General features: G+C 41.6%; 2 protein-coding genes across 9 annotated transcripts; one reads left to right on the forward strand and one right to left on the reverse strand.

The window, feature by feature from the left end:
• Positions 1-6,408: 6,408 nt before the first annotated feature.
• Positions 6,409-63,898, reverse strand: LOC145341085 (F-box only protein 36-like). Its single transcript, XM_080185912.1, has 4 exons — positions 63,603-63,898; positions 34,563-34,671; positions 15,324-15,496; positions 6,409-8,706 (listed from the first exon to the last, which is right to left on the reverse strand). The coding sequence occupies exons 1-4, from the start codon at positions 63,696-63,698 to the stop codon at positions 8,503-8,505; spliced, it is 582 nt and encodes a 193-aa protein (XP_080042038.1). The 5' UTR covers positions 63,699-63,898; the 3' UTR covers positions 6,409-8,502.
• A 128-nt stretch (positions 63,899-64,026) lies between these two features.
• trip12 (thyroid hormone receptor interactor 12) lies at positions 64,027-234,972 on the forward strand. Of its 8 annotated transcripts, none has more exons than XM_080185913.1 (45): positions 64,340-64,433; positions 65,161-65,406; positions 67,497-67,573; positions 90,882-90,959; positions 113,379-113,525; positions 114,015-114,128; positions 115,670-116,493; positions 117,760-117,865; positions 121,386-121,519; positions 123,518-123,601; positions 124,956-125,051; positions 130,971-131,122; positions 134,624-134,659; positions 134,748-134,843; positions 143,259-143,351; positions 145,687-145,848; positions 149,072-149,140; positions 164,753-164,918; positions 166,242-166,359; positions 166,833-166,989; positions 167,797-167,950; positions 169,743-169,971; positions 172,160-172,278; positions 172,457-172,655; positions 180,119-180,219; positions 183,387-183,561; positions 184,865-185,006; positions 187,939-188,130; positions 190,456-190,607; positions 191,283-191,440; positions 194,399-194,472; positions 200,172-200,371; positions 200,930-201,057; positions 205,582-205,733; positions 206,757-206,899; positions 209,191-209,347; positions 210,586-210,684; positions 210,818-210,932; positions 211,712-211,866; positions 212,179-212,343; positions 214,037-214,201; positions 217,801-217,914; positions 222,149-222,243; positions 230,591-230,694; positions 232,473-234,972. In XM_080185913.1, exons 5-45 carry the CDS (start codon positions 113,428-113,430, stop codon positions 232,667-232,669), a joined length of 6,189 nt encoding a protein of 2,062 aa, XP_080042039.1. In that variant the 5' UTR covers positions 64,340-64,433; positions 65,161-65,406; positions 67,497-67,573; positions 90,882-90,959; positions 113,379-113,427; the 3' UTR covers positions 232,670-234,972. The 8 variants fall into 8 exon arrangements, with proteins under 8 accessions (XP_080042045.1, XP_080042042.1, XP_080042044.1 ...); XM_080185920.1 differs by having other exon boundaries at positions 214,058-214,201; XM_080185921.1 differs by having other exon boundaries at positions 167,878-167,950.
• Positions 234,973-235,315: the final 343 nt, after the last annotated feature.

Below are 235,315 nucleotides of genomic sequence, written 5' to 3' on the forward strand. Positions count from 1 at the left end.
TAGTCAGAATACAAATATTTTAGGAAATTAACAAAGGCCTAATTAATTGGGGGCGTGTAATGACACAGGTATAGCACAGGGTAGAACAAAATAGTCTCTAAGTAGAAAAAGAGTGGAGGAAACAAGCTCACACAGAGATAAAATTAATGCAGAATAATCTGGCGGAATGAAGCGGGTTGAAAGGAGGTTAGGATTTGAAAAAGATATTTTATTTTGAGTGCAGGGAATTGAGCAGATAGTCAATAATTTTCCTGCCCTGTCGCAATACCATTCTATCCACCATTGCTAATTGTGTCTTCAACCCATTATTTGGTAAAAAAAAATTCTTTATTCTAAGGTGATTTATGGAATCATAGAAACCCTACAGTGCAGAAGGAGGCCGTTCAGCCCATCGAGTCTGCACTGACCACATTCCCACCCAGGCCCTACCCCCTCCCCTGCTATATCCCATACACATTTACCCACTAATTTCTCTAACCTATGCACCTTAGGACAGTGAGGGGCAATTTTAGCATGGCCAATCAACCTGAACTGCACATCTCTGGACTGTGAGGAAACCGGAGCACCCGGAGGAAACCCACGCAGACACGAGGAGAATGTGCAAACTCCACACAGGCAGTGACCCAAGCTGGGAATCGAACCCAGGTCGCTGGAGCTGTGGAGCAGCAGTGCTAACCACTGTGCTACCATGCTGCCCAATCCTGTATAGATCCTGTATCCCAACGTTTGGAGCCAAACATTGTTTAAAGTTTTTTTAAAGTCTGTTTATTAGCGTCACAAGCAAGCTCACATTAACACTGCATCTGAAGATTCTGTGAAAATCCTCTAGTCACCACACTCCAGTGCCTATTCGGGTCCACTGAAGGAGAATTTAGCATGGCCAATGCACCTAACCAGCACGTCTTTCTGACTGTGAGAGAAAACAGAACACCTGGAGGAAACTCATGCAGACACAGGGAGAACATGTAGCCTCCACATGGACAATGACCCAAGCTGGAGAATTGAACCCAGGCCCCTGGCGTTGTGAGGCAGCAGTGCTAACCATTGTGCCACCGTGCCGATTACCAGGCACAACCAGGACTCCACCATTTTCTTGGGAATCCACTGGATGCCAATTGTTGTTAAAACAGAAAACAAAGGAAACCCTCAAAAAATCTGGTCCAGTGTTTTTTGCAGAGAATAATTAGAATGTAGAATTTGGTGTTACAAACCATTGTTGAAGCTGTATCTTTATTGGTGTAACTTTCTATCTGTAATCAAGTACTAGACATTTCCGAGCTGTTTCCTCTGCCCTGTAAGTGCTTGACAATTTCCTGTGGTTGAAATAATTCATCAATAAAAATCACAGGTTTGAAAACTCTGATGTCCTTTTATTGTTTGTTAACGATTAAATTCACGAACACATTGTAAATGATGTCCAAATTGAAATTAATTCAAAAGATACAAAGAGAAAAAGTAAGGAGTCATTTTCCAACAACGAAATGGATTTTCCATCATTCAAAATTGCTCAAATATTTTAAGGAGAATCAACTTACGTAGCTACTTACCATCTGAAACACTGAAATATCTCCTACAAGCAAATGCAAATATTTTACCATTAAGAACTAGATCTGAGACCGAGGGCAAAATCTTACCAGAAAATGGCATTGTAGGTTCCGGTGTAAGAAACAGTGGGTGGGATTCTCCAGCTGCGCTGGTCTAAAAGCCGAAAATTCCTGCCCAACCGTCAGTGGCATTTCACATTCTCCGCAACCCGCCTGCTAAAATTCCAGTGGTGGGCAGGAAGGGAGAATTCCGGCCAGTGTTTCCCACCGAGGGCACATTTTCAGGTCGGATCTTACCGTTACTTTGTGATAATTTTTATGGCCACAAGTTTCACATCCCTGGACCAGCTTGTTCCCTCTGATTTGCCTACCTCACAATGATTTAACTGCTACAATCGCTGAGAAGTTCATATAAACGGCTGCCCAACACTTCTTCCACAATGACTGCAGAAGATGGCAGGCAGGAAGGCAGTGCCATGCTTTTTGGAGGGTGTTCTCACAAGAATGCTGAATGGTGTGGAGCACTGGTGGGACACACTCTAGCCCCTGCTCCAGGAGACAGTCTTCCAGCAAGGTCCCCACTCTGGCTTGGGATGCAGTGGCAGCCCTGGTCAGCGCAAGCACACTGCAGAAGAGGATGGGGCAGCAGTGTTGGAAGAAGATGAATGATCTGCTTCACTCAGCCAGGGTAAGTAAACATCCCTCAGTCTCCCACTGGACCCCCTGGCACCCCCAACCCTTTCTCTCATTCAGCCACCTTAGCCTTTGCCAACGCAAGGTATCAGGGTTCCCCCCTCCCTCCCATACTCACCATATCTCTCCAGGAGCTGTTATGCTCCTCACACTCCAGCTCCCACCCAAGCCCCACGTCTAACACACCTCATCACCATCTGAAATGTCAATACTCCCACCTACACTCTCCCTCTCTGTGTCATTGCAGTACAAACCCAACCACAACAGGCATAAGCGAGCACAGCCAGCTGGATTGATGCTTGAGCTCCATTTTGAGGACAGAGCCCTCGACCTGGCCAGGGAGGAGGAAGAATGTGCCTGCACTGCTGCTGAAGTGGGGACGGCAGAGAAATGTGAGAATCCCCAACACACATGCAGTCATTCCTCAAGTCTCAAGTGAGTAATCGATGTTCCTGTCATATTCCCTATGATGCATTGATGCCATGTCCCTTCTCTTGCAGGCCACCCATGTCTTGGGTGGAACATGCTGGGCCATCTTCGCGCCCCCTGGACTCACCGGACTCCAGCAGCTCAGAGGGGGACATCTCTAACCCTACAGTTGAAGAGGTATCACAGCTGTTACCCACACCCAGCACCAGTGCAGATACTCACTTCTTGGTGGGTTCATTAAATGGAGAGGCTTCTGGGTCACTCATTGGTGAGCACCTCACAGCTGAAGATTCACAGCAGGTGGAGGCAGGAATGTCCTCGGGAACCAACACTCAGAGGGATGCTGGAGCCCAGGACTCTGCTGAGCCCCTTGCTGATGATGTACCCCTGTGCCCAGTTGTCCCATAGTGGAATTGTGAGTATCATGAAGGGATGACAGCAGTCCTCCTCAGAGTGCAAAGCTGATTAGAGGAGTCCCATTGCCTTCTATCCGAGGAGATGGTGCCATCACTACAGCGCACCAAGGCCAACACTGTGAGGTTGGCATCCACAGTGGAGACCTTGGTGCAGGATGTTTACCCCATGGGAGGAGACGTCTGCAGCATGGCGCAGGGCTTCAACTGCACAGTGCAGGCACTGGTGGGAATCCACACGTATCAAAGCCAGAGGATAGCGGGGCTTCTGGATCTCACTCCAGCTGCCCCTCCATTCCATGGCACAGCACTGGGGCATCCGGGAGCCCAAAGAGGATTGGCAGGAGTACTGCTCGGGTCCTGCAGCCAGGGAATCCTCGGCATCTCCAGCCTCACCCTGTGAATGATACACCTGTAGCCCCTGACACAGAGGAGGAGGCAGTCAAACATCTGAAGCAGATCTGGGCCCTCCAGGTCCCAGCCCCACCAAGGTCATCTCAGCAAATGGTCGTAGACACCAACAGGCCTGTCTCAACCTCAACTGTGGATGCACATAGATATATTGGCGGGGTCAGAAAGATTAAGAAACTGCAGGCACTTATTGGACATGGCTGAACCTAGACACCAGTGTAGGTAGGAAACCATTGTGTTTTGAACGTTGAGCAATACATTTCACTTTGTTCATCCACAGTGTCTGTTCATGCCCCAAGCACTGTGCCACCCAGCACATTATTGCTGTGGAGTGTGAGAATGGCAGTGCTACGCCCCTCCCATCCTCTTGCCAGTCCCCACAAAGGACAGTCCCTCAGCTGCAACACAGACAGGAACCCAGGGAGGAGGGCACAGGAAGTGCAGCCTACATGCCAGTCTTCGCAACCCATTTAAAGCAAAGATTGCCCCAACATGGAGGGAAGGCAAGGCCAGCAAGTGACCCCCTCCTAATCTCTCTTCCCAGAATGGTGATTCTGGGACTCCCAATCCGGCCCTGAGTTGAACTTCTCCGTGTTCCCTGAGTCCTCTCCTGTGTCCCCCTTGAGCAGCGCTCACCATGGAGGGTGCTGGCTGTGGCTACCTGAAATTCCCCTCGGAGGTGAAGACAGCAGGTTCAGGATTATGTAGAGCTGTTGTGAATGGTGCCTGTGTGATGTCACATTGCACCCACCTGAATATCTGGTAAAGGGTGGGGTACAGGAATAAATCCCGGTGAGGTCAGAACTCAGAAACTCATCAGCATGAATTGGGCTCTCCGTCTTTTGACCGTGTGTTGCCATTCCCACAGATGGAGAGTGTGAGCTCAGAACAGCGCCCCCCGCCCCCCCCGTGTTTATTGCTGCTGATTTTTACTTTCTCCACCAGAAACCACAATCCACCATCTGAACCAGGGGCTTTCCCCAATGACAAAGCTGGAAATCTGGGCCCAGGATCATTGTTTGAAATTCTGTAAAACTAATAAAACACCCTTTATTATGTCATAAAAACAGGATTCCTCGAACTACTGACTGATGTATAAGAAGTCAAGCTTACTAATGAAACACATGAGCATCTTATATGAGCTGGATGTTTTCCCATTGCAAAGTGTTAAAATATTTAAATAAAGGCCTCACCACTCAGATAAAAATAAGCTATGGATATAAGACCATAAGATGTAGGAACAGAAGTAGGCCATTCTGCCCATCAAGTCTTCTTCAGCTTTTAATGAGATCATGATTATCTGATATGATAATCCTCAAATCCACTTGCCTGCCTTATCCCTATAACCCTTCATTCCCTTAGTGATTAAAAATCTCAGCCTTGAATGTACTTAGCGACCTAATCTCTACAGTTCCGTGCAGTAAACAATTCCATAGATTCACTATCCTAAGAAAAGGAATTCCTCATCTCCATCTTCAATGGGTGACCCCTTATTCTGAGATTCTGAGGGGTGGGGGGGGGGGGGGGGGGGCAGGGGCAGGGGTGGAGGGGGGAACAATCTCAGAGGGTAATAAGGGCGTGGAATGCCCTGCCTGCAGCAGCTGTGGACTCGCCAACTTTAAAGGGCGTTCAAACGGTCAGTGGATAGGCATATGGATAACATTGGAATAGTTTAGGTTAGAGGGTCATTAGATTGGTTCCACTGGTGGGCGCAACATCGAGGGCCAAAGGGCCTGTACTGCGCTGTAAAGTTCCATGTTCTCAGTGTCTACCCTGTCAAGCCCCCTGAGAATCCTGTATGTTGCAATAAGGTCACCGCTCATTCTTCTAAACTCCAATGAGTCCAGGCCCAATCTACTTAATCTCTCTCCGTAAAAAAATCCCTCCATACCCTGGACCACAGTGAAGCTTTCAGGACTGCCTCCAATGCGAACATATCTTTCCTTAGATAAAGGGACAAAAACTGTTCACAGTATTCCAGATGTGGTCTAACTAGTGCCTTGTATAACTTTAGTAAGAATTCCCTGTTTTTATACTCCATTCCTTTTGAAATTAAGGCCAACATTCTATTTGATTTTCCTATTACCTGCTGAACTTGCAAGCTAGCGCTTTTTGATTTACGCACAAGGACCCCAAAATCCCTGTCCTGCAGCTTTCTGCAGTCTTTCCTCATTCAATTATTCAGCTCCTTTATTCTTCAGATAAAAGCGCACCCATTATACATGATCTATAATTTAAAATGCATTTTCCTCAAAATCTGCTAACTTAGGTATCGAGCATGAGAGCAATTTCAAAACAAATGCCATGAATATGTTCTGCAAATCGTATCTGTGGTACTAACATTTTCACCAATTTAAAAAAAATCTATACTTACACAAGTGTTCCATGGACTCTTGTGCACCAACCATTTGAGCAGCTGTACTGGTGTTTTGCTGTGAAGAAAGTCAAGATTGCACCATTCAAGAGATTTTTGTAAAGAATCCCGATATTGGACACAACTAGATTAGACATGATGGGCAAAATTTGCTGCAATCATTCTTCTTTCTTCCTATTTGCTAATCCCAAACACAAATTCCCATCTTTCGTCTGGTATTTTATTTAGCTGCCTCATGAACCCATCCATATTCCATGGAACCTGCATCTGTTATTGTGTGAATTAGTTCTGATTGAATTCCTTATTTTGTCAGCATTAAACAGAGTTTGATACTTAAGCAACACTGAGGTGAAATACAAGTTCAACTGATTTAACTCTAGTATGCCAGAAAATAAAAAATTGTAATAAACAATATAAATCACATTTTTACAACTTTTTTTTACAAGGTCAGAGCTGAACTTTCAATCTAATCAGCCAAATGAGATGTATCCCTTCCATGTTGTCAGTCCTTGCAAGTTCGTACTTTGAGCACAGCTGCTAATTTTACTGTTATAGAGGAATGACAGACTGCTGCAAAATTTAAATGGATCATTCAAAGTACCAAAGTATCACATGCTCCACCAGAAAACAAAGACTGCATCTGGTGCTGAAATCGAGTTTGAAAACACCTTTGCAAACATTGGCATGAAGTAAAACTGAAGGAAAAATATTTTTGTTAAAATGCATGAAAAAGGACAAAGCCCTAAAAGTGGCTAAGAATGTTATTTCCAAGAACAGGTTGTGAGTTCCCAGCCTGGTCTGATAGAATTGCTTGCTTTAACTAGACTTGATTCATAAATTCCTAAGTGGAGATTTAAAAAAAAACATGAAGCAAGTAAGAGATATTTTAGGTCCAATGGCTACAAGTCTAAAAATGTTTTATTTTCATCATTTCGATCTGTTTTCCATTGAAAAGTGACCGATACAGCAGCAGCAGGTGTACATTGCCCCTATTCACAACTATGTGTAGAAAATTCTAATCGAAAATGCATGTATTGTGAACATTTTTACAATTTGTTACAAATGATGCACGGCAGAAACCTTTAACATTGGTAATAGGTAGAACTCAAGAAGTGGATTAAAGATCAGAAAATAGAGCAACGAAGTGCTCAGATTAAATAAAAAAGATACTTAGGCTCAGCAGTGAACCCACGTTGCGCCAAAAAAAGGATTGTTTATTGACTGAAGTTAGTATCGACATATCCCTGAATACTAAATAAAAGCAAATTACTACGGGTGCTGGAATCTGAAACCAAAAGAGAAGGGTGTGCGTTTCCTGTGCCTGATTGGATATGTCAAGGACTCCAGGATATTGAGCCTCACACCTCATTAGAATGAAGGCCAACAAGGAGCAAATGAAGACCAACTGTTGGCAGCACTACAGTGAGCCACAAGTAAGTTGCCTCAGGGTGGATTGCTAGGCTCTGGTGGGATACAGGGAGTGGAATTTAAATGCTCCATCTGAGAGCAGACTGGGAGGTGGAGTGAGACCTATAATGAGGAAGGAAGGCTTAGGTTGGAGAGCTTTGCATCTTCCTGACTTCCCTCAAAATAAGTCTTAGGTGGGAAGGGTCAAGAACAGCCTTCCCACACCGAGGTCAACTGAGGTCATGAAGTGGCTAAGTGGCATGGGGTTCTTTCCTTCTTGGGCACCCTGTGCTGAATAAAAGGATTTTCTGACAGCAAGGGAGAGACCCGTGGGAAGACAAAGGCCCCCCTCTCCTCCTCCCCCCAGCCTTTACATCAATCCTCTCCCACCTTGTTAGGGCCTCCCTGCTAACTCATCCCATTACTGGGTCTCCAGTAATGATCCTCATTCTTGGACCCACTGCAGAACTGGCAGTGGCCACGTGCAGCTAGTATGGCAGAACTGCTAGCCTCTGATTGAGTGTCAGGTCTCTGAGGCAGGATATCTGTCCTGCAGGTGAAATTCCTGCAGGAAACTACCCCCCCCCACAGGGGTTAGGAACCCTGATATCGGCCAGTGGAGTGTTATTGGTTTAATCCCGACAATGGTACTGGAACTTGCCACAATGTGGTTATAATTAGCTCTCCTGCAACGGATAGTTCATTGCCATGAGCATTAGATTAAATCATGCCCAGGATATCAACAACCTTGGGGATGGCTGCAGCAGCAGCAAACCATAGGATCAAGAGTCGTGGGGGCTGCACATTTTGTGGCTGAGAGATCAATGGTTGACAGCCCTGAGCACAGTGGTCAAACCAATTGATGGAGACATCAAACATTCATGAAGCTTCTTATTTGCCAATGAGAAGGGCCAAAGCCTGTTTTAGCCAAGGGAACTACCTCTCACTGTCATTCCGATAGGATGAGTTGGATACTTCCTGCTGCTCATTTTGAGGCCTTGAGGCCATTTAGCACTTGAAAAATGCCCAATTTCTACACCACAGTGATGTTTTCTGAAAAAACATTAATACGTAGTAACTTTATAATCACTTTCTAAATAATTATGGTGAACATGAATTGAATTATTAAAACATGAGGCACTATTAGAGAAAGCTAAACAAAAATACAAATGACAGTGAAGCAAACATCTTTCTGGTGTCGGCAACAGTTTTGTTTTCAGTCTTAAGTCCGTTACTCATAGTCTGAAAACGCCTCGTCATCTATTAACTCCTCAATTTTTTGTCGTCTTCGTCGGATCTTCTTCTGCAGCTGAAGCTTGTTAGTGAAAAAGATCTCCTTCCAACCAACCTCCAAAGCCAATGTTTTCATGTCTGGGGTTATGGTGTCACAGTATCGTGAAACAATATATTCCCATAGTTTATCAGAGTTACACACCTACAGAGAAAGCAAAGCAGAATCAGCATTTAGCTGCTTACTACTTAAACATGTCTTATTCAAATCCTACCTGTTACATAAGGATATTTCTTTTCTGAATATTGGAACACAAAAGAGTCACTTACAGCTGTAAAAGAAAAAGTAACTCATAATATTCTTTCTGATCCCCTCCCCCCCATCAAATATCTCCTCCACATACACATATCTGTCCTTATCAACATGAACAAATGTAGTTTGGGAGACTGATGAGGGAATTAGAATTTGTCAGCTTCCCTCTCATAAGAAAAATGATGTGACACCAAAGCTTGGGGCAGCTGCTGGAAAGGCTCACTGGAGAAAGGTGAAGGGTCTCCAAGAATCCTGCAGTGCCGAAGGAGGCCAGTGGCCCATCGAGTCTGCACCAACCACAATCCCACCCAAGCCCTATCCCCATAACCCCACGCATTTACCCAGCTAGTCCCCCTAACACTAAGAGACAATTTAGGATGGTCGATCCACCTAACCTGCACATCTTTGGAGTGCGGGAGAAAGCTGGAGAACCCAGAGGAAACCCACACAGACCCAGGGAGAACATGTAGACTCCACACAGACAGTGACCCAAGCTGGGAATCGAACCCGAATCCCTGGTGCTATGAGGCAGCAGTGCTAACTACCGTGCCACCGTGCTGCCTCCTCATACTATAGTACATCCTGGGGCTGGAACCTGTGTTAAACCTCTCAGACTGTATCCACCACAGGATGTTTGACATGAAACAAGTTTGACATAGTACATTGTACATGATAAATGTTGCCGGTAATGCAAGCTTAGTGAGGCACCTCATGTACATTATCTTTATGTAATGTCAAATTTGAACTGTTATGTAATGTACATGTATGAATTTCATGAAGGAAGTAAACCTGAAGAAAGAACATGGATATCAAACATCTAATTTGTAATAAGGCAGTCTGATTTTAACTGTTCCATATATTCAGAGAAATCCAGATACATATTGTACACTCACTAGGTTTGCTGCTAATATTGTAGCTACAAAGTTAATGAAAATAGTGAACATTGCGAGGTACTTGACACAAGCTTGACTGTAATGTGAAGTATGTAGTCCCTGATTTTGCCAGTACAGCCACTGCAGCAGTCTGATTGCACAATATAAATCAAATCATCTGTCTTCAATATTCTGAGATACATTTCAACAGCACCCTCTATTGGTTAAACCAATACTCTACTTTTTTTTCAAAATGAGCAGAATTTGCTCAATATAGGCTTGATATTTGAACTTGATTCAAATTTATTTTTCTCAAATTCATTACTTTTTTTATTCATTCATAGTATGTGAGCATCGCTGGCTAGGCCAGCATTTATTGCCCATCCCTAATTGATCTTGATAATTTGGTGGTGAGCTGTCTTCTTGAGCCGCTGCAGTCCATTTGGTGCAGGTACATCCACAGTGCTATTACGGAAGAAGTTCAAGGATTTTGACCCAGCAACACTGAAGGAAAGGTTATATATTTCCAAGTTAGGATGGTATGTGGCTTGGAGGGGAATCTTCAGGTGATGGTGTCTCCATGTCTTTGCTCCCTTCCCTTTCTAGATGACAGCAGTTGTGAGTTTGGAAGGTGCTATCAAAGTAGCCAAAGTACCTTGTAGATGGTACACATGGCTACCATTATGTATTGGTGATGGAGGGAATTAATGTTTGTGGATGGTGTGCCAATTAAGCGGGCTGCTTTGTTCAGGGTGGTGTTGAGCCTCATGAGTGTTGTTGGAGCTGCAGTCATGCAGGCAAGTGGACAGTATTCCATCATCCTCCTGATTTGTGCTGTTATACAGCTTTAATTTAAACACCTTTCAAGCATTCCAGTTTAATGAGACAAACAAGGACAGTAATTGAATTATTATTTTATTTACCACTTCTAGTACCAACTCAAACATAAACAGTAGCAACTCCTTAACTCTTTGCTGCACTTTAACTCGAACTGAACATCAACTTTAACAATTTAACTGAAAATAGATACAACTGAGTTTAGGAAAACTTTGGCCAAGAAATATTCTCGATGTAGAATCTACCTTCTTCTCTCTGAAGTATCCTTCAGGGTACAAGATTTGTTCTCTTGGAGTTATCGCTGCCAAACAAAGAACTCACATATATTTTATCCACAGTTCTCCACTTCCTTCTGGAAGGTTCTCTGTCATCCAGTCTATCGTGTAACCAGAAACTGAGCACATGGCTCGAACATCCAGTGAAATTACTTTTGAAGAAACTATTACACTTAGATTAAACAGCATATAACATACATAGCAGCCATATAAATTGGAGCCATGCTGTCTCAATTAATGTAAACAACTTCCCTGATATGACCAACACAGGAAGCTTTAGGTCATAGCTCCCAGACCACAACCTCTTTACGACCTGCATCTGGTTTTAATCTATAAGTTGACCAAAATTCCCAGCATTCTTCACTCTCAGCCAGAATGGCCATGTTAAAGCCACTATTGCCATTATTGTTGTTAAATCATTGTTGTAGCTGTTCTTTCTCCGTCCACAGTGCATTGTAAATGGTAGACAGCCTTTGGAGTGTCTGGAGTTGAATGACTTGCTGCAAAATTCCTAGTTTCTGACTATTGTAGTCACAACATTTATATGACTGGTCCAGTTCAGTTTCTTGTCAAATGGTAACTCCCAAGATGTTGATAGTGGGGATTCAGCAATGGTAATGCCATTGATTATCAAGTGGTGATGTGGGGTAAACACAGTAAGAAGTCTCACAATACCAGGTTAAAGTCCAACAGGTTTATTTGTAACAAACGCCACCAGCTTTTGGAACTGGCTGTTCCTTCATCAGGGCATATAAAGATACAAACTCAATTTACATGAATAATGATTAGGATGTGAGTCTTTACAACTAATCAAGTCTTAAAGGCACAGACAATGTGAGTGGAGAGAGCAATAAGCACAGGCTAAAAAGATGTGTATTGATTCCAGACAGGATAGTGAGATTTTGCAAGTCCACGCAAGTTGTGGGGTTACAGATAGTATGACATGAAACCAAGTTCCTGGTTGAGGCCATTCTTATGTGTGCAGAACTTAGCCATCAGTTTTTGCTCAGAGTCACCATATGATACCATTTTACAGCAATTACAGAGACATGGGTACAGACATGGGAGTTTGTCAGAAAAGTATGGCGATAATCATGGGGGATAATAATCTACACACAGACTTAAAAATCAGATATGCAAAGAAAGCCAAGATGAGAAATTCATAAAATGTTTTTGGAATAGTTTCCACCAACTGATCTATTCTTTGAAGTCCATTATCCTCAGTTCACAATGTTACCTAGTTTTGTATCATCTGCAAATTTTGAAACTTAGCTTGCACACCAAAGTCTAGATCATTAATATTAATCAGGAAAAATAATGATTAGCATACAAACCCCTGCTATACACCTCCTCCTTCTGAAAAGAAATGCTCAGCACTACTGTTTTCTGCCACTCTGTCAACTTTGTATCCAAGTTGTCACTTCCCTTTTTATTCTATGACGATATGTCTATTATTTGGTAATCAAACAATACGGTAGTGAAAAATCCATGCTCATTTTTCTTAATTAATCTACACTTGTAGAAGTGGCTATTAACTTAGTCCCAGATTATTGTCTCTAGAAGCTTTCCTGCCCATGAGGTCTGTGGTTGCTGGTTCTATCCTTAAACTTTTTTGAACAAGGGTGCAACAATTGCAAATCTTCAGTCTTCTAGAACAACCTCCGTATCCAAGAAGAATTGGAAGATTATGGTCAGTACTGGTGTAATTTCCCCCCCTACTTCAATCAGCATTCTAAGATGCATCTCATCTGGTCCTCGAACTTATCAGCTTTAAGGACAGCCAGCCTGTTGAACCCTCCTCTTTATCAACTGTTAATTCAAACAATATCTCAACTACCTCTTCCACTACTATGACATTAGCAGTATCTTCTTCCTGGGTAAAGACAAATACAAAGTACACATTTAGTACATCAGCTATTCTCGCTGTCTCCATGCTTTGGTCCTTAATCAACCTCACCCTTCCTCTTACTTTCTTTTTACTTTTATATGCCCATGAAGATCTTTTCAATCTTTTTATGCTAGCTTCCAGTTTATTCTTAAGGTCCTTCTTTGCCTACCTTATATTTGTTTTCCTTTCCCCTCACAGCTTTCTAAATTCAGGCTGCTCCTCATTTGAATTATCAACCTGACATATAAGAATATAAGAGCATAAGAAATAGGAGCAGGAGTAGGCCATCTAGCCCTTCGAGCCTGCCCCGCCATTTAATAAGATCATGGCTGATCTGAAGTGGCTCAGTTCCACTTTCCCGCTTTTTCCCCATAACCCTTAATTCCCTTGTCTGTCAAAAACCTATCCACCCGTGTTTTAAATATATTTAGCGAGGTAGCCTCCACCACTTCAACGGGCAGAGAATTCCAGAGATTCACCATCCTTTGAGTGAAGAAGTTCCTCCTCAATTTCGATCTAAACTGCACCCCCCCCCTTATCTTGAGGCTGTGCCCTCTAGTCCTGCTGTCCTTTCTGAGTGGGAAAAATCTCTCTATCTCTACCCTATCTATCCCCTTCATTATCTTATACGTCTCTATAAGATCCCCCCTCATCCTTCTAAACTCCAACGAGTACAGACCCAGCCTATTTAGTCTCTCTTCATAGTCTAACCCCCTCATCTCCAGTATCAGCCTAGTGAACCTCCTCTGCACTCCCTCCAAGGCCAAAATATCCTTGTGCAAGTGCGGCGACCAAAACTACGCACAGTACTCCAGCTGCGGCCTCACCAGTGCCCTGTACAGTTGCAGCAAGACCTCCCTACTTTTATATTCTATCCCTCTCGCTATAAAGGCCAGCATCCCATTCACCTTCTTGATCACCTGCTGCACCTGCAGACTGGGTTTTTGCGACTCATGCACAAGGACCCCCAGGTCCCTCTGCACCGTAGCATGCTGCAGCTTTTCGCCCTTTAAATAGTAATCCCTCCTACTATTATTTCTGCCAAAGTGCATAACCTCACACTTGCTAACATTGTACTCCATCTGCCAGGTCGTCGTCCACTCACTCAGCCTATCCAGATCCCTTTGCAGACTTTCCACACCCTCCGCACAATTTGCTTTTCCACTCATCTTCGTGTCATCAGCAAATTTCGTCACCCTACACTCAGCCCCCTGCTCCAGATCATCTATATAAATGGTAAATAGCTGAGGCCCCAGCACCGATCCCTGCGGCACTCCACTAGTCACCAACCGCCAATCAGAATAGCACCAACTCTCTGCCTCCTATTAGACAACCAATCCTCTATCCACACTAACACCTTATCCCCAACTCCATGCCCCCTAACCTTCTGAAGCAACCTTTTGTGCGGCACCTTATCAAACGCCTTTTGAAAATCTAGAAACACCACATCCACCGGTTCCCCTCGGTCTACTGCACTAGTCACATCCTTATAGAAATCCAATAAATTTGTCAAACACGACTTCCCCTGAATGAATCCGTGCTGCGTCTGCTCTATCAAACCACTCCTTTCCAGGTGCCTCGCTATTTCTTCTTTGATGACGGATTCAAGCATTTTTCCAACAACAGACGTTAAACTAACCGGCCTATAATTCCCTGCCTTTTGCCTGCTACCTTTTTTAAACAGTAGCGTAACATTAGCCGTTTTCCAATCTTCCGGCACTTCCCCGGAATCCAGTGAAGTTTGGTAAATAATCACTAAGGCATCTACTCTGCCATTTCCTTCAGAACCCTGGGATGCATTCTATCCGGTCCTGGGGACTTGTCCACCATCAGTCCCGCTAGTCGATCAAGCACTACCTCTCTAGTGACAGTATATATGTAATACGTGGCCTTCTTGTGCTTCATCTTACTCTTTAGCATTCAGGGAGCTCGGACTTTAGTTGCGCACCTTTTTCCATTGTGGGAATGCCCCTTAACTGTACCCAAACTATCTTCTCTTGAAAGGCACTCCATTGTTTCTTTACTATTTTGCCTGCACATTCTTGATTCCAACTTATTCAGAACACGTCTATTCTCATTCCTCATGAATTAGATCCTTCGCCAACTGAGTATTTTTACTTTAGCTTGCTCCTTATTCTTTTCCATAAATAACCCAAACCTAAATGATATTATGATCACTGTTCTATAAAAGTTCCCCTGCTGACACTTGATCCATTTGACCCAGCTTGTTCCCTAGAATCAGATCTGCAATCTGTCCTTCCTCATAGCATTAGAAACATAGGGGACAATCTTGAGCCCGTGTTCTCCATGCACAGGAATGATGGTGGAGGCTCAAAATCTGACAAGAGTCAGAAATCGTGAATCTTGCTGGCGAGATCGCGATCTTTTATTTTAACCACCCCCTTGCCTGTGAAATAATCAGGTTATCACCCATAATAGGAAATAGGAAAAAAGTGGAAAATCTGATTACAGAAAATTACCAATTAACAATATTTAGGTTTATAATAAAACATAAATAAAATTAAGTGGTTATCAATTTCCTTCCCATTGATAGCTAGAAAAAAAGCACAAGAGTCAAAACGAAATCATTCTAATTTTTCTGAAATACTGATCAAATTAGGGATAAAAATATTTTACCTTTTGAAACTTTCTGGATGTCTGGGAGAGTCTGGCAATGTCCTCAAGCTCCAAAAATGAAACAATGTACATGAGCAAGCCTTCAGGAATGCGATTCAGATAATCAAACTGATGTTGACATAGGTTGCGAACATACTTAAGGACTTCATTGCCAAAAATTACACCAACATGAACTAAAATTCAAAATATAAAAAAAGGTATTTAGAAAATATCATTACAATAATTGTCTTTAACCTTTATTCTTTTTAGAAATGTAATTTTCTTAAAGGTTGCAATATCAGCAGTGTGTAGTGTGTAAGGCCTGAGATGCACATTATAGACTGTTATAGTAATTTCCCTTGGTGCCAAATGGAGCGCTCGTTTTATAATATGAAATGAATACAGTTCTAAAGAGCACCTTTGTAATTAGGTGATTTTTTTGGGGGGGGGGGGAGTTTTAAAACCCAAATCGAAGTCAAACTACAGAAACTTCAAACATACAGAATCCTGTGCCTGCTGATTTTCACCTAATCTGCGGTTATCTCTCGTTACTCCTCCATAAACATTTTGCAAATATGGATCCTTTTGTTAGTCTGATTCCATGGTATTAGTGGATTGAAAAGATTAATGATGGTTAATGTTTAATTGCAACCTGTTCAAAGTTTGTAACATTGTTTGCTAAATCTAAAATCTATTGACTGCAAGATCTGTGCTTCAAGCTGAGTGAAACCGAACTGAGTGAAAACTGAATTTTTATATAATCTCAAGAACAACCCCTTTTCCTTCCACAATTGCAGACAATGCCTAATTTTAGTCCATAAAAAACTTTGGGATAAAAATTCAATTTGATCCTTGAACAGGAGCAGGAATCGCAATGTTTTATTAGTGTTCTGTCAAGTTGAGGCAAGCAGTGTACAAACTTTGCTCTGCCAGTTCATTTCAGTTACTAGGGCAGTGCAAAACATGCTGCTGATTGGCCGAATGCTCTACATGGGCCGAAGGTGTGTGGCAGAGATAGTCCGCATTTCCGAAAGGCAGCCTGCTCCTCATAAAGGGGCTGATGCACCCAGGTCACAAAGTCTTTGACGGAAGGAAGCAGACTGCAAATGGAGAACAGGCTAGAGAGAGATTTGCCAGGTTTTCTGATATGGTGCAGGAGGCCAAAGTCTAAAGGATAAAAGTATCATTTCCACAGGCAAGTGCAAGGAGAGCGCAAAGGCGGCCACAGAAATCAATCCACATAGTTTGGACCCATGAACCTGGCAGGGTGGCATGGTAGTTAGCACTGCTGTCTCACATGCCAGGGACCCAGCTTGGGTCACTGTCTGTGTGGAAACTGCACATTTTCCCCGTATCTGCCTGGGTTTTCTCCGGGTGCTCCGGTTTCCTCCCACAGTCTGAGAGACGTGCTAGTTAGGTGCACTGGCTATGCTAATTCCCTGCTCAGTATACCTGAATGGCTGGAGGTGGCAACTGGGAGATTTTCACAGTAACTTTATTGCAGTGTTAAAGTAAGCCTACCTGCAACAATAAGGAACAAACTTTAAAAAGCAGTGCCAGAAAAATTTCAACCACCCCACACAGATGGTTAAGGTGAATGAATGCATCATCAGCCTCTCAAAATGCTCAATGCGCCACAGCCCCAGTACTCATCCATCAACAATCAAGACTTATGCCTTACAGTCCGACAATCCACCTCACCCTCACACACTTACCAATGCTACCAGCCTTGCATTCCTCTCCCTGGCACCTTACTGAGGCTGAACCAGAGTTTCCTGCCACATATTCATTCCATCACGAAGAAGACCCATTTTCCATCCCCTTGACATCACTTGATTCCTCCCGGCTTCAGCTCATTTGTACTGGAACTCTGATCCATGCTTTTGTAAGGGACTAACACCCACCGTGAATTTTTATTTCATAAAATATAGAGATAAGCCCATTGTCATCTTTTAAAAATTTCAAACTGCAGAAAAACCTAAAATTGCTGAACCTATGTCTGTATGTGACCCCATACTGTGTGATTTCTGTGTGTGTATTTTACTTCCATACCGGAAGTTAGGCGAGGGGATAGTCGGGAAGGGGGAGCGGGGGGTATAAATCTGATACTCACCCGTGGATCCACCTCATTGTTCTCCGGAGCAGTGTACCTGGTGGCTTTGGTGAGTATTGAATTTACTTGGAATCACTTTCTGACTGCGCTTCCGGTTCGCGGGGTTTCTGTGTGTGTATTTTACTTCCGTACTGGAAGTTAGGCGAGGGGATAATCGGGAAGGGGGAGCGGGGGGTATAAAAAGAAGGTAGTGATAGACAGTGGGCAGCGTCGGGAGCGGGCAGCGGAGTGAGTGGGGAGCTGAGTGAGAGTTATAAGGGCTTTGGCTTGCTGGCGAGAGCAGGCTTAGAGAAGGTGAGTTGCAGTTTCTATCTTTCCTGGGTTGCGTTTCGACACATACAAACCCAAGGGAGGTTGGGACATGGCAGGGGCTATGGGGAGGAACATAAGCCGTGTTAGGTGCCACATGTGGGAGTTCTTGGAGGCATCATGTCTCCCGAGGGTCCACATCTGTGTTAAGTGTTTAGAGTTGCAGCGGTTAAGGGCCCAGGTCAGGCAACTAGAGGGGCGTTTAGAGGATGCGTTTCTGGTCAGGGAAAATGAAGAGTTAATGGCTAGGAACCATGATCAAGAGGAGGTCCCAGGGGCTGAGGAGCAGGATGGGTGGACAACTGTCAAGAGGAAGAAGAGGAAGAAGAAGAATAGTCTTGGTCCTCAGGCCTCCCCAGTGGCTCCGCAAGGTTCATCAACAGGGGCACAAAAGGATAGTCAGGTGGGCCAGAATGACTCAGAGGGACAGAAGGGGGCTGGCAATGTGATAGTGGTAGGGGATGGGAAGGTCAAAGGAATCGACAGGAGGTTCTGTGGGCAGAGGCATGGCTCCAGGATGGTGGTCTGCCTCCCTGGAGCAGGGGTACAGGACATAACGGAAAGGATAGAGGGAATTTTGAAAGGGGAGGGGACCCAGGCAGAGGTAATAATACACGCAGGGGAGAGGGACGTAGGAAGGCGGAATAGGGCAGATGTACGTAGGCAATTTAGGGAGTTGGGGTCCAAACTGAAGAGCAGGACCTCCAGGGTGGCATTCTCTGGGCTGCTGCCTAGTACCAGTAGGGCTAGGAATAACGAGATCATGCAGCTGAATGCATGGCTGAGGGATTGGTGCAAGGTAGAGGGCTTCACTTTTGTAGACCACTGGGAGGTAATTGTGAGAGAAGGGCAACTGTATAGGAGGGATGGGGAAAATTTGAATGGGAGAGGGACAAATGTCTTAGCAGGGAGGTTAGCTGGAGTGTTTAGCCAGGGTTTAAACTAATAGGGAGGAGGGGTGGGGATGTGACTGATAGCTCAGTAGAGACTGGGGTCGGGAGGGAGTTGGGTGATAGGGTAGGTTTGGGTGAAAGGAAAATTAGCAGGGAGAGGGAGGTTCTGAGAGGCACTGGTGGGTTGGACTGCGTCTATTTCAATGCGAGGAGTGTGACGGGTAAGACGGATGAGCTTAGGGCCTTGATGTTTGTGAGGAAGTTAGATGTGGTGGCAGTAACGGAGACGTGGTTACGTGAAGGGCAGGATTGGCAGCTGAATGTTCCTGGGTATAAGTGTTTTAGGTGTGACAGAGGAGGGTTGAAGAGAGGTGGTGGGGTGGCGTTGTTAGTAAAGGAGCACATCACAGCAGTGCAGAGGGAGGACAATATGGAGGAGTTAGGGATCGAGTCTCTGTGGGTGGAGTTGAGGAATAAAAAGGGAGAGATTACAATGCTAGGGGTATACTATAGGCCACCCAACAGCCCGAGGTCAGTGGAGGAAGGTATTTGCAGAGACATTTTAGATAGGTGCAGAAAGAATAAGGTGGTTGTAGTGGGTGACTTTAACCTTCCTGGAGTGGATTGGTAGGTGCCTAGAGCTGGGGGTACGGAGAGAGAGAAGTTTGTAAAGTGTGTGTTGGAAGGGTCCCTAGAGCAGTACGTAACTAGCCCGACTAGGGAGGGGGCTATACTGGATTTAGTGCTGGGAAATGAGCCGGGGCAGGTGGTTGAGGTTGAGGTGGGCGAACATGTGGCTAACAGTGACCACAAGTCCGTCTACTTTAGGATAAAAATGGAAAGGGATGACTGCCGGCCGAAGGGGAGGGTTCTGAACTGGGGGAAGGCGAGCTAAAGTCGGATTAGGAGGGAGCTGAAGGACACGGATTGGGAGAGGTTGTTAGCTGGCAAGCCCACGGTTGGTAAGTGGGAGTTTTTAAGGGCAAACTGAAAATGTTGCAGGAAAGGCATGTGCCAGTAAAGAAGAAGGATGGGAAAGGCAGGATTAAGGAGCCGTGGATTACAGGGGGTATAGAAAACTTGGTCAGGAAGAAGAGGGAGGCATATGTTAGGTCGAAACAACTGGAAACAGAGAGTGCGCTGGAGGAATATAGAGAGAGTAGGAGGGAGCTAAAAAGGGGAGTTAGAAGGGCGAAAAGGGGGCATGAAATGGCCTTGACCGACAGGATTAAGGAAAATCCAAAAGCATTTTACTCTTATATTAGGAGCAAGAGAGTGGTTAGAGGGAAAATTGGTCCTCTTAGGGACAAGGGAGGGGAGCTATGTATCGAGACTGAGGGAATGGGGGAGATCCTGAATGAATACTTTGCGTCGGTATTCACGAAGGAGAGGGGATCGGTGTCGTGTAGTGTCTTGGAGGGAGCTGTAGATCAGTGGAAGGAAATATCCATTACGAGGGAGGAAGTGCTAAGGTTTTTAGGTAGCATAAAAACGAATAAAGCTCCGGGGCCTGATGGTATTTATCCCAGGCTGCTTAGGGAGGTGAAAGATGAAATTGCTGGGCCTCTGACGCAAATCTTTGTCTCTTCTTTGGACACAGGTGAGGTCCCAGGAGACTGGAGGGTAGCTAATGTGGTACCGCTGTTTAAAAAGGGTAGTAGGGATAACCCTGGTAATTATAGACCAGTGAGTTTGACATCGGTGGTAGGAAAATTATTGGAAAAAATTCTTAGGGATAGGATGTATGACCATTTGGAGCGTTGCGATCTGATTAGGGATACGCAACATGGCTTTGTTCGGGGGAGGTCTTGCCTTACGAATCTGGTGGAATTCTTCGAGGAGGTGACAAAAACGGTTAACAATGTGCGAGCCGTTGATGTCATCTATATGGATTTCAGTAAGGTGTTTGACAAAGTCCCTCACGGTAGGCTGGTAGAAAAGGTTAAGGCACATGGGATACAAGGACAGGTAGCTAGGTGGGTCGAAAACTGGTTGGAAAATAGGAGACAGAGAGTAGTTGTCGAGGGCACCTTTTCTGGCTGGAGGCCAGTCACCAGTGGTGTGCCGCAGGGCTCAGTACTGGGACCTCTCCTCTTTGTAGTATATATAAACGACTTGGAAGAGGGTGTACGTGGTGTGATCAGCAAATTTGCGGATGACACCAAGATAGTAGGATTGGCAGATACTGAGGAGGACTGTCAGGGACACAGCAGGATATAGATAGGTTGGTATATTGGGCAGATAGATGGCAGATGGAATTTAATCCTGACAAATGCGAGGTGATGCATTTTGGAAGGAATAACGCAGGGAGGAGTTACGTGATAAAAGGTAGACCGATGAAGAGTATAGAGATACAGAGGGACCTGGGAGTGCAGGTGCACAACTCTCTGAAGGTGTCTACACAGGTAGAGAAGGTTGTGAAGAAAGCTTATGGAATGCTAGCCTTTATAGGAAGGGGTATAGAGTATAAGAGCTGCCATCTAATGCTTCAGTTGTACAGAATGTTGGTTAGACCACATTTGGAGTACTGCGTCCAGTTCTGGTCACCTTACTACCGGAAGGACGTGGAGACCCTGGAGAGGGTGCAGAGGAGGTTTACCAGGATGTTGCCTGGCATGGAAGGACTGAGTTACGAGGAAAGTTTGGAGAAACTGGGGCTCTTCTCCTTAGAAAGACGGAGATTAAGGGGTGATATGATAGAGGTATATAAAATACTGAAGGGAATAGATAGAGTAAACAGTGGTAGGCTTTTTCCTAGATTGGGGACAATTACGAGAGGTCACGATCTAAGGGTGAGGGGGGAGAAGTATAATTTGGATATGAGAGGAAGGTTTTTCACGCAGAGGGTCGTGGGGGTATGGAACGCGCTACCGAGTAGGGTGGTGGAGGCAGGCATGTTGGACTTGTTTAAGGTTTACTTAGACAGACACATGAGCGAAGCAAGGATGGAGGGTTATAGTAGAGGGTATTAAGTAGGGTCAGAGCCTCGGGACGACACCGGAAATGTAGTTTTATATGTTAACGTATTGTCTTTTATTCCACAGGGTCGGTCCACCTTGTTGTCAAACGAGGGGCATGCACACGGTGGGTCGTGCGTGGGCTGCTCTTGGAGGTTCCGGGAGTGGCCTAGTACTTTGTGTCGTTGTGTGTGCTTAATCCTGGACCAGCAGATGGACACCGCAACAGCTCAGTGACTATCACTGCTAGCTGTGCAGATACATGGATTTGGGCCTGTGTCTGTGGGAGTTTGCGCATTCTCCCTGTGGTTGCGTGGGTTTCCTCTGGGCGCTCCGGTTTCCTCCCACACCCCAAAGATGTGCTCTTAGGCTGACTGGTGTACCAAATTGACACTATTCTCCCCTGAATCTGGCTACATTAGGGGTTCCACTCACATACACACAGGGCGGGGTAGGTGTGGGAAGATGCGGTGGCGCGGGCTCGTTGGGCCGAAGGGCCTGTTTCCCGTGCTGGGATGTTCTTTGTTCAAACAAAAGAGGTTATCTGTCAGTATCGGGGAAACCCATACATCATTTTTTCTGAAGAGCCACTAACAACCTTCTGTGAGCTGCAAAGGTAAATTCAAAGAGGGCTATGCAAAAGCCATCTGCATTTCTGACCCCCAGTTGATCAACAAGAGTCTGCTCATCTGCTAAGACAAAGAGCCTCTTAATCTTCCTTTCAATTCTTAATGGTTGAGAATAATCTAGGGGACCTAGATGAGGAATACACGTCCTTTGTGAAAGGCCATGAGTAGAGGCAGGAGTCGTGTGATATGGGCTCTGGGTTTGTGGAACCAGTAATACTGCTTTGCTGAACTATGAAGTCTCAAGCTGCTTTCTTATCATCCGACTAGCAGCTTCATAGACCAAGAATTCTGGCCCAGGTTGGGTATCTGGCCCCCATCTGCACTGCTTCTGTTGGAAATTCTGCACCATCAGCTACATGACAGATTCATTTGTGCATGCCCATTTCATCGTGTGAAGTCAACACCACTGGAAAAGTGAACGATCCAGCATTGATTTTCAGCTCATCAACTTCCTTGAAGTGACATTCCATCGGACTTTGATTCTGGCCTTTGGAACCCATGTGCAACAATATTTATTTTCTTTGTGATCTCTGCACTGTAAATCGTTGTTTTCTCTATCCCTCTTTTTACTGCCTGAGTGTGAAGGCAACAGTGCAAATATCTCCCATGTTTTGAGTGTGTGCAAATAAACTAACCCTTTAAGTTCATCCAATCTGAAGTTTGCTGCAGGGTTATCATTAGAAAGTTGGGTTGCAACAAAACTGAGGGGTTGGGAAATATACCACTGTTTATCAAGGGGGAAACAAATCAAAACACCTTTCTCTTTACAGATTGATAGTGAGCGGAAAAATTAGTGCTATTTAAAATTAACCCCCTCCTACCCATAACAACTTGTTACCGCTAGACTTGTCTGTTCTATCACATACCAGGCTGTCTCTCACATTTACTCTTTATAAAGTTGATATCATCCAAAACTGCAACCCGTGTCCTTGCTCTCAGTGACCTCGTTCACCTCTGTGCTCACTGACTTATATTGTTGACCAGTTAAGTAAGCTTCATTTTTTAAATTTTCATCCTTGTTTATAAATCGCTCAATGGCCTTGCCCTTCCAATCTCTGTACTCTCTTCCAGGTCCCTGTGATATCCGCATTCCTGATCTTACCCAATTCATCACCGATGGCTATGCCTTTAGCTGCCAAAGCTTTGAGCTCTGAATTTCCCTCCACAACCCTTCAACTATTCAGTCCCTCCTCCTTCTGCTGTGTATTCCATGTCACTGTCATGCTGCAGTCCAAAAGGAACTGCAGATATGGCGTTCATTCGTGAACACGGGCTTTTTTCTGACAGCCCCATCAAAATACAGCACCACTCCCTTCAGAATACAAAAATGTTTCTAAATTCAGGTCAGGCAAAAGCAGAGCAGAGAGCAAGGGAAGTCCGGATTAAACTGCATTTATTTCAATGCAAGAGGCCTGATGGGCAAGACAGATGAATTCAGGGCATGAATGGGTACATGGGACTGGGATATGATAGCAATTACTGAAATCTGGCTAAGGGAGGGACAGGACTGGCAGCTTAATGTTCCAGCGTACAGATGCTATAGGAATGATAGAACAGGAGGTAAGAGAGGAGGGGGAATTGCACTTTTGATGAAGGAAAACATCGCGGCAATACTGAGAGAGAATACATCCAAGGTTTGGCTACTGAGTCTATGTGGGTAGAACTGAGAAATAAGAAGGGGCTGTATTATAGGCTCTCAAATAATCAGTGGGAAATTGAGGAGCAAATACGTAAGGAAATTTCATTTAGCTCCAAGAAAAATAGGGTGGCAATAGTAGGGGATTTTAACTTTTCCAACATTGACTGGGACAGCCATAGTCTTAGAGGGTTGGATGGAGAGAAATTTGTTGAGTGTATTCAGGAGGAATTTCTCATTCAGTATGTGGATGGCCTGACTAGAGAGAGGGCAAAACTTAACTGTCTCTTGGGAAATAAAGAAGGGGACAGATGACAGAATTGTTAGTGAAGGATCACTCTGGGACTAGTGCCCATAGTTTTAAGATAGCTATCAAGAATGATAGGTCTGGCCCAAGAATTAAAATTCTAAATTGGGGCAAGACCAATTTTGATTGCATTAGACAGGAACTTTCAAAAGTTAATTGGGGGAGTCTATGGGAAGGCAAAGGGACATTGGGTAAGTGGAAGGCTTTCAGAAGTGTTTTAACCAGGGTTCAGATTATTCCCCTTAGAGTGAAGGGTAAGGCTGGTAGAAGTAGGGATGACTTGGGATATTGAGGCCCTAGTCAAGGAGGAGGCACATGACATGCATTGGCAGGCATTCTTCAAGGGATTCCCTTGAAGAATATAGGGGGCATAGGAATAGAGTTAAGAGAGAAATTATGAGGGCAAAAAGGGGACATGAGATTGTTTTGGCAGATAAGGCAAAGGAGAATCCAAAAAGCTTCTACAACTACATAAAAGGCCAAAAGAGTAACTGGGGAGAGAGTGGGGCCTCTTAAGGATCAACAAGGTTATCTATGGGTGGATCCACAAGAGGTGGGTGAGATCCTAAATGAATATTTCTCATCAGTATTTACTGTTGAGAAAAGCATGGATGTTAGGTGGATTGGGGAAATAAATAGCGATGTCTTGAGGAGTGTACATATTACAGAAGAGGAGTGCTGGAAGTCTTAAAGTGCATCAAGGTAGATAAATCCCTAGGACCTGATGAGGCATATCCCAGGACATTGTGGGAGACTAGGGAGGAAATTGCAGGTCCCCTAGCAGAAATATTTTGCATTATCGCTAGTCACAGGTGAGGAGCCTGAAGATTGGAGGGTAGCAAATGTTGTGCCTTTGTCTAAAAAAAACTGCTACAGGGTAAAGCCTGGGAACTACAGGCAGGTGAGCTTCATATCTGTGGTGGATAAGTTGTTGGAAGGTATTTTGGGAGACAGGACTCACTTAGAGTGCAAGGCCTGATTAAGGACAGTCAGCATGGCTTTGAGAGTGGAAAATCATGTCTCACAAACTTGATTGAGTTTTTTGAAGCGGTAATCAAGATAGATGAGGGCAGTGCAGTTGGTGTTGTCTTCCTGGACTTTAGCAAGGCCTTTGAGAAGGTACTGCATGGTAGGTTGTTGCATATGGTTAAATCTAAAGGGATCTAGGGTGAGCTAGCTAAATGGATACAAAGTTGGCATGATGACAGAAGACAGAGCGTGGTTGCCGAGGGTTATTTTTCAAACTGGAGATTTATGATCGGCAGTGTGCCTCAGGAATCAGTGCTGGGTCCACTATTATTTATCATATATATTAATGATTTGGATGAGAATATAGGAGGCATTGTCAGTAAGTCTGCAGATGACACCAAGATTGTTGGCATAGTGGATAGTGAAGTTATCTCCAATTGCAATGGGTTCTTGATCAATTGGACCAAAGGGCTGATGAATGGCAGATGGAGTTTAATTTAAATGAAAGTGAGGTGATGCATTTTGGTAGATTGAACCAGGGCAGGACTTACTCATTTAATGGTAGGGTGTTGCGGAGAGTCACAGAACAAAGAGATCCAGGGGTATAGGGTCATAGCTCTTTGAAAATGGAGTCACGGGTGGATAGAGTGGTGAAGGAGGCTTGGTTTCACTGGTCAGAACGTTGAACATCGGAGTTGGGACGTCTTGTTGAAGTTGTGCAAGACATTGGTAAGGCCACACTTGGAATATGTGTAAAGTTCTGGTTACCCTATCATAGAAAGAATATTATTAAACTAGAAACAGTGCTGAAGAGATTTACTATGATGCTACCGGACTTGATGGCATGAGTTAAAAGGAGAGGGTTATAGACTGGGGCTTTTTTTCTCTGGAGCATAGAGGTCTGAGGGGTGATCTTATAGAGGTCTATAAAATAATGAGCATAGATCAGCTAGATAGTCGATATCTTTTCCCAAAGGTAGGGGAGTCTAAAACTAGAGGGCATAGGTTTAAAGTGAGAGGGGAGAGGTACAGAAGTGTCCAGAGGGGCAATTTTTTCACTCAGGGGGTGGTGAGTGTCTGGAACAAGCTGCCATAGGTAGTGGTAGAAGCAGGTACAATTTTGTCTCTTAAAAAGCAGTTAGACAGTTACATGAGTATAATGGGTATAGAGGGATATGGGCTAAATGTGGGCAACTGAGACTAGCTTAGGTGTTTAAAAAGAAAAAAAGGCCAGCATGGACAAGTCAGGCCGAAGAGCCTGTTTCCATGCTGTAAACCTCTATGACTCCTCCTCCAACACTAAACACAATACTTTGTACACAAAGCAGAAGCAAAAGAAAGTCAAAAGCACCTCACTTGTAGTCCCACACAGACTAATGGCAAAGCTCTTTATATAGTTGAATAAATATAAATAGATGCTTCTCAGATAAAGGTGTATGTGGACGTGCACATGTATGTGCAAGACAAGAACACACTGCACAGTCATTTAATGATCATTTCAAAGCTGAAACTATTTTAAATCAAGCAATGGGTCTTTGCAAAGCAGCTATTATTTGCTGTGAAGCCACAGCTGTTATAAGACATGCTACACATGTTCATAATTTTCCTGGATTTTCAGTCCCATGGGTGTGTCTAAGAGTGGGAAATAACAACAGCTTATATTTATATAGTCGGTAACATAATAAAACATCCCATAATGCTTTACAAGAGCCTCTTAAAGAAATGTTTGACACCAATCACACAAGGAGATGTTTGTGCAGGTGAACAAAAGACCAAAGAAGGTGGTTTTAGGAAGTGTCTTAAGGAGGAAATAGAGTTAGAGAGATGGGGAGGTTTAGGAGGGAACTTCAGAGCCTTGGCAACTGAAGCATGGCCATCGATGGACCAATTAAGATCTGGGATGCTCAACAGGGATGCAGATTTTGTAGAAGGGGACTGAAAGAGATGACAGAGATTGGGTGGTCGAGTCCATTAAATGATTTGAAACAAGAATGAACATTTTAAAAGTGAGGCTTGCTTAACTGGATAATATACATCAGAGCACAGAAGCAATGGATAATTGGGATTTAGTGAGGGTAAGGACATGGATTGTAGTTTTTGGATGATGTTGACTACAACATCATCCAAAAACTACATGTGACAATAATAAATCATCAGCAAACTTGAAAATCGATTTGGAGGGGAACTTGGCCAGACAATCAGAGTATATAAGGAGTATAGCAGGGGGCTGAGAACACAGCCTTGTGGGGCATCAGCGTTGAGGATGATTGTGGAGGAGGTGTTGTTACCTATCCTTACAGGTTGTGGTCTGAGTTAAGCAGTTCAGAATCCAGTCGCAGAGGGAGGTGCTGAGGCCTAGGTCACAGAGTTTGGAGATGAGTTTTGTGGGAATAGTAGTGTTGAAGGCTGAGTATAGTCAATAAACAGGAGTCTGACAGTGTCCTTGTTATCTAAGTGTTCCAGGGTTCAGTGCAGGGCCAGGGAGGTAGTTGCAGCAGTAGGCAAACTACAGTGGATCCAGGTAGTGCGTGAGGCTGGAATTGATTTGTGCCATGACTAGCCTTTCGAAGCACTTCATAATGATGGATGTCAGAGCCACCCACTGATAGTCATGAAGGCACGCTACTTGGTTTTTCTTAGGTACTGGGATGATGGTTGTCTTTTTCAAGCAAATAGGGACCTCAGATTGTTGTAAAGAGAGGTTGAAGATGTCTGTGTATATTCCTGCCAGCTGATCCACACAAGATCTAAGTGCTTGTCTGGGTACCCCATCCAAGCTAGTCGCTTTCCATGGGTTGACATTTGAGAAGGTTGCTCTGACATCTGTAATGGTAACCCAGATAGATTGGATTGGATAGATTATAATGAAATCAGGAGAATACATGTCCCATCTGGATGGTGGTACTGAACAGTCAGAGGAGGGTAATGTGGCTACAATCAAATCAAATAGGTCAAAGTAGACCTGTGAGGTCCAAATTGGCAGCTTCTGGCACACGCACATCATGTCTACACTCTTACAATCATAACATACCACACTGGCCACATTGGAAGCATTATTGTATTTATTAGTCACAGGTAGGCTTACATTCACATTGCAATGAAGTTACTGTGAAAATCCCCTAGTCGCCACACTCCGGCACCTGTTCAGGTACACTGAGGGAGAATTTAGCATGGCCAATGCACCGAACCAGCACATCTTTCAGACTGTGGGAGGAAACCAAAGCACCCAGAGGATACCCACGCAGACACAGGTAGAATGTGCAAACTTCACACAGTGACCCAAACTGGGAATTGAACCTGAGTCCCTGGCACTGTGAGGCAGCAATCTAACCATTGTGGCACTATGATTTTATGAGTTCTTAGCTACCATAGCAATGGCAGAAGTATTGCTGCAGAGCTGAGTTTTGTGGCCTGAAAGTTCCATAGATAAAGGCCTAATCAACATTTTTTTTTAATGCTTCTGAAGGTTGCCACAACAAGATTTGATTCTTCTTGTACTTTGCAGAATGCACTGGTCAGAACTGATTAATATTTCAGGGCCATTTTTGAAAATATATCCATGTATTAGAATGATTAAAAGAATAAATCTTTCAAAAAGCCAGTGTAAACAGTTCCAATCTATAGCATCGTAATCCCATTTTCAGTCCGGGGGTGGGCTGGATTAGAAGTCAGGCAAGCAATCCTGGAAGAACTGAGAAGGCTGCTAGGTGTAAAGGCAGGCTGGGCAGTCGGCCTGCCTCAGGGATCTGCCATTAATGTCCGAAATTTAAAAATAATGATCAAAACATGAAACATTCCTCCAACACTCACCACCACCCCACCTCCCCCCCCATCCCACCCATGCTAACTCATGCCACCTCAAGCCCTTTACCCAACCCATATCCCTTCATACTCTCCATGCCAATCTTTGCCATTGTTCCCACATCCTAGAGCCCTCATACCGTCCCAGTCAACCTATGCCCTTCTACTCACTCTCATGGTAATTTATAGTCTCAATACCAATCTAGTGCCAACCCATATACCCCTCCCTCACCCTTCAATCTTACACCTTTCATGCCAACTCACCCAGTATCCACCCTGGGAAGTTCACAGGGCCCATGCAGGGATGAGATTAAAATCAAGGTCTATTAAAAATGTTCTAATACTGGAATTTTAAAACAAAAACAGAAAATGCTGGAAAAACTCAGCAGGGGCTGTTGCCAGACCTGTTGAGTTTTACCAGGCTTTGTTTTTATTTCAGATTTCTAGTATCTGCAATATTTTGCTTTTACTTAAGCATTGGAATTCATTGCTTCACTTCAAACTGAATTGACAAAAACCTGACTGTGATTATGGGTAGTTGTGAGATCAGTCATGTAGTACCAATCCATTAATGGAAACCCTCAGGTTTACGTCAAAAGACAGAGTGAAATAGCATGCAATCATTTTTAAAAAACACTCCAGATATTTATTTTATAATTTAATGGGCAGGACATCTAAATGCCTTGACAGCTTGTTTTGACTGGTCCTCTTGACAGGTGCTTACTATGGTTTTAGAATCAGAGAGATTTACATGCAGGAATGATGATTTTCATAGAAATCATAGAATCATTGAAACCCTACAGAACAGAAAGAGGCCATTCAGCCCATCGAGTCTGCACCAACCACAATCCCACCCAGGCCCTATCCCCATATCCATACATATTTTACCCATTAATCCTTTAACCTATACATCTACAGTCAATTTAGTGTGGCCAATCAACCTAAGGCAAAAGGCGGGGAATTATAGGCCGGTTAGTTTAACGTCTGTGGTAGGTAAAATGTTAGAATCCGTCATTAAGGAGGAAATTGCGAGGCATCTTGAAGGCAATTGCTTGATAGAGCGGACGCAGCATGGTTTCATTAAAGGGAAGTCGTGTCTGACAAATTTACTGGAGTTCTATGAGGATGTGTCTAGGGCGGTGGATAGAGGAGAGCCGGTGGATGTGGTCTTTCTGGATTTTCAGAAGGCGTTTGACAAAGTACCTCACAAGAGGTTATTGCAGAAGGTAAGGGGGCATGGAGTTGGGGGTAGGATGTTAGCGTGGATAGAGGATTGGTTGTCAAATAGGAGGCAGAGAGTGGGGGTTAATGGGTGCTATTCGGATTGGCGGATGGTGACTAGTGGAGTGCCCCAGGGGTCGGTGCTGGGGCCTCAGCTTTTTACCATTTATATAGATGATCTGGAGGAGGGAACCGAGTGTAGGGTGTCGAAATTTGCTGATGACACCAAGATTGGGGGAACGGCAAATTGTGCGGAGGGTGTGGAGAGTCTGCAGAAGGATCTAGATAGGCTGGGCGAATGGGCCAGGAAATGGCAAATGGAATTTAATGTTGGCAAGTGTGAGGTGGTCCACTTTGGTAGGAAGAATGGTAGGAAGGACTATTACTTACGTGGCGAAAAACTGCAGCAGGCGACGGTGCAGAGGGACCTCGGGGTCCTTGTGCATGAGCTGCAAAAACCCAGCTTGCAGGTGGTCAGGAAGGTGAATGGGATGCTGGCCTTCATAGCGAGGGGGATTGAATATAAAAGTAGGGAGGTCTTGCTGCAGCTGTATAGGGCATTGGTGAGGCTGCAGCTGGAGTACTGTGTGCAGTTTTGGGTGCCGCACCTGCGCAAGGATATTTTGGCCTTGGAGGGAGTGCAGAGGAGGTTTTCTAGGCTGATACCGGAGTTGAGGGGGTTGAGCTATGAGGAGAGGCTGAATAAACTAGGCTTGTACTCGTTGGAGTTTAGAAGAATGAGGGGAGATCTCATTGAGACGTATAAGATGATGAATGGGATGGATAGGATAGAGGTGGAGAGACTCTTCCCGCTCAAAAAAGACAGTAGGACTAGGGGGCACAGCCTCAAGATAAAGGGGGGGGCGGTTTAGAACGGAGTTGAGGAGGAACTTCTTCACTCAAAGGGTGGTGAATCTCTGGAATTCTCTGCCCGTTGAAGTGGTGGAAGCTGCCTCGCTAAATATTTTTAAGACGCGGGTTGATGGGTTTTTGATAAGAGAGGGGATTAAGGGTTATGGGGAGAGGGCGGGAATGTGGAACTGAGCCACGACAGATCAGCCATGATCTTATTGAATGGCGGGGCAGGCTCGAAGGCCTAGATGGCCTACTCCTGCTCCTATTTCTTATGTTCTTATGTAACAAAGAACAAAAGAACAAAGAACAAAGAACAACCCAGCACGGGAAACAGGCCCTTCGGCCCAACGAGCCCGCACCGCCGCATCCTCCTACACCTATTCTACCCTGCGTGTCTACGAGTGGAACCCCTAACTTAGCCAGATTCAGGGGAGAATAGTGTCAATTTGGTAAACCAATCAGCCTAAGAGCACATCTTTGGGGTGTGGGAGGAAACCGGAGCGCCCGGAGGAAACCCACGCAACCACAGGGAGAATGCGCAAACTCCCACAGACACAGGCCCAAATCCATGTATCTGCACAGCTAGCAGTGCTAGTCACTGAGCTGTTGCGGCGCCCGTCTACCAGTCCAGGATCAAGCACACACACCGACACGAAGTACGAGGCCACTCCCAGAACCTCCAAGAGCAGCCCACGCACAACCCACCGTGTGCATGCCCCTCATTTGACAACAAGGTGGACCTCCACCTGCGGAATAAAAAGACAAAAACGTTAACATACAAGTCTGCATTTCTGGTGTCTCCCGAGGCTCTGATCCTATTTAATACCCCCTACTATAACCCGCCATCCCCGTTTCGCTCATGTGTCTATCTAAGTAAACCTTAAACGAGTCCAACGTTCCTGCCTCCACCACCCTACTCGGTAGCGCATTCCATACCCCCACGACCCTCTGCGTGAAGAACCTTTCTCTCACATCCAAATTATACTTCTCCCCCCTCACCCTTAGATCATGACCTCTCATAATTGTACCCAATCTAGGGAGCAGTCTCTCACTATTGACTCTATCTATTCCCTTCAGTATCTTATATACCTCTATCATGTCTCCCCTCAATCTCCGTCTTTCCAAGGAGAAAAGTCCCAGTATCTCCAACCTTTCCTCGTAACTCAGTCAAACCTGCACATCTTTGAACTGTGGTAGGAAACTGGAGCACCCAGAGGAAACCCATGCAGACATGAGGAGAATGTGCAAACTCCATACAGACTCCAAATTTTGATGATTGATTTTGATAGGTTTGTTGACAGTTCTAATGAGCCTGATAATTTTATGGGCTTTTTATGCATATTTATGCTTGGCTGTAACAATTCCAAAGGCTGTGTGATCTGCTCAAAGGTTATGTGACCACCATCAAACGAGCCCTGGGATCAAATCCTAAAGGAGTATCTTAACACCCGCTCTCCACCCACCTCCCCCCCCACCCCCCAAGCTATCCAAACAAATTCACAAAGTTCAGACTTGCTCTTAACTGGTCTAATCTGCACATGATAGACTTCATACAAGATTATCAAAATCCCATTTGAGTGGGAATAGCTGAGGATTTAAATGGCCAGCTGCCCTCATGTCATGATTCAGGGCTCATGATTTTCAGCCACTCCATCATGACAAAGAAACTCTCTGTTGAGGCAAAAATTTGGTCCTCAGTCTTACTGATAGCCCCAATCTGACAGGATACGAGAAAAGAAGTTGCTGGGTCGCACAAGGTTTCTCCTAAGTGTGGAAACATGTGACAACATCTTAAAAGGCTGCCTTGCGAAGCATCTTTATGGCTCTTCAGAGAAGACAATGCAGTTTGCCAAATGTTTTTAATCCACTAAGTTGCTAGCAAATTAATGTTCGCCATGTGTATGTTGTCAAATCAAACTGTTAACCTTGTACAAATTAAAATAGCAGGCAACAAATAAATACCATATCAGCATCAGGTTTATTACTATTGCACATCAATAGACTCAATATGCAGCTGTCATGAATATGTTCCTTTTCTCAACATATCTTTGCTTGCATTATAAGACCGTATTTTAACAAGAAGTAGCATATGTGACCATGTAGTAGTCAAAGCTGGAACCATTAACTCCTTATGACAAAAGTGTTATGAGTATGTTATGAGTGTTAAGGCAATATGGAGAATGAAGAAAGGTGACTCCTCCTTCAAGTTCAATGGTTAATATGTCTTTTTATTCAGACATTTACACATAAGAAAACAGGGCAAACTACACAACAGTATTTTGATATGTGAAGCAGTGTTTCAATGCGAGTTTTATTGCAAGCATTGCACAGTATACCCTTCTGCTCTTTAGATTTAAAGACAGTGATAGATACTACAGTTTGCAAGTCTCCGAACAGATTGCTTGTCAACTTGGTGGAATTTGTAGTGGATCTCAAGAGGTCTATTTCAAAAATGAATGGCCCTTTTAATGAGAATTTGCTGTCACTGCTGCCAGGTTGGTTTGGTTATTGCTGCAAAGTGAAGATTCTCATCCTTGTTCTCTGATGCCTCCCTGAAGATATTATTGGAAAAGACAAGGAGGAATATTCTGAGTCAAATTTCATTGGTATTTCCATAAGCAGATCCAATGTCTTCTATAATTGGGAGTTTACTTCCATTACTCAACATCCAGACATATGATAGTGTGATCCAGGAGAAAGGAAAGTATTACATGGAGATCATCTTGCCATTCAAAACCTGGTTAGTCTTGTCAGGTGATTGACATGATTCCTATATTAAATCTAGGTCGTGGTGATGATCTTTGAATTGATCATCTCTATCATTTGTCTATGGGGCTGGTTTTATTAATATTTCAGAAAGCTTTCTTATACAGCTGAGAAACAGAATGCTTCTCAATGCCCTCAACTCTTCCAATATCTTGAGAGAGGCATTGAGAACATGGGTACGAATCTTCACTTTCCAGAAGTAACAAAGCTCAAACCAATCTGGTGCAATGAGTGCAAATTCTCATTAAGTGGTGCATTCACACTTATACAGTCCTCTTGAGGTCCATTGGAAACATCACCAAAAGGTGGACAGGCTGTCTGTTCCCAATGCATTAACATTGGTAACTCACTAATCAAATGTAAATCAATCACGGGAATTAAAATAGCTTTGGATCTTCAAATTCAGGCCAGTTTGCTGCTTAGTTCACTCAAAAAACATTCCAAGTTAAAACCCATGCTCTCGTCAGCCCTCCCTCGCTTAATCCAGGCATTCATTTTGCAAATGAGAAATATAAGATTCCATTTAACTCTATCCACTCCAAAACTTTCATCTAAAAAGAAATCCAAATTTAGCTGAAAAAATAAGCTGCTCATGAGCTGTTTATCAAATATTATTGATTAATCAAGTGGCACATTTAAAAGGAACATGAAACATGCAGCAGCAACAGGATGTAAACGGTAACAGTTGTAAAAATGACCGAAATGTTACCAACTGCGTATGCGTTTTTGTATGTGCACACACTCATTTTAATTATACTCTCCCTCCACCTCAAAATGTAACTTATCAGGCACCAAAAACACTACCTTGTAGGGTATAATCATCCAAAAAATCCTGGTAGGAGTTCTTTTGTTCTCCCGGGCGCACATCGCGAAATTCACTTCGAAGAGAAATTTTCCACCATCTCCAGATCACCTGTGGTTGGATAGAATTACAAACTGTCACAACATAATCCACATACAAAAAGTTCACTTGTACTGTAGACCTGAATCTTGACATAGGGAAAGGCTCCCATACAAATTAGTACACAAACTGAAAAAAAAATGAATAAAATGAGTATTGAATCCCAAAAAACATAATGAAAAATTCTTTGGTGGAGACATTTCATTTAGCAACATCTCAAATATTCTCATTTCTTTTAATAATAAAAATGGGGAGGTGGTAGTTTAGTGGTATTGTCACTGGTCCAGTAATCCAGAGGCCCATGATAATGCTCTGGGGATCTGGGTTTAAATAATGGTAGATGGTGAAATTTGAATTCAATTAAATCAAATCTGGAATTAAAAGTTTAATGGTGACGATGAAAGTATTGCCAATTATAATAAAAACCTATCTGATTCACTGATGCCCTTAAAAGGAGGGTAATCAGCCATCCTTACCTAGTCTGGCTTACATCTGACTCAAATATACATCAGTGTGGTTGACATTTAAATGCCGTCTGGAATGGTTTAATCAAGTGTGATGTTTGCATCTAAAGTTTATGCTTTTGTAAAAGAATATTTTAATTAAAAATGGTTATATAAAACCTGCCAGTTGGGTGTGCTGGAGGTGGAGTTCCAGATGTATATCTCTTTGGTGTGGAAGAGAATAAAAGGGGCCTTCTTGTTTTGGCAGGCAGTTCAATTCAGAAGCAGATGTGTGTTCATGCTTGTATTCCAAATAATTTAGAAGTGACAAGGCACTTCAAATTGTGATAAGAGTGGATCATTAGTATTAGGAGCTTTACAAGTTTTTGATCCAGTTACTTTGCAGTTTCTGTCAAGCAAATGGAACAATTTTTCATTGTAAATGACATTGAGGAGGAAAAAGTAGGCCTCGTCACTTCTTAGTCATTGAGATGAGAAACATCACCTGACTGAGAAATCTCATTTCCTCTGACAAGCCACTAGCTAAACTTTAAAGAGCTTGTGGATGTTTTGAAAAAACACTTTGATCCCTGACCAGCAGTTATTATGTTTCGCCAAAGAGAACAGCATGAGATGAGTCAATTTCTCAGTTCCTGGCTAAATCGAGAAAATTAGCAGAATGTTGTGATTTTATAGATTACCTGGAAGAAACTTTGTGTGATTGCTTGGTTTATTGACTAAGAAGTCAAATAATTTAATACAGATTGTCAGCAGAGCAAGAGCTGATACTGAAGAAAGTATTTGAGATTGTGCAAAGCATAGAAATGGCAGAGAAACAAACTGGTGATTTGAAAGCACATTCTAACGATGCCAAATAGTTAAAATAGTAAAGTCAGGGAATATTTGTTTCCAAACCTGTTCCTGTCTGTAAATGGAAAACTGCTGATTGTCGTTAGTGTGGAAAAAAGGGATACATATTGTATAGGTAGATCTAAGGCTACTCATAGTAAAGCAGTACTGCCAGGGAAATGGCATCACGAAGAGAAAGGTTTTGCATGAATATAAGCAGGAATTTGCAAAAGATGCTTTATTTGGAAACAAAATGCAAAGTAATAAGAGTCCAGACAAGACAGAAAGTGAAACTAATAGTGAGAAAATGTAGTGCATTCTTGATGAAGGATTAAAAGTTGACATTGCCTTAAAAGGTAAAATGGATGTTGACTGGAGCATCTGTTTCTATTGCTTCAGAGAACAGAGAACATGGAAGAAAATTTTCAAGAGGTGCCCACTGGAGGAAACTACTCCTCCATCTTAGCATTTATTACTTGGAAAAAATGTCACTTTAAGATAAATATGGAGATCGGATAGTAAAGTTGCCACTTAAGGGCAGAAACTGGCTAAAAGAAATTCAGGTGGATTAGAATAAAATAAATAAAGTGCATGGCAACATCACGTTGCAGTCCTTGTTAGGCAAGCATGCTGATGTTCTCAAGGAAGGTCTTGGAAGATACTAAAGACATGGAGCCAAACTAGCCGTGAAGGCTGAAGCTTCTCCAAGGTTCTTCAAACCATGTTCAGTTCTCTACTCAATGGTGACAGAAAATTGAGCAGAAACTGGAAACTTTAAAACTTTTAGATAATTGAGAAAGTTGATGAAGCAGAGTGGGCAGCTCCTGTAGACCCAGTAGTGAAGGATGACAGGTCTTTCAGAATAAAAGATGACTGTAAAATTACCATTAATCTTTTCCCAGAAATGCAGCAGTACCTGCTACTGAAAATTGAGGATCTGTTTGCTGCTCTGAATGGAGGTGAATTATTCACAAAGCTACTCACCTATCACAGGGAATTTTACAAATGCAGCGAAGTGAGGGTTCCAAGAAGTGTTTAACCATCAGCACACAGAGGTATGTACCAATACAAACAACTACCATCCAGAATTGTGTCAACACCAGCCTTATTCCAATAGGCCATGGACAAACGTGCCCATCACCAGGAAAAACCTTTCAACTAATTCAGAGAATCTAGGTATGGTCCTGTGTAGACTGGAAAAATACAGCATGTGCTGTAAGAAATGCAAATGCTCTTTCCTGAAGCCTTCAGTGGGGTACTTCGAACATCTGATCAACAAAACTGATCATTCAACCTTACCCAGAAAGCTGGAGACAGTGGGGAAAGAACCACAGCCCAATATTTAGGGGTTTTATTCATTTTAAGGGCTTGTGTATCACCAAGACAGCCCCATTGAACAATCTATGGGAGAAAAATGGAACTGGTCACAAGCCTGTCAGGAAAGTTTCAAGGATTTTAAGAAAGAACTCACTTCTGCTGAAGTCCTGGCATCCTTCAATGAAAGTTCACCTGCTAGCCTGGTTTGTGATGCATCTGGATATGGTGTTGGAGCTGTCATCTCCCACACATTTTCCAATGACAGTGAAAGATCCATTCCATACACCTCATGTCCGAGGGAGAACAGAATTCTGCTCAAATTGAGAAGGAAACTCAGACTAATCTAAGGAGTTGAGAAGTTCCAACAGTATTTGCATGGGTGTAAATTCAGGTTAAGTACAGAGCACAAACCTTTCTTCTTCTGGTTGCTTAGCCTAAAGTCACAAACCCCAATGCTTGTCTACAAAGTTAGGCACTGACCTAATATGCTAACGGTATGAAATTACATTTTGCGCGACCTGAGAATTATGGAAACGTGGACATATTTTCCAGACTTCTGTTATACCACAGCACCACAACCCAAGTGAAATCACTGCTTTCAATGTGAGCCAGATTGACATGTTTTCTGTTAAAGCAGACCAAACTGCTTATCCAAAGGGCCTACTGGATGAGATCAGAGTAAGGACAAAAGTTTATTTTCTTGTCCATGAGGGATGATTCCTAAAGACCAAGTAGTCCACCTGGCCTGGAGACATTGCTAAGATTGACTGCTTCAACAGTGCACAAACACTTTAATGGCCTCTAAGTGATGATGAGGGTGAGTACAACTCTTCATTTCCAGGTTTCACTCCCATTGTACATGCACATGGCTCTTCCTTGTCCCCTTTTCAGCAACCAGTAACACAATTTTCTGCTCATTTGTTAACTTTTGCATAATCACCAGTCCTTTCCAAGATTCCTCCCTCTGTTCACACTGATTTTCTACTCAACAATTTCCCATCCTGATCAGCTTTTGCTTCTTCTACTTCTTGTTTCCCATGAAAGCAGCCCCACATCCTGGCATTCTACTTTGTTGGAGGCTCTCAGCCCTCTCACTCTCTTTTTACAGGATAAAACAGCACACAACATGAAAAGGAAGGGGAAGACAACTCAGGAAAAACCATCCATCAAAACAAATCTGCCCAAGATAGAACAGCAAGTGTTAGAAATCATTGCTCCTCTAGATAAGCTAGGAGAGGAGACTTTGATAGCTGAAACTTCTATAATTAGAGTCACTGACTACTCGTGGACCCCTTCATTTAACTCTGGAAAATGCACAATCACATCGCTTGACCTACATCAAAATGCACTGCAAAGCATGTCATCTACTGCTGTCCAGCCTCTTAGTGCCTCCCTAACTCATGGCCCTTTTCTCTCTCTTCCAGTTCCTTCTTTACACCTACATCCACAGAAGAAATCATCTCAGAATAAAGGAAGGCTCTTGAAGAGGACTGTCAAAAGCTGCAACATTTCAAAGCTTCAGCATGACACTGGAGCGAGGCAACTTCTTGCAAGCAGTGCCTAGCATGCCTTCTAATTCTATGCTTCTAAGACTTCATTTGAACTCTTAAACTCTCTAACTATGCTTTAATTCAATCTATTAAATGGACTTACCTCGCACTGAGTTGATCTTTCTCTACACCCCTAACTATGACTAACACTACATTTTGCACTCTCTCCTTTCCATCTCTATGAACAGTATCCTTTGTCTGTGTAGCAAGCAAGAAACAATACTATCCACTCTATACTAACACGTGACAATAAATCAAATCTAAAAAAGAGATCAGAAATGTTTACATACAAATTAGGAGCAAAAATAGGCCACTCAACCCTTCGAGCCTGCTCTGCCATTAAATATAATCTTTGCTCATCTGATTATAACCTCAACTCCACATTCCTGCTTTCCCCCAATAACTTTTCATCCCCATGCTTATCAGGAATCTATCCATCTCTGCCTTTAAAAATATTCAAAGACTGTGCCTCCATTTCCTTTTTAGGAAGCAAGTTGCAAACAAAACCCTCTGAAAGAAAAATATTCTTCTAATCTCGGTCTATAATAGATGACTACTTATTTTTAAATGGTGACCTTAATTCTAGATTCTCCCACAGGGGGTAAGATCTTGTCCACATCCACCCTGACAAGATCCCTCAGGATATCAAATGGCCTCTTGCATGTGATGAAATAACTAGCACTAGTGGAAAGTCTATCAATAAGTTTCACCAAAGGAGTCTGCTTTAAGCCTGTGAGCTGTCTTAAGGTATTATCAGTCTGTGGCTTATCTTGGAAAACGTGGTCTTCACTACGGGTGCTACAGCTAGATCGTAACAAGGTAATGTGCCCAAGGACAAGCTCAAAGGTTGAGCATGCAGATTCTGGGCTTTAACCAATGCTGTGCCATGAAGAAGCTGGCCAAAGGAATAAATGGTTCGAGGTTTTGAGGACATTACTCATCTTCTGCATAACAGTGGATGTGTTGAGCCCTGGCCTCAATGATATAGTAGCAATGGTGCAGTTGCCCTCTCTCAGGATATCAGCACATCTACTTTCTTACCACTGACTCAACTGATACCAGTCAGCATGCCAAAAGGTTAACTAGGCCAAACTGCCTTGGCAGCAGCTGAAGTGCTAAAGCAATTGCCAGGCCTTTGGCCTGTTTAGCTGCAATGCGTTCTGCTGGTCCATCTTTTTATATTTCTCCCTTTTAATTATGTATTTTATTTTTACCGTGCTTCCTCCATTTGCATTGCAAGGTGTGCAAACAGCAATGATATGGCCCTCTTTGTACAGATTATATTGTAGGGAGCCCCAAAGCTGATTAGTGCACTAGAATTTTTGCTTTGAAATGCTAATGGCATCCTCAGTGATATTCCTAGCGGTACCATAGTTTTCACTGCAGATATGTTGCACAGGCATGGGGTGATTAGAGAAAGGCATTATCAGCTTGATGTGAGGATTATTCCTTGTTTGCTATCTAACAGGGCCACCTGCTGCTTATTCTGATCCTTTAGCCTATTGCTGCTCCTCTTCCTCGAACTGTTCACTCATCGAAGAGTGAAGCAAAAGGAGCATCCAAGCCAAGTAGTGCATATTTATTAAAGTAGGTAAGGTGGGAGTGTGTGGGCATCTGAAAGAAACATAAGAGAAGCTCAGATCATAGAACATAGAACAGTACAGGCCCTTTGGCCCTCGATGTTGTGCCGAGCTATGTCCAAACCCAAGATCAAGCTATCCCACTCCTCATCATTCTGGTGCGTTCCATGTGCCTATCCAATAACCGCATGACAGTTCCCAAAGTGTCCAACTCCACTATCACAGCAGGCAGTGCATTCCACACCCCAACCACTGAGTAAAGAATCTGCTTTGGACATCCCTCCTATATCTCCCACCATGAGCCTTATAGTTATGCACCCTAGTAACAGCTACATCCACCCAAGGAAATAGTCTCTGCACGTTCACTCTATCGATCCCTCTCATCATCTTATAAACCTCTATTAAGTCGCCTGTCATCCTTCTCTGCTCTAAAGAAAAAAGCCCCAGCTCCCTCAACCTTTCCTCATCAGACCAACTCTCCAAACCAGGCAGCGTCCTGGTAAATCTCTGCAATCTATCCAATGCTTCCACATCCTTCTTATTGTGAGGTGACCAGAACTGCACACTATATTCCAAATGCGCTCTCACCAAGGTCCTGTATAGTTGTAGCATAACCCCTCGACTCTTAAACTCAAACCCCCTGTTAATAAACGCTAACACACTATAAGCCTTCTTCACGGCTCAGCTCACAATGGTGCACAGATCCTTATGTGTCTTCACATTCCACCCGCAGTCATGCTATTCAATATGAGAGGCCAATTCCACCAACTAGTTAAAATTCATGTCATCATCACTCCCCTATCTGAATTTACTGCAAGTCAACTTCTGGCATTTTAACCAACCACACCACCCCTGTCACCCTGCCCCATGGGCTGCTCGAGTCTGCCTGCAATTGCACAGACCTGACGGCTCTCTCTCTGTCAACACCAGAACTCCCACTCACCGGACGAAGGGACAGCCTATTCTGAAAGCTTGTGGTGTTTGCTACAAATAAACTTGTTGGACTTTAAGCTTAAGAAATTGTGAGACTTCTTTCGGCTCTCTCTCAGACCTCTGCTATTGATAATACCCATGTACAGCAGCCAAGGTCTGCACATATACAATACCTCCCTCTACAGGCTGTCTGATGAGCTAAGCCCTGCCCACAATCTCTGGGGTCAGAAACAGATTAGTCCAAAATTTCAGACAGACTGCGTAAGATTGGGCGTGAAGACTCACCCGAAAAGCAGATTGGCAACTCTTCCATTTTCAGACCAGCTGGACACTCAAAAAATCTAGTAAAATTCAGCCCATTACTCCTTCAAAGAAGGACTGAACTATGTGCCTTTGTTTTGTGAATATGACAGAATTGTACTATTCTGTGTTTGTTTCTGAAATATCCTTACAACTTAAAGTAGTAAGTCAATCCAGCCATGTCAGAATCAGAGTTCTCATGAAAGCCCTCTATTTCAATTGCCCCTTTTAATTTGACATTTTTCCATCTGAGTGTTGCAGAGGAGAGCATTGGTTTCCAAGGAACCATCTATCAAATCTGCCTTCTCCTTTAAACAAAGAAGGCATAGAAGACAACTTTAAATAAGTGAATTATTGTCGCCTGAGAGTTATGTAATAACTTGAATGATCCTTCAATGCTGGTCACAGAGTTACAGTGCAACATCTTGTGGTTTACGATTGCCACCAAGTCTGGTGCAAGGCCTTAATTCATTCCTGAGCTTTCATAAATTCTGGATTATGGATTTGCAGTGCCCTCTCATATTGCTTTTTTTTGGATAACTGATATTTAATTGCTTTGGTGAACAAAGTACCAATTGCTTGTATTATGAAGAACGTGCTGGACGTTTAGGACTGACATATCACATATGTCCCTTCTGCTAAGTTGAATGCATCAAAGTTTAAAATAATGGTTACCCTCACTGCCATTGGCAGGTTCATAGTCATACAATACAGAAGGAACCCCTTCAACCCATTGAATCTGCATTGATCAAAAACCATACTAATCCCACTTCCCTGCTCTTAGCCCATAACCTTGAATATTATGATATTTCAAGTGCTCATTCACATATCTTTTAAAGGTTGAGGTTTTCTGCCTCTCCTCTCAGGCGATGCATTGCAGACTTCTAACACCTTCTAGACGAAAGTAAATTTCCTCAATTCCTCTCTAAATCTCCTGCTCACCTGAAAATTATACCCCCTCATTATTAATCCTTCAACTATGGGAAATTGCTACTACTTACTCACTCTGTCCATATCCTTCATAATCTTAAGCACCCCAATCTTACTCCCTCTCTGCTTGAAAGAAAACAACCCGAGCCCATCCAGCCTCTCTCCACAGCTCAAATGCTCCATCCCTGGCAACATCCTGGTGAATATTCTCTGCACCCTCTCCAGTGCAATCACATCCTTCCTATGAGGCGACCATAACTGCACACATCTTGGGCCTAACTTAAGTTTTATACAGCTCCAACATGACCTCCCTGCTGTTATAATCTATGCCACGACTGATAAAGGAAAATATTCTGTATGCCTTCTAACTATCCTATTAACCTGTCCTGCCACCTTCAGAAATCTGTGGACAATCAACAAGATTCCTTTGTTGTTCTGAGCTTCCTAGTATCTTGTCATTCATTAAGTACTCCCTAGTCTTGTTACTCCTTCCAAATTGCATGATCTCATATTTCCAGGGTTAAATTCCATTTGCCCACCAGACCAACCCTGCAACCAAGACCACCTTCTTTACTATTAACCAGCCTGCCAATCTTCATGTTATCTGCAAACTTACTTGTCATACACCCCCCACCCACTTTCTCCTCTATTTCATGAGCAATAGGGGATCTAGCCCTGATCCCTGTGGTATATCACTGCACACCGTCCTCCAGTCACATATACAACATTCTACCACCACCCTGTCTCCTACCACTAAGCTAGTTTGGGATCCATCCTGCCAGATTAACAAGGTCTCATGAGAGACTGATAAAGAAACTGAAAGCATGTGGGTAAAGTCTTTGCTGAAATCCATATAAACAACATCAACTGCACTACCCTCATCTACACATCTGGTAACCTCCTCAAAAATTTCAATCAAATTTGTTAGGCATAAACTCCTTCTGATAAGGCTGTGCTGATCATCTCTGATCAGACCTTGCCTCCCCAAATGGAGATTAATTCTCTCCTTCAGAACTTTCTCCAACAGTTTCCTATTCTGATGTGAGAATCTGTGATTTGATGGTTTATTTCTAATGCCCTTCTTGAAAAGTGGAACCACATTAGCTTTCCTCCAATTCTTTGGCACCTTCCCTGTGGCCGGAGAGGAACTAAAAATTTGGGTCAGAGTTCCTGTAATTTCCATCCCTTTGCCTCCCACAGCAGCTTGGGATACAACTTATTTGTACCTGAGGATTTGTCCACTTTTAAACCTGTCATTACTGCGGGTTATCATATCAGATTACAAAATTACTCCAGTTTCCCTGGTGCACTGGAGTGTGTGAAGGTACTTTTTTTACTTCAATTCCTGGTTGGTATGTCTGGATCTGCAAGTATGGCTTCAAAATTAAGGCAAACAAGGGTAAGTTGCCTCTGGTGCAGTCAAATCTTGCTGGCATTATTTTTTTTTACGCAATTGCTTTGTTCCTCTAAATAAAAAAGACTGAAAGGCAATAACCATAACAGCATTTTTTGGTGTAGCAACCAAAACTACTTCATTTCCTTTCAGGCCACAGAATCACTAGCCTTCATTGTCCATTAATAAGGGTGACTGTGCAAACTGCACAATTCACATAAAAGGAACTGCAAATCATACAGACTTTTTAATATTGTGCATTCAGATATCGATGTCAATCCCAGAACCTATTGCCCATCCTTAATTGACGTTTGCGGTTTATTCCCTTTTTGAACGATTGGAGTGTGTGTATCGTTAATTATGGATTCTCCTGTCCCAGTGAGATCAGTTGTTCACTGTTGACATTGCTGCTGTCTCATACATATTGAAGCAAATGTTAATTTGTAGATTTGGCTCCAAACATTACCTATAAATTCATTCTTGGAGGTGTGCTTGCTCAGGGGCCCGGAGAAAAGCTGAGGCAGGTGGTGTGTGCGTGAGTGGATGCTCCCACTAAAAATGACAAAGAGGTGAAATTTGGAAGTATTTGTCGAATAACAGAACTTCTTATTATAATAGATGTAAACATACAAGATATAGAGACATTTCTTAAGTTGGTGGTTTTGTGAAAGTCTGGGTGAGAGGCTAAGTGCTGATATATGTCTCCTGCAACCGTGTGATATCCAAGAGGAGATTAGCCATTTGAGTATAAGATACCATGCTGAGAGTCTATAATGGAGGGACACAAACCTCCTGGGTAATGGCCTCTTACATAGTAAATGCGAGGTTTTTGTGCTCCTTGGAGCCGTCCCTAGGATAGAGCACATGCTGGCAGGCCTCAAGGGCCCTATTCTGGAAGCTGGTGTTGCCTTCTTGAGACTGCTAGTCTTTTGTCTCTTGAGTTGCTAAAATCCTGCATGGTCTGACGAAGACAGGTGGGCTGGAGAGAGCGATATGAGTGTGATGGACTGGTATTTAAATATAGCTCCAAGGCCTTTGAACCCATCAGCTGATAGCAGGTGGACTAATCAACTGCAGGCCTGTCAGAAGATTTGGAGAGGGTTGCAGTGTGTATAATTAATAAAATTCCAAGTGTAGTATCTGACGTGGGAACCCACTATCCTGGCCAACAGGAAAGGTGGCACCAGAGCTACCTGCCACTGCACAGTTTCAAAAACGGAGAATTCCACCGTTTCTGATCCCCTTCAGCTAATATCTCCTCCTTTGGCTCAGTGCCCTTTTCTTAAATTTTATGTGAAGCGCCTCAACTGTTCTCCATTGTGGATGCTAAATAAATGCGAGTTGTAGAATTGTGCAGGCCTTTAGTTCTTCAAATAAAGGCCTCTTGTATATATTCAGTAATGAATGTTGTAATAAAGACAATAATAAGACATTTGTTCTAGATCAATCAATTAAAAGACTATTGTGATTGTAAAGTTTGTGAGAAAGAACAAGTAGGATTTGTGTACACTTAAAGTAAGCAGGCATCATCAAATCTGTAATTCTCAAGTGTTACTGTGGAAGTGGTATTTGTGAAATAATGCGATATGTCAGTTTCAGTCAGATATATACAGAGGAACATTCATTTTGCGGTCCCTATCAGGTTTTGCATAGTCAGCGAATACTTCTACAATGCAACATCTAACTTCCTGCCACCAGATTTTCAGAGTTAGTATTGAACAGCAATGAGGGAAGGTGTAGCAACATGCCAAGAAGGAGGTATAAATCTATAGCTAAAACTGGCCCCAAAAAGCTCACCACTCAAAAACAATCTTGAATATTATGTTTTACGACATCCATGCCTCTCTCCACTGTTGATCCACCTGACAACAACACTCATCAGTGCATTTTATTAGCAGCATCCATAACATCCAATATTCTCATATTCATTCAACAACCTTCTCTTGCTCCTATACTTGTACTATCAAATGCTATGACAAATATGTTGTCCTCACATCCAGCATCCTCTCCCAGTGTTCCTACATTTTGGGATCTATCTTTTACACCTACCAGATGTTGACTCTCAATACTTCCAAATATAAGAGTTACCGCTCCCAATGCTCCAGCATCTCATAACCTCCAACATAGTTCTCAGAGATCCTGCTGTCACCTCCTTACACCTACATTTTGGAACCACCGCTCCAAGACCCCAGGTTCCCTTCCTCCAATATTAAAATTCATACAGTATGCCTTAACTGTCCGATACTGCTATACATAGTTCCTATAACTGTGTCCTACCTACCTGCAATTTGGTACATCTTCCCTCCCAACTTCCTCTGTAACCTGTGCCTTAAAGAAAGAGATAACATTAACTATATTGTTAAACTTAACAGTCAAGAATATGGATGTATGTTTACAATTCAATTATGCACATAAATTGATTTATATTCATAAGCCAACTGATGAAATGTTACATAACATGACATTTTTCTAACTCAGTGAGCAATGTTACAGATCATATGTATTAAAAAAATTAAACAATTCTGTCACAGTTAAATATAAATATCTGTGGTTGTGAACAAGGTATTACAACTGAAGAGGTGGAGGGATTAACAAATCAAAACCAACAACATGGTTTGAAAAACTACCAACTAACAGTGCAGCTCTGTCAGCATTCAGATTATGATATCAAGTCCAAGCCGTGTTAAATTCACACATTGACTTGTCACATGTGCGAAAAGGAATAGAATAATAAGCTCTGAGCCATCCTTAGCAAGCTCCTATTATTGCTATAAGATATGACCAATGTATAAGAAAACCATAAATGGAACAAACAGCAAAATCCACCAAGATGAAATTGCTCTGAATTTTTTTTTAAATTCTTTCAGTTGCCCTCTTGCTTTCTTCATTATGCTGAGGACTTAGTAATAGAGATATACATTGGAAGACAACAAAAGCATATCAATGGATAAGCCCCATAAGTGGGCATGAACTTTCATCTATTCTTTGTGCTACAGTTAGAATTCTAAATTTGTGCTGCTCGCTGATTTTGCATTGCCAGTTTGATTTCTATATGCAGCCAGTGCTACCTGTACTGTCCACTAGTTTCATGCAACATGCATCAGCAAGGAACCAGATATTGCAAGTGGCTACTCAGATGTAACCTTCATCTTTTAAATGTTAGGCATGCTAAGGTTGCTAGAAGCTGTGTAAGGAAATGAATTGGTTTAATTACTTTTACTTTCTCACCTCCTCCCACAAGAATCCAAATTATGCCCCTTTTTATTACAAATATCCAAGAACTAGAGACTTCCCAATCAAATGAAGGAAAGGAAGACATTGAAGATCGAGAAACATCATCACTCGATCTTGCACTAACTCACCAGTTCAAAGACTCACATTAAAAGCTAAGGAGGGATCTGCACATGGTGAGACACTGGCACAAATGCAGTGGAATGCGTGAAAAGTTGCCATGGGTGTCAGCTCAACAGAAGGCAAAATCACACACAAGTTCTTGCAGCAAATTCAGATGATCTAGGTACCATCTAGGGAGTGTGACAGAGGCTATGTGGAGCAGGAATCTGCAGTCTCAGGATGAGTAGTCCTGCTCCAACCCACATCTCTGCACCAGTACCTTGATGTTGCTGGCCAGCCAGCTATCATTGCTGCACCTCAGGCTGAGGTGGTACAATGCGAAGCTCTACAGTGGAGCTATCACCCTGAATTTCATGCTCAATCTCTTGCAAACTGAAGACATTTCATGGACTGGTCCTCATTGAAATTCAGGTAAGAGAATTGCTCCTTAAAGATGCTTATAGGCTATGGTCCCCGCTAAATGTCCTTTTCCATTTCATCCATCATCTCAGTTTGTTCTGTTACAAATGACCTCTCTTCATTCTTTCAATCATGCTCAATTCTCAGACAATGTGTGGTATTTAAAATGGCAGTAGTGCTTCAAATCAGCATTACATGCTCATTCATGTCAAGATCATTCTGCTTTGCATACTCGCAGCAGCCATTAGGTGTTTGCACACAAAAATATAAATTAGAATCAGGAGTAGGCCATTCAGCCCCTTGAGCCTGCTCCACATTCAAGAGGATCATGATGGGTCTGATTGTGACCTCTACTCTACATTCTGCCTTCCCCTCAATAACTTTTGTCTCCCTTATTGGTCAAGAATCTCTGTCTTATAAACATACATTGACCCTAACTCCACCATTTTGAGAAAGAGTGTTCCAAAGATTCCCTGGAGTCAAAAATTTCTGATCTGTCTTGAACCGCATTCCCTACTTCTAATCTTTCCCACAAAGGGAAACATCCTTTTGGCATCCATCCTGTCAGATTCCCTCAGAATTTTATACATTACAATAAGATCACCTTTTAATTTTCTAAATTCCACCCAGCCTATCCAATCTTTTCTCGTAAGATAACGTCCTCTTCCCAGATATTAGTTGAGTGCATCCCCTCTGAACTGGTTCTCACGCATTTATTTATTTTCTTAAATATGGATGCACAGTATTCAAGATGTGGTCTCACCAGCACCCTGAACAACTGTAGTAGTAACATCCCCACCTTTATATTCCATTCTCCTTGCAATAAACAACAACATTCCATTCGCGTTCCAAATAACTTGCTGTTCTTACACATTAACTTTTTCTGATTCAGGTGCCAAGACACCCAGATCCCAATGTACCTCACTTCTGCAACTTTCTCCATTTAAATAATATATTTCTTTTCTATTCTTCCTGCCAAAGTGGACAAGTTCATATTTTCCCACATTATAATCCATATGCCAGACTTTTGCCCACTCACTTAACAGATCTATGTCCCTTTGCAAAATGCTTATGTCCTCTTCACAACTTATTTTCCTACATATCTTTATGTCATTGCAAATTTAGCAACGACACATTCAATCAAAGTCAATTTGTCAAAAATTTATCAAAGTCATTAATATAAACTGTAAATAGTTGAGGACCCAACACAGATCCATATGGCATTCCACTTGTCACATTGCAAAAAAAATTGCAAAAAAGAAATCTGTCCTTCCCCGGTCTGGCTGACATGTGACTCCAGAGCCACAGCAATGCTTTTGACTTTTAACTGTCTTTTTTTCCTACGGCAACTAGAAATGGGCAATAAATGTTGGCCAGCCAGTGACGCTCATGTCCCACAAATGAATAAAAAAAAATTCATACAAATGGTTCAAATTATCAAGCATTGCAATTGTTGTAGTCAATGTCTCCTCTCATACAGATAAAGAAATGATATTAGTAAAAGTAGGAGATCTCAGAATAAAACCATGAGCACATAGTCCCAGGGTGCATGCTGTCCTCCACCAGATAACAGGGACAGAGCTATACAATATACATGATCCCTGATGTGATAACGTGCAACCAACTGGAGCCTAATTTATCACCCCAGGATCTCCAAGCAATGAAAGGATAATCCAGAAAAAGGAGAATACCAGGATACTGCTATCGGAACAAGACGTGTCATGACAGTGTACGCTTTCATATCCAAGAACCAGTATACCAAAGATTCATATACCTTGCCTAGGCTAGCAACATTATGGACCTTCCTCCTCTCCACCCATATGACAAACTCTGAGCAGGCTCCCCTTCATCGGAAAACTTTAACCAATTTTCATCAAGGAAACCCGACGAGGAGAATAATAATAATCAAGACCAATAGGTATCTCGGTGAGAGAAATGACTTTCCTCCTCCTGACAAGATAAGGAAACTCTCCAGGATCAATTACTATAGATCAGAGTCTATATCAACACCACACCTGTCCCAGGTACAGAAAGGAATCCCAAAAAAGAGGCAAACGTCAGGATTATCCAATAGACACCAGAAACAGTCTTTCAGTATATTTTTGCAGGAAGAATACCACAAACAGAATGGCAAAACCTCAAACAGGACACTGCCCTCCCAGGGAAGTCCAAACCTCAAGAAGGTGGCAGTCTCCATATAAGACCACTTGGAGGATGGAACTTTTCCTCCACCCAGCCTAATCTCCAACCAAAGGGAGATGCCAACAATACTGAATGAAAGCACCCAGACTTGCACTCAGGCCTCTCAACCAACAGGATGCTATAACCAACTCAGCATGCTCCCTAATAGAAAGAAGGAAACCTAAAAACGATCCTCAAACAAGGAAGTATTGCAAACACTGAAACCTAAGATCAAGATTTAGCACTTGACACAGGGCCAGGAGCAGGATAGGCAGACTGTTCCATCTGCCCCACTCCCTGGTACCAATCAGCAAAACCGAGATTGAATGCAAACAGAAATGCACGTTAGACAATGGCCTCCCTTGTTCCACACTGGTGGACGAACACCGTCAAAAAGAAAACATAGACAATCTTAATTTTCGCAGCATAACAAGCAATAAATTCCTCTGTGCTATCATACAGCCTTGTCACGATAAAAGACAATATCAGGATTAAAATTACAGGGGAACAATGTTCAGGATTACTGATGAAATTGAGGATAATATGACCATCCACAGAGCTTGAAAAAGGCCAAAGCCATGACAGAACATCGAGCAACATTCAGGATCTACTCCAAAATTCAGCCAGGGTCTTCCAGGAACACAGCACAGATTATAGAAATCACACTGATAATTATGGATTGTGCATCAGAACAAAAACAGATTAAAAAAATGAATACCACCAGGTCTTGTGAGAAAGCTGCCACTTCTGCATTTACATCATGCAACCCCAGGTCATGGATGGGCTTTTAATGAAAAAAGGTCTCACCCAAAGTCTAAACCAGAGGTTTTAGCTGGAAAACTCAATGTCAAATCATGCACAAAAAGCAAAAGAAAGTAGAACAAAGTGGCATTAAGAGATCTAGAGTTAAAGGACACAAAAATAATAAATAAAAAGAATACATTTTTAAAACTCTGGCAATAAATGAAATCTGAGATTCCACATTTTTCTTAATATTCTTTGGTGTCCAATTATTTTTGCTTTATGGAGTCAGTAGCCCACACTACACGTTAAGCAACCAGATGAACCTAAATTTAATCCCCAAATTCAGCTCTCCAAATTATATTGCGTCTCCCAATTTGAGATAATTTGAGTTTACCAAACCAACACCCAATCAAGCAGTGTGAATGAATTATTCTTTCTTGGCAAATCATTAAAGAAAGCAGACATCAAGTCAGACACTAACAATTATTTACGGACTACAGATAATTATTAAAATAAACATGGAGTCTACAAACAATTAATAGATAGAATATTAGACAGAGAATACCCAGCAATTGATTAACAAATAATTAATAGATCTAGTATCATTTATGGAGAGAGTAGAGGGGTTAACATTTCAGATCTGTTTGTTACCTGTATAGCAACTGAATACCTAATTTTATTCAGGTGGTGACATTAACAGGAGATTTGCATGAGTTCCTATATGTAGGATAGCTCTGGGTTGGATTTTATGCGCTGACACCGACTATATGTAAAATAGGGTAGGTGCCAACTCCATTACTGTTCCACCCAGTCCCGAGCTTGTGCCTATAATATGGGGATGGACAAACGTCAAAATAGTCAGCCCCATTTTGCCCCCAGAATGACAGATGTCAGCCAACCCATGTTAAGCAGTGCTGTCCCACAGCAATAACATGTTGTGGACAATATGAAGGAGGTGACAGCCGGATTTCTGCCCTTCAGTGAGAGGAAATCCCAACCTTAGCAGCTGACAACCAACTTGATAGGATGGCCAAAGCCGCCAGCCTAACAGCCATGATGTGGAGATGCTGGCGTTGGACTGGAGTAAACACAGTAAGAAGTCTCATAACACCAGGTTAAAGTCCAACAAATTTTGCACTAAAATTATCCAACCTCCTTTGAAGGCATGGATCACAGTCCAAATCGATTTTCACGTTCTCTTCATGCGGAACAGCTACATAATAAGTAGTAACTTTTGGCATTGCCATCAGTTTGGGGCAGATGGGAGATTGCAGGGACACTGAATGTACTGGCAATGCAGCTTCTAAAAAAGTGATAAAATATTTAAAGTCAAGTACAATCAATTGGGAAATGGGAAACATTTGAATTACATAACATACGTGAAACAAATTATGGAACTACTATACAGTGAAGAGACAAATAAATTACCAAATCTACTTGCCATATATCTGAAATGACCTACATAAAGGAAGGGGGCTTTATAAAGGAGAAAAAGTGATGCCAATTTAAAAAAAAAGATATAATGCATGCATTATGCAGAGTGTAGGAAATAAACATGGATGTGTGGAAGCAATTATTTTATGAGTAAGATTTACTTTTAATAGCACCAAGAGAATCCAAGCTTCAATCTAAGAAAGAATGGAAAATAAACACATGAGAATATTGAGGAATTTTAGAATAGAAAGAAAAGAAGATGGAGTGACAATATTGGCCAAAAGGGGACACACATTCTATACAGGGCTGACGTTGCTAAGTATAGAGCACTAAATTGCATTGTCAGAGCTCAGTGATTGAAAAATACTTTCTTATATTTGTCTGATGTTGTACAAAAGAATTTGAACTTTATGTTAGGAGCGAAGAATTTCTGATCGAAAAACGATTGGATAGGCTGGTGAAGAGAGATTGAATTGAGCTGTATAAAATTATGGGGTGCCTGGTTGGAGTGGATAGGAAGGACCTAGCAGAGAGATCAATAACCATCGCGACTAGGTTTAAAGTAATTGGCAGGAGGGTTCAAAGGATTTGAAGGGAAATTATTTTCACCCAGAGGATGGTGTTGGCCTGGAACTCACTGCTTGAGAGGATGGCCGAGGCAGAATCCCTTATTGCATTTAAAAAGTATTTGGATACACATTTGAAAGTACCTTAACTTCCGGGATACGGATTAAGAGCTAGAAAATGGGATCAGAATAGATTGCACAAACACAATGGGCCAATCTAAAAGTTAGATTGGAAGAACTTTTAGGGATAAGAAAATTATTATTCTGAGATAAAAGCAAAATGCAGTGCATGCTGGAAATCAGAAATAAAAACAGAATGGTTCTGAAGAGTCCGAATGGACTCAAAACTTTAACTCTGTTTCTCTCTCCACAGGTACTGCAAGACCTGCTGAGTTTTTCCAAAATTTTCTGTTTTTTTATTGTTCTGAAATATTTTAATTAGCCACTTATCAAGTGGGAAAAATAGGGAGAAATTTGTATTGTATTCTGTAAAAGACTCCTTCCATTAGCCATTACATGCAAAGCGATATATTTTGGTTAACAAGCATGAGCAATTATATTCTGAATGAAAGTAAGCTCAGTGCTTGAAAAAACTATGGGCTGGAGCTATAAAATTTACTGGACGTTAAAAGTTTAAGTTGATAAGACCATAAAGCTGAAATCATTGAAATTTATGTCACAGGAGGAGGCCATTTGGCCCATTGTGTTTATGCCATCCAGTCTGAATGCATTTTCCAGCTCTTATTTTGTGTCCCGGAAGTTACGGTACTTACAAGTGTGTATCCAAGTACTTTTTAAATGCAATAAGGGAGTCTGCCTTGGCCATCCTTTCAAGCAGTGAATTCCAGACCCACATCATCCTCTGGGTAAAAATAATTTCCCTTCAAATCCTTTATAACCCTCCTGCCAATTATTTTAAACCTAGACCTGTTGGTTATTGATCTCTCTGCTAAGTCCTTCCTATCCATTCCAACCAGGCACCCCATAATTTTATACAGCTCAATTCAATCTCTCTTCACCAGCCTATCCAATCTTTTTGCTGATCAAAAATTCTTCACTCCTAACAATAGCTCTGCTCTTGTGCAATCTGATTTTTCTCATAACATGATAACCAGAACCATAGGCAGTGCCCTTCATTGTGTTTTATATTGTCCTAGCCTAACCTCCTTGCTCTTAGTTAAGAAAGCAGTTGTAACTATCTTGTCTAACCTTCCTGCTATCTTCAGGGATTATGCATTTAAGTCCCACTGCTTCATCACACTTTTCGGAATCCTACAATTTGCGTATTTCCTACTAAACTCCATTTGCCACTTTACTGTCTATTTGACCAATCCATTGATATCTTCCAGCAGTCTACTGCTTTCTTCCATGCTACCAGCCACAGACTGTTATTTATATCATCTGCGAACTTCTTAATCATACTTCCTACATGCAAGTACAAATTAATGAATATAATACAGTGGAAAGCAGGACACCAAGTACTGGGCAAAACTTGAGTCAGAAGTAGGTCAGACTAACAGATTCTATCACAGGCAATGGGGTTAGCCTGGAGAGTATTAGCTGCCACCAGAGGTTCGCTGTTGAGGAGTTGTGTAAAATTTTCTTTCCAGTTAAGATTCGAGACTCCTCCCTCCCCCACCCCTCCCGTGCTGTGGTCAAAGGGAATTTTGTCCATTTTCTGTTGGTTTATAGATGGTTCTGGTGAGCCATATGAATTTTTACAACAATCTGATAATTTCAAGGTCGTTATTACAGAGACTAGCTTTTAATTCCAGATTTATTTATTAATTGAATTTAAATTCTACCATCTACTGTGGTGGGATTGGAATTAGTGTGCCAAGCGTTCAGTCTAGGCCTCTGGATTATTATAGTCCTGTAATACTGCAGGTTCTATTGGTTCTGTCTCTAGTTTTTCCGCTACCATCTATTAAATGGCTACTAAGACCAGATAGACAACATGGTGGCACAGTGGTTAGCACTGCTGCCTCACAGCGCCAGGGACCTGGATGAAAATTTTATCCAACAGAATATCAGAAAAACTAACATCATAATTTTCATGTCCTATTATAAACTCCAGTCATAAACTAAATATCAACATGAATATTTAATTCCATTTTTGGAACTTTGTAAACTATTGCTCCTACTTCAGTTACATCAGCACTCATAGAAACCCTTGCATTCATCTGTCACCTCTAGACTCAATTTTCCACTGTGGTTCTTGATAGTCTTCGCTCCTTTATGCTTCATAAGCCGCAGCACTGTCAAAACTCAGCTGGCTATATAAGGTCCCACACTAACCTGAACTCTAACTCCTAAACCTCATTTATAGTACACAACGACTCCAATTGTATAAATGAAAGACTCATGATGGTTCACCTGCAGCTCAGCCATAACCAATATGCAACCTTCATCAGCATTAATGCCCCAACCCTTGACTCAGATTAAGATCTTAAGGAAATGTTCCATTCTGACCTTGAAGTCTTCTCTGCCAAGCCAAAAGAAAAGATCATTCTCCTGGAGGAATTTAGTGTCAAGGTCTGATGTCTGGAACGCAGCTATCAGGATAAGCCAGATGGGAAAAGTCAATGCAAATGGTTCCTGCAGGCAAAGTATACTCAGCATGGCTTTATTATAATAAACATCCTCTCCTGTGGATGGACAAAACCACATGGCATCATCTTAGATCAAAGGATTGGCACCTTCCTGAATTATTTGTTCAGGTCAAAGATCAAAATGGTGTCAGCATCACTCAATTCATATGGGGGAGTGATGTCTGCTGGCCAGATAATCAACTTGTTCGATTAGTGATGAATATTCACTGAGCACCAAGCAAGGCCTGAAAGGAAGAAAATAGATGTCTCACTGCTCAAGCAGCCAGATCAAAGACAAGAATTGCAAGTCCAGCTGATGACCAATCTAGAAAATTTTCATACATCCAGCTCAATTCCAGAATAGCAGGATCAAATAAAATTAGTTGTACTAGACACCGGCGTTCAATCTATTGATATTGTCATCACCAGAACTGGATTGATGAAAATTATGCTGAAATATATGTGACCTTCTAGAACAAAATCAAGAGGCCTTAAATTCCTGAACAATCCAAGGTCCCAAATTAAAAAGGCAACATTTCAACAGCTCAAAGTTGACACCCAAAGACACATCTGGAAGATAAAAGACACGGGGGTGAATTTTCCCATTACAACTGCCACAGGAATCAGGCAAGGGGCGGACCACGTCTATTGACTTCAGACAGGATTTTCCAATTTGGAGTGAGCGCAGCTGGAAAATCCCATCCATGTGGTGGGAAGATAAAGCCCAAAAGATCCAACAATGTGCTGACCATTATGACACGCAAAGCTCTTTAGAAGCCACCAGGACTATCAATAGCCCAAGGTCAAATGGACAAAATTCCCTTTGCCCATAGGATGGTATTTCTCTTCTGAAGGATGACAATGCCATTGGGCAACTCTAAAGAACATATTTAACAACTCCTCAACCATAAACCCCCAATGACAGCTAGTGCTCTTCAAGCTAACTCCAGTTGCTTGTGATTAAATCTATTGGTGAACCAAATTGATGGGAGAGCTGCAACAAAAAACAGATGAGAAATAACAAAGCCTGCAACTCTGTTTGTATTCTAGCTGAGGTCTTCAAAGCAGTGGGGCTTTTGCTCATATCAAGAATTCCATGCACACATCCTACAGATTTGGGAGGAAAAAGAATTCCTCCATACCCTGATTTCAGGAATGCAACAATGATAATTGTTTTCAAGAAAGGCAAAAAAAAACACACTTTGGAAGCCATTTGAGGTAATTTCCTCTTGTCCATAGCAGGAAAAATCCTGACACATTCTCCAGAAATCACCTGTTTCCTGTGGCTGAGGAAATCATTCTTGAAACAAAATGTGGGTTTAAAACTTTCAGAGAACCTGGGAAATGGTATTTTTTGCTTGACAAATCAAGTAAAATGTCGAAAAGGACATCAAGAACTTCTCACTGCATTTGTCAACCTGACTAAAGCATCTGACTCAGTAAATTGTGAAGCACTGTGGATTGTGCTCCAAAGATTTGAATGTCCAAGAAACTTCACCACAATCCTAAATTATCATGCATGGGAGATCTGAAACAGATGCCTTTAAAACCCAGGCCAGGATCAAAACAAACTGATATGCATGGATAAAAGTACTTTGACAAAGGATCATCTAGACTCGACACATCAGCTCTTTTCTCTCCTTACAGATACTGCCAGACCTGCTGAGATTTTCCAGTCTTTTCTCTTTTGGCTATAGATATACATGCTCTATAGTCTGTGAATTCTGCAGTGTCATTGCCGACTCTGCAGTAGATTTGTGAGCCACGATCGTCTGTTGAAATTTGCATACAAGAAACTTGGCCTGTTTTTTGAATGCTGCCAAAATAAATCTGATACATCAAACCAAATATTCCACCTCCCAAATCTTATGAAGGAGAGACTTTGCATTCCAGATCACACTGCCTCAGTGTCCTGTTCTATGTGCCTAATGACCTGCAAATTGAGGATCAGCACATGAAGACCCATGGCAGAAACTCATTATCGTAAGTAGATGTCATCCTCAAATCGAGGGACGCTGCCAACAATGCACCCCTTTAGAATTCTTCCTTTATTTTGTATTCCCTTTCCTCATTCCTCTGACCAAACTGTATTACTTCACACTTTTCTGCTTTACATTTCATCTTCCACATGTCTGCCCAATCCGCCAGTTGGTCTATGACTATCCTCCTCACAGTTCAAGTTTTGTGTAATCTGCATTGTGCCCTGCACATCTCAGCAATATAGTTCAAGAAAAACAGCTGTGCTTGAAACAAATAAATGTTGAAAGGATACTATAGACAGAATAAGTTTTACACACCAATTTCATGTGCATGTTACATGTTTCTTTTCAGATACACAAATCTTATAATTTCAGCAAAAAACAAAGTACTATGGATACTGGAAATCTGAAGCAGAAACAGAAAATGATGGAAAGACTCAGGTAAGGACTTGTGGAGAGAAAATCAAAATTAGCATTTCAACCTGAAACAGTAATTCTGTTCCTGTCTTATACTTCACTTTTGTTAATGCATCTGTAAAGCAAAATGGGCACCATATACCTCCTCAAGTTAGGTTGAATAGGTCCAAAGAATCTGGGGTCCAGTATTCCCCTGCCTTGTTTGTCCTCAGAGGAATGGGATATTTCATTTGTTTCCTGGAAGTCAGCCACGAAACTCTTTTTTTACATTGGATGGGCACATAATGAGATGGATTTCCTGTGTGTGCTGTACTTCTATGTGCATATGTCATTACAGCGACATGGCTATGGGAAGAAGTTGTTTGATTATTTGAATCAAGACGAAGATTGATCAGTTTCCCATTTTTATGGATTGTATTTTATTTGCCGTTGTTCTGCCTACGTAACAGGTCCATTGATATCTCCCTGCAGCCGCCAGTTTTCTTCCTGGCTAATTTTTATCTGCAAACTTCTTATTCATGCACCTTACATTCAAGTCTCTATCATTGACACATATCAGGGGGGCATGGTGACACAGTAGTTAGCACTGCAGCCTCAACATACGGAAGATTGGAAAGTGGCTAATGTTACACCGTTGTTTGAGAAGGGTGCCTGGCAAAAGGCAGGGAATTATAGGTCGGTTAGTTTAACGTCTGTTGTAGGTAAAATGTTAGAATCCGTCATCAAGGAGGAAATAGCGAGGCATCTGGAGGGGAATTGCTTGATAGAGCAGACGCAGCACGGTTTCGTTAAGGGGAAGTCGTGTCTGACAAATTTATTGGAGTTCTATGAGGATGTGTCTAGGGCGGTGGATAGAGGATAGCCGGTGGATGTGGTCTTTCTTGATTTTCAGAAGGCGTTTGACAAAGTACCTCACAAGAGGTTATTGCAGAAGGTAAGGGGGCATGGAGTTGGGGGTAGGGTGTTAGCGTGGATAGAGGATTGGCTGTCAAATAGGAGGAAGAGAGTGGGGGTTAATGGGTGCTATTCGGATTGGCGGTTGGTGACTAGTGGAGGAGTGCCCCGGGGTCGGTGCTGGGGCCTCAGTTATTTACCATTTATTTAGATGATCTGGAGGAGGGAACGGTGGAAGATTGGTGGAACGGCAAATTGCGCAGAGGGTGTGGAGAGTCTGCAGAAGGATCTAGATAGGCTGGGCGAATGGGCCAGGAACTGGCAAATGGAATTTAATGTTGGCAAGTGCGAGGTGGTCCACTTTGGTAGGAATAATGGTAGGAAGGACTATTACTTACGTGGCGAAAAACTGCAGCAGGCGACAGTGCAGAGGGACCTCGGGGTCCTTGTGCATGAATCGCAAAAACCCAGCCTGCAGGTGGTCAGGAATGGGATGCTGGCCTTCATAGTGAGGGGGATTGAATATAAAAGTAGAGAGGTCTTGCTGCGGCTGTACAGGGCATTGGTGAGGCCACAGCTGGAGTACTGTGTGCAGTTTTGGTCGCCGTACTTACGCAAGGATATTTTGGCCTTGGAGGGAGTGCAGAGGAGGTTTACTAGGCTGATACCGGAGTTGAGGGGGTTGAGCTATGAGGAGAGGCTGAATAAACTAGGCTTGTACTCGTTAGAGTTTAGAAGAATGAGGGGAGATCTCATTGAGGCGTATAAGATGATGAATGGGATGGATAGGATAGAGGTGGAGAGGCTCTTCCCGCTCAGAAAGGACAGTAGGACTAGGGGGCACAGCCTCAAGATAAAGGGGGGGGCGGTTTAGAACGGAGTTGAGGAGGAACTTCTTCACTCAAAGGGTGGTGAATCTCTGGAATTCTCTGCCCGTTGAGGTGGTGGAGGCTGCCTCACTAAATATTTTTAAGACGCGGGTTGATGGGTTTTTGATAAGCGAGGGGGTTAAGGGTTATGGGGAGAGGGCGGGAATGTGGAACTGAGCCACGACAGATCAGCCATGATCTTATTGAATGGCAGGGCAGGCTTGAAGGGCTAGATGGCCTACTCCTGCTCCTATTTCTTATGTTCTTATGTAACATCAGGGTCCCGGGTCAACGCCCATTTTGGGTGACTGTCTGTGTGGCATTTGCATGCTCTCCCAGTATCTGTGTGCATTTCTTCTGGGTGCCCCAGTTCATCCCATACTCCAAAAATGTGCGGGTTAGGTTGATTGGCCATGGTAAATTTCCCCTTAGTGTCAGGGTGATAGCATGGTAAATATGTGGAGTTCTGGGAATAGGGCCTGGGTGGGATTGTTGTTGGTGAAGGCTCAATGGGTTGAATTGCCTCCTTCTGCACTGTAGGGATTCGACCAGATGCAGTGTACAGTACACCGACCCAATACTGAGCCCTGCAGTACCCTACTTGAAATGGCCTTCCAGTCGCAAAACATCTGTCAACCATAACCCTTTTTTTTCAGCCATTGAGCCAAATTCAGATCCAACTTGCCACTTTTCCTTGCGGCCCATGAATTTTTAATTTACTGCTCAATCTGTCATTTAAGACCTTATCAGAAACCTTGCTAGATATGCTACCCACATTGACCCCCACCTTGATACTTCTTCAAAAATCTACTCAAGTTAATCAAGCATGACCTTTTTTTAAAAATAGATCCCTGTGTATTGTTCCTGATTAAGCTTCTCTCAATGACAATTTATATTGTCTTGTCAGCATTTTTTCCAAGAAGCTGACCAGCACCAAGATTAGACTGACTGGCTTGTAATGACTCAAGCATTCCTTCTTCCCTATTTCAATTTTAGAATTCCTGGAGTCCTCAGGTTCTGTGGAAACTTGCCTGTAGCCAGAGCAGATAGGAAAATAATGGTCAGAGCTTTTGATATATCTTCCCAGCTTCCAATTTTAACTATGTGCGGTGATCACAAGCCAGGCAATGACTTCCGCAGTGACTAAATAGAATCCTCTGAGCCGTCCACTGAATTTTGTCAGGGGGCAGAATCCAATGATGTGTGTGATTGATTTCAGGTGCACCATAGTTGCAGTCTGGGTTCCCTGAAAGGTCCCACTTGTACCACTTTTGCTGCCCAAAGGCTTTGAAAATGGTTGGGGAATGAAACTGTTGACATAGCAGATTGATAAATTCCAACCAAGTTTGATGATTTATACAATTTTAAGGATGTTAAACATGTATTTCTTCCTGCACTGTTTATCTCATTCAATGTTTCACATTCCTCCTCAACTACAATATCTGTTCTGTCCTTCTGATAAGTGAAAATAAATGCAAAATACTAATCAAAATCCATGCCCATATTTTTGCCTTCTACCTCCAAATATAAGTTACCTTTCTGGCGTTTACTTGGTTGTATTGTTTCCCTAGTTATCATCTTTTTGTTTATGTATTCTTAAAATGTGTTTTCTTCTGAAACATTAATCCATTTCCCTTGGGCGATATGGTTTTCCCCTAGCCATTTCTATTTTCTTTTCAAATTTAGTGGACTTTTCTTTTCATTGTGTGGGGTCAGTGAGCTAGAATGTGATGAAAGACAACACTAACTCCCCACATGGTACACTCACCATACCAACTCTGATCGTTCATGGAGGCCTGCCTCCTTCCTTGCCCCATGCTTGACCCAAGTAGTGTCCCTTAATCTATATAACCATTTTTTTCTCTGATGTACCTTTGTGGGCTTCAGCAAATTGCTCTCCTATTGTAATAAATTTAAAATTTGTGTCTCACTAAAGTACCAAAAGAGTCAAACCTCATGATAAACTGCCCTGAATCTGAAAGACCACATTTGAATGCTTTAATCTCTTGAGGAAATGTAATGCTACACAACATTTTCAAGACATTTCTCCAATCTCCAATGACTGTTATCACATGTAACTCAAACCATAGAATCATACAGTGCAGAAGAGGCCCATCGAGTCTGCATCAGCACATGAGAAATACCTGACCTCCCACTTAATGCAATTTATCAACACTTGGCCCATAGCCTTGAATGTTAGGACAAGCCAGGTGCTCATCAAGGTACTTTTTAAAGGATGTGATGCAACTCACCTCTACTATCCTCCCAGGTAGCGCATTCTAGACTGTCGCCACCCTCTGCATAAAATACTTTTCTCCCACATCCCCCCAAACCTCCTGTCACTCACCTTGAACCCATGCAGGCGATGGTGCAGAGGGACCTTGGGGTCCTTGTGCATGAGTCGCAAAAACCCAGCTTGCAGGTGCAACAGGTGGTCAGGAAGGCGAATGGGATGCTGGCCTTCATAGCGAGGGGGATTGAATATAAAAGTAGGGAGGTCTTGCTGCGGCTGTATAGAACATAAGAACATAAGAAATAGGAGCAGGAGTAGGCCATCTAGCCCTTCGAGCCTGCCCCGCCATTCAATAAGATCATGGCTGATCTGTCGCTGCTCAGTTCCACTTTCCCGCCCTCTCCCCATAACCCTTAATCCCCTCTCTTATCAAAAACGGCATTGGTGAGGCCGCAGCTGGAGTACTGTGTACAGTTTTGGGCGCCGTACTTACGCAAGGATATTTTGGCCTTGGAGGGAGTGCAGAGGAGGTTTACTAGGCTGATGCCGGAGTTGAGGGGGTTGAGCTATGAGGAGAGGCTGAATAAACTAGGCTTGTACTCGTTAGAGTTTAGAAGAATGAGGGGAGATCTCATTGAGACGTATAAGATGATGAATGGGATGGATAGGATAGAGGTGGAGAGACTCTTCCCGCTCAGAAAGGATAGTAGGACTAGGGGGCACAGCCTCAAGATAAAGGGGGGGACGGTTTAGAACGGAGTTGAGGAGGAACTTCTTCACTCAAAGGGTGGTGAATCTCTGGAATTCTCTGCCCGTTGAAGTGGCGGAGGCTACCTCGCTAAATATTTTTAAGACGCGGGTTGATGGGTTTTTGATAAGAGAGGGGATTAAGGGTTATGGGGAGAGGGCGGGAATGTGGAACTGAGCCACGACAGATCAGCCATGATCTTATTGAATGGCGGGGCAGGCTCGAAGGGCTAGTTGGCCTACTCCTGCTCCTATTTCTTATGTTCTTAACTGACCCTTCAACTAAGGGCCACAGCTACTTCCTATCCACAGTGGCTCGGAAGCTTTGACAAGTTTTTTTGTAGTTTCAAAATGACAGCACAGTGGCACTGTAATTACACTGCTACCTTACAATGCCAGGGACCTGGGTTCGATTCCTGGCTTGGTTCATTGTCTGCACATTCTCCCCGTGGGTTTCCTCTGGGTGTTCGGGTTCCTCCCACAGTCCAAAAGACATGCTGCTGAGGTGCATTGGCTATGCTGATTTCTTCCTCAGTGCACCTGAGCAAGTTCCAGAATGTGACGACCAGGAGATTTTCACAGTAACTTTGTCGCAGTGTTAATGTAAGCTACTTGTGACACTAATAAATAAACTTTAACCCTGTCACGCCACTCAAAAACATAAACCAGTCGGCCAAAATGATGGCAAAAGTAAACAGGAAAACTAACATGCATCGGGGTAGTTAACACTGAATGAGAAGGATTTTGCTTTTACTGCTTAGGTTGAAGTGAGGTCGTTTCAACTCCACTGACTCTGTCTACACTTCCCATTGTGTCGGAAAAACAGCCAGCGTAATTAAGTACCTCACGCACCCCGACATACTCTCTTCCACCTTCTTCTGTCAGGAAAAAGATACAAAAGTCTGAGCTCACGTACCAACCGACACAAGAACAGTTTATTCCCTGTTGCCGTCAGATTTTTGACTAGACCTACCTCTCATTAAATTGATCTATCTATCTCCACACCCTAACTATGACTGTAGCACTAGGTTCTGCAATCCCTCCTTTCCTTCTCTATGAACGGTATATTTTGTCTGTATAGCGCGAAAGAAACAATTCTCTTCACTGTACGTTAATACATGTGACAACAACAAATCAAATCCAGAATGGAAAAAAACTTTGGTGATGGCGACAAGTGACAGTCCAGCAAACAGCTCGCACCCTCCCCTTCCTCCCTCTCCCGCCCCATTCAGATACTGACCTCGGATTCTGTCACAAGCAGCTGGTGATAATCCTTACTCGGCGCCGGAGCCTGTGCTCGGTTTTCGTAAATTGTGCCTCGCAGCAGAGACGCCATTTTGGACGCTTCTCATTGCCAGAGCAACGGCGGCGAATGTAAACAAGAGCAGCCGCGACTAGTTTTACTCTACACCAAGTTCACGCAACAACATCGACGCCGTTTAAAATTACCATTTTTTTTTGAAAAAAAAAGACTTGCCGTTCGGGGCCCGAAGCGATCGAAAAATCAAAAGCGCCGCGGCGGCCGAATTAAATAACCGTCCGGGGTGGAGGGTAGGGGGGGTAGGGGGGCAGGGGGGGGGCGAAGTGGCCTGACCAACCGTACCCGGAACTACGAAAGGTCGTGACCCCGCGGAGTGATCGAGTCGAGAGTGAAGAGGAGGGAGGAAGAAGTGTTGATGAATTGTAAATATAGCGGATTATATATTGCCTTTAAATATGTCAGGAAAATAATGGAGAGAATTCCAGACTGGGGGAGGGATATCATGGATGAGAAATAACAAATAAGGAGGGGGGGGGGGAAGGACAAAAAAAAGCTGTACTTGAATATATATATACCTGTCTGTCAGCTGCCACATATGGTGGGGAAACCAAAGGAAGGGAGTGAGAGGGCTTCCCCTTCTTCCTGTCCCCATTGACTCTGAAGGGATGGAGCAGGAAATAATCCCGGGGAAGGATACATGGGCGACGCGCAGGGTGAGAAGGTGAAGCTGTGGAGGCCGAGAGTTAGTAAAGAGAGGGGCAGAGGGAGAGGTGGTGACAGGACAGGCTGTGTAGAATTGGAACAAACTAGGTAATAACATTTATTTAAAAAAAACAACAGCAACAAAGAAAAGGGGAGTGGGGAGGGAGGAAGGAAAAGAAAGGGAGACACTTGTTTATTCTTGATCTTTTTGGGGGAAAAAAAAGCCAAACATTTTTCTAAGCTTTCTTTCCTATTTTTTTAAATATATATTTTTTTGCATTTCTGCCCCCCCCCCAAATGAATTCTTCAATACCGGAGTTAATTTTGTTTTATATAAAAGAAATTTGGGAAAGGGGGGAAATGGAAGAATCGCAAGAGAGGAATTTGTGTCTGTATGTGAAGATGGGTCAATTTATGCTTTCTTTCAAATGAGCGATCAGGGGCTTATTTCTTCCGGTTTTTTTTTCGTTCCTACCTCTCAGACCTGAGTTATTTCCACCACCCCCCCCGCCCCCGCCCCCCGGTCTGAGAAGGGGAGCGAAATGGAAAGAGGAAAAAAGAAAGAGGGGAGGCCCGAGCTCTGGACTCGAGCCTTGCCTTCGTTTTGCTAAGTAAGGGCCAGGGAACAAAATGGCTTGGACATCTTTCTGCTCAAGTTGCTTCTGGCAGGATTTTCTGTGGTTTTTACAAACGAGTTGAGGCTCTTCCTCCTTGTTTGGTTCTTTTTTTTTGGGGGGGAGGGGAATGTTGGAGGAAGGGTTTTTGTAAAAAAAATAATAATTCCCCTTCCTTCCTTCCTTCCCCTCTCCATTCCCCTCCCCCATTTCTATCCCAGCAGCACTTGGTGTTTGACGTTCACACATCCGGCGACAGCTGTAACTTCGACAGCGGGGATTGATGCTGGGACACAGGCCTGGACGCTCACCCCCCCACAGCCTTTCCCCTTTCCCCCAACCCCTTTTAAAGGAGTGCTTGCTGGAGGTGACCAGGAAAAGGGGCAGCCACGCTTGAACTTGTGCAGTAAATGTAGTTGCTCCATCCCCTCTCCTTTGGTGATTGTTGGGCATAAACCCACTACGAGGTAGGCCGCTTGTAACCTTAATGAAAGCTCTGAAATAAAGACCTGTTGTCTGGGCCCTGCCTGCCCAGTAATATTTTCCATGATCCGGAGACCGACGTGCAATATTACCCCATTTTACGGGTAGTAATTTGTTTCCTTGTGCTTTTATTTAAGACGTACTTTTATTGTTGCCTTTTTTAAAACAAAAAGCGACTTGGACACTTTACAGCAAGAACTGGGGCTGTTGCTTTGGTGGCATATAATATTTATATCGTTCGGAAAATTTATTAAACAGTCGTTTTGTTAGCATTGGCACCGACCAAAGCAGTGCAATTCTGCGGCAGTAGTGTTGTGTAGGCCGCAAAAGTAAACAGGAATGGCCAACGCACCACGTATCTCCGTAAACCCATTGTCTGTCCTAATTTCGACAAAGACGGCAAGATATTCAACTGATATAGTTAAACTTTGGGTGTGTGGAGAGAGTAGAAAGTTCGGTGTGCCTTTTTTTTAAAAAGTCGAACGCAAAGTGAAACTCTTTGTTTTCCCTTTAATTTTATCAACCAAGTTGAGTTTAATTTAGCTTCAGGAAGAAATCTGAGTGTTCTGCCAAGAATAGTCGTCATCAAATAACTATTGGTTATGGGTGCCTACTCAATCGGATATGCATGAAGTGGGCAACAACTTACATTTCCATTGTACCCAAAGTGCAAAATTTCTCAATTTATTAAGAACGCTGCCGTTTTATATACATGGATGCATTAATTTTTCTTCATGTAACTGCTAGATTTGATATATTGTCTACTTGAGTTTCTGTGCCTTGCAAGCATACCTACAAATTTTTTCCTCCTTGTGCTACCTACTTTTCATTTTTTTTAACACCCTAGGTAGGGCAAGAACCAAACAGGCACCATTGACAGCATTACAATTGAATGTAAAGGCTCTTCAGGATTCAGCTATCATGTTGATTTATCAATGGATGGCATTGTTGCAGATGTTGAGATGTTAATTTCTTTTATTTCATGTTCAAGGCTGTTGTTTTAAAAAAAAATCCTCTTTGAAAAGATATGGCATTTTCATGGATTTTAGTAGTTCTGTGGTCCTCATCCATCTTAAATTGAGATGAATAGCATGGAATGTATTGTGGTTAAGTTTAATCTGGGTGTTCTTTCTTACAGTCCGTATGTGAGCACTCTTGTACCAGGAAAGAATGTATAGAGGTGAGGGAGGGTTGGATGAAAGTAAATGTCAGACATTGGATAGTGGCTTGATTTAAATTTCAGTAACTTGAATTTGGCTCTTAAATGAACAGAAATAAATCAGGGGTCCATTTCAGGAGTAGTTCACTTGTTTAAAAGCGCACAATATTTTGACAATCAAATTTATGGAAATCCTTTGTTAAAGATCGTTGAGTTTTTGAAGGAATATGAAAAAGCGTAGCACTCCATTGGACGTTTTTGTAATCTGCAAGTGTTCATAATTGCTGGTGGAGGTAACTGGTTTTGTTCCATGTTATTAGCTTTTAGAATGGACATACTAATCCTTCTGGACATCACAATGAGTAAGATTCCCAATGGTTCCAAGGCAAGGTTTATGGCTTGCTTTAATATGTTTACAAATTATGCAGTGAAACCACAGATGGGTGCACATGGGTAGATTGCAACCTCCTGGATCAACAAGAGTAACCTGGTATATTATTCAGGTTGAACAACTGGTACTTATGAGATACAAAAGAAAATTTGTATGAAGTTAAAACAAAATTGCACAAGTACATTAATCCCAAATTGGAATAGTACCACACAGAATTCATGGATACATTATTGCTGTTGCTTATAATAACTAAAATCAAATAGTGGGGCTTGATTTTGTTTTGGATTAGAATTAAGTTGTCAAACATGTTTTTCTTGCATTTGGGAAGCAGTTCATAACACTTGCGATATCTTCTGCCTCTGCTATTGATAGAGAAGCAGGAAATCAGAATGTCTATATCATTATTTGAAGTTTTATTCTGAGTGTGCTTCAGGTATTTCTGATATCTTTTTTAGACACCATGATCAACTGCCAACCAATTCAGAAAGATTAAAATGGCTGAAAATCTTTTTCTATGCTTACAGGTCAGTTTTCACGTGATGTTCCTGCCCAGGGTGCAATGAGGGTTAAATAAGCTGGCACTGATGTCCTTGCTCAATTTGTAAGTAAACAGATTTGAGATTAGTATTGACAACTTGGGAACAGATTAAATTTGATGCTAAATGATTGGGGGAATTTTGCCAAAATCGCACTTGAGAATGAAACTATACAATTAAGTCTCTAATATTGATTGTTTTATTGGTCCCCAATATGTTTAATAATGGGGGACGTTGGGGTGGTGGGGGAGGAAAGAACTTGGTCAATCCAACAGGTAGAGCACAAGCGAAAGCTAGTAGTGGTTACCATTCGATCAGTTTCTCAAAACTCAAATTCCCTCCCCCCTCAGCCCCGATTAATGGGAATGTATATAAATGTTAATCTTGACATTATTACAGTACCACTGCGGCAAGTATATTAAGAAAGCGTATGAAGTACGGAACTGTGGAAATTAATTTTAGAAACATTTGTGCTTCTCATTTTGTTTCAAAATTCTCAACAGCTTTCATTAAAGTGAACAATAATCAAGGGAGTGCCTGCATTCACTAGATGGGTTAACCTACTCTGAATGGGAACCGAAGGCAGGTTTTAGATGATTTCGGTCCAGACTTGTAGAATTTGCAGTCTAACATAAGGAAACTCAAGGTGTAGATATCTGGTAATGAATCTTGAGCAAAAATAATAGCACAAGTAAGCTTCTAATGGCTTTGCTGCTTTTGTGCCATTGTTGTGCAAAGTCCAGAAACTATTTCCAGTGAAAAAAGAGTGGGGAAATGAATATAGTTGAGAAGCTGGAATTGTGGCTATAGGACTGATATGCAATTGGACTGGAATAGATTTTGGGGGCTTGCTGAGTGAATTTAGGTTGTTTATATTCTGACTATACAGAATCTGGAACTGACTTGTATTTCAGATGCATGAAACATAGATAACTGAATATCTTGTTGAGTATGACATGTCTTGCCTTCTGAATTCCCTGTCTGTAGCTATTTTTGGTCCTCTGGGCATGCTAAAATACATCATAGCCAGTTATTACTGCCGTCACTCTTGTAGGCAAATATGGGATCTTGTTTATATACAACAACATTCTATATCGTTTGCAATTAAAATGATAACTTGTTTTGTTTATGGGTGTACATTCTGAAGGGCGTGAGGAGAATGCTAGTCATCTTTGAGAAAGTGCTGTTGGATCATCTATGTTCACCCAGGGATGCCAGTAGGACCTGGGTTTAACACTGAAAGAACCTGGTCAGCATAAATTTACCAGCTTAAGCTCAGGTCACACTTCAGATATTAACATTCCCCCCTCTGAGGTATGACTGTTTAGGCAAGCAGTAAATCCCGAATAGATAAAGCACAACTACGTGAAGCAATAGGGTCTAGTAATAATATTAGTGCTTTCAGTAAAGCTAGCTTGCTACTGGAACTATGTTCCTCGTTCGTTGAAACCTATCATAATGGCTCCAGCCACCATGAGAGTTATGTACTTGTGCTGCCATTACCGTCTTTTTCAGATATTGGGTGATAGGTGAACAATAGATGTTGCACACTGGATGCTTCCAGGTTTAATTGTTGACCTCGAAAGTATCTTAAACTAATTCTATTAATGAGGTTTTCACGATTGTATGCATAGTATTTCATACAATCCTTAATGCTCTGATTTTTGAAATGTGATTCCTCTTGTGGAAAACGGTTATAGGATAGCCCTTTCATGCTATATTTCTGCTACTTCCTTTGCCCTCACCGGAGGCAACGGGTAAAACTAAGTGCATTAATGCTTGTAACATTTTGGAGTTAATCCTTGTGGGTTGAGTTCTGATGTGTTTACACTACACTTTGATGTAATGAAAATTGTCTTGAAATCTAAAACACCCAATTTGCCAGTAGCCAGAATGGAGAACTTGTACTGCTGCCCAAAGTTCTACACTCTTTCGGTTGTTATGCAAGACATGAGGCAGTTTCTTTTTAGGTTTATTTATTAGTGTCACAAATAGGCCAACGTTAACACAGCAATGACGTTACTATGAAAAGTCACTCGTCACCACATTTGGGCACCTGTTTGAGTACATGGAGGGAAAATTTAGCATGGCCAGTGCACCTAACCACACCTTTCGGACTGTGGGAGGAAACTGGAGCATCCGGAGGAAATCCATGTCTGCATTTGCATTGTGCAAATTCCATGCATGTGCACACTGTAGCCCAAGCCTGGAATTGAACCTGGGTCCCTGGCACTGAGAGCCAGCAATGCTAGCCATTGTGCCACCATTTTGGAACCACAAAAAAATTAGACAAAGCTTCTTGTGATTTTAATAAGTTGTTATGAAATAATCAACTATTTCATGGTTAATAAAGGGTAAGCATAATGGATGATGTAATACCTTATTCTGCAGCTTAATTTGGGGAGAATGAGTCCAATGAGTAAATCTTATTCCTTTAGATTTCTACTGTTCAACTTTGACAAAGGAAGTGTTCATTCCTAGAAACACTGATTAGTCCAATTCTAAAGAACAAGTTCAACTTCACATTATAGCCACCTTTCAGTGTCTGTTTACGTTGAACAGTGGTTCATGAACTCATCTTATTTGAAATCATGTATCTGCGTCTTTAAGTTAAAAGAATGGACATATCAGATCTATTTACTCTTTCCAGTGTTCAATAGTCCTATTCATAAAAAAATCCATAAGGCATTTGGAATTTTTAATTTTGACTAACTGATCGGTTTGATCAAAAAAATCTTATTTCAACAATTCATGTCAGTATTTATAATTGTGGTGCAAATGGCCAAGAATGCTAACATTTCATAGTAGACAAACTGATATACAAATATTTTGCTGCACTGTTTGCTGATGCACTAAATAAATTAGAATAGTGTTTGAAGGAAGTGTTCTGCCATTGTTCTCAGTAATTGAAGTTTTCATATCCAAATAGTTTTAAACGCGTTCAAGAAAGTATTTCAAAATATGCTAAATTTATCAATTGATTTGTCTTTAATCTATTTTAGAAACCTTCATTAAAATTTATTTTGAAGATTTGGATATTTTTGCACAACTGAATTCTGATTCTACTTTGAACATGTGATGTGAAGTGATTTTTCCCAGAATCAAAAGGAGATTAAGTCTTGCCTGGATGAGTGCAGCTCCAACAACACTGAAGTAGCTGGACACCATCCAGGACACAGCTTGATTGGCACCCCATCCACAAGCATTCACTGTCTCCACCCACCGACACATAATGGCAGCAGTGTGTACCATCTACAAGGTGCATTGCAAGAGCTCTTCAAGGCCACTGAGAAAGCATCTTCCAAACCCACAACTGCTACCATCTAGTAGAACAAGTGCATCAGATACATGGGAACACCACCAACTGGAAACTTCCTGCCAAACCACCCCCCCTCCCTCAACAGCATCATGGGTGTACCAACACGTGAACTGCAGTGTTTCAAGAAGGCAGCTTGCTTCCATTTGAGGGCAGTTAGGGATGGGCGATGAATGCCAGTCTAGCCACATCCTATAATTGAACAGAAAAAACTGTTTAAGTTTATGTATTAGTGTCACAAGTAGGCTTATGTTAACAGTGCAGTGAAGTTACTATGGAAGTTCCCTAGTTGTACGCTCCAAAGCGCCTTTTTAGGTACACAGAGAATTTAGCATGGCCAGTGCACCGTCTTTTGGATTGTGGGAGGAAACCCATGCAGAGCTGGGGAGAATATGCAGACAGTGACCCAAGGTGGGAATCAAGCCTGGTCTCTAGTGCTTTGAGGCAGCAGTGGTAGTCACTGTGCCATGGTGTCACCCTAATTCCACAGAAATTACTGATTTAATTTTGGCATGAAGACAGGAAGTGGAGTTGTGGCAATATCACTGGGATGGCACTTAATTTCAGTTAATAAATCTGGAATGGACAGCAACTTCAGAAATGTTAATCATGAAAATTGTTATTGATTGTTCCCTTTTTATTCATTTGTGGAGACATAGGTGTCGTTGGTTGGCCAGCATTTATTGCCCATCTTTAGTTGTCTGAGGGCAGTTGAGTCAACCATATTGCTGTGGCACTGGAGTTACATGTAGGTCATACTGGATAAGGACAGCAGATTACTTTCCCTAAAGGACATTCGTGAACCAGATGAGATTTTCTGACAGTTGACAATGGCTTAATTGCCATCATTAGATCTTTAATTTCAGACATTTTTATTGAATTCAAATTTCACTATTTGCCGTGGTGGGATTCAAACCTGGGTCCTCAGAACATTAGCTGAGTTTCCGGATTAATAGTCTAACGATAATACCAGTAAACCATCGGCTTCCCTAACCATCTGGTCGCTAAGGTAGGAAGTCTGCCATCATTACTTAGTCTGATCTAGTCTGTAACTCCAGACCCACAACAATGTGATTGGCTTGCAAGGCCATTTCAAAAGGCAGTTACAAGTCAATCAGTTCAAGGGCAATTAAGGGTGGGTAATAAATGCTGCTGTTGCCACTCTCAACCCATGAAATAATTTTTAAGAAGCCAGTCTTGCAGTTATGTAGAATGCTTTAATTTGAAATTGACTAGGGGGCACAGCCTCAAGATAAAGGGGAGGCAGTTTAGAACGGAGTTGAGGAGGAACTTCTTCACTCAAAGGGTGGTGAATCTCTGGAATTCTCTGCCCGTTGAAGTGGTGGAGGCTGCCTCGCTAAATATTTTTAAGAAGCTGGTTGATGGGTTCTTGATAAGAGAGGGGATTAAGGGTTGTGGGGAGAGGGTGGGAAAGTGGAACTGAGCCACGACAGATCAGCCATGATCTTATTGAATGGCGGGGCAGGCTCGAAGGGCTAGATGGCCTACTCCTGCTCCTATTTCTTATGTTCTTATGCTAATTGAGCTTCATGATTGTTGAATTGGTAAATGCACAACATGTGATGATCATAACTAGTTTCTTGACAACTGGTTGCAACTCGAGCAGCAATAAACTACAGCTATTTACCTGAGTGCCCTGTTTCATGCTTTTGATGTCCAGTCAAACGTACAAGTGCCTGGACATTGAACAATTTCAGAATTTGATACTGCACCCATTTTGTGATGCAAGTTAGATAGCATATGCTGAAATATTTAGATCTCACCAAGTCTTTAGACGAGAGTAGAAAAATAACTAAAAACATGACATAAATTTAATAAAGTATTCTACTTTCACATTTCAAACAAACTTTTATTCCTGATTATGGTGTCTTGAGAATCAAATGTGAAATTGGAAAAAGATTTTTATAGACAATATACCAGAGCTGCATATGTGGTTAGGTTTACAGTGAATTGCTTCTTGATGCTGGCAATATTAAATACTATAATTTGAATTTTCTATGGATGTCATCTTAGTGCAAAAAGTGAAAGTGTTGCTTAGCCCTGTATTTCAACAAGTCCTATTAAAAATGTTTTGATGACTTCCATGTATAAAATTGAGTGATTATGGGAAGCAGGTTTGATAGCTTATGCTATGTATGTACATGCTAAACATCTAAGAAATGTTATTGCTAGAGAATAGTAGTAATTTTTTTCCCCCTTGAATTCTTATCTGGCTAGCTTTGAAGGTTTTAAGTGAGTGACAGACACTTCCACCCAATGAGAAGGGGCTTGCTGAACTTTGCTTCCTATCACTGTAGGAAAGGAAGGGGCTGTATAAAGAGAAGAACAAATAGAAAATACTGGAAATATGAGCAGGCAGGCCTGACCTGAGCACTTCTCACATTTCTGTTTATATGTCCAATTTCCAGAATCCACAGTATTTTAAGTATGAGAAGTTACACTAAAAGTAGGATTTATACTGTAAGGATTGTTGTGGAGTGTGTCATTTGTAAGGGTAAAAAACGTCATTTTGTAAATTCCAGTTCCTTTAGTATATAGGTTACTTTTCTTGCAAAAGTTGCCTGGTTATATTACTACAGATACTTTGTTTCTGTTTGCTTTGAGGGAACTTGGGGATGGGCAATATTAATACTGGTCTTTCCAGCAACACCCGCATCCCAGTAATGAATAAAAAAGACTTGCAGGTAACCTGACATTGTGCTGTCTTATTTTGCAGTTACTTGAAAGCTATCATTTGGAAAGATTTTAAGCTGTTTAAAGAGAAAATTCAGTTAAACTCATAACTACAGATGCTGGAAATTGGAAATAAAAGTGGAGAATGCTTGCAAGATTTGACAAGTCTGGCAGCATCTCGAAAGAGAGAAATCAAGTTAATGTTTCTGGTCGGTATGACAGCTTCAGACTCCTGTGGAATCTTTTCAGCATTTTCCATTTTTTTATTTTGTTGAACTCATTTGGCACTGAGCAGGAAAATTTGTGACGCTGTACTGGATTATGAACCCTGAGATTGTAAATACAAAAGGCTTGTTTTTAGATTACTGCTGGGATGTACAGCAAGTAGGGCTATCAGTTTTTGTAAAGTTGTGGTTGATGTGAGGAAGCAGATTCATCAGTTTAGAAAGCAACAAATACCCATGTTTCAGATCGGATTTTGTATCTGGTGCTATTTTGATCACAAGTGCTTGTTTTTGGGATGAGTAAAGGTCAGCATCATTAATTGCCTGGGGCGGGTGCAGGAAATAATGTTAAATCTACCTCCATGACCAGTCCCTGCAAACATTATTCCAAGCATAAATACACAAAATAATGTGGATGCTGGGAATTGGAAATAAAAGCATACAATACTAGAAATTTGCAGTAGGCCAGGCAGCTTCTGCTGAGAAGTGAGACTCAATGTTTCCATGAAGCACTTTTTATTTGAACAGCATGTGTGTCAATGAGCTAATTAATTTATTGTCTAGGTATGAATGAGGATGATGTTTAGGACTGAGGACATGATAAATTCATCAATGGATCTTTATTGTTGTGGCCGCATATCTGGTACATTGAAGTGTTTTCCCAGGTAGGAACTGCAGTTGATGTTTTCAGTCTGTTGATGATGTCCTTCATCTCTTGGGAAACTCAGATGTTTTAAGAGCTTGTTAAAGCAGAGATGTACATTATTTGGTAGAAAGCATGCAGCGCTTCCATGAAGCAAGTTTTCTTCAGCACCCTGATCTAATATCTTGACATCAGCAGGTGAGAGTTCCAGCACCACCTCCCCAACAAAATAGTTGGTTGCCCTAATTGCCACTTGTGGATAATGTATATGATGCTGTAGCTTAACCTTGCATGTTGGAATTTGCACTGGAGATCAATGAGGTGCACATGTGATCTTAAATCCTTCTGTTTTGAATGTTTTCACATTGTGCAGAACTTCAGTTCTTGTCATGGTGCAGATTGCCATCATATGATTACTGTATCCTAAATTTGGCATTTGAAGAACAAAGGCAGAGTGAAGATAACTGGTTGTTGCTGAATTCTGAATTTTAAGTGGACATCGTTGTGAAAGTTGGTTGAACTTATTGTGAATGGGTTTTACTTAGCTGGGCCAGTGATTGGTGTTGCATCTTATGATAGAACACAACTTGCCAGTGTTAATACAGCATCATTTGGTTATCCTGCTGTAAACATACCTTGAGCCATTGGGGGAGTACTTTGGTTAGGTAGTATGTATTATGATTAGAACCAAGAACAACGAACAGGCTCTTTGGCCTTCCAAGCTTGCGCCGACCATAATACTGCCTAAAACTAAAACTAAAACCACGTGCACTTGCAGAGTCTGTATCCTTCCATTCCCATCGTATTTATGTATTCGTCCAGTTGCCCCTTAAGTGCTGCTATCTTACCTGCTCAAACCACCTACTTGGGCATTGCGTTCCAGACATTCACCACCCTCGGTGTAAAAAAAAGACAATCTGCCTTGCACATTTCCTCTAAACGTTTCCCCGCGCACCTTAAATCTATGTCCCCGATACTTGACTTCTACCCGAGGAAAGAGCATTTGGTTATCCACTCTGTCCATGCCACTCATAATCTTGTAAATCTCTATCAGGTTGCCCCTCAACTTCTGTCATTCTAGTGAGAACAAACCGAGTTGATTCAACATCTCATAGCTAATAACCCCCAGACCAAGCAGCATCCTGGTAAATCCTTTTCTCCTGTCTCCAAATCATCTATGTCCTTCTGGTAATGTGGCAACCAGAATAGTACACGTTCTAAATGAGGCCTAACTAAGGTTCTGTACAGCTGCAGCATAACTTGCCAATTTTTATGTGCAAATGCCCTAGCTGATGAAGGCAAGCATGCCATATGCCTTCTTGGCTACCTTATCCACCTGTGGATATGTCTGCCGAGATTTCTCGGCCTGTCGATGCCCCGAAGAGTTCAACCATTTACTGTATAATTCCTACTTGCTGTTATCCAAAGCTGGAATTGTACCCAGGTCCCTGATGCTGAGGCCACAGTGCTAACTGCTGTGCTTCCAATCAAAATTAACCTCCATGCTTGACTATTGCAGTGTGATCCTGGCCAATCTCTTATCCTCTTGCATTCTAATCAAGTCATCCAGAATTTTGTTTTTCTTGTCTAACCTATCCTTGAGTTGTATCTGCACCTGCAACTTCTCCAATTAAAAATTTACGGTTCCCTCCATTTCAGTAGCATCCAGTTTAAATTTGTCAGTCAAAATTCATTGTAAGGATGCACAGAGATTTAAACTATGGCCCTGTCTACCTTCTCAAATGCAAGAGAAAGATCCCACGGCACTGTTCAGAGAGCAGCTGAGTTTACCCTTGTGTTTGATTTGGTTTATTATTGTCACATGTATTAACGTATAGTGAAAAGTATTGTTTCTTGCGTGCTATACAGACAAAACATAATCTTCATAAAGAAGGAAACTGCAGGATGTAGTGTTACAGTCATAGCTAGGGTGTAGAGAAAGATCAACTTAATACAAAGTATGTCCATTCAAAAGTCTGACAGCAGCAGGGAAGAAGCTGTTCTTGAGTCGGTTGGTACGTGACTTCAGACTTTTTGTATGTTTTTTTTCCCGAAGGAAGAATGTGAAAGAATGAATGTCCAGGATGCGTGGGGTCCTTAATTATGCTGGCAGCTTTGCCGAGGCAGTGGCAAGTGTAGACTGATGTGGAGATGCTAGCATTGGACTGGGGTAGACAGTCCAAGTGTACAAGTGTGGACAGAGTCAGTGGATGGGAGGCTGGTTTGCATGATGGATTGGGCTACGTTCACAATGTCTTGTAGTTCCTTGTGGTCTTGGGCAGAGCAGGAGCCATACCAAGCTGTGATACAACCAGAAAGAATACTTTCTATGGTGCATCTGTAAAAGTTGGTGAGAGTCGTAACTGACATGCCAAATTTCCTTAGTCTTCTAAGAAAGCAGAGGCTTTGGTGGGCTTTCTTAACTATAGTGTCGGCATGGGGACCAGGATATCTGGTTGGTGATCTGGATACCTAAAAACTTGAAGCTCTCGACCCTTTCTACTTTGTTCCCCGTTGATATAGACAAGGGCATGTTCTCCTTTACCCTTCCTGAAGCCATTGTTGACCTTGTACTGTCTCGTCATTGTTTGAGATTCAACCCACTCCGGTTGTGTCGTCTGCAAACTTGAAAATCGAATTGGAGGATAATTTGGCCGTAGGTGTATAACAAGTATAGTACACAGCTTTGTGGGACACCGATATTGAGGATGATCGTGGAGGAGGTGCTGTTTAGCTAATATTTATCCCACAACTGTGACATTTAGCGTGCCTTTTAAGATTTTTTTTAACTTGTTCTCTGTGGCTAAGCAGACCTGTTGGTTCTTTTCATTGTTGCTGAGTGATCTGCTAGAAGATCATTGATTGCTACTAAGAACATAAGAAATAGGAGCAGGAGTAGGCCATCCAGCCCTTCGAGCCTGCCCCGCCATTCAATAAGATCATGGCTGATCTGTCGCTGCTCAGCTCCACTTTCCCGCCCTCTCCCCATAACCCTTAATCCCTTCTCCTATCAAAAACCCATCAACCCGCGTCTTAAAAATATTTAGCGAGGCAGCCTCCACCACTTCAACGGGCAGAGAATTCCAGAGATTCACCACCCTTTGAGTGAAGAAGTTCCTCCTCAACTCCATTCTAAACCGCCCCCCTTTTATCTTGAGGCTGTGCCCCCTAGTCCTACTGTCTTTTTTGAGCGGGAAGAGTCTCTCCACCTCTATCCTATCCATCCCATTCATCATCTTATACGTCTCAATGAGATCTCCCCTCATTCTTCTAAACTCTAACAAGTACAAGCCTAGTTTATTCAGCCTCTCCTCATAGCTCAACCCCCTCAACTCCGGTATCAGCCTAGTAAACCTCCTCTGCACTCCCTCCAAGGCCAAAATATCTTTGCGCAGGTGCGGCGCCCAAAACTGCACACAGTACTCCAGCTGCGGCCTCACCTATGCCCTATACAGCTGCAGCAAGACCTCCCTACTTTTATATTCAATCCCCCTCGCTATGAAGGCCAGCATCCCATTCGCCTTCCTGACCACCTGCTGCACCTGCAAGCTGGGTTTTTGCGACTCATGCACAAGGACCCTGAGGTCCCTCTGCACCGTCGCCTGCTGCAGTTTTTCGCCCCGTAAGTAATGGTTCTTCCTACCAAAGTGGACCACCTCACACTTGCCAACATTAAATTCCATTTGCCATTTCCTGGCCCATTCGCCCAGCCTATCTAGATCCTTCTGCAGACTCTCCACACCCTCCACAATTTGCTGTTCCCCCAATCTTGGTGTCATCAGCAAATTTCGACACTCTACACTCGGTTCCCTCCTCCAGATCATCTATATAAATGGTAAAAAGCTGAGGCCCCAGCACCGACCCCTGGGGCACTCCACTAGTCACCATCCGCCAATCCGAATAGCACCCATTGACCCCAACTCTCTGCCTCCTATTTGACAACCAATCCTCTATCCACGCTAACACCCTACCCCCAACTCCATGTCCCTCGACCTTCTGCAGTAACCTCTTGTGAGGCACTTTGTCAAACGCCTTCTGAAAATCTAGAAAGACCACATCCACCGGCTCTCCTCTATCCACCGCCCTAGACACATCCTCATAGAACTCCAGTAAATTTGTCAGACACGACTTCCCTTTAATGAAACCGTGCTGCGTCTGCTCTATCGAGCAATTCCCTTCAAGATGCGTCGCAATTTCCTCCTTAATGACAGATTCTAACATTTTACCTACCACAGATGTTAAACTAACCGGCCTATAATTCCCCGCCTTTTGCCTGGCACCCTTCTTAAACAACGGCGTAACATTAGCCGTTTTCCAATCATCCGGCACTTCCCCGGAATCCAGCGATGTCTGGAAAATAACCACCAAGGCATCCACTATCACCTCCGCCATTTCTTTCAGAACCCTCGGATGCATGCCATCCGGTCCTGGGGACTTGTCCACAATCAGCCCCTCCAGTCTGTCGAGCACCGCCTCTCTAGTAACAGTAACGTCATTAAGACCCTCCAGTCCTACCACCTTTCCATCGCTAACACCCGGCAAATTATTCACGTCCTCCTCCGTGAAGACAGAAACAAAAAAGTTATTCAATACCTTAGCCATATCCCGGTCCCCTTTCTCATCCTCTAAAGGACCAACATTCACCCTACCCAGCCTCTTCCTTTTTATATATTTATAAAAACTCTTGCTATCCTTTTTTATATTAAGCGCTAGCCCAGCTTCATAGTTTCTCCTACCCTTCTTTATCAACTTCTTTGTCAATCTTTGTTGACATTTAAACCTCTCCCAATCCTCTTCTCGCTCACTACTCTTAGCTACTCTAAATTCCTCCGGTTTTAGTTTAACACTTTCCTTCACCTCCTTTGTTATCCACGGCTTATTACCTCTCCTCCTACTATCCTTTTTGACCATCGGAATAAATTTCCGCTGAGCACCAAGAACATAAGAACATAAGAAATAGGAGCAGGAGTAGGCCATCTAGCCCCTCGAGCCTGCCCCGCCATTCAACAAGATCATGGCTGATCTGTCGTGGCTCAGTTCCACTTTCCCGCCCTCTCCCCATAACCCTTAATCCCCTCTCTTATCAAGAACCCATCAACCCGCTTCTTAAAAATATTTAGCGAGGCAGCCTCCACCACTTCAACGGGCAGAGAATTCCAGAGATTCACCACCCTTTGAGTGAAGAAGTTCCTCCTCAACTCCGTTCTAAACCACCTCCCCTTTATCTTGAGGCTGTGCCCCCTAGTCCTACTGTCTTTTTTGAGCTGGAAGTGTCTCTCCACCTCTATCCTATCCATCCCATTCATCATCTTATATGTCTCAATGAGATCTCCCCTCATTCTTCTAAACTCTAACGAGTACAAGCCTAGTTTATTCAGCCTCTCCTCATAGCTCAACCCCCTCAACTCCGGTATCAGCCTAGTAAACCTCCTCTGCACTCCCTCCAAGGCCAAAATATCCTTGCGCAGGTGCGGCGCCCAAAACTGCACACAGTACTCCAGCTGCGGCCTCACCAATGCCCTATACAGCTAAGATCCTCCCTCCAACGCGCTCCCCCAGTCCACATTCGCCAATGGGGCTTTGTTTATTTCTAATCTGGGCCTCATGTACTGACTTGGAATTTGACCGGGTGGTGAGGTCATCTATTTAGGAGTTCTTTTTCTTTGAGTTTGGCTGCAGTTTTAGTTTAGAAGGTGCTTGGACATCAGACTGAAAAGCAGTCGCTCTCCTGCTTCTTTTGAGGTCCACCTGGGAGTTTCTGACCTGGAATATAATGCAACCAAGGTTGTTAATAGGTGTGTTATCTGTTATCTCTTTGCTTTATATGCAACCTTGCTGTGTGCAAATTAATTGCTCGGTTGTATTTCATTGGCTGTGAAATACTTTGAAATATCCTGAGGTCATGGAATACACTACATCAATGGGCAGTCCTTTAAAACAGAGGTATTTCTTCAGCCGGACAGTGGTGAATCTGTGGAACTCTTTGCTGCAGAACGCTGTGGAGGCCAGGTCATTGAGTGTCTTTAAGATAGGTTCTTGATTAATAAGGGGATCAGAAAAGTATCAGTCATGATTGAATGGTGGAGAAGACTTGATGGGCCGAGTAGCCTAATTCTGCTCCTATATCATATGGTCTTAAGTCTTTGTTTTTTGGTTTCGCTTGTTACTCCTAGTTAGAATTTGCAGTCTTTTAAAAAAAACTACAGTGAATTTTTCTAAGGTGCGTGAAACGTGAAGAGCTTTGCATCAGGTATAATATTTCAGATTTGCTGATGGTGCAAAACTAGAATGTAAGTTGAGGAAGAGAATTCAAGTGCACTTGGGCAGGCTGAGCATGGGGAAGAACATGACAAATGGCATATATTGTGAATAAGTGTGAAGTTTGCCACCTTTTCTATTAAAGTGGATAGCAGTATTTCTTGGAATGGTGAGAGGTTGAGAAATGTTGTTCAAAGAGACTGGGATGCTTTTTCATGAGCCATCTGATGTGGTGTGGCAAGCAGTTAGGAAGGCAAATGGTACATTGGCCGACATTGTAAGGGGATTAGTGTATAGGAGAAAATTAAGTCTTATTTTTGTATAGAACCTTGGCACCTGCACTCTTTTGTACAGTTTTGGTGCATTTTTCTAAGGAACAATATATTTGCCATTAGAGAAAATACAGTGGCGGTTCACCAATGTTTGGGGGCGGGCAGGAATGGATTGACTTCTATTCTCTAGAATTTTAAAGAATGTGAGGTGATCTCATTGGATTTGATTTATTACGTCACGTGCATTAGTTTCCAGTGAAACATCTTCTTTGTGTTCTATACGAACAAAGCACACCGTACACAAGGAAGGAAAGAATACAGAATGAAGTGTTAGTCGTTGCTAGGGTGTAGAGAAAGATCAGCATAATGTGAGGTAGGTCCATTCAAAAGTCTGGTAGTAGGGAAGAAGCTGTTATTGAGTCGGTTGGCATGTGCCCTCAAACTTGTGTACCTTTTTACTGATGGTGGAAGAGACTGTATCCAGGGTGCGTTGGGTCCTTGATTATACTGGTTGCTTTTCTGAGGCAGCGGGAAGTGTAGACAGTATTGATAGGTGGGAAGCTGGTTTGCGTGATGCACTGGGCTTTGTTCACGACCCTTTGTAGTTTTTGCGATCTGGAACAGAGCAGGAGCCATACCAAGCTGTGATACAACCAGAAAGAATGCTTTCTATGGTGCATCTGTAGAAGTTAGTGAGAGTTGTAGCAGACATGCCAAATTCCATTAGTCTCCTTAGAAAGTAGAGGCGTTGGTGGGATTTCTTAACTACAGCGTCGACATAGTGTGACCAGGACAGGTGGTTGATGACCTGGACACCAAAAATTTGAAGCTCTCGACCATTTCTATTTCATCCCCATTGGCGTGGACAGAGGCATGCCCTCCACCTCACTTCTTGAAGTCAATGACCATCTCATTTGTTTTGTTGACACTGGGGGAGAGATTATTTCTGTCGTAGCAGTTCACTAGATTCTGTCTGTTTGTTGCACTGTGTCTCATCATTGTTTGAGATCCTACCTACAATGGTAGTCTCATCAGCAAACCTGAGAATTGAGTTGGAGGGGAATTTAACCATACAGTTAGAGGTTTATAAGGAATATAGTAAGGGGCTGAGGAGACAGCCTTGTGGAACACTGGTGTTGAGTATGATCCTGGAGGTGGTGGTGTTGCCATTCCTTACTGACTGAGGCCTGTGGGTTAGGAAGTCCAACAGCCAGCTGCAGAGGGAGGAATCAAGCCCCAGGCCACAAAGTTTAGAGATGAGTCTTGTAGGAATAATGCTAAAGGAGTCTGACCTGGGTGTCTTTGTTTACTAGGTGCTCCAGGGTTGAGTATAGAGTCAGGGAGATGGTGTCTGCTGTGGACCTGTTGTAGCGATAGGCGAATTGTCGTGGATCCAGGCAGTCTGGGAAGCAGCAGTTGATTTATGCCATGACTAACCTTTTGAAGCATTTCATAATGATGGATGTCAGAGCCATCAGATGATAGTTATTACATGCTGTCCTGTTGTTCTTTGGCACTGGAATGATGGTCATCGCCTTGGAGAGACAGATGGTTGTAAAGAGAGGTTGTGCAGGGCCTGAGTACTCACCTGGGTAGCCCATCTGGGCCAGTAGCTTGATGTGGATTGACTTTTGAGAAGGTTGCTCTGTCATTGGCAATGGTGACCTAGGATACAGGTTCGTCTGAGGCTTCTGGATGGAGGGTACGCTCTCGCTGACCTTTTGCTCCAAATGGGCATAGAATGCACTGAGCTCATTGGGCAGGGGTGCAAGGAACCAGTGATTTTACCTACCTTCAATCTTGTAGCCTGTTATGCCTTGCAGACCTTGCTAGATTGTTTTCCCTGGTTAGTGAGTCTCCAGCTAGGGGACAGAGGCAGGCAAACAGGCCACTTGAAGACTGAGATGAGGGAGAATTTCTTCAGCCCTTCAGAGGGTGGTGAAATGTTGGTGTTCTCTGCCATGGAAGGCTGTGGAAGCTCAATAATTCATGCTCAGTTAATGTCCTTCTAGGGAAGGAAATCTGCCATCTTTACCCTGTCTGGCATTTAGGTGCACAGTAATGTGGATGACTGAAGTGCCCTCTGAAATGGCCCAGCAAGCTACTCAGTTCAAGGCCAATTAGGACAACAGATGCTGGCTCAGAGTGACATGCACATTCCATGAAAGAATAAAAAAATGTTCAAGACAAATAGATTTCTAGATACTAATGGTATTCAGGGGTAAGGGGGTAGTGGGAGAAAATGGTATAGGTGTAGATGATTAGCCATGATCCATTTGAATGGCAGAGCAGAATCAACAGGCTGAATGGCCTACTCCTATGTTCTTAAGGCCGTTAAAGTAATGTTAAGGTAGTATGTGCTTGTTTTGTTGGAATGCTGTCAGCTACTAAGTTGGGAGTAAATTTATATGAAAATTCTGCAGATGGGAATAGTGATTGTTGGGTAAGGAAACATTTAAAATGACTTAGTTTTTGAACTTTTGTAATCATTTGGAAAGGAATGATTTAATTTTGCATACAAGTCTCCTAATGAAACTGCAGTTGAGTTAAAACTTGTTACAACAGCTACAACCTGAATATTAGCAATGTTTAAAGTTGATTGCTGTCAACAGGAAAGGCAACATGTATATTACACTTTTGTATGTGATGGTTGAAATGTTTAGGCTCAATTTATGTCCATAAAATCCAATAAATTGTACCATATAGCAACATGGTTGAGGATTGGTTAACTGATAAAAAAATTAGGATAAACTGGTCATTCAGTTTGGTATGTTTTAACTAGCGACATACTGCAGGGTTCAGTGCATAGTCAAAGTTGGATGAAGGGATGCCAAGTATTATGTATCTGAGTTTGCTGATGATGCAAAGTTAGATGGCAAAGTAAGCTGTGAGAGGAAAAAAAAAAGTTGCACAAGGATTTACAGGTTAACTGGATAAGAGCATGATGAATGGAATATAGTATGAAGAAATGTGAAAGCATCTGTGGGGAAAAATAAAATTAAATGTTGATATTCAGAGGGATATCTGAGTCCTTGCTCATGAATTGCATGAAGTTTAACATGTAGCAGGCAGTTTCAAAAATCAAATGGTCCTTATGAAGGGATTGGAGTACAAGTAAAAACATTAATACAATGGTAATCGCATAATTTAAAGCGATCACCCCTGGAGAAAGATGTACAGTTTTGGTTTCCTTACAAAATATAGACTTGCCTTTGGAGGGAGTGCAATGAAGGCTTGATAGACTGTTCTGGAATGAGGAGGTTGTGTACACTTTGAGATATTTCTTGGAGTTTAGAAGCATGATGGGTGATCTCGTTGTCCTTAAGGGACTGTATAGGATAGATGGTGGGAAGATGTCCTCTTGGGCTGAGGAGTCTTGAAATCTGGGTCCAAGTCTCAGAATAAAGGATAAGCCTTTTAGGAATGAGATGAAAAGTTTCTTCACTCAAAATATTTTGTATCTTTGGAATTTTTTTTAACCCCCCCCCCCCCAGAGAGATGGATAAATGTTTGCACACAAAGGAATATCTCCAGTTGGGTTTCTGCCCCTGCTCTGGCTTCTATCCAAATAACATCTTGTGTGACTATGACAGAGAGAACTTTGCCACTATGTCTTCTTAACTTGTCTGCAGCCTTGACGTGGTTGACCACCTCATTCTTCACTGTCATCCAGTTGCTTGGCACTGCTATTACTTCATTCCATTCTTGTCTAATTGTAACTAGAAAATCCTTTGCAATGTCTTCTCTTCCTGTTTCCATATGATGGCTTCTGGTGTTCCCTAGGCTGTATTCTTGGCCTTCGTTTCTCACTTGCGTGTTGCTGCTCAGTAACATTATCTGAAATCACAGGGTTAATTTTCATGTCTACACTGATAACACCTGGCTCTACCATACCATCATCTTTTGCCATCTCCACTGTTGTTAAATTATCAGACTCTTTTTTATTAATTCGTGGGACATGAGTGTTGCTGGTTGGCCAGCATTTATTGCTCAATCCTATTTGCCTGTGGCTGTGGAGTCGAATGTAGGCCACAGCAGGTAAGGATGGCGGATTTCCTTCCTTAAAGGACATTAGTGAACCGGATAGATTTTTCTTACAATCAACGGTGGTTAATGGTAATCAGTAGATTCTTAATACCAGACACTTTTTATTTAATTCAAATTCAATCATCTGCCATTGTGGGATTTGAACCCAGATCCCCTAGAACATAAGCTGAGTTTCGGGATTGATAGACTCTTATTTGACAAGTACTGGGCGAACATGAATTTCCTTCCATTAAATACTGGGACTAGTGAAGCCACAAGATTTGATTCCCACTCCCAAATTTGTTCCTTAGCATGTCTCACGAATTTGAGTTTTTTTTTGAAGAGGTAACCAAGAAAGTAGGAGAGGGCAGTGCAGTTGACATCGTCTATGTGGACTTTAGCAAGGCGTTTGACAAGGTATTACATAGGTTGTTGCATAAGGTTAAATCTCACAGGATCCAGGTGAGATAGCAAGTTGGATACAAAATAGACTTGATGACAGAAGACAGAAGGTTGTTTTTCAAACTGGAGACCTGTGACCAGCAGTGTGTCTCCAGGATCGTTCCTGGGACCACTGTTGTTTGTCATTAATATTAATGATTTGGATGAGAATTTAGGAAGAATCGTTAGTAAGTTTGCAGATAACACCAAGATTGGTGGCATCATGGACAGTGAAGAAGGTTATCTCGGATTGCAACGTGATCTTGATCAATTGGGCTGGTGAATGACAGATGAAGTTTAATTTAGAAAAGTGAGGTGATCAGGACTTGCGCAGTTAATGGTAGGCATTGGGAAGCGTCGGAACAAAGATCTAAGAGTACAGGTTCATAGCTCCTTGAAAGTGGAGTCATAGGTGGACAGGGTGGGGAAGAAGACATTTGGTATGCTTGATTTCATTGGTGAGAACATTGAATACAGGAGTTGGGACGTCTTGTTAAGTTGTACAAGACATTGGTAAGGCCACACTTGGAATGTTGCACGGTTTTGGTCACCCTGTTATGGAAAGGATATTATTAAACTAAAAAGGATGTAGCAAAGATTTGAGTGCTATCAGGACTTGATGAATTGCGTTATAAGGAGAGGCTGGATAGATTGGGATTTTTCTGTGGAACATAGGTTTAGATGTGATCATACAAAGGTCTATAAAATAACGAGGGGCATAGATAATGTAGATAGTTAACATCTTTTCCCAATGATAGGGGAGTCTGAACTGTGAGAGAAACTTCTAAGTCATTTCTTAAATGTATCAATGGGAACACAGAATTATGGATATGCTGTGGAACTCAAGGGAGTGTTTTGCTCCATTGACACTATCTACATTTCCCGCTGCCTCAGACAAGTAGCTAGCATAATTCAGGACCCCATGCACCGTAGTCATGTTCTCTTCCGCCACCACCACCACCTATCAGGAAAAAGATACCGAAGTCTGAGATCATATACCAATGGACTCGAGCAGATTCTTCCCTGCTGCAATTGGACTGTTGATTTGGACCTACCTCACATTACGTTGGTCTTTCTCTGTAGCCTAGCTATGACTGTAACACTATTAGCGCCTGGTGGCACAGTGATCAGCATTGCTGCATCACAGCACCAAGGGACCTGTGTTCCATTCCTGGCTTGGGTCAATGTGCAGAGTCTGCATGTTCTCGCCGTGTCTGCATGGGTTTTCTCCTGGTGCTCAGGCTTCTTCCCGTAGTCTGAAAGATGTGCTGGTTAGGTGTGTTGGCCATGCAAAATTCTCCCTCGTGTACCTGCGCAATATGGCAACTAGGGGACTTTTATAGTTACTTCATTGTTGTCTTAATGTGACAGTAATAAATAAACTAAAAAACTGCTACGTTCTCTCCTTTCCTTCTCTATGTACAGAATGCATTCTATATAGCTTGCAAGAAACAAGTTTTCACTGTATACCAATATACATATGACAATAATAAATCAAATCTTTGTAATCCCCTTCAGCTGTACAATCATCCAAGATACCCATGTTAATTGTGATCTCTTGGATGCATTCCCAATTTTAACTGTTCCACCATTGGTGACTTTTTGCCAGAGGCCAAACTCTAAAATATCCTCTTGACAACTGTAGGACACTCCTTCAAACCTACCTTTCTGATTAAGTTTTGATTATCTGACACATCTCCTTATGGCACTGAGCCATATACTTTGATTTACAATGTTCCTGAGAAGTGTCTTGGGACATTTCATTACGTTAAAGGTGCTTTATAAATAGATGTTGCTCACCGACATGGGAAAAGTGAAGGAAGATTTTGCTGAGCTAGATCTATTAGCCATGATCCTACTGAATGGCAGAGCTGACTTGAGGGCTGAAGTTCTTGTTAATTTATTCTATAGGTTTTCCAATGCCAAGTGACATTTGTGTCCTTTTTGAGGTGATGGATTCTAATGAAAATGTATGCCACGTTACCAATTATTCACAGATCATATGAGAGTGTCAGGCAAAATCGTTCTCCCGCACCGATCACTCAATTTTTAGTATTGCAGAGCAATGTAAGTTGGAACAAGACTATCCTGGAGTTCGAGTGAAATTCTGCTCCTTGAATTTCTGAGTAATCAAGCAGTCTTCAGGATATTTGCTCGTCCTTGTAGCCCTACGATTTAATCCAGGCTGTTTACTTCCCACAGATGACTCCCATTTCCATGCCCAACACCACAATGTTTAATATTGCTTATTCTTAGATGAGATAACTTATATTCTTGTACTGAAGTGCTTTCTCTTTTGAAGTTGAGATGAATTTAGTTGCTGGGAGTCTGTTGTAAACCTGTATAAATATACAAAGTGGAAATTACACTTCTACAGTATGATGCCACAATAATGGAATGACATCATAAAGCATTTTAATTTTCCTTCTTGGGTTGCAAAAGCTAGACTAATGGATGATGGGACTGTGGTAGGTTTAGCTTTGGTAGGTGAGGCTGTTGTCCCTATGGCTATCTAGTGGTCATGGAGCAAAAATAGTGAAAAGAATTCCATTTGACACTCTGGTAACTTGGCAAAAATAGAAAAATGAGTGCTTTAAAAGCCTGCAACAGGTTTGTATACAAAATTTCAAATTACTCGGTGCTTTGGTAGATATTTTAAAATCACTTCCTTGTGCTACTAATTTGGGAAACCCATTGATCTTGTGCTTGTTGGCACACACTTACATTTTACTTTCATTCTTTTAAAACTGATGAGAACTGAGCTCCCTTTCTATTTCACGCTCTTTCTCTTGTTGCTGGAGTTTTTCATTTAGTGGCTGAATTCAAGCAAGGTGAAACCCATTCCCAGGTGGATTACCAGGAAACAGTAGATCAAACAGATGGGGTATTTTGAGAAATTTAGACATATTTAACCAAGATTCTAACCCATCTGTACTTCGTTCCATGCTTGCTACCACAAGTACCTTTGAATATTTCTTAGGAATGGTGAAATACTATGCAAGTATGACTGCTTATTGGTTAGTCTCATTTGAAGAGCATTTGGAGGTAAATTATGAACAGTCAAATCTCATTGAGTACTTGTTATGGAATTTTAGTTTAGTTACCTTGAGCAATCACCATGAATTTATGCACATGTGGTATTATCAATGACTGAGTAAGCTTCCGATGAACGCAATCCAGAAAGAAATAAGAAATTGCCCCAAACATTAATTGTGACAGAAAATGAATTTGAGCGATTTTCTTTGGACAGTGTACATGTATTTAAAAGAATAGTCACTCTTCCCTTTTTATCAGATATAATGTTCTTGTTGGCTAAAAGGCTTAGTAAATGTTTAAAAAAAACTCTTTGACTAAGCCATACGTGCAAATTAGGAGCAGAGTAGGTCATTCATCTCCTTGAGCCTACTGTGCCATTCAACAAGATCACGGCTGATTGGTAATCCCCTCTCCACATTTCTACCTACCCCGATGACATTTCACCCCCTTGCTTAAGAATCTATCTTACTGTGTCTTAAAATATTCAAAAGCTCTGCTTCCACTGTCTTTTGAGGAAGGGTATTCAAAGACCCTCAAATAAAATTGTCCTTATCTGTCTTGATGAGAAACACCTATTTTTAAAGTGATCCGTAGTTCTAGAATCATAGAACCCGGCAGTGCAGAAAGAGGCCCTTTGGCCCATCGAGTCTGCACCGAACACAATCCCACCCAGGCCCTACCCCCATATCCCTACATATTATACCCACTAATTCCTCTAACCTACGCATCCCTGGACACTAAGGGACAATTTCTTAGCATGGCCAATCAACCTAACCCGCACATCTTTGGACTGTGGGAGGAAACCAGAGTACCCGGAAAAAACCTACGCAGACACGAGGAGAATGTGCAAACTCCACACACACAGTAACCCAAGCCGGGAATCGAACCCAGAACCCTGGAGCTGTGAAGCAGCAGTGCTAACCACTGCTACCGTGCTGCCCAAGATTCTAGATTCTCCCACAAGAGAAAACAACCTCCTCTTCACGTCTGCCATGTTAAGACCTCTCAGGATCTTAAGAGTTTCAATGAAGTCGCCTCTTAACTCAGCAGATACAATCCCAGCCTATCCAACCTTTCCTCAAGACTTTCTGGTATTAGTTGTAAATGTTCTCTGAATTGGTTCCAATGGACTTTCGTTCTTCATTAAATAAGGTGACCAATGCTATACACTACTCCAGATGTGGTCTCGTCAGTGCTCTGTACAACTGAAGCATGCTGTCCTTACTGTTGTCTTCAATTCCCCTCGCAATAAACAAAAAATTCTATTAGCTTTCCTATTTACTTGCTATACCTTTATTATAGTCTTCCGCGATTCATGCTTAAGGACACTCGGGTCTTTCTCAATATCACTTTAGATAACACTACTTTTTATTCTTCCTGCCAAAATAAGAACACAAGAAATAGGAGCAGGAGTAGGCCATTTAGCCCTTTGACCCTGCCCTGCCATTCAGTAAGATCACGGGAATTGAAGTGGATCAGTTCTACTTTTCCGCTTTCTCCCCATAACCCTTAATTCCCTTGTCTATCAGAAATCTATCTACTTGCGACTTAAATATATTCAACGAGGTAGCCTCCATCACTTCAATGGGCAGAGAATTCCAGAGATTCGCCACCCTTTGAGTGAGGAAGTTCCTCCTCAACTCCGTTCTAAACTGATTCTCCCCTCCCCCTTATTTTGAGGCTGTGCCCTCTAGTTCTGTTTTCCTTTCTAAGCGGGAAGAATCTCTCTACCTCTACCCCCTCCATAAAATGGACAATTAGATGTTTTCCCACATTAGACTCCATTTGCCAGATTTTTTGCCCACTCACTTAGTTTATGTCCCTTTGTAATATCCTTAGTGCAATGGCTAGGTCAGCATCAAATGCCTGGCCCTGGATTAGAAGGTAATATCTCAGCTGAAGATGCACTCAGCATTTTCTAAGACTCTTGAACTGAATAGGTGGCATAATACGTTGCCAATTTGTCAGTTCACATTTGAATGTTCCTATTAGAGATACAGTGGTCTGATCAACAGATTTTCATGTCATCTGGCCTAAAGTTCAATTGTAACATTTTGGCACAAAGATACTTGATATCCTGTTGGTAAATGCTTCTGACTGTCCAACTATGCTTGTAATGCTGGCTTCTCTTAATGGGAATGTTGTTACTGCCATGAGAAGAATCAGCCTTTGCGGTTCCGCTGAATTGTCTGTTCTCTTAACAAATTGGCGAAGTATTGAAGATGGACAAATACATGTATTGTTTTCCAGCCTTCTGAAGCTCAACAGTTGCACTTTCCAACTATGTTTTAGATTCTAGTGTCCTAACAAAACTTGTTTTCCCACTAAACTGCACTGTTGATACACACTTTGAGACACTCAATTGTGCAGAAGCTATCAAACACAATTGCATGTTGCACAAGTAAATCACACAAGTGCAGTTTTTCAGAATGTTAACACTAATTTAAAAAAATTTCTTTGCAGAAGATCTGAGCTTGCTGCAAAAGCTCATGTTCAAGTTGAGTCTAAGAAGGGTAGTTTTCTGCAATCAACTTTCAAACGGTAGGAACTTTCAAATGTGAATTGAGACTAGGGCAGTTTCAATTACTAATATTTGTGTGCATCATTAAACTGCTAATGAAAGCATCCAAAACAACTCCTCACTCATTTGTGATGAAATGCTAACCATAGTTTTGTACCTTGTTAATGTACTCTGTCATCTATTTTGGTTTTCTTTAAGCTCCAGCTACTTGTGTTAACCCCCCTCACTCCTGAATTTCACATTGTGACTACAGACTTCTCTTGTGATGCCAGCATTAGCTTATTTGCTGTCACAAGAAAGAACATCAGGAGCATAGAACAACCTGACTCGTACAATAACCACTGTTATGCTCTTGTTGCTTACTCTGGGAACCTCAGTGAGACAATCAAACTTTATTTGCTGAGTTTTGGATTTGGCACTGCGAGTCTTTGCTCCTTCAAAGTAGTGGGTGAAATTGGACTTTACCATTTACATGAAATTACTAAAAATAAATTGGTAGCCTTGTCTACACAAGTCCTGGTTTTCTTTTCCAGTGGAGAATGCTTGGGCACAGCATAAAATAGGCTGCCAATTCACTATGCATCCGTAAAGACCAATGTAAGCTGCTGTGTTTTAGAATGAAAATATTTTTCTTTGCTAACCAGCATTACCCCAAGGCAAAAAAAAATGGAAATAATATCACCAGTGTACAACTGAACACCACTATATATCTGGACGTGAAAACACTTGATGACTTGCTCTTAAGCTCAAGTATGATTCTCTTAATGCTATTGCACGCCTTGTGAAATATTGGTTTGAGAGTTTCAACTACACATTAGTCTCAACATACAACCAGCTTATATGCTTGTTTTATCCCACTGACAATATCTAGTGACAAAGATATCCATTATTTCTCTTTGGGACACCTCTGAACTTTGAGTTCAGAGCCAGAGCTGATAAAAGTACATACTTTAAAAATTGTCTCAGAATTGGACCACTAGCATCTTGATGCAAATTATTTTAGTACTCAACACAGCCTTGTGCTTTTGCACGAAGTCCTCGAGACAGATTTCAAGAACAGGTGAAATTTGAAATACAGTTGCTTCTCTTGGGGAAATATTACTGAAAGTGATGCAAAGTTGAGAAATACTGCAAAACTACATCCTTAATTTGAGAAACTAGCCATTCACAATCCATAAAAACAGAAAACAGTGTCAAGAATCAGTAATTACGCTACCTTGCAGCACATGCACTGATCAATAAATAGCTCAAGATTATCCTTCTGGCAGAGCTTTGGCAAATAAAGCTTTTTTGTGACTAGTGTTAACTTTTCTTTGTGAGCTAAAACTAATTGCGTCAGCCTATTAAAAACACTGATGAAACAATGATGAAATAGTAATTGAATTTGTACAAAATGTGGCACACCTCCCTGAATAAACATTGGAAAATGATCGCCATGACACAGCTATCTAACTTTGATTATTTTGAAAGAGCTTTGAAAAAATGTTATGGCCTGTCCTCAGAGGCAAGATGTCTGATTTCCAAATGCCATTTTAGTTTGCATGGTTTCATGCTAGCGTGCACAGGTAGCAAACTATAATATGCAAAGACAATTTATCTGAGGGATGCCTGCAGAGGACTACTAATGCTGCCTTATACAATTAAAAGCCTTATTTTCTTGAACTTAACTTAAAACTGAGCAAGTGTGCACAGCTGTAGCCTTGCATAGAATGATGTCACATTGGATGTTTGTATTCCCACTGATTTAATAAATGTGGATTTGACCTAATCACATCGGCTTCCGATGCATAATAACTGAGCTGCACAAGAAACAGTTCTGATTGATCTACCTTCCATTTTTAAAAATCAGTTCAAACATGTGCTGTGGATATTCTTGCAGTGTTACAGAGGTGTATACAGTACTTTGAAGTTAAATTTTTTGTTTTAAAATTTCAAGTAACTTGTTCTGTTGATGCATATTTTGGTTGGATCGATCATTAATTCTACACTTCAGCCAGCTTGCCTTTGCTGCATTTCCCTGTTGAAATCTCTGCTCATTTGAGGTCGTCTTTTGGTAGAAATGTTGCTACTGGAACAGAAATTTAGATTGGAAAACGACATCCATAAGTAAGCATGGTATATTCTATGAATGCATCATGTATAAATAAATGCCTATATAATATGGTTCTGCTGACTGAGAACTATTTCTCACGGATGCAAGCTTATCCTTCACAAATACTTAGTTCCCTACTTGCGACATGAAGGTCTTTGCATGTTTGGAAACCTTGTGTTAATTAACTACATTATCTGTTTTGCTTTGCTCCCAATGGTGCAGATTTTAATTGGTCAAAGATAAAATGTCATATTGCTGCCAGATATTGTAGGAACTGCGACCCTTTTCCTTGGATTCACAATTACAGCAAGGAAAATTTTAACATCTCACATGCTAATTGACGTTGCTTTTTGTTTCATTGCCTTTAGTTAGAGACTTTACATTTGTGGGCCTTCACCACTGCCCAGTTCTTACCTTTGCTGGTTTGAAAAATTAGCTGCAGTAAGGTTATGGTACTTTCTAAAATGGGGTGGGATGGTTATTGGGATTAAAACTGTGAATTAAATAAGCAGGTGCACCAATGCCTTGCTGTATTTAGATTTTTAGACTATGGTAAGATTGAAGGCCTTCTGGCATGAGGAAATAAAAACATTTCATGTTTTGAAGCATATAATTGTAAATGCTCATTTCATTCCTGGCCTGTTGTTTAAAAACTAATTTGCAATATACATTAATGACCTGCAATTTTGAATTGATATGACGTCGGTAGTGGGGAAAATTCAGCATTTCATTATCCAGGATTTTGTAATAGAGCGCTTGGAAAATAATGGCAGAACTTGTTAGTCAGCATAGATTTATAAAAGAGAAATCATGCTTGACAAATCTACTGGAATTCTTGGAGGATGTAACTAATAGATTGAAGGGAGGGAGCTAGTGGATGTGGTTTATTTGGACTTGCAGAAAGCTTTCAACAGCCCTGTTGAGAGAATGTATAAAATTCAAACATATGGGATTGGGGGTAGTGCATTGAGAGAGATGGAAAACTGACACACAAGAAACAAGAGTAGGAATAAGGTGGTCTTTTTCCACATGGCAGGTGGTGACTTGTGGGGTACTGCAGGGAATAGCAGTAGGACCCCAGCTATTTATTATATCTAAATGATTTTGATGAGTGAACTAAATGCAATATCTCTGGAGGCATGGCCAATTTAAGGGGGCATTCCCTGAGGGCCACATGATTGTGCTGGGCCCTATGGAATGTCATGGCAGGAAGCTGAACCAATTGAGCGCAAGGGCAACTATCCTGGGTCAGGGAGGATCCTCTGTTGGAGCAAGATAGGAGTGTTGTACAGTTGTGTTGTTTATTCTGTCTGACCCTTTATTGTAAATACTTATTGATTGTTGGCAATAAATCCTTTGTTACTTTGAGGCACATTGAATTGCACTTGATTTATTATACTGGCAATGAGAACTTTTGAAGTTGGGGATCACAGTGAACAACTAGAGAGGGAGGACACTTGAATGGTGAAAATATGATACATCACATTCAAGGAAACTGGGGACAATATATTGAAAGACTATGTTACTACTTTGTAGCAAATGTAACAGCTGAAAAGAAGCTCACAGTCTGTGGTGCACAGAAAGCTTAGTGAGAAGTTTAACATTGCCCGACACTCCAGACACACAGTCCTTTGACCAGATATTTGAATTTGTTAAAAACCATTTCAACTCCCAACCCTCATTATGTTTGAGGTACAAATTTCATTCCGTAGTCCAGGAGCCAGGGGAGACGGTCTCAGGATTCGTGGCCAGATCGAGTGTGTTGGTAGAGGACTGCGAATTTGTCCCACCTTCAAGAAAAATGTTAAGAGACCGTTTGGTCTAAAATCATACGGGAGAAGTTATTGGCTGGGACCAAAGTCGCTGAAGCAGCTGAATGCGCTGAGCAAGGTGTAAGCGAGTTGTAAGATGTGCCAAACATCTTACGTTTGTGGCAGGAAACTGCAGTCATGAAGTGTGTGAGGGGTAGCAGAGTCCGAAAAAGGAGTACTGCATTGAAGGTTGAAGCTTGTTTTTGATGTGGGGGAGAACAAGAAATTTGATGACACCAGAATTATGTTTCAGGTACAACAGAGGGTCATTTACAAACATGATGCAGTGTGAAGCAGTCAGGACAGAATATTCAAAAAAACTCTCAAATTTAATCCTTTGAAAAACTAGATGAGGAATCCGACAAGGGACTAGAGTTGTTTACCCATAACTGGGCCCAACTAAGTAAAGTGCCCCTTATAAGGGAGAGTCTTGATAAATGGCAACTTGAACACAGGCTGCGGCTACAGTCGGAGGGGATCAGGCATTTCGTTACCTTCAAAAAAACCTCCAAGCAGTAAGATTGAATGAGTCTGGAGCCATTTTGTCTACACATACAGTAGAGAGATTGAAGTCTTAGGATAGCAACAATCACTGTGCCCTATAGGAATTAGACAGCATGGTTCCCTGTCTTGGTAACAAGTAGTCATGATGTGGAGATGCTGGCGTTGGACTGGGGTAAACACAGTAAGAAGTCTGACAACACCAGGTTTAAGTCCAACCGATTGATAGTAAACTCGCAAGCTTTTGGGGTTTGCCCCTTCGTCAGGTGAAGGGGCAAACCCCAAAAGCGTGCGAGTTTACTATTAAATCGGTTGGACTTAAACCTGGTGTTGTCAGACTTCTTACTTGGTAACTAGTAGTCATAGACCTTGTTCAATGGGCCGTGATTGGCTCAAACAGATAAAATAAAAATAAACATGTGGGATGAAGGTTTTCAGGAGCTGCTGTGTAAATATTCCAAGGTCTTTCAGATTGAATTAGAACATATTAGGGGAGCTGAAGCTAAAATTAATTTGAATCCAGATGCAACACCTAAATTTCTGAGCTTGCCTTCTGCCTTTTGCATTTCATCATATGGTTGAAACCAAGCTCAAAAGACTTGGAAGATTTAGGTATCATAAAACTTGTTCAGTTCGCAGAACGGGCTGCATTTGTAGCCCCCATTCTCAAATTGGACTATATTGTATTTGAAGGAATATAATAGTCAATAGAGGTTCGCGGATAGATATCGCATTCATAGAATTGGAGACCTCTATGCCAAACTACACAGGTTTGATTGAGGTCTAACTTTATCAGCAGCTGGAGTTGGATGAAGACTCGGGTTGGTTACTATCAACACCCACAATTAGTATACATGTTTATCTTTTGGCACTTATGCCATTTGCCAAATATGATGGAAAGTTTATTACAAGGCATCCCAAAGGCGGCACGGTAGCACAGTGGTTAGCGCTACTGCTTCACAGCTCCAGGGACCTGGGTTTGATTCCTGGCTTGGGTCACTGTCTGTGTGGAGTTTGCACATTCTCCTTGTATCTGTGTGGGTTTCCTCCGGGTGGGAGGAAACCGGAACACCATCCAAAGATGTGCGGGTTAGGTTGATTGGCCATGCTTAAATTGCCCCTTAGTATCCTGAGATGTGTAGGTTAGAGGGATTAGTGGGTAAAATGTGTAGGGATATGGGTGTAGGTCCTGGATGGGATTGTGGTCAGTGCAGACTCGATGGGCCAAATGGCTTCCCTCTGTACTGTAGGGTTTCTATTATTTCTATGATCTTGACATCATTCTAATTACAGGAGCCTCACTGAACGTATACAAACTTGGACGAAGTTTTGAAACAATTTAAAGAAGCAGGTATTTGTTTGAAATGGGAGAATGTGTACTTTCCAGGCAGTTGAAGTTAGATATTTGGGGTTTAGGATAATCACAAAAGATTTACCTCCTTTGGGAGATAAAGTTAAAGCCATTAAAGAGGCTCTAAGCCAAAAACAAAATGCTGGTTGTTCCTCAGAATGGTGAATTATTGTAGTAGATTTTTATAAAACGTGCTTACCACCTTAGCCACTCCACTGGTTGTTAACATTAACATTGGAGGTGGGGAGCAGAATAAAAAGCATCCATGAAAATTAAGCATTGCAGTCATCTCTATTGTTGGTGCACATTGATCCAAACAAATCATTGGGAGTAACCTGTGATGTATCATTATGGAGTTGGAGTAGGAGCAGTTATGCCCACAGCATGTCTAATGGAGTAGAAAAGCCCATTGCGTTTGTCAAAAGTGTTGTCAGCTTTGGGAGGGCTAAAGTATTCCCAAATAGATAAAAGCTTGATAGTCATGTATGCAGTCAAAGTTATCAGTACATTTATGGATACCATTTTACAAAAGTTTTGGACCACAAGCCATTTTTAGAATCATGATATCCCTACGGTGCAGAAGAGGCCATTCAGCCCACCGAGTCCGCACCAACTGGATCAACAAAGCAGGATGAAAGCACTAGTCAGAAGTTGTTTAGTGACCGGGCATCAATAAAGAAATTGACGTGATGGTCACTCAGTGCCCCAGTTTTGAAGCCCACAAGACCAATATGTATCCTTGGTGGTCAGGTGGACCTTGGGCAAGAATACACTTCGACTTTGCAGGGCTGTTTGTGGGTGATGTGTTTCTTGCATCAGTCAATACACGTTTAAGTGGCTGCATGTCCGGTTGATAAAGTCAGCAGTGACCACCACCATTGATAAATTGAGGATTTTTTGCCATTCATAGCATCTTGGAGGTCTTAGTGTCACACAATGGCATGTCATTCACAGCAGAAGAGTTTGAGAAATCTGTAAAATCAAGTGGTATTTGCCATATTAGGTCAGCACCTTGCCACCCGTCCTCAAATGGGTGAGCAGAACATGCTGTGCAACCATTCAAATCATTGAAGAAATGAGTCATTAGGCCTCACTCCTATGTGCAGCCAGTTTTTTGTTGTCTTAGTCCATGCCAAATATGACCTTGGGAGTCACCAGCCAAGCTACTATGCGATGTCACTTGATACGGTTGCTTACAATTTTCCTAGATTTGACGGAGAGGGGAGCAGGCTAGGTAAGCTTTTCAAAACAAAATCATGACTCCTTGAATTGAGGATTTAGTCATAGAAACTTTGCCGCAAGACCAGTATGGGTGACTGCTAAGATTGTGGAAAGAATAGACCTATCTCCTAGACCACAAATACAAAGTTGTTGTATCAAACAACATGTAGACCGCCTGACAAGGGGAGCAGTGCCTGACTCAAGGCATTAACGACTGACCGACCCATGAAGTAAATTTGGTGCAGGGATCCTGGTTTAAATGTGGAAACTGAGCAACCAGCAGTTTTTGTAACTGAGGGTACAGCAGCTACCGAGGAGGATCTCCATCCTCAATTGAGTTTGCTTTTTGCATCTATCCTACCAAATTTCCTAGAAGATCCTAGCTCAGAATTGAGATGTTTGACCTAGGTGCGGAAATCTCTGGATCAACTAAACTTACAATGAGTTGCCCTGGGGTATTTCTGACATCTTTTGAAATTTGTTGCCCATGTTGATCATTTTTTTTTCCCCTTCCTAAGGTGAATTCAGGAGTTAAGTGGGAAGCAATGTGATAGTGCGGCCCCTTTTGAGGAGGTGTTCCCTGAGGGCCGTGCAATCAGGCCGCACCCCAAGGAGTATTGAGGTGGAAAGCTGAGCTATCGAGTGCAAGGGTGTGTATCCTGGGTCGGAGACGATGCTTGGTTGGAGCCAGGGATTGTGGTACAGTCACATTGTTTATTTGGTCTGACCAAATATTGTTGGCGATAGATCCTTTCATTACTTTGAGCCACATCAAAATGCCCCTGTGCAGATAGCGCAAAGCTGGGTGGGAGGATACAGCAATTTCCAGTGTGATTTGGGCAAGCTGAGGGAATAGGCAAATGCAAAGCAGACAGTACAATGTGGATAAATGTGAAGACAACACTTCAGAAAAGCAGGAAGGTGCATAATTATCTGACTATAAATTAAGGGGGTGATGTGTAATAAGACCTGGTGTTTTTGTGCATTAGTCACCGAAGTTAAGCATGCCGATGGTGCAGAAAGCAAATGGTATGTTGGCCTTTGTCGTGAGAGGATTCGAGTACAAGAACAGGGATGTCTTGCTGCATTTAAACAGAGCCTTGGTGAGGCCACACTTGGAATATTGTGTGCAGTTTGGCCTCCTTATCTGAGGAAGAATGCTTTTGCTGTGGAGGAAGTACAACAAGGTTTACTAGGTTTACTAGGTTGATGATGGGACGGAGGTATGAAAAGTGTTGTATTGGTTGGGACTATATTTCATAGAATTATAAAATCCCTATAGTGCAGAAGCCCATCGAGTCTGCACCAACTCTGACAGAATATTGTAATGATGTGGAGATGTTGTTGTCAGATGACTTATTAGAATATTGTAACCCAGGCTGCTGCCTCGTCCTATCCCCGTATCCCATTTTACCATGGCTAGCCCATCTAATCTAATCTATGTCTCTTGGGGCAGTAAGAAATCTCTCAACACCAGGTTAAAATCAAACAGGTTTATTTGGTAGTAAGAACTTTTGGAGCACTGCCCCTTCATCAGGTGAATGGCAGCACTCCGAAAGCCCGTGCTACCAAATAAACCCATTGGACTTTAACCTGGCCTTATGAGACTTCTTACTGTGTCCACCCCAATCCAATGCTTGCATCTCCATCTCTTGGGACACTAATGGGCTATTGCACTATGGCCAATCCACCTAACCTGCACATTTTTGAACTGTGGAAGGAAACCGGAGCACCCGGAGGAAACCAATACAGATAAGGACAGCGTGCAAACTTCACACACACACAATCACTGAAGGCAGAAATTGAACCTGGATCCCTCAAGCTGTAAGGCAGCATTTGCCATTGTGCCACCATGCTGCTCCTAGAGCTCAGAAGAATGAGGGGGGAATCTCATGGAATATTACAAAAATTCAATAGGAACAGACCGGGTATATGCAAAAAGGATGTTGCTGATGTCAGGGAGTCCTGAACCAGGGGCAACAGATTGTTCTGATCATACTACTCACGTTTTCTGTTTTTCAAACACAGCATTTACCTGAAAGGCGAATAAAATTTACTGGAGTTCTATGAGGATGTGTCTAGCGCAGTGGATAGAGGAGAGCCGGTGGATGTGGTCTTTCTGGATTTTCAGAAGGCGTTTGACAAGGTACCTCACAGAGGTTATTGCAGAAGGTCAGGGGACATGGAGTTGGGGGTAGGGTGTTAGCGTGGATAGAGGATTGGTTGTCAAATAGGAGACAGAGAGTGGGGGGTCAATGGGTGCTATTCGGATTGGCGGTTGGTGACTAGTGGGGTGCCCCAGGGGTCGGTGCTGGGGCCTCAGCTATTTACCATTTATATAGATGATCTGGAGGAGGGAACCGAGTGTAGGGTGTCGAAATTTGCTGATGACACCAAGATTGGGGGAAAGGCAAATTGTGCGGAGGGTGTGGAGAGTCTGCAGAAGGATCTAGATAGGCTGGGCGAATGGGCCAGGAAATGGCAAATGGAATTTAATGTTGGCAAGTGTGAGGTGGTCCACTTTGGTAGGAAGAATGGTAGGAAGGACTGTTACTTACGGGGCAAAAAACTGCAGCAGGCGACGGTGCAGAGGGACCTCGGGGTCCTTGTGCATGAGTCGCAAAAACCCAGCTTGCAGGTGCAGCAGGTGGTCAGGAAGGCGAATGGGATGCTGGCCTTCATAGCGAGGGGGATTGAATATAAAAGTAGGGAGGTCTTGCTGCAGCTGTATAAGGCATAGGTGAGGCCGCAGCTGGAGTACTGTGTGCAGTTTTGGGCGCCGCACCTGCGCAAGGATATTTTGGCCTTGGAGGGAGTGCAGAGGAGGTTTACTAGGCTGATACCGGAGTTGAGGGGGTTGAGCTATGAGGAAAGGCTGAATAAACTAGGCTTGTACTCGTTAGAGTTTAGAAGAATGAGGGGAGATCTCATTGAGACATATAAGATGATGAATGGGATGGATAGGATAGAGGTGGAGAGACTCTTCCCGCTCAAAAAAGACAGTAGGACTAGGGGGCACAGCCTCAAGATAAAGGGGAGGCGGTTTAGAACGGAGTTGAGGAGGAACTTCTTCACTCAAAGGGTGGTGAATCTCTGGAATTCTCTGCCCGTTGAAGTGGTGGAGGCTGCCTCGCTAAATATTTTTAAGAAGCGGGTTGATGGGTTCTTGATAAGAGAGGGGATTAAGGGTTATGGGAAGAGGGCGGGAAAGTGGAACTGAGCCACGACAGATCAGCCATGATCTTATTGAATGGCGGGGCAGGCTCGAAGGGCTAGATGGCCTACTCCTGCTCCTATTTCTTATGTTCTTATGTTCTTACATGTGTGGTGCTTCTTTACATGTTAGAAATGTGGGGCAGCTATTTTCTGCTTAAGATTGACACTTACGAATTCCTAACCTGATAATAGGCAAGCATAGTTTATGACCAAAATAGTCTCAGGATTGAGCATTTTTCAGTTTACGATGGAAAGCACTTCTGATTCAAATGTGACATGGGCAATCAAGTTCCTACCTCTGGCCCCTGTGCTTAGTTGTAAGTCAGTTGAAGCAGTGTGGTGCTTCTCAAACCAACCTTTGCTACAATCTCAAATTCATTCTGAATTATTTGTCACTTTGTTTTCAATAACCCATTGGTTCCCAAGGCCGAATGCTTTTTCAGTTAGTTCTGCGAGAACCACGGGCACTGCAAAATGGTGTTATCTTTCAGGGTCATTTTGAAAGATGTCTAGTTCTCAAACACTTCTAAAACCATCATTTAATTAGCTCAAGGTAAGTTCTCTTGAACCACTTTTTGAAGTATATGCTCATTTATTGAAATTGACGAAGCAACCTGTTTTTAATTGCAGTGTGGCAATACAAATATTTGCAGTTTAATACTGCGGGAGTAGCTTTAAAAGATAGATCAGCTGCTGAATGGTCAGATTGTCCAGTATGGAAATCTATACAGGTTGATAGATAATGGACTGCTTGCATTCAGCTCTTTGGTCATCAGTGATTCATTCAAAGAATGCAGTCCAGGTTATGCCTGTGAATAGGACAATGGCACTGATGCCTTTAATCTCGCCCACTGCTATAGGCTGCTATCCTGGTTGGTAATCTGCCACCTCATGCTTAGGAGCAGTAAGGCTGAATTATTACAGCTTCAGGGTTTGCATGATGCCTGCACTACAACCATTGCTACCACTTGGTTAGACAACTGGGCTGAATGTACATGGTATAATTGTGCAGTCATGAGGTCAATTAGGGGGTTTATGAAGGTCTTTGGAAGTGAACTGAAATGAGTTATAAATTAGTTTACACTCTACAAAACAATGACACAAAGCAAAATAAGCATATATGTTGGCAATGCTTGAGCATCTGTAGTAGTGGGAGGGATAGGGTTAATATTTCAGGTTGATGACCTGATGACAAGTGAGCAACTCTTGTGTTGAGCTTAGTTCTGATGGTTTGGGTATAAGTGCAGATTCTACATCTCTGCTTTGAACTGCAATTCGATTGTATGATTCACACAAAGGTTATTATATTACATCTTTCAGTAGTTAGCTGAGTGAGCAGTCGCCTGCTTAGTGTTTAAAAACATTCTAAATGCAAGTATGATGTCAAAAGAGATGTCTTCACACTTAACAAAACAATACAGCAAGGCACTTAATGTTTGACCAGTTGGAAATGTGAAAGAACTGGAAGATTAATAAATGTTTCAGGGAGCTAAAGGTATGTCTTTAAATTGGTCACTCTTCACGTGATCCAGAAGCTGTGCAGTGGGCTATTTGACTCTGAAGATAGTCATAGTTGAGGTCGACTTTTTTCATCTTTTTTTCCTTTTCACATCCCCTTTGCATATAGTTCAGTTACCATGATTGCAATTAAGAGTGGGACTAAAGATTTTGCATTTCCCAGTTGAGACCAATTTGTGTAACTGCAATCTTGTTTGCACAAACTTAATCAAACCTAGCACTTTGGGTTCTGTGTGCCATGATGCTGGATTTTGCTGCTGCAAGTTTTATAGTTCATAATCTTAATAGTGGTGCTTGGTATAATACATTTGCACCTTTACTAGGTTAGTAAACAGATTGAAAGCGATTAGGAATTTACACTTTCACACCTTGTGTTGTTGAAAGCAACTATTTGCTACGTTAAAATGTGGTTTTTGAAAAATTGCTAGTGACCATATTATTCAACTCAGGCAAATTAAATTTGGCTCCATGTCAGATGTCATGGATTGAAATTATTCACTTTTGATTCATATTTTGTTTGAGATGTTGTGCTTTGCTTGCTTTTCTAGTATGTTTTAGAAATGTTAAAGATGACAGATATTGCAGAGCAAAATCTGATTTGTGAATTAGAATGAACTGGCCTTGGGTTTAATTAAATCTTAGCTGAAGAATGCATAAAAAAAGGGCATTTTTTGTTTTCCCCCAAGTTTATATTGCGCATAATTTGTAAAATCATCAAGTGTTCTTTTCAATTTCTGTAATTTGCCCATGAGCACAAAACATGGTGGGAAACATGAGTGGAATTGGAAACAGAAGAAATGGTATTGGAAAACATGGAAACCAGAAGCAGAAGTAGGCCATTTGACCCTGCTAGCCTGCTCTGCCATTGTCCTGATTCTAACCCCTCATTTCCTTTTGATCCCTATATACCTATAGAAAAAGCAGCATAGTCTTATGAGAACACTTCACTTAATATCTAAAATAAAGCAGAGGATACTGCAAAATCTCAGATCTGGCAGCATTTGTGGAGGAAGAGTTAATGTTTTGACTCCATCGCTGAAAGGTAGAAATGTGGTGGCTTGCCACTTCAGTTCTCACTTTTCAATCGACCAGTCACCATATTCAAAGGATCATCCTCCACCATGCTGCCACCCAAACCACCTTCCCTCCTCCTCCCATCAGCATTCTATAGAGACGGTACCCTCCAAGACACTTTATTCTACCCCTCTATCATCCCAACACCTCACTGGGGCTCAAGTGGCAAGTGACAGGACTAATTACTGGTGGCTTTTATATTGTTGAGGGGATGGAGCAAAATAGGTGTGAACTTAGAATTTGTATTGTGCCCCTGACAAAGATGTCAGGGGCACAATACAAAGGGAATGGTCATGGTGTTAAAGACTATGGCAAGTGGTAATTGTAACATAAAGGATAGAGCTAAATGTGTTAAAAGCAGAACAAGGTTAGTGGTCTCTGATATCAAAACATGAGAGCAAGTTAGATTGGCCCAGTGGGGAGAGGGGGGTTGGTTGGGAAAGAATATAGAAAACAAAATAGAGATCCAAACTTGTGTCCTGAAGTTGTTGAACTCCATGTTAAATCCAGAAGACTCTAAAATGTCTAGTAGGGAGATGAGGTGCTGCTCCTCCAGTGTGTTGGGCTTCACTGGAACATTGTAGCAGATCAGTGACACAAATGTAGGCGTGAGAGCAAGATGGAGAATTGAAGTGGCAAGTGATGCGACTAATTACTGGTGGATTGTGTGAAAGAATTCTGGAAAGACTTCCCGATGCGAGCAGCTTTGAGCGTCAAATGCAATAGATTAAATTGAAAGAAGTGCAAGTGAATTGCTTCTTTACCTCGAATGAATGTTTGGAGCTTTGCGCAGTGAAGAGACTAGAGGTCAGATTGCAGGTGTTATACCTCCTGTGATTGCATGGGAAGCAGAGGTGTTGGGATGATAAAGGGGTGGAACAAGGTATCTTGGAGGGTACTGTCTCTATAGAATGCTGATGGGAGGAGAAGGATGGTGTTTGGATGGTAGCATCATGGTGGGGGATGATCCTTTGAATGTGGAGACTGGTTGAGTGAAAAGTGAGGATAAGGGGAACCATATCTGGGAGGGAGCTGAAAGGGTTGAGGGCACATATGTAGGTGAGGGCCCTGTCAGCTACAGTGGGAAACCTTGGCTCGGAGGAAAGCATTGTTTTGGTTGGCAGCATCATTGGAACAGATGCAATGGATGCAGAGAAACTGGGATGATTCCTTGGAGGAAGGAGGTATAGTTGAGGGGCTTGTAATGAATGTTGGTAGCCTGTTCAAAATATTGACGAGGGGTCAAAGGAGGAGTGTTGGAGATGGACTGTGCTTCCAATTTCCACCCCTTTCTCACCATCACGAAGTGGCAGTCTTTTCCAGGTCCAGTTGAGAATTGTCATCAATGTACTGGAAAAAAGAATTGTGGGAGGGGGCCTGTGTAGGACTGGAGAACATAATGTTACACATTCCACAGGCATAACTGGGGCCCATGCAGGTATCCATAGCTGCACCTTTGAATTTGATATCGCAGAAAATTTATTTTTGTTGCCTGTGAACAGTGCGTTTGTATGTACGAAGTGCTGCTTTCTTGTTTGTCCCAATTCAATTATTCCAACAGAGAACATTTTTAAATTTAAATGTAAAGGTCCTTTATATCACTCTTGCCCTGAATTTAATGCAACATTTTGCTTGTCTCCACACCACTGCCTTAGATGCATTAAATACAGATGAAGGTAGTATACTGTTGCAGTATGTTATTGTATATCTGTCTGTCTTGTGGCAGGCCTGTAGTTTCTTAGATTAAATTGCTTAGTTAAAATGAAGCCCTTGTAAAGGATTCTCAGCAGGCAATGAGGTTTCTTGTAGGCAAATTTCTAGGAATTTGTTAGGAGCCCTGGAGTTTCTGGACTTGGGATTTTCACCGTAACTTCATTGCAGTGTTAATGTAAGCCTACTTGTGACACAAACTAGTTATTTTTGGTGGAAACAATTATCTGATCTCCCTGATGACAATACTGCTCTCTGCTGATATTTTTGGAGACTCTGAAATTCTGATGGGAGGTGAATCAGTGGTGGTCCATCCCCACACCTCAAACTAGTTTTGCAGCTTCCAAAACTGCCCCATATGTCAGTCACACCTGTGGAATGTAGACAAGTCAGTGACACCTGTGGAATGCAGGACTATTTTTAAACTGAGTTCAGTTGCAAAAGCACCCAAACTAATCCAAAGGCGTGGCAAAATTGTGAATGGTTTTGATTTGGTTTGATTTATTATTGTCTCATGTATGAGTATACAGAGTATTATTTCTTGCATGCTATACAAACAAAGCATACTGCACATAGGGAAGAAGAGTGCAAAATGTAGTGTTACAGACATACCTGGGGTGTAGAGAAAAATCAACTTCGATCATATAAATAAGGAGAAATGGTTACCAGTGACAGAGGACACAGATTTAAAGTGATTGGCAGTAAGGGAAAAAAAATGCACACACTGTTTTCCAGAATGCACCATCTGAAAGATTGGAAGTGATTCAGTCATTGCTTTCAAAAGAGAAAAGGAAACATGGGCGATGTAAGAAGGGATGTGGGAAAAGGACAAGAAAATACAATTAATTAGATGGCTCTAGCAAAGAACCAGCACAGGCGCTCTGCACTGAATGTGTATCACTACAAATGAAGATGGCAAATTAGGAGTAAGAAAAACAGTGCCAGTGTTTTTCTCCTGACAAGGCACTGCCACTTCTGGCACTGTAACCAGACTACAGCCACTTCCATTCCTAATCCCAGCAGTCACTTGACTATTTCAGTGAAGCACATCCATTACCCAGTTTGGAGTATTTTCTCCCAACATGCACAATGGCTATTCCACAGCTTGAGAGCTTAGATCATGATTGCAGCTTCAGCATTGCTGAAAAAATTTATTTGATGAGCACTTCATGAAAAGGAGAAAAAGAATGAGTGCACGGCATATAGATTGTGGGAAAGAAGGATTACGTTAGGAGGTAGCTTTTGAGTAGGTTTCCAATTGCAGAGCTAGTTGCAGTAAGGGGAAGAAGTTGGGCAGAAACTATTAAGGACTAGTGGTGGAATGGATGAAACAAGGAATAAGAAGCTGGAACGGGGGGGTATGCGGAAGATGTTTTTTGAGTCACTTGGGACTAGGATAAGACAAATGTATCATAAGCTGATGTAAAACAAAGGGTGGGAATTTGAGTATTAAAGTGCTGGAGATAGCATAGGCACTGACCAATTGCAACTGTAGCTGGCATCCTATGATGTAAATATGACACTATACTCTTGGTATTTTCATATGTGCATATGGTATCCTCCCTTTTCTGAAATGTATAAGTTTTTTTTTCCTGGTAATGTCAACTGTTTAGCATGCTATTTTAAACTCACCAAGACTATTTAAGTAAAAATAACAAGTATTTCCATTCTAGGCCTCAGCGTAAAAGGCTGTTGTAGACAACTTTGAAAAATTGCTCTTACTGAATTTGGGTCATGTCTACTTGCAATAAATTTCTGATTTCTGGCAAAATAAATTATTTTCCTAGTATTCCTCTTATCTCGTTGCCCTGAGGGCATTCAAAGTATGCCCATGTAATGTGGGAATGTAATTGCCTGCAGGGCACGACTGGGTTGGTTCCCATTTCCAAAATATATTAGTAATATTGAAGATTGATTTGGTGAAGGTGCAAAAGCATACACCATGCCCAGTTTTTAAGGAGTTTTTGATAAATTGAATATACCCAAAAATTTACTAAATTTACCAAGTCCATAAATCAGATACACTGGGGTAGTACACATGGCCCCCTGAGGCAATGAACAACTACACTTGCCAACTCCTGGGAATTTGCTTGGATTGAACATGGAATTAAGAGGAGGAGTAAACCACTCGGCCCTGCAAGTCTGCTACTCCATACTCCACACACCAATCTGATTGTAACTTCATGCTGATCTACAATAACATCTCACTCTCTTGTTAATCAAGAATCTTTCTACTTCAGCCTTAAAAATACAGGTTTAGCTTCCGCTACCTTTTTGAGGAAGAGTTCCAAAGTCTCATGACTCTTGAGAAACAAATTTGCAGTACCTCTGTCTCAAATGAGCAGCCTCTTTAAATACTGATCCCCTAGTTCTAGATTCTCAGAGGCAACATCCTTTTCACGTTTACCCTGTCAGTACCCCTCAGGATCGTAAAAGTTTTGATCAAGTCACCTCTTGCTCTTCTAAGCTCCAGTGAATACAAGTCACACCTCTTGAACCCTTTCTTGACAACCTGCCCATTCATGGCATCAGTCTAGTAAACCTTCCTTGAACTGCTACTAATGCATTTTCATTTTTTCTTTAATGAGATCCATTGTGTACACAACACTTCAGATGTGGTCTTACCAATGTCCTGTACAACTAAAACATAGCCCCCCTGACCTCCTTTTGGAAACTGGTTGACACAGGAAACAGTAGGAATTAACTAAATAGCAGGCAGTGACTAGTGGGGTACCATGGGGGTCAGTGCAAGGACCCAGGTATTCACAATGTAAAAATAGTTTAGATGAGGGAACTAAATGTAATATCTTCAGATTTGCAGATGGCACAGCTGGATGGAAGTGTCAACTGTGAGGAGGATGCAGAGATGCTTCGGTGTGATTTGGACAAGCTGAGTGAGCAAATGAATGGCAGATGCAGTATATTTTGGATAAATGTGAAGTTGCCCAGTTTGGTAGCAAAAATGGGAAGGAAGATTATAATGTGGCTCTAGATTGAGAGGGGGGAATGTGCAACAAAACCTAGGAGTCCTTATGCGCAGTCATTAAAAGTAAGCGTGCAGATGTAACAGGTGGTGAAGAAGGCAAATAGTTTGTTGGCCTTTATGGTAAGAGGATTTGAGTACCTGGATGTTTTGCTGAAGTTATATAGGGCCTTGGAGAGACCACACGTGGAAAATTGTGCGCAATCCTTATCCGTGGAAGAATGTTCTCGCTGTGGAGCGAGTGCAGTGAAGTGATTCCTGTGATTGTGGGACCGAGTCAGTTAGGATTATATTTCCTGAAGTTTAGAAGAATGAGTTGGTAACTCATAGCTTTAAAAATTCAACACTATTAGAACATAACATAAGAACATAAGAAATAGGAGCAGGAGTAGGCCATCTAGCCCTTCGAGCCTGCCCCGCCATTCAATAAGATCATGGCTGATCTGTCGTGGCTCAGTTCCACTTTCCCGCCCTCTCCCCATAACCCTTAATCCCCTCTCTTATCAAAAACCCATCAACCCGCGTCTTAAAAATATTTAGCGAGGTAGCCTCCACCACTTCAACGGGCAGAGAATTCCAGAGATTCACCACCCTTTGAGTGAAGAAGTTCCTCCTCAACTCCGTTCTAAACCGCCCCCCCCTTTATCTTGAGGCTGTGCCCCCTAGTCCTACTATCCTTTCTGAGCGGGAAGAGTCTCTCCACCTCTATCCTATCCATCCCATTCATCATCTTATACGTCTCAATGAGATTAGACAAGATAGATTCAGGAAAGATGTTCCTGATGGTAGGGAGTCCAGAACCAGGGGTCACGGTGTGAATGCTAGAGCAGGCTCTAAGGGCTGAATGGCCTATCCTGTCCTACTTTCTGTTTCTGTTGCACAATACCTGACCTGCTGTTGGATTGACTGCAGAACGTGGTGTTCTAAGAAACTATCTCAAAAACATTCCATGAATTTGTGAGTCCAAGTTGGTGCCAGAGCACGGCTACTTCTTGCAAGCTGTCCCCAGCATACCCTCTAATTCTATCTTTTACATTCATTCCATGCTCTTAAAACTCTGAGTCCAAAGATGTGCAGGTTCGGTTGATTGACCATGCTAAAATTGCCCCTTAGTGTACTAGGATGCTTGGGTTAGAGGGATTAGTGGGTAAAATATGTAGGGATATGGGGATAGGGCCTGGGTGAGATTATGGTCGGTGCAGACTCGATAGGACCTCTTTCTGCACTGTAGGGTTCTATGATTCTTTTAAACTTGAACAATGTTGTATTCTCAACACCTAGCTATGATTGTAACACTACATTCTGCACCCTCTCCTCCTCAGTGTACAGCATGCTTTATCAGTATAGCATGCGAGAAACAATACGGTACACTGTATGCTAATACACGTGACAAATCAGAAGTAACTACCTTTGCCCGTCTGAGTTTTCCAACATGTATGTAGATTAAAATCGCCATGATTATTGCAGTACCTTTTTGACAAGCTCCCATTATCTCTTTATACTCTGTGCTACTGTATAGTTACAATTGGGAGTTCTGTACAGCACACTCCATAAGTGACTTCTTGCCGTTAGATTTTCTTTTCGCTCTCAAAACTGCCCCTACATCCTAGTTTACCGAACTTAGGTAGTCCTCCTCTAAATATGTTACTGCTATCATTAGTTAACTAAGAGAACCACCCCTCCAGCTGTTAACCTCCTGTCCATCTTAAATATTACAGACCCTTCAACATTCAGGTCCCAATGTTATCCTGTAGCCATGTCTGTGCAATAACTATCAGACCATACTTACTAATTTCTATTTGCATTATCAGTTTGTTTTAAATGCTACATGCATTCCAATAAGGAGCCTTCTTGTGTCCTTATATATTTATTGTGCCTGGTTTTAACTGTTGCTTCATACTTTGATCTGTACTCTGTCCCTCCCTGTCACAGTCTGTTAGCTTGGCTCTCATCCAAGCCATATATTCATGGAGCTTTCCAGTATAGGGGATGTTCACCCACATTCTTATCCTGGCTCTAACCATCCATTTAGTCCATGCCCTGTGCTTCCTCATGAAACCCTGATCATAGTACATTATTACATTACCTGTATTTCAAACTTCTATGTGGGAATTGGATTATTGCTTCAAATATATTTCAGCCTTGATGTGTCTGATTCCCTTTGTAGCCATCTGGAATATTTCAAAAGTGTCCAGCTAGTAGTTGCTGTCCTCTCAGATGACTGATATTTTCGAAGAAAAAATATATTGAGATTTGCGCAGCTGCCTAATATTGCTGAGAATATTAAGATACTAAAATTGAAGCAGCAGGATAAAAGACTTCTCAATAATCTAATTTTCTTCCCTGATCAGATACAACTCAAATCAGTACAGGACGCACCCCTTGAAGGGGAACAGTCCACATATTCAGACTAGAGAATTGTTTTAGAATCGGGAAACTTGACTTCATTACTGTCTCTGTCGTACCTATGTTGGAGAACAGTGCTCTTTTATAGGTCATGGGGTAATTGTGTCTTTTCAGGTTGCATGACTCAACACCAAAAAAAAGTGGCTTAAAAATTTTCAAAAATGTTGCAACTTGTCTGTGTGACTTTAAACAAGAATGAGTTCAACAGTATGGTTAGTCTTTGGGAACAAATCTCTTATCTGATTTTGTTTGGTACATAGGAACGTAGAAATTAGAAGCAGGAGGGTAGGCATGCTTCTAATTGCCTACATACCATTTACTGCTGTACCTGCGCACGCACTTTCAGCGACTGATACGTAAGGACTCCAAGGTCTCATTGAGTATCCACCCCTCTCAATTTACACCCATTCAAGTAATAATCTGTCGTCCTATTATTGCTACCAAAGTGGTTAACCTCACATTTATCCATATCATATGGCATCTGCCATGCAGATGCCCACACACTCAGCCTGTGCAAATCATGCTGAAGCGTCCCTGTCTCCTCCTCACAGCTCACCCTCCTACCCAACTTTATATCATGTACAAATTTGGAGAAAATACATTCAGTTCCTTCCTCCAAATAAGAACATAAGAAATAGGAGCAGGAGTAGGCCATCTAGCCCTTCGAGCCTGCCCCGCCATTCAATAAGATCATGGCTGATCTGTCGCTGCTCAGTTCCACTTTCCCGCCCTCTCCCCATAACCCTTAATCCCCTCTCTTATCAAAAACCCATCAACCTGTGTCTTAAAAATATTTAGCGAGGCAGCCTCCACCACTTCAACGGGCAGAGAATTCCAGAGATTCACCACCCTTTTGAGTGAAGAAGTTCCTCCTCAACTCCGTTCTAAACCGCCCCCCTTTTATCTTGAGGCTGTGCCCCCTAGTCCTACTGAACAGTTGGGGTCCTAGCACAGATCCCTGTGGAATCCCACTGCCGATCAGAAAAAGATCCATTCATGCCAACGCTCTGCATCCTAGCTGCTAACCAGCTTTCTATCCATCTCAAGACACTACCTGCAATCCCATGTGCTTTAATTTTACATAATTGTCTGTTATGTAAGATCTTGTTGAAAACCTTCTGAAAGCCTAAATAAACTGCATCCACTAGTAGTATTTGGCCAATTCTACTGGTTACATCCTCAAAGAATTCAAATAAGATTCATCAAGCATGATTTCCCTTTTATAAATCCAGCTGATTTTTGTCTGACTATACTACTACTTTCCAAATGCTGAGTTATGAAATTCTTGATAGTAGACTCTAGCTACTTCCCCAGTTCATCCACACTTATCCTGTAAATGTAGGAAAGAAGAGCTGATGCTCATTCCTATACTTGAAGGTATATTTAATGAATCAAAGGTGTCGGATACCATGATTGTTTATCACAACAGCAATTAAAATCAATTTCACATACACTTTCTGATCCATGAGTTCTCCAGTGCAACTGATTGCATGCCACCTGTCTCTAAGAATGACTAACTCACATCTAACCTATTTGGTGTGTTGTCTGAAACTTGCGTGATCTGTTTGCACAAGGAGCTTTCGTATCTGGTGGTTGACCGTGATGACGTATGCTTGACATTAAGGGTAATTCTTGCCTACAGTAGTAAATCATTTGTCATTGTGTCTGAGCAGGAAAATATATTTGATGTATAACTACTTGAAGTTTTGGTACAGTCAGGTAGGCTTCTTGTCTGTAAACAAGCAAAGGCAAATGCTTTACTAAAGGAGTAGTGACAATGACTTTTGTACTCCAAACTGAATCCAAATTTTAAGGCTATTTTGATGTTGGTTTGAAGGATAAATATTGAGCAGGACGGTGGGAAAACCACTGTACTCTTAGAACCATTGGCAGTATGTACTATATCTGCCTGAACAGTACACTGGGGGCTTCAGTTAGTTTTTCTTAAAAAAAAACTGTTCCTCAGTTGAGCATACTTGCTCAAGTCTTGGAGTGAGGCTTGAATCTGGACCTTCTGATTTGAACAAGAATGCTACCAGGTGAAGCAAACTGATACTAGAAGCGCCTGCTGCAGTTATAAATTGTACGAATTTAGTTAAGAAACATGTTAAATAGTCTCCCTTTTGATATGGCCTTATTCTGCAACAATGTTTAAGGTACAAAGCTTCCTTCCTTCAACTGTGCGAACTGGAACAATTGAAGCTTCATTGTGAATTTGGACCTGATCTATTTAGTGTCCTGGGTTTATGAAAAGCTGAAGAGTAAATCCAGATGCTTGACTAAAATATGTGAAGTTTAAAGCAATGGAGATTAAATTAGGTTCCATCCTTACCAATGATAAACTAACATTCTGTTCAGTGCTGTGCATAACGAGAGAGGTGATGGCTGAAGATGAGCGGTTGGATTCCCATTAGCTGAAAACCTAACTATAAACTATTATACCAAACTTACTGTTAGTAAGTGATAACTCTCATGACTTTATTGCATTGCTATTGTACACAATAGTAAATATTTACCTACTTCAAGTTTTGTCCTGATTTCCCTTTTTTGTTTCAGTGAATGATAGTGTCTAGAAAGGGTATGTCCCTTAAGGAGAGAGGTGCCAATGTCCAACCGGCCTAATTACAATACAGGGGGGTCACTGCGACGTTCACAGAGGAACACTGCCGGGGCCCAGCCACAAGACGAAGCAACAGGAGGAAGGCAAGTAAAATAAGTATATTTTTACAAATGCTTTCCTTTCAGCAGAAGTCAGTTTGATTTTTTTATTTTTTTGCTTAGGTGCCTGGTGGGTTGGGAGTTACCTATCAGCAGAGTACAATGGAGTTCCTAGTTGGTTGACAGAACTGTCCTCATTCCGCACTAAAATGGACATCGGGCCATCAATGAAATATAAAGTGACAAAGTTGTGAAGTAAAATGTGTTCTTGAGTTTAGAAAAGAAATACGAGTCTTGTGTTCAACCTGAGGGTAAAAACACCTGGCATTAACTGGGAACAGGGTGAATTCCTAGCGCAAACTTTTAATTTAATTTGGATCTCGGTTGGTAAAGGAAGGAAAAATATATCCTTCTGGAAATCAGTCATGATCAGGGCAATGAGTTCTGCGACATACCCATGTCTTCATTGGTATTTCAATTCCTCAAGTATGCTGCATTTGTTTTTAGATTTCCTTTTGTTTTCCTCTGCAATAGGCCACAGTCAGAAGAGAGGAAACAGAAGCCGATTCCAAGTAGGCCAACTGCTAAAACAACAAAACTGCAGTCAGACACTACCTCTGGGCAGTCCAGAGGGCGTGTGTCACGAAGGTATTAGATATTTTGCTTAACAGAAAACTTCATGACTATGTTGGACAGAAAAGAGTTAAACCAGATACCTTTTAAGATACGTCAATCTTCCAAAAGCAAATTTAGTGAACAGGTGGTATTCTGAAATAAAAGTGAAATGAACTTCATGGTGTCTTACTAATTAGAATCTCTGTCTACAGCCATGTACTTGCCATGTTTCCTGGGTTCCGTTTTTGTCCAACTGTAGAATCATGACCATTTATTTTATGCAATCTGTAAATTCCTAATTTGCCAAGTTTTAAATTTATGTCCTTGGTTGCATTCTCCTGCTACTATATTTAGAGGTTGACTCCGATTCCATCTTTTAGTTTTGAAGGAGCACTTTCAAAGCAATAGAAAGGAATTGGACGTGCTGGTGAAGGGTAAATTGAGGAAGTGAAGTATCTGAAGGAAGAAGTCGGAATAAAATGCTTATAAATGAGTGTTATTTGCAAGTAGAAGTTTTGAGATTAAATTTGTACCCTTTTGCAAGTACTCTGTTTAACACAGCCTGCAACCATTGAAATATTGTTAGCTGTCATGCAATTTAACAATTGGGCTTAACAGAAAAACATGACTACATTCATTATCTATTGTAGCTTGCAATCTCTTAGCAAGAAGAGAAATCTCAGCTTCTGCAGGAATTTTTCAGTCTCCCCTCCATTGGGAATGATTTTTGTTATTGCCCTCCCAATAGGGAATTGCCTTGTTCTGTAACTGATTTCCAATTTGTGACTTCTTCGTAAGTTCAAAAGTTTTAAATTTAGCAGAATTTGCAATTTTTTTAACAAAGAGTATTGGAGTTTATTTTTTCAGATCAGAGAAGCAATCAATGCCAGACTTTGACATCTGTATTGTTCCTAAATTTGCCACTTGTATAGCAACACCTGGATAATCTTGATTGCAGAATTAAATTGAGATTTGAATTGCCTGTTGGGAATGTTCCACGTTGTAATTGAACCATTGGGTTCCCACATTTTGCTTCTCCAATCGTCTGTTAGTACAGGTGACATACAATGAGCATTCCAAAGAAAATCTACTCTAGGAACAGTCGGCCCCTACAGGGGAAACCCATTTTACAGTCCATGCAGATTTTTTCAGTGGCATTCCATTTATTTTAACTCTTTTAAGGAAGAAAGATTGCTTATTTAACAAGGGATGTAAGAAATTGAGTGCTTAAACAAAATTTCATACTTTCTCAGCATTTTACAATTAAACACGACTGAATTTTGGATGCACTTGTGACACACCATACAAGTGGTTTAATGATTCTTTCTTGTACAAAGTTCAAAGTGTACTTGTGCATTTATTACCCCTATGGAAGCAATAGTTTGAAAACTTTACAACCTTGCATTCATCAAGATCTTGGCATTTGGAAATTAAAATAGTTATTGCAAGCTCCATGCTTTAAAAATCCAGTCTTTGTCAAGTTTTTGCTCAGTGTCTTGCTGATGGTATTTAGAGTTGTGGGTAGAACCATTGCCACAGATAAACTTCGTGATCTTTTAATGTTGCCATTTCAGGAACTCCAGGAGCTGCAGCTCTTCATCCATTGCTTCTGTGACACAGCAAGAAGATAGAATTAGGTCAGAACGACCCAAAACTGGACAAACTAAAAGGGACGGCTCCAAAAGCAGTTTGAGAGGTGTGAAACGTGGTCCAAGCCCTGATTACAGCAGCTCAAACTCCACCTGCTCTGCAAAAAGGCCCAAAGCACTTCAAACCTCAGAGAATCCGACTGAAACACAAAAACACAAGGTGCAAACGAAGTCCCCAAAGAAAAGGAAGTCTGTGCAAGATCAGCAGATAAGAACTTCCCAAGCAGCATCCACGAGTAAGACCCAGAATAGAAAACAGACTGGGTCTGCTGGTGCCTCCCCCTTTCAAAAAAGGAAAAAGATTGAAATTACATCTTCTGTAAACAGTGATTCTGTGGCTGACTCGATCAGTGCTGAAGAGAGGTCTGCTAAACCAACCAAGCTGGCTTCAAAATCGGCGACCTCAGCCAAAGCTGGGTGTAGCACTGTCACTGATTCTTCCTCCTCTTCTGCCTCTACTTCGTCATCCTCCTCTGCTACTGTCTCTGCTGCTGTGCCTCAGGGAGCCCGACTGAAACAAGGAAAAGATCAGAATAAGGCTCGTCGTTCTCGCTCAGCCTCTAGCCCTAGCCCTCGCAGAAGCAGTCGGGAAAAAGAGCAGAGCAAAACTGGTGGTTCCTCTAAATTTGAGTGGGCTGCCCGCTTTAGCCCTAAAGTTAGCCTACCGAAAGCAAAACTGTCACTCCCGGGGTCTTCCAAATCGGAGACTTCAAAACCAGGCCCTTCAGGCCTACAAGCAAAATTAGCTAGTGAGTTGATGAAATTAATTGATTGTGTTTTGGGTTAGAGAGTGTCAAACATTATCTCTTGTATAGCAGTCCAGTTTTTGGCGTTATTGATCTCGTTTATGCAAACAATTTATGTGGATGAAATGCTGAACTAACCAAATCTTCAATGGTGAGAATCAGCTAAACTTGACCATTGTACAAGTTCTGATTCATATGTGTTGCAAGTACGAAGATAATCCTTACCAATGTATTGTTTTTATTTAAGAGCGCATTTTTCCAAAGCATACTTTAGGTAATTTTCTGTACTAGACCAGGCAAATAAATTGCAGTTGTATGACTTAATCTTAAGAAAACCATTTATTTAAGCACCAAGACATTTGACCCTATTCTCAAAGATACAGTTGCAGGGAATTATTGTTGATCCTCCAATTTTCCTAGGTAAAGGGTTTGAAGCTTGTCCCTTATTTTCAACTAGTCTCGAGTCTGTGACCTCTGTTCTACATTTTTGCATTGCTTTAGCCTTGGTAATTAATCTGGATTTTGTGAAGCTATTGTGCCCTATTGAAATTAAATACTGCGTCAAACTTGAGCCGTTGTCATGTGTTTAAATGAATTTAATAATAATTTGAAAATGGAAGCTTGTATGTTTCACTTGCTGAATTTCTGAACTAGACCTTAGTATCAGAATTCTCTATGATACTGCAGCATATTTCAAATACTAACTTGTATAGACAAAGGTAATATATCCCTTGTGACTGAAGTAAGTAAAACTCCTTAAAAGGATGCTTTTAAAGTTGTAGTGACCTTGCTGGTGAGTTCAACTTGAGACTGTTGAGTAGAGATGGTCCATTTCTAGAGTGAGAAAAAGGTGCTCTAAAATACCACGCTGACCAGTTACAGAACAGTGATGGCATGGGAGGTTGTAGCCATATGTTGAGTAGAGAATGAAGTGCTTTTTTTTGTGGGGTGGGGAGCAAAGGAAATTTGCAACATTTTACAGCCAATTCATACGCTCTTCCACATTCTTTTGAAGTGTTCAATTGGACTGTCTAACCAACATTTTGTTCATATGAAATGCAACAAATTTGAGTTTTTAAGGATACCATTGAATAAGTTGCAATGCAAATTGGTAGTAACAACTTTGCTGGACATCTACCTTTAGCACGCAGTGTGGTAAATATTATTTGTTGATGCACCATTGATTCTGAGGGTATTTAAATTATTGGAACTGCACCAGTATTTTTTCCCCTCTGATTTCACTGATATCTACTGTTGAACTTTTTAAAGGCTTGAGGAGGTCTACTAAGAAGCGCAGTGAATCACCACCAGCAGAGCTCCCCAGTTTGAGGCGGAGCACACGGCAAAAGACCACGGGCTCCTGTGCTAGCACCAGGTAAATGCTTTTAGAATTCAAAATATATAAAAGGAAAACTACAGCCCAAGCTTTTTTAATGGTCTGAAGTGATCATCTTGAGACAGCTTAATTGACCTGAAATGGCCATTTTAGTTTTTACTTTTGGACATGCTGCGATAGCACTAAACTGCATTAAATTTGTGTTTTGTGTGACTAGCCAGCAGAGGATTTGGCTGCAAAACATTTGCAGCCAAATTAGTATTTTTATTGTAACAATAATTGTTAAATGCAGGATTTCCAGTTACTCTTCCAAAAAAGAATCCAAACACTCACTGTGGTAAAGCTACATAAAACTTTCCATGTGCAAAAAAAGACTTAGGAATATCAATATAAATTTTGTCAAAAGTTTTGGCTTTGTGGCTTGTTTCTAGTCGTAGATTATCCAAGTCTAATTCAAAACTGGGTTCTTGAGTTTAAAAAGATAGGTTTGCCTTTGGCCTCTCTAATCTGAGGAATAAACATCACTTCCTTGAAATCTGCCTATTAATAATTCAGCAACTATTACCAAAGGAAACGGCTTCCTAATTACCCTTTTTGTTCTGGCAAAGTGCTTGTGTAGGAACCAGATTTTGTAGCAGCTTAAGTATTTAAGTCTTATTGGAGTTGGACTGCTCTGGAAGGTATAGACTGTTCTAATCTTCATCCATAAATTCATGCTGATGCATTTGCCCCTTTCAAATCTACTGTAGTGTCATTTTTAGCACAGATTAATTTCCAGTCATTTTTATCAAATAATTGTTCCTGCCATGATTTCACACCTATTCCATCATCTCACCCACACCTCCCATATGACTTCCCTATCATGGGAAGTGACTGATGGAGTCAGTTCTCCCTCCCTCCATGGTGACCATGATATCCATCAACAATTGTTGCAAAATCTCATCTGGTTCACTGATGTTGCCTACATGTGACTCCAGATCTAGTTGTGTGATTGTTTCTTAATTATCCTCTGCAATGGCATTGCAAACCACTTAATTCAAGGGCAGTTTAGGATGGGGAAACCTTGCCAGTGACACCCACAATCCATGGGAGAATTAAATCAGATTTATACAAGGTGCTTGTACAAGAACTGCAAAAAGTAAGTATGCAGGTACAGCAAGCAGTTAGGTAAATGGCACGTTTACCTTTGGGCTGGAGTACAAGAGCAAAGAAGTTTTGATACAATTACATGGATCTTTGGTGTGACTGCACCGAGAATATAGTACACTATTTGTTGCCTTATTCAAGAAACAATGTGCTCCCCACTTGATGTCTTGGATATGAGAGTTCTTCTGGGATAAACTGAGTAGATTGGACCTATGCTCTCAAGTTCAGGAGCACGTGAGGTGACCTTACTGAACATAAAACTCTGAAGGGGCTTTAGTGATTGTTTCCCTTCACTGGGGAATCGAATTGGGAGGCATAGTTCCAGGGTAAGGGGTCAGCTTTTTTGAAGTTAGAAGAGAAGGAAATTTTTAACTGAGGGTTGTGAATCTTTAGAATTCTCATCCAGAGTCCTGAAAATGCTCATTGAGTAGAGTTGGACTCTAAGAGAATTAACAAATAATGGGATTGGGTAGGTGGGAAAGTGGTAATTGAGTTAAAAGATCAACCATGATCTTACTGAGTGGAGGGGGCAGCTTAAGTGACTGTGTAGACATAGGTTTACCAGGATGTTGCCTGGTCTGGAGGGCATTAGATATGAGGAGAAGTTGGATAAACTCGGTTTGTTCTCTGGAACGGCGGAGGTTGTGGGGTAACCTGAAAGGCTTACAAGATTGGGTGACATGGACAGAGTTGCGAGTAAGATGCTCTTTCATTGGGTAGAAAAGTCAAGTATTAAGGGACGTAGGTTTAAGATGCGTGGGGAAAAGTTTAGAGGAGATGTGCGAGGCAAGCTTTTTTTTTAGTGGGTGGGGAATGTCTGGAGTGGGCTGTCCGGGGAGATGGTGGGAGCAGGTACAATAGCGACATTTAAGGGGCAACTCGATGAATGCATGAATAGGATGGGAGTTGAAGGATACAGACTCAGTAAGTGCACACGGTTTTTAGTTTAGGCAGGCAACATGATCGGCGCAGACTTGGGGAGCCGAAGGGCCTGTTCCTGGGCTATACTGTTCTTGTTTTTTTGCTGGGGGGAATTGGATTCTAACTTGTTTCCCAGTGTCCAGGTAAAAGCCCTTGTGTAAGCAGCAGAAACATACAAGTTTGCTGTTCTAATGAGATGTAGTTTCAGCTGATAAATTCCTGCAGTATTATTTTGCACGTTTAGGAGTTGCAAGCCACAACCCTGTTGATTGACTTCAGGGTGAATTAATCCACTGTTCAATGGCTCAGCCAAGTTGGGTAACTTGGGATATGTTGCCACAGGGAACAAGAAAATACTGTAATTGGACAAACCAAAACCTTGCATATGGGTTTTTTTATTCACTCATTAGACATGGGCACCACTGGCTGGCCAGCATTCACTTGTCTATCTGAGAGCAGTTGAGAAGTCAACCACTTTGGTCTGGCTCTGGAGTCAGATGTAGGCAAGACCTGGTAAGAACAGCAGATTTCCTTCCCTAGCGGGCATTAGTGAGCCAGATGGTTTTCTCCAACAATGGTTTTGCGGTTATCAGTAGATTCTTAATTCCAGATTTTTTTGTCATTGAATTCAAATTCCACTATCTACTTTGGCTGGATTTGAACCTTGATCCTCAGAACATTAGCAGAGCTTCTGGATTAATATTCTAGCAATAATATGAGACCATCACCTCCCCATTAACTTGAAATGTAAACCTAAAAAATGATGTGTTGGTTGCTGAGCTAACCAAAAATTGCAATTGTCAAGATTAAATTAGTGATGTCCATAAATGAAATTTAGGCTGCCAAATACGTGAGGTCAAACTCGATATCTATCCTGTCAAGCCCCTTCAGAAATTCATGTTTCAATGTGATCATCTTCCTCAAAACTCCAGTGAATGTGAACAGAAATTACTTACTCGGCCTCTAATGTAAGTGTAGCCTTAAATAAGGAGACCAAATCAACATCAAGTCAATCACTTGACGTGTCTTGCCAAACCCCTGTAGAATTGTAACAAAACTGCTTTATTCCTGTATTCCAATCCCCCTCACAACAGAGGCTAGCCTGGCTATGCCTTGGTAATTGCTTGCTATATATGCAGGCTAATCTTCTCTGAATATCATCATTTGGAATTGTCATGCTTTTTAAATATTTTGCTTTTCTGTTCCTACTGCTGAAGTGGATAACCTCACTTCCCCACATTATACTCCATCTGCCAGCTTGCCCATTCCTTTAACCTGTCCATAGCTCTTTGCAGCCTCTGTATCCTCAGAGCTTGCACTTGCATCTGCCATTGTATTAGCTACATATTACTCTGTAAATGGATATTTGCCACAGATTCTGGATATGGTTTTGCCAGTTTGAATTGCATCACTTGTCTCATCAGTTGTTTTGTGTTACTTAGAAGGTGAAAAGAATTTCATGTTTTACTTTTATCCCCATTCCTGAAAATAGTCGGCGAGGCTCTGGCCTGGGCAAAAGAGGAGCATCTGAGGCTCGCCGACAGGAGAAGATGGCAGATCCTGACAACAACCAGGATGGAGCAAATTCTTCTACGCGCACAGATGATGTACCTCAAGGAGCATCAGGTAAAAAAGCAATCCTTTTTTTAACCATATCTGCTTAGTCTAAAAATGAAATGATGTCCAATATTTTTGAGAATGCATTGGCTGGCAAAAGCACAACTAGATTAGGGCACATGATCCAGACCCACTCTTGTTCCACTGAAAACAAATCTGTAGGTTATGTGTATTGTGGAGCAATCAAGAAGATGGGCAACTGATTCATTGTCTTTTTTCAAAAATGTATCACAATTGTTAGCACTTGGTTTGCTAATATTTGGCACCAACATTCAGATATTGTGGCTGTTACATCCGTTTTCAGCAAAGCCTAGCTTTAGACAGGGTTGCAAAATGAGGTGTGATGATACTTCCCATCAAACTGGTTTTTACATGCCAGCTCCATAAGATATAACAATTTATTTTATTCTTGGGTTCTATCTTTGTTTTATTGTGTCATTTATTACCACCTCAAATGGTTTTGTCAAACACAGGTGACCCTCCATTTGCATAGTTCTGTAATCTTAATGCTTTTCTTTGGATTGGTGTGATTGGATCTCCTTGATTTTGCAAAGTTAGTAAGTGCAGCCTCTGCAGTTTTTTTGGACAAAAAACACTGCCCTGGAAGTCATGGCTCCTGCAATGAAGGAACAGCAAAATCCAACTGGATCAATTTAGTCTTGTATGATTCTGTGATGCTCTATGAATCATGTATTTATTTTAAATTGTTGGGGAAATTTTTTCCTTTTGTAATGGTCAGATTGATGCCAGTACTTTGTGGCAAGCATGATATGAAAATGCCCTACTTGGGATCAGCAGAATAGTTGTTAAAAGTAGTATGGGTGGTGATTAAAGCTATTCCAGCTGTGATGTTCAGTCCTAGTAAATGGGATTTTATTCATGTTTGGAGAAGTAAATTGAAAATGAAGATGGGAGGGGGAGGAGCTTGCTGTGACTCAACCTTAAACCTTCTCGTAAACACAGCATTAAGTTCAGTTGATACCATAGAGTGCTTGCACTAATACACACACGCACAATGTTTGCTGATCATCAAATAACTGTGCTACAGAGAGAAAATTAGGCACTGGTCAAAAACTGGAGTAAGAAAGGGAGAAATCATCCATCCAGAAGAGGATGCCCACACTGCCATTGTAACAGGGACCAACCACTGCCCTGATCTTGAGAAGAATGTATCAGAACAGATGCTCCAAATCGGCAGAATAGTTACATTCTAGAAATTACGTACACCCTTAAGTGAGCCAAATCAAATGGAGGAAAAGATTTCAGACCAATAGCTAGTTGTGGTCATTTCATGAAATTAAAGCACTCTAGTATTGAGGCAGAAGACCAAATTTAATTAGACCACTAAAAGACCTCTGCTAAAATTATCCATTTCCAGCAATTCATTAAACAACAAAAACACAAGTATCTATTTGGTATCAATGGCAAAATAGATAAAATGCCCTTGCTAAACAATGGAATGAAAAGGTTTGAACAGGTCTGGTGAAAATGACAGGATACGAGAAGATGAAGCTTCTACGTGGCTGACGGAACAAAATTAAATGATAAATTTTAAATTGCAAGACCATGCTGTATGTAAAGATCTTTGCAGGAGTTCGTTTGTACATCTATAAATCAGGTATATAGCACAGTAAGAGGCCATTTGGCCCATCGCATCTGCACCAGTTAAAAACAAACTGCCTAACTACAGTAATTCCACTTTCCAACACTTGACCTATAGCCTTCTATGCCTTGGCATCGCAAATGCATATACTATTAAAAATGTTATGACAGTCTCTGTCTCCTTAACCATTTGAGGCAGTGAGTTACAGACTCTCACCATCCTTTGGGTGAAAATGTTCTCCCTCATGTCCCCTCTAAACGGGGTGGGGTGGGCAGCGGCGCTTGGTGTATAAATTAATCCCTGTGTTCAGAAGGGTTTTTGGAGTCTTCAGGCGTTGACTTTTTATATGCTGCAATCTATGGTAACTTTGGCTAACTTTTTAATGGAAATCATCTTCACTTCAGCTTCTAGTTCTGTTGCTGGAGCTGTTGGAATGCCAACATCTGGAGAGAGTGAGTCAGATGATTCTGAAATGGGCCGACTGCAGGGTGAGTAGTCACTAGATTTAGTTGTACAGTGGCATTTGCCTTATAAGCCAGTTATATTGATCACAATTTACCCAAATGAGTTGCCTGATTTCACTTTAAGAAAAAGTACTTCGAACATGAAGTCAGATAGTGTTACATATATACCAAAACCACCTTTCCTGTTCTCAGGTTGTTGCAAAGTGCTTCGCAAAGTGCTTCACAAGTTAATACAAGGACTTGCAATTGGTCGGTAATAGGGTCTGGCAGAAAACTAGCATTATGTAATAGAAGCCAACATATTTGGATTAAAATAACTTTCTATTCAAGGCCAACAGTCTACACTGATGTAAAAAAAAAACTAACTGTACAGGGCACTGGTGAGGCCGCAGCTGGAGTACTGTGTGCAGTTTTGGTCACCGCACTTGCGCAAGGATATTTTGGCCTTGGAGGGAGTGCAGAGGAGGTTCACTAGGCTGACATCGGAGATGAGGGGGTTGGACTATGAAGAGAGACTAAGTAGACTGGGTCTGTACTTGCTGGAGTTTAGAAGGATGAGGGGGGATCTTATAGAGACGTATAAGATAATGAAGGGGATGGATAGGGTAGAGGTAGAGAGGACAGTTCAAAGGACAGCAGGACTAGAGGGCATAGCCTCAAGATAAGGGGGGGGGGTCAGTTTAGAACAGGGTTGAGGAGGAACTTCTTCACTCAAAGGGTGGTGAATCTCTGGAATTCTCTGCCCGTTGAAGTGGTGGAGGCTACCTCGCTGGATGTACTTAAGTCACGGGTAGATGGGTTTTTGGTAGGCAAGGGAATTAAGGGTTATGGGGAGAAAGCAGGAAAGTGGAGCTGAGCCACTTCAGATCAGCCATGATCTTGTTGAGTGGCGGGGTGGGCTCGAGGGGCTAGATGGCCTACTCCTGCTCCTACTTATGTAATTTGCTGAACTTGATCCAAACAGTTGTGAAAGCAAGTACCTTTTGATTTAAAGTACATTTTCGACTTGCGTGAAACTGCTGTTGCAGATCCAATTCTCTTGCTTTTGTTGATTTTTGGAAGAAATGAAGAGCATAATAGATCTGCAATGCAAATTTTACACACAGATAAAAGTTTTAAAAAAAAGCTATTCCCTTTCCTTGCCCTCATTCCGCATGATGGCAGTAAGGTTGCAAACAGTCTGATTCAGCCTCATTTGTATTCTTCAGTTTTTGGCCTAGTCATGGAAAAGTGAATTGAACTGTGCACGTTTGAAAATTTAAAGTCTCACTAAATGCAGAAATTGGTTCGGTGCTGCCTTCTAATGCTCCCATTGAACCAAATTCTATTCTACTTCCATGTGCTTCACTGGTATCTAATCATGCTTATCTTGTTGCAGCTTTATTAGAGGCACGTGGCCTTCCACCCCATCTTTTTGGCCCCCTTGGTCCACGAATGTCCCAGCTTTTTCATAGAACAATTGGAAGTGGAGCAAGTGAGTAATTATTGAAGTATTATAGTATTACAGCACAGAAGGAAGTTATTTGGCTTGTCGTGTTCATGCCAGCTCTCTACAGGAGCATTTTGGCTAGTCCCACTCCTTTGCTATTTTCTGGCAGCACTGCAAGTTTTTTCTCTTTGGGTGCTTATCACATTTCCTTCTCATTGAGTCTACCTCCACGGCATGCACAAACACAACCTGTGCATTCCAGGTCGTAACCAGTTACTTAACAAAGAAGGGTTTTCCTTGTGTCATTAATTCCTTTGATATTCTCCTTTTACTTTGGTGTCTCCTGATTCGTGGCCCATCTGCCAATGAAAGCAGTTTGTCTTTATCTCTACTTTGTTTAGACCCTTCATGATTTTGAACATCTCTATTAAATCTCCCCTAAATCTTCTCTAATGAGATTAACCCTTGCTTCTCCAGTTTATCAGTATAGTTGAACACCCATCCCTGGTATTATTCCCATGATCTTTTCTGCAGCCTCACCAATGCCTTCACATCCTTTCTGAAATATATGCTGAGAATTGGATAGATATTCTAGTTGAAGCCACAAGTATTTTATAAAAGTTTACCTTAAGTTGTGTTTTGTTCTATTGGTGGCGGTGTGATATTGTCACTGGACGACTCCTCTTTGATCACTTGCTAATGAGTATGATAGGTTTTTGTGCCACTGGTCATGTGTTCTGTGTCCTTTCATGGCCTGATGAACCTGTTCCTGGAGCTGCATCTCTGACAATAAACTTAGCTGGTCCTTCCAGAGGGTCGAATTGGTCCTTGGACTTGATCACTGGCATTCTTTTCTCAGGCTGCTTTTCCAGACCTTGTGCTGGTGAAGGGCTCCCAGGCATTGACACCTATGTTGTATTTCTTGAGGTAAACCTTCAGGTTGTCTTTAAAACACTTTCTTTATCCTCCTGTTGTTTGAGTACCTTGAGCTGGATGAAGAAGACCTGCGTCGGCAGTCAGGACTCTGGCATCATAAGCACGTGGCTGGCTCAGCAGAGTTGGTTTCAGATCATTAATGCCTCGATGCTGGTGCTCTTGTCTCCTAGGACGCTGATGTTAGTCCACCTGTACTCCTAGATGATGGAGAGAATTCATTTCATAGTGCTAATGGTACCTCTCGGGGAGCTTGAGGTGACTTCTGTATGTAATTCAGCTTTCTGAGCTGTATAGAGGAGTCTGGAGTTGTCACTGGACTTGCAATTCAGAGACCCAATGTAATGTTATGGGGGCCAAAGTTTGAATCCCATCTTAATAGATATTTCATTTCAATACAACCTGGAGTTCAAGATCTGATGACCATGAAACCCTTGTCGTCAAAACCCATCTGATTCACTGATCCCCTTTAGGAAAGCAAATCTGCTGTCCTTGCCTGGTCTGGCCTACATATCTTCAGACCAACAGCAATGTGGTTGACTCTTGACTGTCCTTTGAAGTAGCCTGGCAAGCCATTCCGTTCAGGGTGTGAGGGAATAGAGGGATGTGGCCAAATGCAAGCAATTGGGATTAGCTTACGGGTTTTAAAAAAGGCAGCATGTACAAGTTGGGCCGAAGGGCCTGTTTCCATGCTGTAAACCTCTGACTCTATAACTAGGGGTGGGCAATAAATACTGGCCTTGTCAGCGATGCCCGTGTCCCACGAACTAATAAAAGTAAGTAAATGAAGCCTTTTGATCTATTTTCTTAATCTGCCCTGCTGTCTTAGATCATTTGTGCACAATACGCTCCCCCCCAGCCCCAAGTCTTTACTCCTACACCCACTTTAGAATTGCATTATTTAGTTTATATTGTCTTCTCTTATTTTTTCTATGAAACTATATTATTTCATACTTTGTTAAATTTCATTGCTATTTCACCAGCCTGTCTCAAAGCTTGTAATATTCTAAGCTTTGAAATTGAAGTTGTGCCATTTTCACCTAAATATAAGGTCATTAATATAAATCAAGAATGTAGTATACCCTTTCTCAAATCCAACAAAAACGCCATTGCCGCTATCTGTTTAATGTCACTTTTTTACTCTGTTCTTCAACTTTACTGGCAAGCCTTTGATGTGGTAGTCAATACTATACAGACCAGTAATGTGTTAGGGAAATCCGAAAACCCAGGTATTTACTAAAAGCATGAAGCCACAAGCTTCACTGTTTAAATCAAAATAATTTTGCTAAACAAAAATCAAAATATTAAAATTAAATTGTCATATCCATTAAAGGTTCAAAGTACAATGAACCCAGTTACCTATTCTCTAATAATAAAAGCAGAAAATATTGGCAAAACTCAGCAGGTCTGCAGCATCTATGGAGAGAGGAACAGAGTTAATGTTTTGATTCAAAATATTGGTTTAAAAAGATGGTCAAGGTGGAAGAGAGAGTTCATGGTTTGAAGTTGTTGAACACAATGTTAAGTCGAGAAGGCTCTAAAGTGCCCAACTGGAAGATGAGGTACTGTTCCATTTCGCATTGTGCTTCACTGGAACATTGCAGAGGCCAAGGATGGAAATAGACACGAGAGCAAAATGGTGAGTTCATGTGACAAACGATGGGAAGGTTGAAGACTGAATGAAGGTGTGTTCCCCAAGGCAGTCCCCAGTCTGCATTTAGTCTCCCTAATGTTTTGGAGACTGTTGGGAGCAGCAAATGAAGTCAGCCAAATTGAAGGAGATGCAAGTAAAATGCTGCTTCACAAAGGATTGTTTAGGTTTTGGACAGAGGAGAAAAGTGCATATGTTACACCTTAAGTGATTTCATGGGAAGGGATGAGGAGTGGGGGTGTTGAAGGAGTGGATCTAAGAGTGCTGGAGGGAGCTGTCCTCACAATGTTGACAGGAGGTGAGGGCAAAATGTGTTTGAAGGTGGCATCATAATGGGTTGAACGCACTTGAGGATACCGTCAACCACAGACAGAATCCTTGGATCCCAGAAAAGGCAGACGCATCAGACATTGTTTTGATAGGTGGCGTAATTGAAACAGATGCAATAGAGGTGAAGAAGCTGGGTGAATAGGGTGGAGTCCTTTTGGGAAGTAAGGTGAGTGGCTGTAATGGAGGAAATCGAGAGTTGGTCAGTTCGTAATGAATATTGGTAAATCGTTTCCCAGAAATAGGGACAGAGGTCAAGGAAAAGAAGGGGAATGTTCGAGATGGACCATGTGAAGGTGAGAGAAGTGGAAATTGGAAGCAAAATCAATATTTTCCAGGTCCAGACAAGAGCATGAAGTGCATTGATACAATCATTGATATACAGGATAAGAAGTTGCAAGGGGGATGCGAGCAGGATTGGAGCAAATTGTTCCACAAAAGCCAGGTAAAACTGGGGCCCAAAATTATTTGGACAAAGTGAGATAAGTTGAAGGACAGATTATTGAGTGAGGGAACAAATTCAGCTAGGCAACAGAGTAGTGGTGGATGGGGATTGTTTGAGTCTCTGATCAATGGAGAAGCGTAGATTCCCTCAGACCATCCTGGTGTGGGATAGACTTGTCAAGGGAATGGCTGTCCATTGGGAAGAGGAGGCGATTAAGGCCAAGAAACTGGAAATTGTTGGTATGACACAGAGAGCATCAGAGGAATTGTGAATGGAAGTAGGAAGAAACTGGGCAAGAGGAGGGAAAATAGAGTAAAGATTAAAAGAAATTAGTTTTGTGGGGCAAGAACAGGCGGACATGATGGGTCAACCAAGACAGACCTCTCTGTATTTTTGGAAGAAGGTAGACCTGGGATTTGTTGGGGGGACTCTGGTGGAAAGATCTGCATAGGAGATGAGGTCATTGACAGTCCTGGAAAGAATGGCTTTTGTTCAGTGGAGGTGTTATGGTCCAGTGGGAGGTAGGAAGAAGTTGCTGAGAGTTGGTGCTTGGGGTTGACCTTTTTATTACTCCCATACATCGATGATTGTATCAGTGCTGCTTCTTGCTCTGCACTGCGTTAATCATGGGCAACTTTAGCTCTATAGATCGGGCTAATCAAATTGCAAATTGTAGCCAAGAGAGTGAATTCATAGTGCATCTGGAATTTTTTTTTTGGAATGGAGTTTTTGTTGTGGAGCTGACCAGGGTTCGGGCTGTTTTGGATCTGGTAACGTTTAATGAGGTAGGTTAATAAATTATCTTAAGGCTAAGGATCTCTTAGGAAGTAGTGATCACAATATGATGGAATTTAGCATTCCATGAATGAGCAAATTGTGTCAAAATATCAGTGTTGAATTTAAAGGGGAAATTACGATGGAAGGAATTAGCTAAAGTAGACTGGTCATATAAATCATTAAGTAAGACAATAGATGAACAATAGCAGACAGAATTTATCACTCCCAGCAAAAAAAACAGTCCAGTCAGAAGCAAAGATTCAAGCAATGGAAGAACCCACCACGGATAACCAAGCAAGTTTAGGAGGGTATTAAGTTGAAAATGAAAACATACAAGATGGTGAATGTTAGTGGTAGGCAAGAAGAATGGAATAGATGCAAAATTCAGCGAAGATGGACTGAGCAAAAATAAACTGAGGGTAAACCACCAAGAACATAAAAATAGACAATATGAACTTTATGTTAAAAGTAAGAGAGTATTAGCCCCTTACGAATAAAACTGTAATTATGGAGAACAAAGTAATAGCAGAGGAGTTGCATTGTCTTTACTGGCGAGGCATCCCAGAAATAGTAAAATATATAGGGGTGGAATTGAATAGAGTCACCATCGCCAGAGAATTGGTTTTGGGCAGACTAATGAGGTTAAAGTCCCCTTCAGTCCTGTGCAAGGAAATTACCCTAGAAATTTAAACTTCCAATAGACAATTACTCTGCACTAGAAACCATCCAAAATCCCAATTTAAATCGGAAACTTGGTTAATCCCAACCCTGTTATCAGAATGGCAATACAAGAAAAGTTAGAACAACTCCACTAAACCTACTACTCTCCCACTCCTTGACCATCTGATTCATCCTACCCATTTACGTTATACACTTAACCTTTCCCCTGGTTTCTCAATGTTTAAACACCAGAACCTTTAAATGTATCTGGTTTACTATAGCTGGTGCCATTAAAAAGGGGAATGGTTCAATTCCTGGGATGTTGCTGCCCTGCAATGAAAGGCCTCCAGAACCAGCTACCCTGCACATTTCTCACTACATCTGATTGAGAATGTGAGAAATGTGCAACTTTGATCCTGGGTAAGGAAAAGTAACTGAGTGACAATCTGACTTATTGCCACTCCTTGAAAGTTCTGGCCTTTACTCTAAATTGCTTCATGTCTTACAGTAATCACATTTGCCTCCTGACATTTGATCCATTTCATTCACCTCATTCTGCTTATCCATGTTGGGCCATATAGGTACTGACCAACAAAATTCTCAATACATTTCATAAACTCTTCCCTCTTTGCCTTTTATGCTACTGCTATCTCAATTTATATTAGGATAATTAAAGTCTCCCTCTCATCAATACTTTGCGCAGCACTCTAATTTCCCTAGAACTTTTCACCTGCATCTTTGCTACTAATTGATGAACCATAGAATATGTCCGGTAGTGCAATGGGATCCCTTTGTTTCTTAACTCTAAGTAGATTTTCCTTTTGATTGCTCTTGGGCATCCTCACTGCCAACAGCATCGTACTATTCTCCATCAATATTGTCACTTTCTTTCCATTCCTATCTTTCCTGAGCACCATATATCGTAACCAATCCTACTGTTTTTAAGCCAGGTCTCCATTATCACACTTTTTTCTTTAACGTTATTATTGTGACAATTTTATCTTCAATTAAACTTGCAATAGTTACTTCTATTTGATAACATGCACCTGTCTTCCTTAGTTTGACAGAGTGGTGTTGCTTGTAGAGCTGTCAGACACAACAAAGTGGAACTAACAGTAATACTTGAAATTACGGAAGAGCAGTTGAAATTCTAATGAGGTAATTTTCTCAGGTTCAAAGGCGCAGCAACTCCTACAGGGTCTACAAGCAACTGGAGATGAAAGTCAGCAACTTCAAGCAGTCATTGAGATGTGCCAGTTATTGGTAATGGGAAATGAAGAAACGTTGGGAGGATTTCCAGTGAAAAGTGTTGTTCCTGCACTGGTAGGACCCATGAAATGCTTAATCATGGTTTTGTGTTCTGAAACTATTATACTTAACACGTTGCAATTTTATTTCTGTGGCACTCCACACACAAAAGAGGTCTTGCCTCTGAGTTCAAGGGTGATGTAATGGTTTTTGATTTCAGTGCCAAGGATGAATGTCATTTGGAAAATCTAAATGATCAATTCCAATGGGCATGGATAAATCCAAGATGTGCTACTGACAGTTTAAAAAAAAACCAAAGACCAAAAATACATGTCAAGCATATTGAAAGAAAATAGTCTGATTTCAAACTAATTGTTTTTCTGCTATATAACAAGTATACAATTGGTACTATGAGTTTCATGAGAGCAACATTCCTGTTTCAAGTCTATCAACACTTGCATGAGTACGTCGAGTTGATGTTTCCTTAAGCATTATAGCACGTAGCAGAGGGTTGTTTTTCAAACTGGAGGCCTGTGACTGGTGGCGTACCTCAGGGATCAGTGCTGGGCCCACTGTTATTTGTCATTCATATTAATGATTTGGATGAGAATATAGGGGGCATGATTAGTAAGTTTGCAGCTGACACCAAGCTTGGTGGCATGGTAGACAGTGAGGAAGGTTATCTCCAATTGCAGCAGGATCTTGATCAATTGGGCCAGTGGGCTGATGAACGGCATATGGAGTTTAATTTAGACAAATGCGAGGTAATGCATTTTGGTAGATGAAACCAGGGCAGAATTTACAGAGTTAATGGTAGGGCATTGGGGAGAGTTACAGAACAAAGAGATCTAGGGGTACATGTTCATAGCTCCTTGATGGTGATATCACAGATGGACAAAGTGGTGAAGAAGGCATTTGGCATGCTTAGTTTCATCAGTCAAAATGTTGAATACAGGAGTTGGAATGTCTTGTTGAAGTTGTACAAGACATTGATAAGGCCACACTTGGAATACTGTGTACACTTCTGGTCACCCTGTTATAGAAAGGATATTACTAAACTAGAGAGGGTGCAGAAAAGATTTACTAGGATGCTACTGGGACTTGATGATTTAAGTTATAAGGAGAGCTGAATAGAATGGGACTTTATTCTCTGAAGTGGAGGAGGCTGAGGGGTGACCTTATAGAGGCCTATAAAATGAGGAGCATCGACAAGATAGATAGTCAATATCTTTCCCCAAAGGTAGGGGAGTCTAAAACTAGAGGGCATAGGTTTAAGGTGAGAGGGAAGAGGCAAAGTGTCCAGAGAGGCAAATTTTTTCACAGAAGGTGGTGAGTGTCTGGAACAAGCTGCCAGAGGTAGTAGTAGATGCGGGCATAATTTTATCTTTTAAAAAGCATTTAGTTACATGGATACGATGGGTATAGAGGGATATGGGCCAAATGCAGGCAATTGGGATTAGCTGAGGGGTTTTAAAAGGTGGCATGGACAAGTTGGGCCGAAGGGCCTGTTTCCACGCTGTAAGCCTCTATGACTCTGACATTATTTGATCCAAACTTTCTCATTTGCTTAGATAAGTTGCTGAAAAATAAGAATAGCCTGTGAGAACTTTAGCTTTGATTGCATAATGTAGTAAATTTAATATGGGGAAAAGTGATGTGCAAAGCCAGAATCTGCAACAATGAATATTCAACTTTAGTTTCAATTCAGTTTGCATTATGATATGAAATACGTTGGAAAATACTGTGTTCAAGAAGTCTATGGACTAGTTAGTGACAGGGAGCATGGTTTTATGCCGGAAAGTCATGTCTCATCAACTTGGTTGAATTTTTTGAAGAGGTGACAAAGAAAATTGATGAGGGAAGGGCTGCGGATGTGGACTTTATATGGACTTTAGTAAGGCCTTTGAACAGGTCCCAAGGTACAAAAACTAAAATCGCATGAGATTTGGGGTGGGTTGGCTAAGTGGATCCAGAACTGGCTTGGTTGTGGAAGACAATATGATGCAAGGGTGTTTTTCAGAATGGAGATCTATAGCTAGTGGTGCTCAGCAAGGATCAGTGCTAGGACCTCTGTAGTGTATATATAAATGTAGAGGAAAATGTGGGTGGTCTGATTAGTTAGTTTGTGGGTGACACCAAGATTGGTGGAGTTACTGATAGTACTGAGGATTGTCAGAGCGTGCAACAGAATACCAATAGATTGGGGACTTGGGCTCAGAAATGGCAGATGGAGTTTAATCCAGACAAATGCAAGGTGATGCATTTTGGAGGATCAAATTTAGATGGAAATTATACTGTAAATGGCAGAACCCTTTAGGAACATTAACATAGAGGGATTTAGGCATGCAGGTCCTTGGTTCCCTTAAAGTGGAACACAGGTGGCCAAGGTGATTAAGAAGGAATATGGCATGCTTGCCTTCACTGGCTGGGTCATTCAGTTCAGGAGTTGGGAAATCATGCTGCAGCTATATAAAACCTTGGTTAGGCTGCATTTGGAGTATTGCGCGCAGTTGTGGTCACATTATCAGAATGTGAAGCTTTGGAGAGGGTGCAAAGAAGGTTCATCAAGGTGTTGGCTATGAGGAGAGATTGCATAAGCTAGGATTGGTTTCACTGGAAAGACAGAAGTTGAGGGGAGATCTGATAGATGCCTACAAAATTGAGAGGCATAGGGTGGATAGTAAGAGGCTTTTTCCCAGGATGGAAGTGTCAATTACAAAGGGGTACGTACAGGTTCAAGGTGAGGGGGAAAGTTTTTAAGGGAGGTGTGCAGGGAAATTTTTTCACGCAATTGAGAAGCAGGGGCCTGGAACGTCAGAGGATGTGTTGGAAGCAGGCACATTAACAACATTTAAGAGGCATCTGGATGTGTCTATGAATTGGGAGGAAATAACAGGACATGGACCAAGTACGGACAGAAACTTTTTTTTAAAGTTAGGGTATCATGATTGGCACAGGCTTGGAGGGTCAAAGGGCTTGTTCCTGTGCTGTACTTTTCCTTGTTCTTTTTGGTCTTTTGCATAAGCGTTTAGCCGTTATGCACACTGCTTTAAATGGTGACCCCCAGTAATTCTGAATTATTTTGGCAGATCACAGCCTTAATGCAGGGAACTTAAGTTTTGGAAGCAAATAATTATGATCGTGTAATAAACTTATTTCTTAATTGGTAACTAATGGTTAACAATAAGTTGAAGAGTACAAGTAGTACTGGCTACATCTGTCCATATGTTGAACTTCTTAAATTTGTGACCATTGACTGCAATCACTGCACCTCCTGTGAAACTATTGGGTGGAATCCTGTGATATGTTTTGAACTGAACGTTATTGAAATATGGAGTGTGAAGATACTGAAGTTTTGTTGTAACTTGTAATTGTCAATGATTTGTCCACTTCACTGACTTCTATCAAAATAAATATCAAGTTTGAGCAGAAATGCGATAGCTAACCTTGTTTAAATTATCTTCTCTGCTTGTTTTTAAATGTGCACAAAATAGCATTGCTAATCTTAATGTTCCTGACTTTCTAGATATACACATCCAACTCCTGACAGTAATTAATGTCCTTATTGCTTTCCAGATAACTTTGTTACAGATGGAGCACAACTTTGACATTGTAAGTATTTTTTACTAGGGTGGTTATTCAAGTTTTTTTTGAGATGGTTGTTCATTTACCAGTGTTTTGCTTGCTTCTAATATGATAGATGAACCATGCTTGCAGAGCTTTGACTTACATGATGGAAGCTCTACCAAGGTCATCGGCTGTGGTTGTTGACGCTATTCCAGTCTTCCTGGAAAAGGTGAGAAGTTGACTAATTGCAAAAATTTTTAAATCTTTGAATCTAATAACAGCCACATTCTTCTTGCTTTGAAAATGTAATTTCACATTCCACATGTATGTTAATGGCACTAAGCTACACCTCACCATCTTCTTTCTCGTTGTCTCCAAATCGTCAGACTGACTGTCCAGCATCTAGTACTAGATAATCAGAAATTTTCTCCTACTAAGCATTGTCTTCAGGCCTCCTCAAAGCTCTATTCCGTCACCCTCCATCCCTCTGTCTGCCGACTGTTCTGAGGCTGAACCAGACTGTTTGCAACCTAGCTATCACGTTGGAGCTGAGATGACCTTCCACACAAGTTTAAGTTTATATATTAGAGTCACAAGTAGGCTTGCATTAACACTATAATAAAGTTACTGTGAAAATCCCCTAGTCACTACACTCTGGTGTCTGTTTGAGTACACTGAGGGAGAATTTAGAACAGCCAATGCACCTAACCAGCACATCTTTCAGTCTGTGGGAGGAAACTGGAGCATCTGGAGGAAACCTATGCAGACACGAAGAGAACGTGCAGACTCTGCATAGTGATTCAAGCTGGGAATCAAACCCAGGTCCCTTGCGCTGCTAACCACTGTGCCACGGTGCTGTGTGACTGCTGAGGCCAACTATTTCTGGTTCCATAATGTTGCCGGCCTCTGCTGCTGCTGAAACCCTCTAGACTGGAGGATGCTCGCCCTCAACCTTTGTATCCTCTGTAACCTTAAGGTAATCAAAAACTCTGCCTCGATTCTGACTTGCACCATCTTGTTCACCCTTTGCAGGATGATCTACGTGGGTTCCTCATTGAGCAGTACTTGAATTTTTTTGAATTAATTCCCTCCCTTGGCCTCGCACCAGCTATTTCTGTAATATAGTGCAGAGGCACAACCTTCAGATCTGTGCTCCTCTCATTCTCAAAGATCCAAAATTTTAATCACTCCACCATTTGTGGCATGTCTTCAGATGCCAAACTCAAACTTCTTCCCTCCACCTCCCTTTATCTTTTCTCCTTTAAAACACAGCACATTGACCAAGTTTTTGACCATCTATTTGAATATCTCTTATTTGGCTCAATGTAAAAATTTGTTTTCTTTTGTGGGACGTCAGTGTTTTTATAATAAAAGCCCGATATAAATGTAATTTTTTACTCGTACTAAATGTGAATATCTGATTTGTAATTCTAGGAATAAATTGTGGTAGTGTCAACAGTTATATTTAAACAATAAAACTGATACCCAATTCCCTTCATGTTGTTCTTAGCATGGTTTTTAAGACAGCTGTTGTACCTATATTGGAGTACTTGCTGTCTTTTTGATTCTGAGAAAAGTGACTATAGATTGTGTTTCCACTTGGGCAGAGAATTGGACATTCGGTTTTCATATTTTGAGCAAATGGTGCTTCCTGTCCCTCTTTCCCCTGCCCTCCCCCCACGCCTAAAGACCACTTTTGAAGCCTTCAAAGTCTTTGGCTAGCATTTGTTTCCACTCAGCATTGTATTTCTGAGGTCTAAAATGCTTCAATCTTTCCAAAGGAAATCCCAGTCCCACATTTAATTAACAAGCGCCAAAAAAAGTACAAGACTGCATTTCCTATTAACTGGCTGGTTATTTTGTGCAGGCTTCTGGAAATACTAGGAATGAAATTGACAAAAAAGACCTTAAATGCTTGTACTTGTACACTTTACAAATATCATTCCTGCAGCAAGGAGAAGATGACTAGACCACAAAACCAACCCTTTTCTGATACATGTTGCTTCATTATCAGCTTTCAAATGATCTTTAATCCCTTATCCTTCCTGTAAAGCATTCAACTGCTGCATGAATCTATTATCCCTGCTTCAGCAGTCTCTTTGATCATATTTTTTCCTACAAGTCTCTGCTTGCTATGCAATACTGTTCTCTCTGCTTCCTTTCTTGGTTATTTGTAATGTGCCTGTAACATTTGATCATTCATGCACGAAGCATTCGGAACAAAATTAATGAGTTAACAACACAAATATAAGCAGAATGGTATGATTTGGTGGCTATTACTGAGACATCATTACGAAGAGACCAGGTCTGGGAGTTGGATATCCAAGGGTACGCAGCATTTTGGAAAGATAGACTGAAAGGGAAAGGAGGTGGTGTAGCTTTGGTGGGGAAAGGGATCTGTGCTGTAATGAGAAATGACATAAGCAGAGGAAATCAAGATGTTTTGATAATAAATAAGCAAAGGAAAGAAGTACTTGGTAAGAGTAATCTTTCAGCCCCAAGCAGCACTACTGCAGTGGGGCACAGTATAAACCAGGAAATACTGGGGCTTGCAAGAAAGATGCAGCAATAATCATGCGTGATTGTAATATGCACATAGTTTGGAAGAATCAAATTGGCCAGTGTAGCCTGGAGGCAGAGTTCAATGAATGTATTATTGATAGTTTGTTGGAACAATATGTTATGGAACCAACTAGGGAGCAGGCTACTCTGGATTTGGTATTGTGTAATGAGGAGGGATTAGTTGATGACCTCATAATTAAGGACCCTCTAGGGAGTAGTAACCATAGTATGATATAATTCAAAATTCAGTTTGGGGCTGAGAAAATGGAGTCCCACACCAGCGTTCTGGAATTAATCAAAGGAAATTACAAAAGAACAAAGAACAACACAGCAAGGGAAACAGGACCTTCGGCCCAATGAGCCCGCACCGCCATCTTAACAATGTGCTTTTCGTCCTCCACCCTTGACCCATGTCTATGCTTATGATACCCCCATTGGAAACCAGATTAAGGGGAGAATAATTTAGGGACAATTTGTTACACCAATCAGCCTAAGAGCACATCTTTGGGGTGTGGGAGGAAACCGGAGCACCTGGAGGAAACCCACGCAACCACAGGGAGAATGCGCAAACGCCCACAGACACTGTCCCAAATCCATGTATCTGCACAGCAAACAGTGATAGTCACTGAGCTGTTGTGGTGCCCATCTGCTGGTCCAGTTTTAAGCGTACACAAACAACGTGAAGTACTAGGCTACTCTCGAAACATCCAAGAGCAGCCCACGCACGACCCACTGCGTGTATGCCCCTCGTTAGACAACAAGGTGGACCGACACACCTGTGGAGTAAAAGGAAAAACATCAACACTTGTAACAGTTGATTCCAGGAACGTCTTGAGGCTCTGATCCTTATTTAAAACAGTCTCCTATAACCCTCCATCCCTATTTCGCTCATGTGTCTATCTGAGTAAACCTTAAACAAGTCCAGCGTGCCTGCCTCCACCACCTTACTTGGCAGTGCATTCCATACCCCCATGACCCTCTGTGTGAAAAACCTCCCCCTAGCATCCAAATTATACCTCTCTCCCCTCACCTTAAGCCCGTGGCCCCTCGTGATATTTGTCTCCAATCTAGGAAAAAGCCTGCCACTATTTGCTCTATCTATACCTTTCATTATCTTTATACACCTCTAATAGATCCCCCCCTCAATCTCTGTTTTTCTAAGGAAAACAGCCCCAATTTACCCAATCTTTCCTCATATCCCAGTCCTTCCATACCAGGCAGCATCCTGGTAAACCACCTCTGCACTCTCTCCAGGGTCTCCACGTCCTTCCGGTAGTAAGGTGACCAGAACTGGACGCAGTACTCCAAATGCGGCCTAACCAACGTTCTATACAACTGCAGCATTAGACACCAGCTCTTGTACTCTATACCCCTTCCTATAAAGGCTAGCATACCGTAAGCTTTCTTCGCAACCTTCTCCACCTGTGTTGCCACCTTCAAAGACTTGTGCACTTGCACTCCCAGGTCCCTCTGCATTTCTATACTCTTAATAGGTCTACCCTTTATCATGTAACTCCCCTCTACATTATTCCTTCCAAAATGCATCACCTTGCATTTATCAGGATTAAATTCCGCCTGCCATTTATTTGCCCAATATATCAGCCTATCTATATCCTGCTGTGTTGCCTGACACCATTCCTCAGTGTCCACCAACCCTGCCATCTTTGTGTCATCTGCAAACATGCTGATCACACCACGTACGCTCTCTTCCAAGTCATCTATATATATTACGAATAGAAGAGGTCCCAGTACTGAGCCCTGCGGCACACCACTGGTGACAGACCTTCAGCTAGGAAAGGACCCTTCCACTACTACACTCTGTCTCCTGTTACCTAGCCAGTTTTCAGTCCATCTAGATACCTGTCCCTGTATCCCATGAGCCTTAACCTTTTCAACCAACCTACCATGAGGGACTTTGTCAAACGCCTTACTGAAATCCATATAGACGACATCAACAGCTCATCCTTCATCAACTGTTTTTGTCACCTCCTCAAAAAATTCTACCAGATTCGTAAGGCAAGACCTCCCCTTAACAAAGCCATGCTACGTATCCCTAATCAGATCGCAATGCTCCAAATGCGTATACATCCAATCCCTAAGAATTTTTTCCAACAACTTTCCGACCACTGACGTCAAACTCACTGGCCTATAATTACCAGGGTTATCCCTACTACCCTTTTTAAACAGAGGTACCACATTCACTATCCTCCAGTCCTCTGGGACCTCACCTGTCTCCAAAGAAGAGACAAAGATTTGAGTCAGAGGCCCAGCAATTTCATCTCTCACCTTCCTAAGCAGCCTGGGATAAATGCCATCCAGCCCCGGAGCTTTATCAATTTTTATGCTGCCTAAAAACCCTAACACTTCCTCCCTCGTAATGGATATTTCTTTCAACTGGTCTATAGCTCCCTCCAAGACAGTACAAGACACCAAGCTCCTCCCCTTCGTGAACACTGACGCAAAGTATTCATTCAGGATCTCCCCCATTCCCTCGGACTCTAAGCACAGTTCCCCTCCTCTGTCCCTAAGAGGACCGATTTTTCCCTCTAACCACCCTTTTGTTCCTAATATAAGAGTAAAATGCCTTTGGATTTTCCTTAAATAGGTATTTAATACATAGGCATGAAGACAGATTTGGCCTGAGTAGAGTGGGCAGGAAGGCTGAAAGGCAGGACAACAGATGAGCAGTGGCAGTTGTTTAAGGAGATATTCAAGTCCTCAACTAAAATATATCCCAGTGAGGAAGAATGATAAGGGGGGGTAAAAAAACATCCATGACCAAACAAGGAGGTCAAGGACACTATAAAGCCAAAAACTAAGATATACCATATTGCAAAGGCCAGTGGCAGGCTGGAAGATTGGGAAACTTAAACAAAGGGATATTAAAGTATTAAAATGAGCTAAGGTAAATTGTGAAAGAAAAGTAACACAATATCAAGAAGGATATCAAATCTTCTACAGGTCTATGAAAGGGAAGAGTCACTCAGTGAATGTTATTCCCTTGGAAAATGAAACTGGAGAGTTATTAGTGGAGAACACTGAAATGGCAGAGACACTAAATCAATATTTTGCCTCAGCTCTCACAGTGGAGGACACTAGTACCATTCCTATAGGAACAGGCAAGTCAGAGATAATACAAAGGGTAGAACTTCGAACAATCAACATCAATAGGGAATGTGTACTCAGCAAACTATTGGGATTGAGGGCAAATAAGTTCCACCGGGTCTGATGGCCTACGTCCTAGGTTATTAAAGGAAGTGGCGGTGGAGATAGTGGATCCGTTGGTTATATTCCAAAATTCCCTGGACACAATAATGGTTCCAATGGATTGAAAAAATGCTAATGTAAAATGCCCTTATTCAAAAAGGGAGGGAGGCAAAATGTGAGAAATTACAGGCCAGTTAGTTTATCATCTGTTATTGGGCAAATGTTAGAATCGATTATCAAGGAAGCAATATCAGGACATTTGGAAAGTCAAAATCCTATCCATCAGAGTCAGCATGGTTTTATGAAAGGCAAATCATGTTTGGCTAATTTGCTAGAGTTCTTTGAGGATGTAACAAAGTGGATAACGGGGATTCTTGAGATGTAGTATATCTGGACTCCTGGAAGGCGTTCGATAAGGTGCCGCACGAAAGGCTAATTCATAAGGTTAGATCACATGGGATTGGGGTTATTCATTAGCTTGGATAAGTGACAGGCTGATGGACAGAAGAGAGAGTCAGGATAAATGTGTTTTTTCTGGATGGCAAGAAGTAATTAATGAGGTGCCAAAGCTATTTACAATCTGTATTAATGACTTGATATAGGGGTAGAAGGCCGTATAGTCACATTTGCAGATGACACAAAAATAGATGGGACAGTAAGTTGCGATGAGGAAATAAAAACCTTATAAATGGATATAGGTAGGTTAGGGGAGTGGGCCAAAATGTGGTGAATGGACTTTAATGTGGATAAGTGTGAGGTCACGCATCTTAGTCAGAAATGGGAAGGCAACTTATTATCTAAATGGGGAGAGACTTCGGGGTGCAACAGTGCAGAGGGATCTGGGTGTCCTCATTCATGAGTGTCTCAAAACTAGCATGCATGTATAGCAGATAATAAAGAAAGTGAATGGAATGCTGACATTTTCTCTAAAGGGGTACAATATAACAGTAAGGAATATTGTTGCAACTATACAAGGCATTGGTGAGACTGCACCTGGAGTATTGTGCACAGTTTTGGTCCCCTTATTTGAGGAAAGATGTAATGGCATTGAAAGCAGTTCAGAGGAGGTTCACTAGATTGATTCCAGAGATGAGGGGTTTTTCCTGTGAAGAGAGAGTGACCAGTTTAGGCCAATATTCTCTGGAATTTAGAAGAATGAGGGGAGATCAAATAGAGATATGCAAGATGGTAAAGGGTATGGATAAACTAGATGTGGAGTGGATGCTTTCGCTGGTGGCGCATTCTAGGATGAGCTGTCATAGTCTTAGGATAAGGGATATCAAATTTAAAACAGAATTGTGGAGAAACTACTTCTCAAGGGTTGTGCATCTATGGAATTCACTACCCCAAAGTGTGGTGGATGCTGGGACATTGAGTAAATTTGAGGAGTTGGACAGATTTTTTTAATTGGTAATGGGTTGAAGAGCTATGGGGAGAAGGCAGGAAAATTGGGATGAGGAGCCTATCAGCCGTGATTGAATGGCAGAGCATACTCGATGGGCTGAACGACCTAATTCTGCTCCTGTATATTATGAACTTATCATGGAAAGTAGTTTTTTTGGACTCAACTTGTCAGTGCCTTGCCTAATCTTAATCACCTCAATTCTGTCTTTCATAGTTTCTAAAATAACACAAAATGTATCTATTGTAGATAACCAGGATTAGATATTCTATGCTGGGTGACAGGTCTTTTTCAGCATCAGCAAAGCCCTTTGACATTAATTTTGCCTCTACAAACCTTGTGTTCCTCCAATTCTCACCTCCTTGTGCTTCCCCAATTTCTTTTGACTGTCCAGTGACTATGGTGCCTCCAGTCGTTGAGGTGCAAAACTGGTTTTCTTTTCCTAAAGTATTCTGCCCCACCTGCAAATTCTCCTTCAAAGCATTTGTTTTAATGTCTGTCTCCTTGACTGTCTGAAGTAACTCCTTGAGTAGCTTGGTGTTGAATTGTGTTTATTACTCCAGCGAAGCACATTGGGATGCTTTATTACTTTAAAGATGCCATATATGTGCCAATTGTGGTGTTTAATCTTTTATTGTAGCTAAGTATTTGAGCAAGTTTGTAAATTTATCTGAAGATCAATCTTTGGTTTGTGGTACAATTAATTGTTTTATTTATCATTCATTCTATTGACTGACTGCTTTTAGTTCCTGGTTCCCTAACCTTATATTTATCAATTTGTACCTGGTTTAGTTACTGAAAAGATGTGTTTTTTTATGAACCTGTTCATGTTTAATCTTTTCAAATTTAGAAGTTTTTACTTCAGGTATTGTGATTAAAATTTAAGATGTACTTGGAGATAAGATGCTTGTGCCTTATCCCACTCGAGTATTTTGATACTAACCTCTTGTCACGCTGAAATAATGCTGTTAATGTCTCCTTTGATTTTCTGTCTTAGGATAATTGTGCAGCGTTTAAAATTTGCCCCAATTCCGTGACCTTTGGCCATTAATCTTAAATATAGAAAGATGATTCCTCCCATAGTTTCAATTGTAAATCAACTTGTTACCTGTCTGATTTTTCAAAATACAAGCTTTTAAACTCTTGCAGGATGAGGATCCAGTATTTTATGCTAAGAGCAATCTATTTGTACTGCAGTGAATTGTGAAGTCTTAATTTAAACTTGCAGTTTGAGGGGGAAAAAAAAACTCGAATTACAAGGTTGGCATCAGTGCAAGAGTATTTGACTAATATTTTTAGCATGATTTTGTTTTAGTTCTCATGATAGTGGACAGTGACCTTTAAGGACCATGGTCTTCATGGTATAGATTGTATACTTTTCTGTAATTTAGTGTGTTCTATTGTGAAACTGTTATATGAGCAAGAGTGCATTATAAATCTTTTCACATGCATAAATTCCATCCTTGTTTCTAGCTACAAGTCATTCAGTGCATCGATGTGGCTGAACAAGCTTTGACTGCTCTAGAAATGTTATCACGCAGGCACAGCAAAGCCATTTTACAAGCTGTGAGTACTATCAGTTTTTATTCATGTGAATAAAGAAAGACATCTCCAGCCCTTAAAGTTCATATATAAATTACTCCTCCGTTTTATTCTGTGATGCAGGTCAGGGTACAAATGTAAATCAGCAGCTCTATAATCCAAATAGTGAAAATGGTCAGAAGGAGGCCATTTGACCCATCATATCTGTACTGGCTCTCGGATATGCAATTCACCTCGTACCATTTCACCACATTTTTCCCCTTAAGCCCTACCACTCCTTCCTTTTCAGGTAATCCAGTTCCCTCTTGGAATGCCCCAATTGAATCTGCACAACACTTTCAGGCAGATCCGAACCATTTGCTGCATGAGATTTTTTTCTCATATCATTGCTCCTCTTGTCCATTGCCTTAAATCTGTGCCCATTGGTCCTTGATCCTTCCACCAATCAGAATATTTTCCCTCTATTCACTCAGTCCAGATTGGTCATGATTTTGAATGCCTCTCAATTTTCTCTTTTCCATGGAGAACTTCTCCAGTCTATCCACATAACTGAAGTTCCTCATTCCCGGAACTATTATCGTGAATCTTTCCTGTGCTGTCTTTAATGACTTGCCATCCTTCCTAAAGTGGTACCCAGAACCAGATGGGATATTCTGGTGTTTTATATAGGTTTAAGTAACTTCCTTGATTTGTACTCGTTTTACTAACTACACACTCAACAAGCTCTGTCACCTTCAGTGACTTATGCACACATACACCCAGCTCCCTCTGCATACCCTACAGAATTGTATGTACCTGTTATCTTGCATTATCTGTCCAAGTTCTTCCCCCTACAATGAATCACTTCACGTTTTTCTATATTGAATCTCATCATGTGTCCACCCATTCCATCAACTTGTTTCTGCCCTTTTGAAGTTCTGCATCATCCTTCTCATTGTTCACACTATTTGCAAGCTTCGTATTGTATGTACATTTTTAAATTGCGCCATCTGGAAAACAACCGTTCACCTCTACTTTGTTTCCTGTCACTCAGCCAATTTCGTATGCAAGTTCCTACTGTCCCTTTTCATTCCAGTCTCCAACTTTGTTCACAAGTCTGTTGGCTGGCACTTTATCAAATTTTTTTTGGAAATCCATATAAACCTCATCAACAGCTTTGTCTTTGTCAAAAACTGTTAAGTTAGTTAAATGTTATATGTTATTTGTGTGAGACATGATAGAAATTGTGATCAGGGGATGCAAAGCTTTTTCCTATTCCTTTCTGGTACTCTATTCGCAAATTGTAAGCACAGGTAACTGGTGCAGATCAGGAGTGGTATTTCTGGCCTAATTAGACTTTAATTGGATGATTAGTTGTACTCAGTTGTTGGCCATTAACTGGGGACTCAAATGTGTGTTCGTGCATGAAGGAGCAGGCTGAAAGTGTATTTTATATTGGCACTGCATTCTATTTAATGTATGCCCGTACAAATAAAAGCTAGTAAATCTCTCAAAGCTAGACTGCAGTCTATCCTTCACTGTTTGGCTATTTGAATTGTGAAATCTAGCCTGGTTTTTCTTTCCCATTTTCTCCCCTCCTTTATACTGATATTGAGGTGAATTGTTGCATATCCTTTTGAGGTATGCTGTATGATTGAAGGAAGTTTCAGTAGGTAAATCCAAAAGAAAAGGAGCCCTTTCTAGATCTCATGTAATGCCGTGGGACAAGATAGATGGTGCAGATGAATGTGTGACTGGAGAGAGATTGCAGGAAGAGAAGGCGTTAACATTCTGGGGTGTTGGGACTAGTTGTAAGCAGATGGAACCTATATAAACTGATGGGTTTGCACCTCAACAGGACTTGAGCCAGTATCATGGCAGGGAAACTTACTTGTTCTGTGAGGTTTAAACGAGCTGGATAGGAAAATGGAAACCTGGGCATAGATTCAAAAGATTGAGCAGCAAAACTGCACATGAAACAAAAATATAGCGATCATGGAACACAGGCAAAACAAACTGGAAACTAGACAAAAAGGGAGTGTTGCAGTGATTTAGTCGTTGTGTACTGAGTTGATTTCTAAGACCAGCCAAGGACATAGATTTTGAAGAAATGGATACAACTGGACTGAATCCAGTGTTTTCTTCACCTCAAAAAATTCCATCTTATTCCCTTAAGCTTGTTGTTCACAATATCCCAGTGATATCCAAGAAATCAACATGTTATTTCTAGTTGAATATTTTTGATGGAGAAAAGGAATTTGTGTAAAAATGATTATATGGTTTAAGATTCTTTCGTGAAATGTGTTCTTTTCTCCTTGTTCATCTCATCACCTTCATTCTGCCAAAATAATGCTAATTACTCTTCTTCTTAACTTTTAAGGGAGGATTGGCTGACTGCTTGCTGTACCTGGAGTTCTTCAGCATAAATGCCCAGAGAAATGCCCTGGCAATAGCAGCAAATTGCTGCCAAAGTATTACTCCTGATGAATTTCACTTTGTTGCTGATTCATTGCCCTTATTAACCCAGAGGCTGACTCATCAGGTAGTGAAGAAAAAATTTGTGTTGATGACAATGTGTGTCAGTTCTGTGGATTAGTTTTTTCATAACTTGTATTGAATGACATAAATGTGAAAACCCAAAACCAAGGTAATTGTAGTGTTCATAATAGCTGCATTTATTGGTTTGGTTTGGCCAGTGGCTCATGTGGTGAACTTGCTACTGTCAATGCCATCCATTTCATTTATTTATTCATTCATTCATTCATTCATTCACTCACTGAATGTGGCGTTGCTGGCTAGACCTGTGTTTGTTGCCCATCTGTTGAAAAGATGGCGATGAGTTGCTTTCTTGAACTGCTGCAATCCATGTGGCATAGATAGACCCACAGTGCTTGTAAGGAAGTGTGTTCTAGGACTTTGATCCAGTAACAGTGAAGGAATGACAATATAATCCCAATTCAGCATGATATGTGACTTGGAGGGGAGCTTGTACGTGGTGTACATCACATGGAGCTTGTACGCCATGCGTCTGCTGCCTTTTTCCTTTTAGGTGATAGAGGTCACTGATTTGGAAGGTACTGTTGAAGGGGGTTTATACATCAGTACAACCCCTACTGGCTCTCTTTAGTGGTATTATTGACTGACTTTTATGTTGTCACCAGCAAATTAGAGCCAGTATCTGCATTCCTAGCATTTTGGATTCCGTGGTGTATTATTTCCAGGAAGACCAGCTAAATGTGATAAGTTTAATATGGGAAAGCAGCTCTCACTCCCAAAATTTAGGCTCAGTACAGAGTTTTGTGACTCTAGCTACTTTGAAACAGAATTCACACGTTAATATATGTCAACTATTTCTTGTGCGTACCTGAGTGGTGAGTTCAACATGGAAGTTTCCGATTGTTGGTTTTAAGTATTTCATGCTCCTAAATGTCAGCTGGAAGAAAAGTACTCGCGTTTTCAGTGTTTTGCTATAAAGAACAGAGAAAAGTACAATGCAGGAACAGGCCCTTCGGCCCTCCAAGCCTGTGCTAATCATGATGCCCTAATTTAAAAGAATCCTTCTGCCCTTGCTCAGGCCGTTTTCCCCCGATTTCCTCCCTCTTCATGTACCCATCAGATGCTTCTTCAGTATTGCTAATGTGCCTGCTTCTGCCACATCCTCTGGTAGCGTTTCAGGCACCCACCACATTGTATGAAAGACCTCCTCTGCACATTTCCCTTAAACTTTCCCCCTCTCACCTTGCACCTGTGTCCCTTGTAATTGACACTTCCATCCTTGGTAAATGCTTCTGACTATCCACCCTGTCTATGCTTCTCATTTTATAGACCTCGATCAGGTCTCCCATCAGCCTGTTTTTCCAATGAAAATTTATGCAATTATGCAATTTCTCCTTGCAGCCAACAGCCTTGAGACCAGGCAACTTCCTGGTGAATGTCTTTTGCACACTCTCCAAAGCTTCCACATTCTTATAATGTGGTGACCAGAAGCGCACGCAATATTCCAAATGTGGCCTAACCAAGGTTTTATATAGCTACAACTCTTACTGAATGAATGTTTAAACCTTGCTTTAGTATAATGATTTTCAATTCAATGTTTTAAATTTGCAATTCATTGTGTGTTAACCCACATGTAAAGAATACAAATTAAGCGTAAACCTAAAGATAAAACATATTATCCACAAATACAAATGCAGATAGCCCTCGACTTTCAAACAGTATTTATATTTGTAAATTGACACCCAATTCCATCTTTCCCACATTTAGTTTTGACCTTATGGTACTGTGTCAGTGGCAACCTCCCAATGCCATGTTAATTGCAAAGCAACTTATTGGCATCCATACTGCATACGTGCATCAATATTCAGCTGCTGTTTGATACACACTTGCAGTCAGCACTTAGTGCCTTTTCCAAAGTGTTTCTTAAAATTCGGAGTTTCTTGGCCCATAATAATGGCAGAAAAGTTCAAGTCTGGTGTAAGGGTTTCTTCCAAGAAATGTGGGGCAATTACTATGGAAACAAAAATGAAAATAATTAAGAGATCTGTAATGAATGAGCCACAAAGTTGGTAGAGAAATTGGTAAATTTCCAGATATGTCCCTGAATGACCACAGTGAGTATCCTGAAAGACAGACTAAGAACTTGGACACGTTAAGGCACCTGGCTCCTTCACATAGTTAACTAAGCAGAGTTTTGGACTTATTGCTCAGTTGAGAAACTGTTAATAGTGTGACCCTTTAAGTTTAGGCATAATTCGGGAAAGGCTAGGAGTCATAAGAACTGAAGAAATAGCGGGGGAAGAATTCTAATGTTGAGCCTTTTAATGCAAATAGGGGGTGGTTAATGTGTTTTAAAACCAGGATCAGTTTGCATTTCATCAGCGTTTCAAGTGAAGCGGCCAGTGCTGTTAAGGAGGTAGCTTGTGTTTTTCCTGAGGCATTGGCTGAAATCATTGGAGAGGATGGATATTATGCTCTAAGTTTTTAATGCTGACCCCTTTGTTTAAAAAAAATTGAATTCAAATTTTTCGTCTGGTGGGATTTGAGCTCAGGTCCCCAGATCTTGCTCTGGGTTTCAGTGACAATACCATTACACCATTGCCTCCCTGTGTGTGGTTTTCAGAAACTGATTATCGCAAATCAAAAGATTGTCGGCACAACTTGCTATCTCTGTTTCCTAACAGCTTAATACAGAAGCTACTGCCATAGTCACTAAGATAAATAGTTTACATCACCTTTCCCATAAAACAGTCAAAGCCTCCCTAGACCTCCCAACAATCAAACAATCTGGGGTTACAAAGGCAGATTCCAGTACAGGACACATGACTCCTTTCATTTTACTCTAAATTTAAAAACATACTAAAACAGTCCTACAAACCTCAATACAGCATGAAAACAAATCTGGATAACGAGAATTGTTCATTATACTCCCAACATTAACTTCTGTGGTATTAATAGATACAAATGAAATTTGATAAATTTGACCAGAGGAAATAATAACTCCATTCTTTGTGAAGCATCAAAGAATGGTTACAGTATAGGAGAAGGTCCTTTGGAAGCAAAAAGGCACAAGAATATGGATGAAGTAATGAGAAAAGTAAGATGTCTTGTCAAATGACCTTAAGCTGAATTAGCTGTGTCAACATGTCAGATTCTGTTTTGATACTTCAATGACAAAACATCTGAAATAATTTGGTGATTATAGTTGAAAATTCCTAACTTGGGACCTGGTGTAATATTTAAAAAGGCAACTTTTTGTTTCTGATTAGGATAAGAAGTCTGTCGAAAGTACTTGCCTGTGTTTTGCTCGACTGGTGGACAACTTTCAACATGAAGAAGTAAGATATTTAAATGTGCTATTTTACCGATTTTACACTTCTAGTTTATATGCCGGAGCATTAGAAAGTTGTCAAAATCAAACTTCCTTCAGTTTTGTTTTATAAAATTGTTGGAGTTTAATTTGAAACTTTATCTAGTACTGGAAGTTCGCTGCTGAAATGCAAATTGCATTTTTAGCCTGTTAAGTGGAATTGGGAAATTGTCACAAACCTCACTAAATAGCCTGATATCTCATAATTTGGAAGAGCCTGCACTGAATCTTTTTATGGAAGGGATTTGTATGACCAGGAGTACTTTATAGTGCAACAGACATTTTGTTTCAGAAAGCATTTATCTAAAAGTTAGATGAATTTTACTTTTTTTCTTTTACTAATATACTGCTTTTAATAAGTAGCTCATGACTGGAAATATTTATTTTTGCTTTGGATGGGAATACAGCTGTTTCATTATGGTTGAAAGGCTTAGATGGCAAGAAGCAATCAGTTCTTAGACTTGTGGGTGGGAATATGAAGAGCCCTGGTGTAGTGGAATTGTTTTCTGTTCAAGGTAACACTGAGCTTCTCTTATCCTTTATGATTTAAATACATATAAATTGGGGAAGAGTTTTACAAGCACCCTGTACGTGTGCATTTTACTTAAAACTATTTTAAAGTCCTGCTGTTGAGTGCATTTTTGTTCACTCACCAGTCAGCTTCCTTGACAGTTATGACCCACATTGAAGGATTAGGGAAAAATGATCGCTTGTGCTACATTTTAATACAAGTTGAAAAACTAATGTCTTGAAAATTTTGGCTGTATAGCTAAAGAGACTTTGTCATAGATCACAAAATTCCAGCTTGCAATGATATTCTGGCTCTTTATCGCTTCAGTATTATGACCTTAGTGGAAACTTAGCTGAGGAGTGATGACAGTGCTCTCATCTAAAAAAAAGTTGCTCACTATTCCAGGATTATTGAGGAACATGAAGATAACATCGGGCTTATTTTCTTAATTGCAAACTTTCTTTACCCCTATTCTCTGCACCTGTAATGTGCAAGGAGATAAAGTGGTCTTTTTTGGAAGAGGGTTGCTGATGGGAGATTTAAAGGAGAAAAATTGGAAAAATTGCACATTGTGCGTGCAAGGAACTCGTGGATGGTTTTGTCACTAAAATTGAAACAGTCTTATTAGTTGCTTCTGTTGCGTCCCTTCCTCCCATGATTCTACCTGGCCAAACTTCCTCGAATGCTCCAACCTGCCTTAGTCCGCAACTCACATCTTTCTCCTTCTCTCCAATCTCTTCTCATGCCCTCTGAACTCATGTGGTCCACGTGACTAATCTTTTGTTCCCTTGATCTGACTCCAACCAACCTGATCACCCAAACCCCCCCCTCCAAGCTGCGAACAGTTGCTCCCAATGTTGTCTTTATAGCGAGAGGGATAGAATATAAAAGCAGGGAGGTCTTGCTGCAACTGTACAGGGTACTGGTGAGACTGCAGCTGGAGTACTGTGTGCAGTTTGCGCAGGGATATTTTGGCCTTGGAGGGAGTGCAGAGGAGGTTCACTAGGCTGATACCAGAGATGAGGGGGTTGGACTATGAAGAGAGACTAAATAGACTGGGTCTGTACTCGCTGGAGTTTAGAAGGATGAGGGGGGATCTTATAGAGATGTATAAGATAATGAAAGGGATGGATAGGGTAGAGGTAGAGAGATTCTTCCCACTTAGAAAGGATAGCAGGACTAGAGGACACAGCCTCAAGATAAAGGGGGGGGGGGGGGGCAGTTTAGATTGGAGTTGAGGAGGAACTTCTTCACTCAAAGGGTGGTGAATCTCTGGAATTCTCTGCCTGTTGAAGTGGTGGAGGCTACCTCGCTAAATATATTTAAGTCACGGGTAGATAAGTTTTTGACAGACAAGGGAATTAAGGGTTATAGGGAGAAAGCGGGAAAGTGGAACTGATCCGCTTCAGATCAGCCATGATCTTATTGAATGGTGGGGCAGGCTCGAAGGGCTAGATGACCTACTCCTGCTCCTATTTCTTATGTTCTTGTCCCTAAACCCTCCCCTCAAAAGAAACAATCCTTGGCCCTACTATCGTTGCAAACTGTAGTACCATTGGCAAATACCATTTCCTCTCCAATGCCCCTGAACATGATGCTGCTGCTCAATTCCATTCCTATATTTCCCAGAACTTCAAACACGTTTCTGCCCTGCCACAGTGTCGAAGTAACTCTACGCATCATCCTTCTTGACCTGTCTGGAATCTTTAACATGGTTGATCACATCCATCATCCTCCTCCATCATTCCATTGTTCTCTTGTGGCACCATTATTATCTATCCAATTGAAGCCAGAGAATTAGTTCCAGTGGCTTTGTTTCCTGCTCCCTCACTGTTACCTCTGGTGTCCCCAAAGGATCCATTCTTGCCCCCTATTTTTTTCTCATCAACATGTTGTTCCTTGGGAACAGCATCCAAAGGCACCATTAATTTTCACATGCTGTTGACGCCCATCTCTATCTCACCATTACCACATTACCGTATCTTTTAACTCTTCCACTATTGTGGAATTATCAGGCTGCTTCTCCAACCTTCAGTATTGGATGAACAGAGATTTCATCAAATGATAAGAAGGCTGAAGCTGTAGTTTTCAGTCCGTATTCCAGATTCAGTTTCCTAGCTACTGTGCCTGTTGTTAATCCTGGCAACGGCCTGATAGTCTGTTTACAACGTTGGTGTCACATTTGACCCGAGGGTGAACTTCGGATCTCGTTCTGCATTCACTGAAACCGCCACTTTTTACCTCGTAACATCGCCCAACTTTGCCCCATTTCACTTTATCTGCTGTGGTACCCTCTATTCGTGGCTTCATTACCTCTAGATCCAATTTTTCCATGTAATCTGGTTGTTATTATTATTATTATTATTATTATAATGTTAGTCTTCTGTATCCTACCCTCCATAACCTTGAGGTCATCCAAAACTGCAGCCCCTGTTTTAACTCCCAGCACATTCATCTATCACCTCCATGCTCTCAGACCTTCGTTGTCTCAAGAGCCGAACAGTATCTTAATTTTAAAGTTATCATTTTTGTCAATCCCTCCTTACCTTGTCCTGTTTGCCCAGGCAAATGGCCTGAGGACAAGGGTTCAAATCCCACCACGGCAGCTAGTGGAATTTAAAGTTAGAAAATAAAAATCTGGAATTGAAAACTAGTTTTACTGTCAGCATCAGTTGTCATTAAAGAACTCATCTGGCTCATTAATGTCCTTGAGGGAAGGGCATCTCCACTTTGTGGAAGGATATCTACTATTCTTACCTGGTCTGGTCTTGTGTCTTCAGACCGACAGCAAGGTGCTTGGCTTTTGACTGCCCTCTGAAGTGACCAAGCCAGCCATTTCTTTCAGGAACAGTTAAGGATGGGCAACAGATGCTGGCCTTGCCAGTGACACCTACATCACAAGAAGTAATGTTTTAGAAATGCTATAATCTTCAGCCCCAACACCCTCCAGGATTTCTACTTTCTGCTAATTCTGGCCTCTTGTGCATTGCCAATGACAATTGCTAGCTTTGCCTTATATATCACCAGGGCCCTAACCTCAGGAATTGCCTCCTTTTGATTCTCTCCCTTTCTACATCACTTTCATCTTGTAAGGAATTTCTTAAAACCTACCCCTTTAGCTAGGCTTTGGTCATGTGACCTATTATCTCCCTATGTGGTTGTGTCATTTTGTTTTATAATGCTCCAGTGAACTGCTTTGGGATGTTTCACCAGGTTAAATGAACTGTAAAATATAAGTTGCTGTTGCAATTGTAAATTCAGCCAAAGAATTTATTTAGTGCGAGGTTCTTTTCTGGTGTGAGGTTCTCTTTTTGGATGTTTTGTACATTCTCAGATACTTTTGAGTTTTGTATTTTTAGTTCCCATTGGAGATTTTGATGGGCTTTTTTTGCTTGCCTTATTTCTATCAATAGATTTCATGTGTGTTTTTGCTGCAGTACGTGTGGAGTACTGCCTTTTCTGGTTAGACCATGTCATGCATGCCAGCTGGATGTGTTGATGAGCTTTAAGTCTTTAGCTGCTAACCATATTTGAAAAATGCAGCAAACTAATTGACATTGAATTTTGTGGCCAAACCATAGTAGCAAACTGGACAAAAAAAAATTAACTAATTAAATAAGCTGCACTGTTGTGCACATTTAATTGTTATGTTAGAGGATAATTTTATTCGTGAATGTTGGCTTCAGTTTTTTTTATAAACTTAGAGAAATAAAGATTAGAGTGAGTGTGCATTTGAGATTCAGGAGCTGTTAAACTTGACAATATGACTGAAAATGCTTGTGCATCTTTCTGAAAGACTATATTAGTGCAATTTTTTTGTTTTTTCCTATATATTTCCCTCTGATTTAAAAGGGGCATAGCCTCCTCTGCAGCAAAAACTATTTAGCCCATTGAGCAATCCAGTCATTTCTGTTTCTCACTCTATCTCTACAGTCAGTGCCCATCCCATTTTCTTGCAAAATCATTGGTGGTCTCCAGTTCTACCACACTCAAGACTGTTAGAATATAAGAACATAAGAAACAGGAGCAGGAGTAGGCCATCTAGCCCTTCGAGCCTGCCCCGCCATTCAATAAGATCATGGCTGATCTGTCGTGGCTCAGTTCCACATTCCTGCCCTCTCCCCATAACCCTTAATCCCCTCTGTTACCAAAAACCCATCAACCCGCGTCTTAAAAATATTTAGCGAGGTAGTCTTCACCACTTCAACGGGCAGAGAATTCCAGAGATTCACCACCCTTTGAGTGAAGAAGTTCCTCCTCAACTCTGTTCTAAACTGCCCCCCCTTTATCTTGAGGCTGTGCCCCCTAGTCCTACTATCCTTTCTGAGCGGGAAGAGTCTCTCCACCTCTATCCTATCCATCCCATTCATTATCTTAAATGTCTCAATGAGATCTCCCCTCATTCTTCTAAACTCTAACGAGTACAAGCCTAATTTATTCAGCCTCTCCTCATAGCTCAACCCCCTCAACTCCGGCATCTGCCTAGTAAACCTCCTCTGCACTCCCTCCAAGGCCAAAATATCCTTGCATAAGTACGGCGCCCAAAACTGCACACAGTACCCCAGCTGCGGCCTCACCAATGCCCTATACAGCCGCAGCAAGACCTCCCTACTTTTATATTCAATCCCCCTCGCGATGAAGGCCAGCATCCCATTCGCCTTCCTGACCACCTGCTGCACCTGCAAGCTGGGTTTTTGCGACTCATGCACAAGAACCCCGAGGTCCCTCTGCACCGTCGCCTGCTGCAGTTTTTCGCCACGTAAGTAATAATCCTTCCTACCATTATTCCTACTAAAGTGGACCACCTCACACTTGCCAACATTAAATTCCATTTGCCAGTTCCTGGCCCATACGCCCAGTCTATCTAGATCCTTCTGTAGACTCTCTACACCCTCTGCACAATTTGCTGTTCCACCAATCTTGGTGTCATCAGCAAATTTTGACACCCTACACTCGGTTCCCTCCTCCAGATCATCTGTATAAATGGTAAAAAGCTGAGGCCCCAGCACCGACCCCTGGGGCACTCCACTAGTCACCATCCGCCAATCCGAATAGCACCCATTGACCCCCACTCTCTGCCTCCTATTTGACAACCAATCCTCTATCCACGCTAACACCCTACCCCCAACTCCATGTCCCCTGACCTTCTGCAATAACCTCTTGTGAGGTACCTTGTCAAACGCCTTCTGAAAATCAAGACAGACTACATCCACCGGCTCTCCTCTATCCACCGCCCTAGACACACAGAACATAACAGCGCAGAACAGGCCCTTCGGCCCACGATGTTGCGTCGACCAGTTAAAAAACAATGACCCTCTAACCTAAACCAAACCCTTACCATCCATAAACCTATCCACGGATCTCTTAAACGCCCCCAAACTAGGCGCATTTACAACTGCAGCAGGCAGGGCATTCCAATCCCTCATCACCCTCTGGGTAAAGAACCTACCCCTGACATCCGCCCTATAACTACCACCCCTTAATTTAAAGCTATGCCCCCTCGTGCTAGCTTTCTCCATCCGAGGAAAAAGGCTATCACTGTCCACCCTATCTAAACCTCTAATCATCTTATATGTTTCAATAAGGTCCCCTCGTAGCCGCCGCCTTTCTAACGAAAACAACCTCAAATCCCTCAGTCTCTCCTCATAGGACCTCCCCTCCATACCAGGCAACATCCTGGTAAACCTCCTCTGCACCCTCTCCAAAGCCTCCACATCCTTCCTATAATGTGGGGGCCAGAACTGCACACAATACTCCAAGTGCGGCCGCACCAGAGTTTTGTACAATTGCAACATGACGCTGCGGCTCCTAAATTCAATCCCCCTACCAATAAATGCCAAGACACTGTATGCCTTCCTAACAACCCTATCTACTTGATTCCCAACTTTCAGGGATCAATGTACACATACACCTAGATCCCTCTGTTCATCCACACTATTCAGAGTCCTACCGTTAGCCCTATACTCTACACATCCGTTATTCCTACCAAAGTGAATTACCTCACACTTTTCCGCATTAAACTCCATCCTCCACCTCTCGGCCCAGCTCTGCAACTTGTCCAAGTCTCCCTGTAGACTAAGACACCCTTCCTCACTATCTACCACACCTCCGACTTTGGTGTCATCAGCAAATTTACTAATCCACCCAACTATACCCTCATCCAGATCATTTATAAAAATTACAAACAGCAGTGGCCCCAAAACAGATCCCTGAGGCACACCACTTGTAACTGAACTCCATGTCGAATACTTACCATCAACCACCACCCTCTGTCTCCTATCCGCCAGCCAATTCCTAATCCAATTTCCTAGATCACCCTCAATCCCATACATCTGCAATTTCTGCAGAAGCCTTCCATGGTTAACCTTATCAAACGCCTTACTGAAGTCCATATATACCACGTCAACTGCCTTACCCCCATCCACCTCTTTAGTCACTTTCTCAAAAAACCCCCATCCTCATAGAACTCCAGTAAATTTGTCAGACACGACTTCCCTTTAACGAAACCGTGCTGCGTCTGCTCTATCAAGCAATCCCTCTCAAGATGCCTCGCTATTTCCTCCTTGATGACGGATTCTAACATTTTACCTACAACAGACGTTAAACTAACCGGACTAGAACTCCCTGCCTTTTGCCTGGCACCCTTCTTAAACAACGGCGTAACATTAGCCGTTTTCCAATCTTCCGGCACTTCCCCGGAATCCAGTGACGTCTGGAAAATAACCACCAAGGTATCCACTATCACCTCCGCCATTTCTTTCAGAACCCTCGGATGCATTCCATCCGGTCCTGGCGACTTGTCCACAATCAGCCCCTCCAGTCTGTTGAGCACTGCCTCTCTAGTAACAGTAATGTCATTAAGACCCTCCAGTCCTTCCACTTTTCCATCTCTAACATCCGGCAAATTATTCACGTCCTCCTCCGTGAAGACAGAAACAAAAAAGTTATTCAAGACCTTAGCCATATCCCCATCCCCTACCACTAAGTCCCCCTTCTCATCCTCTAAGGGACCAACATTCACCCTAGCCAGCCTCTTTTTATATATTTATAAAAAAAATTTGTTAAAAATATGTTCGTTGCTACTTGTTGCATAAAGGATGTTCTGTGTAACGGAGTTTGAAACCAGGAGCTTTGGAATTGTCAGCGAGAGTACTTGATTAAACCAAAGCTATTTTTCAGCATGGCTTCATGTAGCTTTCAAAATGGCCTGCACCTGTTCCTTTCCTGAAAGTGGAATTTTTGAAAGATCAGCATCAACCTGAAAGCCCTACAAGATATGGTGAATAGCCAAGGTCTTTTCCCTAGGGCAGTGGAACCCAAGACTAGAGGGCATAGGTTTAAGGTGAGAGGGGCAGGATTTAAAAGGACCCTGAAGGCAATTTTTTCAGTGTATATGGAATGAGATGGTAGAGGCTGGTACAATTAGACAGGTACATGGCTAAGAAGGGTTGAGGGATATGAGCCAAATGCAGGCAAATGAGACTAGTTCAGTGTAGGAAACCTGTTCAGCATGGACAAGTTAGGGCCTGTTTCTGTGATGTATATCTCTGACTTCATGTATCTGTGGAAATGAGATCCTTGGAGTCTGTATTTTAGTACGCTGACAATTTCACTTTTGTAGCTGTAAATTATTTACATTGGTAATGGAGGATTACTCTTGTCATCATGCAGTATGATTTGTGTGCACTAATTTTGAACGTTGCAAAGCTGACCCAACAAATGTTACTACTTTAAGACTACTTCTGCCCCGAGGTTGCTCTAGTATTTATTTTCCATCCCATTATGGTGTTCAGACACTTTGTTCTTTGTGAAAACTCAAGTGTGGATCCACGTGCCATCTTTGCTTGCACTTTAATTTGCTAGACTTAGATTTTTTTAAAAAGTTCATTCTGCAATTTTTAAAAGAATTATTGCACATAGAACATAGAACATTACAGCGCAGAACAGGCCCTTCGGCCCACGATGTTGCGCCGACCAGTTACAAAAACAATGACCCACTAGCCTATACCAATCCCTTTTCGTCCATAAACCTATCCAGAGATCTCTTAAACGCCCCCAAACTAGACGCATTTACAACCGCAGCAGGCAGGGCATTCCAATCCCTCACCACCCGCTGGGTAAAGAACCTACCCCTGACATCCGTCCTGTAGCTACCCCCCCTTAATTTAAAGCCATGCCCCCTCGTGCTAGCCTTCTCCATCCGAGGAAAAAGGCTATCACTATCCACCCTATCTAAACCTCTAATCATCTTATATGTTTCAATAAGATCCCCTCTTAGCCGCCTTCTTTCCAACGAAAACAACCCTAAATCCCTCAGTCTCTCCTCATAGGACCTCCCCACCATACCAGGCAACATCCTAGTAAACCTCCTCTGCACCCTCTCCAACGCCTCCACATCTTTCTTGTAATGCGGGGACCAGAACTGCACACAGTACTCCAAGTGCGGCCGCACTAGAGTAGTGTACAGTTGCAACATTACACTGCGACTCCTAAATTCAATCCCCCTACCAATAAACGCCAAGACACCGTACGCCTTCTTAACAACCTTATCTACTTGATTCCCAACTTTCAGGGATCTATGTACACACACACCTAGATCCCTCTGTTCATCCACACTATTCAAAGTCCTCCCGTTAGCCCTATACTCGACACATCTGTTGCTCCTACCAAAGTGAATTACCTCACACTTCTCCGCATTAAATTCCATCCGCCACCTCTCGGCCCAGCTCTGCAACCTATCTAAGTCTCCCTGCAGACTATGACACCCTTCCTCACAATCTACCACACCTCCAATTTTGGTGTCATCAGCAAATTTACTAATCCACCCAACTATACCCTCATCCAGATCATTAATAAAAATTACAAACAACAGTGGCCCCAAAACAGATCCCTGAGGCACACCACTCGTAACTGTACTCCATGATGAATATTTACCATCCACCACCACCCTCTGTCTCCTCTCTGATAGCCAATTCCTGATCCAACTTCCTAGATTACCCACAATCCCATACATCTGCATTTTCTGCAGAAGCCTACCATGGTGAACCTTATCGAATGCCTTACTAAAATCCATGTATACCACGTCAACTGCCTTGCCCCCATCCACCTCTTTGGTCACCTTCTCAAAAAACTCAATAAGGTTAGTAAGGCACGACCTACCCGCTACAAAACCATGCTGACTATTTCTAATCAATTTATTACACTCCAAATAACTATAAATCCTATCCCTAATAATTTTTTCTAAAACCTTGCCCACAACAGAAGTAAGACTCACCGGTCTATAATTCCCAGCAAAGTCTCTGTTCCCCTTCTTAAACAATGGGACAACATTCGCTATCCTCCAATCCTCCGGGACTACACCAGAGACCAATGACGACCTGAAGATCTGAGCCAGAGGCTCTGCAATCACCTCTCTAGCCTCCCAGAGAATCCTAGGGTAGATCCCATCCGGACCAGGGGACTTATCTATTTTCAGCCCCTCAAGAATTTCCAGCACATCCCCTTTATCAACCGTAATACTGTCTATTTTACACCCCTGCAACCCAATGTCCTCCTCAGCTATATTCATGTCCCCCTGCGTGAACACCGAAGAGAAATATTGGTTCAATACTTCTCCAATCTCCTCCGGTTCCACACACAACTTCCCCCTGCTGTCTGTAACTGGCCCTAATCTTGCCCTGACCAATCTTCTGTTCTTGACATACCTATAGAACGCCTTAGGATTCTCCTTAATCCTATCAGCCAAAGTCTTCTCATGTCCTCTTTTAGCCCTTCTCAACTCACTCTTCAACTCCCTCCTAGCCAATCTAAAGCTTTCTAGTGCACTATCTGAGCCCTCCAATCTCATCCGAACATAAGCCTCCTTTTTCTTTTTAACCATCGACTCAACTCTTTTAGTGCACCACGGTTCCCTAGATCTACCAAATCCACCATGCCTGACAGGGACATACCTATCAAGGACTCGCAGTAGCTGCTCCTTGAAAAAACTCCACATTTCAGACGTTCCCAGTCCCTGTAATCCCCTAATCCAATCCATGCTTCCTAATTCACTCCTGATAGCCTCATAATCGCCCTTACCCCAGCTAAAATTGCTGACCCGAGGTTCATGCCTATCTCTTCCCATCACTAAGGTGAACGTAACCGAATTGTGGTCACTATCACCAAAATGCACACCAACTTCCAAGTCTAGCACCTGGTCTGGCTCATTTCCCAGCACCAAATCCAATATAGCCTCACCTCTAGTTGGCCTGTCTACATACTGAGACAAAAAACCTTCCTGCACGCTTTGTACAAACACTGACCCCTCTAGCGAGCTAGAACTATAGCAACTCCAATCAATATTCGTAAAGTTAAAGTCCCCCATAACAATTACCCTATTACTTTCACTCCTAACCAGGATTGTCTCCGCAATCCTTTCCTCAACCTCTCTAGAACTTTTAGGAGGTCTATAAAAGACTCCCAACAGGGTGACCTCTCCTCTCCTATTTCTAATCTCCGCCCATACTACCTCAACTGACAAGTCCTCATCAAACTTTCTCTCCGACACTGTGATACAGTCCTTGACTAGCAATGCTACCCCACCCCCCCTTCTACCTTCTTCTCTACTCCGACTAAAGCATTTGTACCCCGGAACCTGCAACATCCATTCCTGACCCTGCTCTATCCATGTCTCAGAAATGGCCACAACATCAAAGTCCCAGGTACTGATCCACGCTGCAAGTTCATCCACTTTATTGCAAATACTCCTCGCATTAAAGTACACGCATTTCAAACCCTGCTCCGCCCCACCCCCACTATGCCGTGCCTTGCATTCCCCAACTATGCCCCCCTCACTTTCACCCCCTTTCCTCACTATCCCTCCCCCCCTCCGAATCAGTTTAAACCTTCCTGCATCGCTTTTGCAAATTTACCCCCCAGGATATTGATTCCCCTCTGGTTCAGGTGTAGACCATCCCTCTTATAGAGGTCCCACCTTCCCCAGAATGAGCCCCAATTGCTCAAGTACCTGAACCCCTCCCTCCTGCACCATCCCCTCAGCCACGAGTTCAAACTTTCCCTCATATTGATGAAATTGTTTCCAACATATTGATGAAATTAACAGAAATTAGGCATGGTGAATTCAGGTATCTGATGCCATAATCTGCCCAGCTGGACCTAACCAGGTGTTGAAATTGAGCTGCTAATCATTGGTATTGAAAATGCTCAGTGCTGGTTTTGGAGCTGGGTGGCATCCATGAGAAGCAACCACATTGTAATGGTTTTTGTTTTAATATCATTGTATTGGAAAGTTAACCAGGAGGTTAAATGCATTTGAACAGCTACTTCCTCACTGGCCACCTGAGTTGATACCAAATGTGACCCAGCCATCAAAACATGATTCAAACCATTGCGTCCAAGATTAACTGATCATTTGGCAAACTGATGTGTGTCAAGGTTCTTGCAGGTCATAGAAATCTGGAAAAGTCATGGGAATGTCAAAAAATGTCATGGAAAATAATAGACATTTTATAAAGACGGGGATGAGACTCTTTCTGTGGAATTCCAATCTTTTCGAACGTTTTTCTGTCACCCAACTCTCCATACTCTTTGCTTTGCATAACTAGAATCCAATACAGCTTTTTTCTCCCTAATCTGATCCTGCCCATTACCACTACTGATGGCAGCCATTGGAGGAGGAGCCTGCCAATTGGTCTACATACCAGCTTGACCGTTTTTGGACACTGTCAGAATAATGCAGCAGTTGGCTGAGTCATACGTGTCACATTTAGGCTGATTGATTGGGTAACAAATTGTCCCTATATTGGACCTCCCTGATCCTCGCACATTAGGCGTAGACTAAAATCATGAATAGGTCACTGAGACAATGGGACGGCGGCGCGGGCTCGTTGGGCCGAAGGGCCTGTTTCCCGTGCTGTGTTGTTCTTTGTTCTATTCCCTCATCCATCCTTTCTTTTTTGCCTCAAGTGGAGAGAGATATATTTGTTGGTATCAGTTGCAGATTTTTGTTGAGATAGAGGATTTCTGGTTGTTTCTTCAGAGCAGGAACAAGCACCTGGTGAAGAAAATGATTCTAAAATGCTGTATGTCAGGCCGAAGGGCCTGTTTCTGTACAATAGAGTACCATCTGTACTCTCTTGCTCTATCTTTGTCAAATGTCCAGATCCACTTAGTCTGATATTTTTCATGTGACCCATAAATGTTGTCTTTAATATAAAGTTGCCGAAAAGCCATGGAATTTTATTTTATCAACAGTTCAAAAACTTAAGTTTCACACCATGTAGTTCTGGAAAGTTGTTGGATAACAGCTGTAGTGAATGTTGGGGAGATGTAAACAGCTAACAGCAACTCTTGTTATTGATTCAAACTGAAGATGAGTAGACTGCAGTGTGTTCTGAATTAAATTAGTTTAATTTTCAAAGAAATTAAATGTATGGTGCTCAGAAGTCAGAGCTGAGAGGTGCAAGAACAGATGACTGCACCCTTATTCAAGGGGCACAGTTCTAATAGCTCTCCATTTTAGTTGGCTGCCTATATATACGTATTTGGAAAAACTAAAGGAATAAAGGTGCGATACGTAAAGTGAAGATGACAACGGCTGACCAGTCACAATCCAAGCTACGATGGGACACTTGGGTAAATTGCAGTCAAGTATTAACAACTGGGCTTTCCTCTAAATGAGAAGTTTTTAAAACTTCATTTGCAGGACGTTGATGTCACTAGCATGGCCAGCATTTCTTGCCCGTATTTAATTGTTCTTGAGAAGCTGGCGGTGAACCACCTTCAGTACAACTGAGTGACTTGCTAGGCCATTTCAGAGTAGTAAAGAAACAACCACGTAGTTGTGGGTCTGGATTCACATACAGGCCTGACTTGGTAAGGATGGAAGATTTCCTTCCCTAAAGGAAATTAGTGAATTAGATGGGTTTTTATTTGTGCTAGGTTTTTTTATTCCAGCCTTTATTTAATTAGCTGAATGTAAATTCCCCAACCGCTGCGGTGGGATTTGTACCAACTTCCCAGAACCATTCATCCAAGCCCCTCAGGCGTCCTGGAGGCCCAGTGGTTAGCACTGCTGCCTCGCACTGCCAGGGACCTGGGTTCGATTCCCGGCTCAGGTCATTGTCTATGCAGAGTCTACACATTCTCCTCGTGTCTGCGCGGATTTCCTCCGGGTGCTCCAGTTTTCTCTCTCAGCCTGAAAGACGTGTTGGTTGAACGCATTGGCCGTGCTAAATCCCCCCTTGGTGTACCTGAACAGGTGCTGGTGTGTGGCGACTAGGAGCTTTTCACAGTAACTCCAATGTCCTGTTAAGCCAAACCTATTTATGACACTAATGAATAAGTTTTAAGAAAAACTGGATTGCTGGTCCAGTAATGACAATTGCATTACTGAACCTTTATATATTATCTCCTGACTTACATATTCCATGCCTCTTGTTATAAAACCTGGAATTTCATTTTGTCTTTGTCTTGCAGCCCCATCAGCTTATGAGCCTATCTCCCAAATTTCTCTGCTTCTCCATAGCACCGAACCTGTTTCTGTTTTAAGGATAACTACCTTTTTGATCACTGTTTAGATCTACTAAGTTGAGTTTTGGTCTTTTACTTTCTAAACCAATTTCCAATCTTATCAATATGCCTCTGCAGTTTCCTTTTGGCCTTAATTATTCCTATTTTACTGTTTTCTGAAAAGTTTGGCACTACTGTCTCTATGGTGAGATTCAAATCATAATATAGTGAACGTTGCTCAGAATTGAACCCTTTGGCACATCGTTTTTTTTATGCAGCTGTTCTGAAAATTTGCCCTCCTTCAGCTCTTGTGTTCTTTATTTTTCTTAAATATGAAAGTCGGTCAAATAGTGTCCATTTTCTGATATTTAATTGAGAATGGTATAAGAATATTTTATTTTCATTTGTTACATGTCTGTGTATCATGGGCTAATGACAAATTACACTCCAGTTCATTGGGCCATTTGCTTCAAACTAATTGATCAATATTGCCATGTTTTGATTGACAAGTATCTTTTCATTTAAGATTATTTTACTAATGTCATGCTACGTTATTTTTATCAGAACTATTTCACGTGTATTACAACCATATGATTTATTCAAAACTGAGCCATATAGATTGGCTGTAATAATCATCAGTGTTTAAAAAATGTTATCTAATAAACTCAAATTAAAAATTGAAAATCAGATATATGTTGAAGGTTCAACTGCAAGGACATTGTGTCTCTGGGAGTCTATTTGTTTTAAATGTTTGTGGCACGAAAGGGGAAATAACTCACTGAACGTTGCTGTCCTTTCAAGTTGTTTCCTGTTGTTTTACATTTAAGCTGGGAATTACATCTACTACACATGCATATTCACAGTTTATGGATGTCACTGGTAAGATGAGTATGTATTGTCTGCCAGAAGGTGGTTGCCACTATCTTGAATTCAACTGAGTGGCTTGTTAGGGAAGTCAAGAATCGACCACATTGCTGTGGACCTGGAATTGTCAACCAGACTGGGTGAGGACATAGTGAACCAGATGAGTTTTCAGGACAGTCCAGTAGTTTTGTGGTTTCCTGATTACTTATTAATTCCAAATTTTATTTAATCGAGTTTAATTATTCATTGAATTTAAATTGTCTAGCTGCTTTGGTGGGATATGAAGGTGTCTTGAATCATATTTTTACAACTTGGTGATTTCATCTCCATTAGGTAGACAAATAGATCTCAAACTGCAGAGACCCAAAGTGAAGAAAAATGACATACACTCAAATTAGTTTGTAAAGGTTGTTCGAGTTAGTATTTTGTGGAATGTTTTTGTCTCTATTTGCTTATTTGCTTTAAGTGTTGAAAGAAGGAAATGTTGAATATGCAATTTGTGTACAAGTACTTAAGTACACTTGCACACAGTGAAGATTATACTAGTCAGTATATTAGAACTTTGCGGTGTTTGGGGGAGGATGGGGGAGTTGGACTCTGCATTGCAGGCTAATAAAAGTCTTTGATCTTCATATGTCTTTGTGCTGTAGATCTGGCTTGAGGAATATAATCTTTTCATTTCATTTCTATTAATAGAACTTGTTGCAGCAGGTGGCATCTCGTGATTTGTTGACTAACATACAGCAACTTCTGGTGGTGACTCCCCCAATTCTCAGCTCTGGCATGTTTATCATGGTGGTTCGCATGTTTTCATTGATGTGTTCGAACTGTCCCACATTGGCTGTGCAACTTATGAAGCAAAGTAAGTATTTTGCAGCTCTGATTGGGGCAAATTATCATTCAGGAGGTAAGAGACAACAAATGTCATGCTCGTTTTAGAATATTGAACACTGATATGGTGCAACACAGCACACTGTGCTTAATTAAACTTCAATTTAATTTCCAAAACACAACCTGATTATGGACTTGGACTTATGTCTTGCATTTAGTTGGTTTAAGAGCTATTTGCTACATGACCTATAGCTAATTGACAATATTGGTGAAGCGCTCTCAAGGTTATAGTTCCTTTTCCTCTTAGCATTGGTTTCTGGGTAAACAGCTTGAGCAGTTTTTGAACTGGACATGGAAACTCTTCACAATACTTCCAAATTATTCAGGCAGACTCCTTTTTGTAGGTTTTACAGTTTCACAGCAGGTGTCTTGCATCGCAACTGTTACGGTGCAGAAGGAGGTCATTTCACTCCCATAGTGTCTACACCAGCTCTCCATATGAGCATCATGACTTAATGCCATTCTCCTGTCTTTTCCCCATATCCCTGCACATTGTTTCTACTCAAGTAATCATCTAATGCCCTTTTGAGTGACTCAAAATCTGCCTGCACCACACTTCAAGATGGTGCATTCCAGACCCGAATCACTCGTGTGAAAACATTTTTTTTCTCAGCACATTTGCTGCTTTTGCCAATCACAGATTTTTGCTGCCTCCTTTTTGGTCTTTTTGTGAGTGGGCAGTTTCTTCCTTTCTACTCTGTCCAACCTTTTCACTAATTTGATCATCTCTATCAAATCTCCTTTTCTTGGCTGCCCTCTCTCAAGGAGGACAGTACCAACCTCTTCAGTCTATCTTCATCATTGCTCATCCCTTTAACCATTCTTGTAAACTTCTTCTACACTCTCTCCAATGCGTTCACATCCTTCCTATATTGGTGCCCAGAACTGCACATAATAATCCAGCTGAGATCTATTATATAAGTTCGGCATAATCTCCTTGTTCTTGTACTCTGTGCCCCTTCTAATATACAAGATCCTGTTATTAATTGCTCTTGCCACATGTCCTACCACCTTCAATGATCTACGCACACATGCGCCAAGATACACCCATTTAAGAATTCTATTCCTTCATGTTCTTCACGCCAAAATTCATCACCTCACTTCTCTGCATGGAGTTTCATCTGCCACCCAACTGCCCACTCCACCAATTTACATATGTGCCTCGGAAGTTCTGGTGTCTGGAGGTGGGGGGAATGGAGAAGGGCAGCAGTGTTCCAGCAGATGTATATCCAGGTCATTCTTTTTGTGAACTCGAAGGTCATATCTGGTGTTATTTTCTGCTTTTCCTCTGCAGACATTGCAGAAACTCTTCGTTTTTTACTTTGCGGAGCTTCAAGTGGCAGCTGCCAAGAACAAATTGACCTTGTACCAAGAAGTCCACAAGAACTTTATGAGCTTACTTCCCTTATCTGGTAAGATGTTTTGTAAACCGTCATGAAACTTTTTGGTTTTGATCTGGGTGTCTGTTAATCTAATTTGCGTGTCTTTCAAAAAAATGAGCTGAAGATTGCCCTCTAGCCTAACTTGTGTTCCACAGTCTAGCCTTGGCCAAAAAGATTATTTGTAGCTGGGAATGGAACCATTTGAGTGCCTCCTCCAAAGGAGCCAGCATAAGCACAGTGGGCGAATAATCTGCTATGCTTAGTGTTTCCATGAACAGGATTTTTGAGCTATGGAGATTCTCAAAGGGCAGCAAAATTAGGATTTAATAATGAGGCTTTATTTGTACATCACATTATGCAAGTTTGATCTGTTGTCATTGACAGTTGAACAAATTTGTGCATTTTTCTGTCCTGAGTTGGCTGTATAAATGGGGCAAATCCAATACTTGATACTATTTGCTAAAATTTTCATTTTCAGTGATAAAATCTATTTTCTTTTACAGTGAATTAATGCCATGTCTACCCAAAGAAGGAATTTTTGCTGTTGATACCATGCTAAAGAAGGGAAGTGCTCAAAATACAGATGGTGCAATATGGCAGTGGCGTGATGATCGTGGCCTCTGGCATCCATACAACCGAATCGATAGTCGCATAATTGAGGTATAATATCTTCAAAAATGAAATCACTACGGGGAGGGAGAAGGTGAGGGCGGGAGAGGGAGGACATGAAGTTGGGAGAGGGAATTAGAGTGGGAAATAAGTTCCATCTTTAATTCTGCAGTGATAGGAGAGGGTTTTAGCTTGATGGTTGTTACTGATGAGCAAGACAAAGATCTTTAAATTTTGAAGTAGAAAATAAACGAGGCCATTGATACTCACCCATTATTCAGAGTAAATTGGACAACTTCCAGCCACCCCTGCCCCCCTAATACACCCTGAGCTGGCACTGAAAATTAAGTGTGCAATCTCATTCCTTTAGATTTTTATATTTGGCAATTTTTAAAAAAATGAACCTACCTCATTCTCTTATGACCTCAAAGGAGAATTTTCACATTGAATTTGTATTGTCTATAATAGCAATACGAAGAGCCAAATGGAATAATGAACCCTAAATGGCTTCAACTGAGATCTAAAGCAGTTTTATGTTCTTTGGTAATAACACTTAAAGCTGTTACAAGTTTCATAATTAAGTTTGTAATGGTGCACATCCACTCTTGCTGCCTGTTACTATGTACAATTAAGTCAGACTTGAAACTCAGCATATCTTTATATGTGCAGGCATGTATGCGATATGCAGTGAGTAGATATATATGCTTATGAGCCAGCGTTCCAAGCTTGGAGCTGAAGTGCCCTGCATACACTGGTAAATGTAGACCAAAATGCCTCGGACACACTGGCAAGCAGTCTAATCTTAGGTCTGCAGTAATCTTTTTGTATGCTTTGACGGTCTGTTCACATTGTTCACAGGCAGCCCATCAAGTGGGTGAGGATGAAATAAGCTTGTCAACATTGGGTCGAGTTTATACTATTGACTTTAACTCTATGCAGCAGATCAATGAGGACACTGGGACAGCCCGTGCTATTCAGAGAAAACCCAATCCGTTGGCCAACACGAACACTGGTGAGTACTGCCTAGTAAATTAACCTTACGTTTTAAATTGCATTGAGGATGCTTTTTTAGTTTAAAGTTACAAGTAACTTTATTAACTCGAGCCTGCTTGATTACCAAATTGCTTTTATAAACTATAATCTTTCATAAGATATGTTGTTCATGATTTGAGCATCCCAAAGCACTTTACATCCAACTTTTGAACTGTGGCTACAACTGTAACATAGGAGAAAAATTGGCAGCAAATTCTGTACTCAGGTCTCATAAATGGTGGTGTTGGTAATGGGCTGGTAATTAGTAACTTGAATAGGGGATAAATATTGGCTGGAATGATAGGAATAGTTATAGCACTATTCCAATAGTGTTGTGGGATTTTTTTTTGATCCACTTTGAATCCATATTGGTTTCATGTGGGTGGCAGATTAGTTAGCGCCAGGGACCCGGGTTCAATTCCTGGCCTGGATCTCTGGAGTTTGCACGTTCTTCCCGTATCTGCATGGGTTTCGTCCCACAAGGCTGAAAGATGTGCTGATTAGGTATATTGGCTGCCAAATTCACCCTCAGTGTACCCGAACTGGAATGTGGCAACTAGGGGATTTTCATAGTAACTTCATTGCAGTGTTAATGTAAGCATACTTGTGACAGTAATAAATATACTTTAAAATGTTTCAACCAAACATGCCTTGTAGTGTACTATGTTGGAGTGTTGGCCTAAAATGTTGTCTCTTGAGTAAAACTTAAACCCACAACTTCTGTCTCAGTGAGAGTGCTACCAGTTTGGAAAGAACACAAAATAGTGGAGCTGGATACTCTGGGATGCTTGCCGTGTCTAACTGGCAACATGCTAAATTTTGTTTCCACTATTTTGTCCACCTGGTTTCCTTCTGTTAACATCTTGATGGACTTGACATTAAGCAGTGGGTATCAAGCTAATTAAAAAACACTCTTTATTATGATCCAGGATTCCCAAAGAGGGATGGTAAGATGAACACTGAGCATAGTCTGCATTTTAAAGGCTTGTTTGGACATTTTCATTTTCATATAGCAATAATGTGCTAGGTGGAAGATTTAACATATTGAAGTACTACAATTTTTGAACATGTTCTTAGTTGATTTCCCCATTTGACCTATTTTAGTGGCTTGATTTTTGTGAAAAACTTAGTCATAAATTCAGCATTTTATGAAGACAGAGTTCACGACCAAAACTGGTTAAAGCAGGATTATTTCTTCCAAGAAAATGCAGTGAGGAGAGCGTAGTGCTAATACAAAAATACCTGTGTAAAATCAATTACAATTACTTGCAGTAGCAAGACATGATTGGGGAATTCCATCACTACGTTTTATCTAAAGTTTTGCAACAAGAGATCTCAATTCTACATTTTCTGTGCCTTTGTAAATCAAATGGTTAATTCACGAGTATTATTGAGGTTTCTGTAACAGAGGTCTTAATATTTCTTAAGCAAGTGTTCTATGGCACCCCATGATGTCTTGTGTAATCAACTCCCTTCTGAGGATAAATGCCAAGAGTCAGCCTAATTGTGGCCAAGAAGACCATTAACATAAGTCGATTATTAAGTTGTGCCTGGCTGTTTCAATGTATTTAAAACCACCAAAAGTGATATTGGTTTAGGAAGAGTCTAACTATTTGCTTTTTAATGAAAGCAATCACAATTGGCACTGGGCATGCCCACAGTATAAACAGAGCAGTTACAATTTAAAATCTGTTTCAGTCAAATGAATGCTGTCATTTAGAGTATGGGGGTTTTCTGAAAATGCAGTCTGAATCTGTTTTTTTTATGTACAGGTGGTCACTCTGAAACGAGGAAGGATGATGCACGGGCTCAACTAATGAGGGAAGACCCAGACCTGGCTAAATGCTTTATAAAGACATTGTTTGGTGTGTTATATGAAGTGTATAGTTCATCAGCTGGACCCGCTGTCAGACACAAGTGCCTTAGAGCAATTCTTAGAATAATTTATTTTGCTGATGCTGAACTTCTAAAGGATGTGCTTAAAAATCATGCTGTTTCCAGGTTGGTATTGTGTAATGTGCTTAAAAGAGCTTTGAATTGTAGAAACATCTGCTGAAAATTTAGAGTTTGAATATTGAAAATGTCTTAAGTAGAATTCCATCAGAGATGAGCGGTTGTTCCAGTAGATCATAACTCTGATTAGGAGTAAGAAGGATTGGTAACTAATTGATAAAATAATCAGAAGTGACATAAGTCAAGAAAAAGTTATGATCTGAAAGGGTGATGGAAACAGATTCAATAATGTTTAAAAGGGAATTGGATAATACCTGGAAGGAAGAAAGCAGAGCAGTGGAATGAAATGGATAACTTTCAATCAGCTGTTGACTTTATGGGCTGAATGGCGATTTTCAGTGATTTTACAATATTTCTCTATTGGCATCAAAGCCAGTCAAAATTAATCATCTGAATGCTTAATGACAGTCTTCCATTTCATGATATCATTCAGATATGACAGATGGTGAAAGACACTGGTGTCTTTCATAAAATCGAAATAGCATTTTGCTCTACCTACACTTTTATTTATTTTTTCTAATTTTGCATTAATCAGCAATCGTATTACAAGAGCTGGCCTCTTCCTCTTCTCTGCCCCCGTCCAGCTATCATTAGCATGGCTGGTATAAACACCTCAGTCAACTTATTTGGTGATATTGCAACTATTAAAGTCTAAACACTAGATAAATTTGAGTAATGTTTGCATCTGTATGCGAAAGAGGGCTTTGGAGCAGGTGTAATTAGTGACTTAAATTTTTTTACTTCAAAAAATAAACTATACATTGCGTAAGAGTTCAAATTTGACATTACATGAAGTGCAGCACAGGTTGATTTCTTTCTATACATGACAATCTTGAGGTACCATTTAAAATAATAATACATTTAAAATGGGTCATATTTGCAATCAACATTTCACATCAAATGCTCACTGTTGCATACAGCCCATGGGGTTTTATTTGTCTTCCAGTCCCTTTGTAGACTATGGGGTGACCATCCTTGGATCCTGTGAAGAAAGACAGTCCGTGCAGGAGCTGTCTCACCGTAAGAGCAGAATTAGGCCACTCGGCCCATCGAGTCTGCTCCGCCATTCAATCATCGCTGATATTTTTTTCATCCCCATTCTCCTGCCTTTTCCCCATAACTCCTGATCTCCTTATTAATCAAGAACCTATCTATCTCTGTCTTAAAGACACTCAATGACCTGGCCTTCACAGCCTCCTGCGGCAAAGAGTTCCACAGATTCACCACTCTCTGGCTGAAGAAATTCTTCCTCATCTCTGTTTTAAAGGATTGTCTCTTTAACCTGACGCTGTGCCTTCTGGTTCTAGTTTTTCCTACCAGTGGAAACATCTTTTCCACATCCACGCTATCCAGGCCTCGCAGTATCCTGTAAGTTTCAATAAGATTTCCCCCTCATCCTTCTAGGCTCCAATGAGTACAGACCCAGAGTCCTCAACTGTTCCTCATACAACAAGGTATTCATTCCAGGGAGCATTCTTGTGAGCCTCCTGTGGACCCTTCCCAAGGCCAGCACATCCTTCCTTAGATATGGGGCCCAAAACTGCTTTCAGTACTCCAAGTGGAGTCTGACGAAGTCGTAAACAGCTTGAGAAGTACATCCCTGCTCTTGTATTCTAGTCTTCGCAACTTGAATACGAACATTGCATTTGCTTTCCTAACTGAATACTGAATCTGCACGTTAGCCTTAAGAGAAACTTGAGCAATGACTCCCAAGTCCCTTTGTGTTTCTAATTTCTTAAGCATTTTCCAGTTTAGAAAATAGTCTATGCCTCCCTTCTTCCTTCCAAAGCACATAACCTCATACTTTTCCACACTGTATTCCATCTGCCACTTTGCCCACTCTACTAACCTGTCCAAGTCCTTGTGCAATCTCCTGCTTCCTCAATACCACTCATGCTGCAGTACTCCTCAGCATCTCATCCTAGTTAAAGAAAAACACATTCATAAAATTTGTACAAGTACATTACAAAGCAGTTCAAATTTCACATTAAATGACGTGCAATACTACATTTCTTTCTCCCAGTACAGTGTGATATGATATGTAGTGCTGAACTACTTGACAAGTCTTAACTTGAAGTGGTGTATACATATTCCTTTTGTTAGTTACATAAAAAGGTTTTTTAAGATGTACTTTAAGGACCAGCGTCTGATTTGTGACTTTCTTATTCCCCAACAGCCACATTGCTTCCATGCTATCAAGTCAAGATTTCAAGATCGTTGTAGGAGCACTACAGATGGCAGAAATTTTAATGCAGAAGTTACCAGATATATTTAGTGTTTACTTTAGAAGAGAAGGTAACGAATCATTTTTTGTATATTTGCAAAAATGGAATGCTTTTATATTTTGCAGACTTTATTTGAACTTTATGACTTTTGATTTTGGGTAAAGTATTGAATTTTCTTTACAATAACTAAAATGGTTAGAATTTTGGATGTTGGGCAAAATATTAATAACATTTTGTTTTTGTGCAAGGTGTGATGCATCAGGTGAAAAATTTAGCAGAGTCTGAGACTCTACTTACCAGCCCTCCAAAGGCATGTAGTAGTGGAATAGGAAGTCTCAGCACTGCTGCCACAATTAGCACAGCCAATGTTGCAAGCAATACAGTTGCAGATCTCGGATCCCCCAGTTTCCAAAGTATGGATGATTCTTTGGACTTAAGTCCACAAGGGTAAGTTTTGAAGTTTCCAAATTGAAGCAACAAACCTCCTTGCTCTCCTATCAAGTTAGAATTGTGGTAATCTATTTGTGGTGTCCTGATCTCTAATAATGAACTTATTGGCAGGGGTCACTTTTATGACATCTTATGAAATGAGTTGCCGTCTGGTCCTGGCATATTGACAATGAAGACTTTTAGTTAAGGAATCCGGTAACATTTAATTGTTGAAATTTCATTTACTAAAATTCCAGTTGGGTTAAATTCTGTCCAATGTCACTAATGCTAAGGTTCTGGGGACCACGGCATTTGTGTACAGTGAAAGTAGAGATGAGCTCTAATATGGCTTCAGAACAAGATGAATATAAGGCCAGGAATTCTTCCAAGGGGCATTTTGTTCCTTCAGATATTAGGGTAGGCTCCATCTTGATTTGGCCTATTTATGCACCATAACTAACATTGATACAAAGCAACAGCTCTGTACCCAACATCTGTCGTAGAGTACTAAATGTTAGATTTTGTTTTTGGTGTTCCTCTTTGCCGGCACTGAAGATGAATTAAAATAATGCGGCAGAAAGTAAGTTGAGATGTTAGCTTGCATAAACCATCTTGCTTCATAAGGGATGGCCTTGGAGTGCAGGTTTCATCCAAAACAAGACCAGTTTTACATTTTTTTTATGTCAAAAGAAGAATTAATGATTGGGTATCATTGTCCTTGCTCTGCTATTATTGATTTGCATTTTAAATTTAAATTTGTGGTCTTGGTTCTCTGGGCACTAGGTTTTCAGTATCAAAGCAAGATCAAATTTATTTTCATTTATCCATGTGCCTTTGGCTTTACATGCAGCTATATAAAATCTGCCTTGCGTTTGGAGGACTTGGCTTTTGCAACCTCTAGTACCCTACCTGATTATGCCTATCCTAGCTGCAAAGGAGCATGCAAATTAGGAACAGGAACAGGCTACTCAGATCCTTGAGATTGCTCAAGGAGGCTTGCAAAAGTTAAAGTCTAGTGTGGGGAGTAGGGGAAGTAATAAAAAGTGAAAATATTTAGTTTATCTGATTACTGAACTCTCAACAAATGGAAGCACATCATTTTGTAATTTGACAGAAGTCTATTGGGAGCAGTGCGACCTGAGCAAAACCAACGTAGTGGTCGGAAATTGATGTCTTATTTAGGATGGAATCTGTAGCTCAGGATTTTTTATATATACAAACTAAAACTTTCTTTTTTGCGGGTAAACATATTTCCCATTTGCTTTGACATCCGCTCCCAGTGTATTAAATGCCTGTCATGATGATGACACATTTTGCCTCTTGTCGAGCCTTACTTGATTCCACCTCTTCTACATGCCCAAGCAAACCTAGACCCTTTAGATCAAGAATATAATGCAACTTGGAGCTAGCACTGGATTCATTATCATCTGTTCTTAATTCCAGGTATGTCTCCATCTGCTCACAAGATCAGTCCTACAGCTTGGGCAGTATCTTTTTAAGGATGCTTCACACACATTTTTGGGTTGTGGGGCAGGCAATTTTGAGTTCTGATGGAGACTTTTAATAAGGTGATAACTGATGAACTTTTTTTAACTGTACAGTTACCACTGCAACTAAACTGACTTGACAATACTGGACTTGTGGTCTGGATAGGCTCCAATATCTTCCTAATGAGCAACAAAGGGATATTTTGCCCAAGTTGCCTTGCAATTAATTGAATCATTCTGTGGAACATTGGTCATGTTAGAGATAGGAGTCCAAAGCAACTTTTTTTTTTAAGTGGCTTACATTTCAACTTCTACTTAAAGGCAAGAGAACCTGTCACATCTGAGGCCTTTTCAAGCAAAGATAACCTATTTTTAATCAAACAATGTGTGTAACCTTGAACAAATTGTTTTTGCCCATAACTTTGATCAACTCTACTCTCAAAGCTCAGCAATACAGCTTATCGTCTTCAACCATGCTATTACCTAAAGTTACAATTTTTGGTTCGATACTGAAGGTTATGACTGTTAAAGTTCAGTAAGAGCGCGGAGTTCACTCAGTGTGAGCTAACATGGCCAACTGCAAATAACTTTATGCCTTTTTTGGCTGGCAAGTTGATCATCCTATGCAACACCTATTTCATCAATGTGATGTTCCCCAAATTCCATTATTCTGATCTTGGGCAATGTTGAAAATTAGAAATCTTGTATTAAATCCTGCAGTAAAAATAGATTACTTCAGGATTCTTTCACAGACTGCAAAGATCACTTCTCACATGCTAAGTTTCTCATTTTAATCTTGAGTTGTTCTGGTTGGGTTGACCGAAAATGGTAGACATGCGCAGTTATCATGCAGGTTCAATGAGCATTTAGAAAAGAGGTATATTGGCCTTTATTGTGAGAAGATTGAAGTATAGTACTAAGTCCTGGTAAAATTGTATACAATTGATGAGAATACATGCAGATTTGGTCTCCATATTTGAGGGAAGATATACTTGCATTTAAGGTGGTACAGTAAAGGTTCACTAGGCAGGTTCCTGGGATTCAAGGCTATGGGCCAGGTGCTGATAAGTGGGATTAAATGGGAGGTCGGGTGTTTCTCATGTGTTGCTGCAGACTTGAGCTAAAGGGCCTCCTGCACTGTCTGGTTCTTATTAGCGCGACTGAGAGTGGTGTAGACCATATTACCTCTCGAGCCATTTCTGTCCTTCAACACAATCATGGCTGATGTTATGCATCAAATCTATTCTCCATTCTGCTCCCCGTGTCCATAATTCTGAGACACCAAAAATCTGTCTCTCTTGGATTTGAAAGTGTACACTAATGGAGCATCCACAGCCCCCAGAAAAGAAATTTCTCCTCCTTTCAGACCTAAGTGATTTGATCTTCATCCTGAGACTCTGCCCCAAATTCAAAGTTCCCCAGCTCAGAGGATGGGTTTCACTGTCAGGCTCCTTCAGAATCTTGTATATTTGAATAAAAGTACCTCATTCTTCTAAACTCCAGAGAATATAGCCTAATTTACCAAACCTATCATAGAATGTTCCTCTCATCCTAGGGACCAGTGAATCTTCTTTTGCCTCCAGTGCAATTCTGCCCTTCTTTGACTATGGAGACCAAATCTGTGTACACTACTCTAAATGTGCTTTCATAGACTTCCTTACTATTGTACACTCGTCCCTTTGCAATAAAAGTGGATGTAATTTTCTTTCATTGGACAGCTTTTCTGCTTTCTATTTTTGCTACCAAGTGAATAATCACATTTTGTTCCATCTGTCTCCCTTAGCCGCTTGCCTAACCTGTTTATAATGTTATGCAGCGTTTTGTTTTACCAGCATGTTAACTTTGTGCTCCCCATGCAAGCATACCCACTCCCTGACCATCAACATTTAGAAATTACACCCTGTTTTAAAAAGTATTCTGTTTTTCTACTAAAGTGAATAATCGCTCTCTTCCACAATTATATTCCATCTGTCCCCTTGGTTGATCACCTAACCTGTCTATATCATTTTGCAGCCTTTTTTTGTCTGTCTTCATAACAAATTCCTACTAACTTTGTACTTTCAGCAAACTTGGACATATTACTTTCTGGCCTTTTTGTCAGTCGTTCGTTTAGATTGTAAATAGATGAGGTTCCAGCACACTTCACCAGTTAGAACCTGTCAACTCTAATATCTCATTTATCCTACTCTGCTTTCTGTCTGATGACCAATCCTCCATTGATGCTTAGATATTTGATTTATCATTGTCACATGTATTAATGTACAGTGAAAAGTATTGTTTCTTGCATGCTATACAGACAAAACATACCATTCATAGAGAAGGAAAGGAGAGAGTGCAGAATGTAGTGTTACAGTTATAGCTAGAGTGCAGAGAAAGATCAACTTAATGCAAGGTAAGTCCATTCAAAAGTCTGACAGCAGCTGGGAAGAAGCTGTTATTGAGTTGGTTGGTACGTGACCTCAGACTTTTGTGTCTTTCTCCTGACGGAAGAAGGTGGAAGAGAGAATGTCCAGGGTCCGTGTGGTCCTTAATTATGCTGGCTGCTTTGCTGAGTGTAGACAGAGTCAGTGGATGGGAGGCTGGTTTATTACCCATGATTTTATGAGCCATTACATCGCATAACTTATCAAAGTCCTTTTGAAAATCCAAGTACACTGCGACTGGTTTCCTTTGCTGTACTAACATCCTCCAGAAGCTCTAATAAATTTGTCGAATACAGTTTCCTAAAACCATGTTGGCACATGATACTATGATGTTACAAGTGCATTAAGACTTCCTTAACAGAGATTCATCATTTTCCTGCTGTCAGGCTAACTAGCCTGTGGTTCACTGAAGCTCTTGTGAAAGCATTCAACAAACTCTGCTTCAAGATTAGATTGCTAATATGATTTACCCAGTATATATGAAGATTAAAGTCCTTCATAATCAAATTGCGCCTTGATGCAAGCTCCTTTTCTCTCTTGATTAATCATAGATTCATAAAATCCATAGTCCATTGGGTCTGCACTGACTCTCCAAAAGAGCATCCCACTCCTTGCAAAGGTATAATGATAGAAGGACCCTATGCTACTGCCACCAATTTTTCCCAACCCTTGTTGCTAATTTCTTTTCATATATTTTACTTCCTGATCTTCTGAGACAAGATCCTTTCTTATTGCTATCCTTGTGTCATCCTTTACTGTCTGTCTTTTGCAAATGTTTACCCTGTAATATTTATTTCCCAACATTGGTCACCTTGTAGTCATGTCTGTAATGACAATTTGATGTAAAATATTTATTTGTTGCGCTACTAATTTATCTGATTATGAATGTGCAAAGCATTCAGATAAAGTCCCTTTAATTTTACTTCTATGCTGCTATTCGTTGCATGGACCTTCTTTATTTGTGAATGCAATATTACTGGTAAATGCTTTGTACCTCCCTGTTCCACGCTGCTCGTCTTCTACCCAAATTTGGTGCAGTATTCTATTGCTTTGACTTGTAGCTTATTAAATCTCCCTTTACTGACTCCTTCACCTGACTGTTCCACTCCACTACCCCTTTTAGCTTAAAATGCTATTAACAATCCTAGTTATACAATTCACTAGGCACAGGCCTAAGCCTTGTTTAAATATAGCCCATTCCCAACAATAGTTCTTTCTTTCCTGAGTACTGGTACCAATTTGATTCAAAAGTCTGTCTTCCCACAAACACTTGTGAGCGACATGTTGAATTCTCTAATCTGCAAAGAGGCCGTACTGGCCTTTTGGCTGGCTATGCTGTCCCTTGTCATACCGTATTCCTTTTCACTCCTCTCATCACTTGAACAGGTTTCTGTACCATAGTGCTGGTCATTTTACTTGCATAATCTAATAAAAGCAATATACAGTGGATGCTGGAAATCTGAAATAAAATCAAAAATGCTGGGGGGGATAAAATCTCCCAATGGCATTTGTGGCGAGAGAAATAGAGTTGGTTTCAAATCCGCATGACTCCTCTTCAAGCCTATTAATTTACTCATCAAGTACCTCATACTTGCTGTGCCAAGTCGAGGGTTGAGGCTGCTCTGCATCACATCTGGGGTCTCATTCGTATCCTCCTACACTTGACCAACTCTGCTTAACTTGACAAGTTAAGACGTATCTGCTTCTGTGAAAGCTGAGATTGCCTCCTAAAACAAGGTGTCTAGGTACCTCCCCCTCCAGGATGCTCCATGATGTCTGCAGCTCAGGCTCCAGCTCAACAACCCTTGAGCTGAAGTTAGTCAAGCTGCCGTCATTTGATACAAATACGGTTCTCTGAAGTTGCAATGTTTTCCACAAGTTCCCACTCTTGCCATGTCAGTCTAACCTAACAGCAAATTTCAGGTTCCTGGCTTAGAAATAAAATAATCACTCTCCAGCTATTGGAGGTAAAAGGAAAGAATAAAAAGTCACCCGCACTCTGCTCGTGATCGCTTTGTGACTCAACTGATTATACTAGACTAAGACTAATAGAGCAATTTTGATCATAAGCATGGATAATTTATTAATTAAAGTTTCAGATTTTATCCAAGTGCTTCTGTTTCTTGACCTTCAAATTAGACATATCTGCTTCTGTGAAAGCTGAGATTTTATTTCCAGAAACTAGGCCCCCTCTCAAAAAAAAAACCCCTGCCCTTTGTAACATCTGAATGTATACGCTTAAAGTAGAAATCAAGGCATCAACAATTGCAAACATGCAATCCTGTAAATGCTAGAAATCTAAAATAAACAATGTGGGAAACTCTTGCACAGATCTGGCAGCACCTATGGAGGGAGAAAGAGTTAACATTTGAGATCTATGACCCATCATCAGACATCTATGTTTGTTGGTCTTAGACAACACAAGTAACGAACCCTCAAAGTAAATTTTAAAAACTTCCACTGGTATTATATGTTGCACAACCTTGAGACATCCTGCATTAATTCAGAGTGTAATGCACAAAAATGTGGCAGTGGTTTTGTAACAGAGTTCCCTGAAAGCCGAAGCGAGATAACTGATCAGGTTATTGGTTTAACTGATGTTGGCTGAGGGAGAGGACTATCGATCAAAAAGCCTACTGTAGCTCAAGCATGCGTAACTTTTGTATCTAACAGATTTGCAGAAATTCTGTATTTGAGCAAGCTATACTTCGATGTAAAAGTTTGCATAATTGTGGTGCCTCAAGCCAGTTATTTTAAACTTGCTGGTTGGAAATAGATTAAAACAGGCAATGGCGTTATCTACAAACCAAAAAGTAAATGATGCCAGAAAGAACATTCTAAATCCCTACATGACTATCTCTCATACCAGAACAGTTAGTGGAATATTAATCTCTCTTCAAAATCAGTTGGTGACAAAATGCTCAATGTAAAAATGGATTCTTATCAATATTTATTTATAAATAAACTATATTTATCCTATACTTTTAATTGTAAAGGTATTTTAAAACGTAAATGTATAAAATAATTGGGTATTAAGCTTTAAGATTGATTCTATACAAGTTTTATATATCTGGCTTTCCTGACCAGATTACATGGTTCATTTCAGTCTGCTATCCTTGCTCCAAGAATAGAACGTTGACACAAAGTGTCACTAAGTTCAAAAATGAACTTTTGAGTTGCTGTATGAACTTGATGCCAGAGCACCTCCTGGAAGCAGTCCAACTTACATCAACACACTCAGTTGGACTGATGAAGGCATAATGAAAACCTGAGCATGTCACTCCTGCCAAATGCATAATATCTGAAGCAGCTGTAAGATATAGGTACACTGTCATGTTTTTCCCTCGTGTCTTGTCAACCGTTGCTATCTTTACCAACATCACAAAGACAGATTAACTGATAATTTGCCTCTTTGCTATTTATGGGACTATGTGTATAAAATTGCTGTCCTAGTTACCCAGGTAACAATAATAACCATATCTTGTTCTGTAAAGTAACCAGAGACTTTTCAGAAATGTCACAAGCTATTGTGCAGGCTTTTAATGACTAAGAAACTTGCTTGCTTTTTCAGACGATTAAGTGATGTCTTAAAGAGGAAAAGATTGCCAAAACGTGTAACAAGGAGGACGAAGTATTCACCTCCAAGAGATGATGACAAAGTTGACAATCAAGGTATGACTCATGTATTGTCAGGGTCGCTTGAGCTCAGTTGGCTGGACAGCTGATTAGTGATGCAGAGTGACACCAACGTTGCAGATTCAGTTCTCATGCCAGCTGAGTATATTTTATAAAGGAACACCTTCTCAACCTTGCCTCTTGCCTGAGGTGTGGCGATCCTTGGGTTAACTCGCTACCAGTCACAACCAATGGTTGTCTGAGACCACAGAGACTATAACTGTAGTGTCATGGAGCATTAAAATGACTGAAAATAGAATTGTCAATTTGGATTTGCCTATACTACAGTGACTTTTTATGGACTATCCCCCTCGTGGCAATGTAAATCATAAGGCCTTGTATCTAGGTAGAATGCTAATTAGCTATTGTCTAGACAGCCAATTCCATTCTGTCCTGGAATTAAATAGTTTGAATTAGAATCATGCACAAAATCTGACATTCTGGACACCTCCCTGATACTTGGGGGTCTAACAGTCTATCTGCTGTCAGCACAGCTGCTTGTGGTCATTGTTTACAGGTATGAACATCTTATCTTCACCTTCGCCCATAAATCAATCTGGGCATCAGTGTCCCAGTAGCGGTCAGGTCACCCAGACTTGTTGTCGAGTAATATTTGGAGCAGATCTCGTGACCACTTACTACGTTTTACTTGAATTAATCAGACAAGTGCAAGAAATTACAGGCCAGTGAGTCTAACTTCAGTGGTGGAGCAACTATTGGAAAAAAAATCTTAAGGACAGGATTAATCTTCACTTGGCGTGGCAAGGATTAATCAAGGATAGTCAAAGAGCAATCATGTCTTACTAATTTGATTGTATTTTTTTGAGATGACTAGGTGTGTAGATGAGGATAGTGCAGTTGATGCTTTTGACAAGGTTACAATGGAAGGTTGAAGAAGGTAAGAGCCCATAAGATCCAGGGCAATTTGACAAATGGGATCCAAAATTGGTGCAGTGGTAGGAGGCAGAAGGTGATGGTCAAAGGTTGTTTTTGTGACTGAAAGCCTGTGTCGAGTGGTGGTCTGAAGGATCATGCAGTAGAGTAGATAAATGCTTGATAGCCACTGAGAACAGAATGGGCCAGTCTCTTTCCATGCTGTAAAACTGACTCTGACAATCCCTAAACGTCAATTTTTTGATTTGTCACATGTATACAGTGAAAAGTATTGTTTCTTGCTCACTAAACAGACAAAGCATACTGTACATAGAGCAGGAAAGGAGAGAGCACAATGGAGTGTTATAATCATAGCTAGGGCGTAGAGAAAGATCAACTTAGTGTAAGATAGAGCCATTCAAAAGTTTGGCAGCAGGGAAGAAGCTATTCTTGAATCGGCTGGTACGTGACCTCAGACTTGTATCTTTTCCCGACAGGTGGAAGAGAGTATATCTGGAGTGCATGGGGTCCTTAATTATGCTGGCTGCTTTTCCAAGGCAGCGGGAAGTGGATGGGAGGCTGGTTTGTGTGATGAACTGGACTTCATTCATGCCTCTTTGTAGTTTCTTGCGATCTTGGGCAGAGCAGGAGCCATACCAAGCTGTGATACAACCAGAAAGAATGCTTTCTATGGTGCATCTGTAAAAGTTGGTGCGAGCCGAAGCTGACATGCCAAATTTCCCCAGCCTTCTGAGAAAGTAGAGGTGTTGGTGGGCTTTCTTAACTGTAGTGTCAGCAAGGGAGGTGGTGCCAGAGCAAGTTGGTGATCTGGACACCTAAAATCTTGAAGCTCTCAGCCCTTTCTACTTCATCACTGTTGAAATAGATGGGCATGTTCTCCTGTGTCTCCTAAAGTCAATGACAATCTCGTTTGTTTTGTTGTCTTTGAGGGAGAGATTATTTTTGCTGCCCCAGTTCACCAGATTCTGTCTCATTCCTGTACTCAGTCTCATCATTGTTTGAGATCCAACCCATTAAGGTGGTTTCATCAAACTTGAAAATCGAGTCGGAGGGGAATGTGGCGACACAGTCATAAGTGTATAAGGAGTATGCTGGGAGGCTGAGGACCCAACCTTATGGGGCACTGGCGTTGCAGATGATTGTAGAGGAGTTGTTGCCTATCCTCACTGACTGTGCTGTTTGTGGGTTATGAAGCTCAGAATCCAGTCGCAGAGGAACTTGTATGCTTTGCATATTTTTTATGTTCGTTTGTGGGACGTGGTCATTGTTTACTGGCCAGCATTTATTCCCATTTATTTATTTAATTCATTTGAAATCTAAGTGCCACCTATGCTGAATTACATGTCTAAAAGAACACTGGCATCTGGGGAATTAATGCTTATTATCACTAATCCAATGAAGGCTGAAGTCATTTTGCACCTTTTGTATTTCAATGACTGACATGGTGAGACTTAAATGTGAAACAATAATTTGGTGCTGTGATAAATGGGGGGGCTGAAACTGTAAATTTTAACTCATTTGCTCAATGAATATTCAACTGATATGAAATATCAATTGTTCAGTTCAAGTTTCTTGCCTTAAAGTTCAAATTCATCATTCCTTTGTTACAGTGCAGATGTAATATGTTCCCAAGATGCTATGTTATTGCTATTGTTGGCCTAGGTCCTTAAGTGATTGAGGCAAGAGGATTCTTTCACCTTTTTATCGATTGATTGGGGTTGTTTGGGTAATTGTCTGGGCACTTAAGGAACTCCAAATTTATTTTGTTTTGCTTAATGCATGTACTATTTTGACCTGATCATTTTTAAAATGGTCTTATTCTGTGCTGTAGTGTTCTATGGTTCTATTTAATAGCTTCTTTCCTGATGCCAACAAATTTTTGAATGGACCTTCCTACCTCATTAAGTTGATGCACCCTAACTATGACCGTAACACTACATTATGCACCCTCTCCTTTCCTCCTTGAGTGTTACACTTTGTATAGCGCACAAGAAATAACACTTTTGAATGTATAATACATATGACAGTAAATCAAATTGATATCACGATTGGCAATGTTAGATAAGTTAACAGCAGGTTTGTGTAAGAAGTGACCAGCAAGAGAAATTGTGCTTAGTAGCATGTTGGCAACTTTATCTACTTCAGATTTCCTGCATCTTTGGTACTTCGCCTTTGAGAGAAATTTGAATCTGGTAGGAAATTTTCTTGTGAAAAGCTGTAACCATACATAATACTACCCTATTGCTAACATTTGAATTTTTTTATTGTAGCAAAAAGTCCTACAGCCACCCAGTCTCCCAAATCTTCCTTTCTTGCAAGCTTGAATCCGAAAACATGGGGAAGGCTAAGTACACAGTCCAACAGCAACAATGCAGAACCAGCACGCACTGCCGGTGTTAGTGGCATTGCACGGGTCACCCCAAAGGACACCATGTCCAACAACAGGTATTTAATTATTTACCTTTACTTTTGAAATGTGCAGCAAAGATGAAGTTGAATTGATGTCTTGGGTTAAATGATCTTGTAGTAATATGAAATTGTCATTTTTGCTTAAAATAGCGATCTCCCAAGCATCAACTGAAATGCATGTAAAATTAATAATTTAAGCTAACTCAGCAGTAAGCTTTGTACTATAATGTAGCAAATTAATTGCCACACAAGTTTTATTGGTGTAGATAATAGAATAGAATCCTTATGGGCCAGAAGGAGGCCATTCAGCCCATTGAGCCTACACTGACAGCAATCCCACCTAAGCCCCTTCCCCATAACCCCACATATTTACCCTGCTAATCCCCCTGACACAAGGGTCAATTTAGCATGGCCAATTAACTTAACTCCCACATCTTTGGACTGTGGGAGGAAAAACCCACGCAGACTTTAACCATAAGAGATAGGAGTAGAATTAGGCCACTCAGCCCATCAAATCTGTTCCGCTATTCAATTAAGGCTGATTTTTTTTTCTCACCCCATTCTCCTGCCTTTTCCCCATAACTGCTGATCCTCTTATTAATCAAGAACCTATCTATCTCTGTCTTAAAGAGACTTGATGACCTGGCCTTCACAGCCTTCTGTGGCCAAGAGTTTTACAGATTCACTACTCTGGTTAGAAATTTTTTCTCACTTCTGTTTTAGAGGATCATCCCTTTAGCCTGAGGTTGTGCCCACTTGTTCTAGTTTTTTTCTACTAGTGGAAACATCCTCTCCATATCCATTCTATCAAGGCTTTACAACATCCTGTAAGCTTCAATTAGATTCCTTCCTCAGCCTCCTAAACTCCCAATGAGTACAGACCCAGAGTCCTCAACCAGCGTGCTGCAGCTAGCTGGCTATGTAGAACCACCTAGTTTTATAATCATTTGATACCCACAGATGGCCAGTTTTTCATTCCTTGACATAACTAGGTGTAAACTCACTATAGTGTTGTATTCTTGCAGTGCTCTTTACTGTAGTTGCATCTTGAGTATATTTTCTGGGAAATAACAGGAAGGCCATGATCAAAATGCAATAACTACAAAGCATTTACCTGTAGCATTGTGAAAATATCATCCTTTTTCTGCTTTCTCTCAGAAGAAGGCAGGATTTGTACTTAAAGGTGGCAGTCTATTTGGAAGAATGCTGAAAAATGTTAGATTTTATGTAGACTGACTTGGAGCATTACTAGCATGGTGCATTAGAGAAAAATTGATATTAAGTGATGTTCTAGTCTGTTTGTGTTGGCACTAGATTCTGAAAGAACTTTTTTTTTCAGAGAGAAGATAAAAGTGTGGATAAAGGAACAAGCCCACAAATTTGTTGATCGTTACTTCACCTCCGAGAATGTGGATGCAAGCAATCCAGCACTGAATGTACTTCAGCGACTTTGCTCTGCCACTGAGCTACTCAGTTTGCAGGTCTGAATTAGAAGCTTTTGAAAGCAGTATGAATGTTTATTTTAGATCATTGGCTGCAACTTGAAGTGGCTGCCCTAACAGTATAATTATTCAATTTCTATATTGAGAAGACAAGTTATAATCCCAGTTTACACAGGAATCATATCTGGTTGGTGATTCTCCTATGCCCAGCCATCTTCAAACATACTTCATTCCTTAATGGAAGGTGATCTGACATTCAGACACTTGTTCAACACCATATTCTTGTGTTTTACAAGTAATGTGCCATTTTTCTGTGTTTATTAATGTAATCATTCTACAAAAACTGAGTTGAGGAATTCCCATGTTGATGAATTGCTGGATAAACCAGCTACCTTAGTGAAAGAAATTGCGTTTTTAGTTTTATCTTTCATCTCCATGTCCTCAACCCTTGATCACTGGCATAACAAGCGGTCTTCAACCAGTTTGAGTAAAACAGCAATGAGATAAATCAGGAGATAATTTATTTTCGTGATTTTGGTTGAGAGTTACAATCTTTTTGAGGGTATTGAAAAAAAACTCTGGAATTAGTGTCATAACATCCTTTATGTCACCTGAGATAATCTATGGGCCTCAGTTTAACGTGTCATCCTAATAACAGTTCGGACACTACAACAGTCATAAGAACATAAAAACATAAGAAATAGGAGCAAGAGTAGGCCATCTTGGCCTTCGAGCCTGCCCCGCCATTCAATAAGATCATGGCTGATCTGTCGCTGCTCAGTTCCACATTCCCGCCCTCTCCCCATAACCCTTAATCCCCTCGCTTATCAAAAACCCATCAACCCGCGTCTTGAAAATATTTAGCGAGGCAGCCTCCACCACTTCAACGGGCAGAGAATTCCAGAGATTCACCACCCTTTGAGTGAAGAAGTTCCTCCTCAACTCCGTTCTAAACCGCCCCCCCCCTTTATCTTGAGGCTGTGCCCCCTAGTCCTACTGTCCTTTCTGAGCAGGAAGAGTCTCTCCACCTCTATCCTATCCATCCCATTCATCATCTTATATGTCTGAGATCTCCCCTCATTCTTCTAAACTCTAACGAGTACAAGCCTAGTTTATTCAGCCTCTCCTCATAGCTCAACCCTCTCAACTCCGGCATCAGCCTAGTAAACCTCCTCTGCGCTCCCTCCAAGGCCAAAATATCCTTGCGCAAGTGCGGCGACCAAAACTGCACACAGTACTCCAGCTGCGGCCTCACCAGTGCCCTATACAGCCGCAGCAAGACCTCCCTACTTTTATATTCAATCCCCCTCGCTATGAAGGCCAGCATCCCATTAGCCTTCCTGACCACCTGCTGCACCTGCAGGCTGGGTTTTTGCGACTCATGCACAAGGACCCCGAGGTCCCTCTGCACCGTCGCCTGCTGCCTTCGGTACTGTAGTAGCAAACCAATATATATCAGCAAAAGCAATTGCGTTTACTTGCATAAAATTAACACTGAATTCACCAAACATGTAACCACTTGAGACCAACCAGATCTTTATCTTCCAAGTGAACAGTAGTCTTAATTTCATGTACTCACTGTTCCATACCAATTGATTTACTATGCCTCCTGAAGTGTTGAGATGGAGATGCTGGCTTTGGATTGGAGTAAGAAATCTCAACACCAGGTTAAAGTCCAACAGGTTTATTTGGAATCACAAACTTTTTGAGTGCATGCAGATGAGACTTGAAATGTCTTGAAATGTTGGCAGTTGTAACTGCTTCGATTATGAACTTCTATGTTTTATATCCCTCTCTGGGTAGTTTTTCCATCTTTTTACCTCCTTTTTAAGGAGTGCAAACTTCAAACTATTACTAAACATCTTTCCTAAATGGGGCCTGTCCTAGAAACACTGTGGGAAGTGGGGTTGTGTATGAAAGGGACATGTAATGCAGTGGATAGCATTGCTGCCTCCGTTAGAAGCTCTGGGTTCAAGTCCCGACACATGGAGTTTGATGGCCAAGGAAGATGCATTCATGACATGGCCAAACACGTTGCTTGTTAACCTACGAGTACATAACACCAGTAGCAGATAGTAAAAGCAGGAGAAATTCCAGACCAGCCATGTGATGGAAAGAAAGTTGAAGCCTGTACTATCACTGTCCACAGTACCAGACTACAACATGTATATTGCCACAGAAACTCTGCCTCAGTGTTCAGTAACACCCACTAGCAGTGCATGACTCTCCTGGCATAAGGAAAATTTGAGAAATCATGGAATGACACCAAGTACTAAGTTTCATCAAACTGATGCAGGTACAAGTTGCTGAATGGTTGCTTTGTATGCTCAGAGAATTCTGATAATTTCCAGGACTTGCTGTTTTGGTTCAAGTGAAGCTGGATGCTTCTACGTACCTTCCATTTTTATTACAATTCACCAAGTACCCAAAACTTTTGAGCATCTTTCTTTAGTACTGTTAAGGTATGCGATGAAGCCTTTATATTTCCCCTCGCCATATAATACAGCTTTGCACACTGAACGCAAATCTGAGATTGCTACTCTTGACATCTTGCTTTTGAATTGTAATGTGGCCTATCCCATAATCGACATCTTCCAAGCAATGGTTCAGTGATGCACAGCGCATGTTCTGCGGTTTTGTGCAGCTTTCAGGCCACGTTTGAAGCAATGATTATTTTTAAAATGGAAAAGTTCTATAAGGTTCATCGTAGTGTTATTTCTCACTGAGGATGTCAGAGGTGTAAGCCTCAGAATAGCAGATCTTTTAAGAATATAAAATGTAAATCCATCAGGTTATTTTAAGCATTTGTATGGAAAATGCTCCCTGCCAGCCGTTTCAAGTTGCATACCAATTATATGTAAGCCATTCTTTAAAATAGGTACAATAATTATTTTAATTGTACAACATTATTTAAGCAGCATTGTTTTAAGTGTTACAACTTTGTATGCAAACACACTATTTTTTTCCAAAGGTGGATGGTGGGATTGAGTGCCTTTTAGATATCCGCTCAATAGTCTCGGAGTCTGATGTGTCCTCCTTCGAAATCCAGCACAGTGGTTTTGTAAAACAGTTGTTGCTGTATTTGACTTCAAGAAGTGATAAAGACCTTGTGAACCGACATGTCAGGTTGAGGAGGTTCCTTCATGTTTTCTATGGTTGTCCAGTGAGTAGTAACTTCTGACTTACTTGCTCATCTGTCTATTCCTGTTAATTTCTTATCTAGTTGTCATTGCATCTGGTTTGCTTAACTCCAACTTAAACTGATGATGTGCTAGACAACATATCCCCTCATTCATCAATTTGTTATGTGTTATTTCAGTAAATTAAGAGGAATGTATTTAAACAACCAGATGTTGCAAATAAAAATTGTTGGGGAAAATCCAATAGTGGATATAGTATCAACTAGAGTATCAATGTTTTCATTACAAATGAGCATTTTATCACATCCAAAAAAGTTTCACAATTCTGAAGTGACAGGGACCATGTTACAATAAAAGGCTGCAACTTTTATTGCAAGGTGCTCCATCACCATTTCAAGGCAACTGAAGATAGACAGTAAAAAATGGCCTTACCAGCATCGTCCATGAGATTAGTGAAGGAGAATGTCAGTAGGATCTTGTTGAGATGTACAGTTAATTCTTAATTCATTGTATATTGTTAATTCTTGTTGTATATTGCACATTACAAGGTTGACCTGTCCCCCATTTTAAAAATAATGTAAAACCAATTTATATGAATAACTGTGAAGTTGAACAAGTCATCCCTTTGTAGGAAAAGGGGAACTACAGTGTTCCTGTCCTAGTGGCAGTACATGTTTAGCCACCTAGTTTATTTTTCATGTTATTCAATCAAATGGAGATTGTTCCATTTAGAATTACTTCTGCGATGCTGTCCACTATTTATTCAGCCAGGCTTTTATAGTGTTGATATTCGTTTAAAAAAGTTTTCTCTGCTGTTGAGCACAATTTGTTGTCCATTGGCAGTAAGACGTGTGTCCGAGGGCCAAAAGAAGTACTGCATTGCTAAGCAACAGTTTGGAATTCAGTTTGCAGTAGCATATTCTTTTGACCATCCTTTTGCTGTTTAACCCTGGAGCTGGTAAGAGTTTAGAAAGCAGCAAGGGTTTGAGGACCTTGAATGGAGTATCCTAATTAGATCTTCATGTTTCTAAATTAATATCCCAATTTGATTAATTGATCTGAGCTCAGATCTTCAATGCAGACTGGTTAAATTCATAAAATACTGAACTTGGAAGAGGGAAGGTGTTACCATGGACTTGCAAATTGAGTTAGGTAGATCATTTTAAATAGCAAAGCATAGTGGAATTTATAATATAAAACATTGGGATTTTCCAGATCTCTCAAGCTGAAGACTTGCCAGCAATAGATTGAGAGAGACTGATGTACATGCCTGTCAACTGCTTGTGCTTTTAAGACTAAACCACAGCTTGTTTCCTCCAGCCTCTTCCCCATAACCAAAATAAAATATTTTAAAACATTCGAATGAAAGTTAAGCCTGGTCCTTTGTTGTTGAGAGAGATTTGCTGAGTGTCAGCCTTCAAAACTTAAAATCCTATCTCTTCAAACTTCCTGCTACTGAGAGATGCACATAAGCAGCATATAGCTGGAGGGGAGGGAAATAAGGTATCACAAAAATATCCCAGCAAATCCCTGATGCACTGTTCCAGCTCCAGGACTAAATCACAGTGCAAATACTCAGAGGGAAAGCAAATTTCTTCCTAATATCATGACCCTTGGTAAAACTTCATTGTGCTGATTTAACTCTTTAAATCTTATTTTTAACTGTATACAGTTTTGGTTTCTTGATGTGATTGCTTATGGAAAAATTGATTCTTCTGGATTTGGCTGCTGATGGTTTTTACTCACCCAAGATATTTGATTTGCTTTAAATGATCAGCTTGCTTTGACTGGAAGCAGAATTCTTTTGGCTGAAAGACTTGACAATTTTTTTTCAACTTGCTTTAATTGCACACTGTATCCTTTTAGTTACGTTGGTGCATTGCCATGGTGTTTGAATGCTTTTGTTTGCTCACCATGGTATTTTATGAACTTCTTTGCCTCCAATGGTAACTCTCAGGATAATTAACAGGTTACAGGCTAAGGTATAAGCAACTGGATCTAATGGATAGTATTCCTTCTGTCATAAGCCTATTTATAATTTGGCACATTTATAGAATGTGATATAACATACCATTTAAGACAAAAGATTCCTGTCCTCAAATGGGCAACTATTACTTGTAGTTTTCAACTGTCTCTTTCAAATTGTTTTGTCTCAATTTTGTGTATGATGGTCATGTCATTGGTGTACCATATCCTTATTGTAACTCCTCCCATATAACTCCCTTTAAACATCTGGTAAGTTAAGAAATATAGTTTAACTGAATGAAGAATATTAGCTATGCCATTAGATATGAAGGTTGGAGAAAAATAGAATTGTCAAGGATTTTAATGTACTTCTAATCCTGCAGCCCCCAGGAGAGGAACCTCTTGGTCGACTAGAACCTCTAGGCAATGGGCCTTTGCTTGCCCTGGTGCACAAAATGAACAACTGTTTGAGTCAGATGGAGCAATTTCCTGTGAAGGTGCATGATTTTCCGAGTGGGAATGGAACAGGAAGCAGGTATTAATTGTGTATTAATTTGACTTAACTGTATGGAAATATTGCAATTTAAAGAAAGTCTGTGTGTGTGGGTAATTAATCTATACAATATAATGCATAATACTTAGGAAGAGAAGACCTATAGTTTCCTGGTGCAGCCAGGAGCACTCCCTGTACTATTATTCCACAAGGAACGGAAGCAAAAAACTATTTTCTAGCCTAACACCCCTTGCACCAGATTTACCTAGTGAGGAAGCCATGGTTCTGTTCACAAGCCTTGAAATGAAATTGCAGTAAATTCTTGATTAGTGGTGGGAGTCTTTGGCATCTGCTCAAATGGGCAAATGAAAATTGCGACCTGTGGGAAAGCAGTGGGATTGGAGGGATTAAGGTTGCTGTGACCATTTTAATTGCTCACCCATCTGATTTTTACCCATTTTAAATTGGTCCTTTACGGTTAGGGATGTTCCAGTTCTTATGTAGAACTTCTGACACCATTCTGTGAGATAACCTGATGGACTCTCTAGTTCCTGATGTGGAATGACTTAGGGAAAATGGGGATTGAACCAAGTGTTATTCTTTGAGACCAGTTGTTACTCATAACCTCCCTGTTGTTTGTGTAATGATTGATTGGAAAAGTTCTGTGCAAAAACATTCTTTTTCACTTTATAATGCAATCTTTTCCTCATTCATCAGAGGATCACAGGCCCTGAAATTCTTCAATACGCACCAGTTAAAATGCCAGCTGCAGAGACATCCAGACAGTACGAACGTCAAGCAATGGAAGGGTGGTCCTGTGAAGATCGATCCATTGGCTTTAGTACAGGCTATTGAGCGCTATCTTGTCGTCAGAGGTGGTGGCTGCTTTATTTCTGTGTTAAGCAGTAAAACTTTATTTCCTTATACTTTTTCTAATGCTGCAGGCATAATAGTGTTCAATATTGATGATTTATTGTGATGGGGTACAAATCCATTTGTGGGTAGGTGACTCTTGGCAAAGGAACAGTACTAATGAATGTTCACTATTTTAGCAACAATCAAGTTTTGTCTTGACTTTTTTTATATACAGTACAGCCTGGCTTAACGTACAAGTTTTTGATGTCTAAATATTATGTAGTAATTCCAAATGCTAACTATCAATCTTAAGCTAGATCAGAATTAAGAGAATCTGTTGAATTGGCTACTTTAAGTTGTAATGCTTCAGGCCAAAAGGTTGGAGATCCTGAATCCACAATTTAGATGCATTTTGAATCCTTAGTAGTTTGTTCTTGTTGTTTCTTTCGGCTTATTAGAAATATGAGTACAAGATATAAAACCTCTGTGATGGGTGAAGGACAAGCCACCAACATGCTCTTTGGTCATTATCAGTGCTTCTTTGTAGCTAGGCAGTAGCAGATAGTTAAACTTGTAAATAGTTGACTGTGTATTCTCTAACAAGCATCTCAGCAGGAATATTTGATCAATACCACACTAACTGAAATTGGAATCTCTAAATGAAATTTCAGCTACCAAACTGTGGGCCATTCCCTGGCCAATCACTGTAGTTCAGTTGCATTCCAAATTTGGGTTCATTAGGTACCACTGGAGAGACGAATATTAGAAAAAAGTGAATCCTGAAGTGTTTGCAACCAAGATAAGCAATTTTATGATGGATCAAAAACATTTTTGAGAAGTTTTCTAAATGAGATGAAAGCCTGACCAGATCCACCCTGAATCTGGTTGGAAATGAGGGAGGAAATTGCCAGTGTAGTAGAAATGGTACATTGGCACTTGTGTGAGGATGTCTGCGGGAGGACTGAGGAGAGACCGCAATTGTACCAGTTTTTAAAATGAGTTGGAGAAAAATCTGGTCAATTTTAGATCAATTAAACTAGCCATACTTGGATGTTTTTTCAGCCCCCTGAGTTCAGCAATGAAATTGCAATCTATATTGACACAGATAATTCTTAGAAGTAGCCAGCAAGAATTCCAAATGAGACAATTCTGTTTGACAAACCTCAAAATGCTTTGAAGAGATAACTGATGTATTGAATGGGGAAAGTATATTAGTATGCTGGATGGAATTACATGGATTTTGGTGAAGTCTTTCGCAAAGACTCAACTGCTTGAAGATTAAAGGGGTATGGAACTGCTGTGGGGGAGGGGGGGGGCGTTAGTAGAATACTGAGCTCGCTTATGAAAAGATTAGAAGAGAAAACAGCAGCAATAAAGGGCAGTTTTTTGTTACTGTGAATAGTGGTGTCCCACCACAGAGTTCTAGGGCACTTGTTTGCTCAAGCAGGTGGTGTCAAATAAAATCTCTCAATCAGCTTCCTTTTGGTTTTCTGAAGGATATTGACCAGATAGGGAAATGGACTAAAAATTCCAGATGGAACTCAGTGTTACTAATTGTGAAGTTTATGTATTTTGTTTAAAAGAACAGTTGTAATCATATGAATAGAAGTAGGCTGTGCTCTGCTCAAGGAGAATTTTGAGTGTACAGGTTTATAAAGCACCTTAGTTTTAGGTCATAAGAAAAGTTTTTATGACATCCTAGATTTTATCACTAAGTATAGAAACAAAAAGCCAAACCTATAAACTTATATAAAGCCCAACCACGTGAGTATAGGGCTCCGAGTCACCGAAGGCTATTAAGATATAAGAGATGCTAAAATACAAATTCATTAGGCTGCAGCCTGTTGTGAGGAAATATAGTTGTTTCAGATTTGTAGGCTGATTTGTTAAAAGCATCTGCATCAGTGGATGGAAGAACATGGCTTAAACAATTGAAGAGTCTGGAATGAATGGCTATAGGTAGAAGATTAACTGAGAAATTTGAAGCAGGGAACAAGTGAATCTAGTTTTTCTCCCTGTTTTAGGCTGTGCAATTCTGTTAGTGATTGAGACCAGAACTGTCAACATCCAAGAATAGATTGGGCAAATCGATAAATGGGATGAAAGGATATGGAGAGATAGACATCATTGGGGCCATTTACTCACAGAGTGAATAGCAATGTAACTTGGTTGCAAAATTAACTGTATGGAGAGTCTAGAGATTTCCTGTAATAATACTAAAGCACGACATTATCAGTGTGACCACTTTGCTGGTAGAATCCCAAGCGCCCGCACTGTTGGAGCAAGTCAGGCCTCTGCCTGTATGATCACATGTCAGTGCCTGTTATAACTTCATGTATAACTATTTTATATACGCATATCAAGGATCATTTGTTTATAAACTAAGTTGTTCTGAGGTTTGAGGTTCTTTGTTATTTCTGGCCCCTCTTCGTCAGTGATTGTCAGCTAAGACACTACAGATGATTCTATGCCATTTGCTTGAAGTTGCGTGACTGGGTCAAATGTCAAAAATTCATTTATACTGACTCTGTATTGGGCCCTTTCCAAAAATTCACGCGGATAAGCGGAGTTCACTCTTTACAAATGAAACACTTCCACAGTTTTGAAACCTTTTTTCACCTTCAGGTATTTTGTTTCTGTGCATCATCCCAGCCCAAAAGGTTGTTGGATAGCTGCTGGAATGGTAGTTCTGCAGACAGCTGCCTTGAGGTTGATGAGCAGGGTTGCTCTTGTTCCTCTGTCTGTAGGTTGTGTTTGATACTTCTGTGCTCTTGACCAGCCAAGTTTAAGATCTTTCAATTGAGAACTTAGATATAAACCTACACTCTACCAGTTTACAGTTGGACCTTTGCACTGCAATTCATGGTCAATCTTCATATTTGTTGCTTTGTTATAATTAGTTTTGTAATCTCCAGCCTGTGATTGTCTTAAGGCCTGAAAATCTGGGGCTCGTGTTGACATGGTTTCTGTCATTCAAGGGTATGGAAGAATACGGGAGGAAGATGAAGATAGTGATGATGATGGCTCAGATGATGAAATTGATGAGTCATTGGTAAGTCTGTTAATTTGAAAGTGACAATGCTTGTTGGTGTTGTCATCAGGGTTGAGAACCATTAAGATGAATCTGAAAGATAATGGGGCTATTGTCTCATCCCATTGCGTCGCTTTTGTAGCGCAGTGCCCAGGGACTCGAGCAGAGGCTGTTTCATGGGCTGCCTGTTGGGTGCCACAACCTCTGTCTCTGGCAGCTGTTTTCTGGTGCCATCAGCTCTGTGCCAGAAATCAGCACGGAGCTGCAAAAATTATGGTAAAGTTCATTACCATATATTTTAAATATCATTTAGTGGGCCCAGGACTGAAATCTCCGGACCCACAAGCGTCTGCCCCCTGTCAAGAGTGCTTCACTCCAGGTTTAGTCTTGCTTCCCACTTGTGGGGAGCTGGTGGCTTGACCCCACTGGAGTGAAGGGGGGGGGGGGGGGGGGGGGGGCGGCGCAATAAAGCCCCCCCGCCCCCCAGGTGGTCAGGTGCTGGGGAGTGCCCAGTGGGTACCTTGGCACTTCCCACTGGGAATCGGGCAGTATCAAGGGCGTGGGGCCTAATGGGAGCAAGTACGCCTTTGGGGTGGGGGGGGGGTGGGGGTGTTGGTGGCGGCGGTGGCCACTCTGCATTTGGGCTGAGTGACAGAGGGTGGGAGGCCAGTAATTTGGGCTGGGCATCGGTGGGGGGAGGGAGGTGGTAGGTGGTGGTCCTGTTCACTGCTGATCCTATTCACCTAATGTCCTTGCTGTGCATACTGTTTCCTGACCCATCCTCTCCCTGAACCTCGAGTTCTTCTGTTCCTTGGTCTTTCCTTTGCGGATTTGTACCTTTGCCTACCCTCTGCCTTGCAGTCTCTGCTACTCCCTGACCCTCCAGCTCTCAGCCTCTCCCACTCTCTGACCCTCAATTGCTGCAGACCCTTTCTCTTGCCAAACCTCACACTCCCTACCCACCTCACTCACCTTGTTTTCCGCTCCCAAACCCTCGCTGTGAGTGAGGGCTCTGGAGATGTGCAACATGAGACAGAAAGAGCAGCTTCCACTTACAGGAGGTAAAACATCAGACAGAGTGGTGTCAACTAGGACACACAGTTCTATATCAGACTGATGCAAATGACTTGGAAACTTAACTCCTGATGCTGAATGTAAATATGGCCATGTTAAGTCAGTGGCATGAAAGTGGAGCAACTTAAAATAGAGAAATTTAAAATGCTGAATCGCTATACTCGGGGAGCATTTCCCCTCTGTATCCTTGCTGATAGTTTAATAGTCTCCAGTATGGATCCATTGTTGATTTCAGTAGTTGTTTTGATCCAAGTAAAATTCAGCTGTTACCTTGGAAATAATCACCTTGGGGGCGATTTCTCCCAAAAAATTTTAAGTGTTCAATTCACGTGAAAACTGGAGTAAATCACGCTGAGGGGGTTTGGAAAGAATCTCCCCCACACAGTGCACTGCTGAATGCACTAGCATAAATCTTGTTAAAAATCAGGGCTGGGGCCTATCCCCATGAAAGATGCTGGCAGCATAGTGCTGAGCGGGCCACTGTGCATACACTCATCTGTCAGTGCCGAGATAGGCACATGCGCAGTGGCCCCTGGCTGCCGGCCTCCTGATTTTCCTGGCCAATTCGATGGATGACCAGCCCCACGATCCCCGCTAGGCCGGCTCTCTCTGATGCGCTCTCTCTCACTACCCCAAGCCTGGACAGTGCCAAGTGTCCCTGGGCATTGGCACGTTATCCTTTGGGGAGTGCCAAGATGCCCCTACTGCCTGACCCTCTAGGGGTAGGCCCCAGTTACCCCCCCTTCACAGCGGGGTTGGGCTGCCAGCTCCTTGCAGTTGGAGAGCTGTGGTAATCCCCACTGGAATGAAATAGTCCTAGCCGTCGGGGGGGAGAGGCTAGCTAGTGCGATTCAAATTGTATTAAAATTAAAAGCTTCATTATGTAGTTGTGTTTATTTCCAGCGAGGAAAACAGCATCAGAAATCCATTGCTGGCCGGGGGGGGGGGGCACTCAGGAGTACTGCTGGCAGCATGGATTGGTGCCCAGCATGGATTGCACCACTTAAATCTCCCAGCCTGCTAAAAAATCAGCGCAGCAGAATGAGAGAATCACATCCCCCCCCTCCTGACTCTCACCTTGAACTTGTCTCTTGAGACTGACCCTTCAAGTAAGAGGAGCAGCAGCTCCCTGTCCACCATATCCACTTTGATCAGGGTGCCTCCCCCTTAGTCTCCTTTGCTTCAGCAAAAACAGCCCAACCTCTCCATAACTTAAAAGTTCCAACCCTAGCAACGTCCTGGTGAATCTCTTCTGCACCCCTTCCAGTGCATCAAATTCTTCCTATAATGTGGCAACCAGAGCTGCGCACAGTACTCCAGGTCTATGTAACTCCAACATGACTTCCCTGCTTTTGTAACCTGTGCCTCAATTGATAAAGGCAAATGTCCCAAATTCTTTTTTCACCACACCATTAACATGCCCCTCCAACTTCAGAGATATATGGATAAACATGACAAGGCCCTTTTGTTCCTCAGAACTGTCTAATGTCATGCTATTCATTGTTAAATTACCAATTAATGACCAATCCATATTCTCATAATGAATGAATAGATGGGAACATCAGTGAGAGTAGTACTCTTCCTGCTGTGTTCCTGGTTAAGTTTGATTTTACTTTTTCAGCTGTTTTGCCTGAACAAAGAAAATTACAGCACAAAAACAGGCCCTTTGGCCCTCCAAGCCTGCACCGACCATGCTACCCGACTTAACTAAAACTCCCTGCACTTCCAGGTATACCGTATCCCTCTCTTCCTATTTCATTCACGTATTGTCAAGACGCCCCTTAAAAGTCGCCACCATATCTGCTTCCACTACCTCCCCCGGCAATGAGTTCCAGGCACCCACTACTGTGTAAAACAAAATCTGCCTCCTACCAAAAAAATCTGCCTGATGCCAGAATATTATGAGAAACCTCTTTAAACAATGTTAAAATACACTGCATTGTGCTTCTTTGTCACAAGATGGTGCAATTTTGATAAAGCAGGCTCAAAGAAGCTGTTAACCATGGAGGAATTTTATGCACTATGCTTCATCACTGCTTTGTACAACTAAGTGAATTCTGCAAGTTTATTTAACTCTGGCTCATTGAATCCTTTCAGGTTCATTTTCCTTTAAAGGGTTCACCCTGTTAACATTCCACCTGTTCTACAAATTGGTCTTTTCAAAGTGTCCTGTATGCTTGCACCTATTACTGTATCAAGTATGAATTGCTTTATAAATTGCAGGAGTAAAATAAAAACAGGAGTAGGCCATCCAACCCCACAAGCCAGGTAATGGCTGATCTGAGCCTGAACATGTTCCATTCGCCTTGGCCTTGTATCTCTTAACACCTTTGGCTAGCAAAAATTTGTAGCGCTCAGGTTTGAAATTTCTTGTTGAGAAATGGATTCTTTGGGGTGGGAGAAGGCTCCACACTTGTCCTGTGTGCAAAGTATTTCCAAGCTTTCCTCCTAAAGACGTTGATCTGATTTTATGATTATATCCTAGAGTTCTCCAGAAGTTTCTTTTCATTGACCCCAGCAATTCCTACTAAAATTCTAAACTTCAATCAAATCACCACTAAACCTTGCATGCCAGGGAATACAAACCACCTTTATAATGCAGCACTTTGGAGGCTTGGGAAGCCATCTGTTGATTCTGCAATGCACTCCTTCCAAGTCATTCTGTGGTGTAGTTTTCAGAACAGTGTGCTGTACTCCAGATGTGCTTAAACCCGGGCTTTATGCAGCTCTACCAAACATCACCCTTCTCATTCTAGCCCCTTACGCATAGCATTCCATTAGCCTTTGATTTATTTTTGTACCTGACTACATGTTGTAATGGTTTTCATACTTATACCCGTAAATTTATTTTCATCCCCCCCGCCCTCTGTTTCCAGATTTTCATTTTTTAAAAACTGCTGCAAATTATCCTTGGTCTAAAATTAATTATCTGATGATACCTGAATTGAAATCCATGTGCTACTGTTTTGCCCAGTAACTTAATCTATCACTGGCTCAGGTTTTAAGAACATAAGAAATAGGAGCAGGAGTAGGCCATCTAGCCCTTTGAGCCTGCCCTGCCATTCAATAAGATCATGGCTGATCTGAAGTGGCTCAGTTCCACTTTCCCGCTTTCTCTCTATAACCCTTAATTCCCTTGCCTACCAAAAACCTATCTACCTGTGTCTTAAATATATTTAGTGAGGTACCCTCTACCACTTCAATGGGCAGAGAATTCCAGAGATTCACCACCCTTTGAGTGAAGAAGTTCCTCCTCAACTCCGTTCTAAACTGCCCCCCCTTATCTTGAGGCTGTGCCCTCTAGTCCTGCTGTCCTTTCTGAGCAGGAAGAATCTCTCTATCTCTACCCTATCCATCCCCTTCATTATCTTATACGTCTCTATAAGATTCCCCTCAGCCTTCTTAACTCCGAGTGCAAACCCAGTCTATTCAGTCTCTCTTCATAGTCCAACCCGCTCATCTCCGGTATCAGCCTAGTGAACCTCCTCTGCACTCCTTCCAAGGCCAAAATATCCTTGCACAAGTGCGGTGACCAAAACTGCACACAATACTCCAGCTGCAGCCTCACCAGTGCCCTGTACAGTTGCAGCAAGACCTCCCTGCTTTTATATTCAATCCCCCTTGCTATAAAGGCCAGCGTCCCGTTTGCCTTCCTGATCACCTGCTGCACCTGCAGACTGGGTTTTGCGACTCATGCACAAGGACCCCCAGGTCCCTTTGCACCGTAGCATGCTGCAGCTTTTCACCCTTTAAAGAGTAATCCCACCTACTACTATTCCTGCCAAAGTGGATAACCTCACACTTGCTAACATTGTATTCCATCTGCCAGGTCCCTGCCCACTCGCTCAGCCTATCCAGATCCCTCTGCAGAGTTTCCACACCCTCCGCACAATTTGCTTTGTGTCATCAGCAAATTTCGACACCCTACACTCAGCCCCCTCCTCCAGATCATCTATGTAAATGGTAAATAGTTAAGGCCCCAGCACTGATCCCTGCGGCACTCTACTAGTCACCAACCGCCAATCAGAATAGCAATCTTGTACCCTCGCTCACACTTACGCCACCAAACTTTTGTCATTAACAAATTTGATACATTGTCTGTAAGGATAGGCTGACCAGAAATGCATTCCTTTGTTCATTTAGCTTTCAGAACCCACAAAATAGAATCCAAAGGGGACACTCTTGTATCCCTCTGGAGCTGGACTGCAAGTGCAAGTTAAGTACTTTGGAAATTAGCCCACTTGTAGGCAATTTGGCATCATTCTTCAATCAGCCACAACTACTAGCCATGTCTTGTTACAAACCGTTAACTTGGCCTTCATTATCTGTCCCTATCAGTTAGACCTCAAGTGGGTTTATATGCAGCTGGTAGCACTCTACCGAAAGACAGGGTATAGATTCTGACTATCGAAGTTTACTTCATCATTGAAAATCCTACCTGAAGCTCTTGGCTGAGCTGAAGACTGAACCATAATTTCAGCCCAGCTTAATCTTCTTTGGAAGTAAACTCTGTTTCTGATCCTTCATTTTTACTGTTCAATTCATGATATCAGTTGTGTTGCAATGAGGACTTCTTTCTAGACTAACATTCAAATAATTACTTAAGGATTGATTTACTACCATTTTGCCCTGTTTTATTCTCTTAGGCTGCCCAATTCTTGAATTCAGGGAGTGTAAGGCACAGACTACAGTTTTACATAGGTGATCACTTGCTGCCTTACAACATGACTGTATACCAAGCTGTCAGGCAGTTCAGTGTGCAAGCTGATGAAGAAAGAGAATCTACAGATGATGAAAGTAACCCATTAGGAAGGGCAGGAATATGGACAAAGACCCATACAATATGGTATGTATTAAATGCATCCTGCAGCTACTTTGTTCCAATAATTTTGCTGCCTCATTTCTGTTGTCCTTCAAGCACCAGCCCACAGCTTTAACACTGTGTAGCTGCTACGGAAAGTTACTGGAATTAAAGTTTTGTGACTCCTGTGAGCTTATTACCTGATGCGATTTCACTGATACAAAGTCAAAAACAGTAGTTTGTGGCATTTGAAATGCCACAAACTACGCATTTGTGTGTCTTGTACGGGCCAGTGTACTCCCTCTAATGTGGGATCTTTGTGATATTTATCCATACAAGAGCAAAATATTGGATATTGGAAATATTCATTAGTGGAGAGAGAGGATTAACATTTCAGGTTGATAAAATTTCATCAGAACTCTCAATGTGCTGACAAGAGGCAATCAGCTTAAAATGTTAATTTTCTTACCACTGGTATTGCCAGACCTACTGCAGCATTTTCTCAGCAGGTTGTTATTTGCCAAAGCTTTAACTGCCATAAAACCAGGTCAGAACTCAATGTAAAAACTAAATTGGGAGTGTTATTAAATGTGTGTGCAATAGGTACAAGCCTGTTCGAGAAGAGGAAGAAGGGAATAAGGATACAGTTGGTGGAAAACGAGGAAGAGCTCAGACTGCACCCACAAAAACCTCCCCAAGAAATGCAAGGAAACATGATGAGCTGTGGCATGGTGAGTGTTTTGGGAAAGAAGAACTGGAAGTGGTCTTTTGGCCTGCTTCACTATTCAGTATGGTAGTGGCACATCTCCAATATCACTGCACCTTCCTGTACTACCTTCACATCCCTTAATTTCCTTGGAGATCAGTAGATTTTTGGATACTGTTTTGAATATGTTCAGTTTCTGAACATCCTTGGCATTAGTTCTAGAGAATTCCACAGGTCCACAATGCTTTGAGTGAATTAATTTCTCTTTTGCTGACCCCTAAATGACTAGCCCCTTATTCTAGCCAGCGGAACGTCTACCCTAACGAGTCCTTTCAAGGATTTTTTATTTGAATTAAATCACTTTGTACTTCTGAAGTTCAGCAGATACCTCCCAGTTTACTTGATCTTTCCTGTTAGTCAGTCCCCTCATCCCAAGAAACTGCCAAATGAATCTTTGTCACATTCCTCCAAGGCTGGTATGTTCTCTCTTGATAAGAGAAAACTATGCATGCTACTCTAGGTGTGGTCTCACTTACAATTGCAGGAAGATGTCTTCTTAATTTTACTCCAATCCCTTTGCGGTGCAGGTCAACAAACCATTTGCTTTCCTGATTGCTTGCTGTATCTGCATGTTAATTTCCTGTGATTCATGTAGTACATTCAGATCCCTCTGCATACAAACATTGCCTAGTCTCTTGACATTTTGGTTTCTGCTTTTTTTCTGAAGTGGGTAACTTTGCACTTGCTGACATATTCCATCTGCCTCAAGATAAAGGGGGGGCGGCTTAGAACAGAGTTGAGGAGGAACTTCTTCACTCAAAGGGTGGTGAATCTCTGGAATTCTCTGCCCGTTGAAGTGGTGGACGCTGCCTCGCTAAATATTCTTAAGACGCGGGTTGATGGGTTTTTGATAAGCGAGGGGATTAAGGGTTATGGGGAGAGGGCGGGAATGTGGAACTGAGCCACGACAGATCAGCCATGATCTTATTGAATGGCAGGGCAGGCTCGAAGGGCTAGATGGCCTACTCCTGCTCCTATTTCCTATGTTCTTATGTTAATAATTCATGGATTGGAAGGTACTGAAAAAAAACAACAGAATTTAAACGGTGGGGAAGGAAGAAGGAAGGAAGGAAGGAAGAAAATATGATGGTTAAACTATTAACACAAGCCAAAATGCTAGAATCTATTAGGCATGTGGTAACAGCACACTTGGAGAAACTCATGACTAGGCAGTGCCAACATGGATTTATTAAAGGGAAATCACGTTTGACAAACGTGGAAAGGATGTGGACCAATTAAGCGGACAGGAACATAAGAAATAGGAGCAGGAGTAGGCCATCTAGCCCTTCGAGCCTGCCCCGCCATTCAATAAGATCATGGCTGATCTGTCGTAGCTCAGTTCCACCTTCCCGCCCTCTCCCCATAACCCTTAATCCCCTCTCTTATCAAAAACCCATCAACCTGCGTCTTAAAAATATTTAGCGAGGCAGCCTCCACCACTTCAACGGGCAGAGAATTCCAGAGATTCACCACCCTTTGAGTGAAGAAGTTCCTCCTCAACTCTGTTCTAAACTGCCCCCCCTTTATCTTGAGGCTGTGCCCCCTAGTCCTACTATCCTTTCTAAGCGGGAAGAGCCTCTCCACCTCTATCCTATCCATCCCATTCATCATCTTATACGTCTCAATGAGATCTCCCCTCATTCTTCTAAACTCTAACGAGTACAAGCCTAATTTATTCAGCCTCTCCTCATAGCTCAACCCCCTCAACTCTGGCATCAGCCTAGTAAACCTCCTCTGCACTCCCTCCAAGGCCAAAATATCCTTGCGTAAGTACGGCGCCCAAAACTGCGCACACTACTCCAGCTGTGGCCTCACCAATGCCCTATACAGCCGCAGCAAGACCTCCCTACTTTTATATTCAATCCCCCTCGCTATGAAGGCCAGCATCCCATTAGCCTTCCTGACCACCTGCTGCACCTGCAAGCTGGGTTTTTGCGACTCATGCACAAGGACCCCGAGGTCCCTCTGCATCGTCGCCTGCTGCAGTTTTTTGCCACATAAGTAATAATCCTTCCTACCATTATTCCTACCAAAGTGGACCACCTCGCACTTGCCAACATTAAATTCCATTTGCCAGTTCCTGGTCCATTCGCCCAGCCTATCTAGATCCTTCTGCAGACTCTCCACACCCTCCGCACAATTTGCCGTTCCACCAATCTTGGTGTCATCAGCAAATTTCGACACCCTACACTCGGTTCCCTCCTCCAGATCATCTATATTAATGGTAAATAGCTGAGGCCCCAGCACCGACCCCTGGGGCACTCCACTAGTCACCATCCGTCAATCCGAATAGCACCCATTAACCCCCACTCTCTGCCTCCTATTTGACAACCAATCCTCTATCCACGCTAACACCCATGTCCATGTCCCCCAACTCCATGTCCCCTGACCTTCTGCAATAACCTCTTGAGTTACCTTGTCAAACGCCTTCTGAAAATCAAGAAAGACCACATCCACCGGCTCTCCTCTATCCACCACCCTAGACGCATCCTCATAGAACTCCAATAAATTTGTCAGACACGACTTCCCCTTAACGAAACCGTGCTGCGTCTGCTCTGTCAAGCAATTCCCCTCAAGATGCCTTGCTATTTCCTCCTTGATGACGGATTCTAACATTTTACCTACAACAGACGTTAAACTAACCGGCCTATAATTAGTTACATTAACGATGTGAAAGTGTTACTGTAGAGGCTTACAGGCCAATAATTGGTCTAAAGTTGCAGGTAGAAGGTTTTGAAATAGAAATTTACCTTCTTCCTTTCAGTGGAACTTTTGAACTTGTTTCATGGAAACTAGTGCAGAACAAAGGGGACATGTTGCCCTCTGCTCTTTTTACACCACTGCTGAAGCCAAGCTTCACTGCTTGAGTCTCGTCCGCCTGAGTTAGGCAGGACGAGTGAGATGGTTGCTTTAGAACAATTATTTATTAGTGTCACAAGCTTACATTAACACTGCAATGAAGGTACTGTGAAAATCCCCTGGTCGACACATTTCGGCACCTCTTTGTGCTCACTGAGGGAGAATTTAGCATGGCCAATGCACTTAACCTACACGTCTTTGGACTGTGGGAGGAAACCCACACAAACATGGGGAGAGCATGCAGACTCCACACAGATGTGACCCAAGCCGGGAATCAAACATGGGTCCCTAGCATTGAGAGGCAACAGTGCTAACCACTATGCCATCATGTTGCCCACTGAAGTGTGGGTATGTCAGCATGGAGTGACAATCTGCTGCTGATCACCACTTCAAGCAAGTTATCACCCGAAGCAAAACAAGAACAAGCTTTTCAGCTAATGTTTTTATATTGATAAAGAATGTATTTATGCTGTCGTGCAAATTAAGCATCTAATTCTGACAATGCAAATTTTTAATAGCTCTTTGATTAAAATGAGTAGGAATCTTTAAATACCGTTTTGTTACTAATTTAAGATGACATCCTCTGTTTATTTGCTTGGAATTAAAAGCTGCAAAGGAGTTTTATTTTAGAAAGTAAATCTGAAGAATTGGTATTTTGAATCACTAAATGTCAAGAAAGTAAGTAATGATCTAGCAGGGCAGTGGTTTACACAGTTCAGTGCACTATTTTTGTGACCCTCAGTGCCAAAAATAAAGCTCTACCAAGGATCATATTACTGTTCCTATTCTTCAGCTTATGGGCAGAATCCTCTGCTATATCTTAGGCTATGGTGTACAGTCATGACATGAAAATGCCGGCGTTGGACTGGGGTAAGCACAGTAAGAAGTCTGTAAGCACCAGGTTAAAGTCCAATGGGTTTATTTGGTAGCATAAGCTTTCAGTGCATTTCCCCTTCATCAGGTGAGTGGGAGTTGTATTCACAAACGGCATATATAGACACAAACTCAATTTACAAGATAATGGTTGGAATGTGAGTCCTTCCAACCAGAAGGACTCACATTCCAACCATTATATAGTAAATTGAGTTTGTGTCTCTATAGCTCTGAAAGCTTGTGGCTTGTGCTACCAAATAAACCTGTTGGACTTTAACTTGGTGTTGTGAGACTTTTTACTGTACAGTCATGACCCAGCAGTTTAGTGTCCTGATACTTTAAAGAACAAAGTGCTTTTAATAGCTATCCATCTTCCACCTTGTATACCTCAATTCTTCCAGTCATTTACAAAATACTTGATACCTGTACCACTTCTTTGTACTTCAAAGTTAGATTTCCCCTTAATTGTTATTTTACTCTCTGGTTGTTCCTTTTAGTATGTTTGGAAATGCCCTGTTTATTTTGTTCTTTGCTACCTTTTTTCATTCAAGCTTTATTCTGCATTGCCATAGGATTAAAAAAATTATTTTCTCAGGTACATAAACCTGAGAAACATTGCATGTTTTTCTAGCTTTGTTTTGGAGAAAATGAACCACTAAAGCAAGGTGTTAATTTTCATTGTGAAGTTTTGGCAGCAGTTGAATTTAAATAGTGTCCTTCTAGATAGTTGAACTGTTAACCTCTTCTTACATCCTAGATGGTGTCTGCCCTCCAGTGGGAAATCCTTTGGAAACATATCTTCTTTCAAACCCTCCAGATGGTATAACATTTGAAGACCCATCCCTAGATGTGATCCTGCTTTTGCGAGTGCTTCATGCCATCAGTAGATACTGGTATTACCTATATAATGTGAGTACTGCAGGATAACACTTACAAACATTGACAGTTGGAGGTGGTTGCAGCAGAAATTTCATCCTATTGTCTCCAAATCACCTAGCAGGTTACATTTCCGATTACATTCACTTTATTTTCAACCTGGATGATGTCTTGCACAATGGCTTAAGACCTTCACCTTGCTTTTTCACCTGGTTAAGTTGTCAAGTGAACAATTGGGGTCTACAGTTGTTTAAGTCTTCCACATCATGCCAGTGATTTTTTTCATTTTGCCTAAGTAAGGGAAGGTGGTAGGTTAACAGTTTCTTCACTCAGACTTTTCCCATAATCACAGAATCCTACAGTGCAGAAGGAGGCCATCCAGCCCATCGAGTCTGCACCAACCACAATCCCATCCAGGCCCTATCCTCACACCCCCTTCCATTTACTCTAGCTAGTCCCCCTGACACTAAGGGGCAATTTAGTATGCCTAATCCATCTAACTGGCACGTCTTTGGACTGTGGATGGAAACTGGAGCACTAGAGGAAACCCACACAGACACTAGGAGAACATGCAAACTCCACACAGGAGAACATGCAAACTCCACACAGACAGTGACCTGAAGCAGGAATTGAACCCTGGTGCTGTGAGACGACAGTGCTAACCACTGTGCCACTCACCTTCTTGGTTCAATTATTATGAAATAATTCTGTTATGCTGCTCATTTTCAATGTCATATTGAAGTGAGATAAGTTATTTTGTTTCCTTTGCATGACAAGGTTAAGAAAGTTGAGACTTTCCGGCTAATTTTTGCCCAAAACATTAGTCAATCTTCCCATTTCAAGCGTTGATTAAACTACTGTGTATTTTCAACATTTTGGTCAATTTGTCAAAACTTTAAGGGGCCTTTATATTGGAAATGTTTGAGAGGATGCAATTATTTCTGACCCACCCTGCTCTTAACATTTCATGTGTGAATTAGGTAATCATTATTTCGAACTTTAAGTTGATTTCCTATTCAGTTGTACATCTATCTCTATCCCATTCCTCATTTGCAGAATGCAGTCTGTAAAGAGATTATTCCAACAAATGAATTGATCAACAGCAAGCTGACTGCAAAGGCTAACCGCCAACTTCAAGATCCCCTGGTTATTATGACAGGAAATATACCAATTTGGTTGACGGAGTTGGGAAGGACCTGGTATGAAACAAACAATAAAAGTTACTTTTTCTTCTCATCTGTCACTAGATTAACGATACAATTGAATGAATTGATGGCTGCATTTAATACACAAAATTTCAAATTCTGGTTTTCAATTGAAATTTGACATGGTAACCTTCACCCATGAATTTTGTTGGTGTAAGTGGAGCACACTGCATAAAACTGCAGGAGGAAAGCATTGTGAAAAAGAGAAAATTGTAGCACAATTTATATTGGGATCTGGCCTTGGGGTGGAGAACAGAATTTGACCATATTTCATATAGCCTTGTTAATTCCTCCCTCTCCTTGATTCATTCTGTGGCTCCCAAGTTAAGGGCTGGTTAAAACTGGATGATTTCAAAAGTAGTAAGTTATTAAACTTGCCAAGCAGCATTATGTAATTACGCAATATGTTCCAATTCTAGCTTAAATATAGTTTGCTGTTCAATTCTGTAGTGAAATCAAATGAACTTGCAGTTGCTCAGCCAGCAAGCCAGTGAGTAAGGTAAAGAAACACTACCTAGCCATGGTTAGCCCTTTAATGTTGTCTTAAAGAAGAGCCAGGTATGATCTATGGTTAACTACACTGAGCTCAGGTGACCTTGTTCACTGAACTGGCTGAAGAGTTGTCATGTCCAGTAATTTTTAGAACCACTTGCTTTGTACGGAAGGTTTTGAAGATTTACAAAACCTGAAGAATCCCATGAAGTTGATCTTAAAAAAAAATTTTAGCTACGTTTTAAGGGATTTGTCATAACTACTTCCCTGTAAGCAAAAATCAAAACTATTGTACAGTGGATTTCATGACAATATTAACCAGCAGATGCCATATTTAGAAGATACACAGATAGATATCCTTGCTTTCATATGACATGATGTGGGAATGCTGGCGTTGGACTGGCGTAAACACAGTAAAAAGTCTGACAACACCAGGTTTTAGTCCAACCGATTTATTTGATAATACTCACAAGCTTTCGAGGGGACTGCCTCTTCGTCAGGTGAATGGAGAGTTCTGGCCTCAGACAGAGCATATAAAGCACAGACAGTTTAGAGATTACTGATTAGAATGCGAATCTTTACACCTAACCTGCTGTTCAAGACCTGAAGTGGCTGACAATGTGAGTGGAAGGAGCACTGATCACAGGTTACAGAGATGTGTATTGTCTCCAGACAGTACAGCAAGTGAGGTTTTGCAAACCCAGGCAAGTCACGGCGGTTACAGATAGTGTGACATGAACCCAAGGTCCCTGTTGAGACCGTCCTCATGTGTGCGGAACTTGGCTATCAGTCTCTGTTCAGCGATTCTGCGCTGTCGTGTGTCGTGAAGGCCGCCTTGGAGAATGCTTACCCGAAGGTCAGAGGCTGAACGCCCGTGACCACTGAAGTGTTCGCCAACAGGAAGGGAACAGTCTTGCCTGGTGGTTGTCGAGCGATGTTCATCGGATTCATTCAACGGATGAATGAACATCGCTCGACAATCACCAGGCAAGACTGTTCCCTTCCTGTTGGCGAATACTTCAGTGGTCACGGGCATTCAGCCTCTGACCTTCGGGTAAGCATTCTCCAAGGAGGCCTTCACGACACACGACAGCGCAGAATCGCTGAACAGAGACTGATAGCCAAGTTCCGCACACATGAGGACGGTCTCAACAGGGACCTTGGGTTCATGTCGCACTATCTGTAACCCCTGTGACTTGTCTGGGTTTGCAAAACCTCACTCACTGTACTGTCTGGAGACAATACACATCTCTGTAACCTGTGATCAGTGCTCCTTCCACTCACATTGTCAGCCACTTCAGGTCTTGAACAGCAGGTTAGGTGTAAAGATTTGCATTCTAATCAGTAATCTCTAAACTGTCTGTGCTTTATATGCTCTGCCTGAGGCCAGAACTCTCCATTCACCTGACGAAGAGGCAGTCCCCTCGAAAGCTTGTGAGTATTATCAAATAAATCGGTTGGACTAAAACCTGGTGTTGTCAGACTTTTTACTTCATATGACATCAGAGACTTCAGGTAACGAATGTAGTCCATGAATAATTGCAGCTCTTGATGTGTTTAAAAACCTACTAGTGTTTGGCCAATATATACCCTGACTGCAGTTCGGTTTTCAGTGCTTTGGTATCTCCTATTTCTGGAAAGCAGGGGAAACAAAAGCTAGTGAAATAAGACTTGTGTTCAAGGTAACCTATCTAAAGTTTGACTTAACAAGAATGTTGAAGAGTTAAGCTACTTGTGATTTTCTTTTCCCTTTGGAAATTCAAAAGCAGTTACCAATCTTGTTTTTTTTTAAGCCCGTTTTTTTTCCCGTTTGACACACGGCAAATGCTGTTCTACGTGACTGCGTTTGATCGAGATCGAGCCATGCAGAGGTTACTGGATACTAACCCAGAAATCAACCAGTCTGATTCGCAAGATAGCAGAGTTGCTCCCCGTTTGGATAGGAAAAAGGTAAACGCATATATTTGCAGCTTAACATGGCAGTTTTTCATTATTGCTTGAACTGTGAATGCTACTTGTAATATGTATATAATTCTACAAGCAGTTATGCTATTTGCTTTTCAAATTGGACATTTCTGCTGTAGAGAACTGAAGGACTCGTACTTTATTTCAATCCTGTGTTAGTTAAGGGACTGCCTTTGGAGAGAGAGTTTCACTATTGATTTTTACCAGTGTTGTAAAAGAATTGGCAGGAAATGTGTTTTGAAAGAAAACCGTCTGGTGAAACCAAAAAATGGGAGCTTCTAGCAGTGTGGTGTAATTTTATTCATTGTGTCATACAGGCGGGGAGAATAACAGACGCCAGCCAGCTGCCTTTGACATGAGAAATTATTCAAGGATGGCCCATATAGCTGCTGTTGTTCATATCTGGGTGCTGATCAGATAATGTGCATGCTGCAGAAGATAAAACCAATTCTGAAAGAATTGTAATGGATATTTTTCAGGCTGATGTGTGACATGTTAATTCATTGGAAATTGTACTTTTTCCTTTTAATCTTTAACTTCTGAACATGAATAGTCCTCATAGGTGTCTACTGCAAGGAAGTTTCTTTTGGGAATTTGGTATTTTGATGAGATTAGAGCACAGACTGCCAAGAACTTATACTATGTTTTCATTCTAATTCAGTGGTTAGCAACAGTTCACTCTTGTCAACATTTGGAAAAAATACTGTTTGATTTTGTAAACCCCATTGTATTTTCATTGGTGCCTTTATCATCAAATAATGTGGTCACATTTATGGTCCTGTTTGCTCCATAGAAGAGTAATCATCATTCTGCCATTGCACAATACTTCAGAAGGGGTATGAACCAGTATCTTGTATGTCAACTGGATGAGCTCCTCAAGGTCATTGTTACTTAGTATAATGCAAACTACCTTGTTTTATGCAGGGGGAGTTGGTGGGGATCTTTGGCCCTGGTTGCTATTGGATGTATTCTGGACATGTGTGTTTGTTGGACATTGCAGCTGCAGTCAGCTCCATTCTAAGCTAATGTGTCCCAGTGTCAAACAGCCAAAATGTTCAGCTACTTGATTGAGATAGTGAAGAATATCCTTGAGTGTACTCGAAAGCACAATCCATACCTTTGTAAAATTGCTGAGGGAGTTTTAAACGAGCACTATTTTCAATTAAGTTTAATGCAGGTAATTCTATTCCAGCTATTAATTTTGTTTCCCATTTTTTAAATAGCGCACTGTGAACAGGGAAGAATTGTTGAAGCAAGCAGAGTCTGTGATGCAGGATTTAGGAAGCTCAAGAGCAATGCTGGAGATTCAGTATGAAAACGAAGTAAGCCTAATCTTTATTCATGTTTAGTTGGAATTTGTAATTTTCTTAAATTGTGTCCAATATTTTAATCCTTTCAACAACACTGATCTCATGTCAACCTTTCTAAAACTAACCAGCTTTTTTATTTCTTTAGGTTGGGACAGGCCTGGGTCCAACATTGGAATTCTATGCACTTGTATCTCAGGAACTGCAGAGAGCTGACCTGGGTCTATGGCGGGGAGATGAAGTCACGCTGTCCCATCCTAAAGGTATAGTTTGTCAAATAAAAAACTGATGACTTTTTTAATTTAAAAAGGAAGTAGTTATACTCATTTTAAAGCCTGGAATTAATATTGCATTATACAGTTGAAGCAAATAATCTTGTGATAAAAATAGAAAATGCTAGATCTCCTGAATGTATCAAACATTTTTGGTTTTTATTTCCGATACAGGTGAATTTTGTTTGGATAAACATGAGAGTTTTGAAATATATTAATTTTTCCTAGCAAATGCACTTGCATTCTGAAAACTCTTAAATGTGAGAACCTAACAAGCATTGAGTTTTTCTCTTGTAAGTGAGTGACCCATGAAGCATTGATGACTTGTTTTGGTAATTGGTGATTCTAATTGCCTTCCTCAATTTGATCATCAATGCAGTAAACTATCTATCTGAATTGGTGCAGCGCAGAGTACACAGTTGAGTGAACTGCTTTGCATGATGTATTCCAAACTTTGTGCACCTAACCTTTACTTAATGATTTGAGTTACCATGCTAAATTGCCCCTTAATGTTCAAAGATGTGTAGGTTAGTGGGTAAATGCACAGTTATAGGAGGTGAGCCTCGATAAGATGTTCTGTCTAAGAGTCAATGCAGATTTGATGGTCCAAATGACCACCTCCTTCACTGAGGGATTCTATGTCTGTTTTAGAATTTTTCATCATATTTCACAAAATAGAACCTTATTATAAACTAAAACAATCATCCAATTCAGATTTGAAGCAAGGATTAAATTACTTGTCAACTAATTTGCTTAATTGTCATCGTTAGGTAGCCAAGAAGGGACCAGATACATCCATAATCCACGTGGCCTCTTCCCTGTTCCTTTTGGAAGAAATACAAAACCAGCACATGTGGCTAAAGTGAAAATGAAGTTGCGATTTCTTGGCAAGTTCTTGGCCAAAGCAATCATGGATTTTCGATTGGTAAGTTTTATTGGTAACTGCTGTATGAATTTGCTATCAAACTTTTTCTGGCCGCACTTAATTTTAAACATGCATATTCTGCCCTGTATTGAGATCTAGATACAATGATTCCATGCTGCTTAATGCTGTAATGTGCATCACATTACAGTGACGTTTTATTTTACTGAATTGTGGTGCAAACTGTTAAAGAATGAGGGAAAAATCATTTACATATCAACATTGATTTTGTGAATGGTCTCTTTATTGTGTCGAAGTAACACTTTGCTTTCTCTCTCTCTTTCTTTTCTCCTCTCTCCCCTTCGTTTTGAACAGTTGGATTTGCCTCTTAGCCTTTCATTTTACAAATGGATGCTGCGGCAAGAAATTTCCCTCTGCTCCCATGATCTTTTCAACATTGATCCAGTTGTAGCAAAATCAATTTGTCATCTTGAGGACATCATAAAACAAAAGAAGAAGCTGGAACAGGACCGATCACAGGTAAGGATGGAAGTTACAGGTTTGTCCATTTTATCATCTGGTGTCCTGCATCTTCCACCATCAAATTTCAGCCACTATTTTGAACAAGTGGTATTTGTGGCAAATCTGAGCAAAAGAATACTGTGATTGAAAGGAAACGGGCAGTTTCACTGTTTGATTCCTATTGTGTAGGTAGATATTTAAACTAAACATTATGGAATAAATGGAAGTATCTAGAACAAAATAACTTCGGGTTAGGGAAGGAGGTAGCTAATGGGAGGGGGTAAAAGACTAGTTTGCAGGTGTATTTTAAATTCCTGTAATTGCAAACATGAAACATGATCCATTATTACAATAACCAGCTTTAGTTTTTTTCACCTTTTATAGTATGATAGCACAGTGGTTAGCACCCAGGGACCTGGGTTCAGTTCTGGTCTTGGGTAACTCTGAAGTTTGCATGTTCTCCCCATGTCTGTGTGGGTTTCCTCCCACAGTCCAAAAATCTGCACGTTAGGTTGATTGACCATGCTAAATTGTCCCTTAGTGTTCCAAGATGTGTAGATTTAGGAGGGATTAGTGGGGTAAATACATGGGGTTACGGGGATAGATACTCTGGATAGGATGTCCGAGAGTCAGTGCAGGCTCCTTGGGCCAAATGGCCTCCTGCACTGGAGAGATTCATCTTGTAACTTATTTGCATCATGGCTTTCCCATCATCAGTTTTGGGGTCATTTAACTTTTAGGTGAGTGGCTTTTTGCACTCTTCAGTGACAGGACCATTAGCAATAGGAATTTAAGTTTCCCATGTAGTAATTACTTGATTGGACGTTTTCATGGGTACGCATCCCTTTTTTAAAAAAACCTTAACATAGCACTGCCATTTCACAGATGATCTACTCGATATATTCAGCTCCTTTTTATAAACCATTCTTTCCGTTTTCCCACCCCATTGTATCTGTTCAAAGTGTCAGATATTTCCACATTTAAGAAGTTCATGGATCAAGTCGAATAAGAATTTCGCACATATTGTGGTCACCTACTGGTCCGTTTGCTCAGTACTACTTCAATACAATAAGTTGGTCATTACTGTAAAGTTGAAATATTTTCCATACATTTTAGGGCTCCTTATGAGGAATTTTTAGTTATCAAAGATTTCCCTTTTACTTATGGTTTATTTGCAAAGTTCCTTGCAAATTTTCTCCTGCTTGGAATTTTGTGAAGCACAATGTTACGTGGCGTGTTCCAATTTGATAAACGCCAATCAACCCCCATCTTGGAGAAGTCGGTCCAGTTTTGGATTTCCAGATTTATGACTGTCCTCAACTCCGCTTCACTTGGAGACTGAAATGTATATTGGATTACTTATTCTTTAGCAGGGTCCCATTTTCTGAATATTGATAAGTGCACACCCACTGAGGCCACAAACCCACCTTCTGTTCAGTTCTTTGATTTGGGGCGCTGGAGTGACTTAAAACATGTCCACTTCTTTCATTCACTTCAAAGGGCTGACATGGTGCCGCACCAATGCATTCTGAGGGTAGCCATCTAATTTGACATTATCAGTCTCTTAAAAATAACTTTGACCCAGTGCCTTTCCTTTGACCATTCCATGTACATGCCGTGGGAAGTTAAACTACCAAATTACCATGGGCAGGTATTTTGGATACCTGACAAAGGGTTAGATTTAATGTTGTCAATGTGGATCTTTTGATAGAGCAAAGAATGTCTTCAACAGGCTCTGGAAAGCCTCAATATGAATGGCTGCTCTGTGGAAGATCTTGGACTGGACTTCACTTTACCTGGATACGCCAGTGTTGAACTGAAAAAAGGAGGCAAGGACACAGTTGTCACCATACACAATTTGGAAGAGTATCTCAGGGTATGTAAAACAATTCAAATTTACATAAGGTAAACCACAGAAGAATTTGGCTCCAATGCCATTGTATAAGAATCCAGTGGTGAATCGTTTCCTGTTGAACTCTAAATCATCCCAACAGTTTTGAAATGGGAAATCTGAAGTATAGAATATTGCAGGGTTTCCCAAATTTTTCGAGCCATGGAGCCCCTACTGACTTCCCAAGAGCATCCGGGATCCCCATGCATTCTCATAATGTCAATGCACTTTTGCCACAAAATAGGTGCAAACGCGGAAGTAAAACATAAATAGTCTTCTATTAAGCTGGTGATAATTAAAAAGTTCTCTACTTAAAAATATATAAAATCTTTATTTTTAATGGGAGGAGTGATGCTAGAAATTTGACCCTTGTGTCTCTATCTCACGCTTATAATACGTCTCTCAGTTACATACTCGTGTGTCTCTCATTCTCGCGTGCTCGCATGTCTCATTCACGCGCACCCCTCTTACACTCACCATCACACATGTAGACAGACTATTATCCTCACATTGTTATCCCAGTTGATGTTATAACGTAATGTCCCTTGAAAGAAACAAAAAGATGGCTCTGGTCAAACAAATTCCATTCTGTACCCTAAATGATTGTATGATTTCTCATCAGAATCCCTGAGATGATTGTTACATGAGAGTTTATAAACTCCACTCTCAAAAGCATGCTTGAATTGAAAAATGTTAGTTTCTTGGTGAACTTCAAGTGCAATATATCCAGCTAAAACTTAAAAGCTTTCCTACCATAATGCTTTACAATTGCAGCTTGCATTCCAAAATCCAGTACGAATTTTCCAAATGACTTTTTTTTTGAACAAACCTGCCACTCTCCTTTTAACACTGAATCCAGTATCCAGATTTTGCAACATGCCCTTTCAGCTGTCTTGGTCTTAACTACCGTGCAAACTGTTCACAATTGCTTTAACTCTTAATTTACAGGCTCTATTAAATGGCATCAAACTTTTGATTTGTCTCGTCAGGTTGCTGCAATTGTCTCTTTTAACTCAACACTTTGTTGCCTCTTTCTTGAATTCTCTTGGTATCTGTTCTCTCAACTTGAGTCGCCTTGAGATATTCTCTTTGTCCCAATTCCCTGGTTATCTGGACTGTAACTACTAGTTCTTTGGGAAGTCTCCCTCTTCACAGCCCCCATCCTCAATCCTATCCAGTCTTCTGGCAGTGTTGAAAAATTAACTCCCTGGTGAGCTTCTTCAAGTGCCGTATATCCAGTTAAAACTTAAAAGCTTTCCTACCATACAATGCCCCCAGTTGCTAAGCAACCAGCTGGAATTTAACCAACCCCCCCCCCCCCCCCCCCCCCCCAAATATACAAACACCTTTGTCCAGCATGAATCTAACAATAGGTTTTGCCCTTTCAAGATCGGAGTAAAATACTGCTGATGCTGGAATCTGAAACAAAAACAGAAAATGCTGGAAAATCTCAGCAGGTCTAACTTGCAGGGAATGCTCCACACAAGGAGACAGGCATAACTGGAACCCATGCAGGTGTCCATTGCCACATCTTTCATTTGGAGGAAGTGAAATGAGTTAAAGAAGAAATTGTTGAGTAAGCAAACAAGTTCAGCCAGAAGGAGGAGCGTGGTGGTGGATAAAGACTTGCTGAGATTTCCAGCATTCTGTTTTTGTCATTTAAAACTTTACCTTTATTTCTAATGTTTATCAATTCAAATATAAATCCCTGAAAACTAGAACTTTTCCTAACACCACATCCAAGTGCACTCCCATTCCTGAGGCCCTGCTGATTGCAGGCCCCACAGTTTCTCCTCACTGCCACAGCCTAGCTTCTGGCTGATTTATCCTCTAGGCCTCACTGGTTGCAGACTATTCTGCCCAGTAAAACAGAAGGAATAAATCAAATGGGCCAATCGGAGCAAGACCTTTTGGAGTACTGGTCAACCTATTAGCATCCAGTGCTATGACCCATTTGATTTCTCTATTTTTAAATTCTGCACATGAGACCCGGTGTCTACTGGCAGCTGCCTGTTTTGCAGAGCCCCTGGTGTTTCACAGACTCTGGTTTTGAAACCCCTGGAGTACTGTATACCTGAAATTATTCAGCTTTTTCCAGATTGTCATCTATGTCAAGCCCCACGTTGTATTTTACTCAGGAAGTCTTATGGATCCTCTTTAATAGAAACAAAGCCATTGGAAATGGTAACATGGCTGGGTATTTGTCAAAGCAAGATTCAGTAACACTATTTACTTTGTCCAGCAGTTTCCCCCAGTGAGTTGTCCATTCAGGGAATAGTCACAATTAACTGCACAGATGTCAGTTTGCACTTATTCATTGGTTTAAAAACTTCTCTGACAATTATGATCATAGGTTTTTACTGGACAGCAATGTTGAAAGATCAACCTGCCTGCAGCTCAAGTGCTTCCAATCAAAACTGCTTAGCTTGACTGCCACTCTTGCTTCTGATGTCAGGCCATTTGGGTTGTCATCTGCCTCCTTGCTGTTTTTTTTTCAGCAAATGTGCAGTATACTCAATCATTTCAAGAATTCTCCTTTATAATTGGTAAATTAGTTTATAGCATCCAGATTGGAGGGCGGGTGGGGGAAAGATGGCTTATCACTTTCTGATTAAAATAAACTTTTAATACTTGTTATGTTTGAGTGTTTAATAATTTAATATAATTTTCATCATCTGTATGTTACTTAGTTCTTCCATTCCAGAAAATCTGATCTCCAACTTTGTCTTGAAAGGGAGTCTAAGGAAAAATAATGTTCTCGTAGCTGTATTTTGTCAATGTTAGTCCTCTTTATCTCAAGTGAACAATACTTTCTTTCCTGTTGTGGACGTTATTTGCAGCAGCATTGCTATCCTTCTATGTGCTACTCCTCAACAGACAAGCTGATTACACCTAGCTCTACTTTTTGCTTGATTGCTCCCCACCTTCCAGAGCCTGTGTCGGATAGGTTGCTTCATTATGGCAAATGAAGATTAGTCCCTTATCACAACTTCCGTAACCTCACAATTCCATCAACCTTCCTTGCAATTGTATTGCGCTGAACCAGAGGTGCAATCCTCGTGTCGTATTTAACCCATCCGCAGAATTGATGGATCGACTACATACTTCCACCCCCTCAAGCTCTTGTTGAAACTCTGAACCTTGCTGTTGCGAATCCAGACTTGATTCACTACACTACTGAATGGCCACTTACCTACCCTCCGTTAGCTCCAACTCATCTGAAACGCTACTCCAAACCTTATCCCATGGCAAGTTCTGCTTGTCCATCACCTTGTTGACTTGCAGTGGCTCTTGGCAATCGCTGTTCTGCAGTTCTGTTTGTCCATCCTGACCTGCACTCCATCATTGATTACCGTTCATTCAGATATCAGGAGCCATGCTTTTTCATAGCCCTCTCCTCCTTGCAGACTTTTTAAAACTTATTTTTCTGACCAAGATTTTGATTCCCTCCTTGATAATCTCCTTGGACTGCTGTCAACTTTCAGATGATTCCATCCCTCTGAAGCATTTTGTTCTTGTCAAAAGCACTTTATGACTGCAAGTAATTACAATTTAGCATAACTGGAGTTTGTTTCTTTCTGCAGCTGGTTGTATACTGGACCTTGAACGAAGGTGTTTCCAAGCAGTTTGAATCTTTTCGGGATGGCTTTGAGTCTGTTTTTCCACTTCATCACTTGCAGTATTTTTACCCTGAGGAGGTTAGTTTTTCTTGGAAAAAAATTGACCTAATCAAAGGTACCTCATTGGGAACAATTTAAGCAATGCATGTAATTCCTCATCGTGGATATGTAGCAGTTTCCATTGATGTTGGTTTCCTCAAATGGTACATTTTGTTTTAATGTTCTGAAATGGTAATGGTGGTTAATGAATATTTTACAATGTGTCAATAAAACTTGCAGTGCTTCAAAGGTTTGCACAGAAGAGCACAGCTGATGCATGACCTGTGTGCCTAATTTAGGGTAGCACAGTGGTTAGCACTGTTGCCTCACAGCACAGGTATCCAGGTTCAATTCCAGCCTCGAGTCACTGCCTGTGTGGAGTTTGCACATTCTCCCCGTCCTTGTGGGTTTCCTCCAGGTACTCCAGTTACCTCCCACAGTCCAAAGATGTGCAGGTTAGGTGGATTGGCCATGCTGCATTGACCCTTGGTGTCAGGGGATTAGCAGGATAAATACATGGGGTTACAGGAATAGAGTCTGGGTTGGGTTGTGGTTGGTACAGAATTGATGGGTCGAATGGTCTCCTGCTCTGTAGGGATTCTATGATTCTAATGTAATTGAGAAAGTTAAATTCAATTGTTAAAGTTAAACATCGGAGATAAATAGTCATTATCGTGGGTGTAATTCTCTTAGTTTGATCTTGATGCCACGTAAGATGACCAGTTCTTGACCTCAATCTTGGAAGGTTAGGTGACATTTTACTGCTCAACACAATTATAACTTGGGCATTCTGATCAGAGAATTAAATCCGTAATCAAAGCTGTCTTGAGAGCACTCATCTCCTGCTGTAGCATCTCTGGTATCTTGGTATATACAATAAGAAGTCTCACAACACCAGGTTAAAGTCCAACAGGTTTATTTAGTAGCAAAAGCCACTATCTTTCAGAGCGCTGCTCCTTTGTCAGGCAAGTGGGAGTTCTTTTCACAAACAGGGCATATAAAGACACAAACTCAATTTACAAAATAATGGTTGGAATGTGAGTCTTTACAGGTAATCAAGTCTTAAAGGTACAGACAATGAGGGGAGAAAGGGTTAAGCACAGGTTCTCCTGAAGACTTTGTCATCCAGTACTTCCCCGGAATGGAGAAGCTACGACATCTTCTGCAGAGTCTTCAACATGTCATTGCTGAAGATGAACATTTTGCCAAGGCTATCCACACATCCCCACTTCTTGCCTTCAAACGACCGCACAACCTCAAACAGACCATTGTCTGCAGCAAACCTGCCATGCTTCAGGAGACACCACACAACCCTGCTACAGCAACCTCTAAGACATGCTGGATCATCGACATGGATGCCATCATCTCATGTGAGAACATCATCCACCAGGTAACAGTATATACTGTTGCAACTCAGCCAACATTGTCTACCTGATACACTGCAGGAAAGGATGTCCCGAGGCATGGCACATAGGGGAGACTATGCAGACGCTACGACAACGAATGAATGAACACCGCTTAACGATCACCAGGGAAGAGTGTTCTCTTCCTGTTGGGGAACACTTCAGCAGTCACGGGCATTCGGTCTCTGATCTTCGGGTGAGTGTTCTCCAAGGCGGCCTTCACGACACACGACAGCGCAGAGTCGCTGAGCAGAGACTGATAGCCAAGTTCTGCACACGAGGACGGTCTCACCCAGCATCTTGGGTTCATATCACACTATCTGTAACCCCCACGACTTGCCTGGGCTTGCAAAATCTCACTAACTGGAGAATATACACATTTCTTTAACCTATGCTCAACACTCTCTCCACTCATGTTGTCTGTATCTTTAAGACTTGATTTATCTGTAAAGACTTGCATTCCAACTGTTATTTTGTAAATTGAGTTTGTCTTTATGTGCCCTGTTTGTGAACAGAACTCCCACTTACCTGACGAAGGAGCAGCGCTCCAAAAGCTAGTGGCTTTTGCTACCAAATAAACCTGTTGGACTTTAACCTGGTGTCGTGGGATTTCTTACTATGTTTACCCCAGTCCAATGCTGGCATCTCAACATCTAAACAGAAAATGTTGGTAAAACCCACCAGATCTGGAGAGAGTTAGCGTTTTGAGTCTATGATTTTTGAGAGCTGCTTTGGTTTTTTTCACTCTGAAAGAGGTTGAGGAAAATCAAACATGGGTCCATTCTCTCTGCAGTGCAGACCCATGTTCTACGGTTGGCACATTCAGCCATCTGTTCTTTAGGCCACGATTTGTATTTTCCTTAGCCTTTAACACTACTGTTAACACTCCCTTTTGTTGTGCATCTGTGCATCTTTGTCAAATCTTTCCTGAGCTTCCACCTATCAGTGATCTCCTATTTGGCTGCACTCCCTCTCTTCAATAGTATAAAAATCCATCATATCTCTCCACCATTCAGTTCTGAAGAGTTACGTGAACACTAACTTTATTTCTCTCGCCAAAGCTGCTGACAAACTTCGAATTTTTCCAGCATTTTCTGTTTGATTTTAAATTCCCAGCACCTGCAATATTTTTTATTTTGCAAGTTCGTCCCCCCATTCTACTTCACAAGTTGAGTGTAAGTTGTTAGTGTAACAATGACTATCTGCTGATGTCCCTCAGTAAAGTTTACCAATTCCAGAAGTTGGCATCACAATATATACAAGGTACCTTCTGGCATAGGAACAAGAGGTGGAAATTATTGCTGTTTCAGAATTGACCTAGATGCTCTTGTCAACTCTGAAAAGTTCAGGATATGCTTCCAAAAGAGAGGCTTGCATCTCATTTGTCAAAGATTTGATTGGTACATTATTATGCACAAAAATAGCATTGATACAAGGTTTTGCTGAAGCTTGCCTCCACAAGGTGCCTTTCCCAGAATGTACTTCTAACTCCTTGATGCTGCATGTGCAAAGCTTTCTCAATGATAATCCCACCTGAAATGCATGGATCAGAGGTCATGCAGTACTCTGCAGTGCATCATTTGGTAGTGCTTCTAGCTATTAATCTTTTTTAAAAAAATGCATTCAAAAGTTGGGTGATATAGTCATATAGCATATCAACAAGACTGACAGTGCATTGCAGATCTGGTTTGTTTTTTGGCAATACCTTTCCTTCAAGACAACTTGTTTAAACCTGATCTGATTTTAATCATCTAATTTTAGGCTCCTGGCCTAACATTTACTTAAAACTTGAGTGTCTCTGAAAATTATTCTTTTCCTTTTCTATTAATTCTGATTGAGGCAAATGGACATTATTCACATAAGTAGACTCATCTTTGCTGTAATATGTAAATATATATTGCCCGCCTGATATGCTAACTAAATACTTCATATTACAACAACTTGACGTTAATGGAGTGGTGACCTGATTTTTAAAAATTAGGAATTAACACTTCCAACACACTGGCAGAAACTCAATTCCAAAAACATTTTTGTGGAAGAAAGAGTTCTGAAACATGACTGTTACAAACCAATAAGTAAGCCATAGTAATTTGATACTGAAAGCACCAGCAGGAGTTCAATAAAGTTTACTTGCTGCCTTTGCATGCCATTGTGATTTGTATGATCAGAACTGGCTGCTAAAGTTAATAAACTTAAATCTGTCAATTTGTGATTGTTGCCATAAAACAGTGGAGGCTTGCAGCAGAAGGCTGTTCAACCCATATGTTGACTGTACAATAAAGCAATCCAAACTAATTCCACTACCCTTTTCCTTCCCTTTGTGCCTCGATTACCTGTTTCAGATATTTATACAATTTTCCATTTAACAAATTGTGAATTGTGCCTCTACCCCCTCCCGTGTACAAAACATTTCACGTAAAAAGCAAAATAAATTGAGTGAGCCTTTTCACTGATAATTATAAATTGACCCTTTGTTACTGTTTCAGCTTTGGTAGCAATGGTCTTCCTATATATTCACTTTAACCATAAAAGTTTATTTTGAATCTTTTGGTCTGTACTTGAAATAGTCCCAGTATGTTGTACTGTATTGCTATGTCTCCTTGTAATAATGATTTCCTTCCCTGGTGCATCCTGGTAAATCTGTGGTGTACACTCTGACTTTAATGTATTTCCTGTAATTGGCTACCCCTGCAAAGATGCACACAGCATTCACCTAACCAGTGCGAGGTTACCTGGTGATTGTAAATGCTTATGACCTTTCTAAGCAGAAATCAAAACCTCCAGTTTAATAAAGCACTAAAAAAAAATGGCCTTAACTTAGAAGTTCATGTTAATTTACACTGTGTGACATTCTCCTTATTTCACCTTAGTTGGATCAGCTACTCTGTGGCTCCAAGTCCGAGGCATGGGATGTGAAGACTTTAATGGAATGTTGCAGGCCAGATCACGGATATAATCATGACAGGTATGAGTTTCACCTGGGATTACATCCCTCAACATATTTTATTGCATTCAAAGTGCTACATAAATCAAACTTTGTTGAAATTTGTGGAGATCTTGTCCCCATTATCTGCCAGAGTCTTGGAAGAAAGAAAGCTCAAACAACAAAAAAACCAGTTAAGACATTTCTCTGGGGGTTTCTGTCAAAGCTGCAGTGTATAATCTGAAATCACCTCCTAAACTACTGCTTGTTCGATTAAAAAATATGGATGTGTAAATCAGTCTTGGGAGTGAGGTTACCCCTGATCTATTGTGAACAAATGACAGTATTTACAGCATAAGAACAAGCCACTCAGCCCAATTCATCTGTGCTTGTGTTTATGCTCTACATCAGCCTCACCCTGTTGTTTTATCTAACCCATTTTCACATACCTTCTATTCCTTTCTCTCTTTAGCTTTCCCTTGAAGGCCTATGGCATGTTGATCTTCACCTGGATGGGGCATTGAATATAGGAATTGGAAAATCATGCTGCAGCTGTGTAGGACTTTAGTTAGGCTGCATTTGGAGTATTGTGTACAATCCTGGTCACCACACTACTGACCGGATGTTAATGCACTGGAAAGGGTGCAGAAGAGATTTACCAGGATGTTGCCTGGTTTGGAGGATATGGACCATGAAGAAAGATTGAACAAACTTGAATTGTTTTCACTGGAGAATCAGAGGATGAGGGGGGACCTGATGGAAGTTTACAAGATTATGACAAGTTTGGATAGAGTGGATTTTTGGAATCTTTTTCCCAGGGTCGCGGGATCAATTACTTGGCATAGGTTGAAAGTTTAAAACGTCGCTGGATTCCGGGGAAGTGCCGGATGATTGGAAAACGGCTAATGTTACGCCGTTGTTTAAGAAGGGTGCCAGGCAAAAGGCGGGGAATTATAGGCCGGTTAGTTTAACGTCTGTGGTAGGTAAAATGTTAGAATCCGTCATTAAGGAGGAAATTGCGAGGCATCTTGAAGGGAATTGCTTGATAGGGCAGACGCAACACCTTTTCATTAAAGGGAAGTCGTGTCTGACAAATTTACTGGAGTTCTATGAGGATGTGTCTAGGGCAGTGGATAGAGGAGAGCCGATGGATGTGGTCTTTCTGGATTTTCAGAAGGCGTTTGACAAGGTACCTCACAAGAGGTTATTGCAGAAGGTCAGGGGACAAGGAGTTGGGGGTAGGGTGTTAGCGTGGATAGAGGATTGATTGTCAAATAGGAGGCAGAGAGTGGGGGTCAATGGGTGCTATTCGGATTGGCGGTTGGTGACTAGTGGGGTGCCCCAGGGGTCGGTGCTGGGGCCTCAGCTATTTACCATTTATATAGATGATCTGGAGGAGGGAACCGAGTGCAGGGTGTCGAAATTTGCTGATGACACCAAGATTGGGGGAAAGGCAAATTGTGCGGAGGGTGTGGAGAGTCTGCAGAAGGATCTAGATAGGCTGGGCGAATGGGCCAGGAAATGGCAAATGGAATTTAATGTTGGCAAGTGTGAGGTGGTCCACTTTGGTAGGAATAATGGTAGGAAGGATTGTTACTTACGGGGTGAAAAACTGCAGCAGGCGACGGTGCAGAGGGACCTTGGGGTCCTTGTGCATGAGTCGCAAAAACCCAGCTTGCAGGTGCAGCAGGTGGTCAGGAAGGTGAATGGGATGCTGGCCTTCATAGCGAGGGGGATTGAATATAAAAGTAGGGAGGTCTTGCTGCAGCTGTATAGGGCATTGGTGAGGCCGCAGCTGGAGTACTGTGCAGTTTTGGGCGCCGCACCTGCGCAAGGATATTTTGGCCTTGGAGGGAGTGCAGAGGAGGTTTACTAGGCTGATACCGGAGTTGAGGGGGTTAAGCTATGAGGAGAGGCTGAATAAACTAGGCTTGTACTCGTTAGAGTTTAGAAGAATGAAGGGAGATCTCATTGAGACGTATAAGATGATGAATGGGATGGATAGGATAGAGGTGGAGAGACTCTTCCCGCTCAAAAAAGACAGTAGGACTAGGGGGCACAGCCTCAAGATAAAGGGGAGGCGGTTTAGAACGGAGTTGAGGAGGAACTTCTTCACTCAAAGGGTGGTGAATCTCTGGAATTCTCTGCCCGTTGAAGTGGTGGAGGCTGCCTCGCTAAATATTTTTAAGAAGCGGGTTGATGGGTTCTTGATAAGAGAGGGGATTAAGGGTTATGGGGAGAGGGCGGGAAAGTGGAACTGAGCCACGACAGATCAGCCATGATCTTATTGAATGGCGGGGCAGGCTCGAAGGGCTAGATGGCCTACTCCTGCTCCTATTTCTTATGTTCTTATGTAAAAGAGATGTAAAGGGCAGGTTTCTCACAGAGGGTGTATGAAAATGAATGCTTGGAATGTGCTGCCAGAGGTGGAAGCAGACTCTATAACAACATTGAAGAGGCATCTGGATGGATAAATGAATAGGCAGGAATAGAGGGATATGGATTTAGAAGCAAGAAAATATTCGATTAGAGGGGCATGTGTGTCTGCACAGATGGTCCGAAGGGCCTGTTCCTGTGCTGTACTGTTTTGTTCATCAATACTATTTGTCTCACCTCATCCCTGTAACAGTGAATTTCACTGGGTGAAGAAGGTTCTCCTGAATTCCCTACTGGACTTATTAGCAACCATCGTATCTTTATAGCCCATAATTCTGTGCTCACTTGCAAGTGGAAATATACAAAGAACAAACAAAGAACAAAGAACAACCCAGCACGGGAAACAGGCCCTTCGGCCCAACAAGCCCGCGCCGCCGCATCACCCTACACCTATTCTACCCTGCGTATCCACAAATAGAACCCCTGACTTAGCCAGATTCAGAATAGTGTCAATTTGGTAAACCAATCAGCCTAAGAGCACATCTTTGGGGTGTGGGAGGAAACCGGAGCGCCCGGAGGAAACCCACGCAACCACAGGGAGAATGCACAAACTCCCACAGACACAGGCCCAAATCCATGTATCTGCACAGCTAGCAGTGCTAGTCACCGAGCTGTTGCGGCGCCCGTCTACCGGTCCAGGATCAAGCACACGCACCGACACGAAGTACTAGGCCACTCCCGGAACCTCCAGGAGCAGCCCACGCAGGACCCACCGTGTGCATGCCCCTCGTTTGACAACGAGGTGGACCTCCACCTGCGGAGTGAAAAGACAAAAACGTTAATCACAAGCCTGCCTTTCCGGTGTCTCCCGAGGTTCTAACCCTTATTCAATAACCCCTACCATAACCCTCCATCCTCGTTTCACTCATGTGCCTATCTAACTGAACCTTAAACGAGTCCAACGTTCCCGCCTCCACCATCCCACTCGGTAGCGCGTTCCATACCCCCACTACTCTCTGCGTAAAGAACCTTCCTCTCATATCCAAATTATACCTCTCCCCCCTCACCCTTAAATCATGTCCTCTTGTATTCGTAACCAATCTAGGGAGCAGTCTCTCACTATTGACCCTGTCTATTCCCTTCAGTATCTTATATACCTCTATCATGTCACCCCTCAATCTCCGTCTTTCCAAAGAAAACAGTCCCAGTTTCTCCAACCTTTCCTCGTAACCCAACCCCTCCATGCCAGGCAACATCCTGGTAAACCTCCTCTGCACCCTTTCCAGAGCCTCCACGTCCTTCCGGTAGTAAGGTGACCAGAACTGGACGCAGTACTCCAAATGCGGTCTAACCAACGTTCTATACAACTGAAGCATTAGACGGCAGCTTTTAAACTCTATACCACTTCCTATGAAGGCTAGCATTCCATAAGCCTTCCTGACAACATTCTCCACTTGTGTCACAACCTTCATGGATTTGTGAACCTGCACTCCCAGGTCCCTGTGTTTCTATACTCCTAATTTGTCTACCTTTAATCACATAGCTTCTCTCTACATTATTCCTTCCAAAATGCATCACCTCGCATTTGTCCGGATTAAATTCCATCTGCCACCTATCTGCCCAATGCACCAACCTATCTATATCCTGTTGTATCACCTGACAATCCACTTCAGTACCCGCCAACCCTGCCATCTTGGTGTCATCAGCAAACTTGCTGATCACACCACCTACGCTCTCTTCCAAGTCATTTATGTAGACTACAAAGAGGAGAGGTCCCAGTACCAAGCCCTGCGGCACACCACTGGTCACTGGCCTCCAGCTGGACAAAGTCGCCTCCACAACTACCCTCTGTTTCCTATTGCCCAGCCAGTTCTCAATCCACCTAGCTACCTGACCCCGTATCCCATGCGCCTTAACCTTTTCTACCAGCCTACCATGAGGGACTTTGTCAAACGCCTTACTGAAATCCATATAGATGACATCAACGGCTTGCCCATCGTCAACCGTTTTTGTCACCTCCTCAAAGAATTCCACCAGATTCGTAAGGCAAGACCTCCCTCTAACAAAGCCATGTTGCGTATCCCCAATCAGACCGCAACGCTCCAAATGCTCATACATCCTACCCCTAAGTACTTTTTCCATTAATTTCCCTACCACCGATGTCAAACTCACCGGCCTATAATTCCCAGGGTTATCCCTACTACCTTTGTTGAACAGCGGTACCACATTTGCCACCCTCCAGTCTTCTGGGACCTCACCTGTGTCCAAAGAAGAGACAAAGATTTGCGCCAGAGGCCCAGCAATTTCATCTTTCACCTCCCTAAGCAGCCTGGGATAAATACCATCAGGCCCCGGAGCTTTATCCGCCCTTACACTACCTAAAAGCCCTAGTACTTCCTCCCTCGTAATAGATATTTCCTGCAGCTGATCCTCAGCTCCCTCTAACAGACCGCACGATTCCGAACCCCTCTCCTTTGTGAATACCGACGCAAAGTATTCATTCAGGAGCTCCCCCATTCCCTCCGACTCAATACATAACTCCCCGCTTTTGTCCCTAAGAGGACCAATTTTCCCTCTAACTACTCTCTTGCTCCTAATATAGGAATAAAATGCCTTTGGATTCTCCTTAATCCTACCAGCCAAAGCCATTTCATGCCCTCTCTTCGCCCTTCTAATTCCCCTTTTTAGCTCCCTCCTACTCTCTCTATATTCCTCCAGCGCACTCTCCGTACCCAGTCGTTTCGACCTAACATACGCCTCCCTCTTCTTCCTGACCAAGTCTTCGATACCCCCTGTAATCCACGGCTCTCTAATCCTACCTTTCCCATCCTTCCTCTTAACCGGAACATACCTCCCCTGCAACCATTTCATTTTGCCTTTAAAAGCCTCCTACTTGCCAACTGTGGACTTGCCAGCTAACAGTCCTTCCCAATCAGTGTCCTGCAGCTCTCTCCTAATCCTGCTATATCTCGCCTTTCCCCAGTTCAGCACACTCCCGTTCGGCCGGCACTCGTCCCTTTCCATTTTTATCCTAAAGTAGACGGACTTGTGGTCACTGTTAGCCACATGTTCGCCTACCTCTACCTCTCCCACCTGCCCCGGCTCATTACCCAACACTAAATCCAGTATAGCCTCTCCCCTAGTCGGACTAGTTACATACTGCTCTAGAGACCCTTCCAAAACACATTTCACAAACTCCTCTCCCTCCGTACCCCCAGCTCTAGGCCCCCTCCAATTCACTCCAGGAAGATTAAAGTCACCCACTACAACCACCCTATTCTTCCTGCACCTATCCAAAATGCCCCTGCAAATACCTTCCTCCACTGACCTCGGGCTGTTGGGTGGCCTATAGTACACCCCTAGCAATGTAATCTCTTCCTTTTTATTCCTCAACTCCACCCACAGCGACTCAATCCCTATCTCTTCCATATTGTCCTCCCTCTGCACTACTGTGATGTTTTCGTTTACCAACAGTGCCACCCCTCCACCTCTCTTCAACCCTCTTCTGTCACACCTAAAACACTTGTACCCAGGAACATTCAGCTGCCAGTCCTGCCCTTCCCTTAACCACGTCTCTGTTACAGCCACCACATCTAACTGCCTCACACACATCAAGGCCCTAAGCTCATCCGTTTTCCCTGTCACACTCCTAGCATTGAAACAGACACAGTTCAACCCACAAGTGTCCCTCGGAACCTCCTTCTCCCTGATACTTTTCCTTTCACCCGACTCTCTCCCAGCCACCTCCCCACCCCCCCTCCATATTAGTTTAAACCCTTCGTAAACACCCTAGCTAACCTCCCCGCTAAGACATTAGTTCCCCTCCCGTTCAAATTCTCCCCACCCTTCCTGTACAATTGCCCTTCTCTCCTAAATACCTCCCAGTGATCCACAAAAGTAAAGCCCTCTACCCTACACCAATCCCTCAACCATGCATTCAGCTGCATGATCTCTTCATTCTTTGCCCTGCTTGTACCGGGCAGCAACCCAGAGAGTGCCACCCTGGAGGTCCTACTCTTTAGTTTGGCCCCCAGCTCCCTAAATTGCCTACGTACCTCTACCCTACTGCTCCTTCCTATGTCCCCCTCCCCTACATGTACTATGACCTCAGCCTGTGCCCCCTCCCCTTTCAAAATTCCCTCTACCCTGTCCATTACGACCTGTGTTCACTCTTATCAAACCCCTTGATAATCGCAAACTTCTATCAGATCAAAATTTGTCCTCTTCTAGAGAAAAGAGCTCTAGGCTATGCAGTATTTCCTGATGTGTATGAATGCTCAGGTCTGATACATCATTTACGCAGCTATTTTCTCATGTTTGTGACTTCCTTCTTTCTACCAAAATACATTCACAGAATCCCTACGGTGCAGAAGGAGGCTATTTGACCTATCGAGTCTGCACCGACTGTTCACCAGAGCATCTTACCCCGGCTCTATCCCTATAATCTCACATATTCCCCTAATCTATACATCTTGGGACACTAAGGGACAATTTAGCATGACCGTTCCACCTATCCTGCACGTCTTCAGCCTGTGGGAAGAAAACCAGAGCCCCCAAGGGAACCCACACAGACACGGAGAGAATGTGCAAATTCCACACAGGCAGTTACCCAAGGCTGGAATTGAACTCGGGTTCGTGGCACTGTGAGGCAGCAGTGCTAACCACTGTGCTGCCTTGCCGCTCCTGAAGTTTAGTTTAGTTGTCACAAGTTGGCTTACATTGCAATTAAGTTAGTGAAAATCCTCTAGTCACCACACTCTGGCTCCTGTTCAGGTACACAGAGGGCGAATTTAGCATGGCCAGTGCACCTACCCAGCATGTCTTTCAGATTGTGGCAGGAAATGGAGCACCCGGAGGAAACCCATGCAGACATGGGGAGAACGTGCAGACTTCACAAGTGATCCAAGACACTGACCCAAGTTCATCTGCCAATTACAGACCGTTCTGCAACTTTATCAATGTCCTCCTGCATTTTGTCATGATCTTCCTTTTACCTGCCGTACACAAAATTTGAAATTGAACTTTTAAAGACTGAGTTTGAATAAGTTGTGTAAATGGTGAACAGCAGGGGTCTGAGCACCAATTCTCTTGGGATGCCACTTCGTATCCTGTCAATACAAGCAGCTTGAACTTTTAACCCCTGGTCTGTTTTTTTTATGTAGCTAATGTATTATCCAGTCTACCTACCACCTGTTCCTGATTCCACATACTCTGGTCTCAAATCTAATACACAGGCTTTTTGGAAGTCCAAATACATTGTCTACTGTATTATCCTTATCCACCCTTTTGGACACTACTTCAAATAATTCAAAGATTGGTAAAGCAGGGCATTCCCTTTTTGAAATTTGTCTTGATTATATTTTCCTTATTTTCCTATTACGTCATTTAAGGACTCCTTTAACTTTCCAGACCACAGTATTAAACTGGTCGATAATGGTTATCATTTTGTATGCTATTTCAGTTAGAATCTGATAAAGCAGTCAGTGAAGTTCATGCCATCACCAAGCAAGCAAACAAAATAACATTGTGGTTTCAGATTCATCTCTGTAAGAGCAGGATATGTTGATAGGTTTTAGAATGTTTCTACAATCATGCAGTATGAAAACCAATTTCTGTCTGCCATGATAGGAGAAGTAGTAATAGAATTTAATATTCAAGTTGGTGTTAATGGTTTATTCTTCCCAGATGTAGATAGTAATGTGTTACTCACAGGGCTAAAGGGATATGTGGGGGAAGGTGTGATCAGGATATTGAATTTGATGATCAGTCGTGATCAAAGGTCCGAATAACAACACACTCAAAGGGCTGAATGGCCTACTCCGCTTCTAGATTCTAGCTTCAATTCTTGGGAGGAGAAAGCTTGATGAATCTGCGTGTTTGAACAGTATAAATGTCTTTATGGTTGCACTGAAAAGCATGGATTCTAATTTGTGGAGATTATTGTTTCTGAACAAAAAGCTCTACAGAATACGTTAAGTTGATCCAAGTTCTTGTCTTCTGTTTCGTTCCACAGTCGTGCGGTGAAATTTCTGTTTGAAATACTCAGTAGTTTTGATGGTGAGCAACAAAGACTATTTCTTCAGTTTGTTACTGGAAGTCCCCGACTACCTGTTGGAGGTAAGCCTACTCTGTCGTTTTGGGTTTTTTGATTTGTGGAAACATTCTTATGTGAACTATGAAGTAATATGTTCAGTGATTGTGAACTTGGATATTTAAGATCTTTCCCCATCAGGATTCTTCCCACTTAGATAAATAGTTTTTTATTCATTCATGGAATTTGGAATCGTTGGCTAGGCCAATGCCTAAATTGCCCTTCAACTGAGTGACTTGCTAAGCTATTTCAGAAATTATGTAAGAGTCAACCACATGGCATGGATCTGGAATCACAGGTAGGCCAGACCAGGTAAGATGGCAGATTTCATTCCCCAGAAGGGCATTAGTGTCCTTTACACCAATTGACAGTCCTTTATGATTACTGTTAGACTTTTTATTCCAGTTTTTTGAATCCCATCTGCCCTGGTGGGATTCAAACCCTGCTCTCTGGATTATGAATCCAGTGACACTGTTATGCCAGTGTCTTTATGTAAAGAGTCTTCATGTGTAGATCATGTCTTATTTCTTGAAGTGAGTTTTGCAATTGTATGGTACAACAAAGAAAGCCTCAACTTAATATTTCACTGTTGTTTTCTTGTGTTACAATAATGTCTACATTTCAAAGGTATTTATTGGCTGTATTTGAAATGTCTGGTGGCCATGAGAAACACTATAAATAAAAGGCCATCTGTGCCTTTTGATGACACTTGTCCATTCTAGATTTGAAAGCTTTAAATAGGCTATTTCTATTATTATTTTAGCCTGAAGCAAGCAGCAAGATTGGGACCTGCTATGGCCAATTTGGGCCAATAGGCTGGAATTCTCTTTAAATTGCAGGGATGCTACTTGGATTGAATGCAATACTTAACTAAGTATTGTCTTGATCTGGCAGTTGATGGGACAAAGGCATTTTGGCACTGTGCTTCAAGAGGTTCTCTACCTTCAGATCACAGCTGTTTTCCTTCTAGTTTTTTTAATGTAATCTAACCACATGGAATGTCTACAATTGCTGTGAAGACGGAGCTAAAGCACTTCGGCTTTCAGAACCTCAAAGCGCTTCGTGGCTAATGAAGTACATTTGAGGTTCAGTCATTATAGTGAAACATGGCAGCCATTCTTTTTCTCAGCAAGCCCCATTAACCATGAAATAAATTACCAATTAAACTGTTGTTGACTGAGGGACAAATTTGACCATGTCGATGGGAGATTTCCCCTGTTGTCTAAAATAGAATCTTGAACATCCACTTGAAAGGATAGTTAAGGCCTTAATTTAGTGTGCCTTCCAAAACATGTAATCTTAGCAGTGTGGCACTCCTCAGTATGTACTGAACTGTCAGCTTAGGTTTTGTTCAGATTCTAGATTTGGGTTTGAACCCACAAACTTCTGACTCTGCAAAAGGGGCTCACGTCACTGAATGAAGGCTGATGTAGTTTCCCAATGTAGCATGGCTTTGCCTATCTCTGTTGTCTCCATGTATAAAGCTCACCCTCCTCCCGACACCTGGTCTGTCTATGAACTGGTGCATTTAACTTTGTCTGCTGACTTGATCTTTAGCTCAAGTGCTGGGGTGTGGGAAAGAGAACCTGACTAATATATACATAGTGCAAACATGTAAAAGTAATGGTCTGTGTATGTGCAATCCTTATTGTATATGTTCATATATGAAGAATGAGGAAGCGCTCTCCCACATTTCACTTCAGAGCACAGCACAAATCATAAGTATTGCTCTGCACTATTGAAATGATTTGCAAATCTGGTTCACATACTGCAATAGAACTAATGTAAGTCCTTATTTTTGCAGGGTTTCGGAGTTTAAACCCTCCACTTACCATTGTCCGCAAGACCTTTGAGTCCACGGAAAACCCTGATGATTTCTTACCCTCCGTAATGACCTGTGTTAATTATCTCAAGTTGCCAGATTACTCCAGTATCGACATAATGCGTGAAAAACTTTTAATAGCTGCTAGAGAAGGGCAGCAGTCGTTCCATCTCTCCTGATCACAGCATCTGAATCCTCAAGCTGCCTGTTACAACAAATGACAAAATCATGATTTATTTTCTAAGTGTATCACTGCATCAAGGCAATGTGTACAGCGTACTTGTTGTAGAAATGGCTTGGTATGCTGCAAATCTTCAACAAAAAGACTTGGATGGTATATTTATTAAAATAGCCCCTACGGACTGAGAAATTGAAAAAAGACCCCAAAGTTAATGCAAGATTTAAACAAAAATAAATTCTTAAAGAAGTTCTTGTTAATTTAACAATTATTTGGGTGCAGTTTTTAAATTGCTTTTTGCTGTGTGGTATTCAAAATCAAAAGAAAGGGATGTTTTTCTTCCAGGATGACGGAACAATAAAATGTCACTGTGCAGTTTGATATTGGTGTGTATATCCATCTGGAGCCTATATTTCTGGTGTTTTTTTTTGTTTCCAAAGATTAATATGTACAAACATACAGAAATGACAAACTTATACCTTGCATAAAATAATTTAAGCTCTGGTTAGTGTCATTTGCATTTTTCTCGTCTATCTTCACCCTCTACTCCATCTAGTTTGTCCATTTATGTTTAACTCATCTGCACTTGTGTGATGTAATATAGGGTTCTGCTTCTTTTGTGATGTTTCTTAATCCCATGATTCAACAAAAGGTTAAGCCAAGGGCTTGAAGATTTTAAGCATTTCTTAACCTCCATTGGCCCAACAATTGTATCATAGTCTAAAATTTATTCCTGTTTCCAATATTCAAATTCTAGTATTTGCCAGTAGTTTTGTTGCACAATAATAGGACTGTTGGCAGAAGCCTTTAATCTCACACTAGATTTGTTTACAGAATGATTTCAGGCAACAATTAATACTGAGAAATCCCTTTTCCCTTTTTTCCTTTTTTAAATTCTGTAGTTTAAACCAATATCGGGCTGGTTAGTCTGTTATTCAAGGGACAGGTAGCATTTCCAGTTGGTGTAAAACTTTGAGAAAAGTTCCACTTCCTGTTATAGTGGGACAGTTGCTTTATCTTGTTTAATTTACCTTGTTGTAGTTCACTTAATTGTTTTTGCACTGCTAGCTTTGAACAAAAGTAATAGTTGAGCTCTCTTGGTTTGATAAGGATAGTGCACCTGTAAACACTGCTCTGTCCAACTGTTCATGTGCTGATTTCTGAAATCTGCAATAACTACTTCATCAGGTTAATGTTTTTACCTGAACATAAATAAATAAAATGTTTGACTCACTTTTTGTATAATTATTTTGTATTCAGCAACCAAACTTTTCTGATTCAGGGATAGTGCCAAAGTGTCTTTTTAAACTGAAGTTCTGTTGGAGTTTGAGTAAATAAAGGTGGAAATATTCAATGTGGTTGTAATGCTTGGAGCACTGTTGCATTCAGTGGCCCTCTTGATATTAAAAGAAATCACATGTTATTAAAAAAAAACTAATCCTTCAATGGTGTGAAAAATTGATATGAGGTGTAGCTGTGAGAACATAATCTAACCTGGCAAAGGAGTCAGTAAATATCCAAACATTAATTGCCTGCTGGCCTTTGCTCTTGTTGGTTTTAATGCCTAGCCAGTTTAGCTTGATTCTAAGAAATTATGGCTTGTCTCAATTTATGGATGTTCTAAGCAAATCATACGTGGGGAGGGGGAATAAAATTAGTGCAAGATCCCCACCCTCCAGAAGTGGATTTAAATATTCCTATTCTTTGAGCAGATATTTCACTAGTGCAGATATATTCATGGGCTGAGTGAGACTGGCCATATCTGGTCTCCTGTACAGGAAATCCCTGATTTAATGGCTGTCAGCCTGCAGCCAGTCTTGACTGATAGTGGAATCAAAAACTCTGGGTTGAAACAGTTGCTGATCCCCATGCAGTTCAACAGTTATACTTGAATACCTGAGGAAATGGGTCTCCTGGATACTACATATAGATTTGCACAAATTGCTCTCGGGACGGGGAGGGATAAAGGAGTAATTTTTTTCAATTTTTTGAGTACCTTGAAAGCCCAATCACACTTTGTCATTAACCTTCAGCATTTAGACTTAATTATATATAATTGTAACTCCAAATTAAAATGGGCTTAAACTTGTATTATATAACCAAGGAACCCTTTTAGTACACTTGTTGCAGTTTTCATCCATTTTGTAAAAAATCACTGTTTTGTGCTTGCAAAAGTATTGAAACATGCTGTTGACTTCAGCCACTTATATAATTTGTTGCTTCATTCCTATAATTTGCCTGTTTTGCCTGCCTACTTGGTTCATTGCGTGTTACTTTATGAAACATTAAAAAAAATTGAACTAGTATGTTGTAAACCTGAGCACATTATTGATTTATGTTTGAAAAGGAGTGAGGTTTGGCGGTTGAAAGCAAGACTTCCAATTTTACCACGTGGACTATGAAAATAATCGTCCCTCCATTATTTTAATGTTGAGTTTACTGAATGGCCTACCAAATGTCATTTGAAAGTAGGGTTTCCCAGCCATCCAAACATTTTTTAAAAATGTACATTTTAATGATTATATTGCAAAATAAACTGGTGGGAAATGCACATTGCTTATCTTTCAACTGCAATTAAAATTGGTCTGAGGATAATGTATCTTCCAAATTAATTAAAATTCAACCATATTAGATCATGGATGTGTGC

The sequence above is a fragment of the Carcharhinus amblyrhynchos genome, chromosome 3 (assembly GCF_965287045.1).
Source record: "Carcharhinus amblyrhynchos chromosome 3, sCarAmb.v2.hapA, whole genome shotgun sequence".
Lineage (NCBI taxonomy): Eukaryota > Metazoa > Chordata > Chondrichthyes > Carcharhiniformes > Carcharhinidae > Carcharhinus > Carcharhinus amblyrhynchos.

Coding starts and splice junctions, on each gene's coding strand:
- trip12 (XM_080185919.1), top strand. CDS start 113,428: ATGTCCAACCGGCCTAATTACAATACAGGGGGGTCACTGCGACGTTCA. Junction 166,990..167,796: donor TCGATAGTCGCATAATTGAG/GTATAATATCTT, acceptor CATTGTTCACAG/GCAGCCCATCAAGTGGGTGA. Junction 217,915..222,148: donor AGTATTTTTACCCTGAGGAG/GTTAGTTTTTCT, acceptor ATTTCACCTTAG/TTGGATCAGCTACTCTGTGG.
- LOC145341085 (XM_080185912.1), bottom strand. CDS start 63,698: ATGGCGTCTCTGCTGCGAGGCACAATTTACGAAAACCGAGCACAGGCT. Junction 15,497..34,562: donor GGATGATTATACCCTACAAG/GTAGTGTTTTTG, acceptor TTTGAATTTTAG/TTCATGTTGGTGTAATTTTT. Junction 8,707..15,323: donor CATCCAGAAAGTTTCAAAAG/GTAAAATATTTT, acceptor CTTTCTCTGTAG/GTGTGTAACTCTGATAAACT.